We start from the raw sequence: 288,358 nt of genomic DNA, 5'->3' as shown, positions 1-288,358 counted from the left end.
TGTGTTCATTTTGCACACCCATTGAATACCAAAACATTGCAAGCTTCATTTACACAAAATGTGCATCTTACACTATTGCTGAATTTGGCCAAAGATTTATTTTTTTTTAAATGTACTGACTTGATGCTGCATTTTAGCTGAATGGGGTCCATGTCCTGTAGGATGTTACAATGGATCCTAATTTATCGTATTAGGAATGGGCAATTTGACCTTCTAATCATTTTCATCATGCATCACAAAATTTGGTGTTACTACAGCAACTGTCCTCAGTTCTTGAATGGGCAACTATCAGTTTTAAAAATCCTTTACGAAGGGCCAGTCCTGTCTTTAATCACTGTAGATTCTCATACTCCCTTGCATAGCTCATTTTTTGGTGGCATTGTGCCTTTACAACATAGCATCACTGCTGATCTTCAACATTGCAGGTGAACCATATTACATTGCTGAAGTTTTGACAATGTAAAACAAATCATTAGCTAACAATTGTCTGCAGCACAGACATAGCAAAATGTTCTGACAAACTGACATCTTGTGGTAATTTTAAAGTACCCTTGGGATGGGGAAGGGGAAAGAGAGATTGTATGTATGTTATAAACTTTTTGCATTAGACAACTGGAGCAGACACGCAAAGAAACACCTCACTCAGGGGATACAGCATTGCATTATATTACTGGAAGCAGGATTTAGTGTCCAGTATGGCAAGATGCAATGGCAGTAGCTGAAGTATGTATCAGACATTCCCCTTCCACCTTCCCACAAACTGTAACTACCACCCTTGATTCCAGGCAGCTTCGCTATTCCAGCAACCATCATTCCTCTTTTCTGCCCCAGATGTGCAAAGCCTCATGCCCACCACTACAGTAACAAACACTTGTATTGTTTGTTAAAAATCTGTATGAATTTACCATGCTCAGTACAGTATCTCATAGACTTAAGGCCAGAAGGAAGCATCATTGTCTTCACAGTATTATTCCAAAGCCAAAAAGCTTCATTTAAAAGAAAACAGTGGCGGTTACTAAATGATAACAGTGCACTTATCTGTCACACCATTTAAAAAGCAAGGAATTAAAAATCATTAAAGCAACATTAATCCCACTCTCCTGCTGAGGCAAATCAGCAAAATGCAATCTTAGTTAGGTGCTTATTATGTATTATGGTAATGGCCGCTATTGAAAAGAGATTTTTTTAGATGGGATGGAGGAGGAGAGAAAAACATGCTTTTTCTTTTAAATGATTTAAAATCACTGTCAGAGGTAGGAAATCAACATAAATGGCCTAAGCACAGATATTTTGAAATAATTTGGATGAAGGCACAGAAGTTTATTGGATGAGTTGTGGGTCTGTTGTTTCAGAGGGCCCAGGTTCTGTTCCTTTCTCTAGTCTAGACTTCCTACATAACCTTTGGTAAGTCACTCAAACTCAGTTTAGTAACTTTCCTTACAGTAAAATCTCCTTGAAAACTCATGTGCTGACTATATTTTCCTCTCTCCTTTATGAGTAGTTTTTGGCCCAATTCTGATACTGTTGATATCAATGGACAACATTTTTGGCTTTGACTTCAGTGGGAGCTGGATAGATCATTGTAAGATATCTGTTTGAGTCTGATACTCACTATAGGTTGATTGTACTTGTGGCACCTTAGAGACTAACAAATTTATTTGAGCATAAGTGAATGCATCCGATGAAGTGAGCTGTAGCTCACGAAAGCTTATCCTCAAATAAATTTGTTAGTCCCTAAGGTGCCACAAGTCCTCCTTTTCTTTCTGCGAATACAGACTAACACGGCTGCTACTCTGAAACCTATAGGTTGGTTACAGCTCTAAAACATACAGGTTCTTTTGTAGTTGACAGCTAATAGCACTCTTGCTTTATCAACGATGGTAGAGGCATGTGTTTTTGGAAATGTAAGACCTGGGTACCACTCCTGGCTATCTATGTTTGTGAGGCATCACTACGGAGGGTTACCGCCCCTCCATGAAGGCTACAACACCAGTCTCATTATAAGAGTGATTTTTATTTCCCTTTTAGCTTTAAAATGCTCATGTTTTCAATGCTTTAGGGTTAAGTTTCATTGTAGAACTAGTCAAAATCTTTTGCCTCCGTTTTTTCCCCTTCTACTGAAAAATGGCTGGTCTCAAACTTACAATTTTCAGAAAAAGTTCTGAATTGAAAATAAAAATAAACCCCCAAATTTTGTAATTTCATATTTTGAATTTCTGTTTTCTTCTTCTCCCCCCTTTTTTCTCTCATGAATACAAACAGAATAAATATATATTTTCTTCCCCCCTCCTCCTGCTCTTTTTGCTACTTTGTAACTTTTCAAAGCTTTCTTGCCTGTGGAAAAATTACAGTGGCAAGAGGAAAAAAATGAAAGAGGGGAATAAAAACCCTGGACATCATTCATTGTACTGCACTTTTGGGGGAAGGGGGAGAAAAACATAAAATTTAAAAATTTCACTTAAGGAAAACAGTACTCTTTGAGCTTAACAGATTAAAATGTCCCTGTCTAAAATGTTTGCAGAGTGAGTATTTGAGTCTGTTGATTTGCCCCCCTTCCCCCCCCCCAACCAAGTGAGGGGAATATCACATCACCTTCCTCAATATTTGAAACTTAGGTAACTATGGACAGTGGCTCATGCAACAGTCAGTTTTCAAGTGCAAGAATAGAAACTTTAGAAAGAATAGTTTATGAGTTATTTGAAAACAAGACCCAATTCTCTATCAATTAGGCCAATTAAGGCAGACACATGGTTATGGAGAATGTCCGTCACTGGCCTCCTCCAACCTTCAGTATTCCATACTGTAACAGGGTTGGCCACCGCCTGTGTCCCCCGATGGCTCAGAAGTATCCTACCTCAGTTCCCTTCTTGATTCCTCAGTGACTTAAAAAAAACCCAAAAAACAAAAAAAACAACCACCCTTACACAAGTCCAATAATAGCCCTTATTGAAGTCTGCTTTCATCAACATAAAATTCAAACAAACACTCTCCTTCCTGCTCTGAGTCACTGGAGAAGACACAAGGTCTGGCCTGCCTTTTTTGCCACATCCCAAAAGGCAAAACAAAACCTCTAGCCCGAGCCAGGACTTTCTACCCAGCTACATCTCCCTTCCTCAGGGACTACTGCAGGAAACTCTCTTTCTCATATCCAGCCCCCTTCTGGCTGTCCACACACTTCTTTTTTTCCACTGCCAGAGGTCGGGTTTAATCACAGAATCATCTGTCATATGATGTAATGCATTCTCTTCACCTGGGGCATAGAATCAGCTGCATCACAGGTGAGCTAAGAAATATCTTCCTTTAGAAGGGACATCCACTCTCATATCCTTAGAACCAAGGGAAAATTCACACAAGCTGTTTTTGTGTGTGTTTGGGTTTGTTTGTTTGTTTGTTTTGGAGGGGGGGAAGCACACAAAGAAATGTTAGACAGAATTCAGAATGGAGGTAATTTTTTTTATAGTGACCCAACTCAAAGAAATTGATACATTTCCATCAGACTTTGCAAAAACATTCTTCTTTACCTTCAGAAGAAGTCTTGCAGTTTTCAGGATAAACACATTTTTCCAAGCCAAAGTTATAGGATTGCTAAACAGAGCTTTAATGGAAGTTAGTTGCAATCATGACTATGAAGAGTCTGCTTCTTTTCTAAAATACATCTAACATTTTCATTAACTGTGCTTTCTTTCACACCCTGGGCTTAAAATTTATCCAAATCCACAGTTGTAAATTTGACGTTTGTTGTTTCAAAGCTGGTGTGCTGAGGACAGCTGTGATAGTGTTATTGTGTAACTCAGTCTGCTGGTCTGTTATTCGGATGTTTGATGATGTACCCATGCTATGTTCAATTAGAGATCACTGGGAACATGATACTTGACAGAAAGGAAGTTATTAGATAGTGTCAGGTTTTATCATCTACGTTTGAAGATGGTAATCTGACTGTGTGACTATGCTAAGGCAAGTGAAAGTAGTTAGCAATACAATTTTAATTCTGCTTTGCATATATGAAGGATGTCTATTCTTATAGAAGTGAATTCAAAATAAGAGAGTGGACAAAACCCTAGTGTAATGAAACAGAAGAGGAGTCTATCTCATGGGTTTCTCCCAGAAGCAGATAATGCATTTCTCAGATCATTTTTACTATTCTTCAAGGAAATATAAATCACTACTGTGTGGCTAGAAATGTACTATTGAGAACCAGAAAGGATTAAACTCTAAAGAATCCTGATATATCATGAATCTTGCAGACCCAGGGAACTGCTTTGTTTGGTGGGGGGTTTTGTTTGGTTGGGGGGTTTTTTGGACGGGAGAGGGGGAAAGAATAGGCAACCTCCAGATCTCTCTTCCTATCCTCTTTTCTAGTCTTTTATTCACCTTCTAAAAAGCCTGCACCTCCCATTCTTTTCCACATCCTATCAAAAATGGGAAGTGCTGCTAGCCAGGGAGTAAAAAACAAGTTCAGGACCCGACCTCAAATTTCCCAAAGGCCAATGAGCCAGCCCCTTTGAACTTCTTCTTGAAAGGTTTTCAAATGCTCATTATGTAAACTTACCATCAAAAGTCTGCTCCCTCTTCATACTAGGGTTGTGCAGGAATATTTTACTCTACCTGTACTATAAAGGTTTCTGCTGCAACTGACATTATGGGAGACTAAGTAAGTCCTATATCTTATTTATAGTATTTCTAATTATGTTTGCATTAAGTGACAGTTGCACTTAGATATGCTTTAGGCTAGCTTCCTATTCTACTGATTGCGTGTTTTTGCAGGTTGGTTTCAATTATTTCAAGGAGCCACGCCGGATGTACTAATATACACCCCCACACTCAGGACAGATACAAAATGGCAACATCAATCTGCATTGAGGCTAGCATTAAAAAGGTACAGTACATAAATACTGTTCCAGGTATATATCCACTAGCCAAGAGTCTCAGCAATGCATATCTTGTGTGAGTATCTTTTTATCCTATTGTAGGTCAATTATGGTTTTTTGACCCTTACTACCATCCCCCAATCTTGTCAGACATATTTTTGATGTTCACAGATCTTCAGTCACAAAATGCTTTGCCTCACCAGAATTGACCCTAGGTTTTGCAAGACCCTTTCCATTGACTTATGTCCCACCTAAACTTAACCCCAGATGCCTGGGTTATTAATGTCAGATAGGAAGCATAATGACCAAATTTTGCTTTGGGGGTATGAAGGGAGAAGAGGTGATGCTCCCCACATAGTCATACCAGTGCCCACCACTGAGACAATATGAATTTCAAAATGTATAGATAAGAATGTAACTCATGGTGTGACATCCTGAACCACTGATATCAACAGGAATTATGCAACCCCACTGAAATAGGTGGGGATAGTGCAAGTGTAACAAAGCAGAATTTGGACCATTATATGCAATTACTAAATCGTACCAGTATAATTTTTGACATCAAACTTAAATCCTACTTAAGTAGGCTATGGGCCTTGTGATTGCCCTCTGCACAAAGGAGAATCTTATCCTTAGTGCTCAGTTATTGACAACAGTAGCGTTTGGGTTGCTTCTGTTACTTTCTTGGGGCAATCTATTATTGTGCATACCATGCACATAGGAAACTACTTTTTTTGTACCATATTTTCAGAATATGGGTAAATGTGACCTACTAAGCCTATTAGGCTCCTAAAGCACTTCAGTGCTTTTGAAAGTTTTATCCTAAGTCTCATTGACTTTCAATGGGAAGAAGCCCTTGTTTCCATGGGAAAGTTTCCCAGGTATAATGATATTGTTACAGATATAACCCCCGCTCCCCCACATAGGCACTCTCATTCCAGTGTAAGAGTGGCTTTTCCCCCACTTCTTAAGAGATATATGTTAAAAGCCAGAATAGGAATTTTCCCACCAGAGAGAGAGAGAACTGCACCAGTTTAAATTCACACCTTAGGTTATACCAAAAATTCCCATGTAGATTAGGCTTTAGATTCCTCACTCACTTGGGATGGCAGGGGGTTTGAAGAGCAGTATGGGTCTAGTGGACAGAGCACTGGCCTGGGACCCAGCAACCCAAAGTTCTATTCCCAGCTCTCCCACCAGCCTGTTGTGGGATGTTAGGCTCAGAGATTGAAAAGCACCCTCAAATCTGCTATTAGAAAGATACTACACAAAAATACATATTCAAGAGAACAGTTTTGTAGTCTTCACTGACAATTCAATTGTACTCTAATAAAAGAGTGCCAGAAATGTTCTGTGGGTTCCATATGTTTCTTACCAATTACATACTTTGGGTATTCTGTAAATCATTTGCCCATCCCCACTGCAAACACAGCAATGGTACTTGTTCTCAGAAAGGATGCATTCCCTGATAGTTTGAAGTTTAAAAGTGAACTTGTATTTTTAAGGCATTTGCTGAGCCCTCAGAAAGCATCTATAGTTTTTCTTAAGGAAAAAGTAATTTTTGTTAATAAACCATGTCACAATACAAATTGTTTGTATTGCTGCAATATTTCAGGTAGATAGATCCACTGTGGCTGATCAAAAGCCTTTTCAGCTTCTTGTGAAGTTATTCCGGGGGAAAATGGGTTAAGATGCAATGACATATAGCAAATGCAATATATTTACCATGAATCATCATTCAGGTAAAAAACTAGACAGATCATTATGTATTAGTGAAGTGACCGCTTTCCCAAATGTTATTTATTTTTAAAATCTAAAAAAGCAATATTACCCTATAGGAGGCAGAGTTTATTGGGGCCTCTCCTTTCTTTGGAGGAAAGGAAGTAATGTTAACAAATCTCCATGCTGCTGTGTATTATTATGTAGGGGTTATACTGCACTAGTGCTCAGAGACCACAACCAGAACTAACATAGCACTGTACTGGGTGCTAACTGACACATAGTAAGTGACAATCCCTCCCCAAAGATCTTATAGTCTAGACAGACAAGGAAAAAAAAGATGGAGGGGAAAAAACAGCAAGTCACTTTATCTCTGAGCCTAACATCACACAACAGGCTGGTGGGAGAGCTGGGAATAGAACTTTGGTGTGCTGGGTCCCAGGCCAGTGCTCTGTCCACTAGACCCATATTGCTCTTCCGCCTTTTTAATATTATGGTATATGGAGATCCACAGTGATGGAATACAAGCTGCAGCTAACATCCTAATCTAGCCTATGTTGTTTGAACTCTAGACCTCTCTCTGAAACTTCCTCTTTATTGTACCTCTGTCCCCTCCCCTCCATAAAAAGAACACAAATGTATACGAACCTTTATAATTGACCTACTGCACAATGAACAGGGCTGATGAGGACTTTGACAGCTGATATATGTTCAATAACTGCCCTGCAGTCATTTTTTAACATTTTGGTCAATGCTCATTCAGTAAATTTATTCCAGGAAATCCTTCTATTCACTCACAATCTCCTGAGGTGGATGAGCTGGGTGTGGGTACAGTTAACTGATCTTAGGAAAGTTGCGTACTCTGCAGACTGATGCTCCTGCTGAAAAAAAACTCTTCTAGGAATGCTAAAAATATCACTCTTATCCTGTGTCTTTAGCTTCACAAGTGACATGTACGCGCTCTCTCACACACACAGGAGACTGAACACACTCACTCCACTAGGTTTCCCTCACTTCTCTCTCACATACCCCCACGCTTATATTTTAGTCTTCCCAGTTAGACCACTTCTAAAAGAATAATGTGAGGAACCGTGGTGCTCATAGCCATAATGGGGGAGACCTCTGTGCATGGATCACCCCACCCTGCATGAAAGGAGGTTTCAGTCACCTCTACACCATCACCCCCCTGCCACACGGAGACCTCTCTCTGCTTGTCTGGGGAGTTGCACAGGGGAGAGGTGGGGACCTGGCAGGCTGAAAAAGCCACTCCTTGTGCTCACTGCTAGGTTTGAGAATAAGGTGTTGCACCCTTTTTCCACCAACCCCATTCCACCCCCACTTGGACAATATTGTGAAATCCACACAGGAGTCCCCCAAGAGAGATTTCCTCTCACAAAATCCATTGAGGGGAGCTCTACTGCAGGCAGGATCAAGCTGACCTTATAGTCTTGTATCGGGGGATAGCCATGTTAGTCTGTAGCCACAAAAACAACAAGGAGTCTGGTGGCACCTTAAAGACTAATAGATTTATTTGGGCATAAGCTTTCATGGGTAAAAAAAAAAAAAAAACACTTCACCAAAATATTTATAAATATATCCACACACACACAGAGCAAAGCTTTTTATTAGTGGGGAATGGACTGAAAGTGAGCCCAACCTTTTAGAGATTCCAAACTGAAGTGTAGTAAGATTGTTCGGTTGTTTTCATCGCCTCACACATCTGCACTTCCAGGTTCTAGCCAGGAATAGAAAGAAAGTACGTAGACAGGACAAAACAAAATTGGAAGCTCTTTCCCTTCAGCTCCTGGTATATTTTGTGTCACAGGGGATCCCCATTTGCCCCCACCCCCCACTCCTAAGGAAGTCACCAACAAGATACAAATATGCTTTACAGTATTAGAGAGAATGTGGAGTGTATGAGAATTACACTTGCATTAAAACAGACTCTCTTTTCTGAATTTCATTTTGCAGCAGGAAGAAAGCCTGCTTGAAGACAAATTTCCATTACAGAAAGAAGGTAAACCATTAGGCTTTCCTGTAATGAGTAAGCATTGCTCTGCTCAGATACATGTTTTTGCATCATACTATGCAGCTTTACAGTGGCTTGTAAAATATCCTTTTTGGGTAGATCTATGTGTAATGTTTAGAGCTGGTTGAAAAGGGGTTAAATTGTGGGTGAAGTTTTACTAATTTAGAAAAACGTTCCTTGTCATTGAACATTTTCAAAATATGAAGTTTTTAAGTGAGCTTTAATATTTTGTGACTAGTGTTTTGATGTTAAGCAGTCATTAACAATCTTATGGGAAATACAGTGACTCAGAGTCTGCCTTATGATCCATTCATTTATAGTGCAAAGTAGATAGATTCAGGCTGCAAATGGTCTGTGGAGAGATCCTCTTACGGAAGGGAACTCCCTACTGGTATAAAGCGGGTGGAGATAGCAGACCTGCCTCCTTGTGCCAGCCACCTACTCCAGTGTATGTCGGGGGTAGGCTGGGGCAGGGCAGGGCACAAATGTCACATTGGCTCTTCACTAGTGTAAATTCATAAATTATAAAGGTCAGATCGTCTAGTCTGAGCTCCTGCTTAACACAGGCCATAGGACTTCCCTGAATTAATTCTTGTTTGAATTAGAGCATATCTTTTAGACAAAGATCCATCTAGATTTAAAGACTTCAGATGATAGAGAATCCATCACACTCCTTGTTAAATTGTTCCAATGGTTAATTACCCTTGTTAAAAAGTTGTACCTTATTTCTAATCTGAAAGTGTCTCACTTCAGCTTCTAGCCATTGGATCCTGTTATACCTTGGTCTGCTAGACTGAAGAGCCCTTTATTATTACATTTCTGTTCACCATTCAGACACCCTTTAACCTCCTCTTTGGTAAGGTAAGTAGATTGAGCTCTGTGAGTCTTTCACTAGAAAGGCATGTTTTTTAATTCTTTAATCATTCTCATGGCTCTTTTCTGAACCTTGTCCAATTTATTAACATCTTTCTTGAACTGTTGATATCAAAACTGGACACAGTATTCCAGCAGTGGTCACACCGATGCCAAATAAAGAGGAAACAACATTTATTCCTACTGGATATTCCCTCATTTATACATCCAAGGATTATATTAGCTCTTTTGGACACAATGCCATGCTGGACGCTCATGTTCAGCCCTTTTTCCCTTATGACCCTTAAGTCTTTCAGAGTCCCCCATCCTGTAAGTATGGCCAACATTCTTTATTTCTTGATATATACCTTAACATTTGCCCTTTGTCATGGCTGGGTCCCTGGCAGCTAGACCTAGTGGTCAAAGCTAGAGTTCACAGTCATGAGACAGGAATCAAGAGTCAGCTGGGGGGGGTCAAGAAATCAGAAGCAGGAAACAAACTGGAGATCAGAACCGCAAGTCAGACAGTAGGAGTCAAGCCGGGTTGGGATGCCAGGAAGTCGACCGGGAAGAGCAGGAAGTACAGGCACACAGTCCAGAGCACGGTGGAGACCAGTTGTTCAGACAGCTTCCTGTTCCCGGCTTAAATAGGGCCAGAGGACCAATTGGCTGCTCTGAGACTCCTCTAATAAGACCTTAAGGTCAGAGCTTCAAACTGGGTTTGGGATTCATGGGTCCTGGGTAAGCAGTTGTCAGCAGGCTGCCAAGTGGAGAGTTGGTCCATGGCTCCTCCTGTGAACCCGGGTTTGAGGTCCATGGGTCATGACATAACCTCCTCCCCTAGGAGCACCCTCTAAGCAACATAGGTCCAGGGTGGCTCCTACAGAAGACCTACACCAGGGCTGGAGTGAACATTCTCAGCTAGTTCTGAAGTGTGTTTCTGAGAGCTATAAACTTCCCAGTCAATCAGGTACCACATTTACGCTACTTGACTTTGGAATCAAGGACTTTGTAGAGTGTGTATTCCTCCTGACCTTTTACTTGACCAGATGGGGGAGGTGATTGGGCTGTACTGGGAAATGTTCTGAGTGTAGAGTTTTAAGAGTGTGACATGGAATATGGGGTGGACTCCAAGGGAGCTGGAGCTCAAAGATGACAAAGTTGATTTGTTGCCAAATCCAGAACAGGCCAAGGAACTGGTGGCCTAGTTTCCAGGGTCTGTCTACATGGAGGTGTTCTGTAGAAAACTTTACTTTTTGCCCTCTAGAGTAGTGGGGCCTTGTTGCTTATACTCGTCTGCAAAATTTTAATAGTCCTCCTTTATCTTCTCAAGCTGTCCCTTCACCTCTTCTTGGATGTAATGGATGTTTTGTATTAGGTCCAAGGCCAATGGATTGGGAGAGAATGTCTGCAGTTGTGGGTGAAATCAGGGGTGGCATCCATAGTTGAAAAAGAAGGGGATTTGGCCTGTGGATGCGTGGTCTGAATTATTGTACAAGAATTCAGTATATGGTAATAATGTAGATCAGTCATTCTGATGGTAGTCAGTGTAGCATTGTAGATATTGCTCTAGGATTTGGTTGATTCTTTCCAGTTGGCCATTTGACTGAGGATGGTATGCAGAAAAGGTGCTCATAGACCCGTAATAGACATAGGGCCTTTTGCCAGAAGGAGGCACTGAACTGGGGCTCCTGGTCAGACATGATCCAGGAGGCCATGAAGACAGACTATATTGTTTATCCAGAGCCAGGCAGTTTCTCCTGAGGAGGGTAAATCCATGCAGGGAATGGAATGGGTCATTTTTGAAAAGCAATCCACCGCTGTCAGGATGGTTGTGAAACCACTGGATTCTGATAGTTCTACTATAAAGGCCAAGGAAATGGTCTACCAAGGCCGAGATAGGGTGTCCAGAGGTTGGAGGAGACCACAGGTTTTCTGGCATGGGATCTTGGTGCAGGCACACCCCTGGCAGGAAGCAACAAAAGTCTCTATTGTGGGGCACATATGGGGCCACCAGATGAACCTGGATGTTAATCATTGGGGTTTATATCACCCCACATGTCCTGCCAGGGTAGAGTCATGGCACAACTGAAGAACTCCAACTTTTGCAGATCTAGGGGAAACACAGATGTAGTTCCTTATGAACACGATTCCCTCCTGGGTGTTGTGTGGCTCTGGTCAATAATGGCCATCTCGTCGGGTGGAATTCCAGAGACAGAGGCAGAGCCGATGAGCATCAATAGGTGCTACCAATTGGGCATGTTGGGGAAGTTATGGGACTTGAGAACATGGGCTGGTTCCAGAATGCTGCTGGCTTAAGTAGGGCCAGCAGGCCAATCGGCTGCTTTGGAACTCCACCAATAGGAACTGAAGGGCAGAGCCTGAAACTGGGTCTGGGCTTCATGGGTCCTGGATAAACAATTGGCAGCGTTCTGTCAAGTAGAGGGTTGAAGCATGGCTGCTCCTGTGAACCCTGCAGACCCAGATTTGAGGCCTGTGCATAACACCCTTACTGAAACATAGTGTTTGCTTGTGCCCAGCTCACTAAGTGGTCCCAATCGCTTGGTATCAGTGACTTGTGCTCTTCATTGCCTATCACTCCCCCAGTCTTTGGGTCATCTGCAAACTTTCACTAATTGTTTTGTTTTCTTCCTTAGGGACCTTGTTCTAATGGTAAGAATTAGTTATAATAGTTCAAGGGCTACTCTAATTCTGGAGGCTGGGCTAGTGCAGAATCAGGAAGATGTAATTGTCTCCCAATGAGCCTTCCACTCCCCTACAGCAAACTGAGTTCAGATGCAGGTGAGACTTGAGCCTGTGGCTTTAAGTTGTAGCTTTCAGTACAGGATAACATACAGGCCCAACAAGTCAGTGGGACCTTCAGGAAGCAGCGTCTCAGATATAGGCTCAATAGACCTAATTCTTCACTCATTCATGCCAGTGTAACACCACCAATTTTAGTGAAGTGTCACCCAATTTACACCAAAGCTATGGTGGAACAACCTGTGCAGGGTGCAGACCTGCATATCATAAACATGGCCCTATCACCTTCTTCCTCTTTGGTGTTAGCCAAGAGTAGTCCTTTGAGCACCAGGACTAGAATAATTACTAGATCCTGCTTAGAAGTGCAAGGAGGAAGGAAAGATGTTGTTTTTTTAAATGACCTTTTCCCCTGACTCACTTGCACAGGACTGATGACAATCTAACCTTTGTATGTTGTAGGGGTAGTATTTTAATGCCCTAGAGATGCCATCCTGCATGGACGGCTACTCTGTACACCCAGAGATTCCTTGCCATACCAGATAAAGCTGCATCCACTGCTGATGTTGAATCAAGCAGAACAGAATTCAGCTTACTCTCTTATAGCAGTGTTGGTTCTACACTATTACAGGAATTTGAGAGACTAGTTATAATAAAACAAACACATTTGTGTCACTAAAATGAGTATGTGTGACTCTGAATACACAGAGGGAAAAGATCTGCTGATTAAGAAGCCACTTTTATAGTCTCTTTTCAGACCAGAAGCACACTTCAGGATATGGAAGGAAGGATAAAGAAAGATGAAACATGTAAAGAGGTAAAGTACTGATGAGGTTGAAGATAGGTAGGCACACGAATAAGCCAGCAGAAGTTTTCTCTAATTACTGTGGATGCTGTTCTGGTATTTGTTTACAGTGAAATAGTCACTGTTGGTTAATGTTGTTGCAGTAATGTTTTGTCACTGAACTTTATCCATGTTCTCTCTCCAGTCTTCCCCCCACCCCCTCACCACACACACACACTTTTTGATTCATTGTTAAGAACACACTTGTTAGTCTACAAGCAGGCTGAGACGAGAGATTCACTCAGTTTCATTCTCTAACAGTGTGACGCCAGTTTATGGCCCTTGGACTTTCTGCTCAGTCCTTTCTATCTTTAGAGAGAGAATTTTTCACACATACACTACAGCCTTATGTTGCATAGACTATCTCAAGACACTTGACAAACCTCAACAAGAGAGCATGAGAGAAATTAAGAGGTATAATAGAAGGTGGAAAATATGCTTTCAACTACATTTTTAATGGAGATAGGAAACCCAACGAGATAGTGAGATACAGGAAAGTTGTTCAGCTAGCACAAGGACATTGTCTTTGGAATTCTTCCTTTGGGTGAAGGAAGTTTCTTCCAGCAGGGAGAGTATGGGGCAGGGGAGTGGGAAACACTCTACCTTCCAAACGCTTAGCCTTCAGCAGAACCCCTCACATATCTTTCCTGAAAAGGCCCCTTACTTTCAGCTTGCTGCTTACCCACTGGGAAGTATGGCAAAGTACCCCAAGAGCAATGATGTTGGAGCACATCCTTACTGGAGCACCTCCTTGCACTGTTGTGCTGGGAAGCCACTACTCAGCTTCAGTTTCCTAGCTGGTCTTCCACTGCTCCACCCAGCCTCCAGTGCCTTCTGGGTAGCAGAGGATAAGCCCCCCAACTGTCTTACTTACACTTCTACCCCTTCCAAGGGCACTCCAGGTCTAACACAAGTGTGAAGCAACACAAACAAACTCTTCCCCCAGGAGCCCTGCTATATACCAGTCTTGTCCCATGTCAGCAAGCAAACATTGCCAACAACTAAGCAGAGCTCTTCCTTTTAAGCCCCTCCTGGGAATGCCTACCACCTGCTCCAGGCCTCTTGATTTGGGCTGACTGGCCTTCAGTAGCTCATTAACCCCTTCCTGCCTTGCACAGAAGCTGTGGACTGTAATAACTTTTAGTTAGTATCAATCTGGATGAATTTGAACTGGCAGCATACCACAAAACACAGATAAGTGTTGGGACAGTTTGATTTTCTCAGCTTAAAAAAGGCAAAGTATAACTGGGACATATGCTGCTCTGCTATTGGAGATAGAAAATGAAGATCACAAAGGAATGAGAAAGATTTAGCATTTTAACAGGATTCTGAGATAGGTTTTAAAAACAAACAAACCAAAACAGAACAAAAAACCCCAAACAGTAACAGAAGACTAAGTTTCCCAAACGTAAGGTTGGAAAACTAACTTTATTTAATGTCTGTGACAAACTTAAAATACAGCGAAGGGGCTTTAAAACGTTCAGTAAAAAGAAGCTATGTTTTATTCTAGTGGTTAAAAAAGTCACTATTGCACTTCGCTGCCTAGCTACAGTACCTTTCTTAATAACTATGGAGACACAACATGGAAAAGCAAGTTATACTAATCAATTTCTTGTTGCCGCTTTAAAGGGAATGATTGTATATTTTCCCTAGCTCACACACACAGAGCCCCAGCAAAAAAATGAATGTTATGGATTAGCACTTTATCCATCCGTCCTAGGAAATGCTGACTAAAGTGATTGCCATTTGGATACCACCCAATTTTGAAATGGTTTTTCCATAATAGGAAGCCACATCATTCCACCAATATGCAATTTATATGGGATGCCAAATGTAGAGTCACTGAAGTTAGAGCCAAAAATCTACAGCTGGTTATCAGGTAATCAGCAATGATCCATGTCAGACTGGCAAGATTCACAAAAGATGTCTAATTGTGAATTGTAACTGAATTCTTTTAAAAATATTTTTCTCAATTACATAAACGTTTATTATTTCATATGTTTCAGATGATTGTGGCTAATAGCCTCTCAAGTTTGTTCAGGACTCCAGTCCTGAAACCTCCCACTCCCGTAGCACTATAGTCTAAAAACATCCTATGAAAATTACTAGGGCCATCACCAAAGAGTCAAGTGAAGTATTCAGGCATCTGCCTAAATCTGCTGGTGCATTAAAATATGCTCACATAAAAAAACTCTGTAAGATATATATTGCTTGCATGCTAATTAATTCAGTCTCTATGGCCCAGATCCACAAAGGTAATTAGGTGCCTAAATCCCAGACTTAGGCACCTTAGTCCCAGTTTTGGCTCCACTGTGATCCACAAAACTCCACTGAATTAGGGTGACAATATTTCTCTATGCTGAATACAGGACACCTGGTAAAATTACTCATATTCAAGTGAGTTCAACTGCAATCAATCAGAACTATGCAGTACAAACGTGCAAATTAACATCAAGTTGACTGAGACCCTGTTAACTGGGACCCTGCATAGTTGGATTCTTTTTATTTACCTTCTTATCTTTAAGGCTTTAGGGCTCACATGGGGAGAGGTGACACACACGCACTCCCATACACCTCTGTCACACAGGGGGGTGACTGACTGACCCGACCCTCCCTGCCTAGAGCTCTTCACCCTCTATGTCTGGCTGGCCCCCAGGACAGACCCGCCTCTCCTAGTATCTGGCACCGCATCTTCCCAAGGCAACACGTGGGGAAGGCAGGCAAAGTCACATACTCCCCCTCCCCAGATTTGTGCCAGGGTTCATAGCAGAATGTGGCTAGCAGCAGCTTTTCAGCACTATGCAGGAGAGAAGGGATGGGAGCTGCTTCCAGCTGCGGGGAGGGAGGGGAGCTTTGCAGAGCTCATCTCTTCCCCACCCCCACTCCACCCCCGCTCCCCTGTGGCTGGAAACAGCTCATACCTTCCTGCCCACAGAGTGTCGAAAGGCAGCTAACACCTCCAGGCTACTGCTGGCCACCAACATAACCCAGCCACCTCCTGTCCCCTGCCTACAGCATGGGCAGGAAGGAGTTAAGCCCTAAGGATGCATTGTGCACCAGGGCCCAGGGAACCTGACTGCAAGGGCTTCAGTAACCTGGCCAGAGAGGTGGCTCAGCAGGGGAGGATGCCTAGGGGATGGATCCACTGCCACTACCCCACCTTATGACTTGTAGACCAGTGGTTAAAGTATAGGACATGGTAGACCCAGGTTCGGTTCCACCCTTAGCTGCAGTGAAGGGAAGAAAAGGATTTGAACATGAATCTCCCACCTCGCAGGAGAGCTCTCTATCTACTGAGCTATGGGATATTCAGATGTGGGGTGCCCTCAGTCTCTCCTGCTTATTTATCCACAATGGAACAGCTTCAGCAGGAGAGATTGAGGGAGCCCAGGTCTCTCACTTCCCAGGTGAATTCTTTAACCTCTGAGACAAAAGTTATAAGGTGAGCACCACCACCACCTCCTTTGGAGGTTTCGTTTGGAGCGAGGCAGATGCCTAACTCATTCCTACAAGAAACTACTTCGGCAGATAAGCCATCTGATTCTGTGAGAGGGGTTTCTGTTTGTGGATCTCTAGCAGAGATAAGCGCTTAAGTCTGCAGGGAGATGCCTATCTCAGTAAGAGGGCAAGGCTCAGTACACACCCTGTTGTTAGCATCTCCCATTGGCTAGCTTAGGTGGCTTCCCATGCAGTGTCCTGGCTTTGTAGATCACATTCTAAGGTAGGATTACCATACGTCCATATTTTCCCAGACATGTCCAGCTTTTTGGTTCTTAAATCGCCATCCGTGAGGAATTTTTAAATATCTAAAAATGTCTGGGATTTTGCCGTTATTATTTTTCCCCAAAGAAGAGTTGATCGTTCAAGAAAGAAAGTGAATGTTGATCACCCGAGAGAGTGCCCACTTTTTCCCCCTAGCTCCCAGCGCTTGTGCCATGAAACAGCTGTTTCGTGTGGCTGGAAGGGGGGAGGAGGGGGAACGTGGTGCGCTCAGGGGAGGAGGCGGGGCTGGGGCGGGGATTTGGGGAAGGGGTCCAATGGGGCAGGGAGGGGGCGGAGTTGGGGCGGGGACTTTGGGGAACGGGTTGGAATGGGGGCAGGGAAGAGGCAGGGAAGGGGTGGAGTTGGGATGGGGGGGCGCGAGCAAATACCCCCCCCCCATGGAGTGTCCTCTTTTTTGAATGTTCAAATATGGTAACCCTATTCTAAGGTGCCTATTTCTCCCCATTCATTGTATAGGGAGCCTAGGTACTGAACTTGGACTTTGGGGATTGCAATATTGTTCCTGTGATTTTTCTAGGCACTTAACTTTTAGAGTTGTAACACCTAAGTCCCTTTGTGGATCTGGGCCTCGGTGATGAGGAGGAGACTGATACAATCTAAGGGCCCAATCCTGCAAAGACTTATTCACACACTTAACTTTAAGCAAAGTAAGTAGTCTCCATTGTCTTAGAATGGGACTAGTTGTGTGCTTAAAGATGAGCATGTTCATAAGTCCTTGTGAGACTGGGGCCTAAAAGAAAAAAAAAGTTCTTGTTAGAACAGGAGCAGATTGCAAAGAAAACCAAGTAGAAGCTAATCAAAGTGGCTTTACACCACTGAAGGTGCTACACTATAGAAAAGAGCAATTTTGCACCAGGGGAGTGGGACAAATCTGCCTTAATGCAGCCTAGAATCTTACCAAAGTGTATATTGTTCACTAGATTTATCTAAATTTCCTTTCCTCATTGCATTTGTCTCCTTGGGCCAGAGCAAGTTTTGCCACTGACATCAATGGTCCAAGCAGGAGCTGCAGCAGGCTTATTAGGTATGGTAAACCCCTTCTTTTGCTTTCTGACAAATGTAATTCTCACACAGACCTTAAAGTTTTCCCACCAACAGCAGTAGACTCAGTGTGAGAAAGGATCCAAGCTCACAAAACTAGTGAAGAGCACTAGAAGTCAGAGACAAGATTGGTAAATATCATTTAGATTTTATTTGGGGATAGGGTTGAATGCGCGTCTCTTAAATTTGCAATTTCAAGTTAGCAGCAGCAGATTAGGCTATGGGTATGATTCTATTTGATGATCTTTCTTACAGGAAAGCTTTATACAGTGTAGCAAAACATACACTCAAGGACAAAATTCTTTGGGGGCAAGGTTCTTGGGACTCACACTAGGTTTTCTCTATGACTCTGATCTTCTGCAACTGGGAGAGATCAGATTTTAACAGTGCATTTCAGAGGTCATCTCGTTCTCGCTACATCCGGAATGCAAACTGTCTTGCTACCTTTGCATAATCTGTAACTTACCAGTATCTGCAGGAAAGCCACAAGAGAAACCTCATTTACGCACATATTCACCACAGCAAAACCACGTGAGCAGCAAGGTGGAAATAACAGACTGATACAGCTGGAATACACTTGCTATATAAATAGCCAGAGAAACTCTGCTCCTTAAAAAAACAGACACCCCTAGAAGCACTTTTTGGTAGCCATTTTTAAATACATTTCAATGTAAAGTTTATAAATGTGTATTATACACACACACACACACACACAAGTAGAGTGCTATTGTATGTCTAAAAGTATTTTTAGTAGGCTTGAGATTGGGATCTTTGACTTTTGTCATTTGGTCTATTAAATTCTTTACGTGTATCCAGCTTATGAAGTTGGAAACGGTTTTCAATAAAAATCACTAAAATAGTTTTCAAGAGAAAGTTGTAGGCCCCAGTTTAACCTACAGGACACTTCATTTTTTTTTACCACTATCCTCAAGGGGATGCAAGTATTTTTAGTCCTACAAAGAGGTGTTGGATTATGATTATTTTGTTGAGAACCAATATAACAGAGTATATGTCAGAGTTTTATAAGGGAGAGCTTTATAAAAAACATGGGCTTGACTTCAAAAAACGGCACGTTAGTCTTTAATTGTGCACAAAAATACACCACAGGACTAGGGAGGGGTGAAGTGGTTTAAATAAATCAAGAGGCACTTGACCCAAGCCTTCGCCCACAACTCAAACCAAATATGAACCTTTTCTGAGGTTTGAAAAGGTTCCATTAACTTTGTTTGTTTGTTTTCATTTTTATGCACTGTGGCACTTCCTGGTTTCAGCCATAAGCAGAAATATCATAATACAGTACGAAGAGAAAGGCTGTTCCTCTGGTACTGTATTGCTGGCCTGATGAGCAACAGGAAATACCAGGAGTCTCATGACAGTATCTGTTCTCAGAAGATCTCTAGCCCAATTTTGGATGATTATAGGAACCCAGCTGAAAGTCAGAACCTTGTGAGGTTTGCCCATTGCTAATGGGAAGATGAAAATCATTGCAGGAATTCAGCAGCTTGATCATTAAAAATATAGCATGATTCAGTTACGGTTATAACCACTATTGCTTGACAGAGCTCCCTGCAGCAAGGACACACTTGACAAATGCTGAACGACAATGGTTGGTGACACTTATAGAAAGGCCACAACATACCTGGCCCTTTACAAAACAAAGCTCAAAGTGAAGATTTTCAGAAGTGACTCACAATTTTGGGTGCCTCCGTTTTGGATGCCCAATTTGAGATACTTTAAAGGGGCTGTATTTTCAGAGGGCAGGTGCTCAGCGCTCTCTGAAAAAAATCAGGCACCTTTAGAGACTCTCAAATTGGGCACCCAAAACTTCAGACACCTGGAGTCACTCCTTTTGAAAATTTTGGCCAGAATCCTCTCTCCCCACCACCAGAGTTTACCATTTAAATTAAGTCAACAACAACAAGAGAAGATAATGCAAGGAGGGATCGGTATGGGAAGAATTAAAACAAAGACACAGATACATATTTTTTTCCGAAGATACCCTGTCAAGGCTGAATCCCCACTCTGGCACTTTGAGTGCAGAAGGTAGGGGCCTGCAAGGATTCAAAAAAATTAATACGTGCCACTCCAGGCTTGTATTAAACTCCCAAGTTTACAGCTTTTCTCTGACCTTGGCTTGGTAAACGCTACCACCACCCTAATGCAAAAAAAAAACAAAAAAACAAAAACAAAAAAACCCCAACCCTTGGACCCAGGAAGGAACACTTGGCTCCCTGTGGGGTATCCTCAAGCCCTTTCATCTCCACCTCCCACCCCTGTGGAGGAGCTGAGAAAGAAAACAAAGGAAATGAGCTGTTGCTACCAGCTAATCAAAAGACATGCACAAACCTCTTAGGATACCAAAAATCCAATCCTGTTCTTAAAAAAGGTAAATTTTATTAAAAACAAAAAGGAAAAAAAATACATCTGGAACTTAGGCTTTTGCTAGATTTTAAAAGAGAAATTCTAAAAATTAAACACCCAAACTAGCTTTCTTGGGAGTTCAGCTTAAAGGTTACAAGCAAAAAAAGCATCAGGGGTTAGCACAGAGGAGATCTACAAGCCAAAATAAGAAATAAACCTGATTGTATGTAACTAAACATTCCCTACCCAAATAATTTCTTCTAGGTATGGAAGATACTTTTTCATACCTGGTTCAAACCTTACATAACATTACTGCTCCATGTCCCTCCAGCCCAGGGAACAAGAGACAAAGGGAAAGTTTCTTTCCCAATTTTAAAAAGTTTTAGCCTTCCCATTGGCTCTTTTGGTCAGGTGCCCATTTTTTTCTTTACCTGGGGGACTTTTTAACCTTTTACAGGTAAAGCAAGTAGAGAACATCTACCAAGAGGGATTTTACAGCTAACTGGCTGGCTGGGTGTCCATCAAAGGGAGCTACCCGCCCACGCCTTCATTATCACATACCCTATGTAATCCTCAATACACATGTACTACTCTCCCAAGCAACTGCTTCTTTTACTGTCATATGTACATATACAAGAATCCTTGAAGAAGTTTCAGAGTAGCAGCCATGTTAGTCTGTATCTGCAAAAAGAACAGGAGGACTTGTGGCACCTTAGAGACTAACACATTTATCAATGCATAAGCTTTTGTGGGCTACAGCCCTCTTCATCGGATGCATAGAATGGAACATATAGTAATATATATATATATATATATATATATACACACACACATACAGATAAGTTGGAAGTTACCATACAAACTGCGAGAGGCTAATTAGTTAAGATGAGCTATTATCAGCAGGAGAAAAAAACTTTTGTAATGATAATCAAGATGGCCCATTTAGACAGTTGACAAGAAGGTGTGAGGATACTTAACTTAAGGAAATAGATTCAATATGTGTAATGACCCAGCCACTCCCAGTCTCTATTCAAACCCAAGTTAATGGTATCTAGTTTTGCATATTAATTCAAGCTCAGAAGTTTCTCGCTGGAGTCTGCTTTTGAAGCTTTTCTGTTGCAAAATTGCCACCCTTAAATCTTTTACTGAGTGGCCAGAGAGGTTGAAGTGTTCTCCTACTGGTTTTCGAATGTTATGTTTCCTGATGTCAGATTTGTGTCCAACTATTCTTTTGCATAGAGACTGTCTGGTTTGGCCAATGTACATGGCAGAGGGGCATTGGTGGCACATGATGGCATATATCACATTGGTAGCTGTACAGGTGAACGAGCCCCTGATAGCGTGGCTAATGTGATTAGGTCCTATGATGTGTCACCTGAATAAATATGTGGACAGAGTTGGCATCAGGCTTTCTTGCAAGGATAGGTTTCTGGGTTAGTGTTTTTGTTGTGTGGTGTGTGGTTGCTGGTGAGTATTTGCTGTCTTTAAGTGAGGACTGGTCTGTCTCCCAAGATCTGTGACAGTGAGGGATCATTTTTCAGGATAGGTTGTAAATCTTTGATGATGCACTGGAAAGGTTTTAGTTGGGGGCTGAAGGTGACAGCTAGTGGCGTTCTGTTATTTTCTTTGTTGGGCCTGTCCTGTAGTAGGTGACTTCTGGCTACTCTTCTGGCTCTGTCAATCTGTTTTTTCACTTCATCAGGCAGGTATTGTATTTTTAAGCATGCTTGATAGAGATCTTGTAGGTGTTTGTCCTATCTGAGGGGCTGGAGCAAATGCAGTTGTATCTTAGAGCTTGGCTGTAGACAATGGATTGTGTGGTGTGTCCTGGATGGAAACTGCAGGCATGTAGGTAAGTATAGTGGTCAGTAGGTTTCTGGTATAGGGTGGCGTTTATATGACCATCACTTATTAGCACAGTAGTGTCCAGGAAATGGACCGCTTGTGTGGATTGGTCTAGGCTGAGGTTGAGGGTGGGATGGAAATTGTTGAAATCATGGTGGAATTCCTCAAGGGCTTCTTTTCCATGGGTCCAGATGATGAAGATGTCATCAATGCAGCACAAGTAGAGCTGGGGTGTCAGGGAACGAGAGCTAAGGAAGTGTTGTTCTAAGTCAGCCATAAACATGTTGGCATACTGTGAAGCCATGTGGGTACCCATAGCAGTGCCGCTGACGTGAAGGTATATATTGTCCCTAAATGTGAAATAGTTGTGGGTGAGGACAAAGTCACAAAGTTCAGCCACCAGGTTTGCCATGACATTATCGGGGATACTGTTCCTGATAGCTTGTAGTCCTTCTTTGTGTGGAGTGTTGGTGTAGAGGGCTTCTACATCCATAGTGGCCTGGAAGATCACTGATGGATTGTAGTTTCCTCAGGAAGTCAGTGGTGTCTCAAAGATAGCTGGGAGTGCTGGTAGTGTAGGGCCTGAGGAGAGAGTCCACACAGCCAGACGATCCTGCTGTTAGGGTGCCAATGCCAGAGATGATGGGGCGTCCAGGATTTCCAGATTTATGGATCTTGGGTAGCAAATAGAATACCCCTGGTTGGGGTTCTAGGCATATGTCTGCACAGATCTGTTCCTGTGCTTTTTCAGGGAGTTTCTTGAGCAGATGGTGTAGTTTCTTTTGGTAATCCTCAGTGGGATCAGAGGATAATGACCTGTAGAATGTGGAGTTAGAGAGCTGCCTAGCAGCTTCTTGTTCATATTCCAACTTATTCATGATGACGACAGCACCTCCTTTGTCAGCCTTTTTGATATTATGATGTCAGAGTTGTTCCTGAGGCTGTTGATGGCATTGCGTTCAGCACAGCTGAGGTTATGGGGCAAGTGATGCTGCTTTTCCACGATTTCAGCCCATGCACGTCAACGGAAGCAATCTATGTAGAAGTCCAGTCTGTTGTTTCGACCTTCAGGAGGAGTCCACACAGAATCCTTCTTCTGTAGTGTTGTTAGGAAGGATTTTGTGGGTTAGTATGTTGTTCAGAGGTGTGTTGGAAATATTCTTTGAGTCGGAGATGTTGAAAATAGGATTCTAGGTCACCACAGAACTGTATCATGTTCGTGGGCCTGGAGGGACAAAAGGAGAGACCCGAGATAGGACAGACTCTTCTGCCGGGCTAAGAGTATAGCTGGAAAGATTAACAAAATTGTTGGGTGGGTTAAGGGAACCACTGTTGTGGCTCCTTGTGGCATGTAGTAGTTTAGATAGCTTAGTGTCCTTTTTCCTTTGTAGAAAAGCAAAGTGTGTGTTGTAAATGGCTTGTCTAGTTTTTGTAAAATCTATCCATGAGGAAGTTTGTGTGGAAGGTTGTTTTTTTATGAGAGTATACAGTTTTGAGAGCTCATTTTTAATCTTTCCCTGTTTGCTGTACAGGATGTTGATCAGGTGGTTTCGCAGTTTCTTTGAGAGTTTATGGCACAATTTCTCAGCATAGTCTGTGTGATATGTAGATTGTAATGGAAGTGTAATTGAAGAAGTGTTTTCTGAAAAAGCTTAAAGGGGGAGAAGGTGACAGACGGGATCAGGAAGGCAGTCCCAGGCATAGAGGTTGTATCAGAGAAAGCTTGAGGGCAAAAAGGACCCTAGATACAAAGCCATTATCTTCAGTGGGGTTTTGATGAGGCCCCAAAAGGGAATCAGAGAAGCAGCTTGGGCTGAGTGAAGAAGCATGGGGTTTTGGGGATAGATAAGGAGTGGGAAGGAACCAAACTGTGGAAAGCAGAACAAGTGATCAATCCCTTATGATTAGCGAATGTAACCTAGGGCTGAATCCTGCTCCATAGACTACAACAGAAGCTGGATCAGACCCTAGATCTCCTTGCTTAAGAGACACTACTTTTTGTTTATGAATACTGTTGCATTAAAAAACATCCCTGTGAAATGAAATTTAAGCTATTTTCTTGTCGAAGTTGTTAAACTAGAAATTCCTAAAAGGTAATAAGGATTAAAAAGAAAATACTGTAATTTCAGTTATGTTGCCAGAGAGAACTGAGCTGGAGGTGTGGAGAAGATTTTTTCTAGAATCCCTGTGTTCATGGTCCTATGTGCATTACGCTGTGGCAAGCATAGGCTGCATCTAGATTGCACATAGATTTCATTAGCTGGGTTAGCAGGTTTGCCTTATCTGGCAGCATGAGTTAGAGATGCATTGTCAATGGAGACAGATTCTCTCAGTCATTCTTTTTGTCATTTAGAGCTGTGTGAAAGCACAAGGGTTTCAACTACAGATTTAATAAAGCTTCATGCAATGGAATTAAAGAGGTAAACCAGACTAATCTGTATATTTTTAGAGAGGAATGTATGCAGGCTCTTTTGTACTCTCCAAGTTCCTATGGATTAGGCCTTTAGAAAGGTGTCTGCTAGACCAGGAGGGCATGCCAACAGCAAGGTTACAGTGAAAGGAAAGTGCAGATAAATTATTCAGGCTAGTGAATGGCTGGTAAAGTTGACAGGCATATCAGCTTTGATGTATATGAAGCTTATTGTTACGGATTCACAGAGGACCAAGTCAAAATTAAAACTGAAAGTTTTAGTTAGCTCAAGTGTAGGTTCTAAGGCTTTGATGAAGAAATAACTTTAATCTGAATAACTCACTAATGTTTTCATCCATTGCAGTGATCTGTGATTTGTATCATAACATAAAGGAGTGGTGTACCCTAAACTAGACATAAGGCTGAAATTTCAACCAGGGGTTTGGATAATATCAAGTCATAGTGAAGTCCTGGCCACTAATACTACAGAATAGAATTATAACCTAGTTACCATACATTTTGAAGCTTTATTACTCTTACATGGTTAAAAAATCCCAATTCACATATCACTATATCTTATATTTTTAAATTAACCCACGTCTGTATCTTATGTTACTCCAGATAGAATTAACGAGAGTAGTGGCGGATTTAGAGTTAGTGGGGCCCTGTGCTCAGCTTCATTTTGGGCAACCCCCCCTCCCACAGGGGGAGCATTCTCTCTTATCTTCCCCCTCCCCCTGTTTTTCATTTTTTTTTCTGTGTTCTCCTCCTGGGGCTCAGGGCTGGGGGTTTAGGGACTGGGAGGGAGTTAGGGTGCAGGAGTGGGCTGGGGGTCACGTCTGGCCTTACCATGAGGCGAACTCAGGTGCCAGACTGTGCGGGGGGCACCCCTAGGACCCAGAGTGTAGAAAATTGTGTCTGCTGCTGGTGCATATGTATTCTCTCTGCTCTAGATGCACAGAGATGGTGGAGTGCTGTGCTAGAGGAAGGAGGGCACAAGAGACAAAAGAGGCAGGCAGGAGAAAAGGTGAGAGGCAATAACAGAAAGCAGCAAGAGCTGCATGGAGAGAGAGGAGAAGGAGCCTCCTATGTACCTGTCTAGCACCCCCAGGAGCCTGGACTGATTAACACCAGCTTCTCAAAAAGCTTCCTGTTTCCTGCTGCTTCCCTGAACCCACTGGAGGAGAACAGGCAGTCAACTGAAGTAGTAGGAGCCAGTTAGGCCCTTAAGATGCTGATATCTTCCCTCATTCAGGCCCTGCTACCAGCCTGCTTATTTGTCCCCTTCAGTTGAATGTTGAGAGCCACTATAGCTGGCACAAAACAGCAGTCATAAGTGTGTAAGCAGAGTCAAGATGAGCTCCACCCGGACATCTGGTGGTGAGGTGTGGCAAGTTGTGGAAAAGAACTTCAGGGGCTGATCTCATTTGCATAGGCACACCCACCCCACCTAGAATGAGGCCATAACTGCCCAAATGGTCACTTTGGCTGTTGTGGGATCCCCAGTGTCTCTATTATTGGGGCGGGAAGAATAAATTGTTATTACCCTGATTATGGGAACTGTGCTTGGAACTGTACTTGGCCTTTTGTTATGATGGAGGGACTCACCATCAACTAAGTAGCACTTGCTAGGCAAGGGACATGGGTTCCAAAACTCTGTGAATTGAGAGAGGCTTGAGATAGGTATTAGTACCTGATGGTGTGGGCCCTGAAACACCAATTGCACCTCTGTCTCTCTCCACTGTAGAATGTCAGAGCTAATTTTGGGTCTATTAAGAGTCTTGCTACAGGTGCTGTGCTGAATTCACTTTGGCCTTATGGTGCACCAGCACTAAGGCTCCCACTACTCTGAGCTGCAATCACTGAGAGCTGAAATCACTGAGCGCTGTGTCAAGTAGTGGGGAGCCAGAAGATCTAGAGTGCAATGGTGCTGTTCGTGGATAGGCTGGCGGAGTGTTTGTGAGATGGTGAGGTGAGTTGTGCAGAGCGGAGCCATTCGTGAGACAGGGGAGTGTTCGTGAGATGGTGAGGCGAGCTGAGCAGAGCTGTTCGTGAGACGGCGAGCTGTGCAGAGCGGAGCTGGTCGTGAGACAGTGGAGCAGAACAGAGCCCTGTGGGGCAGTCAGCTTCAGGACACGTAAGGTGCCCCTTACCTCTTTCCCCCCCACACAGGCACATTTTAGCCAGACTGGGGAGTAATACTCTGCAGATGAACTTTTGAACTCTGGGGCTGGACTTTTTGGACTTTGGGTGATTTGTGGATTGCTGGACTCAAGAGACGTTTGGGTTCTGAGACTCAAGAACCTGAGGGAAAGGATGTGGCCCAATTTGCTGGGGTGGGTCTTTGCTTATGGTTTGGTTAATGAACACTAGTTGTGGTGTTTCCCCAATTTAATGCTGATGTCATTTACCTCATGTTATTAAAGATTCTCTGCTACACCAAGACTCTGTGCTTGCGAGAGGGGAAGTATTGCCTCTTTGAGGTGCCCAGGGGTGTGTAAGATTTTCCCAGGTCACTGGGTGGGGGCTCGAGCCAGTTTTGCATTTGCTTTGATGAGAGGGAACCCCTGTGTACTGAACCCGGCCCTTGCTGCTATCAACTTGGCCTGGCAGAAGGGTTACAAGTGAAAGAAGAAAATGCCCCTCTGGGGCAGCATTCAGAAAAAAGAAAGAAAGCAAAGGAAGCTTTTCTATCTAAGCAGGAAGGAGCTCTCCTGAGATACATAGACACAAATGTTCACGGCGAGCCTTCTGGCTCCAGTGAGGACATGAGTGGTGAGGAGATGCCTGATCTTCCAGTTAGTCAGAGTGCAGGTGACCTGGCAGCTACTGCAGCATCCATATCTCCGTTTCAAATGGATGTAACCCTGCACATTCCTGAAGAAAAGTGTAGAGCAGTGAAGAGTGTGGTGGAGGTGCAAGAAACAGCTGCTGCTGAGTTTAGTTCAGGGGTCTCAAATACACGGTCCATGGAGTTATTTTCTGCAGCCCGCCAGCTTCCCGCGCCCCCCCCCAACATTTACCTAGAGCGGCTCTGGCCTGGCACACACTGGGGGCAGGGCAGGCTCCCGCCCTGCCCCTGCGCCGATCCGGGAAGCGGCTGGGACCTGGGGGGGGGAGAGGGGAATAGGGATCTGTTTGTTGCCCTGGCTGCTCCTCTTGGTACCTCCTCCGAAGCTCCCATTGGCCGTGGTTCCCCATTCCTGGCCAATGGGAGCTTTGAGAGAGGTACCTGGAGGTGCAGCCAGGGCAACACACGGACCCCTGTGCCCCCACCCCCGTACCCCCACCCCCCATCCCAGGTCCTGGCCTTACCCTCGGTGCGTGCTGGGCCAGACCTGCCTCCTGAGACGTGCTCTGAGACCCCTCCTGCACCCCACCCCCCTGCCCTGAGCCCCCTGACGCACTCTGCACCCCTCCTGCACCCCAGCCTCCTGCTCTGTGCCCCCTGCTGCACCCCGCACCCCTCCTGCACCCCCTGGGGGCAGGGAGGGTTGGAGTTGGGGTGGGGATTTCAGGGAAGGGGTTGGAATGGGGACAGGGAAGGAGTGGGAAGAGGCGGGGCAGGGGTAGGGCTAGGGCAGCAGGTGGAGGGGTGGTCAGTGGTGTGGCCCTCGGGCCAATGTACTCATCCTCATGTGGCCCTCATGGTCATTTGAGTTTGAGACCCCTGGTTTAGTTCCTTAAGTCTAGATGATCCAGGACTGTGGATCCACTTGAGCAATAGCCTGAGGGACTTCCTTGTACTGCATGGGCCACAGCAAGCAAAAAAATTCATGTTCCCCAAAGACAGTGAAAATAGAAGTTTCCATCCAACACATTACTGGCGTGAAATCCCAAATGGTGACAAAGTGGAGAGGCCATGGCTTATGTACTCAAAAGCCCAGAATGCTGCATACTGTTTCTGTTGTAAACTCTTCCAGTCTAATGTTCCAGCCACAGTGGGTTCTACAGGAACAAAGGCCTGGAAAAATCTGGCTAGAAATCTGGCATGTCATGAGAAGGCAGCAAATCACCAGAGAGCATTCCTTAGGTGGAGAGAGCTTGAGATGAGACTAAGGTTAAAGGCCACCATAGATGATCAGCATGAAGGGAAGATTGCATCAGAGTTTCTTTACTGGCAAAATGTTCTGAAAAGGCTCATTGCCATTGTGAGAATGCTTGCTACCCAAAACCTAGCACTGCGTGGCACTTCAGATCAGCTGTATGTGCCAAACAGTGGAAACTTCCTTACAATTGTGGAGCTGCTGGCTGAGTTTGATTCTGCACTCCAGGAGCATTTAAGAAGAGTCACCGTCCAAGAAATGTAGACACACCACTACCTTGGAAAAACAATTCAAAATGAGATCAGGTACTGGCAACAAAAGTCAAACAGAAGATTGTGGCAAATCTGAAGTCAGCAAGATATTACTCTGTTATTCTGGACTGCACACCTGACATCAGCCATACAGAACAAATGACTTTAATGGTGCGTTTTGTAACAACAACAGAACCTAGTGAAAATGTCCCTGCAATGGTGACTGTCAGAGAGCATTTTCTAGAATTTATTGACATTGATGATACTACAGGAGCTGGTTTGACAAATGTGATTCTTTTTTTGGATCTGAGTCTTGGGATGGCCTTCTAGGCCTGCTGGCCCCAAGTGAAGCCCATTACATCACCACTTTATTGGTATGAAATATCCAGCACTATATGTATACTGTTTCCAAAAAACAGATTACATGCAAAATGTTAAGGTTACAAAGTAAAACACTCAAAGTCATGAGACAGCAAAGCTAAGGTTGTGTGTGCAGCCTTAACTCTGTCCTCTTTTGCATATATTACTATTGTCATTATCCATTTCTGGTGGCAGATGAGAAGTGATTTTAAAAGCTAGAGGGACAAAGGTTACGGGAAAGGGCTTCAAAATATACAGTAAGCAGAGTATTCAAGGTGGTGCATGGCCACACTATGGTCTAGATCAGCACTTCCCAAACTGTGTTCTGCGGAACACTGGTGTTCCGCATGATGTGAATAGGTGTTCCATGAAAGAATCTGGAATTTAATTTTGACTCTTGTACTTGATTTTTGTATTACTTTATACACGCTTTCCAGTTAGAAATTGTTAGTTCAAGTTATTTTAAATTTTTATTTTGGCTTTGTTTTATAAAATAAAATAAAATATATTTGAGCATAAATAAAGCAATTTTTTATTTGAAAACCAAACGACTACAAAATAATATTATAAGTGTTCCATAATAGGCTAAAAAGTGTTCCATGGCCAAAAAAGTTTGGGAAACGCTGGTCTAGATATAAGACTAATCAACTAGGTTCCTCATAGGCAGCACATCAGGAGGGGGTTCTAAAGTTATACAATATGAAGGAGAGCAAGTCTAGCAGAAAGGCTGCTAGACTGGCTCTTAAAAAGGAGAGTTGCAGATCTAAGAGATAACTTAATGGAATAAGAGGAGCTGGTGCCATGGACTGAGAGATGGCACAGGGAGTGAGAGCCCTGGAGGAATGGGAGAGTGTTAGGCATGTGGAGAAGCCTAGAGTGGTTGGTTGTAGAGATGCCAGTATGAGAGGAGATAAAAGCAGTGTGGGATCGGTGTAAGGTTGTGAGGAAGAACCAAGACCTTAGCTGGGGAAGTAGAGATAAGAAACCCAGGACACAGTGGTCAGGGTGAATGCAAGACTGCCTTTATTGCCTGTTTTTACTGTCTCTTGCCTCCTTACTTTGTGTTCCCTCGTGGCCACCTGAATGGTATCTCTATAGGTTCACACATCACAAAAGGGTTGCTCCTTAACTGAAATGATCCCAAACCTTGATACCATCATCTTTAGTTTGGAATTGGGCTAAGGTTCAAACTGGCCCTTGTAAATACCAGTTTGGCGAGCCCTAATATCAAGTTTTGGAACAGGAACATAGAATTTGCCATACCAGATCAGACTAGTGCTACATCTACTATCTATAATCAGTATCCTGTCTGACAAATGGCCAATACCGGATTTTTCCAAGGAAGGAGCAAGAGATGTTGTAATAAACAATTATAAAATAAACTAGCCATGGGGGAAAATAGCCATGGGGAAATTTTTTCCTAGCCTCCTTAGCTATAGGTTAGTGTGATGGGCTCCCGCCCCACAGGGTGCCAATCAGGGAACCACTGGACCCACCTGACCCACCAGCCTGGGCTCCCTTTACACTGTATTACTGAGGCAAGCCAGCCAAGCCCTCCCTCAGGCTTCAGATTGCACTTTACCAGCACACATACAGGTAGGGACCCATCCAGCTGGAGCTATACACACAGATGCTGAGATCAGCTCTGAATGGGAAGGCTCAGCTAAGGAATTGCCTAGTACTCCGGTACACACCGCCCTCTAGAGGGTAAACTCAAAATTATACCGTCTTACGCTGCACAGAGAACTGTACAGTGTAAGCTCAGGAAATTCGCCCCCTCTATCAACGTGGAGAGGAATATACACAGCTTTCTGCCCCAAGTTATGATTTCCACACACACAGGTTTTAGACAAAACAAAAACAAGTTTATTAACTACAAAAGATAGATTTTAAGTGATTATAAGGGACAAACAGATTAAAGCAGATTACCTAGCAAATAAAAGAAAACCAATAAAGCAATCTAAGCTTAATATACTAATGAAATTGGATATAAGCAGCAAATTCTCACCTTAAATGTTGTTCTAGGCAGTTTGCAGAGAGTCTTGAAGGGAAGCTGCACTTGGTTGCAGCTTAAAACTCCAGATCAGACATGCCAAACGTGCCAAAAAAAAAAAAAAACCCAAACGCAGAAATTGGGCTTGTTTTTGGCTTAATTGGCTTGTGAGTTGCTTGTTGGCTAGTTTTTTGCTTGTAGTTTGTTGAAGCTTGTTACTTCTTTTTTTGATCATCTCCTGGCAAGCAGGAGCATGGGGGGAAAGCAGGGGCAAAGGGGAAAGAGAGTCAGGGTTGTACAGTGGGCCCACCACAGTCCCAGACTGCATGCTGGGTGGGTTGGGGGGGGAGGGGGAAATCTAGTCACATAGAGTGTTGGGGTTCTTAAGGATTGGCTTGTTTTGGCCTTGTTTTGAAATGGAATTAGCTTGATTTTTGGCTTATTGTGAAAGACGGGGGCTTATTTACCACGTGAAAGTTGGCAACTGTGCTCCAGATATTTCTTTCACAGGCCAGACAACCCTCCAGCCTGGGATCAGCCCTTCTCCCCTAGTCCAATCTTTTTGTTCTCAGGTGTTTCCAGCAGTCCTCCTCTTTCTTGGGCAGGGAGTCAATGAAGAACCAACCTCAGTGATGTCACTCCCTTGCCTTAAGTAGTTTTTGCATATGGCAGGAATCCTTTGTCTCCCAGTGTGATTCCCACCACCTGGTCAGTGGAAAAATACTAGTATTATCATGGAGCCTAGTATCAGGTGACTTGATCACATGTCCCTGCAGCTATAACTCAGAGGCTTCCCAGCAGGAAATTAGCATCTTCAATGATCTATAGTTTTCCCTAATGGCCCTTCCCAACTGGCCATCCAGACTGATTGCATTCTGTCTAGTGGACCTTCTCCAGGTATAAACATATTTGTAATAGATGCATAGACAATATTCCTAACTTCAGATACAAAAATGATGCATGCATACAAATAGCATAACCATATTCAGTAAATCATAACCTTTCTAAGGATATCTCACATGACCTATCTTGCATAAAACACATCTTAGTTATGCCGTAATCATATCATAACCATATCTCTATCAAGAATGGGGGGGGTAGTGTTACAGTTAGTATGAGGATTTACATCAAACTGTTAGAAGTCCTATCTAGTATAACTATGCTCTATAAGCGTCTGGCCTTTTTGGAATCCTCATAAGCTCTTAGCCTCTGATCTCTTGTGGCAGGGAGTTTCACATGAAAACTATGGACTATGAAACATTTCTTTTCTTAGTTTTAAGTTTACTGCCTTAAAATACCATTTTAATGTGCCCATGTTCTTGCATTATGAAAGACAGCCTATAGGAGCACTTGATTTGCCATTTACCTAAACTTGTTTGTAATCTAATAAGTTTTCACCCAAAACTAGAACCGAGCCTTATAAAGTTTGAAAGATTGCATGAAATTGTTTTATTTCACCAAATGATTTTCATCCATATCTCTACTTTTTAGCTCTGGTCAGATGCATGTGTCAATATGGAAAAAAGACTGTTCCCACAGAATCTTTGGCTTGACCAGAAACAAGAATCACTGAAAATTACGAGAAAGCTTGTTCTCATGAGACCTCTAGCTCAAGTTTCCAGACCCAAAAGTTTCAGATAATTTGGGTCACGTTCAAAGATGCACTGGAAATATTGGCTGCCTATCAGAATAGAAGCTCTAAGACTCATTGTTTCCCTCCGTGTCACCATCCGAGACTTTTTCCTTTTCTTTCTCCCCTCTCAGATGTCTTTGGTTCTTTTTGTTTTTCAACCCTTTCCCACATGTTTGATAGTTTAACCTTTTGTCATTATTTACATTCTGCAAAGTACATATCCGGATTTTTAATAGATTTTTCTGTTGTCACTTTATTATGAAATCAAGCACTGACCAAAAATAAGATTGTGAACACTTTTTATAATCCTTTTATAGGCTCCCATGATAGAACACTATTAGGATGACAAATTATACTGCTAATGCAATGCTGCACTCTTCATTGCTACCCATAATGTGTAGGGCCAAAAAACAAACAAACAAGACAGATGAAATGTGACATAGTGAACTAGAATCTATAGGAATCATATGAGGAAAATAATTTAAATGTTTCTCATTTATATTTTCTGTAGTGGTTTTATGGTTATGAGACAAGTATAGCTAATATTGTGACTGGTTAGGATTCATTAATAAAGCAATAGTATCAAGAAAGAAAATTAAATTGATCTAGCAATCAGGGGACTAACTCATCCTAGCAGAAGGATAGGGTTCATTAACTAGGGCCAGATCTACACTACAAACTTTGGTCAGCATAGCTACATTGGTCAGGGGTGTGATCTCTGACCGAGATAACTGTACCAGCAAAAGCCATAGTGCAGATGCAGCTATACTGGTAAAACTTTGCCTTAGTTTACTTCAGTTGCAGGGGGAGGGCAGGGGCTCCTAGTGTACACCTGGCCTAAGAGAGAATGTGCTTGTGCTTGGAAAGATCTAGGACTGAACCATAACAATAAAGTAACATGTCCTGACAGAAGGATGGAGTTTGGAAGAGAAAAGAACAGACTGAGGGATGGAATTCAGTAACAAAAGCAAGTGAGCCCATCTTTACAGAAGGATAGAATTTGGTTAACAATCAAGAGATGGAGAGATAGTTACCTTCTAGTTCAGTGGGGGTACCTGCTGCCATGCATCTTCATGGCCTATCTAAATGAAAGACAGAATGATAAACAAAGGAGCAATTCTCCCATACCACTAGGCTGACTAGATGTGCCGATTTTATAGGGATAGTCCCGATTCTGGGGGCTTTTTCTTATATAGGTACCTTTACCCCCCACCCCCATCCCAATTTTTTACACTCGCTATCTGGTCACCCTACATACCACACCCTCAGGTACTTTTAAATAGTATGTCAACCCACGTGCTAGGCTTTGGACACACCTTTTGTACAAATAGGACCATTTCACTCTTAAACACACATATTACAGGGCATGTGTTTAAGTTGTTTATGAAATTGGACGCACTGACTTTCAATTGCATTTTTACCGTTATAAAATAAGATGTTTTCTTTTCTTTATTTTTTGTTATAGTCCCTTGAGGTTCATTGCTAGCTTAGTTTCTGGTTTGTGTCAACTTGTTTATATCAGCTGCTGATTTGCGTCATTGGGTTGGCTTTGTGGTCATGTCGGTGGCCCAGTGGACACCCCAGTGCATGAAGAAAGTCACCACAACAGCTCAGCATATTGAGATCACCTAGCATACCCCACTGTTGCACTCTCACTCTCTCACACACACACACAACCCTAGCAAGTTCCTGAAGACAGCTAAGGGAAATAGATATCTGCATGATGTTGACCAGTCTGGATTCTTTTAGATAAAGAGGGCTCCCTTGTGTGCATCCCCCTCTCCCCCCACAAAGTGCAATGAGGTTTGATTTTTAAATTTGGAGCAATCACTATAATTAACTTCAGTCCCAAAAGTCACTGAATATTTCAACTGGAAAATTTGGCTTGTTTATTGTCCAGGAGTACCACATACTTTAGGCAGTTGAATTGTAAGACACAAATTTTGTGAAATATTCACAATACTCCAGGATGCACATGCAACAGAAGCTATGATTAATTTTTAGGCTATGTGCCCTTGTTTAAGATGGCTGCTATTTATATGCTTAATGAAATGCCTATTTGAACATTTTTTACACATGCAAGCACTTTTAAATGGAGTCTTCTTGCAGCTTCTACTTCAGATGTCACATAGTCGATAAGAATGAGCACAGGGAAGGGCTTCTGGGGGCAGATTCTCAGCTTGAAATCCAAATTTGCATCCACTAAGATAGTCTCAACTGATATTTTTAATCAATGTAGGTTTATTTAAAATGACAGAGCAAGAGGCACTCAAGAAAAGAGTGCCCCATGGCATATTAGGGACATAGTAGAACAATTTATAGACCTGAAAGAAAGAAGTGTTGGAAGACATTGCATGAGAGGAGAACAGATTACCTGGAATCTAGAAACGGTTTATTTGGATTGCATTTTGGAGTAAATAACCCAATGTGGTTATTATGCTATACTTTTCCAACATAACAAAAAGAACTGTCAAACCTTGGAGACAATTTTCATTGCTGGTTAAAGGCTGCCATTTAAAACAAGAGGAAAGGGCTTTTCATTTAGTATAACATCTAGTTTATGCATTTTCACACCTCTCTGCGTGTCATCATGGCAGCCACAAAAAGGAGAGTACAAGAATATTTACTGTGTGTACTCCCTTCTGCACATCTGCATAGGAAGGCAAAGTGACCATGGTAAAATCTGAAATCAATGCTTGGCATCACAGGCGCTGAATTTTCAAAGTGCCGGGGGGTGCTTGACCCCCTGGCCCACCCTGACTCCACCCCTTCACCCAAAGCCCCCCCACCAAACCACTATAGCCATCTGGCTGATTACTGAGTCTGCAGTCTGCTGACCCAAGATACCCAGTTACTCAAACATACACCTCTCCCAGAACTCCGTCCCACATGTGTGAAACTTCTGGTTTACAGTTTAAGTCTCTCAGGAGCATGCAGTATTTGTAAAGCATATAACACACACTTTGCTCAGTGTTGAACACATTTATGTTTTTTTATACCTACTCATGTAAAAATACATGAATCTAGGTCATACGAAAACACTACACAAAGGTCCTTGTCTCACTTTCCTTACCACTCCAGGGAATTCTCTGGACTGAGGTCCAAGTCCCATACTCCTTGGACCATCCAGGCTCAGAAAAGTGGACAGGGCCTCCCGGCCCCATGAGGCTATTACATGCTGGATGACTTGCCCGGCTTCTGTGACCTTGCTCTCTTGCCTCATGCTTCCTCTTCCTGTCTGGTTTCCCTGTTCCTCTGTGTTTCTTTATTTAAACTCCTCCTGGTAACTTGATGTCTTTTGTTCTACTTGTGGTAAAGTTTCCACTGCTGTTCCCTCTCCTCCTTCCATCAGGTGGGTAAGCTAGACTGGACTTGCAAGGCTTGAGCTACTTTTTAAGCATACTCTTTGCTAGGGCCAAGGACATTGTTAACCTTAAGTATTTCCTATTGTCCCTGACTGGTGTGGCCTGTCAGCAATGGTGGATCCACATGCATATAAGCACTCTTTATACAGCCGTTTTTCATAATACAGCTTCACAATATCAATCAAAAATCATAAGTTTTATAGCTATAACAATAGCGAAGACAGAAATTAATCTCTGGGGCTCTGACATTAAACTATTCTTGGTAAAGAAGGTTTTTCTGAAATCCTCATGCCCCTGGGCTAGTAACCAGTGTAGCTCAATAAAAATGGGAGCACTAGTACAAATGGACTACTGGCATTTTTAGCCCCAGGCCACCTTGACTGCTTTAGCAGGGCTAGACAACATAGAAGTAAAAACACCACTTGTCAATCCATCTCTCCCCGCCCATGAATTCTCCAGTCCCTATTGCTAGCACCTGTTCAGAACACCACTGCTAAAGCAAGAGTCAGAGACTAATAAAAACGACAAGTGTAAACAATATAGCTATAGTTACAATGATGTTACCCAAACATTTTTAAGGGGTCACTCTGACTGTAGGGTCCCAAATACAGCTAAAAAATAGAATTCTGGAACACACAAAGTGGAATATCTTGGACTTCTTCAAAGTCTCAAGCCATAATAATGTGAGATCTGGTATTGTAGTAATTTTGTTTCTTCAGCCACTGAATTTTTTAAATTTATTTTAAGATTCAGATACAGTTTAAAATATGCAAATGTACTTCATTTTTACATTTGATAACTAGGGTACTTCTAAAATAACCAGGGGCGTGTATAAAAAAGTCTGAGTATTGCCACTTAATTTTAAGTAGTTGACATGGTAGAGATATAGGAAAGAAATAACTAGAAAATTAAGTATTGTTTTATTACATAAATCTACCCCAGGGCTAGATTTTTTTAAATGGCCATTTGTCCAGAATTTCATTGTATGCAACAATTGCCAGCTGGAATTCACTACCCTGTGTTATACTTATAAGAAGCACATGGGATCTTTATCAGGAAGAAGGCAACATGCCGCATTTATTGAGAATACAACAGTTAGCATACGCTTTTCAATTTCACACACACCATGCACACAGTCCTGCCAGTTGATGTTTATAGTTACCAGTCCAGAGTCTGGATCAATCTAATGACCAGCCAGATTGGTCACAGAGGGGAGCAGGGCTCTGTCGGTTGCGATCCGATGCTCCTGGAGTGTGGCAAGACGAACCCAAAGTCCCATGGCCAAGCACCCTGTTCTTATAGTCTTTTTCTCAGTTGAAGTCTATGGATTTTGCTGTGTCAGTTTGTGACCGGTTACATCTTAATTGGTGTATCTTTTGATGTAAATATTCCAATACACTTCCGAGAGGGTTATCCTGTCCTGGTTCTGATTTAATCAATTGTCCTGTCTTAAGGGGTGCCAGCCTTCACCTCAGGGTCATCAATTTGCCCTTCCTTCATTATGGATGCGCGTTGATTTTTTGGTGTCATTAAGTCTCTTTACTCCTTTTTCCTTGACCATCTGGCTATAACAATGGCCTTCACACCTTATCTTTTCCTGGTGCATACATTCCGCATTCACACAAACAGTCTTTTTATAGAGACCGTTGAGAATACAAACAGTATCAGTTTATTCTGAATCTCCTTAACAGACACAATACAAGTTCCTGTCATTTACTTACTAAACCTTAAAACAAAGAAATGTATATTTAACTAAAAGAAAAGGAGTACTTGTGGCACCTTAGAGACTAACCAATTTTTCTGAGCATAAGCTTTCGTGAGCTACAGCTCACTTCATCGGCTTTCCACAGCATGCATCCGATGAAGTGAGCTGTAGCTCACGAAAGCTTATGCTCAGAAAAATTGGTTAGTCTCTAAGGTGCCACAAGTACTCCTTTTCTTTTTGCGAATACAGACTAACATGGCTGTTACTCTGAAACCTATATTTAGGTAGAGTGCCTAATTTGTAATACATATAGGAAACCATAGTAGACATTATAACTTATTCTAAAACAAAAGGGTGAGCATAATCAGTCATAAGGATTGTTCTGGTCTGTCCCTGCCTTAACATCAGTACAGACACTGGCAGATGCATTCCTACCAATGTCCCATAGGGTCATTCCTTTCTGCTATTCAAAAAGGGTGGCTGGTAAAATGATATCAAGACGTTCATTAGTACCTCTATTCTTATAGTAGAGTTATAAAATCCTGCTCCTACACCTGTTGGGGAAATGTAAAGAAGTCAGTAAGACGGTATGCCTAACCGAGCTGCTCTCAGACCTTTGATTACACTGCAGTTGAACTGGAGACATAGCCATAGGCTCCTCAACAGGCCCTTGCAATTGGTCTGTATCTGTTTTTAAATTGTTGTTATGGAGTCTCCTTTATGCACTGTTCTGTTGACATGTCTGAAGAATGCAAGTACTTTGGAGAGGCGTCCTCTTCCTGTACGGAAGCTGTGTGAGTTTGCCCTTCCTTTGTCACAATCACCTAGTTGTTTTATAGTTTACATTTAGTTATTTCAAACCAGTTTCTCTGCTACTGGAGTAAGGCTTACTGTTCTTTCATTCCCAGAAAGACATGCTCTGGCACCTTTCCTTTTTTTTTTTTTTTTATTGGGGATAGGTACAATATTTGTTACTCTCCAGTCATTTAATATAGCAGCTGATTTTAATGAAATTGCATAGTTTTGTCAGCTGCTTACCTACTTTTTTCTTAAATTCTTCTGAACACTTGGGCATATGCCATCTGAGTCTAGGGTCTGCACAATACGAGTTGGGTAGAGATGCTTTCTTGGCTCCAGATAGAAACAGTAGTCCCACACTTCATCAACACTAAAATACACTAGTAAATAGAAAAAAAAATATGAAAGTCCAGGAAGTAGAGGAGTCAGAGCCAAAACAGAATGGGAACTTGGTCTTGCTGGAACAGATACCTTGGTTAGCATTGTGATATTTGTTTCATATTAGTTGTACATGAAGGGTATCAAGACTTTTGACATAATCATCAATAAAGTGTCCATACAAAGTGTACAAAACACACAATGACAAGTGTTTGCAAAGTAAACAAACCCTGGATTATGCACAATTTGTTAGTCCAAAACCAGAAAGTTTGCGATGAGATGGTTGAATCTCAGTAAAGAAAGGTGGACTTTCTGCTGTCAAAAGGTGATAGAACTGACCTTTTAAAAACCTCAGACTCTGGGAAGTTAGTAAAACACAGAGGTATATTTTGTGAGCTACCAGGAACCTTTTGACAGCCAGACCTGAATGAGAGAAGGAAAGCTTGTTGCAGGGGCAGAGAGCAAACCTGAAGGCTGAGCAAGAGGAGAGGATGGTCTGGGGACTCTGAAAGGAGTGTCTAAAAACTCAAAGGTCTCCTGGAGTGATGAGAACACTTGAGGAAGGGGTTTTGCATGAACATTTTGTTTTGTTTTGCAAGATCTGCAAGTTTCTGTGAATAAAGTGTGTGTGTTTACTTTGTAAAGCCTCTAGGTTCCTTGTTGTAAATCTCAGACATCCCCAAAGAGTGAAACTGGAAACCAGAGTATTTGCGAGGGTGAAGATCTGTGAAAGGGTGTGCTTAAGCTCCTGGGGAGAATTGGGCTGGGTGGGTGGTGGGAGAGCAGTTCACTAGTCTTGGGGCCCAGAGCAGCTGGGCCATTGGGTCCCACTTACAAGGGTTACCCAACAGGCAGTCTGCTCCCTGGGAAACCAGAGCCTCGATGCTGGTCAGACTAAGTGGGCTGGGAAAGATGGAACCTAACACAGGAGCCCAGTCATTGTCCAGCAAAGGGAGCTTGACCAAGTCTGTGACATCTCCTAATGCCCAGTACAATTGGATGAAAGCCATTGCCTTGCAAAGTGGAAGCCCTGACCCTAAGGCACGTAATGAGTTTCTCAAAACCTGAATAAGTAGGTAGGTGGGGGAGGGGAGAAGAGAAAACAAAACCCATACTTCCTATGAGTGCTAGGGAACATACTGACTTTGAGAGATTCTTTGAGCAATACTGCTCCTGGAAACTTTTTGCACTCCGCTGTCTCAGCTCTTTTGGGGAATGTTAGCCTGTCAGCACAAAGCAGTTACACAGCTTTGTCTATTACAGTCTACCTTGCAGAGGCTGGTTTATAAGTAATGTGCAACTTTATTTGGGGTTTAGGGGAGTAGGGGAATAATATATTCTAAAGTTGAGAGAAAAATCCCACAAAGGAAGAGACATGATCCGGAGTTGCCAACTGGTAAACAGTCTAAATACAGCTATCTATCTATATCTTCCCTCCAGTATAGGTTACACTCCCTTTCACTGACTCTAAGGGTCCTTAAAAACATTGCTTGCATTAAGTCCTTCAGAATTCAGTCTATAAGTCCCAGCTTGCATTTTAACTTGTATTTACCAAAGGAAAGAAGTTAAGCAACATCCAACTGTCCATGATTTCCTGAGAGGTATTATTTAAAATGCAGCAAACTGACAATGATTGCTTCATACACATTTATACCATTTCTGTCCTGTAATGAGTGAATTAGTAAGTACTTAGTGATTTAAAAGCATATGTTGCCATTATATCCATTTATTAACTATAATTAACTTGAAAATTCACCTGAAAGATGACAAATACAGTCATTCTATCTGACTTTGGGAATAGTTTCCCCAAGGGCTCTTGTATTTGTGATTAGATGCAATATTTTTCCCATAAAAGTCTCTATATAAACAGAGACAGAAACCAAATCCACAGGATAATGCAGCCTCAGTGCAACTTGTCTAATTTTGCCTACCCAGATGACATCAGTGATCTGCAAGGCTTCTTTCCTGTTCTCAAATCTTTTCAGATTTCAATAAATCAGCATTTTAAAGTTAGTACTAAAGGAGCTCAGTCAATAGTATTTAATGGGTTCAGTAATCAAAGCTATAGAATAAAACCTTCATGACCAGCATTTGCTGTCTAATGAAACATGTTATAATATAAATCAGTGGTTCTCAAAGCCAGTCCGCCGCTTGTTCAGGGAAAGTCCCTGGCGGGCTGGAGCAGTTTGTTTACCTGCTGCGTCCGCAGGTTCGGCCGATCGTGGCTGCAACTGGCCGTGGTTCACCACTCTAGGCCAATGGGGGCTGCGGGAAGGGCGGCCAGCATGTCCCTTGGCACGAGCCACTTCCCACAGCCCCCATTGGCCTGGAGCGGCGAACCACAGCCAGTTGGAGCCACGATCGGCCGAACCTGCGGACGCAGCAGGTAAACAAACTGCTCCAGCCCGCCAGGGGCTTTCCCTGAACAAGTGGCGGACCGGCTTTGAGAACCATTGGTATAAATGCCTTATAGTAACTTAGATACAAGATGATAACCTTTATTTTTAAAGTTATTTGAGAATGTATAATTGGTTTTCAGGTGGTTTGATGGAAACAAGAGATCCTGAAAGTATAGCAGATTAAATGCTAAGATTCATGTTGCAGAAATTAAGCCAAAAGATTTTGTGTGGTCAACTTCCACAAATATTTCCTCTCTCTCTATGTATATATAATAAATATGAAACATAAGCAAAGTAGTGTTCTGCAGCTCTATTTTGTTTTTATTCTAGAAAGACAGTTATATCTTTCTGGAGTCTGGAATGATGACTGACTTTCTGATTAGGGTTGCCAACTTTCTAATCATACAAAACCAAACACGATTGCTCTGCCCTCTGCCCCTTCTGAGGCCCCGCCTACCATTCACTCCATCCCCGTCCCTTCATCGCTCACTCTCCCCCACCGTCTTCACTTTCACTGGGCTAGGGCAGAAGGTTGGGGTATGGGAGAGGGTGAGGGATACGGCTGAGTGTGAGGGCTCCGGGGTGGGGCCACAAAAAGGGATTCAGGGTGCAGGAGGGGGCTCAGGAATGAGGCAGGGGGTTGGGGTGCAGGAGGGGGTGTGGGCTCTGGGAAGGAGTTAGGTTGTGGCAGGGGGTTCTGACCTCAGGTAGGGGGTTGGGGTGTGGGCTCTGGCTGGGTGGTGCTTACCTTAAGTGGCTCCTGGAAGCAGCTGGCATGTCCGGCTCCCAGGTGGAGGGGCTGAGGGCTCTGCATGCTGCCCACGGTGCCACCCCTGCAGCTTCCATTGGCCACGGTTCCCAGCCAATGGGAGCTGCAGAGCTGGCGCTCAGGGCGAGAGCAGCATGCAGAGCCCCTATGGCCGCCACTGTACCTAGAAGCTGGACATGCCGGCCACTTCCGGGAGTCATGCGGAGCCAGGGCAGGCAGGGAGCCTGCCTTAGCCCTGCTGACCGGACTTTTAGCAGCCTGGTCAGCAGTGCTGACTAGAGCCGCCAGGGTCCCTTTTCGACTGGGCGTTCCGGTCAAAAACTGGACACCTGGCAACCCTACTTCTGGTTCTGAAGCTCTAAGGATACACCTACACTGCAGCTGTGAGTGTGTTTCCTAGTGTGGGTAGGCAGACAACCACTAACTCTGATCAAGCTAGCATGCTAAAAGCCAGCCACATAGCTGGGTGCAGCATGATGGCAGCTTGGGCTAGCTGCCTGTGTATGTAGCTTGGTAGTCTGGGTGTGTTTGTATTCAGGTAACTAGCCTGAGGCACAGCCTACTGCCCATGCTATTTTTAGTGCACCAGCTAGTGCAGAGCTAGGATATGTCTGTCTACCCACACTGGTAAGCACTCTCCCAGCTGGAGAATTGCTAACATAGTTCCTATTTTTAAGAAAGGGAAAAAAAGTGATTCGGGTAACTACAGGCCTGTTAGTTTGACATTTGTAGTATGCAAGGTCTTGGAAAAAATTTTGAAGGAGAAAGTAGTTAAGGACATTGAAGTCAATGGTAAATGGGACAAAATACAACATGGTTTTACAAAAGGTAGATCGTGCCAAACCAACCTGATCTCCTTCTTTGAGAAAGGGACAGATTTTTTTAGACAAAGGAAACGCAGTGGATCTAATTTACTTAGATTTCAGTAAGGCATTTGATACGGTGCCACATGGGGAATTATTAGTTAAATTGGAAAAGATGGGGATCAATATGAACATTGAAAGGTGGATAGGGAATTGGTTAAAGGGAAGACTACAACGGGTCCTACTGAAAGGTGAACTGTCAGGCTGGAGGGAGGTTACCAGTGGAGTTCCTCAAGGATCGTTTTTATTACTGACCTTGGCACAAAAAGTGGGAGTGTGCTAATAAAGTTTGCGGATGATACAAAGCTGGGAGGTATTGCCAATTTAGAGAAGGACCGGGATATCATACAGGAGGATCTGGATGACCTTGTAAACTGGAGTAATAGTAATCGGATGAAATTTAATAGTGAGAAGTGCAAGGTTATGCATTTTGGGATTAACAACAAGAATTTTAGTTATAAGCTAGGCACGCATCAATTAGAAGTAATGGAGGAGGAGAAGGACCTTGGAATATTGGTTGATCATAGGATGACTATGAGCCACCAATGTGATATGGCTGTGAAAAAAGCTAATGCGGTCTTGGGATGCATCAGGAGAGGTAATTCCAGTAGGGATAAGGAGGTTTTAGTACCGTTATACAAGGCACTGGTGAGACCTCACCTGGAATACTGTGTGCAGTTCTGGTCTCCCATGTTTAAGAAGGGTGAATTCAAACTGGAATAGGTACAGAGAAGGGCTACTAGGATGATCAGAGGAATGGAAAACTTGTCTTATGAAAGGAGACTCAGGGAGCTTGGCTTGTTTAGCCTAACTAAAAGAAGGTTGAGGGGAGATATGATTGCTCTCTATGAATATATCAGAGGGATATATACCAGAGAGGGAGAGGAATTATTTAAACTCAGTACCAATGTGGATGAAAGAACAAATGGATATAAACTGGCCATCAGGAAGCTTAGAGTTGAAATTAGACGAAGGTTTCTAACCATCAGAGGAGTGAAGTTTTGGAATAGCCTTCCAAGGGAAGCAGTGGGGGCAAAAGATCTGTCTGGCTTTAAGATTAAACTCGATAAGTTTATGGAGGAGATGGTATGATGGGATAACATGATTTTGGTAATTAATTGATCTTTAAATATTCATGGTAAATAGGCCTAATGGCCTGTAATGGGATGTTAGATGGGGTGGGATCTGAGTTACCCAGGACAGAATTTTCTGTAGTATCTGGCTGGTGAATCTTGCCCATATGCTCAGGGTTTAGCTGATTGCCATATTTGGGGTCAGGAAGAAATTTTCCTCCAGGGCAGATTGGAAGAGGCCTTGGCGGTTTTTCGCCTTCCTCTGTAGCATGGGGTATAGGTCACTTGCTGGAGGATTCTCTGCTCCTTGAAGTCTTTAAACCACGATTTGAGGACTTCAATAGATCAGACATTGGTGAGGTTTTTCGCAGGAGTGGGTGAGATTCTGTGGCCTGCGTTGTGCAGGAGGTCAGACTAGATGATCATAATGGTCCCTTCTGACCTTAGTGAATCTATAAGCTGCAGCATAGACGCGGCCTAAGTTTTGTGGTGGTCCATATTTTTAATCAGTCTTAGCCATGGCCTTCAATTTTTCATCTGTGCCATAATTACTTTCCTGATGAACAAATTGAGAAGCAGGGTACCTAACTACTCAGTTTCCACACGCAAATATCTGCTTGCTTTCACAAAATACAACAGCTGAAAATTTGTCCTTGTTGTCAAACTTGAGAAACAAAATTTTGCAGACAAACTGTAATCAGTAATTGAACATAGAGGAGATAGTCATAGCATATGCCATTATCTCCTTAGGTGGTTCTGAACAGCCAGTATTCTTCAGTTTAGTTAACAAGAATTATACTATTGCTAAACAGTGGTCATATGAAGTAATTTTATTGTTTTATTAATGTTTTAAATGAGAAATTAATTACACACATTGGGTGTAATTTTCAGAAGCACTCACTCTTGGCTTAACTCTGTTCCACAGGAGTCAGTGAGAATTTTACTATTCATTTTAAATAGGAACTTTACTATCCATTGTAAATAGGCTAAGCACTTTTGAAAATCCATTATGCTGTCAGTAAGATGACTGGCAACATAAGAGACAGCCTTCAGGCAGGATGGATAATGATTATGGGCCAGATTCTGCATTGCCCTTATATAGACATGCAGTGTATGCAGGCAAAGTGTAAGGAGCCTTCATCCCACCCTCCTGTGCACCCCACAAGAGCCAGCCAGAATCACCGTCCTTGTGTTCTGGGTTGCTCCATCTTTACTCCTTCAGCCTCACTCCCTGTGCACCAACCAGCCAATGGAGCTAGCTGGTTACATGAGTAGTAAACTAACCATTCACAAAGGAATATAGTAGCTGGCCCACTGATTGTATGCTAAGGAGCTCCAGGAGGCAGAGTGGACGGTTAAATGTTACCTGTATGTGGGTTGTAATCATATCCCTAATAAATAGGCCCAGTTACAAACACATCCATCCATTTATAATGCTCTGGTTACTGTAATATTTAGACATCACCCAATTTGAAAAAAGAATTTGGGCTGTATGGGTTTAGCTAAATATTACAGCTGTTCCATCCCCACTTTTACATTTCCTTTCTATTTTAGCAAGAGTTCAGTGTGACTGCAGGGTGGGTTCATTGGACAAGTGTGGTTCATTGGACAAGTGTGTTTCAGAGGATATGTATTTATACAAAATGTTTCACCATGAGATTTGAGCATAATACACTCACTTCTGGAAAAAAAGAGGATTTCAGTCACTATAGAGTGTGCAAGCCTTGTCCCAGGAGCAGTCCTCTGTTTTATTTGAGTCTTGGTCTCAATATTTGGTTTGTTCCCTGTAGTCAGAGTATTGACAGCTCATCTGACCTTTGAAGGCCATGTGAATTAGACAAATTCCCAGTGCACTAAACTGGGTTGGGAACTACTATTTGTAAATCTCATTGAAAGTGCAAACAATATTGAAGTTTTCTAGTTTGGCTCACTGTTTAACATGTAGAATTTTATATAACTGTAAGGAACAGGACACCTTTGCAACAGACTCTTTTCAAGTTCTTATAAGTATCCAAGAGTCCCATAGAGAAGGAAATCTTCCTACTGATTCTTGCCAGAAGGTTTTGTTTTGTTAATATTTAACATGGACATTTAATTTGGCCATGTTATAGTTATCTGAGCATGGGGGCAGAGGGGTGGAAGTTGTCTTCAAAATTTAAAAGGAAGTTCAGAAATATTTTTTGTATGTGTCTAGGTCACAAATGGCTTTGTTTTCAAAATTTAAACTTGACAAGTGAGGAAGTCTAATTTGACAAGTCTGAGATAACATTAGGGAAAAAAATACAAACCCTGTTGTACATGCAACATGTTATTCTCTTTTCTGATTCAAGAGTATCTATTTTGTATGTCTGGTTATACACTGAGAATATTGAAAGAGCACATTTATTGTGCTGTGCAACAATTTGATTCTTGCATCAAAAATTAAGTATTTCTCCTTTCAAGGTGAAAATAAAATTCACCACACCATTTATATAATCCCCATTCATACAAAACTGGATTCAATATCTGCTTCAAGAGGTACTGCAGATTTTAAATGTTAGTCATTTAAAGCCAAGTGCTTTCTCTTTTGTATAAATAGATATTTCACTTCAGAATAAAAATCCTCAGCAGTTTCATGCAAGCCAAAATCTTGTGTGTGACCTCTGAAATAACAAAGTGACACAGCTGATATGACAAATCTAATGAGTAACTTGCAGGAAGGATAGAGTCAGATTGATTCGCAGCACCAGTGCTCCCTAGTCTAGGATAATGAAGACCCAATCCCAACTAAGATCTGGAAAGGTGGAGAAAAATTAGTGACATTCTTAAATTGAAAATATACATGTTCCATACACAGCATAAAAAAATCTGGCACTTTGTTAGTTTAACTTATATCAAGTGTCCTAAACCAGGGAAGAAAAAGAGCTTGTTTGTTCTACAATATGGTATTCCAAATGGTGTAGGAAGAAAGCAGTAAAGTGACATTTTTAAATAAAAACAGACTACTTTGATTTCTGTAAGGACTTTCATACTTAATTATATTTTATAGTGTTCTAAATGGTAGTGAGTTAGAAATCAATAGTGAAGTGACTGCAGGCAGAAATGATTCCGAAGTTTTAGTCTTAAAAATTTTGATTTCTAAAAGTCATCTAGCATTCATTCAATGTTATAGATGCTCAAGCACATGCTAGATACTTATGCACTCATGCTCAATTTGTGCAGGCATTTGCATGTGCAAATGCAATAACTGATCAATGTGTGTGCACGTTAGCTACACAGATGCATTTCTGGACATAAACCTTTTGAAAAACAGACTATTTTAAAACATGGTCAGCACAGTTCTGGACATGGAGGGGTAGCTCAGTGGTTTGAGCATTGCCCTGCTAAACCTAGGGTTGTGAGGTCAATCCTTGAGGGGGCCATTTAGGGGTCTAAGGGTAAAAATTGGGGATTGGTCCTGCTTTGAGCAGGGGGTTGGACTAGATGACCTCCTGAGGTCCCTTCCAACCCTGATATTCTATGAGGAAAAAAATCTGAGAGAACTATGGAGAGTCATATCCGAGATAATTGCCTACTCCTGTCAAAGAGTGGCTTTGGACCTTTAACATCCATATACAACACAGCCATCAGAGACTAACCTGAAGGAAAACACCTTTAACAATGCAGCACTCCCTTTAGTCCTCTACTGGATCACCATTAGTACTGGTTTGTGGATGGAGCTATACAAAGCTACCCTAAAACTCTGAACTTTACAAAGCTTGGTTCTTATTTACACTAAGGTTCCTTTACACCACTCTGGCAGTGCTGGGAACAAATGTAATTTACACTGCCAGAGTGGTGTAAAGGAACCTTAGTGTAAATGAAAACAGCCTTGCAAGCCCAGAACTTAAGCAAGGCTCATAAGGGCTCACAAACTTAGGCAATTACAGTTTGGGGTAAAAGCCACATGAAACTCATTGGCTTTGTATAACTTTGACCCTGAGGCAAAGACTCTATATCTTCAGGTAATTTTAACTTTGCAGTTTGTTTGAACAGGGAGTTCAAATCAAAACACCGGGGATAAAAACTACATGAGCCAAAACTGGAGAAAAAGGCTTGCACGAATCCATCAACTGAAGCAGCAAGAGTTAAGAAGCTGCATTGCACCCTATATGTAGAGGAGCAACAAGCCATCATAGGAGTCACAAACAAACATAGTTCAGCTGGAGATATGGAAGAGAAATCCTTCCCTTTCTAGTTCATTCTTAGGCCCTTCATGTCCCTCAGGTTTTTATAAAAATTTTGTACACACAGCAGAGGGGAAAATCCACATGCAGCCAATCACTAGGCTTTTCCTTGCCCCAAGGAAACCAGACTAATCTTCCCACTTATGAAATGGACAGATAATGGTGGTTCCTTTCCCCTCAGGGAAGCTCTGTTGCTCCTTTCCACTTCTCCAGTCAGGCTTTGCTCCTCAGGTGCCATGCTCCTCAGTCACACAAACTAAAGATCCTCTCTCTGCCAAAGCAGCCAGCCCACTAAAGCCTACTTCCTCCCTTATATTTGCTGTTTCCCTCCTGTTCATTCCTTCCAGATGGAGTATTTCTGGCAGGTGACATTGAATACAGATGACTGCAGGTCAGATCATGAACCCTTCCAGCCCTGGTCCAGGGCACTGTTTGTACATGCTATGAAATTCTAGATCAAATGTGAGAACGTTACCAATGTAACCAATCTGGCATAAAGGGCCAAATCTTCCATGTCTGTCATTCGAGTAGCCTTACTGAGGGCAATGGACTGTTTGAGTGAGTAAAGTGAGAAAGACATGACCTCCAAATATACAGATACTCTTTAAAAAACAGTAAGGCAAAAAACATGATGAGGGAATCAGCGTAAAAAAGAATACAGTGTTTTATGCTATGACAAAATATTTTCCTAGTAGACCTTTATCATTCTTTGTTAAACTTTCCTTTTTGAATTGTCCAGCAATGCTTCCATTCAAAAGAAGAGACTGATATTTTCCCACAGAGAGATAAATATTGAGCACTCTCAGCTTCCATAGATTCCAGTGATTATTGCACAGCACCTTACATATATGGGCCCTAAGAACAACAGGTATATGGTAGCAAAGAGCTTTTTCCTCCTTTCTGGCTAAGGGGTACGGTGACATTGTAAATATGTACTGGTGTTTTTTAAAAAAGGAAATCAGAACTCTGACCCTTGATAATATATGAAATTGAAGTATCCTATCTTTATTAGGTTATAGGTGATAGTCAATCCACTAATAAGGGCAGACATTTCAGACAGGAAAATCACTGTTTTATTCTTATATATCATAAAGTGCTTTTGGCACAAGTCTTCTTTCACAAGGTGATTCTAAAAGGAGATCAGGCCATCTCTCTTCCTCTCCAAACAGGGTTTTGAAGTTCACAGCTGCAGTGCAGTCATTACTAGATGGAAGTGAATGCTTTTGACAGGCTTTGGTCAGCAAATCTGATCAAACATAGTCTAGTAGATGGAAACAAATGGAATAGCTTTCATCTACATTGAAGATACTACTGCACTTAGACTGCCTAGGAACCTTTATTATTATTTTGTGTGTATTTTTACAACTAGTCCAATTATATTTTACTATGTCATTCAGTGATTGTATTGTACTTTTTTTTTTTAAGTGAAAAACATCTGGGCTAAATAGATATTTTAGAAAGATCAACAGACATGTCCCCCAATTGACTGTGGAGCAGCAAAAGTCAATCTAAATTCTTCTCTGCCTATAACATGTGTGTTGTAGGGAGCTATGGAAGGAATTTTCAAATCAGCAATTTGCTTGTACACAAGATGACTATTCAACCAGCTTACAGCTCAATTTAGGAGGCTATAGTTAAGTGTTTGTCGTTACTGTGTTGGTGACACTGGGCACTACTCTAGGTAACTCGGGAGGGTGGAAGACCATGAGTGTCGATGAAGCCCTCTTGCTCTAGGCCCAGGCAAACTGACGCCCCTCTGTTCCTTGAACTTTCTGCGACCCTGCACAACTATGAGGAAGCTAGCAAACAGACAGGTTTGCACACGGCTCGCTAGCCAAGGCCAGCTTCGGCCTGGGAAACGTATAGATAAGGCAGAAATGTTTAGCAAAAACCAGTAACAAATAGAACCAAATAAGGCAAGGCCTGGGCAATGCTAATGAGAAAAAACATAACTGGCTGCTTTAGCTGATTGGCTACGGTATTGTACGGGGCAACAGGTAATTGGTTGTATAAGCTTGTGTAGTGAAGTAGGCAACAGGTATAAATTGTATACTGTAATCTGCATTCGGGGCTGCAGGATCTGAGACAGTTCAGTCTCCCTGTGCCCTATCTGAAGCTTCAAATAAAACTCTCTGCTTCTCCACCCTGTTGTGGTCATTGGCGTGATGCACACCGGGCAACGAACCCAACTGTTGCTTGCCTCGGGCACTCTGTGCTGGCAATAGTTCTTGGCGCTGCTATTTAGCCTTGCCCGGACCCCTCCTGGCGGTTGACGGATTGCGGCGACAACTGACGCCCAGCACACACAAGTGAGTTCATTGGGAGGCCTTGGAGGAGACGCAATTTGCTCGACCCCGGAGGGCACAATGGTGCAATGCGCCCCTATAGTGGAGAAGCAACTGCAGGCGACGGTGGGAAACCGGTCCCTTGGAAAAGGTAGGAACAGTCCAGTGGTCTGGACTTTCTCTGTTAAGACCTGGGGATGCCCAGAGTCGTCCAGGAATATGGGACAGGGACAGAGTACTACAGGCAGGGCCCAGTGCATGCCCCTAGAATGCATGCTAGCAAACTGGAAAGTGTCTGGATCAGATCCAATGACAAAGAGCAAATTAAAAAGGTTTTGTACAGTAGACTGGCCTCAATATCGGCTAGAGGACCAGGAACGGTGGCCACCGGGAGGGTCAATCAATTATAATACGATTCTCCAATTAGTTCTGTTTTGTCAGCGGACGGGTAAATGGAATGAACATCTGTATGCTTTGAGCAGGGGGTTGGACTAGATGACCTCCTGAGGTCCCTTCCAACCCTGATATTCTATGATTCTATGCGCAAGCGTTTATGACTTTAAGAGACAGAACAGACATTCTACAGAGATGTAATTTGACTCCAACAGGACCAGTAGTAGCTAATGTTAGCCCCCAGAACCCCCACAGAGTTGTAATGGCAGAGTCGGTGTCCCCTTCAGCCCCCACACCCCCACCTTATGAGGGTAGGATGCCTCAGGTTACAGAGATTGCCCCCTCGGTGGGACTCTATCCTTTGATTACCGAGACTGTTGTGGCCACCCTGCATTGTACTGAGGATGAAATAACCCTTACCTTACCCCTCGAGAATGCATGGATCATGTCCCTTGCAGTTGAACCCTCGGCTATGCAAGCCCCAGAATGGAGCCAGTGGGAAGACCAGGTGTACCCCCTAGTGTGGGCAGCAGGGGACCCAGGAAAGGCCACCCACCAAACCCCCGTCAATGTTCAGCTCATGCCAGGGAAGGGCCCAGTGCAAATCAAGCAGTATCCAAGCAAGAGGGAAGCCAGAGAAGGTCTGCAGGAGACTATAGATTGGTTCCTAACGTACGGCATCCTGCGAGAATGCCAGTCAGCCTGGAACACTCCCATTCTGCCCGTACAAAAGCCTGATGGCATGTATCGATTGGTACAGGACCTAAGGGTGGTAAATGAATGGGTTAAGACTCTGCACCCCCTTGTCCCGAACCCGTATACATTACTGGCTTCTATAGGGGGACAGTATACCCATTTTTCGGTTCTTGATCTGAAAGACACTTTCTTTACCATTCCAGTTGACACCCCCTCTCAGGAGATCTTCTCCTTCGAGTGGGAGGACCAGAAGAGGGTTAAAAAGCAACTTCGCTGGACAGTGTTGGCCCAGGGATTTAAAAATTCCCCCACCCTCTTTGGCCAGGGATCTGGAGGAGTGGGACAATAAGGGGGAGGCCCTCCTTCTGCACTATGTAGACGATTTGTTACTCGCCACTGTGGGCCTATCCCCCTGCCTTGAAGCCACCGTGAGCCTCCTGAACCATATTGGGCTCCGAGGATATCAGGTTGCACAGAGTAAGGCTCAAATCGCCCTCCCAGAAGTACAGTACCTAGGGTTTCACATACGGCAAGGGAAGCGCCAGCTTTCAAACGAAAGAAAGGAAGCTATCTGTCAAGTCCCTACCCCAAGCACTCGTAAACGGCTCAGGGCCTTTCTGGGTATGGCGGGCTTTTGCAGGATCTGGATCCCAGAGTTTGGACTATGGGCTAAACCGTTATATGACTGTGTCAAGGGAACGGATCACGACCCCTTTCACTGGTCCCCAGAAGCCGACAAGGCATTTAAAATCTTAAAAAGGAAGCTGATGGAAGCTCCAGCCCTGGGTCTGCCGGATCTCTCTAAGCCATTTCAATTGTATATACATGAACGAGAAAGGGGTGGCCTTGGGAGTGCTAACCCAGTTGTTGGGGACCTGGAAACGTCTTGTGGCTTATTTTTCCAAACAACTGGATCAGATTGCAAAGGGTTGGCTGTCATGTTTACGGGCGGTCGCGGCTACTGCCCTAGTACTTGAGGAAGCCGAGAAGCTAACATTGGGAGGGGTTATGCAAATCTACGTTCCCCATATGGTCCGAGCCCTGCTGGACACCAAGGGTGGTTTCTGGCTCACCCAGGCTCGGATAGCTTGGTATCAGGCTAAGCTGTTAGAGAACCCCGAGGTCACCCTGCAGTCTTGCCCCTCCCTTAACCCAGCCACCCTCTTGCCAGAAACAGAGGAACAGGAACACGACTTTTCAGAGATCACAGATACCCAATACTCCAGCCGCCAGGACTTAAAGGATCAGCCGCTCCCAAATGCAGATTATGAGTGGTAGACTGATGGTAGCAGCATTGTCATGGATGGGCAAAGGAGGGCGGGTTATACTGTTGTAACCTTCCATGATACCGTAGAGGCCGAGAGGTTGCCCACCAGAACCTCTGCCCAGCTGGCTGAGCTAGTAGCCCTGACCCGTGTGCTCAAACTGTCAAAGGGAAAGTGGGTCAACATTTTCACGGATTCAAAATATGCCTTTGGGATGCTACATGCTCATGCTGGCCTGTGGAAGCAAAGGGGAATGCTAATGGCCCAAGGCTCCGCAGTCAAGTACGGGCCCCAAATTCTCCGGCTCCTAGAAGCTGTACAACTCCCCTCGGAAGTAGCGGTGGTGCACTGTAGGGCCCATTAAAGGGAAAATCAAGACGTGGCCAGGGACAACGCCAGGGCGGACAGAGAAGCCAAGCATGCCACCACCTTGACTCCACCAGAAGCTGAGGATGCCCACATGCATACCCTCATCCCATCAGTGGGGGAGCTTCCGACCCCTCAGAACTCTGGGGAAGAGAGGAAGCTAGCTGACAAACTCAGTCTTCAGGAGAAAGAGGGATGGCTTCATTCCCCGGAAGGGAAGATCCTCCTTCCGAAGGGCTTAATCCAGCCAGTACTGCAGCAGCTACACCAAACCACTCACGCCGGCAGGGAGGCCCTTATCCAGCTAATGGGAAAATACTTCTTGACTTCTGGACTCCGACCCCTGGCGACCCAGACACAAGCTGACTGTTTAGTCTGCCAAAAGAATAACCCTCGGCCAGGACATCCAGTAACACCAGCTACCCTGGAACCACTCCAGGCCCCAGACTGGTGTGGCAAATAGATTTTACTGAGTTTCCCCGAACTCAAGGGTTCAGAGATCTCCTCGTCTTGGTGGATCGATTCACCGGATGGCCTGAAGCCTTCCCATGCCATAACTGCACTGCCAAAACAGTGGCCCTCAAGTTCGTTAGGGAAATTATTCCCCACTTCGGACTCTCCCAATGGATGGAATCTGACAATGGGACGCACTTCACATCAAAGATCATTCAAAACATCTCAGATGCCTTACAGATCCCCTGGAAACTCCATATGCCATGGAGACCGCAGGCCAGTGATGTAGTGGAGCGTACCAATCAAACCCTTAAGTGACACCTCTCAAAAGTGTGCCAAGAAGCTTCCCTGCGATGGCCCGATGCTCTGCCCCTTGTTCTGCTCCACGTCTGTGCTCTCTCGAAGGGTAGATTAGGGCTTAGTCCCTTTGAGATTATGTTTGGAAGGGCATGGCATATGAATGGGACACCGGTTCTGGCAGGGGAGTCGGAAATGGGGTGTGGTTTTTTGTCTCAGTATATGTGCTCTCTGTCTGCTGTTCTCTCTTCTCTCCACAGGTATGCCAAAGACTTCCAGCCTCTTCCATTGGATGCCCCTGTCCACTCCTTGCAGGCAGGTGACTCCGTGCTTGTTCGTACCTGGAAGAACGAGGCTCTCCACGAAAAGTGGAAGGGACTCCCCACTGTCCTGCTGGTTTCCCACACAGCAGCAAAGGTCGAGGGACACAAAAACTGGATCCATCACTCTCGCCTGAAGGTGGTGCCTACTCCTCCACCAGCGGAATGGTGGACCGTCCAGCCTATCACCACATCACCCTCCGACGATCTTGGACTGAAATTATTGTTTAAAAAGACATAAGCATGGGGGGGGGCCTACAAGGGCATATACACCATGAGGTCCCTCATAGTGGGGGTCATTTGCCTAGTACTCCCCATATCTCTCTCTAAAGAAGGGATGGATGGGAACCGTTAATCTGAATGTAAATACCTATGAGGCCCTCAAAATAGCCTTTGCTCGTGAATTTAATCTTTCCAGCTGCTGGATATATTCCCAGATCCCCTACCATGCGGCCAGCTTCCCTTGGAGGGCGACCCCTGCCACAACTGGTCAGACCTCTATGACGGGTGGATAAAAGCAAACGCCACTCAGTTGCGAATGCAGCCCACCTTAACAGAAAACTGTACTAAAGAGGCCAAGTTTAGCAGCAACATTGATCCCTGGGAACCCTACTGGAATGCGACCCATGCCCCCAAACCCATCCAGCTACTCTCCATCCCCATGGATCTCCTTTGTTATCACCAGGAAGCCACTGCTAACCATACCTGGTTTGCTGGTAATAGTACCTGTCAGTATTATTTGTCCCCTTCCGCAAATACCACTATTCCTCTATTTAATAGTGCTGGCCAAGACACAGGCGAAGGGCTTCAATATTACACCCCCGTAGAAGCCACAGTCAACAAATTGGGCCACAATGGCAAGGTAGCCAATGGACAGTCCTTTTTGTCTGCGGTAACTCAGCCTATAAATGGCTACCCCACCGATGGCACAGAAACTGTTATTTGGGATACCTTACCCCTCCCCTTCGGGTCATGGCCCAACTCCCATCGGGCCAGCCCCTGTATCAGCGGTCCCTGTATGCCACTCCTGAACCCATTAGCGAGGAAGATAGATTCGATATGATCCTTCTCCCAGCATATGGGGGGGGGGGTAGATTGGCCAAGCTCTATTGCCAGCTCTCTGTATTCCTCACCAAGTTCGCCAATGATACCTTGGCCATAGAGAGGAGCCTCAACACGGAACTGTATCAACTCTGGTTGTTGTCCCTGCAAAACCGCCAGGCCCTAGATTACGTTCTGGCTGCACAGGGCGGGGATTGGGGATGAATGCTTGGGGATTGTGAGATTGTGCCCTGATTGGGGATGAATGCTGTATGTATGTCCCAGAAGATTCACAGGATATTAACAAGCACATCCTGTCAGCCGAACAGGCTCTTAACCAGTGGAAAGCCCAGGAAAGAGAGCCCACTATCTTTGACTCACTCTGGGGATGGCTGCCCGACCTGGGGGGAGGCATTGTTTGTCTCCTGCTCACAGGTGCTGTGTTGTGTATTATCATTCTCCTCTTGCTTGGCTGTTGTAAAGCACTCATATATAAAATATGTGCCTCCCGCTCCACAGAAACTCCATTATATCCTCTTGTTGAGGATTCTAACTCCTCAGCGCTTAATCACTTATTGTCCTTGGAATAGGAGAAAACTCAGTTACAAGCTTGTTGAGTGTTCTCAAAGGAGGGAGTTGTTGGTGACACTGGGCACTACTCTAGGTAACTCGGGAGGGTGGAAGACCATGAGTGTCGATGAAGCCCTCTTGCTCTAGGCCCAGGCAAACTGACACCCCTCCGTTCCTTGAACTTTCTGCGACCCTGCACAACTATGAGGAAGCTAGCACACAGACAGGTTTGCACACGGCTCGCTAGCCAAGGCCAGCTTCGGCCTGGGAAACGTATAGATAAGGCAGAAATGTTTAGCAAAAACCAGTAACAAATGGAACCAAATAAGGCAAGGCCCGGGCAATGCTAATGAGAAAAAACATAACTGGCTGCTTTAGCTGATTGGCTACAGGATTGTACGGGGCAACAGGTAATTGGTTGCATAAGCCTGTGCAGTGAAGTAGGCAACAGGTATAAATTGTATACTGTAATCTGCATTCAGGGCTGCAGGATTTGAGACAGTTCAGTCTCCCTGAGCCCTGTCTGAAGCTTCAAATAAAACTCTGCTTCTCCACCCCGTTGTGGTCATTGGTGCGATGCACACCAGGCAACGAACCCAACTGTTGCTTGCCTTGGGCACTCTGTGCCGGCAACAACTGTATGAAGTTTATATTAACAATCTTAACTTGGACTAAGATTATCAGAGGAAGCACACTTTTATGTATGCTGAAAAGCAAAGAAAACAGAAAATCTGAAGGATTGTTTCATGAGAGATTATTCTAGATATTTCCTCAAATTATAATTTATCCAGAAACTAAAGAGCTTGATTCTCCACTACAATGCACCTTGTATAGTCATTTACACTTGTGCAAAGTGGGTATAAATGCTACTCTTCTGATCTAATAGCATTTTACACTGGTGTAAATGTCTACACAAGGTGCAATGCAGAGGAGAATCGGGTCCCAAATACCATTTTCTCTTTTGTGTTTGATAACAAGGAGAATACGATTTCAGACAGCCGTAGAAGTGGTTGCCAGATGTTGTGATATATATATAGCAATAGTCTTTTCGTTCTATAACTCACTTGATTAGTGGTTGGGATGCGCTAGTCAGGCTCTTCCATGTCACAAAGGGCTAAATTCAAGCAATACAATCAAATGGCAAAAGACATGTAAAATCACTGATACCATTCATGACAATGTACACTGAAGAGTGAAAAATAAGTCATATCATAGCCATCATTTATAATAGGAATTCCAGAGTTACATGTGAGTGAGGATTCAGATATTCTTTAGAATCACCCAAAAATTCACAAGTAAATCATTTAGCAGGGAAGACAACATGGATTGTTGAAAAGGAGAAAGTGGCAAGAGAATCCAAACTGTTAAAAAAAATTGGGGAAAGTGAGAAGTGGCCAAAAGGACTATGTGCAGGGGCTGAAATTGTGGAAAAGCAGCATCACTTGCCCCATAACCTCAGCCATGCTGAACATAATGCCATCAGCCACCTCAGGAACAACTTTGACATCATAATCAAAAAGGCTGACAAAGGAGGTGCTGTCGTCACCATGAATAAGTTGGAATATGAACAAGAGGCTGCTAGGCAGCTTTCTAACTCCACGTTCTACAGGCCATTTTCCTCTGATCCCACTGAAGATTACCAAAAGAAACAACACCATCTGCTCAAGAAACTCCCTGAAAAAGCACAGGAACAGATCTGTGGAGAAACTTGCCTAGAACCCCGACCAGGGGTATTCTATTTGCTACCCAAGATCCATAAACCTGGAAATCCTGAACACGCCATCATCTCCGGCATTGGCACCCTAACAGCAGGACTGTCTGGCTATGTGGACTCTCTCCTCAGGCCCTATGCTATCCTCAGCACTCCCAGCTATCTTCGAGACATCACTGACTTCCTGAGGAAACTACAATCCATTGCTGATCTTCTAGAAAACACCATCCTGGCCACTATGGATGTAGAAACGCTCAACACCAAAATTCCACACAAAGATGGACTACAAGCTATCAGGAACAGTATCCCCGATGTCACGGCAAACCTGGTGGCTGAACTTTGTGACTTTGTCCTCACCCACAACTATTTCACATTTGGGGACAATATATATCTTCAAGTCAGCGGCACTGCTATGGGTACCCACATGGCCCCACAGTATGCCAACATTTTTACAGCTGACTTAGAACAACGCTTCCTTAGCTCTCGTCCCCTAATGCCCCAACTCTACTTGCGCTACATTGATGACATCTTCAATGTCTGGACCCATGGAAAAGAAGCCCTTGAGGAATTCCACCATGATTTCAACAATTTCCATCCCACCATCAACCTAGACCAATCCACACAAGCAGTCCATTTACTGGAAACTACTGTGCTAATAAGCGATAGTCACATAAACACCACTCTATACCGGAAACCTACTGACGGCTATACTTACCTACATGCCTCCAACTTCCATCCAGGACACACCACACGATCCACTGTCTACAGCCAAGCTCTAAGATACAAGCACATTTGCGCAAATCCCTCAGACAGAGGCAAACTTTTATGTCTCTATCAAGATCTCTATCAAGCATTCTTTAAACTACAATACCCACCTGCTGAAGTGAAAAACAGATTGACAGAGCCAGAAGAGTACCCAGAAGTCACCTACTACAGGACAGGCCCAAAGAAAACAAGAGAACACCACTAGCTGTCACCTTCAGCCCCCAACTAAAACCTCTCCAGCACATCAAAGATCTACAACCTATCCTGAAAAATGATCCCTCACTCTCACAGATCTTGGGAGACAGACTAGTCCTCACTTACAGACAGCCCCCCAACCTGAAGCAAATACTCTCCAGCAACTACACACCACACAACAAAAACATTAACCCAGGAACCTATCCTTGCAATAAAGTCTGATGCCAACTCTGTCCACATATTTATTCAAGTGACACCATCGTAGGACCTAATCACATTAGCCACACCATCGGGGGCTCGTTCACCTGCACATCTACCAGTGTGATAGATGCCATCATGTGCCAGCAATGCCCTTCTGCCATGTACATTGGCGAAACCGGACAGTCTCTATGCAAAAGAATAAATGGACACAAATCTGACATCAGGAAACATAACATTCAAAAACCGGTAGGAGAACACTTCAACCTCTCTGGCCACTCAGTAAAAGACTTAAGGGTGGCAATTTTGCAACAGAAAAGCTTCAAAAACAGACTCCAATGAGAAACTGCTGAGCTTGAATTAATATGCAAACTAGATACCATTAACTTGGGTTAGAATAGAGACGGGGAAATAGATTCAATATGTGTAATGACCCAGCCACTCCCAATGTTAAGTATCCTCACATCTTCTTGTCAACTGTCTAAATGGGCCATGTTGATTATCAATTGATTGTATCCTGCTGATAGTAGGTCATCTTAATTAATTAGCCTCTTACAATTTGTATGGCAACTTCCATCTTCTTTGTATGTATATGAAAATATTCTTACTATATATTCCATTCTATATGCATCCGATGAAGAGGGCTTTAGCCCATGAAAGCTTATGCTCTAATAAATTTGTTAGTCTCTAACACAGGTACTCCTGTTAAGCACTTTCCTTAATATCACAGCCCTTCACTATATTTACAATGAAAACAAAAATAGGTTTATTATCAAAGATTTAAGGTTCAAATGATAGTGAGGAAGGATATTGGAACAAATGTTAGATATAAAACTAAATCATAACATGCTTTCTATAGATAGACTAAACTATACGTTACCCTCCAGTCTAAAAAAGTTGCTCACCCAAAACCTTTTGCAGCTTTTCAACCAAGGTTGGCTGAGATGCCGTTTTCATGGATGTAAACACACTACCTCCTTATTTTCTAGGTGCAGGATGAGGGGGTGTCTTCTTTGCCTTCTACTTATACCCCCAAAGTTAACTGTCTTTACTCAGAGACAGGATAACCATCTGTGGCTGTTTTTCCTGTGTGCTACTTTCCCGCTGACTTCACTTCTTTGTTAACTTTGTATGCAAAAGAGCATCCATTGTGTAAGCTTATAATGCTTAATTTACATCCTTACCAAGAGATAGTTGAATAAGCATTTGTCTCACAGAAAACCTGTTTTGTCACCTCTGCTGGTGACTCATACCTTGATACAGACTCTGAGAATGTATTTTCAGTGTATATATGAAACTCCTTACATAGTATCTGCACATACATTTCACAACAATATTCATGACCATTGTGACCCCAGCTTTCTTTTAAGACCGCACATGACATTCTTTGAGCCAGAATGTACATAGAATCAGGAAATTCCTGTCACCCCCTTGCCAGTTAGTTCACAAGAGCTAAGTACAAAGCAAGGGGAAAAACACATTTGCCAAAAAAAGAGTGTAGGAACCAAAACATAGCAAAGACACAAAGCATATAAAATCATACATACTTGCAGAAACATTGCCAATAGAAACATCTAGTAGATAAACTAGTAAAAGAAAATATAATTACTGAGTTAATCTATAAGTCAATGCATGTTGCTATTTTCTCTTTTCCAATACTATGGTTGGTGATGCTTTTGCAAACCAAGTTTTCCACTTGCATTGTTTTTGCATATTGTGACAAAGTTCCTCCTCCGCCTTGGTGGGTCCTGCGCTTATTGGCAGATTTGCTTGCCTCAGAGATTCACGGCAGCCCTCAGTTTGGCCACTCTTGCTAGTGGCTCAAACCTGCCGTTCACTCAGCTAACCTCATCGCTGGCCAGCATGGGGGAAACGGAAAACAATCCCCGCAGTCTCTGTATCCCACCTAGTGGGTCGGGGACAGGACAGATCCCTTTCCAATTTAGACCTTCCCTTGTGGTGTTTCTCACAGATCAGGTCAACTCCTCCTGTGTCCGATCAGGAGTTGCAGGGGAACCCAGGCTCACCCTCTACACCAGGTTCCAGCCCAGGGCCCTGTGGATAGCAGCTGTCCACAATGTTCCCTGTATCAGCTGCATGACACCTACAACTCCCTGGGCTACTTCCCCATTGCCTTCCCCCCAGCACCTTCTTTATCCTCACTGCAGGATCTTCCTCCTTAAGCCTGATCACGCTTGAACGCTTCACTCCTCCAGCAGTACACTTTCTTACTCCCTGCTCCTGGCACACCCCCCTACTTACTGATGGGAGGTCCTTTTTAAACCAGGTGTCCAGATTACCCTGCCTGCCATAATTGAATCTAGAAAGTTCTTAATTGGCTCCAGGTGTCTTGATTAGCTTGCCTGTCTTAATTGGTTCTGGCAGGCTCCTGATTGCTCTAGGGCAGCCCCTGCTCTGGTCACTCAGGGAACAGAAAACTGTTCATCTAGTGGCCAATATATTTGCCTTCGACCAGACTCCTGTATTGCACAGGTCTGGGTCTGTCACAACATATAGGGTTTTGGTCACAATGTTTTTAAATCCTATACTTTTGTCTTTGTGGTTTACTTGCTGTGTCTTTGTCCCACACTGGTTTTGTTTGTTTGTTTGTTTTCTTTTGTTTCCCCCCTGCTTTGTATTGACATGGAAACAGTGACAGAGGACAGTGGTAATAAGATTCTGCTTCCTGCAGTGAGAAGTCTTCAATGCTATTCTCACTTCAGTCACTATTCTCTTGCTCCTATAAGAATCTCTGGTGTTACAAAGTGGAGATTTAGGGAAAAAAAGAAGCTGTGTTAGTCAAGAAGGAAAGTGGTAATGGCAAGGCTAAGAATTTCAGAAGGGGCAAGGACAAATTTAGACAGTCATCCAAAAACGGTTAGAGAGAGTTTTACAGACAAATGGAATGTAGAAGATAAAGAGAGGTGGGAAGATCAAGGATGCCTCCTAGATTCCTGGTTTTAGAAGCAGTCTGACTTAGCATAGGGAACAGTGAAATCAGAGACTGGAAAAGAGAAGTTTTTTCTTTTTTGCCATGAAGGATTTAATTCTATGAAGGATTAAATAATAGGAAATTATGGTTGCATTCAGGAGATGACAATCAAGCAAGACATGAGTGGGTGATAGAAAATGCTGAAAGAGTTATGGAATTGAGCAATATCTGCACACAGATGATGTACACCATAGATACTAGTGATAAAGATGTTACAGAGGGCCAGATATATAGAGAAGCCTGCCAAGGGTAGAGACTTGAAGCTGTACATAGAGGAGAAGGGGATGGGAAGTTGTAAAGCTTCTGAAAAAGAATGAAAAGTGAGCAGTTAGATAAGTATGTTTCCAACCACGTGAGTTTTTTGCTCAAAATGATAAAGAAAGAGGAGGAGGAGGAGGAGAGAAAGAGAGTGTATCTTCTCTACAGTGGGGATGTGCACTGGTTGTGGCGTGGGGGCTAAGGCAATAAGCATTATCAAAAATGCTTTCCCTTAAAAAAGATGCATTTTATTCAGTTCTATACTCACTGAGTCTTTGTTTCATCTAACTGGTTCTTTTTTTAAAAAAAGTCCTCTGGTAAATTGGATGCAATCTTCACCAAGTTTTACTTCGAGATTTTGATTCAATTTGAACTGGTGCCAAACGACACTGCCTGAAATCACAGAATACACATCCTCACAATTCTCTTATGTTTCTTTAGCAGGATCAGTTGTTTTAAGTAAATCACTTGTGAAATGAAGCCTTGGCTAAACTGTGGTTTTCAAATTTCATGGCCAGACACCAGAGTATGGTGCCACCCCAAACCCGCTGATGTAGACAATGCCAGTAAAAGCTCTCTGCTGCACAGGTTTAACTCACCCCACATCCTGTAGAGGTAAGTTGCACCACTGGAGTCACAGTTCAGCCTGGCCACATGAAGTTCGGAGTTCAATTTTCACTCTTGGTTTCAGATTTAAATGAACTCAACATCTCAAAGTGAACTTGGTTCAAGTTGCTGAGTTTCACCTGGTTTCCCAGCCTGCTCCAAAATACCATGAAGCCCAGCCAAAACTTACCCTGACTTTTTGGGGGTTTGGCTGTACTAACAAGTTAATATAAAAACACAGCATAATCTCAAGCCCAAGCCTTCTCCCCAAACTTGGTGCTTCCGACCTCAGACCTGTTCAAACCCAGATTACTGTCTATAAAGGTTTCAGAGTGGTAGCCGTGTTAGTTTGTATCAGCAAAAACAATGAGGAGTCCTTTTGGCAGCTTAGAGACTGACAAATTTATTTAGACATAAGCTTTCGTGGGCTAAAACCCACTTCATCAGATTCATGGAGTGGAAAATACAGTAGAGAGGTATAAATACATAGCATATGAAAAGATGGTAGTTGCCTCACCAAGCGGGGGGGGGCGTTAATTCCAGTTCTGCAGTTTCTCGTTGGAGTCTGTTTTTGAAGTTTTTTTGTTGAAGAATGGTCACTTTTAAGTCTGTTATTGAGTGTCCAGGGAGATTGAAGTGTTCTCCTACTGGCTTTTGAATGTTATAATTCTTGACATCAGACTTGTGTCCATTTATTCTTTTGCGTAGAGACTGTCTGGTTTGGCCAATATACATGGCAGAGGGGGATTGCTGGCACATGATGGCATATATAGATGTGTAGGTGAATGAGCCCCTAATGGTGTGGCTGATGCGGTTAGGTCCTATGATGGTATCCCTTGAATAGATATGTGGACAGAGTTGGCATCGGGGTTTGTTGGAGGTTTGGTTCCTGGGTTAGTGTTTTTGTTGTGTGGTGTGTAGTTGCTGGTGAGTATTTGCTTCAGGTTGGGAGGGGGCTGTCTGTAAGCAAGGACTGGTCTGTCTCCCAAGGTCTTGTGAGAGTGAGGGATCGTCCTTCAGGATAGATTGTAGATCCTTGACGATATGATGCAGAGGTTTTAGTTGGGGGCTGTAGGTGACAGCTAGTGACGTTATGTTACTTTCTTTGTTGGGCCTGTCCTGTAGTAGGTGACTTCTGGGTACCCTTCTGGCTCTGTCAATCTGTTTCTTCACTTCACCAGGTGGGTACTGTAGTTTTAAGAATGCTTGATAGAGATCCTGTAGGTGTTTGTCTCTGTCTGAGGGATTTGAGCAAATGTGGTTGTATCTTAGAGCTTGGCTGTAGACAATGGATTGTGCGATGTGGTCTGGATAAAAGCTGAAGTCATTTAGGTAAGTATAGCGGTCAGTAGGTTTCCGGTGTAGGGTGGTGTTTATGTGACCATCGCTTATTTGTACTGTAGTGTCTAGGAAATGGATCTCTTGTGTGGACTGGTCCAAGCTGAGGTTGATGGTAGGGTGGAAATTGTTGAAATCCTTGTGGAATTCCTCAAGGGCCTCCTTCCCATGGGTCCAGGTGATGAAGATGTCATCAATGAAGCGCACGTAGAGTTGGGGTATTAGGGGACGAGAGCTAAGGAGAGGGTTGTTCTAAGTCAGCTATAAAAATGTTGGCATACTGTGGGGCCATGTGGGTACCCACAGCAGTCCCACTGACTTGAAGGTATAAATTTTCCCCAAATGTGAAATAGTTGTGGGTGAGGACAAAGTCACAAAGTTCAGCCACCAGGTTTGCCATGACATTATTGGGGATACTGTTCCTGATGGCTTGTAGTCCATCTTTGTGAGTAATGTTGGTGTAGAGAGCTTCTACATCCATAGTGGCTAGGATGGTGTTTTCTGGAAGACCACCAAAGTATTGTAGTTTCCTCAGGAAGTCAGTGATGTCTCGAAGATAGCTGGGAGTGCTGGTACTGACTATTCTCACCTTGTTGTACCCAGATGGAGTTCTTGAGTCACCTGCAAGAAAATCAGTGGGACTCAGATTTTCCCAGGTGGAACAACTGTTAACAGGCTAGGTCCAAAAGTTCATTACTCCCTTGTCAGTATCAAATCATAGCATTTTTAATGGTTTCAGTGTGAAACCATAAATCATAGACAATAAGTATACCTTCCAACAAATGTGGGCTGAGAATAGAGATCATAATGAAATCAAGTATATTCACAGGGTTAGGTGTCATCATTCACTCTTTTTGTGAAGCTCTAATCAGACTTGACCAAAAATTAATAAGAATCCAACAAAGACAGGACTGCATTACAACAGAAATGCGAAAGGGCTTTCAAACTTAAATACTGGGACCCCTGTTTGGGCATATAGTCATTCTGATGCAGGTGGCAACTTAAAACACATCTTACTGAAATACAAAAGAATAAAATATTCCAGTGCAATAGCCAACATGTGATTAACAGACAGGATTGAAGGTTTGGGGGACTATAGTAAAGAATACCTGTTTAAAAAAAAGAAAAGAAAAAACTCCCTAAGCCCTGGTCTAAACTAGGACTTTAGGTCGAATTTAGCAGCGTTAAATCAATGTAAACCTGCACCCGTCCACATGATGAAGCCCTTTTTTTCGACTTAAAGGGCTCTTAAAATCGATTTCCTTACTCCACCCCTGACAAGTGGATTAGCGCTTAAATCGGCCTTGCCGGGTCGAATTTGGGGTACTGTGGACACAATTAGACGGTATTGGCCTCCGGGAGCTATCCCAGAGTGCTCCATTGTGACCGCTCTGGACAGCACTCTCAACTCAGATGCACTGGCCAGGTAGACAGGAAAAGAACCGCGAACTTTTGAATCTCATTTCCTGTTTGGCCAGTGTGGCAAGCAGCAGGTGACCATGCAGAGCTCATCAGCAGAGGTGACCATGCAGAGCTCATCAGCAGAGGTGACCATGATGGAGTCCCAGAATCGCAAAAGAGCTCCAGCATGGACTGAACGGGAGGTAGGGGATCTGATTGCTGTATGGGGAGAGGAATCCGTGCTATCACAACTCCGTTCCAGTTTTCGAAACGCCAAAGCCTTTGTCAAAATCTCCCAGGGCATGAAGGACAGAGGCCATAACAGGGACCCGAAGCAGTGCCGCGTGAAACTTAAGGAGCTGAGGCAAGCCTACCAGAAAACCAGAGAGGCGAACGGCCGCTCCGGGTCAGAGCCCCAAACATGCCGCTTCTATGATGAGCTGCATGCCATTTTAGGGGTTCAGTCACCACTACCCCAGCCGTGTTGTTTGACTCCTTCAATGGAGATGGAGGCAACACGGAAGCAGGGTTTGAGGACGAAGAAGATGATGATGAGGAGGAGGTTGTAGATAGCTCACAGCAAGCAAGCGGAGAAACCAGTTTTCCCGACAGCCAGGAACTGTTTCTCACCCTGGACCAGGAGCCAGTAGCCCCTGAACCCACCCAAGACTGCCTCCTGGACCCGGCAGGCGGAGAAGAGACCTCCGGTGAGTGTACCTTTTAAAATACTATACATGGTTTAAAAGCAAGCATGTGAAAGGATTAATTTGCCCTGGCATTCGCGGCTCTCCTGGATGTACTCCCAAAGCCTTTGCAAAAGGTTTCTGGGGAGGGCAGCCTTATTGCGTCCTCCATGGTAGGACACTTTACCACTCCAGGCCAGTAACACGTACTTGGGAATCATTGTACAACAAAGCATTGCAGTGTATGTTTGGTGGCGTTCAAACAACATCCGTTCTTTATCTCTCTGTGTTATCCTCAGGAGAGTGAGATATCATTCATGGTCACCAGGTTGAAATAGGGTGCTTTTCTTCAGGGGACACTCAGAGGTGCCCGTTCCTGCTGGGCTGTTTGCCTGTGGCTGAACAGAAATGTTCCCCGCTGTTAGCCACGGGGAGGGGGAGGGTTGAGGGGGTAGCCACGCGGTGCGGGGAGGCAAAATGCGATCTTGTAACGAAAGCACATGTGCTATGTATGTAATGTTAACAGCAAGGTTTACTTGCTGAAAGAGTGTAGCCACTGTTTTATAAAATGTGTCTTTTTAAATACCGCTGTCCCTTTTTTTTCTCCACCAGCTGCATGTGTTTGAATGATCACAGGATCTTCTCCTTCCTAGAGGCTAGTGAAGATTAGAAAGAAAAAAAACACACTCGTGATGAAATATTCTCTGAGCTCATGCTGTCCTCCCATACTGACAGAGCACAGACGAATGCGTGGAGGCAAATAATGTCAGAGTGCAAAGCGCAAAATGACCGGGAGGAGAGGTGGCGGGCTGAAGAGAGTAAGTGGCGGGCTGAAGACAGGGCTGAAGCTCAAATGTGGCGGCAGCGTGATGAGAGGAGGCAGGATTCAATGCTGAGGCTGCTGGAGGATCAAACCAGTATGCTCCAGTGTATGGTTGAGCTGCAGCAAAGGCAGCTGGAGCACAGACTGCCACTACAGCCTCTGTGTAACCAACCGCCCTCCTCCCCAAGTTCCATAGCCTCCACACCCAGACGCCCAAGAACGCGGTGGGGGGGCCTCCGGCCAACCAGCCACTCCACCACAGAGGATTGCCCAAAAAACAGAAGGCTGGCATTCAATAAATTTTAAAGTTGTAAACTTTTGAAGTGCTGTGTGGCATTTTCCTTCCCTCCTCCATCACCCCTCCTGGGCTACCTTGGTAGTCATCCCCCTATTTGTGTGATGAATGAATAAAGAATGCATGAATGTGAAGCAACAATGACTTTATTGCCTCTGCAAACAGTGATTGAAGGGAGGAGGGGAGGATGGTTAGCTTACAGGGAAGTAGAGTGAACCAAGGGACGGCGGGTTTCATCAAGGAGAAACAAACAGACCTTTCACACTGTAGCCTGGCCAGTCATGAAACTGGTTTTCAAAGCTTCTCTGATGCGTACCGCGCCCTCCTGTGCTCTTCTAACTGCCCTGGTGTCTGGCTGCGCGTAATCAGCAGCCAGGCGATTTGCCTCAACCTCCCACCCCTCCATAAAGTCTCCCCCTTACTCTCACAGATATTGTGGAGCCACAGCAAGCAGTAATAACAGTGGGAATATTGGTTTCGCTGAGGTCTAAGCGAGTCAGTAAACTGCGCCAGCGCGCCTTTAAACGTCCAAATGCACATTCTACCACTATTCTGCACTTGCACAGCCTGTAGTTGAACAGCTCCTGACTACTGTCCAGGCTGCCTGTGTACAGCTTCATAAGCCATGGCATTAAGGGGTAGGCTGGGTCCTCAAGGATAACTATAGGCATTTCAACATCCCCAACAGTTATTTTCTGGTCTGGGAATAAAGTCCCTTCCTGCAGCTTCTGAAACAGACCAGAGTTCCTGAAGATGCGAGCGTCATGTACCCTTCCCAGCCATCCCACGTTGATGTTGGTGAAATGTCCCTTGTGATCCACCAGAGCTTGCAGCACTATTGAAAAGTCCTCCTTGCGGTTTATGTACTCGCCGGCTTGGTGCTCCGGTGCCAAGACAGGGATATGGGTTCCGTCTATGGCCCCACCAGAGTTAGGGAATCCCATTGCAGCAAAGCCATCCACTATGACCTGCACATTTCCCAGGGTCACTACCCTTGATATCAGCAGATCTTTGACTGCGTGGGCTACTTGCATCACAGCAGCCCCCACAGTAGATTTGCCCACTCCAAATTGATTCCCAGCTGACCGGTAGCTGTCTGGTGTTGCAAGCTTCCACAGGGCTATCGCCACTCGCTTCTCAACTGTGAGGGCTGCTCTCATCTTGGTATTCATGTGCTTCAGGGCAGGGGAAAGCAAGTCACAAAGTTCCATGAAAGTGCCCTTATGCATGCGAAAGTTTCGCAGCCACTGGGAATCGTTCCAGACCTGCAACACTATGCAGTCCCACCAGTCTGTGCTTGTTTCCTGAGCCCAGAATCAGCGTTCCACAGCATGAACCTCCCCGATTAGCACCATGATGCATGCATTGGCAGGGCCCATGCCTTCAGAGAAATCTGTGTCCATGTCCTGATCACTCATGTGACCACACTCACGTCGCCTCCTCGCCCGGTATCACTCTGCCAGGTTCTGGTGCTGCATATACTGCTGGATAATGCGTGTGGTGGTTAATGTGCTCCTAATTGCCAAAGTGAGCTGAGCGGCCTCCATGCTTGCCTTGGTATGGCGTCCACACAGAAAAAAGGCGCGGAACGATTGTCTGCCGTTGCTCTGACGGAGGGAGGGGCGACTGACGACATGGCTTACAGGGTTGGCTTACAGGGAATTAAAATCAACAAAGGGGGTGGCTTTACATCAAGGAGTATTTCAGGCAGGACTTCACGGAGGGTTCCAATAAGAAATGGTGCACCTAAGTAATTGTTCTTATTGGAACAAGCAGGTTGATCTGGCCTCTGATTGATACATGGCTAGATTTACCTCGCTGCACCTTCTCTGTGAGTGACTGCAGTGTGACCTAGAGGAATGAGTCCCCTAGATTGGGGAGGGAGGGAAGCAAATGAGTACAAAACAAATCTGGTCTATTTCTTGTTTTGATCCACTTCATCTATCTTTTACATCTTTGGCTGGCAGCAGACGGTGCAGAAGGACTGTAAGCCATCCACATCTCATGGCTGCTCGGCAGAAGATGGTGCAGTAGGACTGCTAGCCATCCTCATCTCTTGCCTGCCTGGCAGAAGATGGTACAGTAGGACTGCTAGCAATCCGTATCGCCTGCCTGCTCACCATAAGATGGTTCAATAGGACTGACTGCAGGACTAAAGAGAATGACCTGGTCAAGTCACTCCAAATTTAGTCCCTGCGCCCCTGTTTGCCCAGGCGCTCCTGATCGACCTCACAGAGGCGACCAGGAGCACCTTGGACATGGCGATGATGGCTACCAGTCCTACTGTACCGTCTGCTGCCACAAGGCAATGGGTTGATGCTGCTGTGTAGCAATGCAGTACCACGTCTGCCAGCACCCAGGAGACACACGGTGACGGTTACCTGAGCGGGTTCCATGCTTGCCGTGGTATGGCATCTGCGCAGGTAACTCAAGAAAAAAGGCGCGAAACGATTGTCTGCTGCTGCTTTTACGGAGGGAGGGAGGGAACGGGGGCCTGATGATATGTACCCAGAACCACCAGCGACAATGTTTTAGCCCTATCAGGCATTGGGATCTCAACCCAGAATTCCAATGGGCAGCGGAGACTGCGGGAACTGTGGGATAGCTACCCACAGTGCAACACTCCGGAAGTCAACACTTGCCTCCGTACTGTGGAAGAACTCCACCGAGTTAATGCACTTAATGCGCTTAGAGCATTTTCTGTGGGGACACACACTCGAATATATAAAAACGATTTCTAAAAAACTGACTTCTATAAATTCGACCTAATTTCGTAGTGTAGACATAAGAACTAACAACTCCAAATGCATCCCAGTTACAAGAGGATTAAAAAAAAATGAAGATGTCTGGCAAATAAAACAAAAGAAACAAATATAACAGAATAAAAGAATATCTTTCTTAGGATTTTCTAAGGAAAGACTGTGCAGTGGAAAGTAATCTGTAAAGGAAACGTTAATTACAGTAGACAATAGGGAGATAAAAAACTTTCTTCATAATTCGTCTCCCTTATGATGGTATCATAAGGAGTGTAAAATGAAAATAATTAAAATGTATCCACACTGGCAGTATGACATGTTAATTGTATAAATGAAACAGTAATATGCTAAAAAGATCAAACATAGTAATTGTATACCTACTGTCAGAAAATTTAAGAGCCAGTGTTATGGTAATAGGTGAGAAATTAGGTGAGATGTGTTGCTACACTGCCACCTAGTGTTGACGTGGATACTTGTACTTGCCACTTAAAACCTTGCATCTGAGACATCAAACTGCTTTACATATATTAATTAATTTAGTATCACAACAGCCTCCTGAGCTAATGTATATTAGTCTTATTTTACTGATGAGGACAGTGAGGCACAGAGGTTACAATACATGCCGCAGGAGACACAGTGGATGAAATCCTGACTGTACTGAAGTCAATGGAAAAACCTCCACTGACTTCAACAGGGCCAGTAAGACTGTCAGACTCAGGCAGGACCTGAACCCCAGTTCTCTGGCAATTAAACAAATAGATTTAACTAATTCCTTATGTTCAAGTTGTATATATTATGTCTTGCCATACACTGCTTATGTAGACAGTCTAACATACTGCAATACAAACTGATATAAGGGATTTTTCACAACTTTTCTTTCTTTATTTACAGTCCATTTAAAATGAATAATAAAATTACCAATTAAAATTCTAGAAGCCTTAAAATCCCTAAAAATACTAGATCTCAGTGGTTTGCTAACTTCTGGTTTCAGCTTCAGTCCAGCACTCCACAACTTGTACCCTTAAAGCAGTCCTGGCTTGAACTTCTTAAAGCACTTGAAAGCCAGAAATTGGATAGACTCTAGAAAAGGCTTTCAAATGGACTTGAGTTTTTTCAGATGTTTGTTTCTCAAGTTTTCAATACAAGAAACTATTTCAAAGGTAGCTTATATGGCTTTGGCTGAGGTGAAAGACTGTAGCAAATTTTGAAGGGCTTCTGGATCTTAGTAATTTTAACTCCTGGAGAAAAGGTGTCCACATTAAGAAGACAAAAACAAAAACACACATTATAAATGATACTTGCCCTTATTCAGGAACACATACGCATGTATTTACATTTAAGTATATGCTTAAGTCCAATAGAAGTCAATGGGTTTTAAGCATGTCCATAAAGTTATGCATGCATAAGCATATACTTAATTTCATCCCTACTCAGGAAAGTGCTTACATGCCTTCCTGAATTGCAATCACTAACATTGGCATCTCCACAAAGATTGAACTGGTATGGAAACTAACCTACCTTTTCACCCCTAGGCATTGAAGCACATGGGTAGGAAGATGTATGTGAGCTTGCACTGCTAATTACTGTTCTGTACTTGTTCTTCTTTAAGAGACTTCAGTTTACAAGACTGCCAGAGACCAGGACTGCTCCTTTCATAGCACTAGAAACCTGACCCTGCAGAGCACAGTACAAGAAGGGGACGATGCTCAGCACTTTGCAAGATTGGGCCCTAAATTTACCATAATTCTGTGATAATCTTAGGCTTTTAAAGGCTTTCATTGCTCTTATAAATTCATTTTCAAATTACAACTGTATAATATGGTAGGGGAAAAGCTAAAACATTTTTTCTTATATTTTTTTCTCCTTGGCATATTACTTCAAAAGGCCAGTGTCACTAACAAATTCCTCTGTGACTATTGCCATATAAATCACGCTGGTTGGGCATTGTAAACCTGCACACTTTATAAAGAAAAAGAATAAATTACTATCAAGGTAAAATAATCTATTATGTAATTATGTTAAATAATAAAAGCTTCTGTCAGGATACTTTACCACTGCACTGATTTTCTCTGAAGCCACAGTTAGAGACGTAAAATTTCCAGAAATTTTGCAGGCATGGGGAAAAGCCCCATTCCCCCCACGAACACCCCCCAGAAATTTTGGGGAAAAGTTTTGGGGGAAATTGAAAACTCATTGACACTAAACTTTATTTACTTCATTAAGAATGAGAAATGTATTATGTGAATTTAGTTAGCCCATTAAAAAGTACTGCTAGGTATATTTATGAAATAAGTATAAATTCTTTACGTTTGAATAATGACAAATATACCAAGTGTCAGAGATGGAACTGCATGGGAAGGTACTTAAGAATATATTTTTTGCCTGTTGACATATCTCTAAAATAAGAAAAATAATTAAAATGTTGAAAATTAAAAGCATCAATATTGTTGAACTGTAAACAAAAAGGAAATTTATATCTGTAGAAATAGTATGTAAAGAGAGATCTGATGTTATAATACAGATACAGAAGAAACGCATGTTTCTAGAGTAAAAGGTTGGAAAATGAACATTCCTATACATATTCTTTATAATATCATTAACACAGAACAACATTATGCAACATCAGTAAATTTGGGTATATATATATATATTAGGGCTGTTGATTAATTGCAGTTAACTCACACGATCAATTCAAAAAAATTAATCGTGATTAAAAAAATTAATTGCAGTTTTAATCACACTGTTAAACAATAGAATACCAATTGAAATTTATTAAATATTTTGGATGTTTTTCTTTATTTTCATATATATTATATTGTGTGTTGTAATTGAAATCAAAGTGTATGTTATTTTTATTACAAATATATGCATTGTAAAAATGATAAACAAACGGTATTTTTCAGTTCACCTCATATAAGTACTGCAGTGCAATCTCTTTGTCGTGAAAGTGCAACTTACAAATGTAGACTTTTTTTTGTTACATAACTTCACTCAAAAACAAAACAACGTAAAACTTCAGAGCCTACAAGTCCACTCAGTCCTACTTCTTGTTCAGCCAATTGCTGAGACAAACAAGTTTGTTTACATTTACAGTTGATAATGCTACCCTCTTCTTATTTACGTCACTAGAAAGTGAGAACAAGGCATTTGCATTGTACTTTTGTGCATTGCAAGGTATATGTGCCAGATATGCTAAACATTCGTATACCCCTTCATGCTTCAGCCACCATTCCAGAGGACATGCTTCCATGCTGATGATGCTTGTTAAAAAAATGTGTTAATTAAATTTGTGACTGAACTCCTTGGGGGAAAATTGTATGCCCCCTACTCTGTTTTACCCACATTCTGCCATATACTTCATGTTATAGCAGTCTCGGATGATGACCCAGCACATGTTGTTCATTTTAAGAACATTTTCACTGCAGATTTGACAAAACGCAAAGAAGGTACCAATGTGAGATTTCTAAAGATAGGTACAGCACTCGACCCAAGATTTAAGAATCTGAAGTGCCTTCCAAATCTGAGGGGTACGGGGTGTGGAGCATGCTTTCAAAAGTCTTAAAAGAGCAACACTCCGATGCAGAAACTACAGAACCCAAACCACCAAAAAAGAAAATCAACCTTATGCTTATGGCATCTGACTCAGATAATGAAAATGAACATGCGTCGGTGCGCACTGCTTTGGATTGTTATTGAGCAGAACCCGTCATCAGCATGGATGCATGTCTCCTGGAATGGTGGTTGAAGCATGAAGGAACATATGAATCTTTAGCACATCTGGCACGTAAATATCTTGCGACGCCGGCTACAACAGTGTCGTGAGAACACCTGTTCTCACTTTCAGGTGACATTGTAATCAAGAAGCATTATCTCCTGCAAATGTAGACAAACTTGTTTGTCTGAGCTATTGACTGAACAAGGAGCAGGACTGAGTGGACTTGCAGGCTCTAAAATTTTATGTTTTATTTTTGAATGCAGGTTTTTTTTTACACAATTCTACATCTGTAAGTTTAACTTTCATGATAAAGCGATTTTACTGCAGTATTTGTATTAAGTGAATTGAAAAATATTATTTCTTTTGTTTTTTTACAGTGCAAATATTTGTAAACAAAAATAAATAAAGAGTGAGCACTGTAGACTTTTTATTCTCTGTTGTAACTGAAATCAATATATTTGAAAATGTAGAAAACATCCAAAAATATTTAAATAAATGGTATTCTATTATTGTTTAACAGTGCAATTAATCATATGATTAATCGCGATTAAATTTTTTAATCACTTGACAGCCCTAGTATCTATCCAAACTTTATAGTAAACACCTGACTCCTTAATAGTGCATTATCATTACACAGTAAATGACATAGCTGTAGGCAAAAAAGCCATCTTATAAATAAACAAGAATAATATAAACAATTTAGTTACTAATATAATCTTTGAAACGCTAGCATAGTTCAAGTTTTTCCTTGTGATTCCTCTAATCAGAATCTATTTCTGAAAGATCCACAACTTCTGATTCTGAACTTTCACAATGATCTTCAAGTATTTCAGCAAACTGAAGATTTACCAAATGAAGCAAGCTTCTGAACTCTTTCACATTAGCCTATTTCTTGATTTTGTGTGTATATTTCCAAATATGGACCAGTTTCTTTCAAATGCTGCAGAAAATGGAGGAATCCGAAGCAGATGAGAAGTCAGAGGTTGTGTTGTACAAAAGTCTTGTCACCGTGTTGTAGGAGCAATACGCTTGGCGAATTCCCAGATTGCATTCCTGGACCAACTATCTGAAGATGTTCTGTACTCTGCAACATTTGAAAGTACTTTTCCAATATCCAGTGCTAAGTGTGTTTGGTTGTTTAGCAGTCCAGTCAATGCTGTAACATCACTAACATTACTACCTTTGAACCTTGGATCTATGAGGTTTGCAGCAACATATACTGGCTTGCAACAAAATTCTTCCCATCTACAAATGAAGTCCTTCACTTTTACTCCTTCCTGACTTGTGGGTGGAGATGCACTTAGATTCTCAAAAAACAGTTGACTTTATCTTGGCCAGAAGATGATGAATGTTTGACGAAAGTGCTCTGTCTGATTCATCTAGTGATTGCAGAAACAATTGGCTGTAGAATCTTCAGAGAGTTCTGCATGTGAACCCAGAAGATAGCCTCATCAAGTACACCTTTAAGATCTTCAATTATGACTTTTTCTGGAAGAGCATTTTTTGTTTTAAAAAAACTTTCAAATGACATCATCGTTTTTCTCCATCTCATTTTGCTAGATAGTTTCAGTGTTACCATTTTATTCTTATCAGGCTTTTCTTCCTGCTTCTTCTTTAAAGACCGCAGCTACAATATGAACATATTTTCACCTTTTATAACTCGTTTTGTTCTTTTTATAGATCTTTTCCAGTGTGCCCAACTACATGAAATCATTAAAAAGCTGTTTTAGGCCATGGGAAGCACATCCTGTTGCAGTAATATGTGGATATTTGTCCACTATGATGTGCCATGCTGCTATCATATTACTGGCATTTTGACTCAGCAGAGCAAATACTTTCCCACTTCCAATCTTCTCTAGTACTTCACATATTTCACTACTAATATACTCTGTTCTCCTCTTTCAATGCTTTTTTAAAAAACCTGGTTTAGGTGTTATCACAAATTTTATGATTCTTTCTCCCTATACATTTGTCCATCTATCTATAAGTACTACTAGATGAAGCGCTTCATTTATTTTTTTCTTGCACAGTTTGCTGACTGGGAACTGTAATAATGTGCCCCAGGGGATTACATAGATAACTATGGTATATCGGTCTACTTGTGTGTAGGAATAGTAATTGCTTAATACTATAAATTGAATTATAGTAACTTCATTTGAAATACTTATTAGTTTTTAGACATCATTTTGAAGGACTGAAGTGCAGCAGTAATATTTTAAATATTACTCTAAAATTTCTTTCACTGTTCATTCTGAGAGAAAATATTTCACACAAGTTTCTTTTCAGTTTTTCCCAAACTTTCCAAATGTAAACAGGATCTGAATGAATGCTTCCCTGACAGCTAGCTGGGAGGAGAAGAGACTATGGGTGTGTTTATGTAAATACAGTTTGCTCCTGTGCTGTTTACATATTCATCATTTACAGCTGTGTCAAAGGATCAACTTTGTCTGGTGTTGGGTACAAATGACCTTAGTACTGAATGCAGGGGTACTGAAATATGGTTACCAATTTTGTAATTATCGTAGGAATACAGGAAAGCAGGACTGTGCTTAACCTGTCCCAAATGAGGGGGGGCACCCTCAGTTGAAAGAACCTTATTAAGCAAAGGCTTGAATGTCAGAGCCCTATGAATGTAAGAAGGGTGGGGATAAGCTTTTAGGCAGATTATCTCTGTGGCACTCAGACTAGAGATGCGAAGGTCCAGAAAAACCCTGTAAACTTTTAGGGAAAAAAGCTCTTTTCCCCACAGAGGCCTCGTATGGAAAAACTGTGTAACCCTTCTGCCACGTGGAGCCAGCAGCAACCAGGGACGGGTTCAATATCCAGGGGTTCCTTTCCATCGATACAACACAGAACTGGCTCAAGTCCCCACCCAGTAACCTGGGAAAATTACACACCACCCCTGGGGGCTTATGAGAGGCAATACTTTCCCACTCGTAAGCACAGAGTCCAAGTGTAGAAAATAAACTTTTAATAAAAGGAGGGAAGTAACTCAGAGTTAATTTGGGAAAACACCACAAACAGGGTTCATGAACATATACCATGAGTAAAAGACCCACCCCCAAGTAGGTTGGGCAGTGCCCTTTTCCCCTCAAGTTCTTAATCCAACCCAAAAGTCCCTTTCACATGCACGACCCTTCTCTGCACCCCACTCACAGTTGCTGTCCTTAGTCAGTGCAGACCAAGAGTTCAGAGGTGCATCTGCAGAGTTCACTTCTTACCCTGGGGGTTGGGGGTAAAAAGGCATCTTACTCACTCTGCTGGCCGCTCACCGGCCACCTGCTCACCGCTCTCACCATGCCCCTCCACCAGCTGGCTGCTCGTTGCGCCTCTCCTCCGCCACCCTGCTAGCCGCTCCTCACACCTCTCCGCTGCCGCCCTGCTGGTCGCTCATTCACCAGCTGACTGTCAGTCACCTTCTGCCTCTCTGCTGTGACTTCTGCACATCAGTCTCTCAGTAATTTTCAGCTCTTTTGCAGGCTGGGCAGAAATACTGCCCCATCACAGCTGATTTCAGCTCTCAGTGATTTTAGCTCTTAGAAGGCAGGGCAGAAACACAGTCCTACCAGAACCCCACAAAGTCACGGGACCCCCCTGTCAACCTCCTCCTAGCCCTGGCCAAAATGGCCACCTACAAAACTAGGGAGAGGAGGTTGGCCGACGGGGTTTCCTGTGACTGTTGGGCCTATTTCCGCTCCTCAGTCCGTTCACGTATCCGGGCAGAGTTCTTCTGGGCGGCGTCTGCTGGCTCCTTTGACACCTGCAAGGAGCAGTGGGTGCTGTCTGGGGTTCTCCGCTCTGTGTCCCCATCAGGTTCCCTTTGTTTAGCCCTGTGATCTCACTCCCGTTCCTGTTATATCTTTAGTTGTCCCGCACAATCGTTTGGAATCCCAGACCTGGGGAGGAAAGAGGATGTGGGCAAAAATCTACACCATAACAAGTTGGGGGTTCACGTTTAGACATACTTTCCGTCTCCTGAACCTCAGCTGGAGATGATTCTTAAAGAAAAGAAAGAGCTATAAGAAGAGGCAGATGCCCCAAATTATCTCTCCCTTTCTCTCTACCCATGTGTGATGGGACATGCATGCCTGCACTGGGACTGCAGGAGTTAATTCCTCTCTTTGGGCCAAGGAGTCCATGCCCCCTTGACTCTGCCGGGTCCCCCTATCCTTGCCACCGCCCACCCTGAGGTGGTGGCCCACCTCACCAACCCTATTGATTCTGGCTGCTAGGCTGCCCAGCCCTGATCGTGAGAGCAGCTCTACTGACTCTGGCCACTAGGTCACGCAGCCCTGATCTTGAGGGTGAGTATATTGACTTTGGCTGTTGGACCACACTACCCCGGGACTCGGGGGGGGGTGGGGCGTGTAGACTTGACCGTGGGCCTATAATGACCTTTGCCCCATCCCATAGGGGGATGAGGAATGCATGACCCGTGATGCTAAAGCATCCACAATACCTGAAGAACAAAGGAAACAGCTCTGGACTGGGGGAGGGATCCTGACTGAGAGAAATTCAGCCAGCAGAACTGTTGAAACGTGGTGAGAGAGACCTTTGCTTTAAATTTACTTAGCTTGTTAAGTTGGGTATTAGCTGTGTTTTACTTTTATTTTCTTGTAACCAAATCTGCCTTTTATGCCTCATTACTGGTAATCACTTTAAATTATCTATTTGGGATAATAGGATTTGTGCATATCATTTTCTATTAATAAAATGGCAGACTTTGAGTTTGTATTGTTCAGGAGAGAGCTGGGCAGTACACAACCTGCACTTCTGAGGAAAGTCTGGGACTGGGAATTGGCTGGTGTTGCTCTGCAGTGTAATTCAAGAGTGGCTGGCTATAGCACTCATATAACTATAACATGTTGGAGGTTTTGTGAACAGACCAGGAGTGGTAACTCTAACTGTGAAGCAATGTAAAAAGCACCCCAGATTGAAGAACTGAGGGAACTGTTCATCGGTCCAGATTGTACTCTGGGTAATGTCACAGTGTCATAATTGTACTAAGATTAACAAAACATGTTTTATTAGTTGCATATAATTTTGACAAATGTAGGGCATCAGCTTTCAGAAATCTTATGGACTTGATCATGCTACCCTTACTACTCATGTGAGTAGTTCTAATGAGAATGGAGTTTCCAGACTACCAGTGTAGGTACACTGAAAAACTCTGGCATTTACTGACATATGTGAGTCTATTTGTGCTGCCATTTATAACTGAGGCAAAAACTGAAATTGTGTCCTCACTGAAGTCAATAGCAAAATTCCCACTGACTTCAGTGGGGTCCATGATTTCATTCAGACTTTCATTTTTCAAGTTAATTGCACACACACAACTTGTAAAAAAGTTAACTTCCCCCCCCCCCCAATCAACAAATGACTTAATATTGAAAAAACTGTCTGTTCTCTGCTTTTTTTTTTGCAAATGTTTTTCTGTTAGTTTGCTTGACTTCCAGTTTCAAGCTTTGGAACTTGAATTTTACTGGGCCATCACGCACTACAAGGGCAACAACAGAAACCGATTTGGGGCTTCCCAAATAACAACAGGATAGCTGGTGGGGTTAGGGCCTGGGCCAGCTGGGGCAGAGGGCCATACACTACCCCATCCCATGCCCAGCGGGCTCCTCGGCTTCCCAGAAGAGGTCACTTGAGGGATCGGGGATGTGAGGCTCCCCTACCCCAGTCCCGAGCCCCTGGGCGTTGCAGCAAGGAGCGCGGAGGTGAACCTGATCAGCCCCCACAGGCGTGGGGCAGCCTGGCAGGATCGCCACTGCGGGGAATGGGGACACAGGACCGGCTGACTGGCCCTCTGGCGCCAGCAGGAGGCTTCCCCGCCACCTCCCTGAGCTTTGGGGCAGGCCCACAATGCCCCGAGCAGGCCCCTGCCGCGGCCAATCGCCAACGCTACCAGGAGCCGGCTGCGGGGGCATTAAACCAGTGCAGGAGAAGCCGTTTACGCGCGTTCCTAAAACGCATCCTCCAACAACGTCCCGCCCTGAACGCTGCCGGGCTGGGCGGCTGGCACCATCAGCGCCAACGTCATGCGCATCACGTCTTGCCCGCCTCTCCCCGAATGGCGTGTACTGCATCACTTTCTAGCGCAAGCGCCTTTTCTCCCCCTTAATTCTAAGGAGCGCGCGCGCCTGCGCGCGTTTCGTCTTCGGGACTCAGTAGTGGAGCATGTGTTTCCGTTGTCGTTGAGGTGGGAAGCCTGCGAAGAAGTCCCGGGTGCCTCTCCACTCCCAGCGTTCGCCCCGCTTTACGCGCATGCGCATTCTGCGGAGCGTTGTTTCCTTGGCAGCTGTTGTTTGTTTTCGGCCAAACGAGCGTGAGAGGCCGCGGAGGGGGATGAGGAAGAAACCAAGTGGCGGGGGGGAGAAGGGGCAGCCGCGGCAGTCGCAGCCCTAGTTCGAGGCCGTGCCGGAGATCCGGTCAAAGTGAGTGAGAGCCCCTGCCCCGCGCGCTCTGCCGTTTGCGGAGGCACCGGGATGGGGAGCGGGGTAAGAGGGAGCCGGGGCTCGGGGGGCGGGGCCGGGGGAGTGGGTCTCCACCCGCTAGGCTCTGCCCCGGTAACTGCACACTGGGTCCCTGACTGCTGGTGACACTGGCCGCGCGCTGCTCGTCTCGCGTTGCCAACTTTCTAATCCCACAAAACCCAACGCCCTTGCCCCGCCCCTTCCTCGCGCTCTCCCCCACCCTCACTCGCTCTCCCCGCCCTGCAGCGGGGCGGGGTGGAGTGCGTGGGCGGGTGTGCAGGCTCTGGGATGGGGGGGCTGAGCCTGGGGCAGGGGTTTGGGGGGGGTGGGGGCTCAGTTACAGCACAGCAGGGGGTTCGGGCCGGGGTTTGGGGGGGGTGGGGGCTCAGTTACAGCACAGCAGGGGGTTCGGGCCGGGGTTTGGGAGGGGGTGGGGGCTCAGTTACAGGACAGCAGGGGGTTTGGGCCTGGGGCAGGGGTTTGGGGGGGTGGGGGCTCAGTTACAGCACAGCAGGGGGTTCGGGCCTGGGGCAGGGGTTTGGGAGGGGAGGGGTGGAGGCTCAGTTACAGCACAGCAGGGGATTCGGGGCAGGGGGTCGGGCTGTGGGCTCCAGCTGGGCAGCGCTTACCTCAGGCAGCTGCTGGAAGCAGACAGCATATCCGGCTCCTAGGCAGAGGGGACAAGGGGCTCTGTGGATCGCCTGCCCCCGCAGGCGCCACCCCCACAGCTCCCATTGCCTGCGGTTCCTGGCCAATGGGAGTGTGGAGCCAGCACTTGGGGTGGGTGCAGCTCATGGAGCCTCCCTGGCCGCCCACACATCTAGGACCTGGACATGGTATCTGCTTCTGGGAGCTGCAGGGAGCCTGCCTTGGCCTTGCTGCACCGCTGACAAGACTTTTAGCAGCTCGATCAACAGTGCTGACTGGAGCTGCCAGGGTCCCTTTTCAACCAGACGTTCCGGTCGAAAACCAGACACCTGGCAACCCTATGCTGACCACTGCCCTACCTTGGGGTTTGAGGGGGGCTGAGACTGCAGGGGAGGGACGTGTAGTGCTGTGACATGAGTCGCTAACCCCACTTGCCAGCAGCTGCCTGGGTACTGGCCGCTGGATTTGGGCTCAGGCAAACTTGGGCAGGCTCCTGAGTGGAGGCTACTCTTGTGGGAATTCTGTGTGAAAAAATTAAAGATTCTGCACATATTTTAAAATTCTGCAATATTCTCCATATTTTACTGGCCAAAATAACACAATATAATCACACAAATTTCAATTATTTTGGTAATTTATTTCAAAATATCTGTCAGCAAGTATGTCTGTAACAGTACAGACAACGAATAAGACTAGGAAATGTTTTTTGTCAAATAGATTCCTTACTAGGCATATAAATACAGAACTTTGAATAATTAATTTAAACTGCAGTGCAGAACTGTATTTCCCGCCCCCCTCAGAAGCAGTGCAAAAGTTTGGGGGAGTCAGGGGTAAACAGAGGAGCTGAGGGAGAGGGTAGGAGCCTGGGAGTGAACCTGGAGGGTTGATGGGTATGGGTGGGAGAAATATGAAACAGGTTTTTGGGGGGGGCAGGAAGGGATTGTTAGGGGAGCCTCCCCTATGCAGATCCTGGCTGACCTCTAGCCTCTCCCATTCAGTCAGCTACATCTGCCCCTGTCCCCATGTGTCCCTGTACCCTCCTGTCCTTGCACCCTTTCCCCGGTCCCCATGTGTCCCTCCACCCCCACTGAGACACCCCCCTCCCCCGTGCCCATGTGTGTCTGTACTCTTTCGCCCATCCCCATGTAGCCTTGCACTCCCTCAGCCAGCCCCCTCCCCCCATGTGACTCTGCACCCTGTCCCCATATGTGCCCCCACTCAGCCACCACCCTTCCCCTATGTGGCTGTGCACCCCCCCCCCCGTGCCCATGTGGCTCAGCACCTCCACTCCCATTCATCCCCTGCCCTAGTCTGTTCTCCCCCACCAGCCCTTATGAACCCCAGTCTGTGATCCTCCAACCCCGCACTGTCTGTTCCCCCGTATGCCCTGTCTGCTGACCTGGCCCCACAGGCACAGCGCTGGGCAGGCAACCTCTTCCCTTCCATATCAGCAGCTGGGGCTACTCCTGCCTTGGAGTGGCTGCTCTGTTCTAGTGCCACAGCAGTCCCTGGGGGACAAAAGGCAGAACTGCAGTAACTTTCCAGTAGAAGTTATTTTTCTGCAGGGGAAAAAAATTATGCATGACACATTAATTATGTGCATGCACAGTGGTGCAGAATTCTCCTTGGAGTAGTGGGGGCAGAGCGGCTGCAGCACGGAAGGCAAGGAGAACTGCTATGCTGTAGGCAGTTTCCCATCCCACCTGCCTTACCTGAGCCCTGCTGCTTTCTCAGCCCTCGGGACAGGTGTCTGAGGAGGGGTGTTTGCCTGCCCTACAGGGAGTGAAATTCACTCAGCCCGCCAGCGCAGACCTACCTGTTCTTCCCCACAGAAGCCTGCCTTGGCACTTTGGAGGAAAAGAGATTAGGGATGTCTCCCCCGGTGTCATGAGGCTGTGCCGCCCAGAACAGTGCTGGTCCCAAATAATTGCTGGTGAAGTTGAGATGAGTGTACAAAACTGAGAATGGCTGGCAACACAGGTTGTACTGCAGAGCCAGTTTTTTAAAAAGGTTCCAGAGACTATCCTGGCTGGTACAGGCCGGTAAGCCAAAGTTCAGTACCAGGGAAATTGATTGAAACTGTAGTACAGAACAAAATTATGGGACACACAGGTGAATGCTATTTGTTGGGTAAGAATCAACATGGCTTTTGTAAAGGAAAATCATGTCTCGCCAATCTATCAGAATTCTTTGAAGTGTGGCAACAGACATGGACAAGAATGATCTGGTAGATACAGTGTATTTGGATTTTCAGAAAGCCTTTGAGGCGGTCCCTCACCAAAGACTCTTAAGCAAAGTAGCCAGTCATCAGAAAAGAGGTGAGGTCCTTTTAGGGACCAGTAACTGGTCAAAAGATAGGAAACAAAGGGTAGGAATAAATGGTCAGTTTTCAGAATGGAGGAAGGTATGTAGTGGGGTCTCCTAAAGATCTGTACTGGGACCAGTGCTGTTCAACGTCTTCATAAAAGATCTGAAAAAAAGGGAAAATAGTGAGGTAGCGAAGTTTGCAGATGATACAAAATTGCTCAAGATAGTTAAGTTCAAAGTAGAAGAGTTACAAAGGGATCTCACAAAACTGGATGGCGGGGCAAGAAAATAGGAGATGAAGTTGAGTGTTGATAAATGCAAGTAATGCATATTAGAAAACATAATCCTAACTATATATCCAAAATGATGTGGTCTAAATTAGTTATGACTCAGGAAACAGATCTTGGAGTCATTGTGGATAGTTCTCAGAAAACATCTGCCCAGTGTGCAGGAACGATTACGAAAGACATAGTAAGAAAGTATATGTCATAATGCCACTATATAAATGCATACTGCACGCAGTTCTGGTTGTCCCATCTTCAGAAAGATATATTAGAAATGGAAAAGGTAGAGAAGAGCAACAAAAATGATTAAGGGTATGGAACAACTTCCATATGAGGAGAGACTAAAAAGACTGGGACTCTTCAGCTTAGAAAAGAGATTACAGTGCTAAGCAGGGATATGATAGAGGACTATAAAATCATGAATAATGTGGAGAAAGTGAATAAGGAAGTGTTGTTTACCCCTTCACATAATGCAAGAACCATGGGTCACCCAATGAAATTAATAGGCAGCAGATTTAAAACAAACGGAAGTACTTCACTCAATATGTGGTCAACCTCTAGAACTCATTACCAGGGGATGCTGTGCAGACAAAAAGTATAACAGGGTTCAAAAAAGAATTAGATAAGTTAATGGAGGATAGGTCCATCAGTGGCTATTAGCCAGGATGATCAAGGATGCAATCATGCTCTGAGTGTCTTTAAATCTTTGACTGCCAGATGCTGAGACTGGACGACAAGGGATGCATCACTTGTTGATTGCCCTGTTCTGCTCATTCCCTTTGAAGCATATGGCATTAGCCACTATGGGATACTGGGCTGGAGGGACCATTGGTCTAACCCAGTATGGCCACTGCTCCTCTGTTTGGAGGGTTTAAAACAGGCGTGCTTGGAGCATGCACCAAGAACACACTGCTGACTGAGACTGGGGTGAGGAGGCTTTACACACATGAGAAACTCTCCAGCACTTGGGAGGGGGATGGAAAAACCCACTGATATGAGTGGAGCAGTTCACATGTCTCAGACCTATTGTTCCAGGCTGTAGTCATCTCTTTCAGGTGGGAACATTTCACTGAAATGAATGGGCCACTTTAGAATCTGCGAGGTCACAGAGGTGTTGTTTTAAACCCACCATGGGCAGAAATCTGAGAACGATCTGTCAATGTTTGGGAAAAAACTTGCCTCTATCAAGTTTCCCAGTGGTCCACCCCCACTCAACATAGTTCCCATCCCCTGATCCTCCTGAATTTTCCCCTTCTGTGTGTGTACTGGGATCTAGGGGAGCCCTACCTCTCTGCAGGGGTCTGACCCTCTCTCCCAGCCCCTCCATGTGAGCTGAAATCAGATCCGGAGTGAAGAGGGACTGAAGGTAATCAACATGGCCGTCCTTAGGCATACGCAGAATACGCAACTGCGTAGGGCACTGCAAATTTCATGGTGCCCCAGACAGCTGCATGGTGCATATGCGGCACTGGCTCCAGCCGCCAGCCCCACCTCTTCCCGCCTCTGCTCCGGCCCCACCCCACCCCCATTCCACCCCTTCCCGACAGCCCCCTCTCCCGAGTGACGCAGCCTGGGATTAATGTGGGTACTGGAGCTGGCAGAAGGGGTCGCTCCCGCACTCCCTAGCGGTGGCGGGAAGCAGAACTACCCAGCCCCAGCCTGCTCTGCTCTGTTCCACTTCCCACTGCTGCCGCTGGTGAGTGTGGGGGCGGGCCTGACCCCTTCCTCCAAGCCCCCTCCCACAAGCAACAGGGCTGGGAACTGGGGGAGCGGAGCAGGCTGGGGCCAGGTCGCTCTGCTCCCCGCTGCGACTGATGAATACGCAGGGGGGCAGGTCTGACTCCTGTTGCCCGCACCAGGCCCCCCGCTAATCCCTCGCACTGTCCTAGGCCTCCCTGTCCTGCTGCTGCCCCCCACAGCTTCTGCCCTTGCAGCTCTTGAGTGCAGTTTCCCCCTCACCAGCAGAGGGGGTGCAGTGCTCAGGCCATTTGCCCCACCCCACCTCCAGGAGCCACTGCCAGACATGATGGCCACTTCTGGGAGTGGTGCAGGGCCAGGGCAGGCAGGCATGCTGCTGCCACCCTGGAGCTGCTAGAGATATACCCCTGCACCCCAAACCCCTGTCCTGAGTCCCTTAGCCTCCTGCTGCACCTTCCTGCACCCCAACGCTCTGCCCTGAGCCCCCTCCTGCACTTCACAACTCTTCCTGCATCCCAACCCTCTGCCCTGAACCCCTTCCTGCACTCTCTCCCGCACCCCAACCCCCTGCCCCAGCCCTACATTCATGGCCCTGTACCCCTCCTGCACCACCAACCCCGTGTCCTGAGCTACTGTTACACCCCGCACCCCTCCTGCACCCCAAGCCCTTCCCCTGAGCCCTACATTCATGGCCCTGCATACAATTTACCCACCCAGATGGGGCCCTCAGGCCAAAAAGTTTGCCCATCCCTGACTTAAGCTATGTCCTATTAATAAATTTGTTTTATTTTAATATAAACCAATTCAGTGTTGTGTTTGAGGGGAAAGGTGTCTTTACCCCAGTTAAGTTAATAAACTGTAATATGCTTTTCTCTCTTTAAAGGCACAACAAACATTATTTCTCTGAGCTGTCCAGGAGAGGACTGGACACTCCAGGGCACAAGGTTTGGGGGGAAATTTAGGACTGGAAGTGCGGTAGGGTCATCTTGCTGGTTATAATCAGGGCTGGCAGGAGGTAGAACGGAGGTGTAGATAGGTTGCTGAGGGTCAGAGCTGCTGAACTAGGGCTTCATAGCACATAGGCACAGAATGTGACCTGCATTCTTGTAGGCTAGCTTGAGCATTCAAGGCTGGTAGCTATAGCAGCAAAGCATTGTAAGGCACCCAGGGTTGCAGGGCAAGTGGTGACACAACTCTTTACTGGTCTGGATTGCACTTCCAAACTCAGTGACAGAATGGTGGGGCAGACACACACTAATCTTCTGTCACATGTTTAGTGGCACTCTAACAACCATGTAATAAAACTGAAGGTTTTGGGACATAGACCATGTATGAGATTTCTCTCACTGGCCCTGTTAGCAACTACACATTACAAACATTTCCAAGTGAAACTATTATGTTAATTCTACAGTGACGGGTTGGATCACAGAAACCCCCTTTGGGACCTGCCATCTGATTGCTGAGACTACCTTTGAGCCCATTTTCCCTGGCAGCTTGGGACTTCAGACATGCTAGCCTGCTACAAACACAGACTCAGGTCTGAACCATGCCCCCCACAAGCTGCAGGGCTTAACTGAAAACAGCTTAAGAAGTGTTCCTATCTCCAACACTCAGGTACCCTGCTCCCAGGGGGTCCAAATCCCAAATAAATCCATTTTACCCTGTATAAAGTTTATACAGGATAAACTCATAAATTGTTCACCCTACATAACACTGATAGAGAGATATGCACAGCTGTTTGCCTCCCCCCCGCACCAGGTATTAATACATACTCTGGGTTGGTTAATAAGTAAAAAGTGAATTTATTAAATATAAAAAGTAGAATTTAAGTGGTTCTGAGTAATAACAGACAGAACAAAGTGAGTTACCATGCAAAATAAAAATATAACACGCAAGTCTAAGCCTAATACAGTAAGAAAGTGATTACAGATGAAATCTCACCCTCAGAGATGTTCCAATAAGTTTCTTTTACAGACTAGCCGCCTTCTAGTCTGGGTCCAGCAATCACTCACACCCCTGTGGATACTGTCCTTTGTTCCAGTTTCTTTCAGGCATCCTTTTGGGGTGGAGAGGCTACCTCTTGAGCTGAACTGAAGACAAAACTGAAGACAAAAAGGTGTGGTCTCTCAGGACTTTGTATAGTTTCTCTCTTCTGGGTGGAAACCCCCCTCTCCGCCTGTGTAGAATTACAGCTACAAAATGGAGTTTTGGAGTCACATGTCCAGGCATGACTCAGAACTTTACAGGAATGTTTCCAGGAAAGCTCAGATGTGGATTGGCATCTGTCAAAGTCTATTGTCAGATTAAGTGTTTCTTGATTGGGCACTTACTGAGAATAGTCTTTTCTCAAGAAGCTGACCAAATGTTTCACTGAGGCTACTTAAAATCAAACAAATACACAGCCAATATTCATAACTTTGAATACAAAAATGATACATGCATACAAATAGGATGAATATATTCAGTAGATCATAACCTTTGGAGAGATATGTTACATGGCATTTGTAGCATAAAACGTATTCCAGTTATGTTATATTTACATTCATGAGCATATTTCTATAAAGCATTATGGGGTGCAACATCACATCTACTATAACAAAATGTGTAGCAGTGAAGAAGAAGCACTGAGGAATTATGTAGTGACTCTATGGTCTAGCGAAAAGACCACTGGATTGAAACTGTTCCTTACTTTGCCACTGGGCCTGCTGGATGATCTTGGGGAAATCACTTCACCTTTCTGTGCCTCAGTTTCCCACCTGTAATATGAGGATAATAATGTAGCGTTCTTTAAGTTATACCAATGAAAAGTATGATATAAATGTTATGTCTTTAATTATTACTTGGCTTGGAAGGATTAGGTTTTTATTGGTAAATGTTAATTTCACCATACACACACACACAAACAGATGAAAAAATATATCCATTGAGAATAATAGAAATTTACAAATAGGCAGAGAGAGAAATGCTGCTTGAGAAATTATTAGAGTCTGATTTAAAGATATTTGCTCTATATTTTGACATGTGATGTTGGTGATTGGTGTTTTAATTGTTTTAAACCTTTAACATTTTGAATCTCAAGGTCTACTGTCATTGAATAATTACTGTCTGACAACTCCCCCCCTAAATTTACACAGTTGCAGGAAATTAAATCAATTAAAACAGAAAAAATACCTAAAATAAATATTGATACTTGCTCAAAATTATTTATGTAAAAAAAAATTTAATTGTGCCAAGCCTAATTATTATCTAGACATGGAAGCATATAAACAGCAAACCTAGGTGAGAACTACACCTGTTGAAATGACCATTAACTCCTACCAGCAAACATTTCACTTTCTGTTTAAAGAAACCTAGGAAATTAAATGGCAAAATAATTCATTAGCTCAGAGTTACATTTGCCCAGTGATAGCTCCTGCCCTTTTAGAACATCGATTTCAGTAAAGTCTCAGACTTCTGAAAGTCAGGAAGTGCAGAGTTAAGGTAAACTCATGCAACCTTAATTTTGCCCTCTTTGAGCAATGTCCCAATATGTCCATAACACACATACGCCCATTCTCCCTTTTCACTGTAATGGACAGCTGCATTTGCTGTATAATCAAACACCCTGCCTGCTGCCTCAACAGAATACAACACTTGTAATATTTAAAAACTACTTCACTCTTTTTGTAGCCCCTTCACTCTTGCACGTAAGATACCACCTAAATCTCTACTTTCCCCTTCGCATCATTAAAGCCACAGACTGCTCTCATATCTGGCCTTTCTACTGACAGTATCAGTGCCCTGCCACTGACACAACCTGTACCATTCTGTATTGAAATGATGTAGAGTGGAAACTCAAGGTATATATACACCTCTTTCCTTTCATAAAAACACGTGTGGGGGAGAGGACTCAGAACCACATCTTCTAGTATGGCAGTCACAGCTCTGTGATGCTCCTCAAACTAATCCCCAGGTCTCCTAATATCACTGTCACAGCTCTTCCACCTTATTTCTCTTCCACTGAATCTACACCTAACACAGTGAATGTAGCAGGAGTGCATGTAGATCATTCTCAGTGCTATTGTCACCTCCGTGGATGTAGAGTTAAGGTTGCATAGGCATTTACCTTAACTGTATGCTTACTGGCTTTCAGAAGTTTGAGTTTTGCTGAACTTAATGTTCTGGAAGGGCATGAGCTACTACCAGGCAACCTTAACTCTGCTTTAACAAAGTGTTTTGACATTTAATAGATTGAGCTCCTTGCCTCTCTTACTATAAGGCATGTTTTCCAATCCTTTAATCGTACTCATGGCTCTTCTTTGAACTCTCTCCAGTTATCAGCATTTTTCTTGACTTGTGGACATCAGAACTGGACATAGTATTCTAATGATGGTCTGCACCAGTGCCAAATAAAAAGGTAATGTAATCTCAATACTGATATTTCACTGTTTATACATCCAAGGATTGCTTTAGCCCTTTTGGCAATGGCATTGCACTAGGAGCTCATGTTCAAGGGATTCTCCACCATGAACCCCAAGTCTTTTTCAGAGTCACTGTTTCCTAGGATTGAATCCCCCCATCCTGTAAGTAAGACTACATTCTTTGTTCCTAGATGTATGACTACATTTGTCCATATTATTATTATTATTATTTATTATTTATTTTATTTATTATAAATGTGTATTATCATAGCACCTAGAGAACCTGGACCCCATTTGCTATGCACTGTACAAATATAGAACAAAAAGACAGCCTCTAACCCAAAAACCATTCTCATTTTTTGTCTAGTTTCCTCCTTTGAAGTTAAATGCTATTGTGTGTTTCTTTGGTATTTTTCCTTCTACAAGGATGTTAAATTTAATTACATTATGGTCACTGTTACTGAGTAGTGCAGCTATATTCATCTCTTGGATGTGCTCATGTGTTTCATTTAGGACTAAATCAAGAATTGCCTCTCCCCTTTTGGGTTCCAGGACTATCTGTTCCAAGAAGTAGTCATTAATGGTGTCTAGAAATTTTATTTCTGTATCTCCTCCTGAAGTGACATGTTCCCAGTCAATATGGGGATAATTGAAAGCCTCCTTTATCATTGGGTGTTCAATTTTGTAGCCTCTCAAATCTCCCTGAGCATTGCACAATCACCTGGTCAGCTGTAGGTAGTATGTTTCTGCTGCTGTACTCTGATTATTCAAGCATGAAATTTTAAAATTTCTATCCATAGAGATTCTGTGGTACAGTTTGATTCATTTAAGATATTTTACTATATTTAATTCTGTGCTTTCTTTGACATGGAGAGTTATGTTAGCTGGTGTTGCCAAGTTAGCATTTACAAGGTATTAATAAGGCTTCAGAAATGATGCCTAGTTAATCACTCTCTTGACTAAAGTACCCCATTGAGACGAATGAATAAAAACCTAACACACTTTTTGTTTTTGCATAAATAATAAATGGTGATGAATAGGAATAGTTTGTATTTTTGTGCCATTTTGTCAAGTAATTCTGGATTGCAGTCTTGTGAGATCTCAAGCTAAGCAGTTACATCTAAGTTACACTAAGCAGTGAATCCTTGGATGGGAAACCTCCAAGGAAAACATGGGTGCCTCAAGATGGTGCTGGAGATTCAGCAGCTTGGCCAGTCAGTGTCCAAGTTCAGTGTTGGGAAGCATTTTGCTGTGCAGATGCTATCTTTCAGGTGAGATGTAAGCAAACAAAATCTGGAGTCATGGCCGTTTGTGATCACTAAAAATTTCATTTCACTTTTTGCAAGAGAGTAAGGGAGCTAGTCTGATCAAATTCTAAATTGTGTAATAAGGTCCACCTACCTAAATTCTTCTGTGGCTCATATTGGATGAGGAATTCTTCAGTTCCTGTAGTGTAGCATTTAACAGTAGACACACACTTCTGCTTTGTTATATACTACGTGTGGCTGCTTTGCTGTGGTGGCTGGGGTATTTTTTTTCTTTGCAGCATAACCTATACAGCCCCTGGGATCTTTCAGGACAGAAAATGTTACAGAAGTATAAAATACTGAAGCAGCAATACTACACTGTCTGTTTATAGACACAAAAGACAATGATGGACAGTACATTAGTTGCCATTCTGAAGATTATTTTTGCTACTTGATGAATTTGAAAAATACAGTTTAAAAAATGATAGCTTAGATAGAGAAAATGAGAATCTGCAGGAAGATATACAGAAAATTTTTAAAATCTCTGGCTGCAGATTTCTGTTTCCCAGATTATATCCTGGTGTCTGGAATATAACCCTGTACTGTATTATGTGTGTTTGTCATTGCTGGAGGAAAACTGCTTTATTAATCAGTATGCTAGAAAAATAATAGATTAAGGAAAACTCTAGCTTTAGTCATTTTGGGATTCTCTGATTGTTGAACTTTAACACAAGATTAAATCTCTCCTATTTTAAAATGAGATTATCTAGGGGGAACATCCTTGTTCTTATCCATGTTGATTAATAGGCTATATTTAGACTTCTGATACTGTTAATTAAAGGCTGTGTGTCAAATGTTATGTAATTCTTCCTTCCGATTACAGTGGATAAAAATAACTATTAATATTATGGGTTTTAATTTTGTTGTCATGAAAGGGATAATTTATTCAGCAAGAGAAGAGTGGTGTGTAGAGAGCTCAGTGGTCTTCAGTCAAGCCTGGTGGATCTGTGCAATTTATAGCACTCAAAACAAAAAAGTGGCAGTGAGAATACTAGCCTAGCCTGTAGAGAAGATGATCAGCTGTGGACAAAATTTATTTGCTAGTGGCCCTCTTTTGTTGTGTATATTTGGATACTAATGAAGATATTTCAACCATTAGATTGGAAGCAGGTATGCGCTACGCATATTTTATTTGTTTTTTGTCCTGTTCCTTTTTATAAACTTGAGAGTACCCTGCTTTCTTCATGCTCAGTCTCTTGAGAGAATAAAATCAATCACAAAATGTATTCTTCCCTACTCTCCAAAAGACAAAAGTAATTGGTAAACTGCAGGGTATTATAATTTAACAGTGTTTTGGTTTCTACCTTAAAGTAGTAAATGTTTTCTATTTCTATCTGAGTCTGAATTTGAATTGTGTGTAAAGCAGTGGTATCCTGTTGAGACACATACTTTATAGTGCCTTATAGTGACAATAAATCTAACTTTAGAAATATTCAAATTGATTTTATGTAACTAAAAAAAAAACCCTAAGACATGATTATTTAAAAATACATTTTCTCTTTTTTCATTTCTTTTAAGTGTTATGACCATAGGGATGCATAGTTTAACAATGACACTGAAGTAGTTTTGTTTCTGAGCTAGAAATAAATGATATTTCTGTTGGGGGGAAAAATATTGTTGTTAGCTGTGAAATGACAAGTTACATTTCTACAATAAAAGATGCTCCCTGCAGCCTCCCATGTAAAGCCACTTTTGGTCATACCTGCTAATTTCAAACACCTTTCAGAATATAAAGTTGGTATGGTTTCTACCTCAAAAGACTGCCTAGCAGCAAGAGGTAGAAATGGTATAACTAGATGTTAATGCGTAGCTTCTGTTTCTCTCTTTTTGGTTTCTAGAGCTGTGCAAATATTGGAATTTTGGTTCGTTGGCAGTTCTGAAAAATAAAATAATTTTAAAAAAACAACAAATTTTTTTGGTGTATCAAAAAGTCAAATTTCATTTCAGTTTGATGATCATTTTATATTTTTATTAATAAAAATAAATATTGAAATGAAAAGTTGTTTCAAACTGAAAAATCAAAACACTTTATTTAGAAAATGTCAAAACAAAATGCTTTGATATTTTTCAGACTTTTTTTTATAATTGTTTCAATAAAAAAAATTAAGTGTTTTGGTGTTGCTGAATGTGCATATTTGATGGGTGTGTGTGTGTGTGGGGGGGGGTTGGCCAATAAATTTCACCCAACCCTATTTAGTACATTATGACAGTTCAGTAATTGCTAGAACTTATGCTTGGCATATCCACTCAAGTTTCTTTTAGAACTAATATACCTCACATTTTGTAAGAAGGAATTTAGGACCCTGTCCTATCATCTTTACTCCACCAAAGCTAATGTTGACTTCATTTGGAGTATCGTCTGAGTGAAGAGGGTGTGCAGGATTGAGTCTTAATTGTTTTTTGGTTTTTTTTTAAAGCATGAATCTGTAAAATCTCTCTTTAGAGCATGCCACAAATTAAAGAGAAATGGATTCTATTTCATTGACTCTGTTTATATGGTGAGAAGTATTTCTTGCATTGTTCCATATAAATTGAATTGCATTTTAGATTTATTCTGATCTGGTTTGGTTTTTTTTAGTCTCAGTATTACTAACCCAGTCATTCAGGCTGGCATAAATTTATACTATACATTTTGTAACTTAGTTTTGTTAATTAAAATATTCTGAATGTTGGTGTGTGTTTTGCAGAATGTTGAACTTTAAGAAAGAAAGGTGTAGTGTATTGAGCCATTCTTAATATAGGACTGAAAATGCCACCAGGTGAGAACTTCTATATTTTTAATTTCCAAAATGCATTTTATTCTTAGAATTGGGTATTAATGTTCAGTTACTTCCATCAATTGATCTTTAGTGCTGCCTTGGATTAATTCTTGGTCAATGCTTACAGCTGATTTTGTTTTGTTTTATTTGAACTTTTTTATTTAACATTTGCAGGATTTATAAAATTGATAGTTAATATGTGAAACAATGTATTTGAGAATTGTCTTGCTGTGTACAATAGATGATTCTACGTATATTGCTTCTTTGAGTTATGTTCATCTGGTTGCCATTGTAAATGGAAACTTTTTCTCAGTTTCACAAGGTAAAATAAAAGTCTTGATTAGTGTAATTCATCTCTGGTGAAAATGCTGCCCTCTATGCCTAAAAGTGTAATCAGGTGCTGTTGTAATGAACCTAATTATTTGAGCCAATTAACCTTATTTTAACTTTTTTTCTAGCAGAGAGTGAGGCAAAGGCAAAAACCAAAGTTCGCTTTGAGGAAATATTCAGGAGTCATTCTGGGCTAACAGAAAAAAAGAAATCAAAGAAGCAAAAATTTCACTCTCATGAGAATATTATGGTGAGTTTGTTAACCTGAGAACAGTGATTCTGCTTGCCTTCATGGAAAAAATCCCATATCTCTCAGCAAAGGAAGTATGCTTTCTCCCTCCCAGCAGAAAGGAGTTGCTGTAAGCTTCAGCAAGCACTATGAAAAGAAAACATGGTGTTTGCTTCATAATAGAAAACTTCCATTTTTAATGTATTACTTTTATTCATTATTGATGTCCATACTGAACAATAAGAGTAAACGCCAGTAGTTTACAACCTACAGTGACCTAGTGATACTAGTCATGTAATTCGAGGTTAATGTTCAAGGATGCCTACAGGCATGCCTACAGTTAAAATTGTGTCAACCTATTCTTATCCACCACATTTTTCAGTAGAATTTTGGAGGCCATCCTTTAAGCTTTCCAGATTCACATTAACTTCAGTTGGAGTGTCGTGTGTGAAGGGCTTGCAGGATCATTCCCACAGTAATACTAGTAGTTAGCTCTTAGAGCAAATAGCTCATGTCTGTGAGTTTTACAGATGCTTATCAGTTGTCTAGTTGGTAACAAAGGTAAATGTCAACTTTATTAAGTTTTCCAAAGCTAGTATCATGAAAATAAGATTATTAAAACAAAACTAAATCAAACTAGAACTCCCTCTCCTCTTTCCCACTCATTTCTCTGCTTCTGAACAGCACTGAATATGACTCTTCTCTCCTCGCACCCTCCAGGAATTGTCATCTAACATCCACCCAACCTCTTTCCATCAGCCTTCCTCTCTTGATTTTGATTCATGGCTGTCTATCTTCCTTGCCTCACAATCTCCCTCACTCATTTGTGGTGACTTCAGGTTCCATGGTGATGACCCATCCGACCCCTAAGCTCAGTAGTTTTCAACGTTTTTTCATTTGCGGACCCCTAAAAAAATTTTGAATAGAAATCTTAGACCTAGTCTGTGGACCCGCAGGGTGAAAACCACTGTTTTATGGTAATGACAACCTTTCACAGAGCCCTTAGATATAGTCTGCGGATCCCCAGGGGTCCATAGACCACAGGTTGAAAACCACTCGCCATCACGTCTTCATTCAACTTGCAACCCTGGTCAATAGTCCACTCACCAAAATGGCCACTCGTTTGACTTGGACTCCACCAACCACTGCTCTCATTTATCTCTCTGTTGCTGAGTTCCCCATCCAGCCAGTAAAAGCTGGCAGATTACAGGAACATCAACACACTCTATTGGTGGCCCAAAAAGCTGCCTGTGGCTTAGTTCCTTAGACAGCTCCAGCCTGTACAACCTTAATTCATGCCACTGGTACGTATGCATTATGATACCGTCTTTAATTACATAATCACATATTATTTTTTCCACAGGACCTTTGCTTCATTCAGTGCACAGCATGGATGGTACTCTCTCAGTTGGTAGCCGGTCAATATTTCATTTCATTCTCAGCACTCCATGTGTGGTCTCAGACCTTATTGCATACCTTTCAGAGCCTGTTCTGAATACAAAATTATTAATTTCCTCGTGGTGCTTATCATCTGTGACAAAGTTCCTGCTCTACCTTGGTGGGTCTTGCGCTTATTGGCGGATTTGCTCGCCTCGGAGTTTCACGGCAGCCCTGAGCTTGGCCGTTTTTCTGAATTCACAGTCCAAGTCGACTCCTCCTGTGTCTGACCAGGAGTTGGGAGGATTTGGGGGGAACCTGGGCCCGCCCTCTACGCCGGGTTCCAGCCCAGGGCCCTGTGGAATGCAGGTGTCTAGAGTGCCTCCTGGAACAGCTGTGTGACATTAAACTTCCTGGGCTACTTCCCCATGGCCTCCTCCCAACACCTTCTTCATTCTCACCATAGGACCTTCCTCCTGTTATCTGATAATGCTTGTAAACCTCAGTCCTCCAACAGTCCGCATTCTCGCTCCCAGCTCCTCACACACACACACACACCACAAACTGAAGTGAGCTCCTTTTTAAAACCCAGGTGCCCTGGTTAGCCTTCCTTAATTGATTCTAGCAGCTTCGTGATTGGCTACAGGTGTTCTAATCAGCCTGTCTTAATTGTCCGCAGAAGGTTCCTGATTGTTCTGAAACCTTCCCTGTTGGGAAACGGAACGTCCTTTGCTTGCTCCTCAGCTATCTGCTTTCTATTCTTTCCTAAAGCCCCCTAGCCTGGATTTTTCTTACTTTTTGAACCTGCCTTAGTCCCCCCCGCGACCGGGCCAGATCCTTTTTTTTGCTTTGTTTTGATTCTTTGTTTTTTTTTTCTTCTTGCCGTCTACGTGCTGGTCGGCTCTCAGCTTGCCGCCAGCACCCGCCCCTCCCACGCCTGCTTTCGGGCGCAGCTATTTGCCTCAGCTGGGCCCCCCGGAGGAGGGGGGGGAAGATTGCCGATTTTGCTGTCTGGAGGTGGGGAGTGGAAACCCCCAGACCCAGCCGTTTTGCTGGCAGCTCGGACTTTACAACATTCTCAGCATGCCGGAAGCCTTGGAACACAGCCAACACAGCTGGAGAAGAAGATTTCAGAAGACAGGAGAAATAATCCGGGGAAGCTATAAATCATCGTGAAGGGGGCCGTAAGACTGAGTAATTTTCTGAATTATACTCTCGTGGGGGGGAGTTTGACTGTGGTTACTTGCGTTTGTGGCGGCACAGGGGGTGTGGCGCGGAGCCCCCCCCCGGTCCATCGGTGTCCCTAACCCCCCCACCATTACTACAACTGTCACAGCCCCCCCCGCCGTCCGTCCCTGCTGGCAACCTGCCATCTCCCTTCGGATCCAGCTGTTCGCTTTGAACTTTGCCTTTCGGACCGGACATAACAGCCGACCCACCGAGACTCTTTGGACAAACGTGTGTGGGTCTGCACCCCCCCCCAATTGCTTAGCCCACAGCTTGTCCCTATTACTGGACCCCGATTTTGTTTTTTCCCCCCGCCCCCAGTCCAACCCCCTCGGCATTCCCCCCCCGCCTGCAGCCCAGCGGGGAGGAGCGGTTACTTTGCTTCCCCCTCCCTCCTCCTCCTTCCGGTGTCTCCCCGTCTCTCCCTGCTCACAATGGCGGGGAAAGAGAGGGGCGAGGCCCCTTTAACAAAATCAGTTGTCCCTCCCCCACCACCACCCCTGCCCGACCCCCAAGGTCCCCCCCCCACTATTGTTAAGATACTTGCCACCCCCCCCCCCCCCGCTGGGGCACCGGCAGCAGGAGGCACCGGGGCGATTGCTGCTGCTGCGCCCACCGCCCCCCCAGATTCTAGGAAACCCCCCCCAGCTGGCCGGAAGGGCCAGGGCGGGATGAAAGGAAAGGGCCCCGCTAAAACCACTAAGCCCTCCATGGCAGGGGCTGCCCCCACCGCTGTGGCCTCGTCATCAACCGTGGCATCCCTCCCTGTGTTTCCCTCCACCAGCTCTGCGATTGTCCCTCCCCCGGCCCCCAGGACGTATGCCCGGGAGGTGACGGGCTCCCCCCTGCCTGCCGCCTCGTCATCTCGCCCCCCCCGCCTCCGCCACCATCACCAGCGGCCGGGGCCCTTTCCCTGCCTTGACCAGGAGGCACGGTGTCCGTTGCCTCCTGGTGCCCACCTCGCCCCACGTGGAGACATACGTGCAGGCGTTGGCGAAGGTGGTAGGACCCACGGCTATTGTGGTGGCCTCCAAGATGTATGGGAAGGTCGTTTTTTTCTTAGCTTCGGAGGCTGCCGCCCAGGAGGCGGTGGAGAGGGGCCTGGCGGGGGGGGGGGGTGTTTGTCCCCCTAGAGCCGCTAGAAGACCTGGGCGTTCACCTCGTCCTCACCTCCGTTCCTCCCTTCTTACCCAATGTTGCCCTGTTACCCACTCTCTCCACTCTGGGGAAACTTGTCTCTGTCATCAGCCCTCTCCCGTTGAGCTGCAAGGACCCCACCCTCTGTCACGTCCTTTCGTTCCGCCAGCAAGTGCAGCTTCTACCGCCGGCGGGGGCGCGTGACGGAGAGGCGCTCGAGAGGTCTTTCCTAGTCCCCTACCAGGGAGCCCGCTATCGGGTCTTTTACTCCACCAGAGAGGCCCGGTGCTACCTCTGCCGCTCAGCGGGGCATGTCCGCAGAGACTGCCCTTTGGCCTGGGGGGGAGGGGCACCCGAAACCCCCGAGACCCGGCAGGACATCAGCCCCATCGCTGCTGACGCCCCTGGATGCCCGGCACCTGAAACCAACCCTCCTCCTACTCGACCCATCGCTGCTCCCGTCCGGGCCCAAGAGATACCTTCCCTACAACGCCCGGGCGAGCAAGGGAGTTCCACCCTTGCTATTACCAATCCAGCAGAGCCTATGGAGGAGGGTGTGGCAAGGATATTACCGGGTATAGGAGAGGGCCCGCCCCAAGGAGAAACCCCCGCCCCTCATGCTGCCTCACCGCTACCCCCCCGAACCCCTGAACCATCGCCTCCGCCCCCCCGACATGACCCCTGCTAACCAACCCCCAGATGACGCTATGGAGGGCTGGACCCTAGTCCAGGGGAAGCGAGGCAAGCGGAAAGCTCGAGCTCCACTGCATCCATCCGACGCAGAAGCCCCCCAGAAGACCAGGAAAGGAGGCACTGATATTGAGCCTCCCGCCACGGCCACGAGTGAGATCCATCCGCTGGTGTCGGGAGGGGAAGAAGGACTGGCATTGGAGGGCAGAATCCCCCCTCCACGGGAGACCTTCCCCTCCGAGACTCCTGAGGACGCCCCTTCTGCCTGGATACCACCCGAACCCCCCGCGGACCCCGAGGCGACCGTTGAGACGGGCCCTAGAGGAGAGGCCCCCGGGGTAGCAGGAGCTGGCCTCTCCCCCATGTATGCGGAGATTGAGGCCCTAGATTTGACCCCGGTCACCCAGGGAGAGGATGATCTACTGCCGGCTGGCCTTGAGCTGGGCAACCTTACCTCAGCCTCCCTTTCCCCATGCTCCCTCCCCCTGATTGCCTTCCCGGGCGAGCACCCTGCAGAAGGTGGTCCACCACCTGATGCCATGGCTGCTAAGACCACCATGGAGCCAGTGCCTAGCATTATTGGGAGTCCCCTCCCTTACCCCTTGACTCTGCTCAGGAGGCACTTTCCTTTAGCTGCTTGCCTCCTGAACCCCAGAGCCTTACCCCTGCTCCTGCCCCCACCCCTGTCCCTGCCCAAGTCCCCTCCTCCTGCAATGCTAATGCCACCCCTGGGGTTATTTCCTTCCCGCCTTTCGCAGATTCCCCCCAGGGAGCAGTCTTTGCACTTTCTAGTTGTGACCCATTAGGAGTGGCAGTTTTTTCCCTGCCATCCCCCTCCACCCCAAGGTGTGAAATGAATTTAATAACCCCAGCCTGTCAGACGCCCCGTTGGTGGTCTGCACCCTGTCTACCCGCCTTAGCGGACCATGAGGGTGTATTAAGAGTCCCACCAGGGAACACCCCGGAAATTGTAACCCCACCCCGCCATGAGCTGCGGCATGCACTACGGAAGTTCCTAGAACACACCCGTGGTGCCCGCAATAGGGTACAGCTGGCTCTTCAGCTATGGGGGGACTTTGACCAAATCCTCCAGGCCACAAGGGCCCTTATAAAGGAGGGCAGGGGGCAAGGAAGGCGTGGTGCTGCGGCCTACGAGCGAGCCCGCAGCTTCGATCTACTCATCCACGGGATGGGTCACGGGTTGCTGCGCAACCCGCCGGGGGCCCTGAACACCCCCGCCAACAAGAAACCCCCACCCCTCCAGCCCTCCGCATGACGCCTCTTATTATTGCGACCCTGAATACCAGGGGCTGTAGGATGGCTCTCCGCAGGTCCCAGGTGCTCTCTTACCTTTGGGAAGGGGGGTACTCTGTAGTTTTCCTGCAGGAGACCCATACGGACCCGGCCGCCGAGGACAGGTGGCGGCTGGAGTGGGGGGACGGGGTATACTTTAGCCACTTCGTGACTTGGCAAGCTGGAGTGGCGACCCTGTTCTCCCCCAACCTACAGCCCGAGGTGCTAGGGGTCAATGAGGCCGTGCCGGGCCACCTGCTGCACCTTCGAGTCCGTATGGAGGGGCTCGTGGTCAATCTTGTTAACATCTATGCCCCGCAAATGAGCTCCAGGCGGCCACAATTCTATCAGCGGGTGTCCGACTTTCTTGGCACCCTGGATTTGCACGAGTGCGTGGTCCTGGGAGGGAACTTTAACACCACCCTCGAGGAACGGGACCGCTCAGGGGCCGAGCCAAGCCCGGCCGCCGCGAATATTCTCCGAGGGATAGTTGAACATCACTCTCTAGTGGACGTCTGGCGTGACCATCACACAGATGACACTTCCACGTTCACCTTTGTCCGGGTGGAGGCCCATCGGTTACACCACTCTCGGTTGGACCATATTTACTTATCCCGTTTCCATCTTTCACAGGCCCACTCCTCCGCCATTCGGCCGGCCCCATTCTCCGATCATCATTTAGTCACCGTAACGGTCTCCCTCTGTGCAGAGAGACTGGGGCCGGCCTATTGGCACTTTAACAACAGCCTGTTGGAGGACGAGAGCTTCGTGATGTCCTTCCGGGAGTTTTGGCTGGCCTGGCGAGAGCAGTGGCGTGCCTTTCCCTCGGTGCGGCGATGGTGGGATCTCGGGAAGGTGCGCGCCAAGCTGTTCTGCCGTGACTACACTCGGGGCACCAGCCGACGGCGAAATGCGGCGATAGAGCAGTTGGAATGGGAGGTCTTAGAGATGGAGAGGCGCCTGGCCGCCGATCCCGAGGACCCGTCCCTCTGTGGAGCGTGCCGGGAGAAGCGGGAGGAGCTCCGGGCCCTCGAGGACCACCGGGCCCGAGGTGCCTTCGTTCAGTCCCGCATCCACCTCCTTCGGGAGATGGACCGCGGCTCCCGCTTCTTCTATGCCCTGGAGAAAACGAGGGGGGCTAAGAAACACGTCACCTGCCTTCTTGCGGAAGACGGCACCCCCCTCATGGATCCGGAGGAGATGTGTGGGAGGGCCTGTGACTTCTACACAAGCCTTTTCTCCCCGGATCCGACCGATCTTGGCGCTTGCGGGGTGCTCTGGGAGGAACTCCCCACGGTCAGCGTAGGCGGACTGAGACCGACTAGAGCTGCCTCTCACCCTGGCCGAGTTCTCGGAAGCCCTCCGTCGCATGCCCACCAATAAATCTCCGGGCATGGACGGGCTGACCGTGGAGTTTTACCGCGCGTTCTGGGACATCCTCAGCCCAGACCTAGTCACCGTCTGGACTGAGTCCTTGCAAAGCGGGGTCCTCCCTCTGTCGTGCAGGCGAGCGGTGCTCGCCTTGCTGCCGAAGAAGGGGGACCTCCGCGATTTACGAAACTGGCGTCCCGTCTCACTCCTTAGCACGGATTACAAAATCGTAGCGAAAGCAATCTCGCTGCGGCTAGGGTCCGTGATGGCGGACGTGATCCACCCAGACCAGACCTATGCTGTCCCGGGTGGCAGCATTTTCGACAACCTCTTTCTAGTCCGAGACCTTTTGGAATTCGGGCGGAGAGATGGTCTGTCGTTCGCCCTCCTGTCTCTTGATCAGGAGAAGGCGTTCGATAGAGTAGACCATGGGTACCTCCTGAGCACTCTGCAGGCATTTGGATTCGGACCTCAGTTTGTGAGTTTTCTCCAGGTGCTGTATGCCTCCATGGAGTGTTTGGTTAGGCTCAACTGGACCATGACTGAACCGGTCACCTTCGGGCGAGGAGTGTGGCAGGGGTGCCCCCTCTCGGGCCAGTTGTATGCTCTGGCGATCGAGCCTTTCCTCTGTCTCCTCCTCAGGAGGATGACAGGGTTGGTGCTGCGGGAACCGGAGCTGCGGCTGGTCCTGTTGGCGTACGCCGATGATGTACTCCTCATGGTCCAGGACCCGGGCGACTTGGCGCGAGTGGAGGCATGCCAGGCCATCTATTCGGCAGCCTCCTCCGCCCGAGTCAGCTGGGTCAAGAGCTCTGGCTTGGCGGTGGGGGACTGGCGGCAGGTAAGCTCCCTCCCACCCGCGCTTCAGACCATCCGGTGGAGTGCGGGTCCACTGCTCTATCTCGGCGTTTACCTTTCCACCACGCACCCTTCCCCGCCGGAGAACTGGCAAAATTTAGAGGGCGGGGTGATAGAGCGGATCCGGAGATGGACGAGGCTACTCCGATGTCTCTCCCTCCGAGGGAGAGCACTGGTGCTTAACCAACTAGTCCTGTCCACGCTCTGGTACCGGCTCAACACCCTGGCCCCGGCCCCGGGTTTCCTGACCCACCTCCGGAGATTGATTCTAGAGTTCTTCTGGTCAGGAATGCACTGCGCCCCTGTTGGAGTTCTTCATCTACCCCTGAAGGAAGGAGGGCAGGGCCTGAAGTGTCTGTACACTCAGGTCCGCGTTTTCCGCCTCCAGGCCCTGCAGAGGCTCTTTTATAGTGCAAGTAGTTCGGCGTGGAGCATACTGGCGCACGCCTTCCTGCGCCGCTTCCAAGGGCTCCGATACGACCGGCAGCTCTTTTATCTTTGTCCGAGGGGTTTTCCACGAGACCTCTCTGGGCTGCCAGTCTTCTACCAGGACCTCCTCCGGACCTGGAAACTGTTTTTAACGACCAGGTCCGTGGCAGCCACCGTGGGAGCAGATCTCCTCACGGAGCCCCTGCTACACAACCCCCAGCTCCGTGTGCAGGTGGCGGAGTCCCGCTCGGTGCGCCAGAGGTTGGTCCTGGCGGAAGTCACGAGGGTCGGAGACCTCCTGGACTACGACCGGAGAGACTGGCTGGATCCCCTGACGCTTGCTCGGCGCATGGGGCTCTCCAGCCCCCGCACCCCCCGGCGCGTACTTCAGGAGGTGAAGGCCACCTTGACCCCCGCTGCTCGGGCTTATGTCAACCGAGCCTTGCGCGAGGGCGCACCCCGTCCATCCTCTACTCCAGGCCCGCCGGACCTTTCCATTGGGCCCCTACCCCGTAGATCCCAACAAACCCCTCACCCTTTCACTGCAAGCCGGCTGCCTGAGCTGCAGCCGGTCAGTTTTCAAATTGCACCATGGAAATATTTATATACACTCACGCTTCACACCCTTCACGCCCACACCCTGGTGTCCCGCCCCGATACAAAGTGGCGGGACCTCCTGCCACCTTTGGAGGATGAGCAACCTTGATGGGCCAGCCTGTATTCCACCTTGGTCCCGAGGCCCGTCGGGGACATCAGTTGGCGGCTCCTTCACGGAGCTGTGAGCACGGGCGTGTTTCTGACACGGTTTACCCCCATTCCGGATACTTGCCCTTTTTGTAATGTGAGGGAAACCCTGGCACACGTATATTTAGAGTGTGCCAGATTGCAGCCCCTTTTCCGGCTCCTCACAAATATTCTATTGCGCTTCTGGCTTCATTTCTCCCCTCACCTTTTTATCTATACACTTCCCATCCGTGGCCCCACAAAATCGCGGGATCTCCTGGTCAACCTCCTCCTAGCCTTGGCTAAAACAGCCATTTATAAAACCAGAGAGAGGAGGTTGGCCCATGAACGTCCTGCGATTGTAGGGCCTTTTTCCGATCCTCAGTACATTCACGTATCCGGGCGGAGTTCCTCTGGGCGGCGTCCACCGACTCCCTTCACGCTTTCGAGAAGCGGTGAGCGCTGTCTGGGGTTCTCTGCTCAGTGACCCCGTCCGGTTCCCTCCATCTGACCCTTTGATTGAGGGGAAGAGCGAGAGACGCCAGCCCCAGCCGTTGCCGCTGTGGATACCATCATTAATGTCATCTAGGAGGGGTCCTATAATACATGGGTGTTTACCCCCCCACACCCCTAAACCGCGCACCCCGCAGCCGTGCCCATCTTACCGGGCAATCTCAGGAGAGGGAGGATCGGTGACACTGGGCGCGGCACTAGGTAACTCGAGGGGGTGGAAGACCACGAGTGTCGAGGAAGCCCCCCCGCTCTAGGCCACAAGGTAACTCAGGAGGGTGGAAGACCACGAGTGTCGAGGAAGCCCCCCCGCTCTGGGCCCAGGCTAGCCTGAACACTTCTCCCTCCTGAAAGCTGCTGTGTTATACCTTCTGTTTGCGTTGTTTTGTTTTTGTTTTCCTTGGTAATTCTTGTAAGTGTTACCAATAAACTCTCTTTCTGTTTCAAAAAACAAACAAACAAACCTTCCCTGTTACCTTACCCAGGGAAAAGGGACCTACTTAGCCTGGGGCTAATATATTTGCCTTCTATTACTCTCCTTTTGCCTTCTGGCCCGACCCTGTCACACACCATAGTGCTTATCACCATGGAATCAGAGTGCTTCACAAATATAAATTAATTTATTTTCAAAATACTCCTGTGAGGTAAGTTATCATCCCCATTTTACAGATGGGGACTAGAACAAAGAGAGATTCACATCAGAAGTGTCCACTAATTTTGGGTGACCAACTTGAGTGCCCAGCAACTGGAATTCATCTACCAATAAGCCCTAGGGACTGATTTTTTTCAGAGTACTTAGCATTTTATAGCCGTTTATCTGTTTAGAGCAGAGGTGGGAAAACTACGGCCCGTGGGCCACATTCAGCCTGTGGGACCCTCCTGCCCGGCCCCGAGCTCCTGGCCTGGGAGGCTAGCCCCCGGATCCTCCCCTGTTGTTCCCCCGCTGCCTCAGCTCACTGCGCCACCAGCACAATGCTCTGAGCGGCGGGGCTGCTAACTCTTGCCGAGCAGCACAGCTGCAGAGCCGCGGTCTGTGCTGTGTGGTGGCATGGCTGGCTTCAGCCACACAGCATGGCTGCCTGTCCTGGTGCTCCGGGTGGTGCGGCTGTAGTGGCGCCAGTTGCCGGTGCTCCAGGCAGTGTGGTAAGGGGGCATGGAGCAGGGGGGTTGGAGAGAGGGCAGGGGAATTCGGGGTGGTGGTCGGGGGTGGGAGTATGGATAGGGGTCGGGGCGGTCTGAGGGCGAGGAACAGGGTGGTTGAATGGGGGAAGCGGTTCCAGGGGGGCAGTCAGGAAGGAGGGGGGGGTTGGATGGGGCGGCAGAGGGCAGTCAGGGGACAGGGAGGGATGGATGGAGCAGGATTCCCAGGGGGGCCGTCAAGGGACAGGGGATGGGGCAGGGGTCCCGGAGGAGCCGTCAGGGGGTGAGAAGCGGGGGGTCAGATAAGGGGCAGGGACCGGGCCACGCCTGGCTGTTTGGGGAGGCACAGCCTCCTCTAACTGGCCCTCCATACAACTTCGGAAAAACCAATGTGGCCCTCAGGCCAAAAAGTTTGCCCATCCCTGGTTTAGAGTATGGCTCGCATTGACTTCAGTTGTAGGCCTTAGAAGTCTAAAGTTGATCACTGAGGAAAATTAGGAACACACAAGTGACTTGCCCAGCGTCACACAGGAACTCTGTGGCAGAGGCAGGAATAGAATCCATTTAACCAGTATGGCAATTATGTGTCTTAACCATGACACCATCTTTTTATTACATACCTTCCAACTTCTACAACAAATGAGGCAGAGGCCCTACAGACAACAATTTCCTTCACTGCATAGTCCTGTTCCAGCCCCAAAGCACCATCCTTCCTTCTTACTGAATGAGGCAGGGGTCCTGTGAATAGAATAGTATGTGATCATGTAATAAAAGTCTGTATCATAATGCATATGTACCAGTGGCATGAATTAAGGTTGTACAGACTGCTGCTGTCTGAGGAACTAAGGTCTGAGCCTAGTCACAGGCAGCTTTTTGTGCTACCGATCAAATGTGTTGATGTTCCTGTAATTTGCCAGCTTTTTGGGGGCAGTGTTTGATATAGTTAGGAGGAGCGTCTGTTTTGCTAAGAGTTGTGGCTAAATTTAAGTGTACAAAGGGGTTTGTTCAAATTAGGGATATATATGTGTGTGTGGGTGCTGTAGATGATGAACTGCACAAAGTTTACAAAAAATGTAACACACCAGTCAAAATATCTCAGGTGTGATTTTTGAGATTTCTTCAGTGGAACACTTTTTACAGATCAGGATAAATTCAGAAAATCACTGACATGTAAATGATTAATTCCAAGTTATTTTCTGAAAGAAAACCAGTGCTTTCTCAGCTACAGAGAAGGAGTAAGGTTCTGTCAAAGACAAAAGAGTGACATAACCTTGACTATGGTGTCACTATTGTTCCTCTATAATTATTTGTCTGATAAATAATTTCATCCATTATACTTCATGGGTAAAACCTGCTCAGTAAAAATGCAGATAAGGAGGTGGGATAATCCATCCAAAATCAGTTGATGTTTCTGTATGCTTTGCCTTTTTTCATTTTGTATATAATCTGCATTTTTTTAGCCACTGTAAAAAATATTTTTCCTTTCTTTCCTTTATCTGTCACTCTTAAAATTACCTGTACATAATCTGCCACATCCTTTTGGATTGTTGGCTTTTGTATGGAAAGAATGTTGTTGGACTAACTAAGCAGGAAAAGGTTAAATTCATATGATGATGAGTATTTTCATGATTAAATACTACATAATTTTAAGTACACTCTATGTAATTAAAAATACTCAAAAGGTGTGTGAATACAGGGCTGGCCTTAGGTTTTTTGCTACCCTAGATGAACATCATTGCATGGAGTCCTATTCCCTATTCTTCCATACATTTACATCCCACATTTAATAGAATTATTTAATTTAATATTTTAGCATGCGTTTTTTACATTACTATGTCTGGGTTTATGTTTCTCTTTCCTTTCCCTCACTCCCTTTTTCTTTATGAAAAAAGAAAAGGAGTACTTGTGGCACCTTAGAGACTAACCAATTTATTAGAGCATAAGCTTTCGTGAAAGTGAGCTGTAGCTCACGAAAGCTTATGCTCTAATAAATTGGTTAGTCTCTAAGGTGCCACAAGTACTCCTTTTCTTTTTGCGAATACAGACTAACACGGCTGTTACTCTGAAACCTGTCATTTTTCTTTATGTTGACTCTGTGTTGGTGCATTTTTTCTCCCACTCTGTTTATCTGTCCAATTTATTTTTCTAGTAAGAATAATAATTCTCTCGCTCTCTCTCCCCGTCCCTTCTTTCTTCAACATCTCCAATGCTTTTCTACCTCCTTTTGTAATCTCCCTCACCCCCATGTCCATCATGGCTAAACCAGGCTTCCTCCTCATCTCAAGGGTAGAGAGGAAGGTTTGGCAGCTAAGTAAGCTGAGGTGAAACTTGTGATGGAGGCAGCTGGTTGGCAGATAGGGAATGATCAACTTTTCTTGGTTAGTCACATGAAAGGTCAACCATATCCTTCTCTCACTCTTCAGAGATGGATCTCTAGAAATCAGAGATTCCAAAAGTGTGTGCGCCTTTGTAGCTACATGCTTTGCCCACGTTTAGGATTGGACCTGCCTGCTTCCTTCCCCAACCCCTCAGGATGACATTTAGTGGCATTATCTAGACAGACCAGGTGAATATTTAAATATCAGGTTCTTATATAATGTCCTTGAGTATTAAAAAAAAAACAAAAAACAAACAAACAAAAAAACCCCCACAAAACAAAAAACCAAGAACCCAAAAGAGAAATACAAAAACTATAAGATTACTTAAAGGAACCCTATCAATCTAAAATTGGTTTGTCTTAGATTTTTTTTATCTGCTATTCTTACAAGTAACACCCGTGGTAGGGGTTCTCAACCTGGGGTTTGTGTAAAGGTATCAAGAGTTCTTTGGCCACTGTGCCCTTCCTAGCTAGATGGGAAGTGAATCCCAGGATTGTCTTGCTATTGAAAAATAGGGTAATGGCAAGGAAAAAGCTGAAGAGTAACAGAAATAAAATATTTGTACTGGAAGAAGTCAGAGGGGAAAAGATATATTTTAGTTATTGGGGTTTCTTGTGGGTGTGTATCTGAAAGCTCTGTCTGTATAGTTAGTTTTACTGTTTCCCCCTGTGTAGTCAGTAACACCCCAATCCTGCAATGAGCTTCACTTTGGCAACCCCCTGAGCCCACATGGAGCCCCACTGACTTAATAGGAGCCCCACACAAGCTTAAGGACATATCTGTGTGGAGCTCATTGCTGGATCAGGCCTGTAGTAAGTTTGCTGTGTTGTCTGTGTGGATTTTTCATTCATCCATAAAGGGAGAGAAACCTTTACAAAAGTATTTTGCAAAACCACAAAAATTGACAGAGGGGTTCAAAGGTGGGTGTATTATCTGAAAATACTTTCAGCTACGTTTTTGAAGTGGACTAGATCTCAGGTTGACTTGGTCCCTTTAATAAGAGTAGTTTATTAATAGATTTTTTTTCCATAGTTTTATAACTGTCATCTTAAGAGTTGTCAGTTCTTACATTTTATTAAGTCTGTCTTTTGGAAAGTGATTTTCATTGCCAAAATTTGGCACACTGCTCATGGTAAAAAGGACAGGCATTGGCACCTCTAACATTAATATTAATATCCGTTTGAGACGTGTTTTGGTTCTGCATTTCATTTCTCCAGATCTTTCAAAATGTATTACATTGACATATCATATTATTATGGAGTAGTTCTGTTCATTGAGGTAGTTTTGAATTTTACTATGTGGTGAATATATATGTAAGGTGTTTGTTGAAAAAGAACGTTGAAAGTACAGATTTAAAGCTGTCCAAATACAAAAACATATTTTAAGCATGAATGATCTGTTTCTGTTCCATCTGGTACTTGCTAGGTTTAAACAAAACAATGATTAGATGACTAATTTAATTTTTATATTTCACCAAATAGTGTAAACTGATAATGTACTGAGCTATTTTTATTATTTTAACATTGCATATGATTTATACTTAAAATTATGTTCTGTGTTTTTATTTCAAGCTTGACACCTTTAGAAATAATCTTGATCTAGCTAAAGAAAGTGGAAATGATGAGGTAATTATAAACAACACTTATAATCCTGAGGAAAAGAGCCCCCGGTTTACAAAAAACAAACAAAGAGACAAAGCCTCAGTTGCAGAAAAAATAAACAATGATGTTGTTAGTGGAGAAGAAAACAAGCAACCAAAGTCTAACAAGAAGAAAAAGAAAGCAGTGTTACAAGAACAATTTAATGAGGAGGAAAATGTATATGAAACTAAATTGGAGAGTTTTGAAAAACAGATTACTGATTTTCCAGAGAAAAAAACAAAAAGTAAATCACAAACAGATGCATCTCGTCAAAAAGGTAACAACAAGATAAAAAGTACCTTGAATGAAGTGAGAGACGTAACTGAATTAGAAGAGGAAGAACAGCTAATTCAAGCCTATCAGCTGCAAGTGGCTGAGGATGAGGCAAATGCAATTAAGGAGAAAATAAGAAAAAAACTTACAGAACAGATGTCTGAATTCACCTCCAGTGTTCAAAGCCAAAAAGTTGTATTGAACAATGAAGTGGGCAAAAAGAAGAAAAAGAAGAAAGAAGTGCCAGTTGCATCTGAAGCTGAAACAAGGTATAGTGGTAAATTGTAATCTGTGCATGTATACATCTTAAACAAACTGTTTGATTTTTAAGATGGGGAAAGAATCCTGTGATAGAGCTGCAAGGTTTTTTTGTTTTTTGTTGTTAAGTGTGAACGAGCCAGATGATTTTATGTTGAGGGGAGGGAACCTCTTCCCCTATATACACAAATAACTCTTCTACCACATTATATCTAAAAATGTTGCCAAGATCCTTACTAATTTGTAAGAAGTTACAAAATTGAATGCATTTTTTTTAATGTTGCAATACTACATGTAATCTGCCAATTCTTCACTGAGGACCCAACTCCCTGACTGTGGCCTTTGGGTCAAGCCTGATTAAAATTCGGCATTTATGAAATATTGTCTCAAGTCAAAACTACTTATCCACTCAGCTAACAGAATGCATCATTCTTTAGTATATTTTATTTCATGTGAACTGTGGCTCTGATCCTGCAAAGATCTTGTTTAAATTTATGCACATGAGTAGTCACAGGACTACTCATGTGCAAATCCCCACATGAAAATATTTTAGAAGGTAAGACTTAGGATAATAAAATGGAGAGAGAAATTAAGGATAGACCATTCAAGAATGTGTGCCACCGTTATCACTGTAATAGCTAAACAAGACAAAATTATATTTTTGATAGGATTTTGAAGAATGAGAGCTAATGAATTTGAGAAACAGGAAGAGTCTTTTTAATGGATTAACAGAAATAGTACGTATTTGCTGACAGTGATGTGTGTTGCGTTACAGTGCAATGTCCCTCGCTGAACTACAGCATAACCCAGTAGAAGATGATACCACAAAAAAGAAGTCATCAGGAAGACTGCTTGTATCATACTTTAAAGATGAAATGAACACAGAGGAACACGAGGAGGAAGATGTGGAAAAACTGAAACCTAAAATAAAGAAAGCAAAAAAGAAATCTAAAAAAGGTTTTTGTAATCAAAATATTATAGTCAAAGTTTTTCATATTGGAAGACTTTGCTGCTGCTAAGTTCCTTTGCTGTTGCTTGTTCCTATCAATGAGACAAAGGTGGCTTAGACTATTAAGCAGTGGGATGCAGAGGGGTTGAGTTCCAGAGGTTTGGGCTGCACTGACAGAGCTGAGGCCGTTGTGGGGGTTGGCTTTATCTGAGCCCCCAGCCTCTCTTGCCTCCCCTACCATCCATCACCATGACCCCTTTTCCCTCACTACAGCCCTAAACCCAATGTCCATATCTCTCCCCCAGTCTCCCACTCCTCCATCCCCTAATGCCCCTCCCATTCCCTTCCAGGAAGCATTCACACGTCATCTCTCTCCCCGCCCTGTAGACTTTAATTACGTTCCCTCAAAATAATTTTGGCACCCATGACTCTCACAAATTGTAGCAACCTCCAGCCCCTCAGTCTAAAACTCCTTTTGTCTTAGGTAGGGGCTTGTGATTAATATATCCTCAGTTATGTTAAACTGAAGTGTGAGTTCACAGCCATGGGTCTCAATGAGGTCTGTGGTTCATCCAGTCATAATTGTCTCTCAGTTTAACAGTACAAGGCAGCAAAAGGAAACCAGTTTCTTGGGAGGGCCTGTAACTCAGAAGCCACCCCCTTCAAATGACCCCAAATGTGGTCTCTACCATTACCCTGCACCTTGTAAGGCATAATCAATTTAAAAATAGTCTGATTAGCTATTCAGATGTTAGACCATTTACAAGAATTGAGCTTCAAAGCATGTAAAATGGTGGGACTGGAAAACCTCTAGCTGTTTTTCTGTATTGGTGCATGCGCAGTGTAAAAAATGTACATTTTTCTTAAATGCTGTTCTCAGTTTGGGTCCCCCAAAGATTTAGTGGGTGCTGTGCACTGCTTTAGGTAAAACTGAACAGATTGAGACCATTTTGCTCTGCATGACATCAATTGTTTAATCTCTAGCTCTGGGAAAAAGAAATACCCACCTAGAAATTTTTTTTAAAACGGCTATTTTCCCCAGAGCATACATCTCCAGAATCCCTGTCTCAAATGATCCCAAATTTGGGTCACTAACTCTACCACGCACCCACATGAGGCACACCAAATTTCAAAGAAATCCGACTAAGCATGTTCAATCTAGAGCAGGGGTTCTCAAACTTCATTGCATATGACTCCCTTCTGATGACAAAAATTAACTACATGCCTCCAGGAGGGGGAACTGAAGCCTGTGTGCTCCCCTCCCACCCCCGCCAAGCCCTGCTGCCCTTGGGCAGGAGCGGCCAAAGCCCAACCCCCACCACCCTGGGAAGGGGGAGCCAAAGCTGAAGCCCAAGGACTTCAGCCTCACGCAGGGGGCCTGTAACCTGAGCCCCTCGGGCTCCAGCTTTGGCTCCGGGCCCCAGCAAGTCTAAGCCAGTCCTCGCAACCCCATTAAAACAGGATTGAGACCCACTTTGAGGTCCTGACCCACAGTTTGAGAACCACTGCTCTACAGGACTTAGAAAGGTCAACCTTTAAACAAATGATACGATGCAGCCTTAACTGTAGTGGTGCTCCTATGCCATTATAATACTATAAAATAGCTAAGGATGCATATGGCATATTTTCTGTTCCTAGTTTTGGGCTGAATTCATGGAAAATTAGATGGGTGCAAAGCCATAAGTGCCTATTGTAGTCTAGGGGATTCAGCTAATTGTGCTAAATGATCTTGTGCTAGTCTTGCAATTTGGATAGTAAGGTATTTTTAATCACATTATATAACCATTCAACAGCATATTGTGTAGCTATTGAAATCATAAAAGACAACAGGTATACATACTGTCGTTTATTAGTGTAGCTGGCTACATGTATATTGAAGTCTCAGGGAGGAGCTGATGCAAATCAAGAGCAAGAGTTGTGGTTCATTAATTTTTATTTGATAATCAGTGGTAGAGAATGCTTGTGTTAATATATGTATTATGATACTCTATTGCATAAAGAACAGAACTAAATATAATGAGCCGAATGTCAAGTTTGCTGTGAAAATGTAATAGATTTTTAATTCTTATAATTTGTCACTAATCTCTGCTTAAAGATCTTTTTGTTTGTTTCTTTGCTTTTAGCATTAGAAGAAAACACAGAAATTGCTAGAGAAAATATACAGGAAATGAACAGTCCAGAAGTTTGTACTCAATCCAAACTTGCTTTTGATGACAGCCTTGTGTTAGGGGTTTACATCCATCGAACTGATAGACTTAAAACTGATCTCATGGTTTCACATCCCATGGTCAAGATTCATGTGATTGATCAGAAAACTGGTTTGTATGTCAAGAAAGAGCATAGGTGATTTTACTGATTTTTTTTCCCCCACCCCCAACCCCACCAAAAAAAACCTTCATGTTCCTGCTTCTGCTGGAAATAATTACTTAAATAAGCATATACATACATGTTTAACTATAAGAATAAATATAGTCTTATTCACTGCAAATCCTCACACAACTTGCATACTTAAAATAAAGTACATGTGTAAGTGTTTGCAGGAATGGCGCTATTGTTTTCTTTCACATTTGGAGCACATGTATTATCAGAGTAGCAGTGTATCTGGTCAGACACACACATTTGCAATGTGACTGATTGACTCTTCTCCCAAAACAAAGAGAGAGATGGCAGAATCTTTAGAAGCCTCATTGAGAATAAGCAAACAAACATATTGAGGCCTGAATAAGAGATTTCTTTTTGCTTATTGGCAAAACATCTATAAGAGTATTGAAATGAAGGTGAGTTCTCCATTCTTCTTACCGGTTTCAGAGTAGCAGTCGTGTTAGTCTATATTTGCAAAAAGAAAAGGAGTACTTGTGGCACCTTAGAGACTAACCAATTTATTTGAGCATAAGCTTTCGTGAGCTACAGCTCTGTTTCACTTACCTATTCCCATGAGGGGCCTGATTCAAAGCCCACTGAAGTCAGTGGGATTTGTATTGGCTTCAATGGGCTATGGATCAGGCCCAATCAAAATGCTTGATTATTGGGATTTGGAACTCCAGCTATGCTTATTGCCCTGGACTTCATCAGTTGCAGTAGGATCTGCAGTGGTTATTGAATATTCTTTCTAAAATAAAGAGAATGGATATCTTGTACATTTTTTTGTTTACAGTTGTTGAAGTAGTCATAGTATTTTGTTCTTTGCTTACTTTTTTGAAAAATATTGACAATTGCAGTTGGTTGTTTTTAAACAGCAGCCGGGCGGTTTCATCTTTTTATGAACAAGAGCGAGTGGAGCACATTCTTCCTATTATGACCCAGCCTTATGATTTCCGACAATTTAAATCAACACTTCCAGAATGGGAGGAACAAATCATATTTAATGAACGTTTTAGTTATTTTCTTCAAGATACGGAAGAAAGCCCCAAAGTAGTCCTGTTTTTTGAGGTACAGATGAAATATTTTACAGTAAATTTTTCAAGTTGCAATTTTCTGACTGTGTATTTCTGGCAGCACTTTATTTATGATTTACAGTTATATTGCTGGAATACCATAGTTTTTTTAAGAGAATATATATTATGGTGAAGATTTTAAAAAACACTCAACATTGGCCAGCTGTTCTCTCATTGAAGCCAATGGGAGTAAAATTAGGCCAATACTAAGGAGTTTTGAAAATCCCTCCCCCAGCAGGATTCTGTTCTGGGTAATAAATAAATACTTTGGCGAATGTGTCTTATTGACACAATCAAAATGCTTCCAGAAAGGACTGAAAGGGGCACGCCAGACTGGGAGCTATGGTACCCTTTGAAAAGGGTGTAGCATACCCTCCTCTCATTGCACTGGCACTTCTTGCTGACAGAAGAATAGGTAGGGTCACTGTCCTTTTTTTGGGTTCCTAACACCAGCAGTTCAGAGGCTGATAGTGGCTGCCCCCTTAGTGCTGTCACCTCCTACTTGTATACATAAGCAAGGCTAGCCAACATGTAGCCCACAGACTTTTTTGCATGTTTGCCATTAAAAAAAAAAGTAGACATCTGTTTCTCCTTCATCATTACTCAAACAGCAATAACTACCTCAGCCTCAAATACATTTATGTTTATAGGAAAAATTGTAAAGCATGTTCCGAACATGTTTTTGAGCGTAACTGTAGCCGGTATTTATAGATAGCTATATACAAGAGAGTTTATATAGTGTTAATGTGGAAATGGAAACCTAGTACAATCAATAATTTTTTCATACCCCTGTCATATATTTTTCTAAATACATTGTGCATATGCAATCTGATAACAGTGCCAGATATTCCTTTATGGTCTGCAATTTTCATAAAATAACTACATTCAAAGTACTGAGAGAGGATCCTGGTGGCTTATCACAGAAGTGATTCCAGTAGCGTATAGAGGCTCTTCATGGAAACAGTTTTAAAGTTTGAGACAAAATCTTTGTCAAATGAAAGCCTGCAGTTTCTGTTGTTTTCACTGGCATTACTTAGGCACAAATCTGAAGATCAATTGTAACTCTAATATTATGCATAGAATCATAGAATATCAGGGTTGGGAGGGACCTCAGGAGGTCATCTAGTCCAACCCCCTGCTCAAAGCAGGACCAATCCCCAGCTAAATCATCCCAGCCAGGGCTTTGTCAAGCCTGGCCTTGAAAACTTGTAAGGAAGGAGATTCCACCACCTCCCTAGGTAACCCATTCCAGTGCTTCACCACCCTCCTGGTGAAAAAGTTTTTCCTAATATCCAACCTAAACCTCCCCCACTGCAACTTGAGACCATTACTCCTCGTTCTATCATCTAGTACCACTGAGAACAGTCTAAATCCATCCTCTTTGGAACCCCCTTTCAGGTAGCTGAAAGCAGTTATCAAATCCCCTCTCATTATTCTCTTCTGCAGACTAAATATCCCAGTTCCCTCAATCTCTCCTCATAAATTATGTGTTCCATCCCTCTAATAATTTTTGTTGCCCTCTGATGGACTCTTTCCAATTTTTCCACATCCTTCTTGTAGCGTGGGGCCCAAAACTGGACACAGTACTCCAGATAAGGCCTCACCAATGCAAAATCGAGGGAATGATCACATCCCTCGATCTGCTGGCAATGCTCCTACTTATACAGCCCAAAATGCTGTTAGCCTTCTTTACATGCATGCCGTGTAAAGTTGCAGAAGTGGTCGGATATGAGGAGATTCTGGTTGCAGACCATGAAAATCAAGAGAATTTGTATACCAAAATGATCTTTTTGACATATAAAGGGTTTGTGAAGAATTGCTTTTGTATTGTTTTTATAAAAAATATAAAGAGACTGATGTGAAATAAGAAACTTTGTAAAAAAAAAAAAAAAGAGAGAGATTTACGTTCTTGAAGATCATAACACTGATGTGGTGGTATGTGTGTTTAAATATCACTTGTGGTAGATATGGACACTGGATAGTTCATAAATTATATTTTTATAATATTAAGTAAAATGAGAATTTTGTTTAAATCCATGAATCCTGTCTAAAATACCGTCAGTAGTAATTATTACTTCAGAGAAGTGCATTCTCAATGGTAATGTATGTATATATTCTAATTTAATATCTGCAGATCCTTGATTTCTTAAGCATGGATGAAGCAAGAGCCAACTCTGAAGTGCAAATTCAGGAAAGTGGTTTTCACAAAATCTCTTGGGCATTTCTGAAGGTATTGTGAACTTAAAAATACAAAAAAACAACAACCAAAAGTAGAATAAAAAGCCTGCATAAAGTATCTAAAAGAAATTGGCAAAGCCAGCTTTTCAAAGAAACATATTACTTGTTGGGAAACTTTTTTAAAACAAACGAAGTATTTTAAACCACAGGTATAGAGACAGATTCTGACAGAGAGCGCTCATGCTATTAAAAGATCATGTAGATATACAGAGAAAATAGGTATGGCAATAGAGAAAATGGATATTTCTCAACTAAATGTACAAAATGCATGAAAAAATACATTTTCTTTTTCAAGTGCAGCACTTGGCAGAAAAAACAGAAGCTTCTGAATAAAGGCTAATCAATTGATAAATGTCATGGGTGTCTTCTCTGTACACCTGGGACCAGAAGTACTACCTGAAGAGCAGTTAGTGTCTTCTGTTTAAGTGCTATTCAAAATTCTAGTAGACCTTTTAGTTAAATCCAGATATTGAGGGGGCACTGTGAGTCCCCCCCCACTTAAAATAATGAAATTGTCATGACTCGCCTTAATCCTACAAAAGGGGAATCATCCTGACAAACAGTGGTCTATCTCCTGCCCCTAGTAGGCAAAAAACTAACTTATGGAAGGGATAAGTTCCAGAGCTCACTTATTTTCTCTTACCCTGAGTCATGCTATGCTACTCGGGGATGTTTACAGGCGCTACAGTGGTATGCCTGTGGCTTTGCAGCTGCCCCATTGTAATGCAGTAGCATAGATACTTGCTACAGTGACAGGGGTTTTCTGTCACTATAATAAATCCATTTCCTTGAGAGGCTAGGCAACTAGGTTGATTGAAGAATTCTGACGTAGTGGTGTCTATGTAGAGGCTTAGATTGGCTTAACTTCATCTCTCAGTTATGAATTTTTCACTTTGGGGAAGATGGGAGAGTTGCTACTTCTGCTGCACCTTCTGTCCTCCACCAGAAGACTGTAGAAGCGCCTTCATTGGGACATGAAAAAAGTGGGGGCAAGAGCAGGGACCTAGCTGCTCTTTGTGGCAGAAATCCAATGAGTCTCAATGGACAGTTTTCAGAGTAACAGCCGTGTTAGTCTGTATTCGCAAAAAGAAAAGGAGTACTTGTGGCACCTTAGAGACTAACCAATTTATTTGAGCATGAGCTTTCGTGAGTTACAGCTCACTTCATCAGATGCATCCGATGAAGTGAGCTGTAACTCACGAAAGCTCATGCTCAAATAAATTGGTTAGTCTCTAAGGTGCCACAAGTACTCCTTTTCTTTTTTCAATGGACAGTGCAACTGTTAATAACATTAAAAATATAATATTTTGTCTTAACAACCACATTAAAACTAAATCTTTTTTTTACTTTTCCCTTTGGAAAGGAGTTGCAAAGGAAAGTGATGTTGCAAATAGGGATTCTTTCCCAAGTACAATATATTACATAACTACTTCTTGTGAAAAATTATAATAAATTAATGAATGCCTTTTTCTCTTGGGAAAGACAAAGTAGGTGAGGTGATCTGTTTTATTGGACCAACTTCTGTTGGTGGAGGGTTTGAGTTTCACAGAGCTCTTCTTCAGGTCTGGGGAAGGTAACCAGAGAGTCTAAGCTAAATATAAGCTGGAACAGATAGTTAAGGGATTCACACATTGTAGGAGACCACTTAAAATGAAGTGGTCAGTTACAGGTTAGCAGGCAGTGAGGTGTGTTACAACTTGGCATAATGAACTATGAACCTTGTTGAGTCCATGGTTTGTGGTGTCTATTAGAGATACGAATTTAATTTCCTAGGCTCACCTTTTGAAGATGCTGTGCAGGTTTCCTTTGAGGACAAGTATTGAAAGATCAGATATGGAGTGATTGCTTTGTGAAAAGTATTCATCCAGACGTGATAAGGTGTTTTTGTCTTATCATTTTTCTGTATGAGTTTATTTGAGAGCTTAGAGATTGTGTGTCTGGTTTTACCTCCATAGTTGTTGTTAGTGCATTTGATGAGGTACACCACACTTTGAGATAGGCATGTGTAGGACCCATGAATCTTGAAAGTTGTATTGTGGGGAGTATTGATGATTGTAGTGATGGAGACATGTCTGTGGGTTTTGCATCTGTTCTGGCAGGTTCTGGTGCTGCTTTGAGTTCTGTGTTTTGGTCTATGGGGAGCTTGCTTCTGATGATGAACTTAGCAAGGTTGGGGGATTGTTTGAAGGCCAGAAGAATGGGTCTGGGAAAGATTTCTTTCAGGGTGTGGTCCCCATCAAATGTGTTATGCTTATAAGAAGCACATGGAATCTTTTTCAAGGGGATATCAGAACCCTGTGGAGGTTTCACACGAGGCTGCTCTCATAGACTGGGTAACTTGGGACCAGGAGGGTGGTCATACCCAGATCCCTGATACCTCCCAGAGGGCACTAAGCAGTGCCAACAAGAGGGGGAGAAGGAATACAACTCCATTAAGACAAAGCTCCCCAGCTAGCCTGACAGACCCTAATGCAGCTTGGGGAGAGCCAGGAAAAGTGGGATGAAGCACGGACTGGGAGGCCCTTAAATTACAATTGCAGCAGAAGGAGGTAGCAAGCATAACCCCCAACGCTCCTCCTATCCCTCCTCCTCCAGAAGACAACGAGGGAGGCCTGCTGGATAGGGAACCCCCACATTATGTAGGAGCACAGCAGTGGAGGTTCATAGGTAAAATCACCTGGGATCCCGGGGGGGCGACCATGTATTTATGTCCAGCTGGGTAGATATGCTCCTATGCTAGCTCTAATTGACACAGGAGCTGCTGTATCTTTAATAAAATCCACTACAAAAGCCTAATGGGGAGAAATTGTCTTCGAGGAAACTTTGCTTATTTTGTTAGCTTTGAATTAGTAAGAAGAAATTGTTTTGGTTTTATTCTTTGCTTTATGTGTTAATGATTGTTTGTTTGTTTTTAGAAGGATAGAAGTGTTATGGCTACAGTTCTTTCTTTTGAAATTATTTACTGTTTTGTGTGTGAGTGAAGAATGTATGGCATGCTAACAGAGAAGACACATGAGGCACCAGTACTGATGGGCCAGATGGTCAAGAGAGGAGTGGAGAAGTCAAGAGGCACCAACCTTATTATCAGAATCACCCGGATGGCAGGCTGACAACCCTAAAGCAAAGGCATATGCCCCAAGGACAAGATAAAGAGTGGAGCCAAAGGGACGAGATAAGAAACATCTGCGGATACTCCCAGTAACAACCCAAAATAATGCTGATTGGCAGCAATCTTGACTACCTCGTGATTAACAGCTCCGGTGTGACACAGCAAGGTCCATAGACTTTTATGGGAACTTATTACTGTAAAAGAAGGGTGTATTCCTATGGGACTCTGGGTTTGTTCTGCATCAACATCAGAGTTTCAGATGCGTCCGACAGAGACCCAGCTCCAGCTCCTCCCCTCCCTCGTGTGCAGTTTCAGCTGGCCACTGGAACTGACCGAGCAACACTAAGGACTGGTAACTATAAGATCCAGCTGCAGAACCTTTTGGGGTGTCTGTGTGTGTGAATGGAAGCACGTGCTGATTTTAATGTTTAAATTGTACTCTCAATAGATGGGACGTATTGCCTTATCCCCTTGAAAAAGATTCTGTGTGCTTCTTATATGCATAACATATGGGTTGTAATTATTTGATGATACTTTGTATGAGTTCCAGTGTGGGGTGACAGGTGACAACTAGGGTTGTGCAGTCAGTAGGTTGTCTTTTCTTTTTTTTTTCTGAATGGAATCAGGTTCTCCACAAGTATTATGGTGGCCCTTTCCATGATGTGATCTACTTCTCTGGTGGAGTGTTCTTGTTTAGTGAAGGCAGTTCTAAGGATCTTTAGGTGTGTATCCTGGACTTTCTCTTTGGAGCAAATTCTGTGGTATCTGAGTGTCTGGATATAAATAACAGATTTCTTAGCGTGCCTGGGGTGGTAAAGGTGATCTGTGAATTTCTTGTATATAGTTGTTTGTAGGGTTCCATTGCTGAAGCTCATCATGGTATCCAGGAAGCAGATGCAGGTATGGAGTACTCTAGAGAGAGTTTGATAGATGGGTGATGGTGGTTGAAGTTGTGGTAGAAATCTATGAAGGAGTTCATAGAATCATAGACTATCAGGGTTGGAAGGGACCTCAGGAGATCATCTAGTCCAACCCACTGCTCAAAGCAGGACCAATCCCCAACTAAATCATCCCAGCCACGGCTTTGTCAAGCCTGACCTTAAAGACTTCAAAGGAAGGAGATTCCACCACCTCCCTAGGTAATGCATTCCAGTGTTTCACCACCCTCCTAGTGAAAAAGCTTTTCCTAATATCCAACCTAAACCTCCCCCACTGCAACTTGAGACCATTACTCCTCGTTCTGTCATCTACTACCACTGAGAACAGTCTAAATCCATCCTCTTTGGAACCCCCTTTCAGGTAGTGAAAAGCAGCTATCAAATCCCCCCTCATTCTTCTCTTCTGCAGATTAAACAATCCCACTTCCCTCAGCCACTCCTCATTAGTCATGTGTTCCAGTCCCCTAATCATTTTTGTTGCCCTCCACTGGACTCTTTCCAATTTTTCCACATCCTTCTTGTAGCGTGGGGCCCAAAACTGGACACAGTACTCCAGATGAGGCCTCACCAATGTCGAATAGAGGGGAATGATCACATCCTTCGATCTGTTGGCAATGCTCCTACTTATACATCCCAAAATGCCATTGGCCTTCTTGGCAACAAGGGCACACTGTTGACTCATATCCAGCTTCTCGTCCACTGTAACCCCTAGGTCCTTTTCTGCAGAACTGCTGCCAAGCCATTTGGTCCCCAGTCTGTAGCGGTGCCTGGGATTCTTCCGTCCTAAGTGCAGGACTCTGCACTTGTCCTTGTTGAACCTCATCAGATTTCTTTTGGCCCAATCCTCTAATTTGTCTAGGTCCCTCTGTATCCTGTCCCTACCCTCCAGTGTATCTACCTCTCCTCCCAGTTTAGTGTCATCTGCAAACTTGCTGAGGGTGCAATCCGCACCATCCTCCAGATCATTAATGAGGATATTGAACAAAACTGGCCCAAGGACTGACCCTTGGGGCATGCCACTTGATATCGGCTGCCAACTAGACATGGAGCCATTGACAACTACCTGTTGAGCCCGACAGTCTAGCCGGCTTTCTATCCACCTTATCGTCCATTCATCCAGCCCATTCTTCTTTAACTTGCTGGCAAGAACACTGTGGGAGACCGTGTCAAAAGCTTTGCTGAAGTCAATGAACAACATGTCCACTGCTTTCCCCTCATCCACAGAGCCAGTTATCTCATCATTGAAGGCAATTAGATTAGTCAGGCATGACTTGCCCTTGGTGAATCCATGCTGACTGTTCCTGATCACTTTCCTCTCCTCTAAGTGCTTCAGAAATGATTCCTTGAGGACCTGCTCCATGATTTTTCCAGGAACTGAGGTGAGGCTGACTGGCCTGTAGTTCCCAGGATCCTCCTTCTTCCCTTTTTTAAAGACGGGCACTACATTAGCCTTTTTCCAGTCGTCCAGGTCCTCCCCCGATCGCCATGAGTTTTCAAAGATAATGGCCAATGGCTCTGTAATCACATCCACCAATTCCTTTAGCACTCTCGGATGCAGCGCATCTGGCCCCATAGACTTGTGCTCGTCCAGCTTTTCTAAATAGTCCCAAACCACTTCTTTTTCCATAGAGCGCTGGTTACCTCCTCCCCATGCTGTGCTGCCCAGTGCAGTAGTCTGGGAGCTGACCTTGTTTGTGAAGACGGAGGCAAAAAAGGCATTGAGTACATTAGCTTTTTCCACATCCTCTGTCACTAGGTTGCCTCCCTCATTCAGTAAGGGGCCCCTTCTTGTTGCTAACATACCTGAAGAAACCCTTCTTGTTACTCTTCACATCTCTTGCTAGCTGCAACTCCAGGTGTGATTTGGCCTTCCTGATTTCATTCCTGCATGCCCGAGCAATATTTTTGTAGTCTTCGCTGGTCATTTGTCTAATCTTCCACTTCTTGTAAGCTTCTTTTTTGTGCTTAAGATCAGCAAGGATTTCACTGTTAAGCCAAGCTGGTCACCTGCCATATTTACTATTCTTTCTACACATCGGGGTGGTTTGTCCCTGTAACCTCAATAAGGATTCTTTAAAATACAGCCAGCTCTCCTGGACTCCTTTCCCCGTCATGTTGTTCTCCCAGGGGATCCTGCCCATCAGTTCCCTGAGGTTGTCAAAGTCTGCTTTTCTGAAGTCGAGGGTCCGTATTCTGCTGCTCTCCTTTCTTCCTTGTGTCAGGATCCTGAACTCGACCATCTCATGGTCACTGCCTCCCAGGTTCCCATCCACTTTTGCTTCCCCTACTAATTCTTCCCAGTTTGTGAGCAGCAGGTCAAGAAGAGCTCTGCTCCTAGTTGGTTTCTCCAGCACTTGCACCAGGAAATTGTCCCCTACACTTTCCAAAAACTTCCTGGATTGTCTGTGCACTGCTGTATTCCTCTCCCTCTGCAGATATCAGGGTGATTGAAGGCTCCCGTGAGAACCAGGGCCTGCGATCTAGTAACTTCTGTTCGCTGCTGGAAGAAAGCCTTGTCCACCTCATCCCAGGACTTCCCATTCTCCCTGCTTGTTTCCCAGGCTTCTTGCGTTTGTGTATAGGCACTTGAGATAACTTGCTGTTTGTCCTGCTTTCTTAGTATGAGGCAGGGGCCCTCCCCGTCACACTCTCCTGCTCGTGCTTCCTCCTGGAATCCCACGTCCCCACTTACCTCAGGGCTTTGGTCTCCTTCCCCCGGTGAACCTAGTTGAAAGCCCTTCTCTCTAGGTTAGCCAGCCTGCTTGCGAAGATGCTCTTCCCTCTCTTCGTTAGGTGGAGCCCATCTAGCCTAGCACTCCTCCTTCTTGAAACACCATCCCATGATCAAAGAATCCAAAGCCTTCTCTCTGACGCCACCTGCGTAACCATTCGTTGACTTCCACGATTCGACAGTTTCTACTCAGGCCTTTTCCGTTCACGGGGAGGATGGACGAGAACACCACTTGCACCTCAAACTCTTTTATCCTTCTTCCCAGAGCCACGTAGTCTACAGTGATCCACTCGTGGTCATTTTTGGCAGTATCATTGATGCCCACGTGGAGAAGCAGGAAGGGGTACTGATCCGAGGGCTTGATGAGTCTCGGCAGTCTCTCTGTCACATCGTGAATCCTAGCTCCTGGCAAGCACAGACTTCTCGGTTTTCCCGGTCGGGGCGGCAGATAGATGACTCAGTCCCCCTGAGGAGAGAGTCCCTGACCACCACCACCCGCCTCCTTCTCTTGGGAGCAGTGGTCGTGGAACCCCCATCCCTAGGACAGTGCATCTCATGCCTTCCAATCGGCAGAGTCTCCTTCTGTTCCCTTCCCTCAGATGTATCATCTGGTCCACTTTCCACATTAGTACCTGGGGAGAGAACATGAAAACGGTTGCTCACCTGTATCTGTGTTGCTGGTACGTGAACGCTCCCCTTTCTTCCTCTGGACGTCACGTGCTGCCAGATTTCTTCACCGTCCTCCTGTCCCCGCTGCGCAGTCTGCTCTGACTCTTCAGAACATTGTGTCTGTAGAAGCATATCCTGACGTATGCCCAGGAAATCTTCAGTTTTTCTTATGCAATGCAGGGTTGATACTTGTTTCTCCAGACCTTGAACCTTCTCTTCCAATATGGAGACCAGCTTGCACTTTGATGATGGGGTGTTGAGTAGTGTCCATTTAGTGGGTCTTGGTGTCATGGTTTCTCTCAAAGGTGGTATCAGTTGTGGAGTTGTTGTCGTTAGTTTTATTTTTTGTTTTTATGTTGGATGGCTGTCATCAGAGAAGAGGGCTTTTTAATAGTTGTTTTGGGTTTCCTGCATAATCTCCAGGTATGTTTTTCCTTATTTTTTTTATTCCAGTGTGTGGGAGCATGTGGTGATTTATTGTTTGAGGTTGGCCCTTCTGGAATAAGGTGGAGGAGGTGGTTCCTCAGTTTTTCTGAGGTCCTTCTGTAGAGCTGTTCATCATATTTGGAGTTTTATGCAGTGGTCAGAGGGTTATAGATGGTGAGTCCTCTTGGTATGATGATTTGTTTTTTGTGTCTGTTCAGGAAGTAGATGTTTCTTGGGTCTATGTCACTTAAAGGTATTGTAGGTCTGCACCATTTAAGACTGAGGCCAGATAGGAGTAAATTAACAGAAATATTTAGTTTCTCTTAAATGCTATATGATCTTTTACCAATTTTTTTTTAATTTGCAAAATTTATTTTAACAAATTTTCTCTCTTTTTGTGGCAATATGATACAGATAAAATATTTATTGCAAATTCTTATTTCTCTGAATTATTTCAACAAAATGTAACTTGTAATGCCTCAATCGATGCAAGAAAAAGATTACACAAGAATGCCAGTTTGAAGAGAGACATAAAAAATGGTAGTGCTTTCTGAATTATAGTAGGGTTTGATCCTGCAAACATACTAGGGTAGTGCTTGCTTACTCTCAAGAGTAATCCATTGAGTAGAGTGGGGACATCACTCATGGGAATAATAACTATCCCCAGTAGTAAGTTGAGCCCCTCGTTGGTCAAAAGTGTCAGTGTCATCAATGGCTTGTATGAATTTTGAACAAAAGTAGCAATTTTCTTTAATTTTTTTAAATTACTCTTTTAGCTTGTAGGTGCAAACAGAGTCCTAAACATTGATGGGAAACTACGTCTGCAATTGTATTATCCACCTCCAAGGACCAGGACACAGTCAAATGTTGTTGAGGTTTTTGATTGGTGGGAAAAGGGTCCTAGGAATCGTTACCCATCAACATTATATGTAACTATAAAAGGCATAAAACTACCAGATCATGTAAGTTAAGTACATTTACATATTTATATATAAACAGAAATACTTAAGATCCATTCAAGCTATTTATTTTTAACCGAAATCAGATGACAATTTACATTTTTATGTTTTTTTCTGTAACTGTCCTTTATAACTTGCTATACTAAGCCTACTACATCTTAACATGCCCCCTCTTTTTTTTTTTTTAATCTGCTTAGCACTTTACAACTTCTCGTAAAAATGTTCAAATCAGTTTCCCCAACTACTCTGAATTTCCTGCTATTTAGCCAATGTTTTCCATAGAACAGTCATGTATCATCTTGGCCCTCTCTGTCCTCTCATATTGGTGAAAACTGGGCCAAACATCATTAAAGTTAATTGAATTGAACTGGTATACAATTAGTGCAAGTGAGAGGAGAATTTGGCCCCTAACTTTTATTTTTGTTCTAAAAACTATATAAGAAAATGTACTTTTTATCAGATTTAACACCTTTTAAAGGAGGTGAAATCTTAAAATCAGAATAGCTATGATTATTTGCTCCAACACCACCCAGATGGGGACTTAAAAATAAAATTTTGTTAAATACTATATATATTGTTTTATTACTGGCTTCTTTATCTATAATCTTGACAGATTTCTTATCTTTGTTTAATACTGACATGGGTGAAGTGTAGTGGGGTTGGGGCAATGAAATCCACATTCCCAATCCAAGGCCAGCGTGTAAGGCTGTTGTGTAGCTCTCTCAGATCACTATTTAAGCCTATAGATTGGAATAGCAGCTACAGACCTTCTGCACTAGTTACATGTATTGTTAGATCCACTGGACTTTACCCCTTGCCTGCCTTGCCCCATTCCTATGATGCCATTCTAGTACACTGACCCTTTCCATAGAATATGAGTGGATAGGCACCTCCACATGGCTGGCCAGTCCACCCACAGTCTCTTTGCATGGCCCCATATAGGCTCTAAATTGTGTAGAGTGTCTTGTACTGGCCCTCTGAACCACAGGTGAATTTAATCCTTTGCATACTTATAGTATTTTTACATTTTTGTTCTTCTTAAATGCTCTTAACTTCTGTCTTTCCTGACTTTCTGACTTTAGTGACTGATCCTGCAGATAGTCACTGCTCCATAATCTCTATTCCTGCACATATTCCTCCTGAAATCTATGGGTCTAAGTGCAATAGTAGCTATTGCATGTGCAATAGTAACTGTTTGCTATATGTGGAATAACATATGCATTGGTAACATATGCATTGGTGTGCTAGGCACCATACAAACATAGAGTAGGAGTTGGTCCTTGACCTGAACTATAATGCCAGTGGAAGGAAAACAGAGGCACAGAGAATAGAAGTGACTTGCTTCTCCCTGATATTAAGGCATGTTCTTGGAGGTATTTAGTGTGCATTTCATTAAGATATTTACGGTTTTCCTTATCAAAAGAGGGAGCCTGAGTTCAGTAGCCAATGTGGCAGTCAGGCTGCACAGAGATCACGTAGGTTGCTCTCATGGGCTATATTAGGGGTTGGCAACCTTTCAGAAGTGGTGTGCAGAATCTTCATTTATTCGCTTTAATTTAAGGTTTCGCGTGCCAGTAATACATTTTAAAGTTTTTAGAAGGTCTCTGTCTGTCTATATATTATATAACTAAACTATTGTCGTATGTAAAGTAAACAAGGTTTTCAAAATGTTTAAGAAGCTTCATTTAAAATTAAACTAAAATGCTGATTTTATGCCACCGGCCCGCTCAGCCCGCTTCCAGCCTGGTGTTCCATTCACCTAGGCCGGCAGCAGGCTGAGCGGGGCAAGCGGCTGGTAGCCAGAACCCTAGACTGTCAGCCAGAACCCTAGACTGGCAGCGGGCTGAGCGGGGCTGGCGGCTGGGACCCCAGACTGTCAGTGGGCTGAGCAGCTCAGCTCGCTGCCACTCAGCCTGCTGCCGGTCTGGGATCCCACCCCTTCCCACATAGAGTGGGTACCTACCTTCTCCCTGGTTCTAGCCCATTCTCTTCCTCTCTCTCTGCACTGAGTTGAGGGTGGGAGTGCACTGAGCTCAGGGCTGGGGGTGAAGGAGCAGGCTGGGGGTTGGAGTGTAGGGTCTGGCCAGGAGCTAGAATGAGGGAAGTGGCTCAGGGTCAGGGCAGGAGGTTTGGGGGTGGAGTGCTTACCCCACTCCCATTTGGTGCGAAGGGTGCAGGTGGGAATGTGGGGTGGGGGTGGGGTGCAGGAGCTCCTGTTTGGTGCTCAGGGTGGGGATGGGAATGTGGGGGGTGCAAGAGTCAGGACATGGGGGGGCTGGGGGGGTGTGAGTGGGGGTGCAGGAGTCAGAGTTGCGGGTGTGAGGGGGGTGCAGGAGTCAGGGTTGCGGGTGTGAGGGGGGTGCAGGAGTCAGGGTTGCGGGTGTGAGGGGGGTGCAGGGTCAGGGCAGGAGGCTAGGGTTATGGGCTGGGGTCATGAGGGTGCTCCCAGCCCCCTGCCCTGAGTGGCTCACAGCAGCAGGCTGGTGATTCCAGCCTGATTCCACCCCCTTCCTCAAGGCCCTGTCCCCACCTCTTCTCCACCTCCTCCCCGGAGCAGCAAGCTCGCTGCAGCTCTGCTTCTCCCCCTCCCTCTCAAGGGCCATCAGCTGATCGGGGGCAGGGAGGGAGTGGAGGAGGGGCAGGAACCCAGCACGTTGGGGGAAGAGGCGGGAGAGTGGGGAGCTTGCCTGCTCTGCAGCAACCTCCAGCAGGACCAAGCTTCTTCACCCTGCCCCCGTGGGGAGGGGTGAAGGGAGGAGGCGGAGAAGAGCAGGCTGGGGGTCCCGGCCTGGGTTCGGCAGCCTGCTGAGTGGGGCTGGCGTCTGGGACCCAGCAGGCAGCAGTGTGCCATTAAAAATCGGCTCACGTGCCGTCGGTTGCTGACCCCTGCACTATATGATGTTCTGTCTCCTTTGTGAAATTATTAGGTTCTGCTCAAATATTAGGAGAAGTTCATTAAGCACACTTAGCAGAGATTTTTCAATCACTTACAACTTCAATCTCCCTCCATAATTAATTCCACACATGGTGCAATCCACTTGTGCAGCACTTTTTTTTTTTTTTTTTTTAAACAGTAGGGTTTAATTAATGCAGAGAGCCTATGCTGGCCCTTGGCACTAGGTGTGAATTTCAGTAAAGAGCGGTGTCTGCTAGATTTGGGGTGGGGAGATTAACTTGACTTAAGTGGGAGAACTCATGCTTAAACTGAATTGGGCTCTATTGTGGAAAAGGCTAATAAAACAAAAGCATGAATCAGTTGTGTAAGTAAAAGATTTATCAGCCATCTGACAGAATTTTACCACCCCAATTTACTTTTCACCAGTGTAGGCTTGTTGGCTACTTTCATTGCACCTCGTTTGTATTTGATGATGAATTTCACTTATTTCTTATGGAAGTATTACGTATTACTGGTTAACAGCATGTATCACTGTACTACCAGGTATTTTTTCATATACAAGGATTGCCCCCATTTAATTTTCTTTCAGTGTTTACACAAAATACATTTACATCCTACAATTTTTAGACTTATTTCAATTTTGTGAAATATGTTACTGTACTTAAAACGTTTTGTGTTTTCCTGAAATAATTGATTTTGCTATTGATATTTTGTCTGCCTTTAGGTATATCCTTCTTTCCGTTCTATGATGGCTGTTCAGCAGGAACAAGGTAGCACGTCATTCTGTGAGCTCCAGAATGAGGTATCAAAAAAAGCTAGTGTATATAGTCCACATGAGAAAAAGGAGCAATTTAAATGGATGAGACTGCCTGGACAGGTGAAGGTTTTTTTTTAAAAGTACCAAAAAAATCCACTATCTGCTAATAAGGTTATTTTATGGTATAAGTTTGTGAAACAAGTCTGGTTTTGAGGGTGTGGGTGGGTCTCAAGAACCTGCTGGAGGGCAGGACTCTTTCCATGGAGGTCCTAAGCTCCCATCCTAGCTTTGGGACCCGTGCAGTCAGTTCCTTGACAACATGATTCTTGGGACTCCTCATTCAAAGGATGTTTCACCAGCTTAGTGGGGATGGAGAGGAGTTAGTGCAGCTCCACTCTTGGTGCTTCTGGTCCTGCCCATTCCTCAGTTATGGATCCCCACCACACGTCAGAAAGGGGACCTTCTGTGAGGCTATTATTGTCCATATAATCATTCAGTTTATTCTCCAAATGGGAATGGGGTTTATTTCCCTGCTGGATGCCATGTAAGAAACACAACTAATACACAGAGTGCATTTGTTCAAAAGAAAATCCCAATTTAATCTTAGATGTAAATGGCTTTTGTTTATGTACCTTGATTTTGTGATATTATATAATTTGTCTTAAAAACTGCCAGTGGTTTTATTTCTTTCATATTTCATAACAGCCAGTGATTTAAGTAGTAACAAGGAAATGTTAGAAAAATCAACAAATTGTTTTAAAATAGCAAATTGTCCAAAGATGAAAAGGGTATGGAAATAAGTTTATGTTTGACATGTTTAGGATGAATAAAAATTGTGTAAATTTAGATTAAATTCTTTTTCAAAATGTTTTATGACGAATTTTTGCCTTTTTGCAGAAAGGCAAATAAATGCATGAGCCAAATTAAGTGAATTATAATCTTGAGAATATTGTCTAGACATCCTCAAATATTAAATTATTTATTATTAAACTTGTCCATGTAAACACTGTAGAAGTTGTGTTTTTGAGAGATCCAGGTACTAACAACTTATTTTGCTGATTTTTTTGGCTTGTGGAAAAGTTTGTTAAATACATAATGTCTTTTAAGTTTTGTGTATTTGTTAACATTCACAGCTGTGCAATAACTATTTTTATTTGGAAATGTAGGCTTGTCGTATACCAAACAAGCATCTCTTTTCACTGAGAGCAGGAGATATGGGATGTTTCTGTATTCGTTTTTCTCAAGATGGAAAAACATTAGCAGCAGCATGTGCAGGGAGAGATGGTTATCCCATTATTTGTAAGTTATGAATTTATTACTTCTGTTTTAACATAGAGCTATAACATATGCAAAGAGCTCTTTTTTTCCCCTTTAGTTTTTTATTTTGAAGAGTGTGTCGATTGGACTTTAAAAAAAAAAAGTGTTACTTTTTGGAGTATAGAGGTTTTATATTAACAGTTATGTTCTTTTAGTAGATTTATTTAGTAATTCAGCACTGTAAATATTCTTAGCTATAAGGCATCTTTAGCAAAGTGTCTGCTGATTGAAGACAGTATGGCTTTTCATATGTGGTAATGTATATGTCCAGTTTAAGGACTTGATATTACAATATTTCAGCATCCAGTAGAAATCTGAGAGTCTGAAATGTGCCAGGAATATAAGTTCTGATAATAAGTTTTTAAGTGAAATAACTTGCCCCTTTCTTAGATTTTTTTTTTTGACAGGGGAAAGGGAATTTGTGAATGAATTTAGTTTTCATTAAAGTGGCTAACCAATAATACTTACTAGAGCCAGGCATAACGCAGGCAGTCGTCTTCACAAAAATCTCCCAATACAACTCACTAATGACTAGCAATACTATTCATATCCTGGGCTGCTTCTGTGCAAGAAAATGTCACTTGCTGCATTTTGAAACAGAATATAATCGATTTTTTTAGATTCTTGGGAACAATGTTCCATCTCCACACACAATAAAAGGCAAAACCTATAAATGCAAGTACTTAAAGAGTAGCTATCACGGTTATATTGCTTCTCTACAAAACTTGCTGATCACCAAAAAATTGACCTCACCATTAATATTCTTATGTAGCTGGCCAAGTGGCAATCAAAGTTTTAAAAAAAATAAAATAGAGTATTTACTTAATGTCCTAGGTTCATCCCTGAAAACTTAAACTGTCTAGTCTAATTTTTAAAGGGGTTAATGCACTTGTGACATATCCATGAACCACTAGATGGAAGTAGATGCTTGCAAACTTGTGTTAAATTATTAACAATGCATACCAAGTAGCTATTTGATTTTGAATTATGGAAATTAGGAGCTAGTGGAGTTGAATTCACTTATGCAAGCAATGACTTGGCCCTAGTAATATATCTAGCTTTGTAGTAATTATATTCCAGATGTTGGTTGCATCAACATCTTCCATATTTGAAGATTGAATTTGTATCGGAATATGCAGTTATAAGTCTTATATATAAAATCTTGGCCCTAAATCGTTTTCTTTTGAGTATCGATGCTTTATTATTGGAAAAGCAGTTTCAAATGTTTCCAAATTTAATCTTTTTATTTACATTTTCATTAGTATATGAGATTCCTTCTGGACAATACTTAAGAGAATTTTATGGCCACCTTAATATTGTATATGATCTTTGTTGGTCAAAAGATAATGAGTACCTCCTTACTGCATCCTCTGATGGCACTGTCAGGTCAGTATGAGTGAAATGTTATAGCAACTGTTGTCAAAATGATAAGTAGGCTTAGTGAACCCAGCTGTGTCTTTATCATAAACTGTGCTGGACAACTTTTAACCATGGATTTGAGTGTAATTTGAGTTATTTGTTAATGTTATTGGAAAGCTATGATAGAATGATAGCTTTTTAGGAATAATTTTATTATGTTTGGTTTAAAATATACGGTGTTTTTGGTCCAAGATTTTAAAATGTAGTTGCCTAAGTATAGGCTCTTAAAACCATATTTAGCCGCCTAAATAAGTGGTCTTATTTTTCAAAAGTGCTCAGCACCAGCAGCTATTACAGAAATCAATAGGACTTTTGGAACATTTAATCCTTCCAAAAATTACCATATTCTAGATGCAAAAGCCAATCTTAATGCTATATTAAGGCTGCAAATTTGAACACACCAGGCAGGAAATTGAAAATTTAGAATTCAGTAGCAACTTTAACTTTACCACGTTGCAATTGTATATAGTAGTTTGAATTCTTGGCCTCGCTGTTAAATGTGTAACTCAAGGCAAATCACTGTATCTGGAATATAAAATCTTAACTCTGAAATTTTTCCCCTCTTGTGTATAAATTTAAAAAGTTACATTAATGCAGTATTTAAGCAGCAAATCTTGAGGTACTTAAAGCTCCCTCATCCCTCCAAAAAAAACCAACCCAGAACACTTAAAACACAGCAAGAAAAAATATGGCCATAGTATTCCACAAATGTGTTATGGGTAACTTCATAGGTTTTAATCTTCACTGATGTGTAGATGCACAAAAACCTAGCTATTGCCTTTGTTGGGCAACTACATAGTGCTACAGGCAGCTGCATAATTAAAATCCCCAAAGAATTGTGATTGCCACATTATATGTGTTGAAAGTGTTAATTTAATTGGTTTTACTATGGGGTAGAGGGGAAATAAATATAAAGTTCTTCAAGTGATTGTCCACATCGTTTCCACTCTTGGTATGCTTGGGTATGAGATCAGGTTTTTTTGGCCAGCTGTGTACATTGGGGTCATGCCTTTGCCTTGGACGTCTTTGCACCATTCATCCAAGCCTGAGGGCATAAAAGGCAGAGTGGGCCAGCTGCCCCTTGGTTCTATCTTACCTCTTGTAGCAGCAAGATGGAATCCTTGCAGTGTCCTTCTTCTCTCCACGGTGTTTGTGTAGCTAGTTAGTAGTCTTACTGCCTAGTTACTAGTTAGTTTGTTCATGTAATTAGATAGTTAAAAATATTTTTTTTCTTAAATAAGTTTCAGTTTAGGCTAGCGCCCCGTGCCTGTACAGGGATGCTAGAAACAGGGTGGAAATAAATTTCCGGAGTTCAAAACCTGTCTCTCATGTGAAGCTTAATTCCCGTTGGAACGTTCCACATCAAACTTTTGAGTATAGCTGCAAAAATTCAGTAGATTCAATTAGACCCTTAAGTATTTGCATGTATTTACGTCTAGAACCATTAGCACAAAATTTGGTATTAATTTATATGGTAATATTTACTAGAAAGCGTCACGTTATGAGACAGTTATCCTAACTTTTTGTTCTGTTTTTTGTTTTTAAAAGAATGTGGAAAATTGAGACCCAGACTACAACTTCTGTGAGAGTTTTCCCTCATCCTTCATTTGTTTACACTGCAAAGTACCATCCAGTTGCTGACTATCTTGTGGTGACAGGCTGTTATGACTCTGTGATTAGGGTATGGAATACAAAAGTGAAAGAGATCTATGGTCAGTTAATACAGGAGTTTGATGGTCACAAAAGTTTCATCAATACACTGTGTTTTGATGCAGAAGGTATGTTCAATATGTTATAATTGCATCTCAAACAAAGAGCAGTTCAAGCCTGTTCAGTTTGGTGTATTTCACTGAGATAGTTGTTAAAAAACAGGATGTTTTTATTTTGTTACAATTGTTATTTTATTAAAATGTCTCACTCAGATCTACTACTATCCAGTGTGTTGATGTATTCAATTATTATTTACTGTCTGTAATTTGGGCATGTCTACAATATGCTGGGCACTGTACAAACATTTAGGAAGACATAGCCTGGGCTGAAAAGATAAATAAGCAGGCAAAAGACAGGAAAGAAGGATATAACAGATGTAAAAGGGTCAAGGTGATAACTAGCCAGGTCTTTATGATACAGTTTTTTTAAATTAGATATATAGATTATCCACAATTGACCCTCTTCCTAACTAGTTTTAGTTGGCTAGTTTCTTGTCAGTTTTCAGAGTAACAGCCGTGTTAGTTTGTATTCGCAAAAAGAAAAGGAGTACTTGTGGCACCTTAGAGACTAACCAATTTATTTGAGCATGAGCTTTCGTGAGCTACAGCTCACTCCACAGTATGCATCTGATGAAGTGAGCTGTAGCTCACGAAAGCTTATGCTCAGATAAATTGGTTAGTCTCTAAGGTCCCACAAGTAAGTACTCCTTTTCTTTTTTCTTGTCAGTGTCATTGCAGAAATTGGTATGGAATAAAGAACAGAGACTATTGTGGGAGAAACAGGCAAATGGTGTGCCAAGGCTGGTATTATGAGCTGAGCAGAGATGTGGGGAGGCAATGTAGAAAAAAGTAGGGCTGTGAAATGATTACAACATTAATTGCTATTAATCGCAGTTTTAATTACAGGGTTAAACAATAACAGAAAACAATGTATTTAAATATTTTTGGATGTTTTCTACATTTTCAAATATATTGATTTCAACTACAACACAGAATACAAAGTATACAGTGCTCAATTTAAATTATTATTTTTATTACAAATATTTGCACTGTAAAATGATAAACAAAAGAAATAGTATTTTTCAGTTCACTTCATACAATACCTTAAAGCAATCTCTTTATCATGAAAGTACAACTTAGAAATGTAGATTTTTTTTGTGGCGTAACTGCACTCAAAAACAAAACAAAGTAAAACTTTAGAGCCTACAAGTCCACTACGTCCTACTTCTTGTTCAGCCAAACACTAAGACAAACAAATCTGTTTACATTTACGGGAGATAGTGCTGCCCTATTCTTATTTACAGTGTCGCCAGAAAGCGAGAATAGGCATTTTCATGGCATTTTTGCAGCCGGCATTGCAAGGTATTTACATGCCAGATATGCTAAGCATTTGTATGCCCCTTCATGCTTTGACCACCATTCCAGAGGACATGCTTCCATGCAGCATTATCTTACATAAATGTAAACATGCTTGTTTGTCTTAGAGATTGGCTGAACAAGAAGTAGGACTGAATGGATTTGTAGGCCCTAACACAGGGGTGGGCAAACGTTTTGGCCAGAGGGCCACATCGGGGTTGCGAAATGGTATGGAGGGCCGGGTAGAGAAGGCTGTGCCTCTGCAAACAGCCTGGCCCTGTCCCCTATCCGCCCCCTCCCACTTTCCACCCCCTATCAAACCCCTCCACTCACTGTCCACTGACTGCCCCGCCCCCTGACAGGCCCCCCGCCCCATCCAACCCCCTGCCACACTCCTTGTCCCCTGACCACCCCCTCCCGGGACCCCCGTCTGTAACTGCCCCCCCAGGACCCCACCCCTATCCGACCCCACCTGGTTCCTGTCCCCCCGTGACCGACCCGAGCCCCCGTGACCCTACCCCCTATCCACTCCCCCCCGTTCCCTGTCTCCTGACTGCCCTCCGCCCCATCCAACCATCCCCTGACTATCCCCCAGGACCTCCTGCCCCTTATCCAACCCCCCCACTTACCATGCCATTCAGAGCAGCAGGATAGGCTTATTGGAAAGCCTGGGAAATGGGCGGGTGCAAGCGGTGCTGCCCATGTGGCTGCGGGGGAGGAGGGACAGAGGAGGAGGGGCCGGGGGTTAGCCTTCCCGACTGGGAGCTCAGGGGCTGGGCAGGACAGTCCTGCGGGCCGTAGTTTGCCCACCTCTACTCTAAAATCTCACTTTGTTTTATTTTTGAGTGCAGTTATGTAACAAAAAAACTACACTGTAATTTGCACTTTCATGATAAAGAGATTGCACTACAGTACTTGTATGAGGTGAATTTAAAAAGATAAAATAGTATTTTTCCAGTGCAAGTATTTGCAATAAAAATAATATAAAGTGAGCACTGTACACTTTGTATTCTGTGTTGTAATTGAAATCAATGTATTTGAAAATGTAGAAAAAAATAAAAAAAATGTATAATAAATTTGAATTGGTATTCTATTATTGTTTAACAGTGTGATTAAAACTGCAATTAATCACGATTAATTTTAACTATGAGAGGAGCTCTCTCGCCAACATAGTGCTGTCTAGACCAGCACTTTGGTCAGTATAACTTATTTCACTCAGGGGTGTGGGTTATTCAAACCCCTGAGTAACATAAGTTATACCAAAGTAACCCGTAGTGTAGACAAGGTCTTAAGTTACAGCCTGGGGAACTGGGAGGATGGTGAATTTTTCAACCATGTCAGTGAATGGAGAGGGTTTGGAAGGAGAGATAAGGAGTTCAGTTTTGGCAGTATTAAGACTGTGTTGGTGGCAAGACATCCAGGAAGAGGTGTTGGAGAAACATTCTAAAATGCATAACTGGATGGAGATGTGCGTTGTTGCTGTGTGAGTAGAGGAGCTCCCCAAAGATGGAACATTTGTATTTTGGAATCTGGGTTTTTCAGATAGGTATTTCATGAAAATGTAGATGCGTTATTTCTGTGATAGGCATGGCAGCTGACCACAGAAAATAAAGAACTTTCTACTTCGTTGTTTACAATGATGTGTATACTGTTGGTTTAAGAGCAGCTATTGAAAGGCAGCAATTGGAGGGAAATTTGCATTTGCTCTTGCCCAACCTGTTCTCAGTGGGGGTCTTCACTGGATAGTTATGCACTAGGGGTCTAATCTAAGGCCCACTGAAGTCAGTGGAAAGACTTCCATTGATTTCAGTGACCTTTGGATCACACCCTAGAAGACAATACTAAAAAACAAAGATATTGAATAAAACCAACTTAGCATCTAAGTGAAAAACCGTCAAAGTATTTAATTGTAAGTATTACAGTATTTACATTTTTATTCTGTTTGGAATTTATGATATTGACTTCTGTGATGTATTATAAGCAAAATTTAGGCTTTTTGACTACCCTGCATTAATTGGAGAAAATGGAAGCAAAATATTGCTGTTCAAATATTGGCTTTAATAATTCAGTTTGTAATATATCCATGAATGTGGAAATTACTATAAAACTGTTAATAGCACTGATAAGACAGAGTTTCCAATGTATATTTAATTTTGGGGATATCTCTTGCTCACATATCCCCTGTTGTTCATTTAGTATGGTTTCAAAATCTTGCTGTTAATACTACTTAAGTGCAATTATTATTTTACAGGACTTCACATGTTCTCAGGAGACAGCTCAGGGCTGATTATAGTTTGGAATACCTTTATCAAAGGAAGTTCTCAACATCCAGTCCAACATTGGGGTATAAATAAGGTATACAAATATTTTAATTAGCACGATAACTTTTATGTAAAGCAGTTTCAAATCTAGCCATCTAATTTGCATTTAATTACTTTTTCATGTCACTTTTGTGTGGTTGGAAAGTAAATTTCCCCTAAATGTCTTGTTAACACTTTGCAAACGCCTGATAAAACATGCTGTGATTCACTGGGAATTTCTAGATTTTTTTTTTTGTCAGTTTTTAGATATGATACTGTAAGTAGAGAATGTAAATGCTTATTCTTAGCACCAGCTTCTACAACAGATGTTTGAGAATTGGTAGCATTGTAATTGCACACAGTAACGTGTTGTTTGTACTTCCATAGATAGAATTAAAATAACAGACTGTGTATCTTGTCAAAGTAGCTTTATTCACACTTCTATGGTTAACGTCTTGTCAGCCTTTCTGTTATCAACTCTGGTTTTCAGAATTTCATCATTATAATAGGATCTGTCACTTAAATGGTTGTGGAAACTTGATATGGGCTAAAACTTGTTGATTTGGGATATAGTATCTTGTCTAGGAACCAGTGTTTGCTTTTTAAAATGGCCTTGGTTTTTTTTAAACTGCGTTTAATCTCTCCTTGCACTGCCCCCCACCAATTTCATAAGTTAATACCATAGTGACATCTTTACCTTTGTTTCCTATCAAATTAGTCTTGCATTACAATAAACTTCATTTTTTCATGGTAGGAAATAAAAGAAAATGATATTAAAGGGACTCCAATAAATCATCTAGAGGTACATCCGAATGGAAGACGTTTATTAATCCATGCCAAAGACAGTGTTCTGAGAATTATGGATCTCAGAATGTAAGTAGGTTTTTGTAGTCAATGCATAGATTTCTGTGTCTCAAGTTGACTCATTGTGATAGTAAAATGTTTTAAAATTATTAAATAGATACTTAAAAGAGGAAGGATGGTCCAATAGTTACAGTGCTAGACTGGGACTTTGGACACCTCAATACAAATCCTTGCTCTGCCACAGGCTTCCTTTGTGACATTGGACATATCCTGTAAGTTAGAATTTCCAAAAGTGCCTAAGTCCCATTTACAAAAATGATTTAGCCACTTACCCTATGTCATTGACTTTTCAATGTCACTCAGGAAGTCCAACCTCGTACAGAAAGTCTGCAGCAGATCAGGGATTTTAATCCAGATCTCCCAAATCCCTTTAAAAAAATTATTTAGTTACTTAGCTTGGTTCATTGACTTTCAGTGGGACTTAGGAGCCTGAGTCACTTAGGCACCTTTGGAAATTTTACTCTTTGGGTATGTCTACATTTTAAAACGCTACAGCAGTGCCACTGTAACGCTTCAGCGTAGACACTACCTGCACCTACACCTACATTCTCCCATTGGCGTGGCAATCCATCTCCCCAAGAGGTGATAGGGAGGTTGACAGAAGAATTCTTCTATCAACCTAACACTGTCTACACTGTGATTTGTCATACCCTGAATGATGTAGCTATACCAACGTAAGTGCCTTAGGGCTAGTCTACACTAGAATTGCAACAGCGGCGCAGCTGTACCAATGTAGCTGTGCTGCTGTAGCGCTACTAGTGCAGATGATCTATGCCGAAGGGAGAGAGCTTCTCACGCCGACATAATGCTGTCCACACCAGCACTTAAGTCAGTGTAACATACGTCACTTGGGGCGGGGAGGGGGGGGCTTTTTCACACCCCTGAGCGATTTAAGTTATACAGAAGTAAGCGCTAGTGGGTACAAGCCCTTAGTCTCTCTGTTCCTCAGTTCCCCTTCAGTAAAATGGGGCTAATAGCACTTCACTCCCTCACAAGGTAAATACATTCAAGATTGTGAGGTGCTCGGATACTATGGTCACAGGGGCCACACAAGTACATGCGATGGATGGGTGGAGAGACATTCAAATATAATCTGTAATTGTTATTTTCCCCTTTATTATTAATATATTTAAACTATTAGTATAAAAATAAAGAACTTAAACTACGAAAAGCAAAACCGCCCTAAGTGAATATACCGCTAAGGCTAAAACTTAAATCCAGAAAAACAAGGGAATGTAGTGTTAAAGCATAAAATCTGTGCTGATGTTTTGTTCTTAATTTCCCTCTTCTCCCTCCCCCTCCCAAACACAGACACTCAAAGTTTCCCCAGTGTTTTAAGAAAAGATGCTTGGGGGAAAATACCTTCCAAACACTGACAGCACAAGGAAGTATCTGAGGTCTAGGGACATTTTTTCAGAATATACATTTATTTATAATGTAGTTCTCTCCCCATATCACTCTGTTTAAATTTCTTTGACCCTGTCATGTTTTGGGCTATCAAAAGACTTAGCTCTTTTACAGCACTTTTCCTCTTGCCAGAAGGGAGAGGATCCTTGGAATGGTCTTGATGGAGAGGCCAAAGCTCAGAACCTCGGTGCAGTGTGGTTGCTTTTCATTGAACCGTCCACAGAATCTGTGTGTGGAGTCATTGTAATGGGCCCTTTGAGGGTCATATGAATGTAGGGGGATCCTACAGAGGTGTAGAGCCAGTATTATAGTTCCTATACTACAACCCTTCCTGCTACTGGCATGGCAGTGTGTTTGGGGGGGAAGAGGAAAGTGGGCATTGCTAAGGTTTCCCCACATACTCCTGGAGCCACTAGCAGCCAAAGAACCTTACATTGGAAAACCACCCAGCCAAGACTTAGAAACAGCGGGTATGTACCATGTGCTGTAGTGGACCCCCCTGGAACTATTATTGTGTTCAGAATCTCTACTCTGACTAAAAAGTTTCTAGTTATTGTGACTGAAGCAAACTTCAGAAATGTGAGCTGAGTGTCACCAATATGAAGTTGTCTGTGTGAGTCTGCAGAGAGCATGAAATAGTAGCTCTGAGAGGTTTGAACTGCTCTGTTAATCTCCATGAGGTGTTAATTCGGATTCCCAGCAATTATACTTTTAAATGTCAACACTGTTAACCATTTGAATCCTCACGTAAGAAAGGAGAGAGAGAGGGGATCACAGATCTGGACAATTTGCTGTGAGTGACACCTAAAGCTAAAACAAAGCTCTTAATCTTACCCCCAAGTTCCCCCCACCACTACTTTGATCACTAGACATCCCCACCATTCTGCATGTCATTCAGGTCTGAAATGTGGGCATCCTCTTTGACTTGGACCTCTCTCTCTAGGTCCTCACGTCTATATGTCTCAATCTTGCCAACTTTTTCTGCTTAACATCTCTAAGATACAGCCTGTGTCATCAGTCTATGCAGTTAAGACTCTCATCATCTCATGTCTCAAGTACTGCTGCAACATCCTTCTCTCTGGCCTTCATGAGTGCATTCTTGCCCTGCTCATGTCCATTCAGAATGGTGCAGCAAAGCTAATTTTCCTAGCCTGTTGCTTTGACCAAGTCACCCTTCTCTTTCCTAGCCTCGTCACAGGCTAGGAAAATTACTCCCCTTCTCGAGTGTATCAAACATAAACTATTTGTCTTCACTTGCAAGACCTATCCAGGCCTACCTGTCAACTTTCATTCACTATGAAGATGTCTGCTTCTGACTCCAGTTGACCATGATGCCAGTCTCCATCGCTCACTTGTTAAGTTCTCAATCAAGCATCTTTGTGCTTTCTCTCATGTGCCCCTCATGTGTGAGAAGCTCCCCATAAACATCTTCAAAGCTATTTCATTATCCTCCTTAAAATTCTCCGTTTCCATAATGCCTACAAAAAAGCTATTCCACAATGATCCCATCTCTGCAACAGTGACTGATCTGGTTACCAACACACATTGTAGAATGCATAGTGGTACTCAAAGCACATTGTCCTTGTAAATGTACCGCAAACAGCACATAGCTCATAGCTTCAGCAAAACGAGTAGTCCTTGTTTATAAATGTCCTGCTAGGAATTGTGTGGTGCTTGCTGCACTCAAAGCTCCAGGCCCAGAGAACAGTCCAGCACAGGATGCTACTGTGGCTGACTGTTAAAATGCTCTTTCAAAGATTCCCTCAACTGCATAGCCCCACACTAGCTCTTGTAATGGCCCAGGTGTCTGGCTGTTCACAGTCAGCAAACAGCCGCTCTACCTTTGTCCACCGTGGTGATTGCTTTTCAACCTTTTCACCATCACAGATATTATGCAGGACACCACAGAGAGCTGTAGCCATTGAGATATTTTTCTCACTGAGATCCAATCATATGAGTAAATACCACATCATCTTTTCACATTCAGCTGTCATTCTGCACCAGGTGAGCTGGGTGTTGTCTTTCCTTGGTGCTGTCAAGGTGGCCAGTGTGTGACTTCATGAGCAAGGTGTTTGGTGGGTCCCCCTGTGTCACTAATGGCATTTCAGCATTGCCAGTGGTAATCTGCTGGTTGGGAAAGAAAGTCCCTGCTTGCAGCTTTCTGAATAGTCCTGTGTTTTTGAAGGTGTAAGCGTCATGTACCTTCCCTGACCAGCTCACGTTGATATTGGTGAAGCATCCCTGGTGATCTTTCTGTTGATATGCTCTGTAGCAAAATAGGAGTGTGCATGCCATCTGTCTTCCTACCACAGCTTGGAAACCCCATTGCTACAGATCCATCCGCTACATCTTGCACAGTCCTCCACTGCAGGAGACCATTAATGGCCCTGCATACTTGCATGATGACTCCCACTGTGGATTGTCCAACTCCAAAATGATTACCCTCTGACTGGCCGCAGTTTGGTGTTGCAGTCTTCTAAAATGTGATCACCACTTGCTTTTCAACTGTCAGCGCAGCTCTCATTCTGGTTTCCATGCAATGGAGGGCTGGGGCAAGATTGGCACACAGATCCAGGAATGTGGCCTTTTGCATTCTGAAGCTCTGCAGCCACTACTCGTCGTCCCAAACCTGCCTATGTTGCAGTCTCACCCATCAGTGCTCGTTTCTTGGGGCCGGAAACGGTGCTCCACTGTCAGCTGCTGCTCCATGAATGCCATCAACAACCTCGACTTGGTTCTCACTGTGTCCCATAGCAATCTGTCCTAGAAGAAACTGTCATGTCCCCCGTTGTTGTGGTACTTTCTGCGGGTCTGCAAATACCAGAGGATCACATGTTCTGTATTTGCAACATTCATGGGAATAGTGTAGAGCTCTGTGCTTTAGTCAGAGGTGGCAGACACTGAAAAGTGCCACCTGGATTTGTGGGACTTTTTAAAAAAAGTTGTGATAATTTATGGACTATGGATGGCATTATGGAATGGAGAAAGGTACATGCTGGGAACTTGACCTCTAGCTCCCAAAGATCCCTGAGTGAGTAATTTCTACCCCATAACACATTGCAAAAATGTCCCAAAAGGCATTGGACCAGACAGCACTGTGTAGCACACTGGGATACCTACCTGCAGGAGACCATACGTTGCATCAACACAGGCACTCCTGCTGAGTATGTGCAGTGCCGACGCAAGTAGCCAAGTATGCATGTGCCAAAGCAATATACAAACTTTGGTGACTGTGTGCCAATATAACTTGAATCGAGCAAAGTTTGTTTTGTAGGCATGGCCTTCTATTATAATCTCCTTGGGACAGGGACCGGCTTTTGGTTCTTTGTTCTTACAGCTCCTAGCACAATTGGGTCCTGGTCCATGACTAGGATTCCTAGGTGCTATGGTGATACAATTTTTTTTTAAAAAAAATCTAATTTTGGTGCCATACATGGATGATGTTTCGGAGTACCACCTCTTTCCCACCCCTCCCCCAGTCAAGAAGGAGCCAAGTCCAAGGAATCCAGCAAATCCCCTGGGCATATTTAAGCCTCACTGAGGCGAGGAGGAGCTGAGCTCAGAGAGCTGCACAATTATATTTTGAATATCTACACATACTACTGTAAGGGGCACCTCATTTTGGCAGTTTACATGGGTGGAGTGTATTTTGTTGGCAGAGGTGGGAAAAGTACCACCACTTTTTTTTTTCCAGTCCAACCCCCTTGGCCCAGCAAACAATCAGCCCAGAATTAAAGAAATGCAAAGACAACTTTTGTACCCACTGTCCAGATCTGGTATTCCTTTGCCATTTCCAAAGGTATGGGCTTAAGTAGGTAAGTGCACTGATGCCTACTTTAGATACAAGATATTGAGCTAGTATTGTTTATTCAGCAGAAAATTCATATGTGAGGTATGGGAGATTTTGTCTGTTATGAAAGCAATTGCCACACTTAGACTATTCTTTATTTTTAGCTTGGCTACAAAGAAATACATAGGTGCCACAAACTATAGAGAGAAGATTCACAGTACCTTAACACCATGTGGGACATTTCTTTTTTCTGGAAGTGAAGATGGTATAGCATATGTTTGGAATCCAGAAACAGGTAACCAATCAATTATTTTACAATATTAGGCCAGGTTGTTAAGCTCTCTGGAAGAGCCTTCTTTTTAAAAAAACAAAAACAAAACTTTTTCTTTTTCATTTAATAACATTGGTGCAAAATAAAAATTTAGGCTGATGTCCTTAAGTCTGTAAATGTAAGGTCCACCTTTTATATCAGTGTTATTAGTTATATGCTCTGAGTTAACAATTATATTCATATGGGAATAAATCTCAATCACAGGTAGTATTTCAGATTTCTAGTAGTAATTAAACATTTCTAATTTGGTCTTTTGTTCAGTTATCCTTTCCATATATGATACCAAAGTATTTGTGTATGCAGATTAAGACCCTGTTCCAAAGCCAACTGAAGTCAATGAGTGTCTTTCTGTTAACATCAGTGGCTTTGGATCAGGCTGTTAAGAGCTGTTTATTTTACTTGCACAGTTGACTGACTGAAGACCTCTAATAAGTGTATGATCAGTATACATAGCCACCTGGATGTAGGAGTACTAGGCTTCCTCATAAATTGCCCTCAAAATTGGATAATTCCCATATAACCACTAAAATACAAAAGGACCCTGCTGGACAAAGCGCAAGCAAAGCACAACTAAGAGCTAGAGAATTTGTTGTCTAAATTAACCTTATTGTACTGTGTATAGCAGAGAGGAAATTAAATGCAGTGGTTCATAACAAAAATTTGGTTTTGTTGCCTTTCTGCTTTGTTCTTTTATATCAGATAACAACCTAGATATTTAAAACATTAAACATTTAAAAACTGGTATTTAGGCAGGCAGGTCTGTTCTAAAGATTTTGTTTTTTTTTAAGGCATCTTCATCAACCAGGGTTCAAAACTACCTGCACATCATTGCACGACTTTCCCAGTGTCTATCAAAAATAGGTGGAATGTAGGAAGAGAGAATTTGTAGATAAAAGCACTGAGCCTAAAAAGACTTATGCATGTGTTTAACTTTATAGACTGGACAGGGTCAGGCCAGATGGCTACGAAAGAGTGGTCGAAGACACATTAGACACATTAGTTCCAGGTTAAGGAGGTCCCTTTTCCCTGGGTAAAATAACAGGGACTATTCCAGAACACTCAGAAACTTTCTAGAAAAAATTAAGGCAGGCAGGCTAATTAGGACACCTGTAGCCAATTGGGAAGCTGCTAGAATTAATTAAGGCTAATCAGGACACCTGGTTTAAAAAGGCTCTGACTCCAGTTAGTGAGGGGCGCGCAAGGAGCTGAGAGTGAGAGGGTGTGGTGCTGGAGGACTGAGGAGTACAAACGCTATCTGGCATCAGGAGGAAGGTCTTGTGGTGAGGATACAGAAGGTGTGGGAGGAGGCCATGGGAAGTAGCCCAGGGAGTTGTAGCTGTCACACAGGTGTTACACAAAACACTATAGACAGCTGTGATCCACAGGGCCCTGGGCTGGAACCTGGAGTAGAGGGCGGGCCTGAGTTCCCCCCATCCCCCCAACTCCCTATTGGGTACAGGAGGAGTTGACTTGGACTGTAGGTCCCACCAGAGGGGAAGGTCCCTGGCCTGTCCCCCGACCCACTAGGTGGACCAGCAGAGACCGTGGGGATTGTTCTCCTTCCTTTCCCCCATGCTGGCCAGTGATGAGGTTATCTGAGTGAATGGCGGATTTGAGCCCCTGAGGGCTACTGCAAATCTCTGAGGCAAGCAAAATCCTCCAATAAGCACAGGACCCACCAAGGTAGAGGAGGAACTTTGTCACAAGACATAAGATGTTCCATTGAGTTCAGGATCAGGGCCAAAACTTTTATGAAATAGTGGTGTGCAAAACTTCCGTTTCCATTGGTCAGTATGACTGAAGCCCATGACTAAGATAGCAAGTATTTTCCCAGAAAGATACAAACACATATTATGGTTATGTGCCATTTAATATTTGTTAAGTGGATAGTGCTTTCCAAGTTACAAACTAGTTTAAAATACAAAGGTTGAAGTCCTCTCTAAGGTTTTTGTAACATAAATATAATATAGAGAGATGAGTGGATATTATAAAAAGTTGCAACGTTATCACGTCAAATTTTTATGACAAATTAAGAACTCTATTTTTCCTTTTATAGGTGATCAAGTAGCCATGTATTCTGACCTCTCCTTCACATTTCCAGTTCGAGATGTTGCCTTTCATCCACATGAACACATGGTGTCATTTTGTGCCTTTGGTCAAAACCAGCCAATACTTGTATACATTTATGATTATAAAGGTACTGTAGAGCATTTCTTGATGCATAAGAATCTTGGTAGCTGTTTGTTTCACTTTTTAGAAGCGACTTGCAAAGGTTCTTTTTTAAAAACAAACAAACAAAACAGAACATCAAAACCTGCCGTGCAAGAATTGTGCTGAAATCTCTAAACCAGTTTAAGATCAGCACAGAAATAGCTTCCAATTTACCTTTCTGTCATGATTTTGCATGACTGAATTCCAGACTTGTCCTCACTTCTCTCTCCAGATCATACCCTCAGCAATCTATGTTGTGCTAGTGATATCATGTCAATCATTAGAACCATATTTCAGTCTTTGGCTGGATTATGGAGTCAGGCAAATTTACATTTTCGCAAAGTACACATAGTTTAATGAAAACCTTAATGTTTTATGCTTGATGGGATATAAAATAATTTTTAAAAGCTGTATACAAATGGTTTAATTGTTGAGGAAAATCTAGGCTCTCTTGGTCCTCTGTAGGCAAACTCACATCTGCAGTGGAATTCCATAGCAACTGAGTTATCATCAGGGATCCTAGAAATCTATTTGTTTTGGAAAAACATGGAATTTATGTTTTTACAGAGAATCTTTGAGATTTTACATTTTGTGGAGGGAAAAAAAATAACCAAAAAACCATATACAATAGAACCATGTTTATCCAAGCCTCCATTATCCAGCTCACTGTATTAAGCAAACTGGGGCTCTCAGCCCTGGGTGGTGGGGTTTGGGCAGCCAACCCCGGCAATGGGACCCCCTATTGTGGCTAGGGAAGCTAAAAGTTCAGTTTGCAGAAAAACATGGATTTTTGTGGGTTTTTATTGGAGAATTTTGGGATTTTTTATCACAGAAAATGAGATCCCCGGCTATCTCTAACATAGAGTTAATTGTAGACTTAATTAGTCTTTTAAACTGGTAGGTTTCTTGATTTTTAAATTTTGTTGGTTATTATTCAGTAGCATCACTCTTTTCTTTGTTGCGGATGTTGTTTCAGTTGTCATGTTTCATCTTAATGGCAGATATGACAAAGGTGTGTATATATAATATATTAAGAAGATATATGTATATATATTTACTTTTTTTCCTGTTTACATCTGCTGTAAAGTAATTGCATTTTGTGCTGATAAAGATGAATAGTTAATGCAAAATATTACATTTTCCATTTAGTTGCTGTCTTGATAATATAGAGTGAATAATTAAAACAAAAAAAGCAACACTCCTACTAACTTTATATTAAGGTTCAAATCCTCCGTCTACTGTACAGACATGATTTTATTGAACTAATTAAAGTGAAAGAATTAATGGTCAATATTAAATGCTAACTTTTAGTCTACTAATAAATCTATTCTGTTTAGCTGTTTAACTAGAGAACCACAGATAATTGTCTCTTTTATTAAAAACTGATTGTAGGCCTGACTCAGGAAAATACTTAAGCATATTCTCAAATCTGTCCCTGTTCAGGAGAGCATTTAAGCATGTGTGTTAGTATTTTCTTCAACAGGGATGCTTTCCTAAATTGGGGCCCATCACAGTTCTGGAAAGCACTCTGCAAAGAAACAAACTATTATTTCCTGCAAGTAATACATATTTATCATGTCAAATTAAAGCTGAGAACTAATTTGCAGTATGGCTACATAGATATTTGTTAATATGCATATAAATTATATTAATAAAAGTGAAGAAAATTAGCTATTTGAAATCACTAAACAAAATTACATTCTTGAATTAGACAGATTTCATAGCTGTTTAACTATGTACCTCCTGGAAATTCATTTTCTATTTAATGGAAAACATGGTTGAATCTTGAACAATCAAACAGGATCACACTGAGGTTATATTGATAGTTAAAGTCATCTGTTGTTTTAACAAAGTTACTGATCTTTTGTCATCAGTAAGCCATTTCATAGGTTGTGGTCTTTCGGGCATAATCTGTATGACATACCAAGGTACAATCCAGACTGAGTAGCCATGTCACCTCTGCTCTCGAACCTTGGGTGCCCTTTAAAATGCTTTGCTACTATAGCCTACAGTCTGCTCACAAAAAGCTTCCAGCATGCAAGTCACTCCCAGCTGTGTATGTGCTGCAGCCAGCCACACCTTTGCTCTTACCAGCCTTGATAATACTGCAGGGTGACCCAGCACATCCACAGTCTTCGAATTCCCCCTAGATATGTGTGTGTTCTGTACTTCCCAGCCCTCTCCTGGACAATACAGGTTTATATAAGATCTGTTATTGCTTTACTAGAAATAATATGCATGCACCTTGTTACCCCCAAATGGAGTCTCACAGATACTTCAGTGTAAACACACTGGATTAGATAAACAATGAAACAAGTTTATAAACTATAAAGAGAGATTTTAAGTGAATACAAGTAATGAGGGGCATAAAAGTCAGAAATGGTTACAGGGAAAATAAAGATGAAATGCAACTGGTGCCTAACTTAACAAGCTATGTTAAATTCAAAGCAGAGTTTTCTCATCACATGCACTAAGCAGTCTTACTGACCAAACTTCTTAGGTTAGGACAACTTTTCAAGTTCAATGGCTGCTTCCTTTGTCCTTTCTGGTGCAGTGAATTGAAGGACAGAGGGAGTGGAGGAATGTTTGTCCTTCCTTTTTATAGTGTTAGCCCCTCTCCTGAAAAACATTTCTAAGTGAGATTCAGGACACAGAGTCTATAGGGAAGGACATTCCCTGCTGCTTTTTCCTAACGTGTTGGAGCTTCTTTTGTTTCTCTTCCTGCTTGATGACTCTGTTTACTGCTTAAATGCAAATTAAGTAGCACATATTTCTTTGAGACAGACCTGTTTGCCAACCTCAGTTTGGAACATGTGTGAAGAACAGCATACAGTGGAATCGTATAACTTCACACACAATGCTGCCACAGACATTTTCCCAGAACAATAATGACCAGCAAATTATGAGTTTTCAGATAATACCTCACAAGGCAGATATTGAACAAAGATTATTACAATAATGTGTCGGGTGTGGACACGGGTACATTCTGACACAGTCTGCTACTAACTTTTTCTTCGTTTTTGGTTAAAAATATTTGCTTTGCTTTCAGAAGATGATTTTATTGCATTGGTGTTAAGGAGTTAATCATACAGTAATATTAATTTTAGTCACTAGTACCATTTTTTAGGATTTCCATAGTTTGACTTAGATCAGCTGGTTTAAAAATACCCTCTAATGTTTACAATGGGCAAATTTTAAATAAGGAATGCTGAAATCCTTTGTCTTCCTGATGCCACAATCTAGAAACTGTAAAAGCCAAGTGTGTGGTTAAAAGGCAGCTGGGCTCAACTTTTATCAAGATAATACCTGTTAACGCTGGTACCTGGCAGCTAGCCCATGTGATTGTCTAATTGGACCCTAATGGCCCTGCAATGGATATTGCCAAAAGCCTTTTCCCAAAACCTGAGGTTCCCAGCCCCTGAGCTGTTTTGCTGAATATCTCACTCTGCATGACTAGGCCTGCTCCTGTAGGATATCTCCTGTGCCTAAATGTGTTCAGTTGTCAACTTTAGATATTTTTCTCAAAGACAGTTCTCTAAATGAGCTCAGTGCTGCTGGGCTGGAAGAACCTCCGGGCAACCTTAGTAGAAGAAGCAGTGAGGCTACAGAGAGAAAGAAGTAGCAGCGTCTGGTAGCAGAAAGAAGTAACTGAAATACAAGCTCAGGGTCTTCAGTCCAAGTTACCCATCGGTACCACTTGGTGACTTCCTTGAGCACCTGCTGGACTGGACCCAGCAAGTTACTAACCTCAACTGAACTAGAAGCCTGCATTTTAATTTAGTCGTCATACTTCATCCTTTAGTTTGTGTTTCCAAATGTACTTGGTGTTTTCAATTTTACTTTTCCTTAATTGTATGGAAAATTGACCTTTTTAAAATAAAAATGGTCTGCAATAGAGCCCTTGTTTATCCAAACCCATTTCTGAAAACAGTCTTTTTCATGTATCTTGGTAGTTTCCTAGACATGAATTAATTACTGGTACATAATCTCTCCTTTATCTCAACCTGGGTTTATTTGAATAAATTTAATCCCCCTCTTTCCATTTGGAAAAACAGTATTCTTCCATATTGCTACTTGCAGTTACGTTAATCAGTTGTAATCTATTTTATTTGTGTAAAAATAAATAAGAATCGGAAGTTAGAAAATGTATGATTTGCTTGAATTCAATGCCAGTCACCTACTTTTTTGACTTGTGTAGGATAGACTTATTAAGGTAATATTTTACTAATATTTTTATCAAGGGAAAACTACTGCTGATTAAAGGTTGTGATGAATCAGCTCAGTGTTAGAGGATGGTGAATACTAACAGTGGGAGGAAATCAGACTTCTGTGTGGGGAGAGAAGAAAGAGGGAATTCTGGAATCAAGACATGAGAGAAGCTGCTCTTTTTGGAGATCCTTGAACAGGGATGATATGGCAGGAGGGAGATGGACCAGCAGAGAGAGGGAGAAGAGTGGCAGAAGGGAGTCAGACCTACAGAAGTGTACTCTGGAAAAGGAAGCACTGGGAAAGGGTGGCAGGAGGGAACCTGGCACATAAGGCCAAAGTCTTTTGCACTGTTAAGCATGGAACGAGGGGATTTTCTCTAAACTTTACATTTGGCTTTCTTGATAGCACCTTTATCATACATTTTGATAGAGATTCAGTGGAACCAGAGCAGGCACACGTGACAATTGTCAGCTGAATTCTTTGTGTTTTGGTCACTGAATACTAATACTGCACTATTCCTTATATTCCTAGACTAACTGAACTTAAATTGTAGATTCATCACATCCATACTATTGGCATGTTCAGAATACTGCACCTAACTTTTAAATTATTTTGCCGAGGGTTTTATATAATTTACTCTTTTCTTGTTCATATGTTGTATGCACTGATGCCCTGTATTTCTAGGGGGAGCTGGTAGTGACCCTTATATTTAGGGTCCTTAACACTTTCCATTGTTAAAGATTCCTATGATTCTTTTTTGAGACGCTCCTAACATCTCCATTGTTTGCAGAAGGACTTTGAAATTTGACAGGGAGAAAGCCCTCAGGCTAGAAAAGTTCCTTTTCTTTGTCCCATGAAATCCCATTTGGGTTTTGCTGAGTTACAAACTGTTTAAAGTTGTCAATTCCCTTTTCTTGCTTATGTTCCTCAAGAACTTTCACAGCATACCAAAATAACTGAACCTTAATTTTCTAAAGAACTAGGCCCACACTCTGGTAAAACAGCAGTAGCAGATTGGTAGTGGGAACACCAGGGAGCTGCCACCACAGCAGTAGAAATGGGGTGGTGAGAGACTCTGGCTGGGTGGGGTTACCTCCTTTGATTATCCCAGGGACCCAGCACATTGCCCTGGCAGCCTGTCCGCCTTTCTGGGAGTACCATGTTGGACAACAATTCCCACCACATTGGATGCAGGGAGTATTAGAGAGTGCTAAGTTGGGCCAGGCTTCTCTTGGACCCAGCTCATGGTGCCATCAGGTCATCAATGCTTCTCCCTTCCCGGAGAGAACAACCTATCCTTTTAACCGCTACTGTAATTAGACCTGTAGCTCAAGTGATAAGTCTGTCCAGTAGTGAAAGTTCAGGTTTCAGCCTTGATATTCTAGTGATATGTGATATAGGGTTTGTTACATAGTGAGACATAATGAGATTTAGTTTTATTATATTCCTTTAAAAATACAAAAACCCTAAATTACATACAAACAACCCTAAGATAAGTCATTTAGATTTCAAAGTCAACAGAGATTTATGCCCATGCAACTTTAGTATTGCGGCCTTGTTGTATGCATTATGATACAGTCTTTAATGGCAATAATCACATCCTATTCTTTGGCACAAGATCTCTGCCTCATTACATGGACATGGGGACAGAATTAAGGTTGCCTAGGCAATTGTAAAACTGGCCTTTCTTAACTCAACTATGTAACCTAAATAACTTTCTTTTAATGTAGGGTTTTTATATATAATTTATCTTTATCTTGTTCAGCAAAGTCTTAGAATTTAATATGACCTATGAACTCAGTGTGGTTTGTTTCACGGAACTATTAAGACTTGACTTAAAATGTTAATGTTGATTATTTCTGCAGTTGCACAGCAGGAGGCTGAAATAGTAAAAGATCTCAATGGGTCACTCGCATCAACAACATCCAGAGGGCCACAAATTCTTAGCAATTCTTCTCATATTTCTGCACAGAAAGATTCAACAATGTCTCCAGCAAATCAATTTGTCAGTGTTGCAAGAGTATCTATGAGAATGCAGAAAGTGAAGCAGAAACTTGACTCTGTTATGGTATGTCAAATTTATTTATATTTCCAAGAAAATTGTAAAGTCCTCTCATACAATGCCTATATTCTATATAGCACAAGCACATATTACAAAACATCTGTATATTGTTTGTAGGTCTATTCTCCTTTTGATAAATGAATATAACTCCCATTATTGTCAATGCACTTATTGTGCCTGTTCAGAGACTAGATCATGTAAATATAAGTTATTTTCGATATCTGTTTTTTACCACCCATCAGTGACCAGAGGTTCTTTTGGCAACACCCATTAGCATTAATGTGAATTACATACCTACATATCCTGACTGTTTTTAAGGGATCCATCTTCATCATATTTTTGCTTTTTAGAAGATAAAATTTGGTGGCATTCACAATTCAGCTAGTCATGTCTAAGATGTACAGCACCCCCTGAAAATTCTTTCCTCACCTCGGTAGTAATAATAATATTTCCACTTAAAGTATAGGCAAAAAATAGTCCTGTCTCTAAGTTACACAAGGAGTATTAATACTAATTAGAGGAAATTCTTGTGTGCTTGATATGTTTCAAGACACACAATACCTAACCTTGTATGGGATAACAGTGCCTTCAGATTTTAATCTAGTACTGTGCCTTGATACATATATATGACATAGTTCTACTCAACTATGGTTAATAAGAGATCAATAATTAAATCTGAAAAACAAAGTTTTACTGATAAATAAATATTTCTGATGTAATTGGAGGCAAAAAACCAAATTATACAGCCACCATACATCTCTGTGAAAAGCGAACAACATCCTTATATCAGAATCAAGAAAAGAACTTTGCAAGTCTTGAATGAACACACACAATTAAAATTTTTGGCATTGCTTAAAAATGACAAACGTTTATGTCTCTGGTAAGTTACATAGTTATGCTATATCTTTCAAGACAGTAAACTCACATGACTATAATACTAATTCAGAAATATTCATGCAATTACTAAATAGTTTTATGGAGGTTTCATTTTTTAATTAAAATGCATTTGTTGGTTTGACCTCACTAGTATTTAAATTTTAAAATAATTGCTTGTTATAGAAAATTTACTGTTATCTCACCTGCTTTTTCTTTTAGTAATCATTAAATTGAAGAAACTTGTTCAATTATATATTTGCACATAAGATCATGTTTACTTGAGTGATAGGTAGTTAGGAAACATCCAACCACAATTATTTTATCATTAAATTTCATTCTTTAAATCAATATAATTAAATGTGATTAGGTCCACGTGTATCCTGATAATCTAGTTTATCTATGCATTAAAGGCTAAATTTTTTACCATATGTCTGAATTGTATCTACAACTTTTGCAGAAGCATACACAAAACTACCCATTTTTCATACATCAATGAGCTTTCCATACATAACTTGCACACACCTGCATTTTGCCTGTGCAAATTTGGCATCTACATTGAAAAAATTAACCATTTGGGCTCAATGTTGATCTGATTATATATAAGCATATATCCTTTTTATTCCTTTATGTGTCTTCTCCATTCCTGGAATAGCTTCTGCTTGAGCAATGAAGAATCATTTTCAGTCAAGTTGTGGCCACTACCTTCTGTGCCACTCTTTGTACCCAGTCAACCTTGCTTCTCTCTTGTCAGGAGGGGGGCATTCGTGAATAAAGCAAGAAGCTTCCTTTTCTCCCCTTTTCTCCATGGTAAAGCATGCAGCCTTGGAAGCATTCCTATCCTTTGTTAGCCCAGAGAATGGGAGACTAGAGCAAAGAACTGAATCTTGGTCTCTGCTTTAGCAGTGCACAGCACTAGTACTAGGAGATCAAGCCAGGCTATATTTAGTAAAATGAGTTACTGTATATTATCTTAAGCTTAAAAGAGATGCCAGAATTTTCTTTGTGAATCAAGTGTTGTTGATTGGCCTCTGCCTCTCAGAGAAATTGGATTGATATACACTATAGTAAATCTTGGCAGCACTTCCTATTTATCTGTGCTTCAGGGGATTAATCTTGATAATTCTCTCAATTTAAAATAAACTTCAGTGACAAAACATTTAATGCCTAAGTGTTCGCCTAACATAGCAAGTCACTAAAAAATTCTTTGTATTGGATTTCTCTATTTGTATAGTAAAATTCCCACTATCCATTAGCGGCAAAAATACCAATTTAGCTTTTTCATTATCAGAAGATTGTGTAGTATTTCTCATTATGTGGTTGTGGGGAGGAGATTTCATACTGTTACATTAGGACTGTGAAATGACACTTTTGAAATATCCAGAATTAAACTACTAACTTAATTGCTATCATTTTAGAAGTAAGAAAAGCCTAGTATTTTACAGCGCTTGTAACAAGTCCATTTTTCCTTCTTAGTGCTGGAGTCAGCCATGTATTGGCTGAGTTATCTCGGATGCCAAACTACTCCTGAGCAATATTACACACACCCCTTTTTTTTCTTCAATTTTTTCATGTACTTTTCTCAATACTTTTTTTTGGAAATTTTTATTGAAAAAAATTGTTAAAGTGATAACTGAAAATTTTCATTTATTGAAAACCTGCAACCAGTATAGGTGTGAAGGCTTTTAAGAGCAGCGACAACAGAAGGTTAGGATTTAAAATTAAGAGATCTCACCTTTTGTACAAACTGTAAAAATCACTGTGGTTTTTGTGGTCTTCCAGCATATACTTACCTCAGAGAACCTTTAGTATGAGAGAAACTAGGAGCTTTTTACTTCAGGTGACTTCTAATCACTTATAATGTGCTAATTCATAGCATTATTCTATCTGACTACAAAATCTGATTTTGGAAAATCCTTCAAATTGTCCCCTTATAGAATATACTGGAGATGTAAAATATCTCCCTACTGGTAAAAACCAGAAATTTACAGAACTTGTGCCACTGTGCCTCTGAAAGAGTATGCAGCCTTTTCGACAAAAATTTGAAGCACTGGTGAAACATGATACTGATAATATCTAAACCAGTGGTTTTCAACCTTTTCTCATTTGCAGACCCCTAAAAAAAATTCAAATGGAGATGCGGACCCCTTTGGAAATACTGAACATAGTCTGCAGACTCCCGGGGTCCATGGACCACTGTTCTATGGTAATGACAACCTTTTGTGGACCCCATAGACAAAGTCTGCGGACTCCCATGGGTTCACAGGTTGAAAACCATTGATCTAAGTGATCAAGTAGAAGAAGCTGGCAACTTGTCCTTTTTGTCTGCATTAAAGACTAAGAGGCAGATCCTCAGCTTGTGTAAATTATCATAGCTCCATTGCCAATGTACTGAGGATCTCCCTCCACACCCTCTCCCCTCAAGGCCTTCTCTAATTTAGTACATCCTGGAATACCTTGCGTAACAACTTTGGCTTTGAATTCAGGTCAGAAAGATAGGGGTTCCCATAACAGCTATTACAGGTTTCCATGGAGAAACAGAAAATCTCAAGATGAGTATACACCAAATGATCGAAACGTTGTAAAAGCAGTGTTAGTCTTGTGGATATTTTAGTACCGGTATAGGCAGAAGGAGTGGGATCCCTGAACTCAGTCAGTTCTGTATTAGAAAATCTTCATCTGCCACCTCTTAAATGTAGTACTGATATTCTGTAATCTATGCTGAAGTTGCCCCCTTTCTCTTCCCAAAGAAGCTTTAGCTTTCCTCCAAAATAACCTTGCATGCACAATTTCTAGTGAGCCATTTTTATTAAACCTGACTTCCCATGTTTGAAGTAGGACAATAAATCTAATGCTGTTTGTAATTAGAAATAATAAACTGTTTTCACTCCAAATTTAAAACATTTAAATCCACAAAAATGGTACAATATAAAAATAGTACCCTACCTACTTATTAAAGGTAATTGAACAACATGCTAGATCTTGGATTAAACTCATGTTTATAATGCATTATGAGAACTATGTTCTAAATTCATATGTTTTATTTCTAAGTTTCTGTTTTGCTAGATAAGGGTGTAAATAGGTATGGATGAGGAATCCTACTGTAAAGATGTGTTTGTCTTTTAATTTTACAAAAATGTTTCTTCTACATATTTTAAATACTATAAGTGCTCCCTCAGTAGAGAACAGGATGTAAAATGGATTTCAATAGATTCCCACACCTAAAAGGATTAATGCACACATTTATTAAATTTATTTTACCTAGACACACAAACACTGTAATGGGACAACTCTGCCTTAATAGGTTCTCTTGGCACCCAATCTAATTACAAGATAATTCTCTACAAACACACTGCATATAGCCTGCAAACAATCAAATGCCTAAATTAGTAAAAATAAATATAGGTAGAGGGGAAAGCCTGAGGTATTAAAACAAAAAGACATAGAAAAGACTTATGAGAGACTTGCAGAGTTTATTTATAATTAGACTTTTTGTAATTGATAATAGGTTGGAGAGGGAAAGCATTTCTATGTGTGACATTCTATGTGTTGAACAGCTGTATCCCTCAATTCTCCAACCTGGGGTACCTTTTTTACACTGCTGTGCTGTGAAAGTGACCATTACTGGTCTGCTCTCAAACAGACTCTAACTTGTAAATTACTCCCAGCTGTATTATATATAAGTGCTCTAGCCAGTGACTCCTGAATTATATTACAGAGTAACACCAGCAAATTCCCAGTCCCAGACCTGTCCCTAGAAATGTGTGTCTTGTACTGCCCAGTATTCTCCTGGACAACACAAGCTCATAGGAAGTTTATTTCATTATTAGAAAATTATAATCACAAACCTTGTTATCTCAAATTGAGTTTCCCAAACACTTCAATCCAAATACACACTGGTTTAGTTAAAACAAACAAGTTTATTAACAGAAAGTTAGATTTTAAGTGATTGCAAGTAATGAGGCATAAAAGTTAGAATTGGTTTTGAAGAAATATAAAATAATACACAAACTAATACCTAACTTAATAAACTAAGTGAACTTAAAACAAAAGGGTCTTTCTCATCACCTGTTTTTTTTGCAGTCTTACTGTCTGGATGCCTTTTAGCAAAAACCCCTCCCCCAGTCCCGTGCTTCTTACCTTGTCCTTCAGGCATTGTGGATGTTGTGGGCAGAGAGAAAGGGCAGAGAGATGATTTGTGTCCTCTGTTCTCACTTCTTATAGTTATTTTCCTATTTGAAAATCATCATCATCTGAGTTTCAGGAGAAAGAGAGTCTGTGGGATGGGAACCTCCAGCTGTTTATTTACCAACATGTACACTTCTCCCTCACACCCTTTTTCCTGACAAGAATGGCCCCTTAACCAGGTGATAGTCCATTTGATTACACTGACACCTGGCTGAGGTGCTGGCTAGCCTTTAGTCTCTGGGGAACTGGTTTGAAGCTGTTTTCGTAGACTTGGAACATGTTTTACACAGCAAAATTTTATAATTTTACATACAATGGTGACGCACATATTTTACCAGGACAGTAAAGTTCAGCAGATTACAAGTTTTCAAATGATATCTCACAAGGCATACATTGTACAAAATTTATCATAGTCCTGGAAAAAGGATTAACATAAAGGTACTGACTGTGACACTATGTAGGCATTGTTTGTTAGTTGTGACTTCAGGTTGTTGTGTTTTGTCATTTACTAGTTCGATTTCTAATCTGCATGTTTCCAATTGTCAACAGGGTGCAGAAGCACTTTGAAGAGTAACATTGATAAGGGGTGTGTGTATGAAAATAGAGTATATATACCTTTTTTCCCACCAGCTGCGGCTGTTGTCCACACAATCTGTGATATGTAATAAAATTTTTGGAGCCCTAAACAAGATGAAAATGTTTCTTTCAACTAAGGGGGAACACCACATAGGATATGACATAAACTTCTCTTTCCCAAAAAAGTCTCCATTAAGCAAAAGAATGCAATGCAGTGCAGAGAAGGCAATGCACTTCAAACATGAATTGAAGTGCTAAAGTAAACTGAAAAGAAATATTGTATTAGAAAAAAAATTAAACAGTTTATTACAATATAATTTATTGTGCTAATATAGGATTTAATAGAACCCCACACTATTAATATTCACAGGAAAGATATGTTCTGACTATAATAAGATTAAATTTATTTTTAACTAGTCAATATGAGAGATATACAGGACTTTTATATATCTTATAGCTACAAGATTCTGTAAGCATCATGTTCTTTTTTTAAGATGCCAGCCAAATGTAATTCTGGAATAGTAACTGTACAAAAATGGCACAAAGGCACAAACATATTTTAAAACAATGTGTTTAATTTAACAACTAAATAAATAAAAGTGAAAGCATAAGTTGGTTTGACATCTCCTCATTGCATGTTACCATAAAGTACAGTGCAACATGGTGCATCTTTACTTTGTTTTTCCTACCAACTATATCCCAGTAAGGTCTAGATTTTTATCTCTGATCTGGCTCCTGTGTGCTGCGTAGATTGCTGTAGCTCCTACTGAGACTAGCGCAAATCAGCCTGCAGAATCTGTAAACTGTAACCAGTTCTCCATTTCCCCACTCTCCTGTGCCAAGTATATATCGGCATAGAAGAGAAAATGCTTCTTAAATAATATCACTATAAAATGTAAAATAAGAGCAGAAGGAAAGCTAAATTGGGTAGAAAAAGTGAGGAATATGTTTTCAGTTGAAAATTGAAATTACAGGGAGTGTATGTGTGAGAGCGAGAGAGAAAGAAGCGGGTCTTTAATGTTATCTCTGCTACATTATAGCTATCAGAATTTGAATTGTACTCTGATCTGTTGTACCTAGGATTTAAGTGCTTGTAAAACACAGTAACAGTGATTACTAGGGTAGTGCACTGAGGGCCAAATCCTCCTCTCTGTTCAAAGCTTGAATAAATGGGCTCTGTCATCCTCTATTGAAGTTAGAGGAAGAGGATTGAAATTGTCCTGTGGGTTGATGGACAGAGACTATGCTAGAGATGCTATGAATGCCAAGTGATCAAGGTGGTTTCCATTAGGATGGGGGGGTATTTTGACAAGTAGATCCACTGTCTCCATCTCTTCTGTTATCCATCCCCTTTATGATCTTAACGTCGCACAGCTCAGGAGCATGCCTGTGGATTGTTAATTCTCCTGTGTAGGCTTTTCACAGCCTGCCCTTCTGTGTGCAGTAAAACAATAATAGCACAACTGCTTTTGGTCCCTGCATGCCAGCAGAAACATAAATGTTCGAATGTCATGGAAATCTGCCAGAGAAAGTTCTCCAAACAAACCAAAGGACTGAGACCACCAAAGGGTTGTATTCCCACTCTGGTGGATTTTACTTTACATAAACCTAACCTTTAGAAGAATGAGAGAAGAGAGGGGACATACACAACCCTCCACAGTCCCTCAACTTACTTGAAAAGTTGTTCCTTGAAAAAGTTATCCTCCGTCCCATGGTTGCTTTCCCCCAATTCTTTCCTCCCCATGGGATGGGATTGATTTCTATCTCTTGTAGGCTCTTCTTCTGGCAGCTCATTGTTTCCCCTCCTTTGCTCTCTGGCTGTCACTCTCAGCAGCAGCTGGCTCCAGCTCTGTCATCCTTCTGTAAACAACTGATAGGTAGCTGCAGAGAATAGAACTAATTGCTGCTGAGAGGCAGAAAGGGGGCTTGGACAAGTCAGACTGTTGGGGGGCCACTGAGCTGCTGGGAGAGGAACAGCTCAGAGAAAAAATCTCCTGTGCTGCTATAGTCCTGCTGTAGGGATTTTGGTTGAGACACCAATTACCAGAGAGGGATTTTTGCAAACCCGAAACTGTCCCAGACAAAGTAGGTCTGCTTGCAGCTATCCACAAGGGTTTGGGGGGCAAAGAGCAGAGCAGCATTGTGTTAGAGGTACATGCACAAGAATATGAACTTGTTTTCACAGGTTACGTTGTTAGAAAGCTAACCTTGGTAGGATACAGTTGTGCTGAAAATATGATGTGGTTTGGTTGTAGTTTGGAGAGGTTTTTTGGATATGCTTTCCATTATTTAATGGTTTGCAATGCAATAGCCCCTTGTTTGTGGCTTGTATACTGGAAGATACAAAATTAACATGTCACATGTTAAGTGAATTATAAACAGGCTAACTGACAGGTCTCAAAGTGTAATTATAAATGGGAAATCATCTTTGACTAGTTCCTGTAGGAATCAGTTCTTGGCCTTATGCTATTTAGCATTTTTATCAGTGACATGGAAGAAAGCATAAAGTCATTACTGATAAAATTTGCAGATGACACAAAAATTGGGGGAGTAACAAATGATGAAGAGGACAGTTACTGATACAGAGTGATATGGATTGTTTGTAAAGCTAGGCGCAGACTAACAATGTGTTTTAATAGAGCCAAACGTAAAAGTATACACAGGAACAAAGAAAGGATAAGTGCAGGGTCCTGCACTTAGGATGGAAGAATCCAATGCACCGCTACAGACTAGGGACCGAATGGCTAGGCAGCAGTTCTGCGGAAAAGGACCTAGGGGTGACAGAGGACGAGAAGCTGGATATGAGTCAGCAGTGTGCCCTTGTTGCCAAGAAGGCCAATGGCATTTTGGGATGTATAAGTAGGGGCATAGCGAGCAGATCGAGGGACGTGATCGTTCCCCTCTATTCGACATTGGTGAGGCCTCATCTGGAGTACTGTGTCCAGTTTTGGGCCCCACACTTCAAGAAGGATGTGGATAAATTGGAGAGAGTCCAGTGAAGGGCAACAAAAATGATTAGGGGTCTAGAACACATGACTTATGAGGAGAGGCTGAGGGAGCTGGGATTGTTTAGCCTGCAGAAGAGAAGAATGAGGGGGGATTTGATAGCTGCTTTCAACTACCTGAAAGGGGGTTCCAAAGAGGATGGCTCTAGACTGTTCTCAATGGTAGCAGATGACAGAACGAGGAGTAATGGTCTCAAGTTGCAGTGGGGGAGGTTTAGATTGGATATTAGGAAAAACTTTTTCACTAAGAGGGTGGTGAAACACTGGAATGCGTTACCTAGGGAGGTGGTAGAATCTCCTTCCTTAGAGGTTTTTAAGGTCAGGCTTGACAAAGCCCTGGCTGGGATGATTTAACTGGGAATTGGTCCTGCTTCGAGCAGGGGGTTGGACTAGATGACCTTCAGGGGTCCCTTCCAACCCTGATATTCTATGATTCTATGGGCTATTCAAAAGGGCTAATGTGATTCTTGGATGTATAAACAGGGATCATTGAGTAGGCGGTGATAGGTGTTATAACCTCCGTATTTGGCACTGGTGCGACTGCTGCTGGAATACTGTGTCCAGTTCTGGTGTCCACAATTCAAGGAGGATTTTGATAAATTGGAGAAGGTTCAGAGAAGAGCCACAAGAATGGTTAAAGGGTTAGAAAACCTGCCTTAAGTGAGAGATTCAAGGACCTCAATCTGTTCATTGTGACAAGGAGAATGTTACGGGTAACTTGATCACAGTCTGTAAGTACCTACATGGGGAACAAAACGTTGATAACAGGCTCCTTAATCTAGCAGAAAAAGGTATAACACGACCCAATGGCTGGAAATTGATGCTTGACAAATTCAGATTGGAAATAAGGTATATGTTTTTAACAGTAAGGGTAATTAGTCATTGAACAATTTACCAAGAGTTGTGGTGGACTTTCTGTAACTGGTAATTTTGAAATCAGGGTTGGATTTTTTTTCTACAAGATATGTTCTAGTTCAAACAGGAATTGTTTAAGGGAAGTTGTAGGACCTGCACAATGCAAAAGGTCAGGAGATCACAGCAGCCCATTCTGGCCATAAAATCTAGGGAATATGTGTCACCGTATAAAAGTTATATTGATCTGCGTTGGGGATGGCCACATTACTCATAGAGCGTGGTGCAGGTAATTCTAAACAACTGCCACTAAAACCTTTACATTATACCACACTGTATTTATAAACATTTTTGTTAGAAATGTTAAGTGCTTTTAATAAAATGTATTGGAGCTTCTTGTCCTATATCTCCTCCTTTAAAGCCTGCCTGCCTTAGTTGCCATGTGTCCAACTATATGGTATAGGTGTTGTTTTGAGGGTTTTATTGGTGTTTGGATACCATAGGGAAGGCATGATATAAAGAAATAGATAGAGGCACATGCAGATATTTGTTTGAGATACCACGTTTTGCAGGCTAACTGAAAGTCAATGGGATTGAGGCTCCTTAGGTTTTTGAAAATGTTACTTGCTTTGAGGCAGACAATTTTCTTTCTAGAACACAAATGGCATTCTATTCAGATGATAACTTTTGACCAAGCTGCCCAAAGAAGAATAATGTAAGGCTATGTTGTATGAGCCACATCGTAAGGACTTTGGGCTCTGAATTCTAAAATGCAAAGCAAAGCAGTATATACTTCATATAAACCTTATTGCCTCCATTTGCCAGTAAATAGTGTTGAGCAGTCAACATTGCGCAAAATATGATCACTAACATAAAATGCTTGAAAAATCATTAAAACCTGTTGATCAGTAAAATATTTAACAGTATAAGAATGCTTTACTAGAATTTTCCATTATATTTCCTAAAGAAATAGTGTGTAATAAAAGAAAGGCTTTTTGGAAATGGTTATGTAGTTATTTTTCTTGCCAGTTCATTAAGTATGTCCAGGTTTAACTCCAAGATACTTTACCACCCACAGCGGGGGCAGGATTATAAATTGCTTTTATATTTGGTTAACCATATTAGCAAAGAGCTGACCAAATTTCTGCTTTTCCTATCGTTTTTGTCTTATGAAAACCTCCATCCGAAAGCAATTTAATTAACAATTTCTATGTGTATGCAGAAAGTGAGGGAACTTTGAGTCTCATCTTCCTGAAAATCAGATCCTTGAAGTCTAAACTGTTTTTCCTATAATAATAATTAATAACTTGCACTTAAACAAAATATTTTATATGTGCATTTCCAAATGCCTTACACACATCAATAAATGTTGTTTTAAAGCTTATGAAAGCAAATTTGAGAAGTAGAAAAACATTATCATTATTTTGAAAATGGAGAAACTGGGGCATAGATATGTGACTTAGCCAGACTCAAACAGTGAGTCAGTATCAGAGCTGATAACAGAATCCAGAATTCCTGACTCCCATTTTGGTGCTCTAGCCATTAAGCAACTCTTCCTCCACTATTACGATGGTGTTTCTGTAATATCAAAATAGTTTCCAAGGAGTTGTATTCCCCTTGCAGGATCACCTAACTCCCATTATCATCAACAGGAGTTATGCATATGGGTCCTGAATCTGGAATTTAATCTTCATGGGCATTCCCTGGCACCCCTATAGAGCTCAGTTGACCCGTGTGGATTCACTTGTAGGATCAGAGCCATGAAGAAGAAAGGAAGCTCCTTGGTGTTTGAGTGTAGCCTAACTGGAGATCAAACTGTGTGAAGGGTATGGGTTCCTGTTTGTATTTAGCCTTTGTGACACCACTATATGAGCAGAATTTTAATTCATTATAAGTTAGAACTAAGTACTGTAACTAGAGGTTTTGTCTCATTTCTATAAACCCATAAGTTTGGTTGAGTTCTTGTTCCTTTTTGTTGTCTTATTATTTCTTTCTCTCTGTGCTTTGTGTTTAAATCGAGGTTACCTCAGTGTGAGGAATGTATTGCAGTAGTGCCATACTCTAGCATAGTCCTGTAACCCATACAAATACTATATTTTACTAAAGAAGATCCAAGGAATATTTCTGTCTTTGAGGACAACCTCACTAATCAATGCATATTACAGATTGGTATTGTCATTTTATTTCTTTGTTTGTTTGTCTTCTTTCTTGTTTCTCCATGTACATGTTTGTACAAGATTAACAAAGAAAAGTTCTTCACTGTTTGTTTTCTCTCTCCTGAACAAAGTGAACTGTGGCATCTGAAAAAGGCTATATTTGATTATGTCATATTTAAAGCAGAGAGGCCAGAGTCACTCTTGCAGGTGCAAGGAGGAACAAATTATATCTGTGTGTCATCTGGCTGTGGGGAAAGTTTCCCATGGGAGGGCATGCAGTGGTGTTTCTGTTGGGGGAGGGCAGTTTTAATCTACAATATGAACCCATGGGAACTCTTCCTACAGGAGATGGCTAGGAGATGGATTGCATTAGTACATTAGCAGTGCCCCCAGCCAATGCTACCCACTCGTTGTTTTTTATTTTATTGGGGCTGCACTAGGCACGTGTTAGCCCCCTGATGTAAAGGAAAATTGTGGGCATCTCATGCTACTCGATTCCATCTGTTCCTGCTGCAGAGTCCATGTGTGAATTTGGTCATGGCCCACCCATATGCTGAAGGTGCTGTAGATTAAAAGTAAAGGAAGAGCAGATAAGATTGAAAATGTTTACAGATTTTGGTAACACTGTTTCACAGTTTTCTTTTCGTGTTTATACATTCACTTGAAACAAAAGAAATAACCTGAAATGATTCTCTCATTAAAGTAAAAACCAAAACAACCCACTAGAAAGAATTTTGCATATTTTGCATCCAAAAATGAAATGTGTAGCTCATTCTGTGTGAATCTGGGTAGTTTATTTTAACTTTCTTCCAATTCCAAGCTGTCTTGTAATGAATCAGCAGGCAAGGCAATTGAGGCCTTGTCTACATAAGAAAGTTGCACTGGTTTAACTGAAAATGTGATTTTTGTAAACCAATTTAATTAAACCAATACAGACTCTTGTGTGGACACTGACTTATATTGGTTTAGCTTAAACTGATTTCTAATTGAATTTCACAAAAATGTCATTCTGTTGTTTTTTTTTGTTTTTGTTTTTTTTCGTTTAACATGACCACTATTAAGCTGCCTGGTCTGGCTTATGGCACTCGGAGAGGTTTTTATATGTGGGGTGAAATGCAGGTGCTAAATAAATGTCTTGGAGGAAGAGTGTTTTGTGTATGCATTTCAGGCTTTTGTTTGCTTTCCTGAAAATGTATTTAAATTAAAACAGACAATCATGCCACAATGTTTTCTGTCAACAGGTAGGGAGGAACCAGGAATAGGGTTTTGCATTATTTGTCTGGAAGTCCCTGAGGTATGCAAGAGCACCATATCCCATCAGTTAGGAGGGGAAATGCAATCACAGGAAAGGTTCACTGAGTCAGTTAAAAACAAAAACCCCTCTGGATTGAGATGTTCAAGTGGAACACAACTTTGAATGCTCTGTTTGCCATATCTCATTGCAAGAAACTGGACTAGAGCCAATGGAAGCTTTATCCCATAATTGGTGAAGAAAATGTAATGTACTTTCCCCCATATACCCTTCAATAGGAAGAAAAATAACCAACCTCTGGGGAGACAAAGGTCACATAATCCTCATAGCCTTTATTAAGCAAGACAAATATACTTCCCACTGCTGTTGGTGATGGCATTGACCAATCCCATTAAAATGGCAGTACCTCTGCATTTTATTATGTAGAAACAACATCTGTCTTAAACCTCATCCAAGAAAGATCACTGTTTCTCTGTATGCCTCGTAAAGGGAATCACAAGTTCTTATGGCTCCAAGGAAGAAGCCTGTTAGTTCAGATAGTTATAGAAATGTTTATGTTTTAACAGAACACAGAGAGGAGAAATGGCCTTGATGTTTAGGCATTGAACTGGAACTTGAGAGAGATTTGTTCAATTCCTGGTTCTACCATAAACTTCCTGTGTGACTTTAGGAAAGTCAGGTGATCTTTCTGTATCTCAAAGCCTGATCTGTATACCAGGGAAGATAATTCATTTCACCCACCTTATGTCTGTCTTGTCTACTTAGACAAGAAAAGGAAGCTCTTACTATGTGTTTGTACAATGCCTAATACAATGGAGCCCTGATCTCAGCTGAGGACACTATGTGCTGCTGTAATACAAATAATAAAAAAAATTGTATATCATATGTAAACTTGAGATTCAGAATTCACATAAAAATTGTGGCAGTATATTTTTATTTATACGGAAGTGTTATTGCATATGGATCAATTCTACTATTGAACAAAATAGATGGTAAAAAAATTTTTTTACTTGATTGCATTGTCAACTTCTTAGACCCACAAAATCATGATTTAAAAACTACTTTAAAAGTCTTCTTTAAAAATAGTGTCCTAAAGGCACAAAACCTGGAAAGAAAACCTAAACGGATAAGAAATAAAACAGACCTGGCCAACTTAATTTGACTTGCAAGTACATATGGAAATTTTAATTTATCAGTTGCAAAGTTCATAAAACTGAGTTGTCAGGGAAAAAAAGAAATTGTCAAATCTTGCAGTATTTTTTCTTTTTGTCACATGCAGTTCACTTTTTTTAACATGAAAACTAGTACCATTAAAAATGTATATTTGCATAATTTGCATAGAGCTGCCCTAACACAAAAAAGAGAATGCAAAGTAGCATTGTTTAAACTTGGCAAAAATTGTGGGTTTCTTTTTACCTCTGCAAAAACTGAGTTTTATAACTTTTAGCTTTACTCAACTCAGGGGTGGTAGTAAACTGTGTCTTTGATAAAGCTGTGGTTTTTGCATGAAGCAAGCAAAGTATGTTGTGAAAAATGAGTAGATTGGTGTTGGTTATCTTAGCCAACCTTACTTGTGGTTATAAAGGTATTTAGCAATTCCTTCCCACAGCATGCATTTCAAAAATAGTGATTGCTTCACTCTATTTGTTCCATAGGTATTATTACATGTTTGTCTATCGGAAAAAGTAGAGAAAATACATAAGTATTAATGTGCTTTTTAAAATATATTTTATTAACACATTCATACCTCAAATTTCAAACAACACTAATAAAAAAGTCATTATCATGTATCCACATTTGACTTCTCTAGCCCTTTTGTAGTGCTGTTCTTCACTATTTAATAAGTTTTTAAAAAGGGATTTAAAATAACATCAGAAACCTAATGGAGTGGAAGAAAATGCAGGCTCTGATTATGCAGTTACTTCATGTGGGGAGCTCTTATGCCTGCATAGAGCTCTGTTGACTTCTAGGGGCTCTGTGCAGGCGCTCTTCCCACATGGAGTCAGTTGCAGAATTGGGACCATTGCTATAAGATTTATTTTCAAATGAAAGCCTTTAAATTAACAAAGAATGTCAATCTTTTACAAAAAATGCCTTGCTTTAAGGTTTTTTGGAAGGAGGACATGAGTGGGGGCATGAATTGTTTTGTGTTTTTGTTTGTATTTTAAATAAGGACCATTTTTCTTAAGAGAAAAATTGAAAGGGAGAATGGATATATATTAAAGAAATACAGTCTTGTGGCCTGGATTTCAAAGCAATACATTGTGGTATGTACAAAGGTTGTTGGGCATACTGAAGGAAACATGAATTTAGAAAGAGAAGTGAATTAAATACTGTACTGAAATAAATTTACATGTGACCTATTTCACTTCATCTTTAAAATTCCATGTAGGGTCACCACAACTGAGACAGGTTATTGAAACATCTCTGATACCTGAAATTTTTAAATCAATTTCTCTTAATTTTTCCTGTGATGTACAAAACAAGGGATTATAGAAAGTCCCAATTTTGAATAGTTTTATTTGTTGTTTCTGTGATTTATTACACACATTAGGTTATGAATTTACAAAATATTTGTGAAGTTTAGAAAAAAGATCCATGATATTGGAAATGGCTCATTTGGAAGAAGAAGAAGGTGTGTATGTAGGAGAGAAGTCAGGTTGTAAGGAGGGGAGAACTTGTCTTCATTCTGCTTAGATTTCAGGACTATTACTTAAAATGTACACACAATTGAATTCTCATACTGCAGAAAAATGCAGATGCTTTAGTGTTCTTGGATAATGCTCATTGGTTGGTCTGATTTTTTTGCACTGTGTGTTGCACTTAACCCAAAACTGAGCAAAACAAATTAGCCTGTTTGGGAAAATATTTATTATTACAGTAGTATGTAGTTGCCAAGTCAAGGCCCCATTTTCATTGGTGCTGTACAGACAAATAATAAAAGATAATCCCTACCTCGTGGGCACTTAGTGCACAGCAGGCTAGTGCAAGATACATTTACACCCCAGCTTGCTGCAAATTAATTGTTTGTATAGACAAGTCCAAAGTTAAATTCAAGCATACATTTTTTTTTTCAGGATCGAGGCCTAGGGAATTGTTGAACATATATTGTAATTTATACAACCAGTGTTTATGTCACTGTACTACTTGTGAAAGCAAGTGAAAGCTTGCCCTTTCTTGTAACTGGCTTCATTTCTTTAAATAGAATTTAGAGACTAATAAAATAGAAGTAGGCTTAAATATGTCATAATTATTCTCCACAACTAAAGTTTGAGGGCCTGATCTAAAACCCACAGAAGTCACAAGAAAGATTTCCATTGACCTGTGTGGGCTTTGGATTAAACCTTACGTGAACATGCTTGATAACATACTTCTTGGCTTTTTGCTTTTTCTTTTTATATATGTTACTGGGGAAAAAAACAATTTCAGCTAATTACGCTGATTTTATTTAAAGGCAACTCAATGAATTTTGTTGCAGATATTTTATGACTATATTTTCCCACCAGTTTGACAGTATGATCAAAGGCAGTCAGTGACAATAGGTGTAATTTGTAAGAAAATGTTTTGTTTGATCATGTAAATGCCTCAAATTGTCTTAATATATTTTATATGTGTTATCTAGGATAACTCATTAGGAATAATTTGAGAAGGGTTTGTATTTGTGGTAACTGCATGTATGCAAAGAACCTCTATAGCAAATCAGATTTCAGCCATGTTATCTGTCATTATGGAAATAAGCATGTATACTACAGATGGCTTTTGTGTAGTCTTCATAAAGGAAGTATCTGGTGTTTTGGTCTAAATATGTTGCACAATTTGCAAAGAATAAATTTCTCTATGACTAAGTTTTAACCCTTTCCTCATAAGTACTCTCTTTAGACACACTATAATTTAAAATACTAAAATTAAGTGTTCTTTTTCATATCTGAATTTGGTCTAGCATACAAATAGTTTGATAGGCCAATATGAATTAGAGTATTACCCATATAAACTGTACATTATATTTCTTTCTGTATTGTGGAGGATTTTTATTCTATTAGTTTTTCACTACTCAATTTTTTGTTAAGCATTTAAGCTTTCATTTACATTTCAAACCACCAATAGGTTTTCAACTTTCTGTTCCCAAATATGTTTCCCCAAAAAAGCAAACAATTTAAATTGCTCTTTTGCCCTCAATGTGACACTCATTCTGTCTAGAATTTAATAATTATTTATGGTAAGTAAATACTTCTCATCCAGTTCTTGCATCAGTAAGTAACCCAGGAAATTACAACTTACTTTCTGATTTGCCTTTCCTATTACAGACCAGCTCAAATCTCATGCTTCCGGCTCCATCACTGCTCTCGCCACACTCCAAGTTAAGGCTGCCAAGTTCTCTGGGCACTTCACTGATTCCCCCGTATCCTTTCACTGCTCAAAACGGTGAGCCTCTTTCCTAATTTGATTACTGTGTCTAATGTACGTATGCTGTTTTAGTTGATGAGTCTTTTTTCCTTTGTTGTTATATTAATCAAGTTTAGTATGCAGCACTTCATGGAGTAGTCAAGATGTCATATGTACCATTGCTTATACAATGCAATATTTAAACCATTACCTCAAACTGTTTTTTCTTCAGTTAGATACTTATTGTTGTTATGCTAAGTTTTTAGTAAAAAGAGTTAGCTCTAGATTTTCTTAGTTTTTATCAGCTTTTGTGTCAAAATACTTTAAACACAGCAAACACTATTAAATAAGCAATCACAGTTTAAAATGCATAATTGTTGAAAAAAGAAAAGGGAGAAAAACAGTTGGTCTTCAAATTGGGAATGGACTATTTACAAGGGTATTAATACAAACCCTATCATTAGGCTTAAAACCAGCATTTTTTAAAAATGCTTAAATGAATCCACAGCCTTCAGAAAAAAGACTAGTAGCAACAGAATTGTATGTTTTCTGAAATTCTTACATCTTGGTTTCAAATTGCAATTGTGATCAAAATAATAATTTATTGCAAAACAGCATATTTGATGTTTGTTTGGAGTGCCTGTTAGAATGATATATAAAACTGCTAGGTGGTGGTGGTTGTTGTTATTATTTCTGTTTAAAGCACTAACCAAGAATGTGGTCCAGTTGTGCTAGGTACTGTACAAACACAAAGTATGTTCGTTTAAAGGATTTTATTTTGTAACTTTGGGAGAGAGCAAGAGAGAGGGAAAAAAAGGGTACCATATAATGAGATAGAAACAGGAAATTGAGCTTTTTTAAAAAAATGTATAATATAGTTTGGTAGAAAAAGATAAATGGGTTCTGTTATTATATAAAATTAGCTAAAAAAGAGGCACTAATAATTATGGCTTGAATCAGAAAGATTTTCCAGTCAGAATATTGATTGATATGCTTTTTTCTAGTGTGAGCTAAAGGGCTGACCACAGGTGTAGGAACTGGGAGATGAAGTTCTAATTTGCCTCTGCCACTGATTTACTGTGTGACTTTGACTGTGTCAGTTAAGCTTTCTGGGCTTCAGTTTCCTTATCAGTAAAACGGTGATAACAGTACCTTAGCAATAACTACCCCCTTCACAGGTATATGGTGAGGCTAATTAATATTTGTTCAGTGCTTTGCAAGTGTGAAGATCTCATAAAAGCAGTAAGTATTCATATTTCATCTCACAGAATGAACATACATTTAAATTTAGTAGAATGGCCCTTTCAAGAAAATGAGCATATACTTTAAATCTACGCTGTAATTAACTCGGTACATAGCTCCCAAACTATACTGTCCTGTATCTTCCTTTAGACAGAAACACAAGATAAATGTGTTGACGATGTCTTCTTACATAGAACGATAAACCATGAATGTGTGCTACCACTGTGCATGCATGTTTGTCTACAGTCCCATTGTTGCCAAAAACGACTACGCTTCAGCACCTTCCTTAAATGCAGAATGTTCTTTGTGAGGCAAATAAAGCTGAGAAAATACAACACTACAGAAGATATGCTTCTAAAGTATCTTTCAAATATACAATGGAACAACCAAAAAATCAAGATTTTTGGAAAAACCACATTAGAAAGATTATGGGATGCACAGACAAAATGGGGTTTCCCATGAGAAAATTTGTGAGAATCCTAAGTGACACCACTTGTCATATTTTCAGTTTCTAAGCTGCACTACTATGTTTGTAGCACTGTGCTAGAATTGTTTTCATAGAAATATAAGGAAAAAGTTTCACTCATGTAGTTTATTTTTCATCACCAGCTAGCAAGTATGAAGAAAGATACTGGTGTCTTTCAGTAGCTCTTACTGTTAGTTTAGTTTTAGTTTTGAATATTATGGAATTTGGACTAAAATGGAGATATGAGCTTACAACAGGCTCATCGAACCCGTGTTTCCCTGATTACCTTGTATTCCTGACTGTGTACTATCTTTTTAAAAGTCGGGATCTACTCTGGCTACTCAAATTCATCTGGCATTTGGAGCAGCAAATCATCCTTTTATATCAGGGATCCTTAGTGTTCATTGACTATGAAAAGTTTGCTCAAGGGCCTAGTCCCTGTTTCCCCTCCAGTATTCCTCTTTCCACCAGAACTCCTTGACAAACAGACCTTCATGAGATTTGAATTTAGTACTGAGAATACTGAGGGGGACTCTCCCTTTTGAGCCAGTGGGGATGTAATCCTCAAAGCAAAATTCCTGATGGTCACTATAGCCTCAGTGCAACAAAGCACTTAAATACATCGATAAAGAGTTATTTTTAAGATTTGGTTAGTGTAACTGTATGTTATACTACCTGTGTAATGTTGTTCTAATGTTTTGTGATGAAGACCAAATTGCAGCATTGGCACATGCAGCCATCTTTATTTTGAAGACCATCCAGTTGCTCCCGATAGTATAAAACAGCTGGGTGTTCCACCTTGTGGTTAGTGACAATGGAGGTAATACTAAGGATTTGTCTTGAGCTTGCAAGATCTTGAAGAAGTAGCTATGAATATTCTTTTTTATTGCTGCAAAAAGGAAACTAGTACTGCTACAGTTTTTTTTCCAAATGTCCCCTAGCAATTTGAGTAGATGTACTCCACAAGTTACCAAACATGTAGCAATTTCAGCTTTTTTTCCACATGCATTTGGTCAAGCCTTTTCTGACACAAACCCTAATACCCTTCTGTGTGGAATGTCCTTTTTTTTGTAGTGTTTACATTATTGCTCTGGAAATAATTGACATGATGGAGCTTCTAGTGCTACCATACTTGATGTCATGTTTGTTTAGATTCAGGAGCTGAGGCAAAAGAGGACACTCTGAAGCTTTTTACAAGCCACGATAAGAATAAAAATATGCATTAGTCTCCCTCCTCTCTTCTCCTCCAAAAATCACACTAACCGAGAATATCAGTAACCCCTACCACATATTCTGTGTCATGGATATAGTGACATGAGTATGTGATGTTGTAATAGGCTCCTTGTGGGCTAGATGGCCTAGTGGTTAACGCTCACCCTGTTGTGATGGCAGTAGTATGGGAGCCTGGGCCTGCCTACTCCACCGGGCTCCGACCCAGAACCCTAGGAGGGTCAGCAGTGTTTGGCCTCCGAGGGGGCCCTCTGAGTTACCCTTCCTGGGTTACATCCTACTTTTGCTTTTCTCCCTCAGCTTCTGGTCCCAGATAAGAAAAAGGAAATAGAAGCCAAACCATCAGCCCCAATCAGCCTCAGCATATAGTCCTGTTCCCACAGGGAGGCTTCTTAGGCACCTTTTGCCAGGAGCCTTCAGGGTAGGTCTGTCTTTCTCTCCCACCTCTCACTTCTGAGCTGGGTTGTTCCATTTTCAACCACGTCTTCGGTTGGAGCATGCTCTGCAGGGCTAGAGGGATGGGGCTACCTGGGCCCAGTACTGTCCTTTAGCCCTTTCCAGCCCCATGTGGGGTTTGTATACCCCATCACACAGATCATCTCATATTTTGTCAAAATGTTGAGAAGCTGCATAAATTCTTCTTTTGTACAAAAACTTAACAAGTCTGTTTTTGAATTGGCCATGGTAAATATGTTCCTGTAAGAACAATGAGATGCACAGAAAGGATATATGTCTCTACCATTGAAGGCAAGTCTTTGTTCATAAGACACTGAAAATATTGTTCAACGCAGTTTATCCTTCTGAAATATCCCTTTTTCTTTAAGAATGAGGAGTACTTGTGGCATCTTAGAGACTAACAAATTTATTTGAGCATAAGCTTTCGTGGGCTGAAATATATCTTCCTACTGTATTTTCCACTGCATGCATCCGGTGAAGTGCGTTTTAGCCCACGAAAGCTTATGCTCATATAAATTGGTTAGTCTCTAAGGTGCCACAACTACTACTCGTTCTTTTTGCTGATACGGCTTCCACTCTGAAACCTTTTCCTTTACTAAATCTACTGCTATAAGAGCTAACTTGGACTATTAGAAATTTCACATAAGCTTGTCTTGTGTTCATACCTTCCTGAACATTTCTTAAATGAAGAGGAAAGATCCCTTTCTTGTATTTGCCAGTTTTTTTTCCGTCACAGACTTTTTCCTTCTCTTTATTATTTTACATTAATTGGGGATTTCCTTTTGTGCAGTAGCTCTTTCTTGCACATATTGGTCAAAAATTTGTGAAATTGCTCCTGATTCCCTAAACAGAGCATAACAGTTGAAAAAGAAGCAATTAGTGTCATATCTTAGGTTAAACATTCTCAGACAATGCATTGCTAAAAATTTCAAACCAATAATAATAATAATAATAATTTTTGTCCTTGTAACCATTTTAGAGACTTTCCTTGATTACGGTCTTTTGTCCCTTACCTGTATCATGGATATGATAGTCATAGGGCCAGATAGAAAGGTCTCATTCAAAGGTAATCCATCTGTTGATCAGCCAGCAAATACAGTATTAGAGAGTTTCTCTCCTCTGTCCTCACATATAATGTAATGTACTTGACTCCTAAGTAATGTTTAATATTTGTGGATCTTCACAAACACTAACGTAATAAATGTCACAGCGCCTATATGGTGTATGTAAATGTTCTTATTCCCATAACAAGTAGGGTCCCACAGGGATCAGTTCTGGATCTGGTTCTGTTCAATATCTTCATCAGTGATTTACATAATGGCGTAGAGAGTACACTTATAAAGTTTGTGGACAATACCGAGGTGTGAGGGGTTGCAAATGCTTTGGAGGAAATTGGGACAAACTGGAGTAATGGTCTGAAGTAAATAGGATGAAATTCAATAAGGACAAATGCAAAGTGCTCCACTTAGGAAGGAACAATCAGTTGCACACATACAAAATGAGAAATGACTGCCTAGGAAGGAGTACTGCGGAAAGAGATCTGGGGGTCATAGTGGACCAAAAGCTAAATGAGTCAACAGTGTAATACTGTTGCAAAAAAAGCGAACATCATTCTGGGATGTGTTAGTAGAAGTGTTGTAAGCAAGACACGAGAAGTAATTCTTCCGCTCAACACCTGCGCTGATTAGGCCTCAACTGGAGTATTGTGTCCAGTTCTGGGTACCACATTTCAGGAAAGATGTGGACAAATTGGAGAAAGTCCAGAGAAGAGCAACAAACATTATTAAAGGGGAAAACATGACCTCTGAGGGAAGATTGGGAAAAAATTGGGTTTGTTTAGTCTGGAGAAGAGAAGTCTGAGAGGGGACATAACGGTTTTCAAGTACATAAAAGGTGGTTACAAGGAGGAGGAAGAACAGATGTGCTTCTTAACCTCTGAGGCTGGGACAAGAAACAGTGGGCTTAAATTGCAGCAAGGGAGGTTTAGGTTGGACATTAGGAAAAACTTCCTAACTGTCAGGGTGGGTAAGCATTGGAATAAATTGCCTAGGGATGTGGTGGAATCTCCATCACTGGGGATTTTTAAGAGTAGGTTGGTTAATCACCTGTCAAGGGTGGTCTAGATCAGTCATTCCCAAACTTGTTCCACTGCTTGTGCAGGGAAAGCCCCTAGCGGGCCAGGCTGGTTGGCCTGGAGCAGTGAACCGTGGCCACTGGGAGCCGCAATCGGATGAATCTGCGGATGCGGCAGGTAAGCAAACCGGCCCGGCCCGCCAGGGGCTTTCCCTGCACAAGTGTCGGAACAAGTTTGGGAACCACTGGTCTAGATAATACTTAGTCCTGCCATGAGTGCAGGGGACTGGACTAGATGACCTCTCGTGGTCCCTTCCAGTCCTCTGATTCTTTGATTCCATTTTACAGATGGGGTAACAGAGGCACTGAGAGATTAAGCAATTTCCCTACATTCAACAGGAAGCTTGTCAGAGATAGGAATAGAACAGGGGTTCTCAAACTTCATTGCACCGCTACCCCTTTCTGACAACAAAAATTGCTACACGACCCCAGAAGCGGGGTCCGAAGCCTGAGCCTGCCCAAGCTCCACTACCCTGCCTGGGCAAGCCGAAGCCCGGAGACCTGTATCCTGAGCCCCACTGCCCAGGTCTGAAGCCCGTGGGCTTTGGTCAGGGGCAGTGGGGCTAGGGTTTTGGCCCTGGGCCAGTCTAAGCCAGCCCTGGTGACCCCATTAAAACAGGGTCGCAACTCACTTTGGGGTCCTGGACCCACAGTTTGAGAACCGCTGGAAAAGAACATAGATTTCCTGACTCCCTGTCCTGTACTTTAGCTGTGACTTTCTTCCTTCCCCATAAAAAGAAAAGGAGTACTTGTGGCACCTTAGAGACTAACCAATTTATTTGAGCATGAGCTTTCGTGAGCTACAGCTCACTTCATCGGATGCATGCCGTGGAAAATGCAGCAGTCAGATTAAGTTCTCTGATTTGTGATTTATCTGGCCATATCATGCTAATCTTTTGGGGGACTAAGGTGTGTTGCACAGTAATTCTGACTTTTTCATGGATGGCTATTCCAGTGGCCTGTGAATTATCTTTTTAAAAAAAAAAAAAAAAAACCATGCACTTAAACATGTTTGCCAAAATGCTGAGGGTAAACTCTTTATAAGAGCCCCTAGAAGATGTGCACACTACTAAAGCAGCTGCTTTTTCAGGGCTAAATTCTGTTCTTACCAGGCGCAAGTAGCCTGAATTGAAGGGAATTTCCCCAACTCCAAATCCACAGAGTAGCAATGGAGTAAAGCCCCTTATTGTTCTTGTGCCTTTGCTGTGTGCAGAGTAAATGGAATTTCCTTGTTGAGTAATAGGAGAGAGATTCCATGATCTATGCTAGATGTACATGAAAACTTTAAAGAACTTCTTTAATGCTTGCCTTTTGCAGTCAAGTGCAGACTCCTTTTATTTGCCTTCCTCACTCTGCACAACTCTGCTCCTCCGCACATTTCAGTGTTGATATTATCTCATCCCACCTTCCTGCACTTTGTACTATCCAAGCCCTTCCCTCTTAATCACACCCTTCATTTCCTTATAATGTTCTCATCTTTGTACTGTCTTTCATGCTACCCCATTATCTTGGTCATTACTTTTTAAAAACTAACTAATAAAGAAACAACAATGCCCCTGGCTTTTAAACTTTCACTCCCTGGAGAACAATTAACTCCCTAATCGTTTTTATTTACCTATCTCATTTTAAATTGTAAGCATCTCTGGACAGAGACTTCACCGTCCTATTGACCTCTAAAATACCTTTTATGTCTATAGCACAATTTTAAAAATAAAAAATGGGCCCAATCTTGAGATTCTCAGGTATCCCCCATTGAATTCTGTACCTTCCATTGAGTTCAGAGGTTTGCTGAGCAAAGACTATATAAGAACATCAAAATTGGGCCAATTACAATTAGTAATTAGCCTAATAATTAACACTGGTTTTGTGAAAGATCACTGTTTGACTGCAAATACTGCCCAGCTAGTTTCACTAAAATACTGACTTCATTGAAAACAATGGATTAAACCTGCTCTTAAAAATAAATTACATCTGTGTTAGGAACGTGATGGTTCTTGTATTTTAAAAAAAAAAATGTTGGCAAAGATGAGAAAACAATTAGAATGTTTCTCTCAGTTAACACAGCTGATAGTCAAGGGGTTTTCCAACTAAAGAAAGTGAAAGCAACTTCAAAAGAGTCTTTCTTTCTCTCTGAAGATATTAGCAGAGCTGACAATTGTCGTTAAACCCTCTATTATATTTGATGGACTACTTAAAATATATTTTTATTATGGTCTCAGATAAACGGTAATGTCAAAATCTTACAGATATAAAGGATACCAAAAAAGGACATTCAGATTCTACATTGATTAAATAACCACGAAATCTCAAATTTTCTCTTTCTTGTAGGGGGAAAGCAAAAGCTTTGTTACAAAATCCCACACCTATGCAAATATGCTTACCATTCATAACTAATATGTATTTTAGAATCCTTGATGATTATTGCAGTGTTGCCAGCTCTCACGATTTTATCCTCTCTTAGAGTTTTTTAGAACCATCTCTGTAGTGTGTGAGCGCCTTCCACATAAAACCAGTAGCAATGGTGAAGTCCCTACTTGATTTCATGGTGTCTTTCTGTCTCTTCTTCCTTTTCAGGGTTTAAACATAAATAAATACAGCCCTGATATCAGAGAGGCTAATTAGAAAGGAATCACATTATGTTAGTAAGCATATATTTCCTTTTTAGTCTCTATGCTTTTGTTAATATTACTCCAGTTGCTTATTTGCCCCTGATTTACAAGCTATTTTAGATAATATCCTTGTCCAACTCTTTACATAGACTGGGTTTTAATTTTAACTGTACAACTGCACTAAGTCACTTTAAACTATACATTCAAAAAGGATTTGGGAAAGAAATTTGATGTGTCTTCCAAAAAAAAATGGTCTTTTTTTCTTATGTTTTTATAAAAAGAATTGAGTAGAGCCATCAAGCACTTATTAAAAGGCTAATATCATCAGCTGAAGATCAGGCTCTTTGTTGAAGTGTTATTTTATTTCACATTTTTACTTTTCTCTCACTTTTCCTGTCAGGAAAAGAAGTAAGAGAAAGGAGACACACCCCACTCCATCCCCTAAATATATGAAATTTTTTGGTTCAGTAAAAAAAATTGTTTTGAATGTTTCATCAAAAAGAAAAAAACTGAAAATGTTGAACAAAAAGAAAACTTAATTTTCTTAAAATCTCCCCCCGCCCACATACTACTTCCCACCTTTAGTGTATGTCTAGACCATTTTTTTCCATACCATTTACATTTTGGGGGCAACATCCTGCAGAATTTTTGTACACAAAACTCTCATTGATTTCAGGGGGAATTAAACACCTGGATTTAATCCTCAACTGCAGACAGCTCTATTTATGGTACCCTGATATTAAAGCTGCTGAGGGCTGGATCAGCTCCTGGTGTAATTTAGAGCAGCCTCTGGGATTCTTTGAATTATATCCAGCTTTAATGGCTCCCAAGAATTTGTCTGTACAAATGCTCTGACTACGCCCCTCTTCCCCGCCATGCCTCCGATCCCAGGGGCTATGAGTGGGAATGACCAAGAGCGAGTGTCTCTAGGGAGCCAAATAAGCCTGCTCTGTGGCCACTGGAGCAGCACAAAATAGCTATATTGGGGTCCAGGATCTGACGTAGGTTAGGGCATGAATACAGGCCCTACCTCTGGAGTATTATAACTATAAGTGTTTCAAAGTATAAAAGGAATAGTAAAAATGAATTATATAATATTTAATTTGAAAACCTAAGATCTTCATAAGTAGACTCATCTAACCACAAAAATGTTTTGACATACAATAAGAATAAAGTTAATTATTTTTGTGTCTGTTACTTTACTAATGAGAACAATCTATTTATTCTGTTTCTAAAAGTTGCTCATTCAGTTTCCTCTGGCTGATTGATTAGATGTTATAAATATAAATGTCAGAATAGTTCACATTTTCTAGTTCAGCTCAGTGTAGCTTGGTGTATTTGTTTATACTGAGATCAAGGGTATGCACGTTCCTCTATTATGTGTTCTTTTTCTTGTTACTCCTAGGCATATTAATTACAATCTTTGACTGAAAACTACACTAAATACAGAGCACAATAACAGCAGTCTTTGAAGATTCCAAAAACTTTATCAAGAGAACATCATTTATATTTATGTGAAATTGGTATATGTTAGGATAATTACTGCTCTGCCTTCAGGGTAAAGGAAGTACTCTCGGCCAAAATTATATAAGGGTGCGGATTAAATGAAGCATTACTCTGTTTGGCAGCAATGGATGTAAGTTGCGAAATCAGGGTATGACGTAGCATTGTAAAACTAATCTGCCAAAAATGATTTGGCCTGAAAATGCCCTTATTTTTTCAATTATATGCTATTCTAAAAGAACCAAATTTAATTCAGTCTTAACTGAGAGATCCTGTTAACTACTTTTAGTCCTTTGAAAATAGATCCACTATACATTTTCTAAAGACAGAGAGCCATGAGGCAGGAAATGCTTGCAAGTTAATATTTTGAGACAAATCCAGCTGCTCTTGGCAGTGGAACCTTGAAGTTTCACTGCCCAGGGGCTCTGCAATGGAGTACACACCCTCTGCACAGTATAAAGTTCAGGTTTTAAGGGGGACTCCCTTCATGGGAATGAGCATAAGGTGGATGGGGGAAGAGGATGCATTTCTGCATGGCTCCCTCCAATCTTACTACCACCACCACCTCCACCTCCTGAGGCAGAGTATATTAGGGCTGTGGTCACACTGGTATGGGGAATGATTCTTTCCATTCTTTCCTCTTTTTCCTAACATGGAGATACCTACCATTTGGGCTGCATGCTGGATCCCTGGATTTGGCCCTTCATTTTGGAAATTGGGCAAACAGCAAAGTACACCTACAATAGGGGCCTGGTTTTAAAGGGGCTTCATCTGTCCCTGGTATACACACATGCCTGTGCACACATTTTTCAAACCCTAACATTTGTATATGCATTTTATGGATTCTTTTATCAGTGTGCCAAGATGATCTTTTCATATGTAAAACCCATTTGCTCTTTTATGTGAGTGCTTGAAAAATGCATGCTCACTTCATCGGAGCTGTAGCTCACGAAAGCTTATGCTCAAATAAATTTGTTAGTCTCTCAGGTGCCACAAGTACTCCTTTTCTTTTTGCAAATACAGACTAACACGGCTGCTACTCTGAAATAAGCTTGGCAGTAACTATTCCTCCAAACCTAACAAAGAGGATGCTCCTTTGATGAGTTCCAGTCATGGGGAGGGAGTGTGCTCTAAAACACACAAACACAAAAAGAGACCCCACAAACTAACAGATCCACCAGTATCAGGTACCAGATCACACACACCATCAACATCAGCGTCTCTCAGAGTTTGAAATCCACCCACTCTGGGGAAGATGACCCTCCTGTACCGATTCCAGGGACAGAAAGAATACCCTTCACTCCAGGGAGGTCAGAAAAAGGGCCAGAGCCCCAGGAATTGTTTGCCGTGGGAAAGCCGAAGTCCTCACACCTTCTGGAACCTTCTATTTCCAAGAGACTATATCTCCTGCTCAGGACATGCCAAAGCTGAAGCACTCCTTGCCCCCTGTTCCTGTGATGGTACTTGCTTCCACCAGCTCTGCTGGTAATACCGATGGAACTGGTCTCCGGATTTTTGTATTCGGAGGAGTTGGATGAGGGGCAGGGACCGTCTATCCCCTCCCGTCCGTATGAGTACCAGTGGAGGTCTTCTATATCATAACAATATGCTCCACTCCAGTTGCCGTGGAGTCACTGATTCCCCACACCATACGGCCCGCTACAACCTCTTGATCCGTCATTCAGCCCTGTTGGGCACCCTGGCCCCAATACCCACCCTCAGAACCCATCTGTTCTGTGAGGGAAACTTTGCCTATCTCCCTGTCTCAGGTGCCTTCAGGTAGATGCTTGGAACCAGTGATAAAGAAGAGCTGCCCAGTCTGGTTCTGACAGTGCCACTGGAGTAGGAAAGATTCCCATCGTCCTCACCTGATGTGGCAGTGGCTTGGACATCTCCCCCACCCCCTGAGGACTACCGCCAATGCCAAGATCTCCTGCATAGAGTGGCAGCTGCACATTCCCCTGGAGCTAATCTAAGACACTCAGCATAAGCTGCTGGACATACTTCACTCATCGGTGCCATGTAGAGTTGCTCTGCCAATCAACAATGCCATCCTTGAGCCAGCTAGAATGATTTGACATATGTCGGCCCCATGTATGCCTACCCCCAAGAGGGCAGAAAAATACTACTCTGTACCAGCTTAATAGGCTGAGTTTCTTTTCTCACCCTCCCTCCCTCCCAATTCACCTGTCCAAGTGACAATGAAATGGGCTAGACAACAGCACCCCATGCTCCACCGCATTCAATAAGGAGGGCAAGCAGTTAGACCTTTTGAGCCGCAAGATCTTCTCAGCCAGTTTTCAGTTCAGGGTTTCAAATTATCAGGCATTATTTGCAAAATACAATTTGCTGAATTACAGCAAACTGGAGGACTTTGTTGAAAAACTGCCACAAGAAGACTGTGCCCACTTCCAGGCAATAATAGAAAAGCGGAAATTAGTTGCAAGGACATCGCTTCAATCAGCAGTGGATGCGGCTGATACCTCATTGCACTCTCTGGCTACAGGCATAGTCATGCAGAGGAAATCGTGGCTCCATTCTTCTGGTTTTCCCAGGGAGATATAAAATACCAGTGAAAACCACCCTTTCGATGAATCCCATCTTTTTAAACAGAAAATGGATGATTCCCTTCAAACCCTCAATTATTCAAGAGCTACACTTTGTTCTTTGGGTATTTACGCACCTGCGCTGTAATGTAAATTCTACCACCCACACAGCATTACAGAATCTCCCAATTTTTCCATCAGAGGCCTTATGAAAAACCATGGAAGCATCAAAAGACTCAAAGATCTCATCCTCGGGGTCCACCCTCACAGCCTTCCTCCTTCCAGATGCAACCCCCACAGGAGAGAAATTTCTGAGGAACTCTAGAGAGCAGTCACCGCCTTGCCTACTGCTATACAACCACCCCACTCTCTTCCAGGGTCATCTAGCACTCTTCTTACCAGGCTGGAATCTAATAGCGATAGACGAGTGCTTGCTAAATGTCATATGATAGAGTTCATCATGGTACCTCATCCAGAGCCCACTCCCCGATCTCTCCTCAGGGACCCCTCTCACAACAGCATCCTGACCTAGAGATGAACTCCTTACTACAAAGAGGAGCAATAGAGTGGGTTCCTTTGGAATACCCAGGGATGGGATTCTATTCAACTTCTTCCTTTTTGAGTGTCAGGAAATGCGGATGGAAGCCAATTCTGGACCTCCACCATCATAATCGCTTCAGCCACAAACCCAAGTTTCATATGGTCACATTAGCAGCAAACATCCCATCATTAGAAGGCAAGTTGTTTACAGCTCTTGATATGCAGGATGCTTGTTTTCACAGACATTCATCTGACTGTCAGATGGTTCCTGAGGTTCACCATCAGCTTACACCATTTTCAATACAGAGTCCTTTCATTTGGACTCACCACTGCTCCAAGGGTCTTCACCAAGGTTTTCTCCATCATCGTGGCCTACCTCAGGCATTGTGGGGTCCTTGTATTCCCCTAGCTCAATGACTGGCAAGGAAATTATTCATGAAACTGGAGAAGATGGGGATTAATACATGAATCAAAAGATGGATAAGGAACTGGTTAAAGGGAAGACTACAACAGGTCATACTGAAAGATGAACTGTCAGGGTGGAGGGAGGTTACTAGAGGAGACCCTCAAGTATCTGTCTTAAGATCAAACTTATTTTAACATTTTTATTAATGACCTTGGCACAAAAAGTGGAAGTGTGTTAATAAAATTTGCAGATGACACAAAGTTGGGAGGTATTGCCAATGTGGGGGAGGAGTGGAATATCAGACATGAAGATTTGGATGACCTTGAAAACTGGGGAAATAGAAATAGGATGAAATTTTATAGTGCAAAGTCATGCAGTTAGGGACTAACAACAAAAATTTTAGCTATAAGTTGGGGATTTACCAGTTGGAAGTGGCAGAGGAGGAGAAATGCCTGGGTGTATAGGTCGAACACGGGATTACTGTGAGATGCCGATGTGATGTGGCTGTGAAAAAGGCTAAAGCAATCCTAGGATACATCAGGCGAGGTATTTCCAGTAGAGATAGGGAAGTGTTATTACCATTGTACAAGGCACTGGTGAGACTGCCTGTGGAATGCTGTGTGCAGTTTTGGTTTCCAGTGTTTAAGAAAGATGAATTCAAACTGGAACCGGTACAGAGAAGGGCTGCTAGGATGATCAGAGGAATGGAGAACTTGCCTTAAGAGAGGTGACTCAAGGATCTTGGTTTGTTTAGCCTAACAAAACAAAGGCTGCGAGGGGATATGATTATCCCTCTGATGTATTAATAGAGAACACCGGGGAGGGAGAGGAGTTATTTAAATTAAGGGCTAATGTTGGCACAGGAACGAATGGATGTAAACTGGCCATTAACAAGTTTAGGCTTTCTAAAGATGAAGATTTCTAACCATCAGAGGAGTGAGGTTCTGGAACAGCTTTCCAAGGTGAGTACTGGAAGCAAAAAGCCTAACTTGTCTCAAGACTTCGCTTGATAAATTTATGGAGGGGATGGCATGATGAGATCGCCTTCAATGGCATATGGCCCATCTGCATCTGCTATTAGCAAATATCTTCAACTGCCGGAGATGGGACACCAGATGGGGAGGGTTTTGAGTTGGTGGGTCTCACCCACATGCTCAGGGTCTAACTGGGTGGAAACCATATTTGGGGTCAGGAAGGAATTTTCCAACAGGTCAGAATGACAGAGACCCTGAAGTTTTTCACCTCCCTTTGCAGCATGGGGTAGGGGCAGGGCTGGATTACCCAATAGGCAGACGAAGCACATGCTTAGGGCACCAGCAAACCAGGGGGCACCAAAAAAAAAAAAAGATTTAAAATTGATATTTAATATTTCAAAAAAAGCATTGAAGTAGTCATCATGGGAAAAATCAGAACTTTGTTAGACTTCCTTACACTCCACTACACACTTTTCCCCCGTTTTTCTGTTCTCTTTTTATTACTTACCCCACTTAAACCAGGGGGGGCGTCCTACTAAAGTAGATCGAAATAATGCGTGGAAATCAGATCCTGTCATGTATTGCAATAAATTTATTTTATTATTGATATATTCTTCTGAGTTATATGTACTTGATTCTTCTTTTATTTCATATATATATATACACTATTTTTGTGTGTGTGTGTATATACACATAAAAATAGTGTATGTTGTGTAATTTTTTTTTTTTAAGTTTAGATAACTGAGATAAGGGGCAGGATGAAATGTAACCAACTGAGTGGAGCACAGAAACGTAAACTGGCGGAAGAAAAGAAACAAAAAACTAGTGAAATTTTCCAAAATCTTCCAAAGCTGACATCATTTTTCAAAGCAAATCCATCAGAAGCAACATCTTCTCTCAGTAGCATAGACATCGTTCCAAAACCTATAGGTGTTTGAGACTAACCCTTCTTCTATTGGTGAAACAAACATGATTCCAGAACATGTGGATGTGTCAGAGACTGTAACTGATCATCCTACTCCTGGTGGTAAAACAGACATTGTTCTAGAAGGTGTGGATGTGTCAGAGACTGAACCTGCTCATGCTGTAAATAATAGGAGAAAAGACCTGATATGTGGGTTAATTTCAGTACCGATGATATAGCTTACTGGATAGATCGTGGACCAAATGACTGTCAGCACCACACTGGGCCATTTGAGAAATCACGTTGGACTTTTACCAATGGCAAACAAACAAGATATTGTTCACAAAAAAATATTTTTTGGCATGAAAGCGAATGGTGACCAATACACTCGAGAATGGCTACCCTCACCATCAACAGGGTCTATGTACTGTTTTGTTTGCAAACTTTTTGCATATAAACCTTCAACATCCCAGTTTGCTGCAGATGGATTTAGTGACTGGTGGAATACTATTTTAATTGAACAGAAAATAGTACTCACAGAGATTCAATGTTGACATATTTAAATCGAAAAGAGGGCTTTGGATTGACACAAAAATTGGAAGAACAAATTAAAGGGGAGCGTGAATACTGGCAACGTCTTGCAGCGTGTTCTAGCTGTTATTCAAACATCAGCTGAATGTGGTCTGCCTTTCTGGGGATCAAATGACACATTTGGATCATTGCAGAATGGAAATTTCTTGGAATTGTTGGAGCTTGTGGCTCAGTTTGACCCATTTTTAGCAGGCCATATCTCAAAATATGAGAGTGCTGGCAAAGGTAACTCATCATACTGATCCAAGACAATATGTGATGAACTCATTGGTCTAATGAGTGACAAAATTCGTTCAGCTATTGTGGATGAAATAAGTACTGCTGGGTACTTCAGTTTATCTGTCAATTCTACACCTGATCTTTCACATATTGATCAATTGAGTATTGTACTAAGATATGTGTCTCCCACAGATGGAAAACCAGTTGAACGATTTATAACGTTCCTCAATTTGAAAAGCCACACTGGTGAAGAAATGGCAAATCAAGTACTGCATTATCTGTGCCAAGTTTGTAAACTAGATTTCTCAAAGCGCAGAAGTCAGTCTTATGACAACACTGCCAACATGTCAGGGCGTTTCCAAGGAATGGAGAAGAAGCTTTTAGAACAGAACAAATATGCCATATTCATACCATGTGCTCAGTGGTGGATTCATGATTTTGCTGCCCCTAGGCCCTGAAATAATTGCTGCCCCCGGCCCCATATGAATTTGTTTTAGTTTTTGTACAATTTCATTTGAACCCGCCTGCAGCTGTTTCATGTGACAAGCCTAGGAGGGAGGGGGTAGAAGCAGAATGGCTGTGCGCTCGGTGGAGGAGGCGGCAGTGGAGTGGAGGTGAGCTGGGGCAAGGAGCGGTTCCTCTGAAACCCCTGCCCCGGGTTACTTGCTGTGGCCCTCCCCGCTCCCCCAGCTCACCTACTCTCCACCTCCTCCCCTGAGCGTGCCACCAGTCCGCTTCTCCTCCCTCCCAGCGCTTTCTTGCAGCAAGCCTGGGAGAGAGGGGGAAGGAGGCGGGGCTGGATATTTGGGGGGCAGAGTTGAGGCGGGGGGGGGCGCAAGCACCCACCAGCACTGGGTAAAGTCAGTACCTATGGCTATTATAAATTTGCCGCCCCTGCAAATTTGCCGCGCTAGGCCTAGGCCTTGTCGGCCTAGGCGATAATACGCCGCTGCATTTGCTGCACACTCTCTGTCTTGCTGGCCACAGTGCTGTTGATTGTTGTCCGGTGGCAGTAAGATTTTTTTTTCTCAACAGTCCAGTTACTTTATACATTTTTCTCTGCCTCCACACACCAATAAAACATATTTGAGCAACGATCATGTGTTGAAATCTCTTTCTAATACTCGCTGGGAGGCACATGCAGTGGCAAAAAGTGCAATTCTGGAGTCCTACTCAAAGATTGTGGGTGCATTAGAAAGTACAGCTGAAGACCAGTCACAAAAGGGAGAAACTATACAAGAGGCAGAAAACATTGCAAACAAGATGCAAGAACTAGAGTTTGTATTCATGTTGACCATGTGGAATGAAATTTTACAACACTTTTACCACACAAGTCAAGCTCTCCAGGAAAAAGAATTGGATTTGAAAACATGTGCAGACCTCTGTCAATCATTAGCAGACCACTTACACACTTTGAGAAATGATTTTGAAAGATTTGAAGATAGTATCAGGCAAGATATCTTTTGATATAACTACAAAGAAGCCCAGTCCCACAAGCGAATCAGGAAAAAACAAGCAAATGATAGCAGTGCAACAGAAACAGCATTGAATCCTAGAGACAAATTTCACGTATCTACTTACTACGCTATAATTGATACACTTGAAGCTCATATGAAGAGGAGAGGTGAAGTGTACAAAGAAGTATCAAGTAGATTTTCTCTTCTAAATGATATGGACTTATCTGACGAACAATATTCACAAGGTTCCCAAAAGCTAGTTGACTCCTACCCTGTTGACTTGAACATGAATCTCTGTGGAGAAGTACGGCAGTTCCACTGTTATATGTGCGCAAAGTTTAATGAAACAGGAAAAATTCAATTCAGTCACATTCATCTTCATGACACAATATTGAAAGATGGAATACAATGTGCATTTTCAAATGTAGAGATCGCACTATGTATTTTTCTAACATTGATGATGATTAACTGTTCCGCAGAACGCTCTCTTTCTCAGCTGAAAAGAATAAAAAACTCTCAGAGAACAACAATGTGTCAGGACAGACTTGATTCACTTTCCCTATTGTGTATGGAAGCGGACATGCTTCGTCGAGTCAGCTTCAATGAACTTATCCAGAATTTTGCAATCAGAATATCTAGAAATAAGCTATTTTAATTTCAGCATACATGTAAGTTTTGTCTCATTTCGAAAAATAAAATTTTATTTTACGATATTGTTTTTATTGTGAATTACATATGGAGGGGGCACCATAATCTTTTCAGTGCTTAGGGCCTCTAAAGGTCTTAATCCGGCCCTGGGTAGGGGTTTCTTGCTGGTTTGATTTAAAGATTTCAAGTTACAGAGTTGAAATCTTCAAGATTTGAGGATTTCAGTAACTCAGCTAGAGGTTATGGGTCTATTGCAGGAGTGAGTCGGTGAGGTTCTGTGGCCTGCAAAGTGCGGGAGGTCAGACTAGACTATCATGAAGGCCCTTCTGTCTTTAAAGTCTATAAGTGTAAGCAACAATGTCGTATAATCCTTGAGCCCAGAAATGGACTTGGTCTGATGATAATGATGATTGATGATAGAGTTCTTCCACTATTTCAAGCCATTCAGGGATGGCAAACTTCACAAAACTATAGTCCTTCAACTCTTCTTCATTCAGGACTTGGTAAGAAACGTGACCTTTTCTAGTGAAAAATAGAGACAGGTATAGATGGCCCTGGTTGGAATGGGGCCAGAGCCACTAGTGAAATTGCCAGATGGCATTAGATTGGCTGACAGGTTTGGACTTGAGTCTTGAAAGGCTAAAACCATTGCATCTGCTGTGCAGCTGTCTGAGCTTACTGTTCAATGGGGCTGTATGTACATTAGTTGAAGCAGGGCAACCGCTTCTGTTGATCCTACACCACAGCTTGCTGTGGTACTATAAGGCAAGCTTTCCTCCTTGGTCTCTCTTTGTTGACAGAGCTTTCGACATGCCATTTCTCTGGCACCACGTTATTACAGTGCAGACTTTCCTCCTCAAAACTAAACTCCAGATCTTCCCTTTTGGTGGATGTAACAAAGTGGTTCAACAAAAGACTGTTCTTCCCTTTCACGGGGTATACTAAAGATTCACAGTTTTAAAAACCTAAGTTCTAGAAAGGGAAGAACATCCATCCTTGCCTTCAGCCTCAACTTCATAGATCCCAAGGTCAAAAGGGGCCACTGAGGTAGTGTTGGGAGGCATCATGGACTTGTAACTAGATAAAAGGATTGGAAATAAAAATCCCTGGAATCTATTCCCAGGTCTGCCAATAACCTGCTGCTTTGACATTAGACAAATGAGTGGCATAGCTAGGAATGGAAATTTGGGTGGGCCCCAGCTTATGGTGGACAGGCAATGACCTGAGAGCTTGGCTGGGCCCTTCTTTGGCTCTGGCACCTTGCCCCATTTCCTGTCCCAGCTACCCAGTTTTTCCAGTACCTCTTGTGTAATGTGCTGTTTCCTACACTGAAGAAGCAGCAGCTCCTGTTCCCTTCTGTCCTGTAGCTGCAGTGGCCTGGCTCTGACCCTTGCAGCCCTGGGCTGCTTCCCTTCTCCCCACCACAATCTATGGGGGTTCTGAGGAGCCCATACAGGTCCCTCCAGAGGATTGTGTTCCCCCTAGCCCCTAGTTGTGCGCACCCTTCCTCCATGTTGCTGGTGTGGGGAGGGAGACAGGGACAGAACAGTTACTGACTAATCTGCAACAGCTGTGGGAAGTGGAGAAGACAGTCCCAGAAATGAAGATTCTCCCTCCCCTTCCCCAGCCCTGGAGCAATTTGCTGCTGTTGTTGCAGAGCAGGGTGGGGTGTTCACACATGCTCAGATTTTGGTGGGCCTGGAGCTAATGGGATGGGCTATGGCCAGCCTAACTCCACCTGTGACTACACCCTTGACACAAACCATTTCACTTCTCTGCTTCATTTTGCTCTAAGATGGGGGAAACAATACTAATATAGCTCACAGGGTGGCTTTCACAGTGAGTTTGGTGGTAAAGTGCTTTGAGATTTCCTTATAAAAAGTTGCTATAGAATTTCCAAATATAGAAGGAAATGAATTAGAAAGCGCCTTTTTTTATGCATGCTTCAGTGATGGGAATGGATCTCCTTAAAATGCCGTAGTTTGTCTGTCAAACATCTTAAATTTTGAAAACATGCTTCTTGTTGCATATGCATGTATATAATGCAAGTTGCATTGCATTTCTGTACTCAAAATATCCAATAACCTAACAGCTTCAAAAACTGGAAAATAACATGGATAAAAGTCCATTAAGAATTGAGATTGTGGCCTTATTTTCTGAATATATAGTAATAAGGCATATCTACTGTGCACAGATATTTTGTTATTCAGTTACTCTTGGAGATATTACAATTAGTATTTTATGGCTGACTTGTTCTCAATTTGTGGTCTTGCATTTTTTAGGTTTAGTAAAATACTGGTCTGGATTTTTTGGCAAGCTGTGATGTCATAGGATTTCCTGGTAGTGTTGTCTGGAAATGAATATTCTGTACTTGCTGAATGTGCTAACTCAAGAAGGAAAATAGGCTGAAGTGCAAACAGTGGGTATTGTGGTCACAGTAAAGATCTGAAAGATAAAGCTGATTTATATTTTCCAGAATACTGCATGTGGGTTTGCTGGAAATCTTTTCCTTGAACAGAGATGAGATGAAAATGCTGCATATGTTCTTCAAGTGCTTTTGGTTGAAAGGTTCATCATTTTTGTTTGTTTTTAGTCAACACTCAATTCACAAACGAAAGCTGGTGAGCAATACAGAAACGTACAAGTTTACTGCGTGCAGTGACTGGTCAGTTTCTCTACTGAGGGGACTGCGTTGCAAATTTTTTAATGGGTGAATCTGTAAAGTGATCAAGGTGGTCTAAGTTCAGGCATGGTGTTGGATTTTAGTTACAGCTTCTCATCTGTAAAGCAAGATGATAAACTGCTTATCATAAGTGTGAGCGTGATACCGAGTAGTTGAAATGTTACCTACCCATTATCATTTATTTTTTTCTTTTCAGTTGTGGAACCAATAAACTAGATTATTTTGGACTTTCTTTTCTACTTAATTTTCATTCTTCCATATCTCTTCCTAATCTCATCCCTGATCCAACAAACAATTTAAGTATGTGCTTAATTTTAAGTATGTGAGTCGTCCTATTGAAATCAATAGGGCTTCTCGCATGCTTAAAGTATGTGCTTAAGTACTTTGCTGGATCTGGGTCACAGTCACATTCTTCTTGTAATAGCCAAGCAAAGCTTGTTTCAAGGTTCCAGTAAATGGCATTTACTCAGTTTCAGTAGGGGGTACTTTAAAATAGTGCAGCTGAAAACAGTATGACCACGCCCAGAAATTATAACCTCTGTGTGAGGCATCTCCTCTCCCCAAACCTACAGTCTCTGTGTAGCTCTTGAACACATCTTCAGCACAGTAATACTAAGCACTGTCAGTGTAATAAAAAACTAGCTTCTTCTTTTACTTCACATATTAACATACTTTTCCCCTTTTTTATTAACCTTGATAAACTTTGCAAAAGGATAATTGCTTTCTCAAGATATATTTGCAATTTTGAAGGGAAATTTTCAGTTGTTTAAAAATAAGTTATGTGGCTTCAGTTTTTCTTTAAACCTTTTGTGAAAACCATTGCCTTTATGACAGTGATGTTATCTATTCAGCACCCTTACCCAGGCTTATTGACACTAGGTCTGCATTCATTTTCCCTTATCCACTTTGTGGAAAGAAACAACTGAAAACTACAGGGATCATAGTGTCTGTTGCCATAATGGTATGGACTATTAATTAACATGTTCTTGATTTTTTTTAAACTTAATGGCATTTAATCACCAATGACAAATTATGTACAATTAAGTGCTACTCTTCAGCTATTTATATGACAACTAAATCAAAGCGACCAGTACTTCCTTAATTTTAATTTTCTCCTTCCTTGAATTAATTTTGTTTTATGACTTATACCTCATAACCTGGTTAGCCCAATTTGAAACTTAGTGTGTGACAAAGACCCACAATAAGGGTCACACAAAAACTATTATCACAGGAAGATTAAAACAATGTCAGACACATTCCTCAATGGCTTGTGTACACCTTGCAATAATGTGCACTACAGGGATGTGAATTCTGAAGCATACCAATGTGTTGCACAGTAACTGACCCATTAAAAGTTTCATAGGGCACATTATGCACACTTTCCATAACCTCACTTAAGATTCTGCATTTTTATGCAAATAATTTACAACAGTAAAACTGGAAAAGCATCACATTGGTGTGGTACATGAATGAGTGACATCCCTTGAAATGAGAGACATTTCAGAGATGTAACTGTCCTATGTAACATAACAGGAATTTGTGCAAACATGTCAGATACATATTTTCGCAAGAAGGAATTTTATGGGATATATTTTTGTAAGACCTTTTTATTTAATAACAGAATGTAGCTAAAAGGAGAATATGCCCTGTCAGTGTGGGGAAACTGATAGTACTTGGGGTATAACTTTTCAAGAACTGCAAGTGTAAAAAAAAAAAAGAGAGAGAGAGGAAAAATAGTGCATTTTATTTGTGCACTAGTGGAATTCAGAGCTCCTAAAAGAGGTAAAGTCAAAAAGGGCTGGGTCCAGTAGTGTATGTTGAACACACACATTCCTGAAGGGGAAGAAATATTACAGAAAACATCACCTGAGCGTCTTTTTGTGGCACTCTCCTTCAGTTTCCCAGTTTCCTAATGATCCAATCCCCCCGACTCTTTTGGAAAATTATTACTGTTGGTAGGAAGGCGATCCCTTAGAATGATTAAATATGCTGAATAGCCCTCAAATTTCTGCCTGCTGCCTATCAGGTCAGTCTGTGTTTGGCCATGGGTAGTGCAGATTGATCTTATTAGCATGTATTATGTACATGCTCTTTACTTTAAAACAGTGTCTTGGACTTGAGCTACTACTAGTAGTAAAAAGAAAAGGAGGACTTGTGGCACCTTAGAGACTAACAAATTTATTTGAGCATAAGCTCCACTGAATGCATCCGATGAAGTGAGCTGTAGCTCACGAAAACTTATGCTCAAGTAAATTGGTTAGTCTCTAAGGTGCCACAAGTACTCCTTTTCTTTTTGCGGATACAGACTAACACGGCTGCTACTCTGAAACCTGTCACTACTTGTAGTGTTTATATATTGTGGGAAATTACATCTGCAAGAAACGACATCTCACTAGCTGACATTTAGATAAGATTACCAAGAAATAATGGTTCGGTGCGTAGCCTACTAAATCTATTTCATTTTAATCTCTAATTAAAATGTTGGGATTATTTTGTATTGTTTTTATTTGTGATACTGCAGGCGTAGCTTAGTTATATTTTGGGCCAAATTCTGTATATTGGTTGTGCCTGTGTACAATGCCAGTAAATCCATGAGAAAAGGGAAAGCACAGGATTGAAGTTTTCTGGCTCAAATATTGCTCTCCATGGTTCTGTTGTGGAGGATTACTGTGGTGTGGAACCTAGGGGTCGGATCATAGTCTGCTTATATTTGCATGTATACCTTTGATCCAGCAATGGAAGTTAGTGGGTAGACCTACATCGTTACATGAATTTCCCCTACTTATGGTAGTAATAATCAGTGGGGGACATGCAGTGGGAAATAACATCCATATTATAGAGCTTCAGGCATATTAATACTTCTACTACCAGCTCAACAAGCACTTTTCCATTGGCTTCTCAAACACCAGTGACTGGGGCAACTTCTGGCTCCTTTGGGGGAAGGCACAATAACAATTTTTTTTTTTATGGTGTCACTGCAGGCTGATTGAGAGATCTAATCTGTGAGGGGCCGGAAGTTGTCCCATTCATTGGTGTTTGGGAATCCAATGGAAAATTGCTTGTTGAGCTGGTAGTAGAAGCATTGATATGCCAATACGGATGTTATTTCCCACTGCATATCCCTTTTTACCTAAGGCCTGGTTTACACAAAAAAGTTAGTTGACCCCACTACGTCACTCACCACACTCTTGAGCGATGTACTTAAGCATTCTAGGGAAGTGGATTAACTACAGCAAGAACCCCTCCAGTCACTATAGTGAGTGTCGGCACTGAAGCACTACAGCAGCACAGCTGCAGTACTTCAACTGTGCCACTGTAGTGGCTGAAGTGTATACATAGGTTGACCCACACAAGTCCCTTTCTGAAGCCAATATCTAACTTTAATAAACCGCTGGACAAAGCAAGTGTTGCTGATTTTTTTTACTGGAAGTTTGTACCGTCCGATGTAGATTTTTACTGGTTTAATATCTTGAGTAGCCAAAACAATCTGATATAATTGACATAAACGGTCAACTTTGCTCTTTAAAGATTTTGTGATGCCAGGAAGCTGAGGGGAAAACAATAGGAGTAAAATTCTGTTTTACTAAGTTTCTGTAGGGCCTTGCATTGGCTTATTGGATTTTTCCTGGGGCTGCCAGCCAGATCAGACAGACCACGCTCGAGCTAGAGCTGTGACAACTGGGAGTAGTGGGGCTGACAGCTATGTTTTTTTCATTATGTATATACCATTAAGGCAGCTCACTGGGATCTGATTTCTAATATAATTGAAGGGAAAGTTTCCCTGTATATTTCATGCAAATTAGTACAGAAGATAAGAGAAAAAGTTTGTTTTTTGTCTTTTATTTTGAGTGTTTTGTTTTAGTGGACAGACTGGGATTTATGTGATAAACTAGAACCCAGAGTAGAAAGCCATGGCCATCCTTGGGGAGACAGTGGAATCTTTTCAAACTGCTGTAGAGGTTCCCAGGGACATGAAAGGGAAGAAGAATATAGAGGAGGGGATAGTAATGGTGAGAACTGACCTACTACTTGCTGTAGAGGTAGCCTAAGAATGGTAGAACGAATTCTGCAAATTCACAGGGCTATATTCTGGGTTTTTTGAGTGCAAGTAGCACCTAGATCTATTTAGGTCAGGCTGGGGTCCTGATCTAGCAAAGAACTTAAGCATGCACAGTTAAGGACATTGAGCATATGAGTACCATTGACTTTGACGACAATTCAGCAAACATGTTTTAAATGGTTTGCCGGAACTGTTTTTGTCCTCGTTCTTGCTACATGTGGAACGCTTTAAAATAGTGGTTAAAAATGCAGCTTAACCTCTCACCTCAACCACAGATTAGTTTTGAACCCAGAAATCCAACAGTTGTGGCAGAAGACTAACAGTGATCAAAACTAATTGAAGAAAAAAATACATTGAAGGGTAAATTTTGTTGAAACAGTTTTTGAATATAGTTTGGTCCTGGCCAGACAAACTACTATGTCCAAAATCATGTTACAAGAAAACTAGGTTTGAATATTGCCACTATTTCAAACAGATCTCTCCACCTGTAGTAAGGATTGGGCATTCGAGTACACTCTCTTTTCTGATAATAAAATAAATTGTTAGGTGATGTCAACTGAGTGATTGCAACTTTTTATTATATATGAATCACACCTGAAAATATATGTATGCAGTGGCTTTCAAAGACTGTTTTTTTAAAATTTGGTCATGGAGAATACCATTTTGTGGCAATGTCATCGTGGCTGTAAAAAAAAGTTGCTCTCTTCGTTGGTTAATCTGCTTGACGCTCTGGATATAGGTACAATGGAGGAATTCAATGTGACCAAACTGTGTCAGGATTAGTCAGAACAGAGGGCAGTTTCTGGTAGAATGGTAGGCGCACGGACGCTAACTCTCTCTGAAGACAGAAGCAATTAGGTAAGAATGAGGAGGTGAAAGACCATCCAGGGCTCCTGTGGTTCAGATACATATTTTAGAAGGTAGGAAAACTGCCTAAAATCTAGTTAATTTTTCCAGCTATGGTTATGCTGATTGAGGATACCCTCCACATAATTTATAGCCAATAGGAAGCGAGAAGGCTAAAGAAACACTTTCAGTACTCTGGTGCTAAAATCAATCAGGAATAGGGTAGTGTGGTTTCTGGCTGTCTGAAAAAGTAAGTGACTAAAATATTTATGAAAAGATGCCCATCCTTTCCAAATGATTTACATAAACTCAGCAAATTTTTGGATAACTGGAGGACTTTGTCAGGGGGATTGGGGTGTTTTGTTTTTTGTTTTTTGCCATAAATAGTGAAAAAATACTCTTTGTGAGCAAAAAACCTTAAAGAAAGCTATGCAACATAAAGTTAGATTTCCTATTCTCATGGCTAGCGTAATCAATAGACATAAGGGTTAAACAGAACACAGAGGAATACTGCTCCTGAGTTGGAAATATGCCAAGGAGGAGTCCTAGTAGTTCAAGAAGGAGCTGCAGTACATCTCATTTTGAGAGGCTGTAATAATTTCTAGGCATTAGCCTCTACATACTCTTGAAGAATGTACTGTATTTATTTACTTCTCTCATGTGAGATTATATATGTAAAAAAGGTCCTAGAAGAACCAATGCAGAGCCACAGAGAGCACAGCAATCCAGGATATAGTACTTTCACAGAGAAAACTAGCTTCACAAGGCATATAGGGATCTGAAGGTGAAGGCAGCAGGAGTTGCTGAGAAGGGAAATTGATGGGACGAACTCATGTGGATGATCATCTGGAATTATAAAACTTATTCTCTATGAGTGATCCTGAAATGTCTGAGAGATTGTTTAGCACAGGCAACTTGGTTTAAGCAATTTATTCATGTTCAGCCCTATAAAAGACTTAGTGACCATTATACAGGCTCCGACTAAATGACAGATCCAGTGGCACATGTTCCAGTCTCTCCATTATAAGTCATCAGATAAAAAGAAAATGTCCTTCCATAATTCTGACTGCTACATTCCAATACTGAACTACAGTATTGGAAAGTTTGTACAGGGATCAGGGACAACCAAACCAAGCCCTTCTGAGATATAGTCACACACCTGCTCAGTGTAGTTTACATGCTTCATCGAGAATGGAACCCTGTCGACCCAGCCACTGCGCAGAACTGCTTAAAAATAATCAGGCTTCTGCTTAGCACTATATGAGGAAAAGGAATTGGATAGTCACCTACTTGCTGAATGGACCTTTCTTTATTAACGGACCAGACTTTTTAACATATTTTTAAATATAGATGTAGAAGAAAATCCTGTGGATGAAATTACTAATAAGATGTACAACAGATGAAAAGAACCAAAGGGCATATCTAGATAAAAGAGGTGGAGGTGGCCAAAGAGACCAAAGATGAGATGGAGGAAATTGAATAATTGTGTCAGAAGCTTTAGCAAGCCCTGACCACTGCCAACAAATAATGTTGGCTCCATGGAGTAGTGAATGCACTGCAAAAGTGCAGTGTACAGTTTATCATTGTTTCTGAAGCAAAAATGACATGAATTAACTGATTACGTTGGCAGAGGATTGTAGTAACTCATAGAAAATGCTTTTAATCACAGAGTAATTGGAAATGTTTTTTGGCAGTGTATTGTTTTATGCTCCTATAGTAGCTTAGTAGTATTGACTTTCATTAAAAGGCAAACTTTATTAAAAGACAATTTCATTAGCCTAAATATTGTTTTATGTTGCTTAGAAGGCTAAAACACTGTTTTTAAAGATGCTCTTCACTTCATTATTGTTAAAATATAAAATGATGATACTGGAGGTGACAGGTGCCACAGTATTGTGATTAAAATGAAGTATCAACATTAAAACTATCAATAATAGCCAAGGTTTTGTTTATATAATAGTTTCTTCTTTGAATGCTTGCTCATGACGATTCCATTCAAGATATATGCACACCCAAGTGCACAGCTGTCAGAGATTTTTGCCTTAGCAGTATCCGTAGGGTCAGCTGTGGCGCCCCCTTGAGTGCCGCACTCATGCGTCGGTATTATCAGGCACCGCCAGCCCTACACCCTCTCAGTTCCTTCTTACCGCCTGAGATGGTTAGTCAGAGAACGTTTGGTTGGAGAATGTTTTTCCCTTACCTTCTCTCTCCTGTCTTTGAACCTTGGAACAGTAAGTTTGTTTGTATGTAGTTGTTAAGTAGTGTAGTTAGAAGTTAGAGTCCTAGTGGGGACTTTGTCCCAGACAGGGCATGCCCCCGTCTCTGGATTTTATGTCCTGTTCTGATTGTAACAGGCCTATGCCTGTTAGTGACTCCCATAGCAGCTGCCTGAAGTACTTGGGAGAATCACATGTGAAGGACAAATGTCACATCTGTAAGAACTTTCGCCCCAGAATACAGAAGGAGTGCAATATTCGTTTGAGGACCCTTCTCATGGAGGCTGCTCTCTGCCTGGCCTCAGAGCCATCCCGGCCAGACTGTAGTCCCAATACTTCGGCCTCGGTGCATAGTGCACTCCCAGCATCGGGCTCTACCTAGCACTGCTTGCTGTCGCTGGTGCCCAAGAAGAAGTTGAAGAAGCACAACTCCCTGGCACAGAGCAAGAAGGGCCAAGGGGTATTGGGTAAAGGATCCAGTTCAGGCTGCTCACCCACTCTGGAGCTATGGGGGGTGCCTCCCCGATGGGATCCCTACCCCCCGGAGGGATCCACCACTGACTCTGTGGAGCAGTAGGGGACCCAGACTCATGGCAGGACCGACACCTTCCCCAGGCCCTCTTGGCGCCCAGAGGGCAAAGGCCTCTACCAGTGCTGCTGGCACCACGCGCGTCGCAGGAAACAGCAAGGGTTCCCTACGAGGGCAAGCTAGCCGTAAAGACCTCCCAGAGGGCAAGTGATGGCTGCCGATCTCCGGAACCAAGACAACACTCTCTGTCTCCATGCCCCAAATCTCCAGCTTCTCAGCCCAAGTCTCCCACAAGATGTTCCAGGTCGCCATCACCCTGATCGTGGTGTCTGTCCTCTCAACATGGATCTCCCAGGGGCAGGGGTGAAAGTAAGTCGAGTGACTTACCGGTACCCTGGGGCCAGCTGTGGCCCCCAGACGGGGTGGGGCCTAGGGCAGAAGGGGCGGGGTTGAGGGGGTCAGAGCCAGCCCACCCTGTAATGTAAGTGCCCTCCCCACACACACACATATCTGAGTAGCAGCAGCAGCAGCCCGGGGCTCTGGGGGCTATTTAAAGGGCCTGGGGCTCCCCTCTTCTACCACCCTGGCCCTTTAAATAGCCTCCAGAGCCCTGGGGTAGCAGCAGGGCTCCAGCTGCCTCTGTCGCCCCGGTCCTTTAAATAGCTGCTGGAGCCCCACCACTTCCCCAGGTAGAAGCAGGGGAGCCGTGGGCCCTTTAAATAGCCCCCGGAGCCCTGGGGAAGCGGCAGGACTCCAGCAGCTATTTAAAGCACTGGGGCGGCAGAGGCAGCTGGAGCCCCGGCCCTTTAAATAGCCCACCGGAGTGCGCGCCCCCCCCCAGGACTCTGGGGGCTGTTTAAAGGGCCTGGGGCTTCCCTGCTTCTACCACCCCAGCCCTTTAAATAGCCCCCGGAGCCCTGCAGCCACTACCCCAGGGCTCCAGCAGCGGGGCTCTGGAGATAATTTAAAGAGCCTGGGGCTCCAGCCACTGCTGGGAGCCCCAGGCCCTTTAAATTGCCCCCTGGGGAAGTAGGGCTGCCCCAGTACGGTGCACTGGCTCTTGCCGGAACACTGTACTGGGGCGTACCGGCTTACTTTCACCTCTGTCCAGGGAAGACATTGGTCACCGTATCTGCAGCATCAGTTACCCTCCCACCAGCCATCTCCTCAAATCCCCATCTCCTAGACCATGGGAACGGTCTCCAACACGGTACCGGACTCCCTGTCTCCGGCACCGATCCACCTACTCAAGACACCGGTCACCTGTGGCAACCATTAGCCATCAGACACAGGCTTTGACGGCCCAACCATAGTCACCGGATAGGGATTCCTCTGGCATGGAAAGGGAGTTCAGCCCCTCACCGAGGCAGCACTGGAGCGACTGGGCCCCTGAGGCTGCCTCGACCTCCACAATGTCATCTTGGCAGCAGGGCCAGTGGCCGGCACAGTGACCCTACTGGAGTGCATTGGACATGCCCGTGATGTTGATGCCCTCTTCCCACCATTCTTTGGCTGCCACCTCAGAGTAACAACCGGCAGCACTGGGCTCGGTACGCAAAGCTTCTTTGAACATCGGGGTAGAGGAGCAAGTGCCCGCCCCAAAGTCCCCTTTTCCCACAGGGGATTATTCCCTTGGTGATCCAGTCGTCATTCTTGTCCCTGGATGAGGCGGTGGTGAGGCCCTCTCATGCCAGCAGGCCAGATGACTTTAAAGAACACCAGGCCCTGCTTCAGAAATTGGCCACCAACTTGGACCTGGAGGTAAAGGAGATGGCTGAACAGGCAAACACCCTGTTTAATGTACTCTCGGCATCTACCCCTACCCATGTCGTGCTACTGATACACGATAAGGTCTTAAAAATAGCGAAAGCCCTCTGGCAAATCATCCCTCCCATCTCCAAGAGGGCCGAGGAAAAAGTATTTTTTTCCTGCCTAGGATTTTGAATTCATGTACACCTATCCACCTCTGCATTGGCTGGTTGTCTCTGCAGCCAACAAGAAAGAGAGACGGGCAAAACCAGTTCGACCCCCAAAAATAAGGAGGTCAAGAAGCTGGCCCTTTTTGGAAGAAATATTTATTCAATGGTCAGCCTTCCGTTCCGGATGGCTAACCACCAGGCTCTTTTGGGCAGAGGCATCTTTAACTTATAGGTCTCCCTCCGTAAGTTCAAGGAGTCCCTGCCACAGGACTCAGCCCAGGAATTTGGGGCCCTGGTGCTCCATCCAAATGGCGTGGGATGCAGCTGATTCAGCAGCTAGGGTGGCCATATCAGCAGTGGTCATGAGGCACAGTTCCTGGCTTCAGACTGTTGTCCTGTCCCAGGAAGTGCAGTCCTCAATCCAGGACCTCCTGTTTGATGAGAATGGACTCTTTACAGAACAGACAGATGCGAGGCTGCGTGGACTGAAGGACACTCAGGCCACCCTTTACTTGCTGGATCTGCATACACTGCAGTCAGCGAGGAAGCAGTTCCTTCCACCCCCTCTGCCAAGCCCTTCGCAGCCTCAGCAGAGTTCTGCAAGGAGAAGGGATAGAGATGTGAGTTTTAGTCGTCACCACCCTTCCTCCTCTTGCTCACCCACGCAACCCGGCCAGGCAAAGCATCATGGGGACCAGAAGAGCTCATTATGAGGGTGCACTCGAGAGCGACACCCCAGTCAACTCCCCGGATTCTTTCTTTCTTTCCTCAACCGTCTTTGTCCCTACCGTTCAGCCTGGTCGTAAGTGAGCTTGGACTGTTGGGTGCGAGAAATTGTATCTCTGGGCTACACCTTGCAATTCTCGGCCACGCCCCCTTCTACCCTCCCTTTCCCATCCCACTTCAGGGACCCTTCTCACGATCAACTTCTCGTTTAAGAGGTTGAGAACCTCCTGCAGCTGGGGGCAGTGGAGGAAGTCCCTCGGGAAGTGAGAGGAAAAGGTTTCTACTCCCATTATTTCCTAATCCTGAAAGCAAAAGGGGGCCCAAGACCCATCCTGGACCTGTGATACCTCAGAAGATCTCTCAAGAAGTTGAAGTTTGCATGGTCTCCCTAGTCTCCATCATCCCCTCCCTGGATCCGGAAGACTGGTACTCCATCCTTGACTTGAAGGATGCCTATTTCCATATCTCCATCTTCCAAGGAGAGATGATTCCTCTGTTTTATAGTGGGCAGGTGCCATTTCCAGTTCATGGCATTGCCCTTTGGTCTCTCGTCAGCCCCAAGGATGTTCACAAAATGTATGGCGCCAGTGGCTGCTTACCTGAGGCAAGGGGTCCAGGTCTACCCATATCTCGATGATTGGCTCATGAAGGGCAGATCTCCAGAACAGGTGCAAAGGATCCTCGATCTGTTACATTCCACCTGCCACGACCTGGGCCTGTTGATAAACTAAAAAAAAATAACCTTATGGCTGGTGCAACAGATAGAGTTCATAGGGGCGTGTCTCAACTCCACACGAGCCAGAGCCTTCCTTCCAGAGGCACATTTCCAGGCCATGTTGGGCCTGATCTCCCATGTGAAAGACCACTCACTCACCACTGCTCGCATGTGCCTGTGGTTGTTAGGCAAAATGGCAGCATGTATGTACGTGTTCCATCAAGCCCGGCTCCATGTCTGGCCACTGCAAGCATGGTTGGCGTCCATCTACATCTGCAGTAGGTATGATCTAGACGGGGTAGTCAGGGTTCTGGATCACATCCAGGCACCCTGGATTGATAGTTGAGCTCCATATCAGTATTGGAGGGAGTTCCTTCGCAGCGCCGTCCCTGTCACTGACCCTGGTTTCCGATGCCTCGGATCTGGGCTGTGGAGCCCACGTGGGTGAACTCAGCGTGCAAGGCCACTGGTTGTGGGACGATCTGTCCCTTCACATAAACTTCAGGGACCTCAAAGCGGTTCGTCTGGAGTGACAGGCTTTCCTGCCCCACCTGGAGAGCAAGGTGGTGCAGATCCTGATGGACAATACTGCTATGATGTGTTACATCAACAGGCAGAGTGGAGCCAGGTTGTCGGCCCTTTGCCAAGAAGCTCTCCGCCTTTGGGACTTCTGTGTGCAGCATGCCATCCATCTGGTAGCCATGCATCTGCCCGGGGCCAGGAACATGTTAGCGGATTGCCTCAGCAGGACTGTCTCGTCTCATCACGAGTGGTCACTCCATCTGGAGGCAGTCAGTGTGATCTTCTAGAGGTGGGGAACTCCCCAGGTGGACTCATTGCATCCCATCAGAACAGGAAGTGCCAAGTGTTCTGCTCATTCTGGAGGATGGACAGGGGCTCCCTGTCAGATGTCCTTTTGCTCCCGTAGTCGGGGGCTCTGATGTATGCCTTCCCACAGGTGCCCTTGATCCAGAGTTCTCATGAAGATCAAACAGGACAGGGTGAAGGTGATCCTGATAGCCCCTGCATGGCCTCAACAGCACTGGTTTGGCACGCTGATGGACCTTTCGGTGGCTGCCCCACTGCAGCTGCCTCACAGGCTGGATCTGCTGTCCCAGAACCACGGCAGTCTTCTGCACCCGAACCTGGCAGCGTTGCACCTGATGGCATGGCTACTGCATGGCTAAATGCTTGCCCCATGTCCAACAGGTCTTGTTGGGTGGCAGAAAGCCCTCCACCAGAGCAACCTGCCTGGCCAAATGGAAAAGGTTTACATGCTGGACCTCAGGCCAAGGTATCTGGGCTGAACAGGTCTCACTCGCTGCAAGCAATCCTGGACTATCTTCTGCACCTCAAGCTCCAGGGATTATCCCTGTCATCAATTAAGGTCCACTTGGCTGCTATTTCGGCCTTCCACCCTCCACTCCAGGGCAGATCGGTCTTCGCTCACGACATGATGGTTTGGTTTTTGAAAGGTCTGGAGTGGCTCTGTTCCCATGTCCGGAACCCTGTCCCTCCTTGAAACCTGAATCTTTTGCTGTCATGGCTCATGGGTCCTCCCTTCAAGCCTCTGGCTTCCTGCTCCCTTCTCCTTCTCTCCTGGAAGGTTTCTTTCCCGGTCGCAGTAACATCTGTCCTCAGGGTGTCTGAGATCAGGGCGCTTACTTTGGAGCCACCCTATATGGTGTTCTACAAAGACAAGGTCCAGCTGTGGCTGCACCCAGCGTTCCTACCCAGGATAGTTTCACAGTTTCATGCCAGCCAGGACATATACTTACCTGTCATCTTTCCGAAGCCTAGTAAATCGGAAGAGGATCGGAAAAGGTGCACTCTCTGGATGTCAGGAGGGCGCTTGCCTTCTACATCAACGGGACCAAGCCATTTCACAAGTCAACTCAGTTGTTCACTGTGGTGGCAGACAGGATGAAAGGCCACCCAGTGTCTGCCTTGAGGCTTTCGTCCTGGATCACGTCCTGCATCCGTTACTGCTATGATCTGGTGAAAGTGCCTCCACCAGCAACAATAACTGCCCACTCAACTAGGGAACAGTTGGTCTTCCTGGACCAGCGGCCTTCCTGGACCAGCTGCCAATTCAAGATATCTGCAGGGCTGCTACCTGGTCATCTAATCTACACATTTACGTTTCATTACGCACTTACCCAGCAGGCCCGAGACGATGCTGGCTTCAGTAAAGCAGTGTTGCAAGCCACACTACCGTGAACTCTGAGCTCACCTCCAGAGATACTGCTTTTGAGTCATCTGGAATGGAACCGACATGAGCAAGCACTCGAAAAAGAAAAAACAGTTCTTCGAGTGATTGCTCATGTATAGGTGTGCGCGCTCTCCACATGCACCGGTGCCGGAAGTTTTTCCCCTAGCAATACCTGTAGAGGGGAGTGCCCCAGTGACCCCTGGAGTGGCGCCTCCATGGTGTGGTATAAGGGGAGCTGCACACTCCCCCCACTCTCAGTTCCTTCTTGCCGCTGGTGAAGGTGCGTTGGAACTACTCTGCTTCAGCTTTGCTGTAGCTCGTCCCCAGAACTCTTCGTTCGTTCAGTGTTGGTACCTGTAATTAGTTAGCTGTTTAGTTAGTTCAGTTTGTCAGAGAACCCAGGCTGGGGCATGCCCCGTGCCCTGGGTTTTAAGTTGTGCGGCACTTGTAGGTGATCTGTGCCAAGGAGTGACCTGCATGCAGACTGTCTGCGCTGTTTGGGAGAAACCCATATCGGTGATTGTTGCAAAATGTGCAAGTCCGTTTACGCCTCAGACCAAGAAAGAAGGGGACATTAGGCTCCGGGCCATTCTCATGGAGTCAGAGCTGACCCCAACTCTGGCGTGCTGCTCTGAGCCAGCACCGTGGTGTCAGTGTACAGCGACCTTCCAGTGCCATCGACCAGTTGGCACTGCTCCCTGTTCACAGGGCACACCAAGAAGGCCAGAAAGATGCCTTCCTCGCAGCGACACCGAGGGAAACCCAGGACAGAGGCAAGACCCATGTTGGGCAGTCCTCGATCCCCACTGGCCTCTAGGCCTCCGACTCATGTAGAGCGGAGTAGCCCGGCCCCTTTGGAGCAGACCTCCCCAGATGTCCGGATGTCATCTGCACCGGAGGTCATGCAGGCGGTCCAGGAAGTTATGTCCATGCCGGTACCAGGAGCACCGCAGATGTTGGCCCCACGCTCCAGGGGCAAGCGCCACTGGGATCTCCACTGTCACCCCCAGCTCGGTACCAATCTTGATCCAAGGAACATTCCTGATGCCGTTTGCTGCCCAGCGACGGTTCAGAGCAAAGTCCATGTGGATCGCCCTTGACTCCCACCAGACTGTCTGGTTGGGTTCCGTCAGACCAAGACACTCGGCACCGCTCCACCTCAAGGAGTGAATACCAATGGGACCAGGGCAGGTGTCGCCAAAGGTCCTTGTCTCGGAGGGGTTTCGCAGCCAGTCACGGCACAGACTTCGATGCCGTTCCCACTCGGAATCCTGCTCCAAGACTCCGCCAAGGCATTGCCTCCGCAGCCCCGGGCGTCCATCGCCAGCGTCTCACTGTCTCGGGTCTGCCCATCGGAGCCAATCGCAGAGCAGCTGTTACCGATGGTACCAATCCTCCCCGTCGGGATCGTGGTCGGCGTTGCTCCCGGCGCTGCTGCTCCTCCCGGTCTGCGGACGGCGGCAGGTTGTATGTCAGCCTGGTCTCCATTCGTAGTCATCCATCGATGTGTCAGGCCAAACAGCAGGCCCCACCGATGCCGTAGCAGGCGCAGTGACACCAGGCGCCGTGGCTGGCCCAGTGATATCAGTGGGCACCATGGCCCATGATGCAGCCCCCGATGGGGGCTTGCTCGGTAGCTGGAGCCTCGGAAGCACCATCGGCCTTCCTCTCCAGACCTCCAAGGAAGGAGTCAGTGGGACGTACATCCTCAGCACCATGCCCAGAGACCGACCAGGTGGTGGACCCTCCGGTGCCGGCGGACACCCAGAGTACCGCACTGGCCTCCTCACCCTCCCCGGATGAGGTGATTACAGCCCCGCCCCACTCCGTCCTGCAGGAGGACTTTAGGGCCCACCAAGAACTCTTAAAAAGGGTGAGGAGATGGAAGAGCCCTCCGACTCCCTGTTTAATGTGCTCTCCTCTTCGGCACCGGGCAGGGTAGCCTTGCCTCTCCATGAAGGGGTGGCAAAAATTTCAAATGCTCTGTGGCAAACACCGGCCTCGTTGGCCCCCATCTCTAAGAGGGCAGAACGCAAGTACTTTGTGCCTACCAAGGAACACGTGTACTTGGGCGCTGGGTGGGTGTATAACTCCCTGGTGGTAGAGTCGGTCAACCACAGGGAACAGCAGGGCCGGCCAGCCAGCCCCTACCCCAAAAAATAAAGATTCACGGAGGCTGGACTCTTTTGGAAGAAAAATGTATTCGTCCTCAAGCTTCCTGTTACGAGTGGCAAACCACCAGGCTCTCCTGAGCCGGTATGAGTTCAATCTGTGCAGCTCCCTGCCCAAGTTCGAGGACTCCCTCCAAGAGCACGATAGGAGGGAGTTCAAAGTGCTGGCGGAGGAAGGTACAGCAGCTGCCAGGGCAACCCTGCAGGCAGCTTCGGATGCGGCAGACACAGCCGTGTGGTCCATGCCTCCGCGGTGTCCATGAGAAGGGCTTCATGGCTCCTGCTCTCTGGGCTGTCCAGTGAGGCGCAGACCTCTGTGCAGGATCTCCCATTTGACAGCAAAGCTCTCTTTGCGGTACAAACGGATACAAGACTGCATGGCATGAAAGACTCCCGCACGACTCTCCAGATTCTGGGTGTCTATGTTCCAGCTCCGGCTAAATCTAAGCTCAAACAACAGCAGACTCCCGCTCAGGCCACCCACCTGAAATACGAGGCTGCCCATAAGAAGTTACGGGACTATAAGAGGCGCCCTCAGAGACAGTCTCAGCCTGCCCCCCTGACCTGGGTCCTCCAAGGGCAAGCAGGTGGGGAAAAGGCGTTTTTGACAGGACGCTCGGGGGAGCCCTGCCAGTTCTCATCAGGGATCACCGTCAATAAAGCTTCCCTTCTCCAACCGGTTGTGTGCTTTCCTCCCGGAATGGTCACAGCTGACCTTGGACCGATGGGTCCTCAACACCATCTCCTGGGGCTACACCCTCCAGTTTACTTCCTCCCCGCCCAACCATCCCTCACCCCCGTCCCTCCTGGGGGACCCCTCGCACAAAGCTCTGCTCAAGCAGGAGGTGGGGCGGCTCTTGGGCCTAGGAGCAGTGGAAGGGGTGCCCGAGGAGTTCAAAGGCAAGGGGTACTACTCCCGCTATTTCCTTAGCCTGAAGGCCAAAGGGGGACAAAGGCCCATCCTGGACCTGCGAGGTCTGAACCAGTACATGGTGAAGCTCAAGTTCCACATGGTCTCCCTGGCCTCCATCATCCCCTTCCTGGATCCCAGGGACTGGTATGCTTCCCTCGATCTGCAGGACGCGTCCTTCCACATTCATATATTGGAGGGACACAGACACTTCCTCCATTTTGTGGTGGGGCAGAATCACTACCAATTTACAGTCCTCCCGTTTGGCCTGTCCACTGCCCCCAGGGTATTTACAAAATGTATGTCAGTGGTAGCGGCCTCTCACAGGCGTCGGGGGGGTCCAGATCTTTCCCTATCTGGACGATTGGCTGGTCAAGGGCAGCTCGCGGTCGCAGGTGAGGGATCACGTGACACTCCTCTGGTCCACGTGCACCATAAACAACACCAAAGCCACATTATTCGTGGTTCAACACATAGAGTTTATCGGGGTGCTCCTGGATACCTCGTCGGCCAGAGACTCCCTTCTACCGGACAGCTTCAAGACTCTGAAGGGGCTCATCAACACGGTCACAAGATTCCTGGTGACAACAGCCAGAGCATGCCTCCAGCTCTTGGGTCACATATCGGTGTGCACATACGTGGTCCATCACGCCAGACTCAGGATGAGGCCCCTCCAGCTCTGGTTGGCCTCTGAGTTCTCCTAGGCCAGGGACAGGATGGACAAAGTCCTTACCGTACCCGACTTGGTGATCGCCTCCCTACGGTGGTGGTCTGCCCCAAGCAACATGCTCCAAGGGGTCCCGTTCAGGGACAGGGCCCTGTCAATGGAACTGGTGTCCGATGCGTTGGACCTGGGTTGGGGGACCCATGTGGGGAACGTTCAGACCTAAGCCCTGTGGTTGGCTCAGGATCTGACCCGATATATAAACGTCAAGGAACTCAGGGTGGTACGGCTGGTGTGCGTGGCCTTCCACTCGCACCTGGAGGGCAGGATGATCAGGGTCCTCATGGACAACACGGCCTCAATGTTCTATATCAACAGGCAAGGCGGGGCCCGCTCCTCTGCCCTCTGCTGCGAAGCCCTCAGGCTGTGGGATTTCTGTATAGCCCACAACATCTGCCTGAAGGCCTTCCATCTACCAGGGGCCTGGAACACACAGGCAGATCGCTTGAGCAGGGACTTGTCCTCTCAACGTGAGTGGTCTCTCCACGCGGAAGTGGTTCACAGGCTTTTCCACCTGGGGAGTCCCCCACACTCGGACCTGTTCGTGACTCGGCAGAACCAGCGCTGTCCCCGGTTCTGCTCTGGGGGGGACTGGGAAGGGGCGCTATCTCCAATGCCTTCCTCCTGTCCTGCTCAGGCCAGTTTCTCTATGCCTTCCCCCCCTTTCCCACTGATTAGTAAGGTCCTGGAAAAGATAGAGACAGACAAGGCCTGGGTCATCCTGATTGCCCTGGCGTGACCCAGGCAACATTGGTATGGGACCCTCATGGGCCTGGCAGTTGCTGCGCCGTGGCCGTTGCCGTTCCGCCTGGACCTGCTCTCCCAGGACCAGGGCCGCCTTCTCCACCCCAACCTAGTGGCTCTCCACCTCACGGCATGGCTGCTCAATGGCTAGGCAGGGAGGAGAAAACATGCTCAGAAGGGGTTCAAAACATCCTCCTAGAAAGCAGACACCCCTCCACGTGCCGCGCCTACTTGGCAAAGTGGTCCCAGTTCTCTAGATGGGCAGGTGAACGGGGTGTTTCCCCGGTGGCCGCCCCGATCCACCTTATCCTTGACTACCTTCTCCACCTGAGAGTCCAGGGCCTGGCACCCTCATCAGTCAAGGTGCACCTGGCTGCCATATCAGCCTTCCATCCACCGGTGCAGAGCCACACAGTATTCTCCCATGCTATGACTTTTTCCATCTTTTTCCGTATGCTAGGCCCCCGGTCCAGCAGTGGGACCTGAGCCTGGTGTTGGCCTGTCTCATGGGGCCCCCCTTCGAGCTGCTAGCCACGTGCTCCTGGTCCCACCTCTGGTGGAAGGTGGCCTTCCTGGTTGTGATCACGTCAGCCAGGCAGGTCTCAGAACTCAGGGACCTGACCTTCAAGCCTCCATACATGGTTTTTCATAAGGACAAGGTCCAGCTCCACCCACACCCTGCGTTCCTCCCGAAGGTGGTTTCTGCCTATCACATGAGTCAGGACATTTTTCTGCTGGTCCTCTGCCCCAAGCCCCACGCGTCCAGTGAGGAGTGCCATCTCCATACACTCAATGTGCAGCGGGCTCTGGCTTTCTACCTCGAACGGACCAGGCCATTCAGAAAATCCTCGCAACTGTTCATCGCCTCAGTTGAGTGCATGAGGGGTCGGTCTATCTCCACTTAGCAGCTTTCCAACCAGATCACTTTATGCATCTGTTCCTGTTATGAGCTGGCGGGTATCACCCCGCCACCAATTGTGAAGGCACACTCGACTTGAGCGCAGGCCTCGTCGGCTGCCTTCTTGGCCCGCGTCCCCATCCAGGACATTTGTAGGGCCGACACGTGGTCTTCAGTTCACACGTTCACCTCGCACTATGCGATCGTCTCCTAAACCAGGGATGACGCCAGGTTTGGCCAGCTTGTCCTCCGTCCTGAGAACTTGTGAACTCCTACCCACCTCCAACAGATATAGCTTGGAATCCCCTATTGTGGAATACACATGAGAAATCACTCAAAGAAGAAAAGAGAGTCCACATCCCACCCTCCTTCCCACCTGTTGGAGTTGTCTGGCAAGAAGGAACTGAGGGTGGAGGGAGCACGCAGCTCCCCTTATACCGTGCCATGGAGGCACCACTCTAGGGGTCGCTGGGGTGCTCCCCCGTACGGGTACTGCTAGGGGAAAAACTTCCGGCACCGGTGCACGTGGCGAGCACACACACCTATTGTGGAATACACATGAGCAACACATCTCAAAGAACACCAGTTACAGAAAAGGTAACTTTTACCTACCTTTCGTAACTGTTCTTTGAGATATGTTGCTCATGTCCATTCCATTACCCTCCTTCCTGCCCCTCTGTCGGAGTTGCCAGCAAGAAGGAACTGAGAGGGTGTAGGGCCAGCAGCGCCTAACATACCGACGCATGAGTGCGACACTCAAGAGGGCACCACAGCTGACCCTACGGATACCACTAAGGCAAAAATCTCCAACGATTATACACATGGACGTACACACACCTAGAATGGAATTGACATGAGCAACACATCTCCAAGAACAACAGTTACAAAAGGTAGGTAATCATTTTTTCTTTGTTTCAATCCTTGACTTTCTCTTCAAAGGTTACAAAACAGCAGGAAAATTTCTTTGTGGCATGTGTCATATTTCTTGATCTAGCTGCACGTCTGACCCCTTCATGGCCTCCTTGAAGGTGCCCTATTAGGTGTCAGGCCTCTAGTCATCGCTGCCCTCAGGGCAGAGTCCTGTGAGTCTCTTCTCTAGACCTGGGCTGCAGACCCTTATAAATCACTCATCTCAGCAGAATCTGAGTTTCAATCAGCACTTGCAGTCCTGTTTTCTCAGGGGCAATGACAGGGTTAAGCAGTGACCAACCAGCTTTCATAAAGCAAAGAACTAATTATTCAGAACAAAGGTGTTACAGAAAAAACACCTTAAAAGCAATAAACTGCTTATACAACTGCCTAGTTTATCAGGTGTCACCCATCTTCCACATGGAGACTCTGGTTCCAAAGTACTTCAGGTCCTCCCCAGAACCTGTCCCTCTTCATCACAGTCTTACCTCTGTTCTTGGATTGATGATGAGCAACTTAGCTCACCTTTCCTGATCACTCTTGCTTCAGTCTGTTTGGTAACACCCATTGTTTCATGTTCTCTGTGTATATAAAATCTCCCCACTATATTTTCCACTGTATGCATCCGATGAAGTGAGCTGTAGCTCATGAAAGCTTATGCTCTAATAAATTTGTTAGTCTCTAAGGTGCCACAAGTACTCCTTTTCTTTTTTCTCCCTGTGTCAGGGTGAGAAACTTTATACAGTTTACAATTCAGTTTGCCAGGCTTTTTGAACCAGGTCAAAGCAATATATGCTATCTCCCCAGAGGGCTAAGCATGTCCAGAGATGTTACTTGCAGTAGGGATTCACATTAATTGCCCACCTGATTTTAGTTCCTGCAGGAAACCCTTTAGTTCCCCACTTGAGCCAGGAATACAGTCACTAGGCGGCCCATAAAGCTACATGTAACATTTTTTAAGTAGATACATTAGTTTTGAATATTCCATTTTTCATTGCCTCTAAGTGTTGTTGTTTTTCTTTAATAGATTTATCCTTTTATAGGCCTGTAATTATATCAAAAAGTATCAATACAAACTTTAATATACCAGGCTTTTCCCTCCATGCTTCAATATGCTGTGCCTCTCCAACCATCACCTTGAATAAGCATCTGGTTCACTACATTTCAAAACAGAGTCCTACTTTACTATAATTTTTTGGATTAATCAAGCTAGATTTTATTTTTAACTCATTTATTCTTGAATCACAAAAGCATTAAGCATATATATTGTTGCCCTTTATTTTTTTTAACTTTATAACTTTAAACCAAAAAACTTTGTTTTAAAAGGATTTTTCTAAATAAAATTTCTCCTTGTCTCAGACTTTTAAAGCTAAGATTCAGCCAGTTATTTTAGTTATACAGCAAATTTATAATAAATCCATTAAAATAAGGGAGTAAAATCTTTCAGAGTTATAATTTGAGCCCTGCCCTCCTCTTCAGGCAGTGCAGTTACGTGCTGCCCCCTATTCAAGCTGGATTGGAAGATGCTAGTGTGGCCCTAAATCCCTAATCCTGCAAACACTTACTTACATGAACTGAAAAGGATTACTCACCTTTTGTAAGGATGTTCAGTTCGGGCCCTAAGAGGTTTGTCTTAGAATCTGACCAGTAATATATATTTTCTTTAAAGGGCACTGTGAGATTAAAAAAACAAGTAATTAAAATTCATATCTCTGTTATAAAAAAATCTTAAATTACTAAAATTGAAAGAATTTTCAAATCTGTTTCTTTTCATGTTTACATTCTGCAGTTCTATTATCTTGGAAAATTAAAATAAAGTAATACATTTCAGTTGTTTTTAGTCTCTTTTGAGTTCATATGACTTTCAGATTCTCACAAACTAGCACAATGTTGGTGTGTTTGATTTGAAAAAATGGCATTAGAAAGATTAAAGTTTTTAAAAAAGCTATTTTCATTAGTTTTTTTATTATTTAATTATGAAAATATGTCTGTTGGTCTTGAGTTTTGCACAAGTTTTTTTTTGTTTTTTGTTTTAAACCAAAACTGGTCAATTTGGCTTTACAGTTTCCCTTTAAATCCTATGTAATTCTTTGCATGGACTGTGTATGTAATAGTGATTACATTTTACTTTTGATACACTAAGGCCTTGCTCCTGCAAATACATAAGCACATGAATGACTTTGCCTCATGTAGTAGTCCCATTGACTTGAGGGCTTCTCACATGCGTAAGTGTTTGTGTAACCTTTGGGTAGCCTAGAGTTTATTTTACTGCCCTTCCCCAGTGCCTAAAAAAACCTAACTTCATAGAAAAGCATGTGGAGACGCAGAATTCAGTCATTAAGGATTTTCAGCAAGGATTCCACAGGGTCAACCACCCCACAATCAAGTCCAAAAAGAACAAAAGGAATTAACTTAATTCTTAAATACCAACTTTATAAAATCTTATCATAATATTTTTATTAACAACTTTAATTTCTACAACATAACATACCTATTTTATAATCCACATAATCTTTATAGTAATACATAAAAATAAAGAAAAGAAATTAAATCTAAACAGGTCAGTCCCCACAGAAACACGGTGAGAGGAAATTCTGAATTCTCAAACGCTTAGGTTGAGTTCATCTGAGTCTCAGTTACAGTTTTTGATCACCAAAATCTATACAGTCTGCTGAATGGAAGCACTGCATCCACATCTTCCCTCCACTTGCTTGTAGAAATCTTCAGATGGAATCCATGCAGACTCTTCCTTCTCCTCTAGTGAAATCACTCAGTTAGCTAATTAACCAACCACTCAATTTAAGTATACAGGGGGGAAAAAAACTCTGTTACAAGAAAAGTACAAACTGAGAATAGCAAAATATAAGTGACTCTTTCCCTGTCATCACATTTAAATAAGAGAAAAGTTGGTGAATCATACTAGTTGAGACAATTTAACTAAAACAGTTTGGCTAAAATCAAACATTCCAAGTATACAATTAAAATTAAAAAATTAGTTTTTCCTTCCCGTTTCCCCTTTCTATAATTAGCACGGCCAGGAGGGTTAACAATATCACTAACCTGCTGCAAAATGCTTCAGAGTTAGGGAGAAACAGCCTGCTGTCTACTGCTGTGACTCAGCTTCTCCCAACCCACAGAGGGCACAAGGCCTTTCGCAAAGCAGCTGCCCTGGCTATTTGCCCTCATGGATAAGTCTGCAAGGTTTCCGTGACTTCCATGACTTCCGTCAGTCAGAATCCGTGACTTCCATGACTTCTGCAGTGGCCTGTGCACCTGGCTCCTGGGCAGCTTGGGCAGCCCCGGCACCCGTCGTACCAGCCACTGCTGGGGCAGTCTTGGGCCATCGTGTGCCCACCTCCCAGAAGACTTTGGGTGTGGGAGGGGACAGGGGATTCAGGCACGGGACAGGGTGATGCGAGCTGTGGGCAGCGCTTACCTGGGGGGCTCCCCAGAAGTAGCAGCATCCCCCGGACTCAGCTGCTAGGTCCAGGAATGGCCAGGCAGTCCTGTGTGCTGCCTCTGCCTGCAGGCACCACCCCCGCAGCTTCCATTGGCCGCGGTTCACTGTGTGGGTTGGGAGTAGCTAAGCGAGGGGGATGTTGCCACTTCTGGAGAGCCTCCCAGGTAAGCACTGCACAGAGCCCACCTCAACCCATGCCATGCCCCTGCCCCCTCCCATACCCAAACTCTGCTGCTGCTGGTGGGGGTGGGTGGGTGCGGAGCCAGATAGGGAGCCTGCCAGCTCCGCCAACCACCACCCACCCCACCCACCAGCACCAGTGGGGGTCCCAGGCCGTACCCTGCCAGCCACCTTCCCCCAGCACCCATGGCACCTCCCCCCAAGTTTTAGTCACGGGTATTTTTAGTAAAAGTCATGGACAGAAATTCACGGCCCATGACCTGTTTACTGCCCATGACCTGTCCGTTACTTTTACTAAAAATACCCCTGACTAAAACATAGCCTTACTAATGGAGTCTCAGTCAAGCTACTGGGAACCCATTGAGCATACCCAAAACTACCACACCCAATATCAGAAAATTCTGAGTGCTAATTGTGCATCTGCCTAACAATGACCCAGACACAACCCATTCCTCCCCACCTCCCCAGATAGATCTCTTAAACAGTTATCTTCCTATTAGGCACGTGGGTTACATTTGCAAGATCAGGGCCTAATAAATTGTAACTCTTTGAGCTTGAATTGCACCTGTGATACAGCATGGCCAGAGGGTAGCAGGAGAGTGTTAGAAGGGAGCCTTATTCTCTGTAGAGGGAAGAAAGTTTGCTATAGATTAATTAAAGCACCTGAAGCCAGTCACTTGATGAAACCCCCCCTGCTTCAATCAGACAGGGGAAGAAGTTGAAGCAGAGTGGACTGGTGTTGGAGTAGAGAGCAGTTTGGAGGAGTTGAAGCAGAGTGGATTGGTGGTGGAGCAGAGACCAGTTTGGAGGGAAGCAGAGGAGAGTTTGGAGAAGTGCTGTGGTGGGCTAAGAAGATCAAGACCCTAGGTAAAGGGACACCTGGTTTGTGCAGAGGGAGGGCAGGAAGTCCCACAAGCTGAAGGGCAGGAGAGGGAAGTAGCCCAGGGGAAGGAACCGCTAGTTCAAGTGGCTTACTGCTATCCCTAGGGCCCCTGGGCTGGGACCCGGAGTAGAGGGCAGGCCCGGGTCCCTCCCTCTCCGCTCCCTTCCTCTAGGACATAATGGAGCAGTTAATACTCCAGTTCAGGGGTGAAAAACAGTGCCCTGAACCCTCCCCAAGAAGAGAAAGCACGAGACCCATCAAAGTAGTGCCGGCAATTTGCCACACATGGTGTCAGCAGTGGGATCTACACACTGGGGACTTAAACTAGGGTTAGCCAAAACCCTCCCGTCCCTAAGGTGGACGACGTGGTCAAGGCCCTAATAAAAGCCACCACAGCCCAGCAGGAGGCTACCCGGGTCCAAGCAACTGCCCAATAGGAGGTGACTCGGATGCAGCACGGGATTAATCATCTGTTGATGAGTCAGGCTGCCCAGGACTGAGCCCTGCTGCAAGAGCTGGTGAACCAGATGAAGGCCCTTATGGAGCTGAACCGCAACTACGACGGGACCCGGACCATACAGACCAGCCACTGCCTACAGAAAATGACACGGGAGGATGATGTGGAGGCATACCTCCTGGCTTTTGAAAGAGCAGCCCTGCAGGAGGCCTGGCCCCAAGTTCAATGGTCTGGTATCCTCGCCCCGTTCCTGTGTAGAGAGGTCCAGAAGATCTACTATGATATGGCTGCGGAGACTGCAGCAGATTACCCCCAGCTGAAGGCAGAGATCCTGGCCAGATCTGGAGTAACGAAGGTGTTGCGAGCCCAAAGGTTCCATGAGTGGCAGTATATGGAGGACAAGAAACCCAGATCGCAATTGTTTGACCTGATCCACCTGACCTGGAAATGACTGCGCCCTGAGGCCCTCAGCTCTGAGAAGATGATGGAGCTCCTGGTACTGGACCGGTATATGAGGGGGCTACCACCAGGCCTCTGGGCTTGGGTTGGCCAGAATGACCCCTCCACTTATGATGAGTTGGCCTCCCTCATGGAAAGACAGCTGGCAGCCCGCGAACTGTTCCAGACCCCAGGGGGTGAGACATGGCAAAACAGGAAGCCAGTCCCAAACCCAAGGCGCCGGACTGTCGAGAACTCTAGGAGAACCATAACTGGGAGGAAAGACACTGAGGAATGGCCCGAGGCCAAGAAGGGACCTGGGGGATTGGGAGGAGAGGGCTGGGGGTGGCAACCGGAATAAGGGGGCGGTGTTACGAGTGTGGGGAAATGGGCATATAGTAGCTCAATGCCCCAACAGGGAAGAGTCTATGCAATGTAATCTGGGGGATCACGGGGAGCAATGTGGCCTAATCAGCCTGGTAGGGGTTGCAATGACCTCGCATGGGTGTACAAGATCAGTAAAAATGAACGGAATCGAAACCATAGCATTAGTAGATTCCGGGAGTGCTGTCACCCTGGTCTTGGGGAAGTTGGTGGGGCAAGAACAACTAACCCGGGCCAAAAACACAGGGTAATGTGCGTTCATGGCACCGTAAATTTCTACCCCACAATCCTGGTATGGATTGAGATCCAGAGGAATACTAGCAGGGTGACAGCAGGGGTGGTCCCCAGGCTCCTGTACCCTGTCTTAATTGGTAGGGACTTTCCCGGGTTTGAGAGCTTACTCCCCCCAATTGAGCTAGGGGAGGGTAGCAACCCCTGGGCTGAGACAGAGGTACCTACAGGTAGCCTCACCCCAATGTTTGCTGAATTTGCCCCAGAGTTATTTTCATCCCCCGGGAAACCCCGAAAGTCTAGGCAGGAAAGGAAGGCAGATAAAAGATTATGGACCAGGATTCTAGCCGAGAACCAGAAAACCTCCCTTGTTGGTAGGCGAACCCGTTCAGGAGGCCAGGAGATAATTCAGGCCAGTGAGGACTTGGAGGCGATTCCTAGCCCAAGTAGGGGCAACCCAGGGGGCGGAGTAGAAACATGCCCCCTGGAATTAGGTCAGATTGGTACCGCACGTAAGGATTTCAGGCAGGACCAAGCCAATAACCTGCTATATGCGAAAGTGAGGGAGGAGATAGTGGAAGTAAATGGCGTACCCATGGAAGGAAAGACCAAAGGCCTAAGGCCATATTATGTGCTCAAACCTGATCTGTTGTTCAGGATAGCGCAAATACGAGGGGAAGAAGTAGAGCAACTCTTAGTCCCACGGAAACACACAAGGGCAGGACTAGAGTTAGCTTACAGTCATCTATTTGGGGGACATCTAGGAGTAGACAAGACACTGGATAGAGTCCTAAGAAGGTTTTATTGGCCAGGAATACGTGCAGAGTTCCAGCACTATTGTGCCTCCTGCCCTGAATGCCAGTTGCATAGCTCCGGACCTCACTTGCGGGCCTATTATTGAAGTCCCTTTCGAGAGGATAGCAATGGACATAGTGGGCCCACTGGAAAAATTGGCACGGGGCCACCGAAACGTACTAGTCATCCTTGACTACGCCACGCGGTATCCAGAAGTCATTCCTTTAAGAAACCCCACATCCAAGGCAATAGCAAAAGAACTACTCCAGGTTTTTGCCAGAGTAGGCATCGCTAAGGAGACCCTGACAGACCAAGGAACTTGGTTCATATCAAAATTAATGAAAGACTTATGTACCCTACTCTGCAACCAGGCCATACGGACCTCAGTCTACCATCCACAAACAGAAGGACTAGTTGAGCTGTTTAACCAAACCCTTAAAAGTATGATCCGGAAGGTGGTAGCACAGGATGGAAAAGACTGGGATACCCTTCTACCATACCTAATGTTTGCTATATGGGAATTCCCCCATGCATCCACTGGTTTCTCTCCCTTTGAACTACTATACGGACGCCACCCACGCAGAATATTAGATATTGCTAAGGAAGTTTGAGAAGAACAACCCAACCCAGGAAAGAATGTAATTGAGCACATGACACAGATGAGAGAGTGAATAACTCGAGTAACCCCTATAGTACGAGAACATTTGGAAAAAGCACAAGAGGCCCAGCGGGCATATTACAACTGTCAGGCAAAAGTACAGAAATTTCAGCCGGGAGAATGGGTAACGGTGCTAGTACCGACAGCAGAAAGCAAACTCCTAGCCAGCTGGCATGGACCATGTGAGATAGTGGAAGCCATTGGGGAGGTGGACTATAAGGTCAGACAACCAGACCACTGAAGGTCAGAGCAAATCTACCACATCAACTTACTGAAGCCCTGGCATGACTGAGAGACGTGCCTGGTCATTCGGGAAGCTCCACCCCAGACAGACAACCCACAGGCGCTGGTGAAGATATCTTCTGAGTTAACTCCAGAACAATGAACAGAGGTTGTGTTCTGTACACAGCCGGGCTGTACGACACTGGTCCAACATCATATTGTCACCAGTCGAGGAGTAAGGGTGATAAGACCATTCCGAATACCGGAAGCTAAAAGGGAAGAAATTAGGACAGAAGTGAAGAAGATGCTGGAATTCTGGGTTATTGAAGAATCCCACAGCCAGTGGTCCAGCTCTATCATTCTAGTCCCCAAGACTAGGGGAGGCGGTTTACCCTCGTGACAGACCACGCCCCACTCCAGTGGGTGCACAGAAACAAGGAGAAGAATGCAAGAGTGACTAGGTGGTTCCTATCCCTGCAGCCCTTCCATTTCCGGGTACAGCATAGGGCTGGAAACCAACACAGCAATGCTGATGGCCTATCACGACAGCACTGCCTCTCGTCCCAAGTAGCCCAACCCCATGGTGTTGAGCGGGGGTGGGGGGAGGGATATGTGATACAGCATGGCCAGAGGGCAGCAGGAGAGTGTTAGAAGGGAGCCTTATTCCCTGTAGAGGGAAGAAAGTTTGCTGTAGATTAATTAAAGCACCTGAAACCAATTAAAGCACCTGAGGCCAGTCACCTGATTAAAAACCCCCCTGCTTCAATCAGACAAGGGAAGAAGTTGAAGCAGAGTGGACTGGTGTTGGAGTAGAGAGCAGTTTGGAGGAGTTGAAGCAGAGTGGATTGGTGGTGGAGCAGAGACCAGTTTGGAGGGAAGCAGAGGAGAGTTTGGAGAAGTGCTGTGGTGGGCTAAGAAGATCAAGACCCTAGGTAAAGGGACACCTGGTTTGTGCAAAGGGAGGGCAGGAAGTCCCACAAGCTGAAGGGCAGGAGAGGGAAGTAGCCCAGGGGAAGGAACCGCTAGTTCAAGCGGCTTACTGCTATCCCTAGGGTCCCTGGGCTGGGACCCAGAGTAGAGGGCGGGTCTGGGTCCCTCCCTCTCCACTCCCCTCCTCTAGGACACTAGCGGGGCAGTTAATACCCCAGTTCAGGGGCGAGAAACAGATCCCTGAACCCTCCCCAAGAAGAGAGAGCGCAAGACCCATCAAAGTAGTGCCGGCAATTTGCCACAGCACCATTTAATTACATATATAAATATCTTCCAGTGGTTAAACATTTACAGTCAAATCACTTATGAATATGAATAATACCACTGGCTTCACACGGGTATAGTGCAGGTGGAGGTTGTACAAGGTTTCCCAAGGATCTGTGCCAATGCATCTGAATCTTAACCTGAAAAATCCCCATTATTCAAACTCTGGGCTCCTTATGAGCAGATATTCCCTGTTGTGCTAAATTGAGTTGGGTTTTGTGGTTGGAAACTAGAGTGAGACCTCATAACTCATTTTCACTTGAAACCTAAACTAGGATTTGAACCCTTGTCTCTCATGGCAAAAAGATGGTGAGCTTAACTCTGTGATATTTGGCTTGCCTCTGCTCCACCTGCTTGGGAAAAAGAGAGATGAAATATTTCAGCAAAGCTATAGCATTTAGTATTGTCATGTTTAGCAATTTTCAGATATCTCTATCTTTTAAAGATGTTTTCTTAGAAGAGATATAGTAGAAGAAACTAATAATAAAAAGATAAATCCATAGATGAAAGGATTTTCTTGAGCTTAGCCGATGAAATAATTTCAAAAGGAACACATTTACAAGTAGCACTTTTTCAAATGCAGTTTATAAAGAGTGAATAAAATAAATATCAAGATGTGTTGTGGTGGGAAGTCAGATGATCAAAGGGAGATACTGAATAGACATCCTTATTTTATCTGAAAGAATAAGTAATTCCTTTGAGAGGTTTTGTGATCATTTCTGACTGAAAACTTTGTATGCGTTACTCAGAAATACAATGAAAAGAAAGGCAGTGTAGTTTAGATAATAGTGTCTGTTCTAAGCACGAGGTGGCATGTGGACATTGCTTGTGCTATTGCTCCAAATCATTTGAATGGAAATATTGGATTAACTAACCTTGTGTCAGGTCTATTAGTTAAATAAACCCTCCAACTGTTCCTGACTGAAGGATGTGTAGTTGCAACTGAAAGATGGTGCTGCTTTTCATTAGAGTTTTGTGAAACATGTCCTGCTAACATAATGTTATTAAAATAAAGTGGTTTATTAGAACGGGGTAACAAGCAAAAATTCACAGCTTTGTCTTTTCACAGGGAGTTTCAGCCCAGTAGGAAGTCCTCTTAGCCGAACACCATCCGTCAGACTACAGACGGTAAGGAATTCTATTTATGCATTTTAAAAAATTGATAAAGTTAAACTATAAAATGGCATTCTTCACAAATTGCTTTGTAGAAAAGCTTTCTTCTTCTTTTGTGAATAAAAGGAGGTATCTTTAAGGAAACTTTTGTGGCTGTGTAGGCTTTTACCTCATGTTGTTGATATAGAGGTCAGAGGTTTTTTTTTAAAAAAGGTAAAATACAGTCGTCTTCTCTCGCGCGCTCTCTCTCTCTCTCTCTCAATTGTTTAGAAATGAATAAGTCAGAATTACGTTCCTGTATTCTTGGTATTTATCAGGAATATAGGCAGTACTAAGTCAGGAGGGGAAAATGTGGTTGTAACTTAAAATTGGCTATTGGATCAATTGCAACTGTTTTTTACCATTAACTCACCTATATCTTATTTCAAGCACTCTTTGTACCAGTTGGCTCATGGTAACCAAAGTGAAATCACTAATATCTTCTGTGTATTTCTTTTATTGTGCATATAGGTTGGTGATGATGTATACTCCGTCCTGATCCTTTTTTCCGAACACAAAAGAACCCCCAAACTCTATAAACTTAGTTAACTACGACTATACAATCATTAAAGTATATGTTTTTTAAAATACCAGGGAGGGACTAGTTGTAGAAGAAGTAATGTTCTTAACACTTTGTGTGTGGCCCCTAAAAAAATGGGCCTCTTGCACTTGGGACGTTAACCCCCTGGTGCCTGCAATCGAAATGTCCTGACCTAATGTGCTATGGTAATTGCTTGCCAGCTGCTGGCCTCCAGAGGGTTCATCGGAAAGGGACATAAATTAGATTGTGCCCTTAATTCCCAGAACCTGTTCCACCTTTTATTTCCATCTCATTTAGACCTTTCCTTCACAAAATCCTTTAATGTGTCTTTGTATCTGGCTGATATAATAAATAAGACTTCTCTTGAAAAACAACGCTGAAAATATAGTTTTGCATTCATCTTTTTCTCTGTGGCTAGGTGACTATTATTGTCTGCATATTTTATACATATTTAATTCTAGATATCAGCCAATTATTAGGAAAAATTATGAATTATTCAATATGTATACCAGTGCTTTCCTGCTACAGCAACCCTTAAAAGTATCTATAGTATTGACTCATTTTTGGGAAGGGATTTATAAATAAATTAGCAGCTTTCTGTTAAACTTGGTGGGATTGAATATATTTTCTTTAACCCTTTTTCTAGTGATGTTATAAATAAAGTCATAATAGCATAGAAATGATATTCTTTAAAGAAAGAAAGTAAATGTTGCCAGATAAGGACAAAATAGATCAAAATAGTTTTGCTGTGTATTTGATTAATCTCAGGAGTTGGTTTATTTCACATACTTCTGAATTCATCTTCTTTTTTTTTCTTTCTTTATCCCTGTAGGCTTTGCTGAGGCAGCTGTGTTTGCATTTCTGTTTTCTGTTTGTACATTGTAGGATTCAATAAAGTGCAGCCTGGCACAGTTTTTCCTTGAGGCAGATTATAGATTCCCATGCTCATTAAATGCTGAAGAACTATAATCAAATAAGGATCATATTAATTTGAAACCCACGGAAGTAACATTTACAGTAGTTTCAGGATATTAGATGTATTAATTAAGACCAAAGCCCACTACAGTATTTTAAGATGTTACTACTTTCTCTATGCTTATAGCATTTTAATGTAACTATTAACACTTTCCCTTGTGTTTTTTCCTTTGCATATACACGGAATGTATACATTAAGATTCAATATTAAGTGTTAATTTAAAGATGCTTTCCATTTTCAAGGTAATAACCTAACTTGGATGATATTTCTCAGACATTTTTCATTTTGAGGAACATCAGTCATTTTAATCCCAAAGTCACCTATATTCCACACAAAATTAACGTCCCCTCATGCCCACCTGAAGTATCAAGGAGTTACAATACTTCCTGGGGTTCACCAACTTTTATAGGCTGTTCATCTCTGGATTTTCAGGCTACTTCACCCCATTAATAGCACTTCTCCTTAAAAATACCACCTTCAGCTGGCCTCCAGAGGCCCAATGAGCATTCATCCTACTCAAGATGACCTTTATCCCCACCCCAATCCTAGCTCATCCCAACCCAACATGACCCTTTGTTGTCAGGACTGATGCCTCCAATGTGGCAATTAGGGCAATACTCTCTCAAAGAGGTGGTCCCCAATAGCAACTCTTGCTTTGCGTGTATTATTCATGGAAGTTCGCTGCAGCTGAACAGAATTATCTAGTTAAGGAGCTTCTAGCCATCAAAGCAGTTTTTGAAGAGTGTTGCTGCTATCTGGAGGGTGCTTGGTACCCAGGACAGGTTTACTTTGATCATAAAAATGTAGAGTACCTCTGCTGAGCCAAGACTCTTAACCAGATGCAGTTTCGCTGGGCCCTGTTCTTTGCACGCTTCAGTTTCACCATCATGTACCACTCAGGAGCTCAGAACAAGACTGCCAATGCCTCGTCCCAAAAAGGGGAATATCTCACCAGCCAAGAGCCCCCCTGTGCTGAGCCCCCCCATTCTTAAGCCTCCAAACTTCCTGGATGCCGCAGTACCTCAGGACTTCATGTCCATGAGCCGCTCAGCTGCAGAGAAGTATCCCCATCCCAAGGAATTTGAGGCAGCAAGCCAAGGGCAACACCAGGTCCAGGATGGCTTGCTCTCTGTCAAGGGCTACTTGTACATTCTGCTAGAACCCCCTCAGTTAGAGGTACTATGGTTCTGTCATGACTTGCCATTAGCAGGCCATTTGGGTTGCTTCAAGACTCTCTGTTTGGCCATCCACTCCTTCTGGTGGCCCTGAATGCACACAACAATCCACTTGTATGTTGATTTCTGTGAGACATACCTGCGCTCCGATATCACGCTCAAAACTCCTCAACGCCCTAATGCCTTCTGAGACCCCATCCAGGCTTTGGGCAGCCATTACCCTGGACTTCATAGTCAAGCTCCCTGTGTCTAACAAGCACACTGATCTGTCTCCATGGAATCCCAGAGCGAGTCACGATTGATAAGGGTCTGCAGTTCATGTTGTGGTTTTGGAACAAAATCCTACAATTCCTTAGGATCTGTGCTTACACATCCATTGTTTATCCCCCACAAACTGATGGTCAGTCTGAATGAGCAATCAAGTATTAGAACAATACTTGTGGTGCTTTATTAATTTCCTTCAGGAGAACTGGTCGAGCTTCCTACCCCAAACAGAGTTTGCTTACAACAACGCTGATCATATATCCACCATGCAGAATCTGTTCTATGCAACCTCAGGCCTCCACCCCCATCTCCACCCAGCTGCATCTGTCACCTCCACCAATCCTGTAGCCCCTGACTGCGTGTGTCTGATCCATGATGTTCGAGAAGAACTCAAGACACATATGGACAAGGCCAAGGAAGATTACAAGTGGTATGCTGACCACCTGTGCAGGGAAGGCCTGGCATTCACCATCAGGCAAAAAGTCTGGATATCAGCCCAACACATCTGCACTGACTGGCTATGTCATAACTGGATTACCAATACCTTGGGTCACATTCCATCAGCCAGGTAATCAACCCAGTGTTCATGAGGCTTCATAACTACGCAGTGTTCCACGTATCCTTGCTAAAAATCTACGTTGACAACCCTTTCACTCACTGCGCCCAGCCACTGCCTCCTTTGGAACTGATTCAAGAGCACAACGAGTATGAAGTCTGTGAAATACTGGAATTGAAAATCAAATGTAGCTCCCTCTGGTACCTTGTAGGCTGGAGGACTACGCCCTAGAGGATAATCCTGGGAGTCAGCATCCCAAATCCATGCCCCGACCTTATGGCAGTCCATCCAGACAAATATGGGCCGGCAGAGAGTGCCCACCAGGTCTTGAATCAGGCCTGCAGAGCTGCTAGGCGGGGAACACGTCCACACAGCAGCAGTTGTAACTGGTTCACACACTATCTATGACTAGCTGTAAGCAAAAACCACAAGAAGTCCCTGCCCTCAGGCTCTAACAGGCGGCAGCCTCATGGCTCCTGATTGGCTTCCTGCCCTATATAAATCTAAGGGGCATTCTAGAAAGCGTCCAGACAACAGTGTGGATCTCCTGTAACTTCCACAACTATTTTTGCTTCCTGCTCTCAAAGTCCTGGCTTCGACCTTGCCTCCTGACCCAGACCCTGAAACCTATCTTGGACTCTGGTATTAACCCTGGTCTGGAACTTGACCATAAACTCCTCCACTACTCTCATCCTCAGATTTGGCCCTGCTCTTATCTTTGGTCCCCACTGCCCTTGTCAGGATCCTGACAAGATGCATTTGTTCAGAGGCAAGGGTATTATATATGTAATGGCTGACTGAGGTTAATTAGAGGAAAGCTCCTTATCCAACTAAAGAATGGCAGAAGGTATAAAAGAGTTAGGTAACAGTTAATTGATAAAGGAAGACAGTCGACATATTTACTCTGTTGCAGTGAAGAGCCTGTTTGCAAATCAAAGAAAAGTGGCACCTGAATGCATAAGCAAACTTTAGGTGCGATAAGCCTATGCCCGGAGGGGATCCTTACTCTACTTGTCTGAAGTGCCTGGGAGGAGGGTCATTTGCAAGACAAGTGCACCATCTGCAGAGGCTTCAAGCCCAGAACTAAGAGGGAGAGAGACTATCACCTCAAGCTCTTCTTGATGGAGTCCGCTCTCCAGCCCCAACTAGCTCAAGAGCCAGCACCAGCGGCCTCGGTGCACAGCTCACCGACCTAGGTGCAGGACATCTCGGCACCGAGGAAGGACCCGAATAAGGAGCATTGGCACCCTTCCCTGCGCTCATCGCTGCAGCACCGATCACTATCCCCAGTGCCGCATAAGAAGAAGGCAGAATGGGGCCACTCCCGCACCAAGAAGAGTGGAGGGAACTCCAGCATGGTGCATCCCTCTTTGGGACACCAGAAGGCTGGTCCATCAGTCCCAGCACTGTCGACTCCAACTTCGAAGAGGGGTCCATTGAGTCCAGTGTCGGTGGATTCTCCAGTCCGGCAAGTGTTGGAGGAGGACCTGGACCTCCTCTCCATACCAGACTCTTTTTGAGGCCTTGCGGGACTTAATTGCCATGACGGCACAGTCCCTGGCCTCCTGTTCCCGTGCACCAGCTCAGGTGCAGGCGACGCAAGAAGCGGCTGCTGCAACACTTCCGGTACAGTCTGCGGCACTGATGGCGGCACCTCCTATCCAGCACCGGGGCAAGCCCACCTTGATGCAGTACCACTCCCTGACACCGTCGGGATCTGCCCCTTCCTGGTCGGGCTCAGACTATTATCGGAATCAGAGGTGGAGTCATATGTGTCCCAACATAGCCGATACTGGTCAAGATCCTGGCACCGGTCTTGGTACCATAAGGTGGAGGAACACTCGTTACCGATGGTGTCCTGGCCTCCCCAGTGGCAGGGACCATTACAATGGCCCTTTTGGACACCTTGGACCTACCACTAGGGCCACAGGCATGGTTCCAGGGCAGCATCGGTAGTCTCCATTGCCCATGCCCCACCTTCTGCAATGTCCATTGCCCCATATCAGTCCAGGGCTCCTGAGGACCCATCATGGAGTTCAGACCCCAGGCCTCCCGTATCGAGCGCAAGGTCAGAGACGACACCAGTGAAGGTGGCTCCTGTACCACCAGTAGCAGCAATGATGGATATCCCTGAGCAAGTCACCAGGAAACCGGAGGGGCAGAAAGACCTCATCCCACTTCAAGCCTTGTCTTCTTCCTCGCCGGATGAGGCAGTGGCGAGCACTACCATGTCCCTTCTGGCGATGGACATGAAAGCCCACCAGGACCTCCTTAGGAGGGTGGTCCAGAACCTCAACATGACGACGGAGGAGGTGGTGGAAGACTCAGATCGCATGGTGGACATACTCGCCCTGGAGGGTCCCTTCAAGGTGGCACTGCCACTTATAAAAATCATTCAGAACACCACGAAGGTGCTCTGGCAAATCCCACTCTCTATACCAACAACGGCCAGAGGAGTAGAGAGGTGTTACTTTGTCCCTCAGAAAGGGTACAAGCACCTCTTCACCCACCACCCACCCGGGACCTTGGTAGTGGACGCAGTAAACCACAAAGAGCGGCAGGGGCAGCCGGGGCCCACCCCTAAGAATAAAGATGCTAAGAAGCTGGACCTCTTTGGTCAAAAAGTGTACTTAACCGGGGGGGCTCCAGCTTCGAATTTCCAACCAGGAGTGGTACTTAGCTGCTATGCGTACAACTCGTGGAATGCCCTCTCTAAATTTCAGGAACTGCTTCCGCCGGAATCCTGACAGGAATTCACTGCAGTCCCAGAAGAGGGCAGGGTAGTGGCTAGAACCTCCCTCCAGGCTGCTCTGGACTCAGCTGACTCGGCGGTGCGAACCGTGGCTACAGGCATCACAATGAGGCGTAGCTCATTGCTACAGGTCTTGGGACTCCTGGCAGAGGTCCAGAATAGCATACAGGACTTCTCATTTGACTGTGAGGGGCTGTTCGCTGACAAAACAGACTCGAGACTGCACAGGCTCAAGGACTCAAGAGCAACCCTCAAGTCTCTGGGAATTCACACCGGCACCCCAGAGAAAATCCTTCAAATCCAAGCCCCCCTCACAATTCTATCCAGGTCCCCCCAGGCAGGACTATAATTGAAGGAGGGACAGAAACAACAGGAGGTGTTCCCTGCAGTCCAGGCTCCTCCAAGCAGCCCCCCAGCTCTACACCCAACTTTTGAAGGTGCGCCCGGGGACAGAGCACCAGCCCAAATCCTGGATCCTTGCCCTCCCTTTGTGAATTGTCTGTCCCACTTCTGCCATGCCTGGGCCCAGATTACTTCAGATCGCTGGGTCCTGAGCACAGTAGGGGTGGGATATTCTATCCAATTCTGGCCCTACCCACCTTCCTCAGTCCTCTTCAGGGACCCCTCTCACAAGCAACTCCTGCTACAGGAGTTGCAGTCGCTCCTCACGCTGGGCACAATAGAGGAGGTTCCTCAGGAGTTCAGGGGCAGTGGATTCTACTCCCGATATTTCCTCATCCCCAAGGCCAAGGGTGGGCTCAGCCCTATCCTGGATCTGTGAAACCTCAACACATACATAAGAAAGCTGAAGTTTTGTATGATCTCTCTGGCCACCATCATTCCTTCCCTGGGTTCGGGGGACTGGTATGCCACCCTCAACTTGAACGACGCGTACTTTCATATATCGATTATTTCGCCACACAGGAGATTCCTGAGATTCATAGTCAGCGGCCTGTACTATCAGTTCACTGTACTACCATTCGGACTTTCAACAGCCCCGCACATGTTCACGAAGTGCATGGCAGTTGTGGCAGCCTTCCTGCGCAAATGCCGGGTACAGGTCTTCCCGTACCTGGATGATGGGCTCATCAAGGGCAATTCCCAAGTGAAAGTGCTGGAGCATGTGGCCACGGTACAAACCACTTTCAGCAGGCTGGGGCTCATTCTGAGTGTGCCCAAGTCTACTCTGGTCCCAGCTCAGAAGATAGAGTTCATCGGGGCTCTCCTGGACTCCACTCAGGCAAGAGCCTCCCTACCCAAGTCCCAGTTCCAAAGCATCAGGGACATCATCGACAGCCTTCACTGGTTCCCAACTACCACGGCCAGAAACTGCATGAAGCTTGTAGGGCATATGGTGGCCTGCACGTATGTAGTGCAGCGCGCCAGGTTGCACCTTTGCCCCCCTCCAGGCTTGGTTGGCGAGGGTATACACACCCAACCGGGACTCTCTGGACAGACTGGTTACCCTTCTGCCCAAGATTCTCGAGTCCCTCAGCTGGTAGCTTCAACCTCAGGTGGTCTGTGCGGGAGTACCCGTCGCCAAAGCTCAGCCCTCACTGTCGCTGGTCACAGACGCATCGCAGACTGGCTGGGGAATGCACCTGGGCAGTATCAGAACTCAAGGCATGTGGTCACAACCAGAACTATCACTGCATTTCAACGTTAGGGAGCTGAGAGCAGTTTGCCTGGTTTGCCAGACATTCCAGGCCCATCTTCAGGGCAAATGTGTCTCAGTACTGACGGATAACACCACAGCGATGTTCTATATAAACAAATAGGGTGGTGCTTGCTCGCCTCCCCTGTGCCAGGAAGCTCTCCGACTCTGGGACTTCTGCGTCACACATTGCATCCAGCTACAGGCTTCATATCTGCTGGGAGCACAGAACAAACTAACGGACCACCTCAGCCACTCGTTCAACACTCACGAGTGGGCACTCAGAGTGTACATCGCCCTTTCAATCTTCCAGAGGTGGGGCTATCCCCACATGGACCTGTTTGCGATGCGGAGCAACAGAAAGTGTCAGCTTTTCTGCTCCTCTCAGAACCACAGCCACATAGAGGATGCCTTTCACCTACCATGGATGAGTCACCTGCTATATGCATTCCCACCCTTCCCCCTCATACACAAGGTCCTCCTCAATATCTGGCAGGACAGGGCTTCAGTCATCCTCATAGCACCAGTGTGGCCCCGACAGCACTGGTTCACCACGCTGCTGAACCTATTAGTGGACAGGGCAGTGGCCCTTCCTATGCTCCAGGATCTCATCACGCAGGATCATGGCCAACTACAACATCCCAACCTGGAGTCCCTCAAACTCATGGCTGAACCACCTTGAACTGCAGTGCTCAGACTCTGTTGGGGAAGTTCTGTTGGGGAGCAGGAAGCCCTCCACTCGCACAATGTACCTGGCAAAGTGGAAGTGTTTCTCCATTTGGTCCCCACAGAAAGGTACCTCCCCACAGCAAGCCTCTATTCCCCTTGTGCTAGACTACCTCTTTTACCTGAAGCAATGGGGGTTGGCGATATCGTCTATGAAGGTACACCTAGCGGCCATCTCAGCCTTCCACTGGGTGTGTTGGGCAAGTCAGTCTTTAGCAATCCCATAGTGGGCCATTTTCTTAAGGGCTTGGATAGGCTTAACCCCCAGGTGAGACAGCCCGTTCCTCAGTGGGATCTTAACCTGGTCCTTTCAGGACTCATGGGTCCTCCTTTCAAGTCCCTGGCAACCTGACCCTTAGCCTACCTTTCCTGAACGGTGGCCTTTCTGGTGGCCATAACCTTGGCCAGAACGGTCTCCAAGCTCAGACCGCTGACTTCCAAGCCCCCCACATGGTCTTTTACAAGGACACAGTGCAGCTATGCCCTCAGCCAGCATTCCTACCTAAGGTAGTATCCCAATTTCACATTAACCAGTACATATTTCTACCAGTATTCTTTCCTAAACCTCATGCCAGCAACAAAGAGTGAGCACTCCCTTCCCTGAACGACAGGTGTGCCCTAGCCTTCTACACTGAACGCACAAAGCTGTTTCCTAAGTCACCACCGCTTTTTATTGCAATCACTGAGAGAATGAAAGGGCTTCCCATCTCATCCCAGTGCATGTCATAATGGATCATGTCCTGCATCAGAACGTGCTATAACCTGGCAAAGATCCTAGCCCCAGTGTTGATGGTGCACTCCACAAGAGCACAGGCCTCTTCCGCTGCGTTCCTCGCACAAGTCTCCATTCAGGATACATGTAAGGCATCAATGTGGTCTTCCATCCAGACCTTCATGTCGCACTACGCCATCATCCAACAGGCGAGGGATGATGCAGCATTCGGCAGGGCATTACTGCAATCAGCAACGCGGTGAACTCCAGCCCCTCCTCCATTGAATTTGCTTGAGAGTCACCTATTGGAATGGACATGAGCAATCACTCGAAGAAGAAAAGACTGTTATCTACCTTTCGTAACTGTTGTTCTTCAAGATGTGTTGTTCATGTCCATTCCAAATCCTGCATGCCTCCCCTCTGTCGGAGTATTCTGGCAAGAAGGAACTGAGCAAGTGGCAGGTCGGCAGGGACCTATATACACCGCCACAAGGGCACCTCTCCAGGGGGCTTCACAGCCAACCCAACGGGTACTGCTAGGGTAAAAACTTCCGATGATTGTGCACGCGGCACACGCGCACACACCTGTTGGAATGGACTCGAGCAACACATCTCAAAGAACACAGTTAGGAAAGGTAGGTAACCATCTTTTTTTCCTGGCAGAAACTCCAGAAAAAAAATTTAATGACTTCTAAGCTGGGGAAACACAAGTGGGAGTTATTGAAGCTGATTTCCCTTGGCCTCTTGGGTCATCTTGAAAGGAGACTGGTTGCTCTTCCATTCAGCAAAAATGGAAATAGTACAGTCACCCAGCAAGACATCCAGGGTCTGATTTTCCTCTTGCTTACATAGATGTGAAATGGGAGTTAGCGTCATCGTAGTTATCAGAAATATGCATTGTAAAGCAAGCATTGTATAAAAATGGAGAACCAGGTACCAGATTCCAGACTATATGAAAGATACAGGTAAAGAGTCATTTCTTTCACTGTATTTTTCTCTTTGGATGTGAATTTCTGTGGAGCATTGGATGTGTAATTTGGTTATTCAGCTTAAGTAATTGGTTGTGCATTGCCTATCTTGCAAGACTGCTACTTAGGTTACTTCTCTTTTTGCATCTGCTCCCTGTATTTTGAGAGATTACAGGTTTAAGGTTTTTTTACTTCTGGCTCCTCCTATGGCTCGGGATCACCTCAGATACAAACATACACCCAGTGTGAGGGTACTGGCTCCTTACTCAAGAGAACTTCCCTGTGTGTTATACATAAGGAGTGTATAGGTACCTGTGGAATGCAGAAAATTTACTATATTTGGAATTTAGTAATTTAATACTGTCTCACAAAATCTGGCATGAAAATAGAATACAAATTGGTTTAGATTGCTATACTGTTGTGTACAAAACATATTAAAAAATATATAAGGGATGTTTTGATAGAAAAGAGTTGTGGGAGGAAGTGTCTGGCAGTGTTGGCAATTCTTGTTATTTTATTGTATGTCTTGCAATATTTTCTTAGGCTTCAGGATCCATGTGATTATGTTAAAATCACAAATTTTCATTTTTTTTAAAGTATGGTAAGTTTCTAGTCCTCATGGTTATGGAGAAAAATTGGAAAATGTGACTTGCATGCATCCTAGAGGCTCCGCAATCTCAAGTAAAATAAAAAGAACGCAAAATGTATTGTGGTGGGTTTTTTTTTTTAAATCTCATGATTTTTAAGCCAATATCAAAATATGGGGGGGACGGACGTGTGACTCATGGTTTTTAAATGCCTGAGGGTTAGCAATACTGTCGGTGGGATACTGAAGGACTGGTGTTAGAACCAGCCTTATTTTACATCTGTTAATGTAGGAGAGGGAGTGAATAGCATAAGTAATGCAATTTGCAGATCAGAAACGTGGGTAGAAGACAACAAAAATTATCTGTTTTGAAAAATACTAGCTTATTACACCTGAGGAAGAGTAATCTTAAATGCACATACTGAATGGGAGGTAGAAATCTAGGAAGTATCATAACCATCTGAAGGAACTGCAGCAGTAGTAGTGGAGAAAATACCCAGCTGGGGCACCTGTTCCATCTTCAGGGTCTAGGTAGAGAAACCTTCCCCTAATCCTCAGGTACATGGGCCTCGGCTACGCTCACCTTCTCCAGTTATATGGTCTAAGGAAGGCAGGGCAGGACCTCTCAGGAGAGAGGCAAGGACTTCCCAAGCAACAAGCTGCTAAAGTGGGCTAAGTGGGGTCCTTTGTTCCTCTTCACTCTAAAAATCTTGACACCACCTAGGTAGCCATGTCGCCAACAGAACTCCATCTATGGGGGTTCTTCCATGGAAGGGCTTAAACAGTCACAAAGGCTTTGTTCAGCTAAGGTTAATGTGGCAAAAGAGGGCATTCCAAGTTAGCTTTTTCATCCTGTCTCTCTCAGGTGGACTGGCTCATAGCGTGCTAGCTCCAACTCTGAACACATCCATCCTACACTCCAAAAATAGCAATGGAATGGAATCTAAATACAACATGGCTGAATTGTTTTCACTTTACAGCAAAGAGGAGATGTCTTAAGAGTCATGCTAGAGCTAGATATGTCCAAGGCTTCAGGACATTTCTGAAAAAAATAGGTTTTATTGACACTGTGAAAAGGAGTCATGTTTTAAAAGTATTGTAGGAGCCAGTTATATCTCCATGATATTATTCGGAAATTTAGATGGGAGCGTAAGTGTACTGGGGAAATTACTTATTCACCACATCAGACCCTATCCTGCTACAAGTCCCTGTGTTTGGAGCATGCCGCTGTGGTCATAACTCTGCTTGAACGCTCACTCTGCCAGCTCTTGGATGGGCTCTGTACACACACTGACACGTACGCCAATTAAAAATATACTATGTACTCCTTCAAGTGGAAACTCCTTGGGTTCATGTTGTAATAAAAGTTTAGCACAACATCTGAGAGCATTCAAAATATTCTGGGGGGTGGCTCATGGCTTTGAGAATATTATTTCCTAACCGCTCACCTCACTGTAAGGAGAACTTGATGAGACCTTCTTTAGAATACAAATACCTTACAAAAAGGAGAGAGAAACATTCAGTATTGTAAGGGGAGCTATATACGTTCCTTAACTAGTTACCTAAATAATATTATTAATAATCCTGATGAATCACTGTTGAGCAACAACTCCCACCCTTCAGGCTAAGCACACTGCCTGCAGAGTTCTCTCCGCTCAGAGAATGAAAGGTGAGGAATAGGCTGAAACCTGCATGGCTTTGTTAACTACCAGTATGCCATTTACAAGCCCTTTAAACTGTACTGTAATACAGATGTGGGGTGTTCAGATCCTGTATATTTGTCAGATGAGTCTTAAAGGTTAATCACTGTGTGTATACTTTACAAAAATTCAGTAGCACTTTGGTAGTAGGAATAGATATGCTAGTAAAATGTAAGAATGGACTGCAGCTATTTGCTTTGATACTTTACTAATGTATGGTTAATATGATAAAAGCCATATTGAATATTATATATTGTATCTCATAAATGAGTTGGAGATGAGTTTAGAGACGCTTAAGTTTCATGGTTACCAAATATACCTCTCCTAGATGAGTTAAGATTAGTAGTCATGCGAAAGTGCAGTATACTTCTGCAGGGGCAGGAATGCAGGTCACTTGAGATTTCAGAAGAGACCACAAATTCTGCTCTCCTTGTTGCAGAGTGCTATAATGATGGTCCTTTGAAAAAGACGTGGTGAGGGTCTAATGGAAATAGTACTGGGAGAATAAAAGCAGCATCAAATTTAAGATGTGCATTCATTTGCTTGAAAAAAAAAGTTAAAATATCTTTTTTTAAGAGAGAAGGAAAGAGGAAAAAGTTATAGATGCCAAAAACATTTGAAGTGAGTGTGAGATGAAAGAAATAGAGGTTGAATGAGATTTCTCATAAGTTTGAAACTGTTTTATAATTTAGCACAATCTGTTGTGGGTGAAAATGTCACTTCCAAATGCCCATAGTTGATTCTCCCATTAAAATATCTTAGTCCCTTTCACACTGGTTATATGCCGGCGCATATGTGCACACTAGTTGTTCTGAGTTGTAGTATGTACTTTTCAGCATGCAAAAAAATCCAGGAGAATCTGGTTTCTCCTTTAATAAATTAGGCAATTGACACCTTCACTATTTCAGTAGCACTGACAAATGCCTTGTATCAGTTCAGTTACTCTGAGGGAGCTGCTTTCGGTATACTGGAGAAAAATAGTTTCATCATAATTATTCAATTCTAAATCTACCGTCAGCAAATGCTTCTAAATTTGGAGAAACCTGCCAAAGGTTTATAGTTTTGCTATTTGAATTACATCAAACTTTCCAGGTACTGGTACATCCAAGTTTGAGCACACTTGTAGCATTGCTAAAATGTTAATGTTATTCCATTTATTTCAGTGAAAAGATAATGAATAATGGCAGCAAAGTGCTGTTAAGAACCAGCAGTGAAAAGGTTGATTGTTTCAAATCAGCCAAAAGTGAGCCATTATATTAAAAAAAAAATTCACTTTGAGCATAATAAATCAGAGGTGAAATTCACTGCATCATCTCCATTGTGTAATTTGTAAGGCAGGCAAGCTCAGAATGAGTCCTCATTAACAGCCTTTTTTCTTACCACAAGGAGTTGTCTTTAGTGGGGTGCATATAGCAAAGGAGTTTTAATTAAATCTTCTCCTAAATACCTTTTAATCAATACTGCTAGGAATATTCTCCAACCTCACTTGTATTTTCCCTTGGGAAAACAAAAATTAATATTTATTACATTACACTGTTGTGTTTACAGTATATGACAAATGCTTATTTTGAAAACTATCCTTACCAAAATATTGCATGCTAATGTTAAAATAATTTCTTCTTTTAGAGTGATGACCTTCTGGTTACATCATGTGTGAGAGGAGCAAATAATTCTACACCAGTGCAAGAGAGAGTACGTATTATGCAATTGTTTATTGTTTCAATACCTGCTACACTGTATTTATAATTTTGGAAATATTAATCTACACCACCATCACTCTTCCTCCTCTGACCGTTTTGTAAATCTAGCCCTTTAAAAATGCCTGGAAACTAAACATTTTGGGTGAGGGACATGTTTTTGTTTGTTTTATCCAGAACAGATTTTTTTTGATTTCCTGAAAGTTTTTGGAATTTTGGGGTCTGGTTCAACCCAAATCATATTTTTTTTTCTGCCAGTGAACCAAAAAATCAGTTATTTGCCCAGCTGTAGTCCAGATATCCAGTAACTTCCACTTTTATTTTTAATCAGTGATTCCCTAATTTCCCTAAACCAATCACAATACAAAATACAATGGTACCTAAATTTTGATTTGCCTTGCTTTTCTTTTAAGATTGTTGTAAGTTTGTCATGTCATTAGATTTTTGTAATTTTTTTCAGATATTGAACATCCACTGAACATTTTACTATAAGAGATTGCAAAAATACACAGCACTTTCCGGTCTGCCTTTCATTTTGTGCATTTTGTTGAATATTTACCTCAAGTTTATGTTCCTTTTACCTTAAGTGACCTATTGGTTTTCACAGTATTATCTCCAAGGAGTCCTTTCATTTCTCAATTAGTTGGTATTCTCAGAGCACCGCTTGCTGGATGTGATCGTGTAAGCTGCATCCAACTAAATTTTACACTGGCAGTGTTGGTTTTGATCATATTATTGTGTTTCCTGATTTGGAGAGGAGAGGTATAATTGAGAGGGATGTATTCAGTTACTCAGTTTCTTTGGTCCTTTAGATATGTTAGTGGCAGCTAAGTGAAAGTTTGGATAGATTCCTGTCTAATAGTAGCTGAGCTGATCTTAATGCTTTGAGGCTGGCCAAATCACACAGTTCCACACTAAACTTAAGATTATAGAAGCATCCCCTTTTCAATTTATTTAATATCCCTGGTCGCTGTTCGTGATATACGGATATGCTTTGGTGGCAAAAATAGTTTATGTAAAATATAATATAATTATGTTTGGGGAGGGTGGAGATTCATATCTGTTCATACCTCCTCTATTGTTTTTACTCTTTTCTACTCTCTGTTGGCCAAAATGGGACAGAAATCACTCCCTGATCATATAGTTGTGGAAGCTAAATAAGAAATGATCCATGGTATTTTTATTTTCAGGGCAGTTGGAAAGGCTGTGATTGGTGGTTGTGTATTCTATGTATTATGAAAGGTGGGAGAAGCCTATTAAAATTTTTTCTAGTGGCAGTATTGATGTAGCATGTTTCAAAGGCAAATGGCTTTATTATGTAGATAATATGTGGACCCAATATACAAATTGTTTATAACAGATATTTGTTTCAAAACAAAACGTTACAAATAAATGAAAGGATCAAAATAAAGCTTTATAATGAAATTGTTCCATTGGAGTTTTCCATCTAGTAAAACAGTCACATTGTTGAAGTATTTATTCAAACATATATGTTTGGTGTGCGCACACACACACACGCACACACAGAATTGGATCTGAAAGTGGTGTAACAATTCTGAGAAAGTGAATGTACTAAGGGTTGTGTTGTTTTTTTTTGTTTTTGTTTAACAAGTCAATTGCTTATAAAACTAGCAGCTGCTGTTTTGAAGCTAATCTTAGTGTATTGAATGTTCTTAACCATTTCTACAATCCCACAGTCCTTTATCTTGCTTCTCCTGCTGCGTTCCCACCACCCCTGATCCCATTAGCAAAAATTGAGACAGCCTCAGCTTTTACCAAAGTGCAGCTTTGGTTTCAGCTGCTTTTCTGCAAGAGGAAGTGAATGTTGCGCTTTTTTCTCTGTGGCACAGTTGTGATAAAGATGTGGTGGTCTTATCTCTCTTTTAGGTAGTGGCTCTTTATGACTACACAGCGCATCGATCAGATGAGCTAACCATCCATCGCAGTGACATTATCCAAGTGTTATACAAAGATAATGATAACTGGTGGTTTGGCAGCCTAGCAAATGGACAGCAAGGCTATTTTCCAGCTAATTATGTGGCTGGTGAAAGTAAGTTTACTGTTCTCTTCCTGGTATACCAGTATGGGTTTAACTGATGGTCCAAGATTTTACCATGCTATTCTGCTTTATTACTCTGAATACATATGTTTATACAATACACATGACATATCAAGAACTTACTGTGATGCAGAAATTATGTATAAAATAGCATGTTAACATGTAGTACTTTGTACTTTTCAAAAGTATCAACACTGCAGTCTCATGTTCCAGTTCACACAGTATCTTTGCAGTTACCAACCACCTCCTTCCTCACTCACCGCCTCCCCCCCCCCCCCACCCTGCACACAACCACCTGGTTCACATAGTATCTTGGCAGCTCTTTGGGGTTCCCACAGCGTCTAGATAGTTCACAAGCATCTGAGACTTCCACTTGGTAATAGTTCCTGGACTCAGCCATCTCAGGCGCCTAAATATTAACTTACCTGTTGAAGTTATACAACTTTTCCCCACTCTGGTGGAGATGTTTCATTCCCCAATAATTCAGTTCCATTCTAAGGATTTAAAAGAGGAATGCCAGTTAAAACAGCAGTCCCAGGTACAAACTCTGAATTTGCCACTCTGTCCTAGCCATTAAAAACCACGTCTAAAGAACACTGATGCAGCCTGAATCTCAAAACAAAACTAAACTAAAAGCTAATTGTAGAACACAGGGAGCAGCCTAGGGAGCCTCTCTGGCATAAAGAAAAGGAGTACTTGTGGCACCTTAGAGACTAACCAATTTATTTGAGCATGAGCTTTCGTGAGCTACAGCTCATTGCACACCGTGCTGCTAGAGGTTCCCTGCCGGTTCAGCACTTTCCAATTATGGGATATCTGTCTATGTGCTGGAAGCATGGATTCAAGAGCAGAAATCCACTGGGATTATCTCTTCAGAGAATAAGAATTACAGTTATCTAATTTTCTTTTCTAAATAAGTGATGATACTGGTGTTTGGAACATAGAAATTCCCTAACCAGAATAGCCCAAAGGTTGATATCTGGGATCTAATCTTCAGCAGCGGCCTTTACTGCTTGGGAAAGGTGAAAAATAAATCTCAGAAAAAACTTAGAGAGCTGTGCAAAATAACTTCAGGAGATCTGTCCTTACCTCATCGGGTGACCCTCTTTTATACTATTCGGTTGTATTATACATTACTAGCAGTGAGCATGGTACTTTTTTGATAGCCTTTGAAATATAGTTGTTATGACCACACATGCTACTTTTTACTCATTTAAACGTTTAATCCTTTTTTAATATTTGCTGAGCATTTATGATTGTAGTGGTCATAACTATGCTAAAGTAAATAATCATGCTAAAGACTAGTGTTTATTGGAAAATTTTAATTAAAAAAGGAAAAGTTCTAATGAAAAAAATTGGTGAAAAATATTTTCTGACTGGTGAAGCTAATATCTCAGTATTAACTATATAATAATAATATCACTGCCATTCACATTTTTATTAACTGCATTCTTTATTACATAATTTTCATGACAAACATAATGGTGAATTGAATCATGTGTTATATTTTTAGCTGAATATGAAAAGGAACAGTCTTCTGGATTAGTACCAGATTCTACTCCTCTTCTACACAGTGAACAAACAGAAGCAGAAGTAAGATATCCAGTTCCACATGAGGTAATTATTTGAGAGGAGGGGACCATAAACTGTAGAATATGGATTTTAATTTTCCTGCCTTGTTTGATAAAATACAGAACATTCAGAATCTTTCCCTAGGCAAACAACTGTGTTTTCAGATGATGTTCTATGCAAATTTGTTGCCTAGATCCAGTTACCCCATGATTTGTCAATTAAATGCTGGGCCTGCTCCTGCTCCCTTTGAAGTCAATAACAAAGCATTATTGAAATGAATGACAAAGCTCCCATTTACTTCAAAGGGGCCAGGAACATAACCATAGGAAAATAGATATTGAAGCATGAGTATGAAGATGAATTTATAGAGAACTATCCCCCTTTGTTACTTTTTAGATATTGGCATTCAGCTTTTAGTCTTGGGCAACACAACATCCACAATGCATGTGTATATATATCTTCAAAATTGTACTCCTTGTTCTTAAAATTTCTTATTTATCAAATGGCTTAGATAAAACCTATGATATAACTGGTGGAAGAAGTTTTCAATCCATGTAATAATTTCCTAATTAGCATACACGTTTGGTACCATAAAGCCTCTTCACCAAACAGAGCAATATGCCACATCCAAACCTTACTTGAGCAACAAACATTTTCATTCAAAAGGAGTTAAGTCCCTCCTCTCAGTCCCTGCTCCCTACAGGTGATATGGGGAGAGGAATCTACACTAACTCAGCCTATTACATTACATGTCTAATTTGGGAGAGTTAAGGACAGAGATGCAGGGAAATCCATAAACAGAAGCAGAATACTGTTTCTTCTGGTCCCTTCCTCTTTCTGCAGGTTCATCGCATTTTCTTTGTTCCAAAGAAACCTATTTTCTATTTAAAATATTTAACACATTTCTGAAATTTACATTTGTAGAAGTAATTTTTAATCATTAAACCACTTTATAAGTAAAATAACTCTGTATTGTTCACCAGCAAATATATAGATATCCTACCATAGAGGTATGTTCAGGATCCTGCCTGTACCTATTAGATAAGCATTCCCAAGGTGTATGTTCAACTGGCAAGTTCTCATCATGTTGTGTATCATTGCCTATATATTGCACTCTCTATTATATGTTTGATTCGTTGTGGCATTCTTGTTTCCATGCTTTTGCGCGATGTTAAGGCTTGACAAAGTGAATTCAGGGTGTAGGAACTAGAACAAAGGCACAAATACCTGTCCCAGCTCAAGGTAGAGAAAATGTATTGTATAAGAGGGGAAAGAAATACAGCACTGGTTTAGCACAGAGAAAAGATATGAGAGTATATGGGAAGGATACGTGTAAAGCAGACAGTGTGACTTTCGCATCTCCATACAACGTAGATTAGAACCTTTTAATAAGTGATATTCTCATCCTCTGAAGAAAGGGTGAAAATTACAGTCTTAAACTATAGGATAATTTTTTAGCAAAAGTAAACATACATAATGAATAGTTTTCAGAGTAGCAGCCGTGTTAGCCTGTATCCGCAAAAAGAAAAGGAGGACTTGTGGCACCTTAGAGACTAACAAATTTATTTGAGCAAAAGCTTTCGTGAGCTACAGCTCACCTCATCACAAAAGCTTTTGCTCAAATAAATTTGTTAGTCTCTAAGGTGCCACAAGTACTCCTTTTCTTTTTATAATGAATAAAGGAAACAAGTTTAATTAATATTAGTAAGAATTTTAAAATGATTTTTGAATTGAACATGTTTGTAACCCTCTTCTGTTTGCTTCCACAAATGTTCAGGTAATCAAACTTCACTAACAAATACTTACGAAAAAAATAATTTTAACTTAGAAATTTCAAATATTTTTCCAAAATGAAGTTCAAATTTTGTTTGATTGTAAGATTCAAAATGTATACTGTATTGCTTAGTTAACTAAATCATCTAAACAAAGAAAATATCATGCAACTTATGTTACCAACATATTGCAAATTTTGAGGTTCAGATATTCACAAAGAGCTGTTTGGAACCTCCTCGTGTAGAAATAACATTTCATGTAGGGGAAGAGAGAAGTGAAATCTAACAAATTATTTATTACAGATTATTCACTCAGCTCTGCTGAAGCCAACAATTATCATAAATCCACTTACTGAATACTTCTAATTATATTTTTGTAAAATTAATCACTATATTGACCAGAAATAATAATTTGAAATATTTCTGCTGCTGCTTTACTTCATAGCTGTTCCACTATAAGACTTTGTGAGAAATGCATAACCAAAACAGTATTCCAAATTGTAAACAAATTAAATACAAATGTATACTCTCTTTTAAAGCATACTGGCACAAATATAGTAAAAGGTATTATATGACTGAATAGTGAGTAATTTCTGTTTATATAGTCTATAATAGTCTAGACTAGTGTGAATTTTCCCAATATCTGCATTATCATTTTGTTGCTTAATTACACCGATAGACATTTGAAAGCCTTAGCCCATTCCCACCATCTTCTTATTCCAGATGTAGGTAGCTTAATCAGATCATCAGTGTTACCTTTAGAAATTCCGTTTATCAAAGACACACAGAAATTAGAAAGGGAAAAGATCTGTCGTAGTTAGACTTAATAAAGATTATTTTTGTGTTTGTCTTGAGATATTTTTTTTTTATCCAGAGTAAATCTAATTAGATGAATGAATAACAACAACCTTTTGGTATAACAGTGAACATCAATCACAACTAATTTGTAACAAATAGCCAACCTGGTAAAGGAGCACTACCCACAGTCTGAAGGGTCATTTACTTCTTTTTAAGATAATTTTGTTTAAAGGAAATCATTTTTATATCTTTCTAATAATTTCTTCTGTAGTAGTAGTTTCAGTAATATTTTAGGGGAAAATATTTTTGTGTGTGTTTAATCTTTAGATTCTACTCCAAAATTAAATTTACCAAGCATGTACTAATAATGAACAGGGCTTCATTGTGGACCATTCAATGTTCAGTGACTGTCAAAAAAAAATGTTAGTGTATACATATAAAGAATGGGATAAAAATACAGTATTGAGAATATTATACAACCATTATATATCTGATGCCCTCCCTGGAACATTGCATTCCATTCTGGTCATCCTATCTCAAAAATGATACAGCAGAAAGAAAAGGCGTTCAGAGATTTAAAAATTGGTTAAATGGAGAAAATTATGAGTTAGGAGAGTGTGTAAACTATTCAGAAGGTTGTTTGCATTGTTGTTGTTGCCATGTTGGTCCCAGGAATATTTGAGAGACAAGGCGGGTGAGGTAATATCTTTTATTGGGCTAATCCTGTTGGTGAAAGAGACAAACTTTCGAGTTTACATAGAGCTCTTGTTTAGGTCTGAGCTCAGTGTAATCTCAAAAGAGGTAAAAAAGGTAATAACACTGCTCTACTTCTACTCAAGATCCCCCCATTTATGTATCCAAGGATTTAATTAGGCCTTTTGACCACAGCGTCACTCTAGGTGAGCATATTCAGATGAGTATCTACCAAGTCCCCCAAATCTTTTTCAGAGTCACTCCTTCCCAGAATAGAGTCCCCCATCCTGTAAATATGGCCTAAACCATAATACCTCAGGACATCGGCCAACCACTAACTAGGGAATCTTAGAAAGAAATTTCCTTATGGGCAGGTTATGCTTTAACTGTTGTTCCTGGAGTTTTTTGCACTCTCCTCTGAAGCCTTTGGTAGTGACCGCTGTCAGAGAGAGGATATTGGACTAGATTGTCCACAGCTTGATGTCCTGAACTAGTATGGAAATCCCGATATAATAGCAAGTACACAGCAGTTATTCTGGCTGCTACTTTTATTTTTTCCCCTAAACTTTCTAAAGAAGTCAATAAATATAGCCTTTATTAGAGAAAATCAAATAGTGCTAATTATTTTTCATGGGAAATTTTGGGAAAAAAGTATTTTTAAATATCCTATGAATTTCACCCCAAAACAAATAAAAACAAAAAACTAACAAACAAAAAATTACCAACATTATGTGACATTTTTTGACATTTGACTATTCATTGAAATGTTTGTTACGCTTTGATTTTTTTTTTCACTGAAAACTAGAAAAATATGATCAAAACTATTGGGGGGGGCCAAAAAACCACCTAAGATAAAAAATGTTTAGACAGAGTTTTGACCAACTCTGCCATTTATGTGCTTTGTTATGCGCTTTTTGAGAAATGCTCAAATATATAAGGTTTCAGAGTAGCAGCTGTGTTAGTCTGTATTCACAAAAAGAAAAGGAGGACTTGTGGCACCTTAGAGACTAACAAATTTATTTGAGCATAAGCTTATGCTCTAAGGTGCCTCAAATATATAAGTTAATTCTGATTACAAGTATCGTGAATATGAGAGTTGTCATACGTGTGATTGTTCTCTGATATTTTTAAGTCCTAACTGACTGACTGGCTGAACCTTCAAAAAAAAGCAGATGACGATTAATGTGGTTTGGGTCACACAAGATTGCACATATGGCTAAACCCTTCAAAAAAAAGATACTGTTGAGATGGTTTGGTTACAATCAGGACCAGCTCTAGGCACGAGCAAATGCTTGGGGCGGCACAATTCCAGCCATCCTTTTTTTTTTTTTTTTTTTTTTTTTTTGCTTGGGACGGCAAAAAACCTAGAGCCGGCCCTGATTACAATCATCAGTCTGAGCTCTAGACTTTTATAATGAACTAATACAATCACATCAGTGGCAAAGTATGTTACTTCTTAGAGACCACTTTGGGTCCTGCGAATACGGACCATTTTTTTGCAGTCTACGATCCACTAGTGTTTTTTGGGAGGGTATCATCACTTTCTACTATTCACTTTGTATATATAATCTAACAACTTGATGCAAAACTTTGTTCTCCTGCCTTTTGAATTACTTAACTCCTGAGCCACAAAATTAGCTCATATTCATCTTTACTTACAACATACATCTAACTGCCAATATAAAATTCTATCAGAATCTTCATGGCCTACAGTTCCAGGGCTCTTTTTATCAAACAAAGTTTAAAATTTAGTTAGGAGCCCCTTTTGTTATAAACACTTTTGAACTTGCTCTGTTCTTGTGGGAGGAGAGGGGCAGTACTAATCATTCTCTAAATCTATGTTAGTGTTATTCTGAAAGTTAATTATGTGAGGTTGACCAGAGCCTAGGATAAGCACTTTTTATGTTTATAAATCTAAATAAACATGAATAATACTCTTCCCTTCCCCACCACCAGAAGCAGGTATTGCCATCAACTCTCTAAGGCCCCAGTCTTGCAATTGAGTCCATGTGGGCTGACCCCTGAAGTCTCTGGGGCTCTTCATGGTGTAGGGTCCATCCTCCTGGGTGCATTTGCAGATAGGGCTTAGTGTATCAGGCCTCCTAACTGAGAGTGATTGGAAACATTATTCAAGACTATTTTGACATATTATGGCTAGAGTTTTTCACTGAATTTAATCAAAAATAGAATATAATCCTCCCTCCCTTGTGCCTTTTCTCAGCTGAACAAGGAAGGACCTCCATGACTTAACTTCATGGCCTTTCTAACATTCATCTTTAAACAGAACAAAAGATTTGGAAGTTCATGGAAGTTGTTCATGCATTTTGAAGAGCCAAAGAAGAGGCTGAAGCCCCACAAAAATGTGTTATCCAATCAGATCAGAATGTGTTTCAATAATGCAAGGTCCAGCCTTGTCCAGTACTCTTAAAATTCTGTTCTTCTAGAAGCAATGCCGCCTCCTGGACTGAAAGAGACAGTGCTTCCCTAGAATAGATCTGCAAAGCTTCTGAGTGATCTTGCACACAGATTACCACTAGACATTGTGTACGATAGACACACCTCAGCAAATCCAGTTCTTGAGAGAATAGTTACATCTCTTGTTCTTGGGAAAATAGTCATACTGTTTTCTGAAAGAAATTATACTAAGATCCATCCAGAGAGGACAGACATTTTTTGTTATCTGTAAATGGTATTTCTCTGATGGACAAGATAAGACCCTAACATACTCCACCTTTTTGTTTTTGATCTGTTATGATGCTATTCAATTCTCTTGTCATGCTGAAATGTCTCTATTCAAAAGCAGCCACTATTACTAACATTTAATTTGCACTTTTCCAGTTAGATTAACACAGAGTTCCACATCTCCACTGTGTTTGAAGCCCTGTGCTTTACTAGACATCCAAAACTGAACTGATAGTTTCAGAAATATATATGCCAGGGTAAGTCTAATTTTAAAACATCAGCTGTCTATAAAAGTAATTTTGGGCCATACTAAATCCCAATAAAGAGACCAGAGGGGAAAGAAAACTCCACAGGATTCACCTTACAGAGTTTCCAGCCAATTGTCCATTCAATGGGGAAGTGTTTGGAGAAATAAGGCAGAATTAGCAGGAAATGGTGACATGGACTCCTCCCAACCTTGTCTCCAAAACTCATGACAGCATTTTCCACAGGAGCCATCTACATGCTTCTAGGCAGGAAGAGTATATTGCCATGGAGAGAAAAACTTCTTCCCCTTCCAAGCAGGCATGGAGGGATCTGCACTCAGAGGACCCCCGCACACACTTAGATCTCTGGGAGATGCTCTAGGTCACAATCTGCAACTCATAAAACTTAAACTGTAGTTTAGGGGAGGAAGGGATTGTCTTATAATTGAGTATAGGTTTGTGATCCAGGAGACCTAGGTCCTCTTATTTAAGTCTGTGTTACTGGCTTTCTGTGTGACCTTGGGAAAGTATCTTACTTCTGTTGCCCCATCTGCATTATTGGGACAAAAATACCTACCACAGAGATGTTACAAGGCCAATTAGATTGGAAGGCATTTTTGATCCTGGAATGGAAGGTGTTATAGAAGTGCAAAGTATTTTTTTATTATTATTCCATCATACTAGACTGGGGATGATCTTCATATACCTGCTAGTGAACAAATGGCCACATCATTAGATTAAAAAGTAAATAAAAGGAAAAAATACCCCTTTACAGTTGATACTAATTGGCAGTTCTATTGGCAATCTCTGTCAAAAGGCAAAGGATTAAAAGGGCGTGGAGACACTGGTTGAGGAAGGGCACAATGAGGGAACTTGCTGTCTGTATCATATGGTATGTGTTCTGTGGATAGAAAAACTTCAGACACCTGTGTTACCAATCTGACATCAAGAAAATCTCGGCCCTAGCAATTACAAATTAGCCGTTTGATTGTTGGAATCTGGATTACCTTGAATCACTAATACTAAGTATGTTAGAATGTTGGACACAATGAGTCTCAATTGACTTCAAGTTATGAAGGAAAATTGCTTTTAATGGCCTATGACGAATGAAGGGAGTCTTTCTTATAGTCGGGGCTGGTAGCACCACCTATTATTAAGGTTGCCTAAAACTTCCCAATGAATTTAACAGGCAGCAGGTTTAAAACAAACATAAGCAAGTACTTCATCACACAACGCACAGTCAACCTGTGGAACTCGTTGCCAGGGGATGTTGTGAAGGCCAAAAGTATAACTGATTTCAAAAAAAGTTAGATAAGTTAATGGAGCATAGGTACATCAGTGGCTATTAGCCAAGATGGTCAGGAACACAATCCCATGCACTGGGTGTCCCTGAACTTCTGACTGCCAGACACTGGGACTAGAAAACAAGGGATGGATTACTCATAATTGCCCTGTTCTCTTTATTCCCTCTGAAGCATCTAGCATTGGCAACTGTCAGAAGCCAGGATAATGAGGTAGATGGACAATTGGTCTAACCCAGTATAGCCATTATTATGTTCCCATTATAAGACCTTGTTTTCAGTTGTTTATGACTTTGCCAAACTTTAGCTGTTTGGGTTGAAATTTTCTGAGGATGTCCTCTTCAGGCTGAAATTTTTTATTTATTTATTTATTCATTTTACTTCAGCCAGCACAGTTCAGTCATTTCTACCAACAAGGAGAATGAGGCTAAGGAAAAATATATTATTTTGCCCATGTTAAAAATTGCTTAGTAGAGACTTGCTAGAGCTTAACAGCTAAAACCTCAGATGATTCCATCTTCACTGAGTATGCTTGAGACGCTCACAGCTCCTTGTGCTGACCAGCCTATGCATGCATTATCCCCACAGAGCAACAGAGAATATACTCCAGCCCAGGGCTGTGGAGGCTTAGAAGGACTTTCCCTGTAATGGCTGCTCCCAGCTGCTCTGACCTATGGTGGAGTTGAGCACTGGAACTGAAAAGCATCCTGTGCTCTCGGTGACCCTCTGTTGGCACGTAGGCCATGAGAAAAAGAAAACTGTCTGATTCAAATGAAAAGGGGACAAAAGCCAAACTGTGTGGAGGGAGGAAATAGTTTGGGACAAGAAGTCTGATAAGACTGGGACAGAATCATAGGGTTAGAAGGGACCACAAGGGTTTCTAATCCAACCCCCTGCCAAGATACAGGATTTGTTGTGCCTGAACCATCCAAGACAGATGGCTATCCAGCCTCCTTTTGTAAACCTCCAGTGAAGGAGTTTCCACAACCTCCCAAGGCAGTCTGTTCCATTGTCCTACTGTTCTTACAGTTAGGAAGTTTTTCCTAATCTAGATCTGCTGTGCTGTAGTTTGAGCCCATTGCCCCTTGTCCTGCCCTCTGTGGCAAGAGAGAACAATTTTTTTCCGTCTTTTTATGGCAGTCTTTCAAGTGTTTGAAAACCGCTATCAATTTCCTCTTTTCCAAATGAAACATACCCAGTTCTTCTTTGAGTGATTGTTCACGTCCATTCCAATTAGGTGTGTGCGTGCAGTGTGCACGGATGTCGGAAACTTTTTCCCTTAGCAGCTCCCGTCGGGATGGCGGGGGAGCCCCCTAGAGTGGCGCCCTCATGGCGGTGTATCTATTACCCTGCTGGCCCAACCCCCTCTCAGTTCCTTCTTACCATCCATGGCGGTGTTGGAACGTTCTCTCCCTCGTACATAGTTATCAGTTAATTATCAGTAGTTTAGAAATCCTTTGTTTCAGGTGTCTGGAAGCTATTTCCAGCACCAGCCTTGGGCTGCGGGGCATGCTGCAAGCTCAGGGTTTTAAAGCTTGCGGCATGTGCCGGAAGTCTGTGTCCAACAGCGACCCCCCTGACTCCTGCCTCCGGTGTCTGGGAGAGTCTCACCAAGCTGAGTGCTGCAAGATCTGCAAGGCCTTTAAGCCACGCACCAATAAAGAGAGAGACTTTCGCCTTTCATTCAGCTCGAAGCATCCTACCTCCCAGGAGTGCAGAACGAGCTTGCACATTGCCTCAGCAGGTCTTACCACATGCACAAGTGATCAATCAGGTCGGACTCATACAGTCAGTCTTCCAGAAGTGGGGTTATCCCCAGCTAGACCTGTTCGCCACCAAGAGCAACAGTCAGTGCCCTCAGTTCTGCTCTTTCCAAAACCACAGTCTGGGTTCAGCCGCCGATGCATTCTTAATACCATGGGGCGGGAGTCTGAAATATGCATTCCCTCCTATCCCGCTTGTCCACTGGGTCCTCCTCAAAATTCACAGAGACAGGGCGACGTAATCATGATCACCCCGTCTTGGCCCCGTCAGCATTGGTTTACAACCCTTATAGAGTTGTCTGTGGAGGCCCCGATTGCACTGCCCATCCACCGAGACCTGATCACACAGGACCACGGGTGCTTCCTTCGCCCGAACCTGCAATCCCTGCACCTCATGGCGTGGAAACTGTGTGGCTAAATTCCACGGAAGGGTAGTGCTTTTAGTCTGTGAGGCACATTCTCCTCGGCACTAGGAAACCTTCCACTAGGGCGACCTACCTGGCGAAATGGAAAAGGTTTTCCCGTTGGTGTGAACCCAAGCGCCTTCAACCACTCCAGGCTACCATCCCAATTATTCTAGAATACCTCCTACACCTTAAACATCAAGGTCTAGCCCCTTCCTCCAACAGAGTACACCTGGCAGCCATTTCAGCTTTCTATCCAGGGGACTCTGGGCGCTCGGTGTTTTCTAATCCTATAGTGGGACGATTCTTCAAAGGTCCTGAAAGGGTGTTCCTGTATTCTCGCCCCTGTTTCCCAACCTGGAACTTGAACTTGGTCCTCTCCAAACTCATGAGCCCACCATTTGAGCCCCTGGCCTCTTGCCCCCTCCTCTACCTTTCTTGGAAGGTGGTGTTCCTGGTGGCCATTACATCAGCGAGGAGGGTGCCCGAGCTAAGGGCCCTCCACCTCTGAACCACCTTACAGAGTGTTTGATAAGGACAAGGTGCAGCATAGACCTCACCCTAAATTTCTCCCCAAGGTGGTCTCCCAATTCCACATGGGTCAGGACATTTGCTTACCGGTGTTCTTTCCAAAACCGCACACGAGCCCGAGACACCTCAGCCTGCACATCCTGGATGTCTGGAGAGCCATGGCATTCTACATAAAGCAAACAAAACCTTTCCTCAAGTCGACCCAATTGTTTGTCGCCATAGCCAACAGAATGAAGGGTCTTCCTGTTTTGTCCTGGATCACAGACTGCATTCGCACGTGCTATGAGTTGGCCAAGATTCCAGCCCCAGCAATCATGGCCCATTCAACCAGACCACAGGCATCTTCGACAGCCTTTCTGGCTCAGGTCCCTATCCATGAGATCCGCAAAGCTGCCACCTGGTCTTCAGTACACACATTTACAGCCCACTATGCTATTAACCAACAGGCCACGGATGATGCGGCCATCGGCAGAGCTGTTCTCCATTCATTCCATGACTCCTACCCTCCTCCTATGGTAAGCTTGGAAGTCACCTAATTGGAATGGACGTGAACAAACACTCAAAGAAAAGACGGTTACCTATCTTTTCGTAACTGTTGTTCTTCGAGATGTGTTGTTCACATCCATTACAATACCCACCCCCCCTTCCCCTCTGTTGGAGTCAACAGCAAGAAGGAACCAAGGGGGGATGTCGGGCCAGCAGGGTAATATATACACTGCCATGAGGGAGCCACTCTAGGGGGCTCCCCTGCCATCCAGAGGGGAGCTGCTAAGGGGAAAAGTTTCCAATGTTTGTGCACACGGCGCGCGCGTGCACCTAATTGTAATGGACGTGAACAACGCATCTCAAAGAACAACAGTTATGAAAAGGTCGGTAACAGTCTTTTCCTTCAGCCTTTGCTCATATGGCTTGTATTCCATCCTTTTGATCATCTTTGTTGTTCACCTCCTTTCCAGTTTCTCCACATCCTTTCTATACACTGCTGACCAAAACTGGACACAATAATTCATTTGAGGTCTAACCAGCACTGAGTAGAGTGGTATTATCACCTCCCATTACTTGAATGCTAGAGCTCTGTTAATGTACCATAAAATTGCATTTGCTTTTTTTGCAACAGCATCGCATTGCTAACTCATGTTGAGGTTGTGAATCACCACAACTCCCAGATTGTTCTCAGCAATGCTGCTGCCAAGCCAGTTATCCCGCATTCTGTATTTGTGCATTTGATTTTTCTCCCCTAAGTGTAGCACCCTACATTTGTGTGTGTTGAATTTCGTTTTGTTGTCTATAGCCCAGTTCTCTAACTTATCAAGATCCCTCTGAACTTTAGCTCTCTCCTCAAAACTGTTGACAATTCTCCTAGCTTTCAGAGTGGTAGCCGTGTTAGTCTGTATCAGCAAAAACAACGAGGAGTCCTTGTGGCACCTTAGAAACTAACAAATCTCCAAATAAATTTGTTAGTCTCTAAGGTGCCACAAGGACTCCTCGTTGTTTCTCCTAGCTTTGTGTCATCAGAAAATTTGATCAGTAGGGGTCTGGCCTGCATTCCATGTTCCCAAATGATTGGGGGAGAGAAACAGTGATTTAGATTTGGGGCAGTGGACTCGGAGCTGGAGGATCAACTGGGACTGGCTGGGCAAAGAGACTGTGAGCCAAGGGGGGAGCAGCTGGGACTGGAAGCTGTGTTAGGGGAGACTGGGAGCTAGTGAAGGAAATGGGGGTAGGACCAGGAGCTATTTGGCTTTTGGGGGGGATAGGAGGAACACTGATGCCAGATGAGGAGATTAGAGTAGGTTCTGGGGAGAGGTGAAGACTGGGACTAGGAACCAGTTGTGGGAAGGAGGTGGCGGCAGGGGAAGGAGAATCTGACAAGGAGCTGTAGTATAGGGGCAGAACTGTCACAGACTGGGCAAAGAGACTGAGACATGGAGTCAGGCCAGGGGAAAATCTGAGATTAGATGAGGAGCCCAGGAAGGAAGACTGGGTCTGGATAGTGGGAGAGGAAACACAGATTGGATGAGGAGCCAAGAGGGGGGAAATGGGTCTGCTGGGCAAGGAGACTTGCACTGGGGTGGCATGAGAGGCCTGAGTAGTGGAGAGTGGGACAAGGTGCCAGGTATGGAGAAGAGAGACTTGGGACAAGGACAGGTTGGAGGGGATGGGACACCAACACAGAAGCTCATTAATTTCTCATGAGCAACAGGGAGACTGATTACAGATTAGCTGTAGCTCACGAAAGCTTATGCTCAAATAAATTTGTTGGTCTCTAAGGTGCCACAAGTACTCCTTTTCTTTTTGCGGATACAGACTAACACGGCTGCTACTCTGAAACCTGTCAGTTTTGAAAGCATTTTGTGGTGACAGTAATAAGATCTTTAATTACATGAGGTTAGTTTGACCTCAGTTGTATGCAAGGTATTGGAACAAATTTTGAAAGAGAAAATAGTTAAGAACATACCAGTATGTGGGATAAAATATCAAATGGTTTTACAAAAGGTAGATCATGACAGACCAGCCTGATCTCTTTCTTTGAGAAGATGGATTGATTTTTATTTTATTTTTTTTAGACAAAAGCAATGCAGTAGATCTAATCTACCTTAATTTCAGTAAGGCATTTGATATAATTCCACATAGGAAATTATTCGTTAAATTGGAGAAGATGAGGATTAATATATGAATCAAGAGGTGGGTAAGGAACTGGTTAAAGAGAGACTACAATGAGTCATACTGAAAGGTGAACTGTCAGACTGGAGGGAGGTTATTAGAAGAGCTCCTCAATGATCAGTCTTAGGACCAATCTTATTTAACATTTTCATTAATTAATCTTGGCACAAAAAGTGGGAGTGTACTAATAAAATTTGCAGATGATGCAAAGTTGGGAGGTATTGCCAATGTGGAGGAGAAGTGGAATATCACAAGCAGATTTGAATGTCCAAAAAACTGGAGTAATAGAAATAGGATGAACTTTTATAGTGCAAAGTGAAAGGTCATGCAGGTAGGGATTGACAAGAATTTTTCCTATAAACTGGGGATGACTCGGTTGGAAGCGACAGAGGAGGAGAAAGACCTGGGTGTTTTGGTTGATCACAGGATGACTGAGCCACCGATGTGATGCAACCATGAAACAAGCTAATGCAATCGTAGGATGCATCAGGTGAGGTATTGCCAGTTAAGATAGGAAAGTGTTATTACCGTTCTACAAGACACTCGTGAGACCTTTGGTATAATTACATTGCTCAGGGGTGTGAAAAATCCACACCCCTGAGTGACATAATTATGCCGACCGTAACCCCCCATGTAGATAGTGATAGGTCGTTGGGAGAGCTTCTCCAGCTGACATAGCTACCGCCTCCTGTGAAGGTGGAGTATTAAACCAACAAGGGAGCTCTCTCCTGTCGGCTTAAACTAAATTCATCCTATTTCTATCAAACTGGAACATGTGCAGAGAAGGGCTACTAGGGTGATCAGAGGAATGGAAAACCTACCTTAGGGGACTTAAGGCAGTTGAATGCTGCCCTGGGAGAACTGGGTTCTATCCCTGCCTCTGCCAGAGTCCCTTTGTGATGCTAAGCAAGTCACTTAAACCAAACTTTCCAATGGGTGTTCACTCAATGCATGTTCCTTATTTTCTGGGCGCCTGACTTGAGGCTCCAGGGTCTGATTTGCAGACATGCTGAGCACTCACAATTGCAACTGAAATCAATGGGAGCTCTGCTTGAATATATAAAGTGCTATATAACAGTAACATCTCTGAAAAATTAGGTCATAGACATCTCAAATTGGGCACCCAAAATTATTGAATACTTTTGATACTTTAATCTCCCTGTGTCCCAGCGCCCATCTGTAAAATGGGGACACCACCATCTCATCTCAAGGGGTTTGGTGAAGATGAATAAATTAATGTTTATGAGGCACTTGGATCGTATAGTGATGACAACCATAGAAAAGCCAATGAGGAAATTAATCATTCTGACTTTATAGCAGGCTTTGAATAATATGCAGTAAATAAGGCCTAAGGCCACATATTGAACAATGAGGATAAAACAAAATGTTGAATAGCTGCTTATTAAGTGAGCACTGCCCAGCCTGTGCACTGAATGAGGCAGGGGTCCTGTTGGAAAATATCGTATGTGAGCATGTAATGAAAAACTACCCGAATGCATAGGCACAAGGGGGCGGAATTAAAACCTTCATTCTAGCATTTCCTAACCTTTGAGTACTTGACTTTACAACCTTAATAGTATTCACTATTATTTCTAGAAAAAAACTTAGAAGTATCTTATTGGAATTGTCTGTGATAAGGAGTAGGCTTTAATTAATTATTGATGCTTTCCCCCTTGTTTCTATAAGAAGAATAAAAAATAGCTTATTCCTTAGACAAGTTTTCATTATGTCTTCCTCTGCATGGCCAATAACTTCCTTTCTAAAATAGGAACTGTTCTAGTGTTACATTCCATTTAGAATTTCTGAGATTCTGTAAACAAATCCAGGATCACTCCACTGACAAGTGGGAGTATCTGAGTGTATTTGCATATCCCATCATTATAATCTTTACTAACATGGGATTTATTTGTTTTCTTTGTATCATCAGCTGGTCCTCACCAGCACAGAACCCTTTTAATTCCCCAGGAACGACAGGAAGACCATTCGCGTGCAGATTACTCAGCTTTTAAGTTTAACAAAAATGTGATTTTTAAAAATATGAAGAATACTGTATCAGACAGAAGTATGATAGAGCGTCACTAATCAATACCCGGGGGAAAGGCCCACTGTAGATTGGTGAAGCTTTATACTAGAGAGTTTTGAGTTTGGGGAAGAGACATCAGCATTGAGGGCTAATTAGAATTAATATATATTTATAATGTATTTCAGGGAGTGACCAGGAGGTGATGGGTGTGTTGCCCCATGTCTCATGGAGAACTAGATATTACTCGCACCAATCATGACTCTGGCAGAACCTCATTTGGCTGTGTTTCATTCTGAAAAACTCAACAATCCGTTTTTGGACTAGGTTCGCATTTTGCTGCAGTGCAGTTTAGTTAGGTTCTCCTGTCTTGTAAAGCAACATGTTTGATTGCAATATTAACAGAGTTAGGAGAGAGATTCCATTATTAAAGATTGTCTGTGTTTTCCTTTTTTGAAAATATGGAAGATGAAAAGCCTTAACTTCTTTCATGTGAGAAACTCCAAGAGAGTGACTTGGCCCAGTTCTGACTACAAGAAAAGGGAGTGTAAAAAGGAAAAAATAAACATCAGGAGGGTGTGAACATTGAAAAATGTAGTAATCACTCATAGTTGCACTCCCTTTAATGCACTCCATTGTATATCGTTATCAGACAGTGACAGTATGTTTCCTTCTTTTGTGTGCAGTCCCAAATTTTATATTATGTTAATGTAGATTTATGTGTAAATTCAACACAGAGAGGCTTTTTTCTGTCATAACCAGTACTCTTACACATTCATACACTGACTGGGTATGGTATTTTCTAACACTGTGATCCTGTCTGCACTGGCCAAGGAAACTGTTAGGACCGCTTCACAAGTCATGTGTGGTGATGGCTCATGTCTGAACATGGCCCTTGTTAGCAATGTGTATACATTAATTCTCTGGCCATTAGGGGCTTGATACTGCTCCCATTTAAGTCAGTAATAAAAGTCTCATTGACATGAAGGGAGCAGAATCAGCCATAGAATTAGGAGCTTACACATCTCTTTGTTTACTTTGCTTTAATTAATGTTATAGGGAAGCATGATCTAGTAGTTTGATTAAAGTCCAGGACTGGGACCCAGGAGATCTGCCACAGACTTACTGTAAGACCAGTCATTTAACATCCGTGCCTCAGTTTCCGCAGCTTCAGAATATGGGTGATAATACTTGACTGGGAAGTTGTGAGGCTTCATTCATTAATGTTTGTGAAGGACTTTAAGATCATTGATGGAAAGCTTTATTATCCCTGCTGATAAAATTTGTGGATGACACAAAGACTGGCAGAGTGGTAAATAATGGTGAGAACAGCACAGTCATCTGGATCACTTGGTAAACTGGACCCATTCAAATAAAATGTATTTTAATGCAGCCAAATGCAGTTATACATCTAGGAACAAGGAATGCAGACCAGATCTATAGAATGGGGAACTGTGTCTTGGAAAACAGTGACTCTGAACAGGATCTAGGAGTCATAAAAGACAAACAACTCGACAAGAGTTTCCAGTGCAATGCTGTGGCAAAAAGGGCTAGTGTGATCCTTGAATGTATAAGCAGGAGAGTAGGAGTAGGGAGGTGATTTTAACCCTGTGTATAGCACTAGTGAGACTAGACTATTGTATCCAGCTCTCATATCCACATTTTAAAAGGATGTTGAAAAATTGGTGAGGGTGCAGAAAAGAGACACAAAGATGATTCAGGGGCTGGAGAAAATGCCTCAAAGTGAGAGACTTAAAGGAGCTCAATCTGCTAATCTTATCAGAAAGAAGATTGAGAAGTTACTTGGTTACACTGAATAAGTACCTATAGGGGGAGAAAATATTAACTACAAAAGGACTCTTCAATCTAGTGGAGAAAGGCATAACAAGAGCCAATGGTGAGCAGAAGCCAGACAAATTCAAATTAGAAATAAGGCACAGATTTTTAGTACTGAGGGTGATTAACCACTGGAACAAATTACCAAGGGAAGGGGTGGATTCTCCATTTCTTAATGTCTTAAAATCAAAACTGAATGCCTTTTCTAGAGGATATGCTTTTAGCCAAATACTAGTAATTGGGCTTACTACAGGGTGATATTTAAGGGCCTGTGATATACAATAGGTCAGACTGGGTGATATAATGTTCTCTTCTTGCCTTAAATGCTATGAAAGTATCGAAGAGTAAAGTGTTGTTATTATTATTATTATTATTATTTCATTCTATAATAGTGAAGCAAGCCTAAGTTGTACTTTACAATAAGATCATATTGCCTTGAAGGCAATATTTGTTTTCTCTTATTTGTTTGAATTAGAGATGGCATGGCAATGGTATACCTCACCTATTAGCCCATACAAATGCTAATTACCAGTTGGCAGGCTATCAAAAGTTGTCCTTTCTTTCTTGACATCCTCCCAGAAGGTGCTTGCTGACTTTGAGAGTGCTATTTCCAGTAGTTACATCACTGTGTCAGCCACTCAGGAGGATCTTAAGGGCATTTTCTCTCCCAATACTATTGGTGGTTCTAGAGAGAGGATTTCAAAGAGAGTAATGTCAGAGAAAATGGCACGGCTATTTCCTGGAGAGATGAGGGTTGAGAGTGAAATGTGAGATTTACGAGCAGATAAGAGTAGCTGGGTAGGTCCATCATGATCTCTAATGTAAATCACTGGGTGTGGTGGGGTGATTTTAAGCACTAGAGTTGTTTGAAATGTCCATAATAAAACACAATGGAATGGGTTTTGCTTAGTTTCATTTTGAACTCAAAACATAACTTGATTTTGTTAAATCATAAGCTTGGTCCAAGTTTTATTGGATGAGTTCACTTTAAGTCCACGCTTCTCATAAGCTACCTGGAAAAACTTCTTTTTCAACTTAACCCCTTGCCCTCCTTCAGGCTCCGGTGTCTGAAAATCTCCATGGAGAGCACTATCCAATTTTCAGAGATTCGCCTGTTAGGCCTGTTGTCTTTCTGCCCACCCGTCTCATCCCAGAAAGATTTTTCTAGGGTGCAGAGCCCTGTCAATCTGCAGCAGAGAGACAAGAAAGCTTCCTGTTGCCACCATTATGTTGTTAAGCATGGAACAAGAGATGCCCCAAACGTCTTTGCATGGTTTTTTTAGCTAAAGGTGTAAGGCACTGTGGAGCTTCTTAGGCCTAAATGTGTCTATACTGCAAACAGAGGTGCAATTGCAGCTGAGGCAGACATACCCACCCTAGCTTCACTGTGTACAGCCCCGCCTGGAACCCTGGGTAGGTACTCACATTGCTAGCCTGTGCCAGGGTCCATGCCAGTACATCATCACTGCTAGATTCAAGCTAGTGAGGGTATTCCTATTCAAGCTGTAGTCACACCTGTGATGGTCATGCGGAATTACCCTAAGCGTACATCTATAGTGCAGCTGAAAGTGGTCATTTGAAGCTCAGTAGATGTACATGTGCTAGCTCTGTTTGAACTAGCATGCTAAAAATAGCAGTGTGGCTGCAGTGGCTTGAACTAGCTGCTCAAGTACCATCTGAAATCCTCGGTACATACTCAGGTGGCTAGCCTAAGATGCTGGCCATGCTACGATGGCCATGCTGCTATTTTTTGCAGATGAGCTTGATCAGAACTAACATGTGTACATCTGCCTGAGCTGGGAATTACACCCCGCAGCTGCGGTGTAGACTTAACCTAAGACTCAGTACTTCAGTTGTGGGAGTAAGTGCTGCATGGTGAGAGGTATGTGTTGCATTCCAGGACAGCTGTTCTGAGTAAGATTTGGGGAGAGAGAGTGAAGCAGCAGGCTTTCCAGTTGTGCCCTCTTCTCTCCTTCATGAAAATTCAACAGTAAGGAACGGCCACTAGAGGCCCGTGAAGACTCCAGGAGGAGGAGCAGGCAGTAGTGTCCTCTGCCTTGGAAGACTTCAGACCTTGGGAGGAGGAAGTTACAAGCCACACTGAGCCATTCCTCCCTATTTCTAAGAGGAGTTCTTGTGGTAAAGGAGTGTCCCAGTCCTATTAGGAGTAGAAGAGGTTTTTGGATGTGAAGTGCAAACTGGGCTGACACTCACTGGTTTCATAAGAAACTAGAGAATTTTGCGTGAATTCACGTTGCGTTTTGAGTCTGTACGAACCCTAACCTCCAAACGAACCAGAAGAGATTTGAACCACTTTGAACAAAATCTGCTATGAAGTGAAGCAGGCCGCTTTTGCACTAGTTAAGGCTGAGATGGGATGACTCCTCAGCATTCTTCAGTTACTAATTCAGTAGCTGAAATAAATTTAATCCCTTACAGACTATGTGCATTTTAAGATTCATTCAAGCAAAGATTCATAACCCGTTGTTTTTGCCACACACCTGAAAACTGTCTTTGTTTGCAAGGAGTTGTTAAGCAGGGGGCTGTTTCCTTGTTTTTAACCACATAGGAGTGAACACTTCATGGCTGATAGACATTCTTTTTTCAGACTGGGTATATTCTCTCCTTATTCAGGAAGCTGGTGGCTTTTCAATGTACATGTGTTAGCCCCATTGTCTTTCTTCTTTCTACCTTCCTGCTTGTTTTCTTTTGCAGATGTCAGCAGTCATCACCGAGTCAGGGGACCTGAAATTTATCTCAGAGCATGACACAGATATAGACTCACCTGTGACACAGTAAGCAACAAATCATTCAAAGCAATTTGCAGTGTTATTTCTACAACTCCTCTTAAGAAACTGAGATATTGTCCGGGGGGGAGGGGAGGTTACTTTGTTCTTTTAAGCGAGACAGCAAAACAAGAAGTTAAAATTAGGATAATTGGTCTAGAGAAGTGTTTAAGAAAAATAAAGTGAAAAGGAAATAATGGTTTGTTGTACTTTTTTGCATAGGTATGTTACAGAGATACTGTAAGGAGTATAGTGTAAGGGAGTTGAGCTGTAATCCAGAGGTGCGGGATTGCCTTGAAACATCCCTCAGCTCTTTTGATTAACCCATATTGTTATGAGCTGCCAACTACTTTCTGCACCTTCTAAGAATTAATTAATGTAAATTGAATGAGTTTGTCACATGTAAGGAAGACAAACAAACCAGCATCTTTCATTATTACATTTGTATTTTAAGTGTGTGTGTGTACACATATATATGTAGCTACACAATGTGTGAAACTTTGAAATAAATAAGATCTAAACATTTTGCACAAGATTTTCCTTGTGGATGCATAAATACTTGCTTTTCCATGTCATCTTCATGTTATCCTAACTGTTATTTTAAGTATCTGCATTCGTTTATTTTTGAAGAATACCTAGAAAATACTTATGTTCCTTGTCATTAACTTTTTTAGCCGATACATAAATGCAAACCACCTACTGAAAGGGAGAGCTGATCATATAATAACCTATGCTTGAGTGTTAGAGATGGTTTTTTATCTCTAATTTTAACCATGTCTCAAAACCGTCATTGCTAGGGCTCCATCTTTGTGTCTATATTCAGAAATAAATGGTTAAGGGAAAGTTTGCTTAACACTCATGTGCCATAAGAAAAGGGGCTATACAACTGCACCGTGACACAATATGAGGTTGCATTTTGAGCATAATTGTATTAAAAGGATTGTGTTCAAGAAGAAAATACATGGTTTAGGAGGAGTACAAACAAACTTGATACAGTTTTTTAAAGACAGGACTCGGACCACGGTATGACAGGACTGCATAGTTAAAAATTCAGCAAAGGTGATTTTTTTTTTAGCATCTGCAGAGTAGTGTAGGACCAGGGATTTATGAAATATGGAATTCACAAAGAATATGATCTAATTCAGGGTTTGGGGGGCATTACTAGGTATAAAATGTTCATTTAAAAGAGAACTAAACACATCATGAGAGTAGGGTCACATTAGCAATCTGGTTCAGATGCTGGATCATATGAGGGAAATAAAAAGCCTAAGGGTATGTGTATACTACCCGCCGGATCGGCAGGCAGCAATTGATTCAGCGGGGGTCGATTTATCGCATCTAGTCTAGATGCGATAACTCGATCCCCGAGCGCTCTCCCGTCGACTCCTGCACTCCACCGCCGTGAGAGGCGCAAGCAGAGTCGACGGGGGAACAGCAGCAGTCGTCTCACCGCAGTGAAGACACCACGGTGAGTAGGTCTAACTACGTCGACTTCAGCTACGTAACTTAGATTGATCCCCCCCCAGTGTAGACCAGGCCGAAGAAACCTTTCAGCTGCAGTTCAGAAAGGTGTTGGATGCCTGAGTCATCAGACTTTAAATTCTAGCAGTCTCTCTTCCTGCGCAGCAGGGAGTAGGCATGTCACAGAGATGCCACTCCAAACATGAGAGGGACTGAAGGGCCTGCTACTCAGTGAGGGGGGAAAGACAATAACAGAAAATGTGGAAATGGCAGGGGTGCGTAATGACTTCTTTGTTTCGGTTTTCACCAAGAATGTTGGTGGCGATTGGACGTCTAACATAGTGAATGCCAGTGAAAATGAGGTAGGATCAGAATCTAAAATAGGGAAAGAACACGTCAAAAATTACTTAAAGTTAGATGTCTTCAAATCACCAGGGCCTGATTAAATGCATCCTAGAATACTCAAGGAGCTGACTGAGGAGATATCTGAGCCATTAGCAATTATCTTTGAAAAGTCATGGAGGACGGAAGGCATTCCAGAAGACTGGAAAAGGGCAAATATACTGTCCATCTATAAAAAGGGAAATAAGGATAACTGGGGGAATTACAGACCAGTCAGCTTAACTTCTGTATCCAGAAAGATAATGAAGCAAATAATTAAGAAATCAATTTGCAAACACCTAGAAGATAATAAGGTGATAAATAACAGTCAGCATGGATTTGTCAAGAACAAATCGTTTTAAACCAACCTGACAGCTTTCTTTGACAGAGTAACAAGCCTTGTGGGGGGGAAGTGGTAGGTGTGGTATATCTTGACTTCAGTAAAGCTTTTGATACTATCTCACATGATCTTCTCATAAACAAACTAGGGAAATACAACCTAGATGGAGCTACTATAAGGTGGGTGCATAACTGGTTGGAAAATCATTCCCAGAGAGTAGATATTAGTGGTTCGCAGTCATGCTGGAAGGTCATAATGAGTGGGGTCCTGCAGGGATCGGTTCTGGGTCCGGTTCTGTTCAATATCTTCATCAATGATTTAGATAATGGCATAGAGAGTACACTTATGAAGTTTGCGGATGATACTAAGCTGGGAGGGGTTGCAAGTGTTTTGGAGGACAGGTTTAAAATACAAAATGATCTGGACAAACCGGAGAAATGGTCTGAAGTAAATAGGATGAAATTCAATAAGGACAAATGCAAAGTACTCCACTTAGGAAGGAACAATCAGTTGCACACATACTAAATGGGAAATGACTGCGTAGGAGGGAGTACTGCGGAAAGGGATCTGGGGGTATAGTGGATCACAAGCTAAATATGAGTCAACAGTGGAACGCTGTTGCAAAAAAAGGAAACCTCATCATTTCAGGATGTATTAGCAGGAGTATTGTAAGCAAGACACGAGAAGTAGTAATTCTGCTCTACTCAACGCTTATTAGGCCTCAACTGGAGCATTGTGTCTAGTTCTGGGTGCCACATTTCAGGAATGTGGACAAATTGGAGAAAGTCCAGAGAAGAGCAACAAAAATGATTAAAGGTCTAGAAAACATGACCTATGAGAGAAGATTGAAAAAACTGGGTTTGTTTAGTCTGGAGAAGAGAAGACTGAGAGGGGATATAACAGTTTTCAAGTACATAAAAGGTTGTTATAAGGAGGAGGGAGAAAAATTGTTAATCTTAACCTCTGAGGCTAGGACAAGAAGCAATGGGCTTAAATTGCAGCAAGAGCTGTTTAGGTTGGACATTAGGAAAAACTTCCTAGCTGTCAGGTTGGTTAAACACTGGCATAATTTGCCTAGGGGAGATTGTGGAATCTCCATCATTGGGGATTTTTAAGAGCAGGTTGGACAAACACCTGTCAGGGACGGTCTAGATAATACTTAGTCCTGCCTTGAGTGCAAGGGACTGGACTAGATGACTGCACAAGGTCACTTCCAGTTCTGTGATTCTGTGTCATTACTGTCCTGTTTGGGCAGGCAGCAGTGCTGCAGAGAGGGTTAGTTCTCAGGCTTTAAGGATGCTGAGGCCATTTGAACGTGATAATAGGAGTGGGAGAGACACTCCGGCTCAAAATCTGCTGCTACACCTTGACAGGAAGGAGCTAATTTAGAAGGGAAGGGGATTACATTAAAAAATGAGCAGGCAAGTTTTGTACAGTGCTAGTTTCTCAGGGACACATTAGGGTTTTTTTAAACCTTTAGTTTTCTTCCTGATGTTTTGCCTTTTCTAACAGGTTTCAGAGTAGCAGCCGTGTTAGTCTGTATCCGTAAAAAGAAAAGGAGGACTTGTGGCACCTTAGACTAACAAATTTATTTGAGCGTAAGCTTTCATGAGCTACAGCTCACTTCATCGGATGCATGCAATGGAAAATACAGTGGGGAGATTTTATATACACAGAGAACATGAAACAATGGGTGTTACCATACACACTGTAATGAGAGTGATCAGGAAAGGTGAGCTATTACCAGCAGGAGAGCGGGGCGGGGGGGGCGGGGGGGACCTTTTGTAGTGATAATCAAGGTGGGCCATTTCCAGCACTTTACAAGAACAGTAGGAGGGGAAATAAACATGGGGAAATAGTTTTACTTTGTGTAATGACACATCTATTCCCAGTCTTTATACAAACCTAAATTATTTGTATCCAGTTTGCAAATTAATTCCAATTCAGCAGTCTCTCATTGGAGTCTGTTTTCAAAGTTTTTTTATTGAAGAATTGCCACTTTTAGGTCTGTAATCGAGTGACCAAAGAGATTGAAGTGTTCTCCGACTGGTTTTTGAATGTTATAATTCTTGATGTCTGATTTGGATCCATTCATTCTTTTACGTAGAGACTGTCCAGTTTGGCCAATGTACATGGCAGAGGGGCATTGCTGGCACATGATGGCATATATCACATTGGTAGATGCGCAGGTGAACAAGCCTCTGATAGTGTGGCTGATGTGATTAGGCCCTATGATGGTGTCCCCTGAATAGATATGTGGACACAGTTGGCAACGGGCTTTGTTGCAAGGATAGGTTCCTGGGTTAGTGTTTTTGTTGTGTGGTGTGTGGCTGCTGGTGAGTATTTGCTTCAGGTTGGGGGGCTGTCTGTGAGCAAGGACTGGCCTGTCTCCCAAGATCTGTGAGAGTGATGGGTCATCCTTCAGGATAGGTTGTAGATTCTTGATGATGCGTTGGAGAGGTTTTAGTTGGGGGCTGAAGGTGATGGCTAGTGGCATTCTGTTATTTTCTTTGTTGGGCCTGTCCTGTAGTAGGTAACTTCTGGGTACTCTTCTGGCTCTGTCAATCTGTTTCTTCACTTCAGCAGGTGGGTATTGTAGTTATAAGAACGCTTGATAGAGATCTTGTAGGTGTTTGTCTCTGTCTGAGGGGTTGGAGCACATGCGGTTGTATTGTAGAGCTTGGCTGTAGACAATGGATCATGTGGTGTAGTCTGGATGAAAGCTGGAGGCATGTAGGTAAGTTTAGCGGTCAGTAGGTTTCCGGTATAGGGTGGTGTTTATGTGACTAATTCTGCTGTCAGGGTGCCAGTGCCTGAGATGATGGGGCTTCCAGGATTTCCAGGTTTATGGATCTTGGGTAGCAGATAGAATACCCCTGGTCGGGGCTCTAGGGGTGTGTCTGTGAGGATTTGTTCTTGTGCTTTTTCAGGGAGTTTCTTGAGCAGATGGTGTAGTTTCTTTTGGTAACCCTTAGTGGGATCAGAGGGTAATGGCTTGTAGAAAGTGGTGTTTGAGAGCCGCTGAGCAGCCTCTTGTTCATATTCCGACCTATTCATGATGACGACAGCACCTTCTTTGTCAGCCTTTTTGATTATGATGTCAGAGTTTTTTCTGAGGCTGTGGATGGCATTGTGTTCTGCATGGCTGAGGTTATGGGGCAAGTGATGCTGCTTTTCCACAATTTCAGCCTGTGCATGTCGGCGGAAGCACTCTATGTAGAAATCCACTCTGTTTCGACCTTCAGGAGGAGTCCACCCAGAATCCTTCTTTTTGTAGTCTTGGTAGGACTACAAAATCAGCGGCACTGCTATGGGTACCCGCATGGCCCCACAGTATGCCAACATTTTTATGGCTGACTTAGAACAACACTTCCTCAGCTCTCGTCCCCTAATGCCCCTACTCTAATTGCGCTACATTGATGACATCTTCATCATCTGGACCCATGGAAAAGAAGCCTTTGAGGAATTCCACCATGATTTCAAAGGTCCCCCGCCACCCACTCTCTTGCTGGTAATAGCTCACCTTTCCTGATCACTCTTGTTACAGTGTGTATGGTAACACCCATTGTTTCATGTTTTCTGTGTATATAAAATCTCCCCACTGTATTTTCCACTGCATGCATCTGATGAAGTGAGCTGTAGCTCACGAAAGCTTGTGCTCTCATAAATTTGTTAGTCTCTAAGGTGCCACAAGTCCTCCTTTTCTTTTTGCCTTTTCTGACATCATGGGGAGAGCTGCTTTTGAGCCTAAAACAACATTCTTCTCAAGTTCCTGTGCCATCTTGAAAGAAACAGGAAAGCAGCCAGTTGTGCATGTAAATATAGCTGCAAAGAAAGAGATTGTGACGTTATTCCACACAAAAATTCATGTCTTAGACAAGAGTTCAGCCATGAGAGATAAAAACACAGGCAGGATTCAGGAGATTGATCTGTGGGTCAGAGTCCTTGAAAATACATGATCTGGACTGGATGCCAAGATTCATGATTTCTTAAGACAGCAGTGCCTACCTTGTTGAGACAGTATGGAAGGATGATGTCATTCATGCATTTCTAATTGTTCTTCGACTAGCTCCTGCACTTTCCCACTCATGGGATGCTCTGGAGTACAGCTCCTGGTGGTGGAACATTTCATAAGTTTTCTCCAGAGTGCTCTTATGCCCCCTCCTCTCCTGCCTTCACTGTTCCTGAATATTCTGAGAGGGAGGCTATTAAAAGGAGTCATGGCACTCCAGCCACCTCAGTTCCTTCCAAACACAGAAGCAGAAAAACCAAGAACCTCTCCAGATTGATCCATCCTCTTTGAGGACTTGGTGCCTTAGTTAGATTTTTTTTTTTAGTTAGGATTAATATTAGAAATTTTAGCTTATTTGTTTTCTTTATTAAGAGTATTTCTTTTTTTAGTGTTTATTAGAACCAACGCCTCAGTTCAGGTATCCATGGCAGATCTGAAGATGAAGAGACCAGGGTTTAAGAGTTGTGCCACTTGTCGTGCTGTATTCCCACTTTGGATGCCCATACCAGGCGTCTGGCTTGCTTAGGGGAAGGAATGCTCTCCTGCATGGTGCGCAGTCTGCAACACCTTCATCCCAAGAGCTCACAAAGAGCGTCAGAGCCAGCACCAAGCCTTAGTACTTCAGGAGGCCCAAGCAGCCAAACCCTACCCACCTCTGTGAGTGCAGAAAGGCCCGTGTCAGCCCCTACCCCCTCAGGCAATAAAAAGCTCAAGATGCTGCTGAGTAATGTCCTCTGCTCCTTGAGTGACAGCAAAATCTTCAGTACCAAAGGATCCTAAGCCATCAGATCCCAGTTCGAGACACAAATGGAACCCCATATGTGTTAGCAGAGCCAGTCCTAGTGGGAGCACCCCTTCACATCCAGCACCTCTGTTCCAGATAAGATTATGGTTTGAGATATTGCACCTGTTAGCAGGGCTGAGCACCATTCCAGATCCCTCTTGGATCCTTTGGTCAGTTGTGAAAACACCTGGGGCGAAAGGTTAAGGCTATGGCACAGTGAAAATGCCTATAGAAGTGTCATGCCACTAATGCAACAACAATATCCGTTCTGGATCTTGGTTCTGACTCCTTGGTGCCATCAACAGATATCAGATCCTCAGTCTAACATTGTAGTAACATTGTAGAATTAGATTGTGACAGACAGGTTAAATTACCACTGCGGTTCCCAAGAAAGCATATCAGGGCAAATGCTACACTGATGCTCTACACAGTTCACATAGATACAGACCATGCTCTTACCCTAGTAAGTACTATGATAAGGAACCTGAAGCAAAATATTGGCAGGACTGGCAATTCCCTCCTTGTGCCAGATGACCTTACTGGTTCTCACCTAGGTGTTATGGGGATGGTGAACACACTTGTCCTTACAGGGATCAGTCCCCTCAGATAGGTCAGGGGAAGCTTCATACATTGAATCTTCTGCTCCCATATCAATCTGCGTCACTGGGCTATAGGATCCCCTCCCATCAGTAGTCCCAGAAACCCTTTCAGAGAAAGAACCAATGGGACCCATGGAATTCCAGGACACACATCTAGAGCCTGCTGATGAGACCTCTCCTGATAACGTAGAAGTTGCTCCGGCATCTTCCCTATCAGAAGATGCCATTCAGTTTCATGAACTGTTTGTCACAGTGGCTTCGATTTCAGCTCTCAATTGCAGGAGTGTGAAGATATGTTACATGGAATTCTATCCACATATTTACAAAACATTATGCAGTAGACCCAGCCTCCCATTCAGATGCTCACTTTGGTACAATGGTACTTCAGTCATTATATAATTAGGACTCCATGTCCCACCTTCCGCACATGTCAGAACTGCATATCAAATTATTCCATGAGTGGGGATGTACACAGGCCACTTGAAGAAGAGTTAAAAATGAAGGTCACTCACCTGGAACTAGAGATCTTAAAGATGGACCCTGCACGTTCACAGTCCCTGCCTACCTTCCTATTTTCTCCAAAGTCCTAGTGTAATCTTGGACCTGAGGAGGAGGTGGTACAAAGAGTTGTGGTGGCCAGAATGCCTTGCCCCTTTTTTATAGCCTCCTGCTCAGAATGTTCAGGATCAGTGACGGTGAGGGCTCTCCACGAGGCACTGCTGTCAAATATTTCGTGCTCAGAGCCATAGGCATCGACTCTTTGGGTGCTCTGGGGCTCAAGTACCCATTGAAAAAAAAAAGGGAGTGCTGAGCACCCACAAGACACCAGTAGGTGGCAGGAGCATATACATGGCACACAGTGAAACTGGAAGGTGGAAAGTACCCACTGGCAAAAACAAAAGTCAGCACCTGTGCTCGGAGCTGCACTGCTAGCACATCCCGGGGTGTGGCTGTGCACAGTCCATCTCAAAAGAACTGCGTTTACAGGAGAATAACCTTCATTTCTTTAGCAAGATTACCATTTGAAGGGCTTGCATATGAAAGCTTATTGCACTAAAGCAGTATCACCAACATCAACTATTGTTCTGCCTTGCAACCTCCAGGGCAGCTACATGAAGCTCTTTATGTGCTTTGGACTTCAGTCATCCACGCTTATTATTTATTCATTTGTACTGTGGTAGCACTTGGAGACCTGGTCATGGACCCAGACCCCATAATGCTGAGCACTATGCAAACACAGATCAAAGAGATGGTCCCTGACCCAAAGAACTTACAGTCTAAACTAAGTCATTATTTAAGTAAGGTTACATCAACTTCTTCCCAGAACAGAGGGTCCATGACTTTGCCTTGATGAGGGTTGCAGCACTACAATGCACTCAAATTCCTGCTCCATTTGCAGGTCTGCAGATGGCCATCGCAACCCGTAATTGGGTGGCAGCAGTTGGGGAGGGTACATAAGAAAACTGGCTTGATTCATGGTGTGTTTGGTGCTTATGTGAAGTGCCCAGTACATTAGTGGACATGAAAGCAGCTTGTATTTCTGTAAATACGTCCTAGTTCAGATACTTAAAATGACCAGATGAGTTATTCCACTCTGCATGATTTTCCTAGAGTGGGTGAATGAATAAATAAACCGGGAATCTCTCTTTGACTGGAATATTGTGGAAATCAAAGTTGGAGGATGACCAATATTCTGTAATGGCTCTTTGGAGGGGGCCAGAGGATTGATAATTTGACACTTTTAAAATAATTAAACTTATTGATTACTCAAGGCTCTAGTTAGTTTTAAAAATCATGGGCAGCTGTCATCAAACAGGACAGTTAGAACATATGTTGCAATGGATTTGGAATAGAGACTACCATACTTGGTTCTAGTGCTTTTGTCTGTTTTGGTTCTGCAGTAGCAAAGTAGTACTTACAGCTGTTTCACCACTATACTCAAGGGGGAAAGGCAGACAATTGTTTTAGCATGTCAGCTGTGGTTGGAAATAGCTCTAAACTTTAGCTAATTCTGTATGTTTCTTATCCTCCTTCTCTCCCCCTCCCCCAATAGAATTACGAAGAAGAAGAAGAAAAGGATACTGAAGAATGAAACAATAGAGAGTCAGCCAAATGTAATGGCTCTTGACACCCTTGCATCATCAATTACCGCTAACAGCATTGAAAACAATCCTAGAACACATGGGTTAGAACTGAAGAAGAAGAAAAGAGCAGTGAAAAGCTCAAGTACAAGTGGAAAGACAAATGTTGCCTTTGAGCCTGACAGTTGAAGTGTAGTCATCATTTAACTCCAGATATAGGTGTCGCATTCAGAATATTGTATGCAAAAAAATGGATTTGAATGGGATTTATGCTGAAATGATGATCTCACTTTCAGGATAAAAAAACATTGAAAACCAAAACATTAAACATAGACAAACACACAAAATTCCCCCATACTCCTCTCAAGACATGCCATGTCATATAGAGCCTAATTCTGCAAGGAACCTGGCACCTCCAGCTCTTACTGATGTTAACGAAATTGGAGTATCCAGCAGTTCACAGGATTGGGCTCCTGGACAGTTCAAGCCTGAAGTTTGGCTCTCATATTTCCCAAAAGCAGCATTTACAGATGCATTCTGAAATAATCTAAATCCCGATTCTGCTACCTTTCTCATGCTGACTAGAATTTTACTGTTGGAAAAATTCCCATTGACTTCAATGGGCGTTGGATCCAGGCCATTTTTGAGCATGAGCAAAGGTGATAGACTGAAGTCCAAAGTTGTTAGTACTCTGTGACCTAAAATTAAACAAGCTTGACCACAATAGAAGGTTTTGTGTTAGCAATTTTGATTTTTTTGCAAGTAAAAAGACAGACGGTATTCTGTATGTAGCATGTGACCACTCTGAAAGAATCTTACACGGGTCTACATGAAAACACACTTTTTATGTCTTCCTTTTGTTGAGTATTCACTTTGGACTAGATTTTGCAACCCTTGTTTTTATTGGTGAACACCTACTCATGCAAGTAAATTGACTTCAGTGGAACAACTTTCAAATAAAGCTCACCAACATGAGTAAGGATTGGAAACTTCATCTTTTTGGTACATTGATTTTTAAAATGAAGGCTTTTTATACATCTATAAATGTGCACTAAAACTTTGTAAAACTCAGTTTTTGCTGCACTGAGAGCAGCATTGCCAAATATATTTTACTTTATTTTGAAGAAAGGTTTCATATCAAAATGGGTAGTTTATTTTATGCTGTGTGTAGTATTTAATTCCTTTATATGTTTAGTTTATTTTTGAAAATAATGGCACTATGTTGTGAACCATTATTAATTATTTCAATAACTTCTTACAATACTATCATTTTACATTTGACATTAAATGAAATACTTTCCATCAGTTAATGCTGGTATTTTTTCTGACTGATGGTGTCCAGTTTATTTTTACTCTGCTAGGAAAATCTTCCCCCTCCCCCTCTGAAGCAATAAATAATATAAAATTAGAAAACCCTTATTTAGTAGACAGGGCACTTGATTCCATTAAAAAAAGAAGTGAGAATAACCATGTTGGGCACTGATGTGTGAAATGCACCCAGATGCAAAGGACTAGTTGCCATATATTATAGTGTCATCCCTGCACATGTTTTGAAGACATAAAATATGTAAACATGTTTCGGTTGGGTAAAACTCCTCAGGAAAAAATCCTTTGTTCAGGGGCATTGTTAAATGCTCTGTTTGCCCAGTGTGTGTGTGTGTGTGTGTATGCAAATCCCATATTATCCTAAACAGGAGTTACATGTGTGCACTGGGGTGATAATGAACTCCTATGTGTGTGTTTCCCTAGCCATATATTATAAAAGCATATTATTCCTGTGTAGTGAAACTGCTTAATATTTTAGCCTGGCTTCTTGTCAAGCTGCTGTTGAAATACAGCCCAGCTGCCACTTCAGTGAGGTGTGTAGGATTTAATGCTTTATGAAAGGAAAATGTCAGCATCTTCTGACTTTAAAAATGTCATTGGTCACATTTAAAGATAAGGGCAAAGCATGACATCAGGCTACACCACTGATGTAAGGGTGAGCAGAGCAGTAGCCAAGAGCTGGGTGCTCCTTTGGAAAGCCTAGTAAAATGTTGATTTGGCATTGTGGATGCTGAAGATAAAAATAACACTTCAGATACACACCAGAGAGAAATGGTAGTTCTAATCAAAGGCACAGTGCCTCCTTTCATGCTTGGAACTAGGGCTCCAATTATGTTCACTGCTCTGAAGCTAAACAGAGCTGCTTTGCCACACTTTCCAAATTGAGAGAGGAGAGGCAGAAGACGTGTCTTCCAAGGCATGGTTCCAACTCACAGTTAAGCGGAGAAATCCAATAAAAGACCCAACATGAAAATTTATGGAGTTGGAAATATACTTTTAAAAACTGTTTTGTTACTATTCTCATTATTACAGAATCACTGGCTTTATTTGCATTATCCTTTTCTCCCTGCCTCATGAAGGTTAGGTTCTTTTACTGCTTTGTATTCCTTCAGTGCAGTGTTAGAGTGAACTGCATTTACTTCAGAGGAAATGAGAAAGAACAAAGATCTGGATTTAACAAAACAACTCTTCTGAGCCATTTTCAATATCCAAATTAGGAGAGTCAGATTAAGATTATTATTAACCTTTTAAACTAGTACATATCAGGAGATAATATCAAGGACTTGTAGTTTTTACCTGTGTTTAGAAATGTAGCCAATGCATTCATTTTAAAAAATCTCATTTTTCTTTTCAGTGGTGTTGAAGTCTGAGAAATGGCAACGCTTTTTTCCCCACCAGCATTCAGATTATTTTAAATATACAAACAAGCATAAAAGAATAAGTTTTCTATTTGTCAAGTCAATTTGTAGTAGCAAGGGGATGGTTTAGTAAACTAATCTTGGAAATGAAACTTTGTGTCCTTGTGTAGCATGGTGCCTTTTTCATGATAATGCAGCACACGCATAAAAAGTTGTTAAAAATGGTGAACTTCACACGCTTGGTGGCAACTTTCTAGACATTTAGAGGGATGAAATTTTAATTTAAGGGGGGGGAAGGGTTGAGAATGCATACTGCACACATGATCTGAACATTTTCCCCTCTCCTTATTTTTTTTTAGCGCTGCACATTAAACATCCCAAATGTGAGTGAGCTGAAACCTTTTTCACTAAGTTACAGCCCAGAGTGGCAGCGTTATAATGAGGGGTTTCTACAGGAAACACAGACTTAACTTTGATCTAGTGGCACAAATAGTGTCAGTGGAATAATGACAATGGCGATCACTGGTGGAACAAAGCAGGTAGAAATCTATACAAGGAGATGAAACATTACAGAAGTTTATAACTACCTGGCCAGTGAGAGTATAGTGGTTTGTTGTTTTGGGGTTTTATTGTATATGTTTTTGTGTGGATACATACATTTCTCCATCTGTAACATGTATGTGTGGGTCAGCAAAGACATGTTGAACAATACACAAATGTGAACAATTAAAATGGAAAGGAAGAGACGACTCATTTTTTCCTTGCATTCCCCCATAACCATCAGCTTGCATTTCTTTTTTCTTTTAATGTTTTAAGGAATGGACATCATAAAACGCAAGTTGTATATTTGTAGCATCACTTAACTCAAAAGGCAATAGGCAATGGATCACAGTCAAACAAGGGCTAATGAGAACACAGAAGAATATGACAATTGAAAGTCTCTGACTAGTGAACTAAATCTGCCGGCTGGACCTGATTGTCTGATGAAGAATTGAATGTCAGTATCATTTAGGGTTAACAATGGTCCAACACAAGCAAAAGCAGACAGCTATGAAAAATAGCCGGCATGGTAGCCATTCTGCAGAGACCATGGAGGCAAACTTGATAATGAGGCACTTCATTCACCACATCTTTCTGCTCTAATTACTAAGGTGAATAGGAAATACTTCATCTAAGGCGGGAACAAGCTAAAGCAAAAACACTTGTTTGGTAAACACAGAAGTTTTTTTTTTTTAAATGATTCTTTTCTAGCATCTGTGAAATTAGTATGAACTTCAGTTTCATACTTACCTTTGCGTTAGCGTGTATGCCTGTTCAAAGTTTCCTCTCCAAGTACAATGGGTGTTAGTACAGTCCTAGTTGTACTGTAGGATTATATTTTTAAAAGTGTACTGCCTCCAACTTCTTAAAACAAAGCCGCTATAATTTTTAAATTGAATCCCCAACTAAACTGTTTCAGTTTTCCACAGGGCTGATGTAACAGCTTAATTAGTTTTCCACCATTGACTTAAAGGCCGAGTTAGTGCTTATCCTAACTATTCATTTTATAAAATACATACTCTCTCCAATTGAAGGGGTAACCTAGAGTGCCAGAAAAAGTTACCTCCGTAACAAAGTATAAAACTGGGCACACTTTCCATGCATATCGTACAGTCTTAAAAAAAGTACTTGTAGTAGTCTGGAAGTGAGGGAAAAATGAGAAGCATTTGCTGAATGTTAAAGGAGATGAGAGGTTAATTTTCAGGTCTTTCACCTTTTTTGCTTAGCATTCTGTCCTAAAACGACCCAGAATGTTTTGGAGGAAATAATTTATGGATGTGCAACTGTGCCTGTAAAAACATACTGCATCAATTCAAAGGGTTGTATTGCTTAAAAGTGGCAATGTGTGCATTTGGAACAGAACTACTGAGCATAAGGAATAAAAGGGAGAGGAGGTTTGAAAGAAGTAAATGAGCAGCTTGAGAAGAAAACTGCTGTCTGGGGCAGATTTAGGAGAATGTAGCAACTAGGAATTGGAGCTTTAGAAGAAGGAACAGGAGAGAGTGGAAAGGCTCATTATAACAGAGCTTTGGTGGCTTCCGTCATGTGTTTTAATCTTTCGGAGCTAAGACCTTTTAATCATCCTACCAAGCTCTTCATCCGTCTCTGGTGTGTACGCTGAGTTCCATGCTATTTACTGGGGTCCTTCAGACTAAACCTTAGAAACCAAGAGGGAGATTCTGGGCCGGGCCTCTAAGAGGCTCAGCATGGAACTCTCAGGCCAGGGGGGAAGGGGCTGTGGTGGCTTTGTGCCCTCCCACTCCTAGGCTGCTCCAGGCCCTGGAGAGGCACCTGTCATAACTTCGATGGGTGCCGCCAGTAACTGCTGATGCTCTGGTGCCACAGCCCTGCCCCTGACATGTCCCCCCGACCATGCAAGCTACTCTGTGTGAGCAGGCCCCTGTGCCCAAGGAGAAGCCCATTGAAATCGGGGGGAATCAATGTGTGAGCAGAGGGTTCACCGTGGCTGGAAAACTTCAGAATGAGGGGCTATGGTTTACATGTTATTTGGTGATCCTTCAGGTTCAAAAGGCTGCGTTTCCATTTCGCTCTGACAGATGTGGATGGCAACTTTGTATTTCATCTGACAAACTCCCACCACCTATGTTTTGTCACTGTGCTCTTTGCACTAGGGTCGGCTGTGGCCAACCAGTTTTACAATTCCTGTCTAATGCTCAGAGGTGAATATTCAGTAGAAACTGCAGATGCCACTTTTAGCGGAAAAAAGTTTCCACACCGGTAAAGAAATATCAGTAAAATCTATGCACTGAGAAGACATCAAATTCTTGTTACCCTCCTATCTCCTGCACAGGCAGGGAGGGTAACAAACTAGTCTGCAGCAGCTGTAAATTTTCTGAGGATTTATCTAACCACAAATACATTGAAATGGGGAAATGGGGCTATATTAAACTGTGCAAGATGCTGCTGGAACTTAGCCATTTCTGCAACATCCTGTAATTAATTTATTATGACAGGTCTGGCAAACTGAAACACCCAATACACTTGCAACAGACTGTTATGATATAGCTGTTTGAAAACTCTGTAGTCACATAACGTGCAGGTATAGCTGAAAAAATACAGCAGGGGAATATTAAATTGATACATTATTTCTCCAGAGGTATCAATCCTTCCCAGATCCACATCTTCAAACCCTCAGAATGGCCCTGGGTAAGTATATATAGACAGTATTCTCCAGAATATACAGACTTGGATCCTGCTCCACAAGGAGTCAAAGTGATAGACCGGGCAGAATCATAGAAACGTAGGGCTGGAAGGGACTTCAAGAGGTCAGCTAGTCCCCACACCGTGTTCAACAAAAGCAACTGTACCCCACACGTTTTGTGAGGCCAGGCTCAGCCTGGGGGGGGGGGATGTTTTTGTCCATCTGGATGCTGGACACATTCAGTTTTGTTCAATAATATTAGAAGAGGACACCATTTATTTTGTTTCAAGAGATGAAAAAAATTAATACTCAAAACTACAAAAGGTTTTTGGGGGTATGGCTGGTCCAGTTTAGAAACAAGGTCTGAAGAGGCTCTCTGTTCATCCAACTGCACCTCCTGACTTCACCTCAGTTCACAATTTAAACCAAGAAATACTGAACTTTGTCTTCTCGTGGGGCTCTCCTCAATCCGATGCTATAAATCCCATTGCTGGAGCCGATCGGTCACAAGCTATTAGACCCTGAATCTGTCACTGGTGTAGAACTAAATTCAGCCCACCCTGCACCTCAGAAGTGTGTGATCTGAGGGGAAGTCTTTTTCCCCTCACAACATGTGATAACATGTTTAGCTGTTTTGCTTAATTGCTTGGCCAGCTGTTTTGCTTGGTTGGTTCATTGTTTTAATGGCAGCAGTTTGAATCTGTTCATAGATTCAAGTGGTCGAGTAAGTCCCAGCACAGATGCATTCATAGGCAGGGTGTAGGTGAGGCAGCCAGAGATGCATAATAAATGTAACCTATTATATGAAGATTACCACCATGTGTTTATATTAATATTCGCCTAGCATTGGTTATTTGTAGTGGGCCCTAAATGCATAGTTCTACAATATTATTGATGCTTTTATTTCACCAGAATACCATCAGCTGTTAATTTCACGAATATATCTGGCTTTCATATTTTAATAGCATCGTTGTATAAATGTCTGTAATCGCTTAATTCTGTGTAAGGCATTAATCTTCACTTGTTGGGGATAACTTGTCACAACACACTCACGGCTGCTTTAGTTGTATATGACATCAGCCTCCTACTCATTAAAATAAATGCTGTCTAAAGCTAAGCTATAACAACATGCATAAGCCTATAATAGGCTTATAAAAGTGGGTGGCTAATCCTCATTATGGTTTGGTGTTATGTCATAATGAGAAAGTGACATTCAAAAAGTCCATGAAATGAGGTAAATCAACATTCCCCCTCCCCCACATAATAGAATCATAGAAGATTAGGGTTGGAAGGGACCTCAGGAGGTCATCTAGTCCAACCCCCTGCTCAAAGCAGGACCAACCCCAACTAAATCATCCCAGCCAGGGCTTTGTCAAGCCGGGCCTTAAAAACCTCTAAGGATGGAGATTCCACCACCTCCCTAGGTAACCCATTCCAGTGCTTCACCACCCTCCTCATGAAATAGTGTTTCCTAAATCCAATCTAGACCTCCACCACTGCAACTTGAAACCATTGCTCCTTGTCCTGTCATCTGCCACCACTGAGAACAGCCAAGCTCCATCCTGTTTGGAACCCCCCTTCAGGTAGTTGAAGGCTGCTATCAAATCCCCCTACACTCTTCTGCAGACTAAATAACCCCAGTTCCCTCAGCCACTCGTCATAAGTCATGTGACACAGCCCCCTAATCATTTTCATTGCCCTCCTCTGGACTCTCTCCAATTTGTCCACTTCCTTTCTGTAGTGGGGGCCCCAAAACTGAACGCAATACTACAGATGTGACCTCACCAGTGCCGAATAGAGGGGAATAATCACTTCCCTTGATCTGCTGGCAGTGCTCCTATTAATGCAGCCCAATATGCCGTTAGCCTTCTTGGCAACAAGGGCACACTGTTGACTTATATCCAGCTTCTCGTCCACTGTAATCCCCAGGTCCTTTTCTGCAGAACTTCTGCTTAGCCAGTCAGTCCCCAGCCTTTAGCAGTGCATGGGATTCTTGCATCCTAAGTGCAGGACTCTGCATATCTAATGGACTAACTCAGGGGGTGGAAGGTGCAGCAGAAGGAGCCAGTCAGCCCCTGCCAGTATTCCCTTTTGACTAACCACCCAGTGAGGACATAGCTGATGACCGCAGGCTTTAATTGACGGTGAATTTAAATACACATTTTCTATTCACATGTGCAGGGTGAGGAAAGTACAAACAAATATTTTTGGTTGCAGTTATTGATTGAGGCAGCATAGGGTCATGATTAGAGCAGTGGGGACTGGGAGTCAGGAGACCTGGGTCTGCCACCATGTCACTCTAAATAAGTCACCTGGGCCAAAATTGACAAACTTGCCTGCCTAAAATTAGGCCCCCTCGATTTATACAAATCGGGTGACCAGATGTCCTGATTTTATAGGGACAGTCCCAATTTTGGGGTCTTTTTCTTATATAGGCTCCTATTACCCCCCCACCCCCATCCTGATTTTTCACACTTGCTGTCTGGTCACCCTATATACAAACAAGTGGTCTGATTTTACCCAAGGTTAACAGCTGGACCTAGGCGATGGGCCAACATTCACAAATCAAGGCAGTAGCAGCCATGAGTAGAACAGGAGTTTTGACTTCCAGTCCTCTGCTCTAACCATTACCCCCAAAGTATTTGTTGGTACTTTTATCTGGATGCAACCTATCTTGATTGAGGCTTTTTGGGTGGTATTGCCCCGATGATACTTAGCACTGGGATTTTAGTGCCAGTAAAATTGAGAGCAATAAAACACCAATTTCTGTTCTCAAATGGTTTGGATCAGACCCACCACTGCTAACTGAGATTGCCTCAGGGCAGAGGAGAACAGGGAGGTTTCTGGAAGAAAGTTTTAAGGCTAAAGTCCCCTGATGAGCTCCCAGCCAAGGGCTATAAAGCCTGGTTTTTAGCCCAGTCTACTTACGACAGTAAGGAGTGCGTTGGGCGAGGGGAGGATCTGATTACTTCAGTACATTGGGATTGGTATATGTTTCAAATACCATCACAGCCAGATCCGGAGCTGTTGTAAATCAAAGTTGTTCCATTGATGTCAGTAAAGCCATGCGGATTTACCCTGCTAAGGGGGTATATTTTTGTGTATCTTGTTTACTTTCTTTTTGGATTTATGGTACTGCATGTTGGCAATTTGTCCTGGCACCATCCAGGATACCTGTTCCTCTTTAAACAGTTAGCATTGTTCTCCAGAGGACTTTCTTGCTCCACCAGACTTGAGATCAGTCAAGTCCAGACACAGACCCCCCTGGTGCCTGTTAGTGTGACAACAGCACAACAAATACAAAGGGATACTGTTCGATACATTTCTCATTCTTGTTCCTGCAACACTTGTTCACATGAGTAACCCTTACTCAAACAAATAGTCCTCTTGACTTCAGTGGAACTACTTGCATGAGTACGTGTGGCAGGATTGGGCTCCACATGAATAAGGGTACAAAGAGGTGGGGAGAGAGAATTTGGTCCTGATTCTCCACTACCCTTCACCTTGGGCAAAGTGAGTGTAGAAACTCCACCAATTCAGACATTGCCTTTGACACCCACTTTGCACAGGTGTAAGCGACTACACAAAATGCAGAGCAGCAGAGTGTATATGTGTATATACACACATATATATCTTTGTGAAGGGCATCACCTTAAATCAAGTGTGCTCTGAGGTACCTGCACTTTGTCGTTTTGCTCCCCTTCACACTCATCTGCTTTCAGTTTTTTTGCAGCTTCTTTAAAATTCCAAACTCCAATTGTGTAAGCCGATGGGTGGCAACATGCCAGGCATCCATGCAGCAAACACCCTTTGACAGACATCCAGGCATCCATGAGCTGACAAGCTTCTTCACACGCTCATGCCTTCTGTAACACAGGTCATTTATTCAATCTGGGATGCATTTATGCAAATATCTATATTGCTGCTTTGTTTATGTGAGGGGGTGTTTTGTTTTATTTGTCACTGTATCTTTGGAAGCAGGTAAAGGAATGCAGAAGAGGGCTTTCTGCAGTATGATAGTGTACCAGGAGGCAAAGTATTCAGTTGAATAAAAGCCTAAAGCTATTCTGTAGAATCCTAGAGCTCGTTGAAAACCAGCAGTGTCACAAAATATGTTGAAAGGATGTTTCCATTTTGCAGGGTTTGAACCTGAGCTGTTTTTCATGAAGCTTTTCATGCTGTTGTTAACTGTTGTTAAAATCATTATGCCCATTGTTTTCTATACCGAAAGCCAGGTTTTCTTATTGACGCAGTTTTTGGTAAGAGAAAAATTTCCAGTGTGCTTTTAAAAATGACGATAAAATATGGATAAAAACTTTCACCAAAATTTTGATACTGTTAATAGTTTTTTACAGAAAGTTTCTTTTAAAAAAAGGACATTTTTCAATGGAAAAAAATGTTTGTGTTTGAAAAATATTGATCTCCGCTGAATACTTAAATCTGCCTCTTGTGGGGCAGTTTACAGATTACCTATTTCCTTTCCTCTTATATGTTCCAGTCTCCCATGTAGTACCCTTTTTCACACTGTAAAATAGGATCTATAATTTCCCACCAAGTCTATCTTGATGCTTAATCACTAATCTTAGGGCATGCTGATAAGAGAGTTTTTTCATGACTTTGTCATAAATCTATTATTTCAACACATCTTAATTGCCAGGAGTGAAATTCTGACCCCCTTGAAGTCAATGGCAAAGTTCCCATTGACTTTAATGGACCTAGGATTTCACCTCAGACTTTTTCAGGGACTCAGAGGCCAGCAATTCCTGAGTTCTATCCCTGCTCTTCCATTGCTTCTCTGCATGGCCTTGGGTAAGTCAAATGTCTCCGCCTCAGTTTCCCTAATCTTAAAGTGGGGACACTAATACTTCTCTCGTGGGTATGGCTGAAAGGCTGTTTAGTTGATGGGCATACAGCACTTTGACAATACATGGTGCCCATTATTACTATTTTAATTGTTGGTGGAGTCCTCTCTCCTTCCCGACAAACATCTGCAGGGATTGCAGAGCATTGCCATGTGAAGCCCCTTGCAGACGAGCAGTGATGCCAACATTCTTAGGCTTATCGTGAGTCTTGCAATATTTGGTGCTTTTTTATAAAGCCCCAGCTCCTTGATTCAAGTGATTGCATGAACATATCAACTTTGATATAAAAAAATAGTTTCTCGCCCTCATGCTTACAGAGAGACTAGAAAACATGACCAGAGTGAAGCCAAAAGGCTCAAAAACCAGAAGACAAATAAAAAGAACCCAGAACTAGTTAATTTTAAAAAACCTCATGATTTTTAAACCAGTCTCATGATTTTGGAGGGTTGACTGAATTTTTGTCCCCTTGGGGCTGGCAGAACTGGACATGGGATGAAAAATCCTAGAGCAGCACTGCAAGAGCCATTACTTTGCAAGTTTGGATTTTTCAGCTGTACTTGGAGACTATCCCACTATTACAACACAGTCTCCCCTGGCAATCACAACAGACTCCAGAGCAGGCCCCGCTGAAGCTCCTGAAGTCTGGGATGCAGCTGGGACAGAACAGCTGACAGCCCTGAAGCGTGTTCCATTTAAAGGCAAAGGGGTTGCCTTTTCCCTCCGGTTTTCTTGAACTCCTAAATTAGTGATCAAGAGAAGGAGAGGAGAATGCTGGAGATGCTGGCAGGGAAGAAGACAGTTGTTCCCCACAAACGGGACTGTCTATATATCACACTGGATGAAGTGGTGAGGTAATAACTTTTATTGGACCAACTTCTGTTGGTGAGAGAAACAAGTTTTCGAACTTACTCAGAGCTCTTCTTCAGGTCTGGGAAACTAACTCAAGAGTGTCATTGCTAGATACAAGGTGGAACCAATAAAAGATTTTACCTCACCCGCCTTGTCTCTCTAATATCCTGGGACCAACATGGCTACAATGACACTGCATATGACACTGGATGAAGTGTTTATTTTACAAAAAAGTGATGAAGAGCAAAGAGCTGGTCTGCTCGTTATGTCAGGTCTGAAAGCGGTATCAGAAGATCTAAGGATGATCCAGCCGTTCCAGCATCAGTCTCTATTTTCAGGGCTTTGTAATAGAGGAATGGGAGTTCCTTCGGGCTGGAACATGGCTAACAAAGGCTCCGCCTAGCAGGTCGTTTCTTTAAAATATGTCACATACAATTGTAATCGTAGGCCCAAATCCTGAGCGGTACTGACGTGTGCAACTCCAACTGACTCATTCGTTAAACAAATTTATTAAATAAAAAACACACTGATCCAGTCTGAGATGTTTTGCTATTGGAGTGCAAGACTTACTTTCGTTTTTTAACAACTTCCTTTTTGTTCATTTGTAACTTGAAACCAGCTTTTTTTTTAAAGTGTCAATGAACACATTATGAGATCACATTTTTGTCTATTTTGAAAAAAAAAAACAATCCTACCTTTCAGACCCAAAGATATTTCTGTTTAGAAAATGTAGTTAGTGAATGCAACCATTTTTGGGGAGGGGTGGGGGGGAATAATGATCACAATGTTTTGATTGTTGGTATTTCCCACACTTTCCAACTTCCACAAAACACAGACCATGGCCAAATCCATTCCAAAGACTAGATTAGAGTCCAAGATTATTATTATTATTATTTTATTTTATTTATTATTATTTATTTTGCCTCTAAGCAAAATGTGCTTGCACGGCACTAAGTGCAGAGCGATATGACTCTGCGAACTGCAAATAAAGCCACTGAACCACTTTCCCCCATTCAAAACTTCATTAAAACAACTTGGTGCCTGATAGAAAACCACTAGAGCTAGACATTGCTTCCTACAGGCCCCATCCAAGGCCCAATTAATTCAGTAGGAATTTTTTCCATTGACTTGGATAAGCTTTGGGCTGGGCCAGAGGTAAAGTTCTTCCAGGATCCAAGTTCAAGTGCTGGAGTAGCTTTTGCAATTATTTTCCATGCTAAAAACTTTCCAAGTCCTTACCCAGACCAAGTGCCCATTGATTTCAAAGCGTAAAGGGCTTGAAAGCATAAATATTTAAATATTTCATTACACTACAAGTCCCACTGAAGTCAATGGGGATTGCTAGGCTTATCTACCATGCAACATCTTTAATGTAGTCTGATCCATGTCAGTAGGAGTTTTACCATAACTAGGCTTCAGTGGGAATTGGCTCAGGCCCTTAGTCATTAGCATTCTCTTTGTACAACTTTTGCTTGGTAAATAGTAAGATACTGTACTTACACAGTGTCCATAAATAGAGAGGGAGAGTGTAACTTCCCACTCTGGTTTCTCCGTTGTTTGTACCTAGCTATGTCATGCTGACAGCACCTATTGTTCTGATGCCACTGAAGGGCGGCCAAGTTTTGTATCATTAGATTGTCGTCATGGTGCTAAGACTGCCGTCCATGCACAATAAAGGAGTTTTACTTCACCTACAATCACTATGTGCTGTTATCCCCGTTAATGAAACAGCCAATTATGTCATGGCTGTGCGGGCATACAAATATATGCAAAATGATTTGATTTAAGAGTGGGAGGAAATGGTTTTACAAGGCTAACGTTCCCTTCGCCATGGAATTCCACTCTAACCCGTGAGAGTCCAATTTAGCCAGCGAAGAGCCGGCAGTATTAGAGTATTATTTACAATTTGTTAATAACGGATACAAAAATAATAGTAGTACTTTGCAATTTTATAGCACCTTTCAGCGGAAGATTTCTAAGTGTCTGATGAATTAAAACTCACCCCAATTTATAAGGTGGGGAATGTATTAGTATGACCAAGAAAACATCCAAGCCTCACTGTTAAAAACAGGCTGGCCGGCAGATGAAATGGTTTTCACTTCCCTGGCTGCGCGATGGAGAGGCTTTGTGCATGGGCATTCCAAATGAAGGCCACTGAAGCCATAGCTGGCACAGGGCTGCAGCTTGAACGTAGCATATCCAGGCTAGTGGCAGACAATGGCATCATAGCCTTGTTCGGCTTTCCGGAGTCCCCAAGTAGTTGTAGCAGCATGGCCAGCTACCACCTCACAAAACCTCAGGCGTTGTTTTACGTGACGATGGCGACGCTCAGGAGAAAGGGGAAAGGAAAAGGGGGCATTGCTGGGGGCAGGAATACAACGGCAGGCTAGCAAGGTCAAACTGCCTGAGGTAAGTTATTTTTAATTTCATTATTCCAAGTGAATTAGCTGACACTCTGCCTGCCTGACGCTAGTACAAGCTTCAGTCAATAATAACATTATTCCACATTCCCCCTCCACTGCAACTCAGGTACCCAGTCTTGCCCTCTCAGAGCTCTGGTGATCTCCACATTTCCCCATGCATTATCCGCTCTTCATTGTGGCTAATGAGGCTTGGCTGGGGCTAAGATTGGCTCTCATCAATGAAGACAAGATTGGGGAGCAGCACAAGCCCATCCTTCCCACCTCCCCTTCCCACCCAGCGGGCTGGAGAGCGAGAGACATAGAAAATGAAGCTAGGGTGCCCAAGGGAGCAATGCAGAGTACAGCCTGCTGGGAAACACAGACGCTATCTCCCACCCCTCCTCCCCTTCCTCCTGCCCCTCCTCCTGGCTTGGTCACACTGAAGAAGGAAGGTAAGAGTGAGTCTGGCTGTTTAGCCCCTTAAATCATGCCGGTTGCTGGCTCCAGAGAGCGAGGAAGAAGCTTTCAGTATGTGACCACTGGTGAGAGATCAGAATAATGAGAGACAGTGTGGAAAAAGGGATGTAGGGAAAAATTATCTGGCCCACATGTACTCAGTGGGCGGGAGGAACTGTGTGGGTGACAGCGAAGCGCAAATGTGACAAGATTTTACCACGTGATATGGCAGCAAAAAGGGCCAGTGCAATTTTGGGCTGCCTATGCAGCGGCCTCACATCATTGCGCGGGGATGTGAGAGTCCCACTCTGCATGGGTCAGGTGCAGCTTCACCTGGAATGCTGAATTCATTTCTGAGACCCGTGTTACCAGAGAGACACCTGGAAAATTTGAGAGCGTTTAGAACAGAGCACAAAAATGATCAACGGGTTGGAGGACCCTGGGGGAAGTTTAAAGGAGCTAAATATGTATATCTTGGCATTGTGACAGCTCGTTAGGCTGGGATGGGCATGGCAATGTATAAGAGTGTAAACACCAAGTATGTAGAATTATGATTTTGTATGATAGCTGGGGGTATAATTAGCCAGAATTGGATGAAATTAAGAGAGGGAAAAGGTAGGCAGACTATCAGGGGGAACATCCTGGCCTTGATACTGTGGAATAGTGCCCCCAGGGGAGTAATAAACATCCCATTGTTTGAGCCGCTGAAAACGAGACAGGAAAGTAACACTAGCCATGGCACCTTAGGGAACAATCCTGCATTGGCAGGGCCAGGGACTGGATGAGGTAACAGGGCTTTGTTTTTTGGAAGGAATAATAAATTGTAGGTCTCCTTGACCACTTGTGCTCCTTAAAGACCCCATGGAACTTTTTATTTTAATGTTAATGTCTCAATCAACCTTCAGTCTGGGGAATTCCAATCTGCTCCATAAATCCCACCTTCATTTCCAATTGCTTATATTCTTCATTTCCTGTCCCAAAGTGCTTGTCTGAAACTACTGCATAGTTTTACTGACCTCTGTTAAATGACTGCTGCCTTCCACCCCAGAGTTGGCTGCATTTCAGTGGGGGGGGAGGGTGAAGTGACCTTGGTATAGCTTAACTATTTAAGGAAAGTTTTGTAATTAATTGGCTAATGGTTGGAAAGTGCTCTAAAAGCCGAAGAAGAAAAGTACTATGGAAATGAAAAGAAACTGCAAAAGTACTATGATTAATCTGGGGGACAGTTTTTGGACTGTCATATCATTAGTTTAGCTATTTATTTATGCAATTTTTAGCTAGCTTTTTTTTTTGGTCCATCTTGGGGAAAAAAGGGTTAATAAGTCTCAGTAAAACATTGACAGTCACTAGAGACTACTAAACTGAGATGAAAAACAAGACTGCACCTGTATGCTGGCAATTTCAGCTAGATTCTGGTCAGCTATTTTTCTCTAGTGCTTTGTTCTGCCAGCTGCCTCAGTGCTTTGGATGCAGGTGGAAGGATGGACTTTGCTATCTATAAAAAAATTTAATGGTGAAGACCAACTTCCGCTTCACCTCCCAGGGGATCAAAGTTACTGTATTGCTACATAACATGGCAAAGCAGCACAGAACAAGCTGCAGGCTACATGCCTAGCTACTGTGAGGGACACTTTATTCAAAGAAATAGCGGGAGATATTCCTCTTCTTTTTGAAAGACATAATGGATGCATGGAAGGAATCCCAAACTGAGCAACTATACACAGAAGGGACAAGCATTCACTTCAAATCAATGCCAGGCAGTATCAGGACCGTACTTCCTCCACTAAGGAGGAGTTGTATTTGTTCAAATAATCCAGTACACGGAAATGAAGTGCCCTGGAACGCTACGTATATGGCATGGTGTATGTCTGACAAAGCAACTCTGAGGGACCCTACAGAGTCAAGTCATACGTGCTGGCATATAATAAACAGCCCTACCTGCTCCTGGAGGCACTTTCATTGTCTGTGGTGGAAAAACAAGCTACCGTCCAGACTTTTCAAAGGGGTTAGACCTATTCTCAGATTGTGAGAGTAATATTGTGAAGTAAATCTTTTAACTGAGATTTATCTAATCGCTTGATCCTCTGGGAGCTCTCTGGGGCAACAACTGCCTTTGTGCTATGAGTATTGCCTAGTAATAATGATAATATTGAGCTCTTATAGAGTGCTTTTCATCAGTAGATCTCAAAGCACTTCACAATCAACGCCACTGTGAGGTTTATCCCCATTTTACAGATGGGGAACTGATGCACAGAGACACTATGTGGCTTGCACCAGGTTACAGTCCTGACTGGAGTGCTTAGGTGTGACTGTGATAGAAATAAATAATAATCCTCTGATAGCAATGTAAGAACTCAGTGTGAGTAAGTCACAAGAAATATAAAGAATCTACATAAAAAACCATTAATAAGAGGGGAGAGAACTATCAGTTCTGATGGAAAGGTTAAATGTAAAAGAGCCATGCACCAATGGAGTGGGCTTTGTAAATGCTAGTAGGAGCAAGGGACATTTGCTCTTTTTTTAAGTCACACAAACAGCTGCTTAATTTAGGTTGTTTTCTTAGGTTGTTGTTTTACATCACTGCTCTATGACCCCACGCCTCCAAAGTGACAGAAAAAGAGGAAAAAATACAGAAGTTGCTAAATGGAGATCAACGGGTTACAGCAGCTGAAAATAAGTATGTTGGGGGGGGGTTGGTTTCTTTTAGAAGTGGCTACATAGCAGACAAATGTTAGAAGGTCAATCTATTCATCATGGTATGCCATGATAATCACAATGTTATCTAGGTAACATCACCTATTGCATGTAAGGATAACGAAATCTCCCCTGAAAGGACCCACAAGGAATTAGTTGCATCATGGGTGGTGCTTACCTTACTCTGAAGTAACAGGTGTTGCCTGCTGTGAAAGGCAAGATACCAGGATAGAGGGACCAAGTGTCTTATTTGGTTTAGTAAATTGTATGCTCTTGTGCATTTTCTGGTATTTGGACATTCTGATGCAGTATTGTGGATGCTGCCACAGACCCGCGTGTAGGAGGGGTCTGTCAATGGGCAAACGTCAACACTAGTTTCATATGTGGTCATGGGACAACTCTTACTTTTCCTGTGCACCGCATACAGTAAATGAGTCACTGTTCCACCACCTATGGCAGATGAGCACTTACCTGACACATGTCTCTGGACTGCCTGAAGCATGAACAAGCTGCCCAGCTTTCCATTAATGACCTTCAGCTTTATCATATGCTTGGCAGACTACTAGTGCCATTAAGGCACATGACCTATTGTATTAAAAGAAATATTTGACTTGGGTGGTGCTGTTGCATGCAGGCTCTGGACAGGTTATTCTGTGAGCCAGATTTATCCTGGCTTCAATGGTGTTACAGCCAGGATTAATTTGCTCTAATATGCTTATACTGTTCTAAAGATAATAAATAAGACCAGCCATTTCATTGGACTATGCATGCATGAGTGAAATAATTTCAAAATCTTCTCCCATTGCATGCACAGATTTTGATAACTGGTATTAACTTGTCTGTGGGGCAGGCTGGGATTGTCACTTGAACCAGCCCACCCGATTAGCAGATGTTGCTGCTGCTGACATGGAATGTATTGGGTTCTGCGCTCACTGACTAAAACAGGTGGCTCGTTATCTCTGCCTGACGTAAGTGAAAAGGTGGGAGAGGTGCTCTAAAGAGAGGGGAGGGCTGAGCAGTCCTGAGGTAGGAACTCTAGGAGCAGCCAAGCCTGAGAAGAAGGTTTGAGCTGAATCATGTGTTGTACTGTTGTTAATTTCTATGTTAGCAACTCTCCAGAAAGGGGTGAGTTAGGACTCTCCATTGTGTATGGACTGTGTCTGAGAGCTAGTTGGGAATGACCCCTGATCGCAGTCTTTGTGTAGTGAATGTGGAAATGTACTCTGCAGTGGTATAGAGCGTGGTGAGTCCTGGGTTTATGGCTATATATTAGGAAGGGTTTGATTAGCTACTATGCCCATGGAGCAAGTTAATGGAATCTCTAGTTTATTTGAATATAAATCCTTCTCTCTTTGTAGGCTTTTCACACTTTGATTTCTACATGGGAATACATTAAAATTGCTCTTGTGTACAAGTCCCTCTCCTTCTCATATGCTCCCTGCAATCTCCCTGGTTCCCCTCCCAGAGCTGTAAAATGTGTGAGATTTTTCTAAGGAGCAGAATATCTAATCAATTGACATGGGGCCAGATTCTGCAATTCACACTCACACTGAGCAGTGTTTACTCAGGGGAGTACTCTCCTTGAAATCCTTGGAGCTAGCTGCATGAGTTAATGATAATCAACATGAGTGTTACATAATCTAGCCGTATATTGATAAATGAATCCACATGCATTTCTGTGGCTCTCGCCATTGTAGCACCTGAATTAAGGTAAATTAAATGATAATTCTCACAAATCCTAGCGAGCACCTATCCTGGCCACCCACTAGGACTGCTGTGGGGGGAATCCAAGCCTGTATGAGCTGGATCCCCTGAGGTGTGTTAAGCTTAAAGCCTCAGCAGGCTGCCGCTGTATTTCTATCCTTAGCCTCTCTGGCATATTTCCTGGGCACTGACTCTAGGACCAGTGCTGAACCCCACCTCTTTCCCAGAACTCTGCCCTAAGGTGTGAAGTTTCTTGTTTAGTTTAAGACTCTCAGGGGCATGCAGTAGTTGTAAAGCAGCTAACACACACTTTGCACAGAGCTAACCCATTTATGCTCTTTTATTCTTAATCACACAAAAGCACAAGAGAGTACAGATCATACAAAACTGATTAACAGGACTCACATTTCCCTGTCTACCTCACCCTTTCCTTGGGAGTCCTGTGGCACTATTGGGGTTCAGAAAGGCAAGTGGGGGTGTCCTCTGCATCATGAGGTTGTTACATGATGGGTGGTCTCTCCCTCCTGGAGCCTGTTACCCAGATGCTGTGACCTTGCTCTCTCCTGCTGTGCACTTCCTCTTCCTATCCGACTCCCTATTCCTGTGTGGCTCCCTTATTCAAACTCCTCCTGGTTACCTGGCAGCCTTTGTTCTATCTTTTGGGTAACTTTCTGTTGCTCCTGCCTTCCCCACTCCCTTCAGAGGGGTTGTGCTAAAACTGGATTTCTAAGGCGCCAGCTGCTTTTTAGCATAACCTTTGTGAGCAATAAGTACCACTGTTAATAAGTATTTCTTATTGTCCCTGTTTGGTGTGTCCTGCTCCAGGCCCTTTTGGCAACAGTGGATCCACGTACATGTAGGCACTCATGATATAGCAGTTTTTCCACAGTATACTTCATAATATCAATCAAAATTCATAAGTTTTGCAGACATAGCCCCAATGTATCCCGATAGTGCTGTAGGAGTGTGTTGAAGGTTAGAATTATTCCTTCAATGGACTACAAGGGGTCACTGCAGGGTGACTGAGACCTCCCCTTCCTACAGAGTTTGCTTTGCAGCACTCCTTGGTACTGCCAGGAAGCCAAGGACCAAACTCAAGGATTCGTTTCAAATCTAAGCCATCTGAAGCTGCATCTCCTCATAGGATTAACAGTTCCCAAATGGGCAGTTTTATTAAGAACTGCCAAACGAATCTCATCCATAACCTGTATCTTCCTCCACCCATCCACTACTAAAATATACATGAAAATTGATAGTCAGTTGTCTTGCCTTCGTGTCTGTTCCCAGTTCCACTTCCACCCTACAGTGGGAGTGGCTAAGTCATTATGCAAGGTAACCTATTTCCCCTTGTTTTTTCCTACACCCCGCCCCCGTTCCTCAGACGTTCTTGTTAAACCCTGGATTTGTGCGGGAAATGGCCCACCTTGATTATCATACACATTGTAAGGAGAGTGATCACTTTAGATAAGCTATTACCAACAGGAGAGTGGGTTTGCGTGTGTGGAAAAGGGGTGGGGAGAAAACCTGGATTTGTGCTGGAAATGGCCCACTTTGATTATCATACACACTGTAAGGAGAGTGATCACTTTAGATAAGTTATTACCAACAGGAGAGTGCGGTGGGGGGAGAGAAAACCTTTTGTAGTGATAAACACCCATTTTTTCATGGTCTGTGTGTATACAAACATCTTCTGTATTTTCCACAGTATGCATCCGATGAAGTGAGCTGTAGCTCACGAAAGCTTATGCTCAAATAAATTGGTTAGTCTCTAAGGTGCCACAAGTACTCCTTTTCTTATCACCAATGATGTAAAACATTTGCACAAAATAAATAACATCCCGGTTAAGTAAATGTGCTTATACACTTTACCAATAATTAGCTCACATATAAACAGTGCATAACCTTTGATTACCATTTGCGTCTTTTCAGTTACTCTTCTCAACTTGAATGAACTCTAGTGTAAAATATTCCCCTTTTTTGATTACATAAAAAGAAAGTTACATCCCAAAAACTATGTTAAAAGATCATTGAGGTTGTAAAGCCAGGCACTCAGGAGATACCACAGCTGTGGTCAGGGGCAGCTCTACCAATTTTGCCGCCCCAAGCAGTCGCAGTCACCGCCGAAAGCCGCCATGGTAGGAAGAGCGGCGGAGCTGCCGCCGAATTGCCGCCACGGGACACGGACTGCCGCCCCATTCTAAATGCTGCCCCAAGCACCTGCTTGGAAAGCTGGTGCCTGGAGCCGGCCCTGGCTGTGGTCCCCCTGGTGTGTATGCATTATGATACAGTCTTAAATTACAGGATCACTTCCACCAGTTCTTACCACTCTCAGCCTATCCTTGTTCCCACTTTGCTCTTCATCCCTCAGTAGTTGAGTCAGGTTGCTTCCTCCCTCTCCTCTACACTGCCTTGGGGCTATCAGAGGAAGCATTCTGAGCACGGGAGAGCCAATCCTCTTTCTCTTAGTTCTGATGCCTGGCACCACAACGGCCCTCTGTAGCGGGAGGAACATTTTCCGGGATATCCTTCTCAGCCCCTGCAACCTGGGATGGAGCATGCTCTGTACAGACAGAATCTCCAGATAATTTAGCTACCAAACTCAAAAAATCTTTACTGAGCATGTGTGAACTCAGATTTTCAGGTGTTATAATTTGGCCAAACTTGGTTCACAAAAGGCACATCCCGGACAGCAGAGCAATCACTCTGCCAAATGTTAAGTCCCTGATCCCAAGCATGGAGGCACCAGAACTTCTCAGTTAAATGGTTGCAAGATTATTATTTTTTAAGGTGAGCAAAAATTAAAATAAAAAAATAGTCCCTACCCTCATTCTCAGAAATGGCTGAACCGTTTTTGCTAAAACTGTTTTGTTTTTTGATTGATCCCTTTTATTTGTTTTCAAATACAGAAGGAGCATTAAGTAATTTCATTACCTGCAATAGAACTAACCTTCTTACTAATTGTGACATGGCTAGTGTTAGTGAAAGAAGACTCACTCTAAAGCTTCAGGTTCCCAGAAGCTAATCCTGAAACACCTTGCTTATCTCAGAATTCTGGATATATTTAAAACAAATGTCACATTTTGGATTGGACAAGGTTGTCTTTGTCAAAAAGCAGCCTTTGGGACTAGCTGTTGCGATGCTGTTGTTTCATCAGAATTTAGATTATTGTACTTCTGTTTATCAGCAGTTAACATGAAATTCACCAATACTTTAAGTGAATAGTTCTCCTATGAA

At 43.1% G+C, this 288,358-nt stretch overlaps 1 protein-coding gene across 8 annotated transcripts; it reads left to right on the top strand.

The window, feature by feature from the left end:
* The first annotated feature begins 79,831 nt into the window (after window positions 1–79,831).
* Window positions 79,832–268,464, top strand: AHI1 (Abelson helper integration site 1). Of its 8 annotated transcripts, none has more exons than XM_073337382.1 (27): window positions 79,833–80,209; window positions 87,227–87,301; window positions 89,499–89,581; window positions 93,580–93,651; window positions 94,113–94,231; window positions 108,915–109,525; window positions 110,290–110,471; window positions 112,587–112,806; window positions 113,700–113,892; window positions 116,032–116,127; window positions 124,785–124,970; window positions 128,588–128,740; window positions 129,787–129,919; window positions 131,200–131,323; window positions 132,905–133,134; window positions 136,673–136,776; window positions 137,476–137,594; window positions 142,947–143,077; window positions 145,170–145,310; window positions 151,399–151,601; window positions 168,802–168,919; window positions 219,098–219,156; window positions 233,417–233,482; window positions 235,375–235,537; window positions 237,060–237,163; window positions 256,543–256,622; window positions 266,244–268,464. In XM_073337382.1, the coding sequence occupies exons 4-27, from the start codon at window positions 93,642–93,644 to the stop codon at window positions 266,458–266,460; spliced, it is 3,762 nt and encodes a 1,253-aa protein (XP_073193483.1). In that variant the 5' UTR covers window positions 79,833–80,209; window positions 87,227–87,301; window positions 89,499–89,581; window positions 93,580–93,641; the 3' UTR covers window positions 266,461–268,464. The 8 variants fall into 8 exon arrangements, with proteins under 8 accessions (XP_073193489.1, XP_073193488.1, XP_073193483.1 ...); XM_073337383.1 differs by having other exon boundaries at window positions 94,110–94,231; window positions 113,703–113,892; XM_073337380.1 differs by having other exon boundaries at window positions 94,110–94,231.
* The last annotated feature ends 19,894 nt before the right edge of the window (window positions 268,465–288,358 follow it).

Source organism: Lepidochelys kempii, chromosome 3 (assembly GCF_965140265.1).
Source record: "Lepidochelys kempii isolate rLepKem1 chromosome 3, rLepKem1.hap2, whole genome shotgun sequence".
Lineage (NCBI taxonomy): Eukaryota > Metazoa > Chordata > Testudines > Cheloniidae > Lepidochelys > Lepidochelys kempii.
Note: the sequence above shows the minus strand (reverse complement) of the source record. Positions and strands in the feature narration are given on the sequence as shown.

Excerpts from the sequence above, each read along its gene's own strand:
- AHI1 (XM_073337381.1), top strand. Across the intron at positions 94,232-108,914 it reads ACTCTCATGAGAATATTATG|CTTGACACCTTTAGAAATAA; the intron begins GTGAGTTTGTTA and ends TTTTATTTCAAG. Across the intron at positions 133,135-136,672 it reads ACTGTGTTTTGATGCAGAAG|GACTTCACATGTTCTCAGGA; the intron begins GTATGTTCAATA and ends ATTATTTTACAG.